We start from the raw sequence: 278078 nt of genomic DNA, 5'->3' as shown, positions 1-278078 counted from the left end.
CCCCCGCCCCGCCGGCCCCGCCGCAGGAAGCGCCGCGCGGGGCGGGCGGGCGCGGCAAACGTGGGCGGGCGGGGCCGGCGCCGCCACCGCTGCCGCGGCCGCGGCCCCGTCACGGGCCCGGCCCGGGTGGGGGCCGGGGTGAGGTGGGACGGGACCTCATAGCTGTCCACGGCTTCCTCCCGAGGGGAAGCGGAGGGGCAGGCACCGATCTCTTCTCTCTGGTGACCAGTGACAGAACCCGGGGGAATGGCCTGAAGCTGTGTCAGGGGACGTCAAGGCTGAATGTTGGGAAAAGGTTCTTCGCCCAGAGGGTGGTTGGGCACTGGAACAGGCTCCCCAGGGGAGTGGTCACAGCACCAAGCCTGACAGAGTTCAAGAAGCGTTTGGACAATTCTCTCGGGCACACGGTGTGATTTTTGGGGTGTCCTGTGCAGGGCCAGGAGTTGGACTCGATGATCCCTGTGGGCTCGTTCCAGCCTGGGATATCCTGTGGTTCTGTGGCACGGGTGTGAGGGAGGCCGCGGGAAGGGCGTGTCGCAGTGCCCCTGGGCCGGGGCCTGCCAGGGGACCGGGCATGTCCCTCAGCCTGGCGGGATGAGGAGGCCCGGGAGCGATGAGGAATCCAGCAGGGCTCGGGGAGCTGGGGATTCCTAAACCCTCTGTGTGAAGGGACAGAGCCCGCGGGGGTGCTGGGGCCCACTGATGGTGGCTAGTGGGTTGCCAGGGATTGTCTCTTGTCTCTCAGTTGTCTCTTCTTACCAGGAGCAGTCCTGCCTGCCTCCTCCACAGCTCCAAGTCCACAAAGCACCGACTTTCTGGAGGTTTGTAAACCCCACAGAGCATCTGTGTAAATCAAGCCATTTATTTCTGCACCTTTGCTAAGGCCAGCCGGCCTCCCTTACCCACTTGAAGCTGAAATGGGATCAACAAGACTTTGCAGCACATCCTTCCACTCATGTCCGATGGGTACGCAGTCCTCGAACACTTAACCAGTGACCTCATGTGCTTAAAATTAGAACCATACACATTTTTATCTTTGAGAAGTTACTAGTGTTTACATGGCAGCAGCTTTTGCTGTAAAACCAGCTGAACCCTTCACCAAATTCTAAAAATAATCTGCAAAAATACGAACAACCTCGCCTGCACCAAAAACAGAAGAAAAACAGTAGGTCTGAATTTCCATTGCAATATTTCGACGCATCTGGGTAGCTGGGGCTGTAAACATCTTCATAAACTGTGTAAACACAATCCTTTTTCTGTAAGATCTTCCTTATGAAAACATTTTAGAAGGCACTTCATGAGCTGTATGTCTGTCTTCAGGAAGCCCTTAGGTGCTTGTGAAAGAGTATGGACTGTTATACATTACTTATATTTATAGATAATATATACACACACCTATATTTATAGATACACTAGTAGAGGATATTTTATTCTGGCTGTATTAATTCTGGTGTGATTCAAGAGATGCCCCCAGCTCCTCAGCACTGGTCAGCTTAGAGTGGAGTTTTCCACGTGTTTAGAAAACTTCCTCTGCATCTGATGCAGGGACAGGCAGAGAACATCCCCGTGTTGTATGAGCAGCATAAGTGGACTTGCTGTTTGCACATTCAGCATCATGTTACTCTGAGCATTCATGATTTGTCAGTCTGGAATGACAGAGGTTCCCAGCTGGTCCTCTGACCAAAGCCTCCCAAATCCTGGCAAGGGCCTCTGTGAGCTCATGGCTCTCTCCGCACATAGCTGGCACTACTGACTGCAAGGGAAATTTTAGGGTCTTTTGTTTTTACTGGGAACAAAATAATCCAGGATTGGGTTTGCTCGAGGTAAACAGCCATGGTCTAGCCAGCATGTCAAAACAAGTTTGTTGACAAACTGGATATTAACCCAGTTTAGTTGCTTAGCTCATCAAAGTGCATTTGCTTTTATCCCAAATAAGAACAAGGCTGTGTCTGGGGCTCTGCGTGGGGTCTGACTCTGCAACCCTTACTCGGTCAAAACTCCCACTGATGTAAACCCATCATGGTATGGATTTAGAAAGACATTGGAGTTTGCACTCCTTTCTTCTCTGACCACAAGAACGTACCTAACTGTGTTTAATGGCACCACCAACTAAGGGAAAGCTTAGAAAGACTTCCTGCCTTACAATTTGAATATGCTTTGGTCAGTAATTCAAATTGGTGACCCAAAATGTTGGGTCATCAGAAATTAAAAGTGTAATAGTGTAATAATTCTTGTTTTCTGAAGAACTGCTTTGCAGTTGCTTTGGCTGTGGTTGTTACTGTTATCATCTTTCTTGTTGATAAGGTCACTCAGTCATTTAATAGCTTGGTTTAATTTTGTTGTGTTGTTACTACAGGTTTCTTCTTTCCCCCAGGTGGGAAAAATGCAGGGACAATGACTGAAGAGCTGCATGGAAGAGAAGGTTATGATAGAGATGGTCCCATCATCTTCTGGCCACTCTCCAAAGAGACAAAAGAGAAGAGAGGCAATGGGTTGAGCACAAAAATGGCCTGGAATAAGGATGCTCCAAACTATCTGAGACCTGCAATAAAATATGCAGGAAGTTATTGCTGCTTCAAGTGGCATTAAGTCCTACCCAGCGTGAGTCACAGAGCACACACAGGCTCCAGTGGTGGCAGCAGCACAGCCTCTGCAGCTGTAGAGGGGTGGAAGCACCAGGCAGCGAGGGGAAGGCTGTCATTTTGGAAAGGTAGGAGCGTTTTTCTTGGGAGACCATGTTTTGAGAAGCTGGAGGAAGCCTTGGTTCCTCACATCAGAATTGAAAAGAACAGACTCGTGTCAGTAGAAAGCTCTGACTAGAGGTTGTGCTCTTTTACCCTGAGCTCCAAGAAACTTGCACAGATACCTGTTCAACCCCCGGCAAGTACCTGGTTGTTTTGTTCCTGGCTGGTTCAGGCAAAGAGAAAGGACGCAGATCTCAAGATTTAAACTTTTACACCATTATTATTCAGAAAAGCACTCATTTTCTTCATTTTGCCAGAAATGGCGTGTTTATTGGTGACTAGACAACTTCATTTAGTGAGGAAATTGAGGTGTCAGTGAGTTTTGTAGGCGCTTTTCCCTCCCAAGGGGAACTCCAGCAGTGAATCGGCTGCAGCTTCCCAGCACACAGGCAGAATAGTTTCGTTTCTTTGTGCTTTGTAAAGCCAAGCCCATGTGCCTCCCCCTCCATGAAGCCAGATGGCTGGTGCTTAGGCCTGCTCTTTTTCTTTGCAGGGATGTGCTGGATGGGAGGAGTGCAGCCAGACAAGCACAGGAGCCTTGGTCCTTCCAGCCAGGCACAAGGCTGGCTTCCTGGCTCCAGCGCTCCCCCTGGACCCCCCTTGGATGGTCTGTCATTAATTTGGTGACTGACTTGAACTTCAGCACTTAAAGTGTGGATATTCCACCACCTTAACAGTAACTGGATCCTATCCACTACTTAGCAGTGATTTCAGACACTGACTTGAATGAAACCTTTTCCCACAACGTTCAAATTCAGTTCTCAACAGCTAAAGGGTAAGAGGTTCAGTAATAACACGGGAACAGGTGACCACTGAGATGTGAATAAAATAGAGCAAAATCATGGTCTGTATTGCCTTTCATTACACCAGGACATCTACTGTAGTGTGGAAAACTAAATGAAAGACCTGGCAAATATGAAAGAGTAAAATACCTCCAGCTGCACGTAATAAGGCTGCAATAGCATTAGGGAGTCCTGGAGTCATTACAAACTACAAATACGAGGCTCCATGGGTTGTTTACTTTCGTGAGGGACACAGGGCAAAATTATATGTGCTCTGAATATGTGTAGCTTTTGTAAATATATTATTAGTTATAGTCAAGATTCTGATTTTGCCATAAGAATCATTAGAAAGTACAGTCTTAGTGAAAAGTTAAGGAACTCATAATTTGCCCAAATACTTTAAACCTGCAAACAAATTAGCTTTTTCTTTTAATTTGAATAGCAACTCATACCCCTTTGTGAATACTCTTATCATGTATATGCAAAACAAAAAAAAGTTTTAGATACACTTAACAGGCCAGAATTTGTCTCAAGGTCAGTTATACTGACATTTTTCCCTAAATGTAATTAAGTTTGTGTCGTCACGTTTTCTGAGTAACTGAAGATTTGTATTATTTTGATGCCATTATGAGGAACTGCCATAAGAATGCCCATGTAGGAACTTCATATGGAAACAATAAATAAAAGCAGCATTTGTCACTGATCAGCCTGGGAGGAGTATAATAAAGTCATAGTACAACTTTATAGTTACAGAGCATTCTTGCACATCCCAAAGGCCTCTAAAATGGTATCAGCAAATTCACTCCAGAGTAGGAAGAACTATCTCTTAAACACGTAGGTTGCCAATGGTCTGAAGAAGCTTGTAAGGGTAGTTGCTCTGTCCTTGGGCATGCTCTGATGGCCTAAAAAAACCAGAAGTGTGTTGTAAACTGGTCCCACTTTGTTAAAGATCTCTGCACTGGTTTTCATTGCTAAAAATAGGTAGTTTTGATTGTTTCCTTCAGCTTTGATATATCATCTTTCATTTGACGCCCCCAGTCTCTTCAGCCGCAGAGCCAACTTCTTCCCACATCTGAAAAGTTTCAGAAAGGAAACGAGCAAGCCACTGTAGCACTGAGGTAGAACCACAATGAAACCTGGGGCAATGGCAACTGCATGAATTTCACCCCTTGATTTCATTTGCTGCAGCATTTTTTGACTGTTGTGGCTTTCAGTAGTGGTTTCAAACTTGCTTTTTAAAAAGGTCTCATTTTCTTTCCTTTTTTTTTTTTTTTTTTGTAGCTTGAGTTTAGATTAAGTATCTTGGCAAAGGAGGTAAGGCTTAAATCATTTTCATGCATCAGCACTGACAATATCTTTTTTGCTATTCATTTTTTGGGGAAAATTAATGTTCTTAGAAAAGACTATGTATCAGGGAGTAATAACAATGAAAACAGAATGTAGCATGTTGGAAGTATCTGTAATGTATCTGTATATGCAATATCTTGGTATTCCTTTTATCTGAAAATATTTATTTGTTATGGAAACATGTTAAAGAGTAAAATAACTATTTAAATCAGGTACTTACACAATTCCTATCATAGCTGTATCTGAGCTATCACACAAGACATAACGCACCTCTGCATTAGAGCAGGGAAGCTTTCCCAGCTGTTGCTCAGCTGTGGATCTGAGGAGCAGAGGGACTAAATGGCCTGTCCAGGGACAGAGAGGAAGCCAGGGACAAAGGAGACAGCAGACTCGCTAAAAGTGGTCCTTAAGGACCCTCTGGGTACTGTTTTAAACCCAGCTTTAGATAACCCCAGGAGATGGGGAAGGATGGCAGAAAGCCTGCAACGAGATGCCTGGTGATCTGCCATTGATCTTTAGAGGGCCACCAGAGACCAGAAGTGGGGGAAGAGTTGGGAAAGGCAATTAACCTAAGTGGTCACAGATATTCTCACTCTGCATCTGCCCTCTGCAGACTTCAGTGGTGTGGTTTCTGTGGAAACAGAAACTCTGTGCTAAATAGAGCTGCTACCCCTGGCAAAAATCTAATTTTTCCAAAGATGTATTCTACAGTAGCACAACAAGAGCTCCTTGATGCAGAAAGGTGCGAAGCTGTCCTGCAGCAGTATTGCATATTCTAATCCAAGGAAGAACAGCTTTTGATCCAGGAACAATTTCCTGGTTTTGCTTCGAGTTGATGCAATAAATGATTCTGTAACAGGAAAGTCCCTAACTGTTGCAAAGACCCTATGTAATCCTCAGGGAGCATGGGGTCAGTTTGAGAAGTCTTTCCTCTGCCCATTTTAAGGAGAGCAAGAAAAGAAAGATTTGAACTAAACTCCTGACTGCAGCATTTCAGCATGTGTATGGGGGGAGAGGGGATGGGTGTATTTCTTTATTTATTTAGGACTTATTTTTGTAATATTTTATTTGGTTAAAATACTTTGTTGAGTGTACTAGGTTTCATTTTTTTACTGAGTCATTCTACCACTTTAGAGACTTAATATGACTGGAGTTGTGTGGTACTTTTTTTCCATCTCTGCTCTAGCCCTCCCACCCCCCCAGAAAAAGCAGACTCCTCGTTTTGTTTTCCGCTGACTGCACTGAACTGGCAGAATAGCCTTAATTGACAAAATGACAGGATAGAATAAAATGTTGAAAGGGAAGAACTGACACAGGCATTCTTGGACTTTTTCAACAGTTCAACCACAATGACCTGTTCAAATGAATGCACTACTTCCATGAGAGAAAGTAAATTTTATTTCTCTCAGAACTTGTATGCGGAACAAAGTGGCCAATAACTGCTTACTGCCATGAGTCTTACTGACCGCTTTTTACAGTGGACTGAAGACTAATCTGAAATCCATCCTACCTTCTCCAAGGTAATCAGGAGCAGAGAAAGGCCATCTGGACCTCCTGTAACAGCCACTGAGCTGGAGCTGGCAGTAACCTCGTCTGCAATAGCTTCAGCGATGGATTTAAAAGAGGACCGGTTCTAGAGGTCTCCTTTAAAGAGTCCTAAGGGGGTGTCAAACAACCAGATGAGAATTGCAAGGCACCGGAGTTCACTCTGAATTGACTGAATGTCTACACAAAAACAACACCTTGAAGTCAAGTGCAGGGAGAGCAAAGGGAACCTTACTCTGAGTTGCCTGGTTACTGCTGAGATGTGATAACTGACTGTACAGGGCCCAAGTCTGCCATCAGTACCATTGCTGTGCAAAACCATGTCATCTTGCTTTCCCAGCCTGTGAAATGAGGGTGCCTGGAAATGGAGAGGAGAACACAGAAAACAAGAAAAGCAGCATGTTGTCAGATTCTACTTTTCAAGTTATCCAGAGAAGTAAGAAACAATGTCAACCCGATTTCCAGAATGAGATAAAAATAAACCGAAGGGTTTATTTTTAGATGTACCAAGCTATCCAATAACAGTTCAGCTTTGTGGGATGTATGAATAGGATCCAAGTTCTGACTTTGGTCATAGTGCTGGAAATTTTCCATTGGCTTCGAAGATAACTAGCGGTTTCACCAAAGTAATTTGATCAGAATTTGACCATAGGTCTGTTGTTCCTTGATGTGATGCACTTGTAAGTTTTAGTGGAAAAATAATGATAAAAAAAACCCAAATAGAAGCAACATACTGCTCTACCTCACAGTTTCTTTGAGGTTTAAATGATTTTAAGTGTTTTGAGAATGAACAGTGCTCTACGTATGCTAAGCATTATTATGCATTACATAAATACATAATATCAGGCATGCTATTTTCATCTTTGCCCACAGCACGATAATGACGTATCTGCAGTGGGATGAAATGCAACACTATATTTAATAAAGGTTATGGATTTTGTTTGTATTTCATGTTGTTAGGTGCTATGCTGCTTCTGATATCTAGGTCACTGTTCAAATCTATCAGGGGTTAACCATGGCCAGTTGTTCCTATCTGGCACCTGATATGCCTCTGCTGCTACAGGAAAAGTTGTTCCCCTCTGTAAATCATGAGCTTAGTTTAAAGTCAGTGACAATGCTCTGTGATGGTGCCGGTGCTTACAGGGATGGAAGAAAATGCCAGTCTTTATTCTGAGATATTCAAAACTCAGCTACACAGTGTTGGTGATAGTGATGTAAAATGAACTAAGGACATATAGCTCAAGTACTGTAAAGTCCAGCACCTTTTAGGAGCACTAAAAAGCTAAATAGAATATCTGAGGATAAGTTTAGTAAGCTAATGGTTTACTTGAGAGAATGATTTCATTTTTTACACAGACCTGATGTGATTGCAATGAAGCGTGGGTTAGAAGATCTCACTGGGGTACCAAAACGTTTTCCGGTATCATTTGCAAATCCATCTTTGACAATGCCAAAGTTTATTTCTGTTGCAAAACTGAAATATATATACAAATATTTCAGGTTAGATTTGTGTCATAAGCCTAACTTTTGGCATTTCTCATCTATTGCTCATATTTGCCCCACAGAAGTACATTGAAAATGCACTGGAAGAAATCTTGAGGCCTCCTAGTCAGTTTTTACTGAGTTTTTACTAGAAAGAGAACTTGCAATAGTTCAAATCCTGATGGATAAAAACCAGCTGAGCCCACACCCTTCCTTCTGATTTCCATAGCAGTTGTTGCTGAGTAAGAACTGGATGCATCTGCTGCTCCTGCATCAGGACTGCTGACATGAACATGTAGGAGGAAGATCAAGCTGCAGCAAGGACGGACTTCAGGAGCTGGTTCATTCTTCTTTCACACGGATGGGAGTGTCACAGCGTGCTTTCCTGTCTAATCAGTCTCAACACAACCTTGCACAACTCAACCTGCTTTAAGCTTTTAACCAGGGTGTAGGAGTTCAGAAAAAAAAAAAACACCTCCCTTCCCCCAAGAAAAATGTAATTGCAAAGATTTGTTTTGATGTAGCATGTACAGTAAACTTGAATCACCAAAAGTGAACCACACATTTGTGCAAGTATTTTTTCCTTCCCTAATTTTCATTCCTAGTTAGCTATTCATTTTATTTACCTTCTAGAGAAAACACACTAGAGACAGGATCTGACTCCCAGTGAGGCTCATGGTAGAGCTGCCAGGGCCATAATCCCTGGGGCTGTAAAACAGCTCCTCTCTGGTGACCCCGCTGGGGCTAACCCAGTATATACCAGCAGACAATCTGGTCCCCATCATCATTAATGCAGACAGTGACTCATCTTACAGGCCAAAGCAAATGTTAATACATAGTAATAATATCTAAATAGTGCATGGTGATAGATTCCACTCTCATTGTAATTGTGGTACTAATTACAAGTGGTACTTAATCTTTATAAGGCTCATTTGTTTTAATACTCTGAGAGAGACCAGGAGGCTAGTGAATTTAAGGCTTCCTACAAAAAAACCTTGATGTTACAACAAGATCTGCACTAAAAACAGTGTGTATATATGCAACTTCAGTGTCAGGATCATGGTTCTTGTAAGATCTCTAGACCTCTGGTGAAGCCTACACAGAAGCTTCAAATTTATCCTTCTGTTAACAAGCTCAGAATATATATCTTGATTATTATTATTATTATTATTACCGGTATATAGCATGTTGAGATGTGGAGGACAAATGGCAGAGCAGCCTAAAATTCAAATTAAACAATAAATGGGCATAGTAAATAGCAGGGTGGGAGTGGAATACCAAGGGACAAAGCCAATAAAATATTGTTTAGTTTAGGGAAGATGGTCTAACAAAATTGACTAGTATTTAACAATCACATACTCACTCATTTATTGTGACAGCAAAACCACTAATGAAAGGCTACAGAAAAGTACTGATCAGGCCCCTTAATATAGATTTAAAACAATGCCATCAATGAATATGGGAATTCCTTGACAGGATGAAAAGACAGGCTGAGAGTTGGGGCTGTTCAACCTGGAGAAGAGAAGACTGGCGGGACCTTAGAGCACTTTCCAGGGCCTGCAAGAAAGCTGGAGAGGGACTTCTTACAAGAGCATGTAGTGAATGATAGGACAAGGGGAAATGGCTTCAAACTGACAGAAGGTAGGTTTAAGTTGAATATTAGAAAGAAATTCTTGACTGTGAGGGTGCTGAGGCACTGGAACAGGTTGCCCAGCGAAACTGTGGATGCCCCATCCCTGGCAGTGTTCAAGGTCAGGTTTGATGGGGCTCTGAGCAACCTGGTCTAGTGGAAGATGTCTCTGTCCATGGCAGGGCCATTGGAACTAGATGATCTTTAAGGTCGCTTCCAACCCAGACCATTTATATGATTCTATCCCTGTACTTATACAACCTCTTTTACCATGTCTCCTGAGCATCTTTCTCATTTGAATTCTCATATCCCATGCAATTGGGAAGCTGTAAAGAAGGCCCACAGCAGCAGGCATCCCTGGGAGGGGGGCAGGCTTCCAGGGATTGCACAGCCAGCATGGGTTGTCCTAGCCTGAGTACCTGATCCCTACCCCCTGATAGCACAGCTGCTGGCACCACCACTTAGCAGCAGCGCTCCAAGCCCTCCCTATCCCATCTCATCCTTCTCTTTACCCTTGCTCTTGGTTTCCCTGCAGCACGACTATGTCACTATCTCAGTCTTCTTTCTCTCTATTCCCAGCAGCCTGTGAGATACAGGAGAGGAGGTTGGGGCTGCTCCTTCCCAGAGGAAAGGAGAATGCTGTTGCTTTTGGGAAGGGGAAAGAAAGTAAACTCTTTTCTTATCCCCATCTGCATTTCACTGATCTTACAGTCCTCCTCCCTTCAGACTTGCTCAGTGCAACTGCAAAATTCACTTTTACCTGTCTGTCTTGGGATTCTTAGGAAATCTCATGCCCTTCACACTAATGGCAACAAAAGCATGAAAAAAATAAATGAGTCTATCCAGAAAGTCTACAGTAGAGAGAGACTCCCAAAACTTAATCTTCTTACATGTAGGATGTTACAGTGGCTACCAAGAATTTCTTTTTGTGGAACCATACTTTCTACATGTTAATCCAAGCTTCTCTTTTTTTTCTTATATTTTTGGGTCTTGAGTTCAATAAAAATGCAGTTTTGCTTCCTCTGACAATACTGATCAACAGAATTTCCTTTGCAAGCATATTTAGATAGCGAGAAAGTTTTGCAAATATCTGTATAAGTGTTCATCTAGTTCATAAACTGCATGAATTAACCATTCTGAAATCTTCCTATGGGTTGGAGAGTTGCACAGACAGGGATTAGCAATGCTGCCATCTAACAAATCAGGCCAAATTATAGGCAGCTGGTACTCAAAGCAGTTGTCCTAATGCATAGTTCATGAGCAAGCCATTGGCTGCAATACGTTTGTGTTAGTCGTGTATCAAATAATAATGAGCAATGAAGGCTAGATCCTGTAAATGAATGAAGGGGCTGATTCCCTCTCCTTAGTCTGAGGAACGTGTCTCCAGGCCCATGTTTATGGAGCTACAAATTTGTTCTTTGATCTTTTACCAATAATAAGACTAAAGGAATGCAATTTTTGTTGTTAATATTTTGCTTAGTGTTAGTCTGGGTAAAGGTTGTTAATATTCTATAGCTATCTCATCAATGTCGAGGGACATGTCATATACACTAAAAATGACAAATCAATAATTAACATAAAACCATCCTATTACTTAAGTCAAATATTACCATCCTCCCATACTTTTTTTTTTTTTTTGTTTGCTTTGTTTTGTTTTGTTTTGTTTTTTGCTTCTGGCAAATTCCTAAAGAACCTAAGGCTGAGAATGGTAGAATTTTGCCCAGAGATGATGAAAATAATGAGATAGCCATGTCCCTGCTTCTCTGTACCAGATTTCAGGCATGTAAGTCTGCAGTAACCTCAAAAGTTAAGTATTAAGGGAAGTGCTTTATGATGTGTCACAATCCTGCAGTTTGCTCTAATCAAAAGAAGGTTCAATACCTATAAAACAATAAATTTTGGGGACAAAAGATATTATTCTTGGGATTAAAGCTGCATCTTTCTAAAAGTCTGTTAAAAACTAATTGCCATTTATAGAAGCAATTGATAAAATCATTTAAAATATGCCTATTTGGTTGTTTTCAAAATGAAATGCTTCTTGTTAGATGCTTCTGAAACTGAGTTATGAACCTATACACAAATCCTTGTAGTAAAAGCTCCATTTTCATCTTGTAGCATTAACATTTAGGACATTTAAAAAGGTACAATAGTACCATATGTTCAAAGCAATCCCAAACTCCGGTTAAAGAGTAACATCATGTTAAACAGTTATAAATTTAAATATATGTGTATAACTTATTAGGTATAGGCATAAAGGTTTTTTTCAAACGTCTATGCACATCTGAAAATGGTACCTATCTCTATACATTTATACCTTTATGCATAATAAACTGCACACCCATATACATACTAGGTAGGGGCATATGGATAGTTCAGATACCTTCCCAAGGCATCTTCAATCACTAACATTTTTGTCAGTGGGAAGGAACGTGATCTTTCATAACAATGAAGTAATTGTTTGTTTTCTCCTTGCCACTTTCTTGCAAGAATTAGACATTTTGGGTTACTTATTACCATGAGATAATTCTTGTCGGTCTGCTGAAGGCACAAGCAAGGCAAAGTGCTTCCTAATTCCCGTAAGGCATGTGTTATCTCATGGTAACACACACACACATTGCAGTGTGACATTTCTCCTTGATACAGGTAAATGGACCATACTGTATCCAGGATACAGCTTTGTGCTTCCATTAACATCTCACTTGTGTTTTCCTGCTTGCAAAATATTTTATCAAGCTTTATAGTACAGAATAAAAATTTCGGGGAGCTCTTGTACCACTGCAATTTTAATAAGTCCAGAGAAAGACTAAACAGAAACATCCAACTGCTAAAAAACCACAGGTCTGGAATTTAGGTGAAAGTTTCTGTCTCTGTGCTTTTACATGTGGGAGAGGGTGTTGATAATCTCATGCTACTGATGGTCTACAGTATGTGGATAGCTGTCTTGGAATATCTTGTAAATATAATGGAAACATATTATTGCTAAATGTTTTCAGGATGTTGCTGTCGAGGCCTGACTATAATAAGGTTTCCTAACTTCGGTCAGCAAATCAGGCGAGAAATTTTCTGCAAGTCTTCTGGTCCCTGGCTGCCTGTATTTCTCAATATTCTCAGTCAGGAATGGATCCAGGATACCTCCCAGCTTTCAGATTGTTCCTTATGCTGCCAGTTCTGCAGTTAGTCACTTAAAAAGATGGACAAGTCTGTGCAGTGGGCAGCCACCTCATGTCACATCCTGCCCTCAGGGCCAACTCTGGCTTATTTTTCCACACATCGGTTACTCCAAGACAGATATTTCCTACGCTGCTGATGTCTGCTCAAGGGAGATGTAAAACCTCCCTTGTACAAGGTGCAGGGGAAGGAAGCAGAGGAAGGCAAGCCCCCAAAGCCATTATTGATTTCTGCTTGCAACGTATTTCTCTCATTTCCCCATAGTAGAGTATCATTCTGCCACTCTCAGCTCTTTGAGTTTGAAGTCCGCTGAGATCAATATAAAATGAATGTGGGCATGAGAGGACACATTAATGATAGAACAGGGAGAGGATAGTAAAAATGGCCTATTAACTATTGCACTTGAGGATTTCCTCCAGAAAGTAAGGTCCTTCCATATTCCTTCTAGAAAGGAATTTGCAGCCACTGGGCACATACTCTTTCTGTAAATAATTTATTGTATACTGCCAATGAGGCAACACAGCCAATTCTTTTTGTACAATTAGCTATTACACTGGCAGATAAAGTCACACATAGCATATAATAAATGTGATGTTTAAACCCCAATTTCTTCTGTGTTACAGAATAATCAACAGAAGAATCTCTTTCTTCTATTAAACGGGGACTTGTATTTGGGAAAATTCTCTACAGGGAACTCCCATATATCATAAAAGTTACCATGAACCTGGTTATCTTCTAAATACAGTAATAAATTATATTTTCCTTTTTGTTAAGAATAAGTCACCTGTTTAGCTTGGGACATGAACAGGCAAAATTTTAGCAAAAGCTTTTGATGCTTCAAATGCTTTCCTTCAAGAAAAAAGGGAGAAAAGACTCTTGGACCGGCAGGAACTGGAGAGGCATACTGACTTGAACACAGCTGCAGTAGCAAGACCAACATGAAAAACAGATTTTTTTGGGGGTTGTTTTTCTTTTTTCCCAAAATTTTCTGTTGGACTAGCTCCCCTACGGATGTATTTCTGCAGATGACAGCCTCTGCTTTGCATCTGTTTCATGCTGAGCTGAACACAGGCTCTGCAGTTTGAAACTGGATTTCCAGTTCATCAGAGTTCAAGGAACACTTGGGATTTTTTTTGGCTTTTTTTCGTAGCTCATTACATGGGGTAAAACCCTAGCTATCTTTAAAGTCAATGGCACAAATCCCACTTGTTTCAGTAGGGCAAGAATGTCATCCCTTGCAGCTTAGAGGCCAACTACAGAAAAACCACCCCACAACAACTATGATTCTGACCACACAGTAATTATATGATTTTTATTCATGCCCGTGCTTGTCATGCTTTTAGTCTACTGGATCTATCCTTTTCCCTGGTTATATATTTATAAAGGTTTCCCTGCCTCCCTTTCTGGAGTTCTTGTGTTCTATTCAAGGGGTGTGATCTTCAAATCCAAGAGACAGAAAGACCACTAGGAAGTGCGTAAGCTTGTGATAAAATGCTGATAGCATTCTGGCACTTAAATTCCAATTCCCAATGGGGTCACAAGACAGATTCCATTTATTTTAATTGTCTCTACATCAGTTCTTTTTAGTGCTTGAGAAGCACTAGACACTATCAGATGAGACATGCCAAAAGTGTTTGTCAGAAAAAAAATTGGCAAATATCTGTGTAGATATATTTATTTTTTTTAAAATAATCAGCATGTCTTCCTCAAATATTCCTGGCCATATATGGTATGAACTTTTTGCCTTTATTCAGGAATTTTCTTTTTAATTTATCTTTTGGGGTTTGGGGTTTTTTTTAAGACAGCCTATACTGGGATGACATGAAAAAATTCTGGAGTGTGATCCAGATTCTCGCATTCATATCTGATAAACTGATGGTTCTGTGAGCCTCAGGCAGTGGAGGACTATCATCACATTTATAGAGTTTTAATGATAACTCCAACAGTTACTCCAAACATCATATGTTACATACACCAATATTCTGAACCAATAAAGAGGAGTGTGCTGCCAAGGCTCCTCCGTGTGCTTTCACACAGCTGTGGTGCTGTCAGCCCTGAAGACAATGCTTGCAGTGAGGAGCCCAGCATTCCTGCAGAGGATCAGCTGACTCAAGGCTGGATCTCAGCCAAAAGGCTCCTGAAACATTTCCGTGGGCTACCTTGTAATGCATGTTGCCTGTGCATTCACACAGTTCTTTTTAACGGGAGGATGATTTTCAGGATAGCTGCTGGACTGGCTTATTGTCCACTCTGGAAGTGTTTAAGGCATAGAGATCCCCTCTGTGGAACTAACATTGCATTATTTTCTACGACAACTGTGCATTTACATATAGATATTGTGTTGTGTTTTGTTTGCCAAAACATCATTAAATTGTGTTTATAGTATCCTCCTGGTTGACTGCTGTGTTGACCTTACTTAATGGAATGGTGTGGTATCCTGGGAAGATAGCCCCTGTTGTGATGATATGCCCCTTTGTTCTGCACCTGGTGGTTTCTCTGGCAGTACACTAAGGGATGGCCACCATAAAGTGTAGGGTCTTGGGGCTTGAAAATTAATATCCCTGCTTCTTCTCACAGTATTGATTATGAAAAATCCGAGCTAGTACTTCAGCAGAACATTTACCTGCCACAGTCCTGCTCAGGGCAGCACCACTTAGGGTGCAGTGATGGGTATAGCAGGGTACAAATGCCATCCTGGGGTCAGCGAACAGAGTGACTATTGCTAAAAGTTCCATTCCTGTCTGCATCAGCAACAGGCACTCACACAAAGCTTCTCTACAGATACCACTCCAGATTGCTAATGGCTGTAGAAATCCATTTTTACAATGACTGATCAACTGTGGAGGTTGTTGTTACATAGACATTTGTGATTCCTGTGATGCTGCTGTATCACTTAATAAGACATAGCAATGCTAAAAAATATATTAGTTGCACTGCATTTCAAACAGTTTCCAACAAGTGGGCTTTGTCAGGTACCTTTAGCAGCTGATATATTAATACTTTGACTACTAATAATAACATAAAAAATAAGGTGACAAAACACAGGTTCCTGCTTTGGTAAAGAGGTAATTTGTACAAACCCAAATTCCTTTCATACCCTTCATGCAAAGACATCAACCAGTGAGAGTGGTTATTCTTAGTGGATTTTGACATATGTCAGTTCAGTGCTTCATACCATTATAGAAAAAACACCTTGCCTTATGCTTCTCTGCTTTCTAAAACCTTTCATCAGTTGGTTGGACAGAAGAAAACAGTGGTCTAATTCTGAATTATGAGTTTGCAGAGTGCTATGAATGTGCTTCGGAATAAGTCAGTAGCTACTGAGTCAGTAGCAATGCCTGTGTAAAAGCTGATGTTTCTTAGCATCTTGAGTCTGTCATGCTAAGTGTCTGACGGCTTTTGCACATTTGTGAGTGTAAAGAAAGTTGCTGAAGGACTGGGGATCAGGAGGTCAAGAGATCCTCTGGACATATGTAAGCCAAAAAGGATACATTGGCAAGTTGCCTCGTGTGGTCAAGGAAACAGGATCAGGGAGGCATTATTTTCCCATTTAGAGGCCAGAAAATAGGGAAGGAATGTCATGTAACCAAGAATATGTGCTTGAATTTACTCATTCTTGGAGTTAACAGCATGGAAGAATATTATGCTATTTTTAGGTGGTACTGCAATGAAATTGTACAACTGAGTGGTATCAGGATAAGTTTATTCTGTGATAAACAATAACAGAAAAGAAATGTAAAAATATAGGTAGCACATTGTTTCTTGAATAACGAGACCCTGGTGGACTGACCTTTTGGTGATGAGGTAGGTAAGTAATAAAGCAAGAAGATGGTGTAAATTATTTGAATACAAATCAGGACCTCTGCTCAAAAAGTGCTGGAGGTCTGCAAAACACAGACCACAGGTTAAGAATGACCAGCGTAGGTAATGCCTCTGTTGTCATCCATGTTCTGGTGGTGGAATTGCAATTGCATGCTGTGGGATGGCCCTCCAATACCGCCTGAATGGTGTATCTTCTCCAGAGTGCAGCACTCCAGGGTGCAGTCATTAGAGACAATCACAAAGGAAGTTGATCCATGACACTTCTCCCTGCAATGCCTGTGTCAGGGCTCTTTCCAGGGCAATGAGCTCCATTTCAGTCCTCTGAGGATTCTCCGGGAAATGCTTTAGGGCCTTCTGTTGGATTAGGTCCAGTAGTTGCTGGAACAGATCCCTCTCTTGTTCCTTTTTCTTTTTGAACTACATGTTGGACATTCTGTCTGTGTGCACTACTTACTGCTTCAGGGGAGCTTTGACATCAGAAAACCTAAAGCAGATCTTTAAAAAGAGGAAGGGGTTTAAAGTTATACTTTCTTAAAATCAATCCTCATGCTAAATGAAAAAAAACTGCTCCCTTAACACTGCTCCGTCTTCAGTTCATGCTCTGCAGTCTAGACAGGGCAGTAAAGTGTAATCCAAATTGCTTTTGCTTGCTGTAGGTCTTCATGTAGAAATGATGAAATGCTTTGGAGTATGGCAAGATGGGGGAATTAGCTGGAGGGGGCAGGAGCTGTGGTGGCCTGTAGAAATAGAGGACATCAGTTTGAAGGTTGGCAATTCCATTGAACTCCCAGTTCTGTTTGTACAGGAGAATATTACAGCCTTGGGAATCAGAAAGAGTCTTGCAAGAGTCCTGTGCAAGGGGAAGGACTTTGTTACAACGATGGCCCAGTGGCTTATTCAGTATTCCTCTCTGTGCTGGGTTCTTGTGCAATTTTCAGCCCTGCTGGTTTGTGCAGCATTGGCAGCTCTCATAAATCTCCTGACTGAATCCCAATGCATACACAAGATCAAATCTTGCAATGGATTTTATGCTGTTTATTTGGCTGTCTTCAGTGCCTGCACTGCAGCCTTGGGTGCTTTGCAAATACATAACCACCACGTAAAATTCAGAGCCTCTGCCTGTAATACTTGCAGTGAGGTGATCCAGCTTGTTCTTGGGTGATTCATTCACCTAGAGCTCAGTAGCTTTGCCTTAGGAGAGTGGCCAGTGTGGTGTATTCATTATCCCCTATTTCTCTTGAAAGTGTTCTCTAAATGTTCTCTGTCTGGTGGTTCTTCTGGGACAGACTGCAGAGGTCTCTATGAGTGCCAGTGAAACCTTCTCTCTCAGAAAAGGCACAGTGTGCTTGTAGTTACTCTTCTTTAAAATATCAAACAGTAGCAAATTCACACTTACTATTGCAACCTGGGGTCTTCATAGACATCAAAACTAGCCTCATATGAAGTGCTGATCCCAAATCTTCCAGCTCCTAATGTAAGCCTAGCCTGGGAAACTTGGCAAGTCCCAGTGCTAAGCACAGCTTGCCAACACTTGCATACCACAGAGCTGCATGGTGTGAGGTGGCAGTGATCATGGCCTATATTTGAGCCCACGAGCGGCAGCAACAGTTGCAGGAAGCAGAGGTGTGGAGGATGTGGTTCTAAGTATAGAAATTCTACAAGACCAATAAGATTTGCTTTCTTTAGCGAAGTTGTTCCTGATAGTAACTTAGAAATCTCGCATGCCACACCTGCTTGCTGCCCTGCTAGTTTCCATTTTGCCTCTGAAAATTGATTTCAAGCTCTAAGACATCACAACACAATTCAGCTTTGCTCCTTGGCACCCTTGCAGGACTGCAATCTATCATTTTGTACCGTTGCTTGTGAGAGTCACTAGCCACACACTGCGATTCTATAGTCTGTGCTTCTGTTAAAATAGGGGCTTGTTCTGATTTCTTCAGACTGAATATTTGCATGGTTATAGCAACCTGCTCCCTACCTCTCTGTGAAAAAACAGGTTCTGAAATCTGCTATACAGCAATTCACATGCTGAGTGTTTTCTGGAGACTTAAAGCTGTGTGATTAATGCATACACCTCCTATTCCAATCCGAAAGGTAGAACTTTGCTGTTATATTAAATTCTCAAATTACCTGTATATACTACATTTCCCCTTAAGATCCCTCACGAAACTCCACCATATAAGTTACAAGGAAATTGGTGTGGGCTAATGCTGAGGTTTCTATCAACACATCAGCCAACCTTGTCTGCCACAGTGGCCAGTTTTGCACTCTCAAGCCAGAAGTGATAGTACACTAGTACATAGGAACACCTGATTTCATTTTAGCATCCATAAAAAGGACATATTGATCTCTTCTGTAAAAATGAACTCTGATTATTGATGAAGTGATTTGATGAACATACAGGGTTGTGGGAACAAAAAATTTGCAGCAATTGTCTTTTGCCAGCTGATTAATACAGTGGAAGAGGGTTAATTAGGAAGTTGAACAAATGACCACAAAAATATTTATCACGGAAACATAATTTTCAATTGTCATTGAACTCTCCCAACAGCATTGTGTAGACAATTTTAACCAAAGAAATTAACACAAATGCAAGCAGTTACTGATAGAGGTGAGCAGCACATCAGTCTTTTAAATATACCACTGACCAACTTCACATTCCAGAGACTCCACATAGATCATTCCCTGGATAGTGCTGTGAATCATTTGCCCATCCCAAAGTTTTGTTCGAACAACAACTCTATTAGTCATTTGATTTGTCAGGCAACTGGATGATGTCAGATTTCTCCTCTGTGTCTCACTTTGTGCCCCCAAGGCTGAGAAAATGGATTGATTTTAAAATGGGATCTATCGTGCCAAATTTCCTGAGCACTTCAAATGAATACTCTCACTCAGTCATGACAAATGCCTTCTCAGATTATGAGAACGTCTGGGATTTGTGTGCTCTTCTTTTGGTTGAATAACAAAGAACCTCCATTCATAAAGAGATCTTTCAAGAAACTTCTTGTAAATCAATCACTGACAACTGCATAGTGAGTCTTCTTGGTCTTGTCAGTTTTTAATTAAAAAGTTGCACCAACAAGTGATGACAGACACAAGCAACACAGCCTTCTTCCAAATGTCCCAACGCATCTGAAGGTGAGCAGACAGGACAGGTTACTGTACTGCTCACAGAGCACCAGCTGAAAATGACCTGCTATGTGGAAATAAAAACCAAACATTAAAAGACAGATTTTTATTTTTTTTTTTAGCTCTTTGTGATTTCTGTGTGCCCAAAATGTCAAATTTTTGCCCTAATGTGGGGCAATGTAGCCTTAGAATAAACAAGGTGGCTGGATTTACTCTGGCATCGTTTGATGGCATGACATCAGCATTCACTCAGCAATACTAGCTTACATATGTTCTCCTAGAAAGCACTTGTCTGTTTGGAGTTTAAATTAATTAATGTGTTGGAAGAAGGAAACCTCTGTTCCAAAACTATCCACCACTGAGTGTGTCTTTCCCTTCACATCACCTCCTCCTGGTGATTTTAATCAGTGCCTGAGAAGTATTGAAAGACATCCTTACAAGATGCCAGCAGATGTTCATGCAAAAAGAGTGAAGACCCAGAATTGACAATCCAGATGATACGAGGTGAAAGAAAAGCAAGGCAATGTTATTTAGAGGTTAAATCTTCTCATGATGCCTTTCAACATCATAAAGAGGGCAAGGGATAGAGAAATGACAACTCAGTTTAGAAGTATTTCTTTCAAGGCAGATAATCTTAATAATACAGAGAAGAAATCTACCCATTTGGGGCTTGTGAAATCTTCTGTTCATAGATTAGTATGTAACCCTTGTAGTTTTCTGCTTGGTCAGGAAGCAGAGATTAAGGAAATTGGATCTGATTCACAAGAAAACTTGAGGCTCATTTGGAGACTTTTTTTATCTTTGAGCACAAATATGGAAGTTTACATTTTTATCATTCAGTTAGTCAACTCTGGATTGTCTAAGATGCAGGGACTTACTGAGGATTTGTAGAAGTCTTTTCAAAGGCCTTTTGTTTCTACACTATCAAGTAGTTCAGGCTGGAAAGTTCAGAATTCCCCACTGATTTTGGTTTTGTTTTATGTAGCAATGTCTGAGAATAAAGAAACTGAAAGAGAGTACAACAAAAAAAAATCAGTTTTCTTAACTTTATTTTATCTGAGCATATTGCATATCTTTTACTTTCTCATTTTTTATGGTACTTCATTGGCATTGCTAGTTAGGGCTCATTTCTGCCTATGGATCCAGCAGTATTGAATACTGCAGCTATGTAGTTATTTTATTCTCTGAACCCTGTTTTCCTTGCCTTCTGAGTAAACAAGGCAGATTATGGCCTTAAAATTTACCTTTCTCCCTATTCTTTCATTACAAGAAGCTCTTTTTAGATGGTGCAAATTTCCAGCAGTGCTTGTTGCTCACTGCACCAAATATACAGTGAAGATATGTGAGGGACATTGCGTGCATGGCCCAGCATGTTTCACAGCTTGTAGTGTTTGAGAAATATATTTCACTATAAGAAAGACAGAACACAATGTTAAGCAGGCAGGCAGACCTCGTGGGAAAGTAAGTGAAAATGTTAAAAAGAAAAAAAAAAGGAGGAGGGAAAAGGTAAAAGACCAAATCACTGTTATATAGTTAAAAACACCATGATGATCAATAAAACCCCGCACTTCTCAGAGACAGGCAAGGCAACCACAAGAACATTTAGAGAAAAAATTCAATGATTACAGATCAAGAAATAACATGCTTATTCATAACTTTGTCATTACAAGCAAAAGATATACCTATGTAGGAAGAAAAACATATTCCCTTCCTCCCCGTAAATTATTTCCCCCCTCTTTAAATAGCCAATACCTTCCCATAACATTGTTTGCTTGAGGTTTGCATTATTGTTTAAAAACTCCATACAAAACACTTGGACTTGGCCTGTAGCTTCCAGACTTTTCTGCAACTTCTCTCATCAAGAGGAAAGGATAGTACTGTGGTTAAGGTATGGCATTTGGGCTCAAAATGTAGGGGAGCAATCCCCCACAAGTTATCCAAGGCCTCCTTTGGCGGAGAGCTGTAGCATTTGTTTTCAAAACTGGCTTTGTGGTGTTTGGTTTTGCTTGCCCAGTTGGAGGCCTGGCCTTTAATACCTCCAACTCCATGTGAAGTTGGTGGGACCTCAGTTTTTGCCATATGAAAATAAAGGTCAAGGTGCTCCCAGAACAATCAGGAATGGCACATCCCTAAATTAGAAACCGTGCTTGAAAGTCAGGTTTTTAATCTCTTGTGATAATTCAGAATACTTAATTTAGGTGGCAGGGGACTTAACTGACTCTATAAGGAGCCTAAGGCTCCTATGTGCCAAGCCAGGAGCTTAAAGGTTGGCAGAGTGAATATGTAATCCCATGTAAAATGGGATACTGTCCCATCACACAAGGCCACTGTGAGCCTGAACCCTCACATGCTTTTGAAGTACTCAGAGACCATCAGGTGCACATCAAAGACAACATATAGGAAAAGCAGAGTAGGGCACTGATGAGCCTTCAGGTACACCAACTGCAGGCACAGAGCAGTACACTACCAATTTCCTCCCAGCAAAATCCCTTGAGGAGGCTCCTGTTTAACTATATCCAGAAACCAAATGGGCATCCATGTCTTTATGGCATGAATAAGGAATTATGGTGGGTAGCCAAGCAGAAGGTTAATATATTAATATTAGGAGCCTGATTCTCATCTTTTTTGTACTCATTCAAACCAGGAGCATCTCTCCCGAAACTGATGGATTTGCCTCTCTGATATTCCTTCAGTGGAAATGAAAACCAGGCTCTGACTGACAGAGACTCCCCTCCTCAGTTTCAGATGCCAGTAGGTAGCAATACATATTGACAGCAAGGAAGAGCTTAAGTTCGGTTTAATCCTCTTAATGACTTATTATATGTTCCAGTGAGCTTGATGTCATTTTGGGATATTACCCAAGACTAATAATAATTACGATACTATTGCATGAAGTTTCACTTTTACCCTTCCCCGAGTCCAGCACAGCAGCGTGGAGAAAAGAGGGGATAGAGCAGAGACCCTTCATAGCTTTTCCCCATCCATGCTGTGCACAGGCACTCAGGGAAAACTCACTCTGTCTTCTGCAGCACAAACATGCTTTGGATGATGGTCAAAGAAAGAATAATGGCAACACCAGCAGCTATAACTCTGCCAAATCCCTTCCTGATGTGGGATTTACAAAGGTTATCGTGGACTGGGGAATAATTTCAAAGGACTCCTTTATTGCTATGGCCTGGGGCCAGGGGAATAAACCTTCTGAAGCAGAGGAGGATCCCCTCTACCTTAGGCTATTTGTTCTAGCTGTGAACACAGTGCAGAATTTGACTTACCAGTCTGTCCCCTCCAGAGGATCTCCAAAGTCTCTTCTTACAGCACCTAAAGAAAATCAGCTGCTTCTGGAGATGAAAAGATTAGAGCTGAATTTGCCACTACCCAAAGCACATTGTGTAACACCGTGGAGGCAAAAGGCTGGGCCAGTGTCAGGGGAAATACATGCTCCTATAAAAGCAGCACTAGGAGAGAGAATCCAGGAACTGATTTCCAAAGCTCCATGTGAAACTCTTGGACAAGACTACAGAGATCTACTTTTAAAAGCTTAACAGATAATCTGAGCAATTAAAAAGGGGATTTTTTTTTTTGTTTCTCTGAAGTCTGTGGTCTGAGATAAGCACCCCATCAGATCTTTTGAAAGTCCCAGACTTCCTTTTTTAAAATTACTAACATTTCTTAGTAGATGGCTATTACTTTCTCTGAGTCAGACATCATCTAAAGCTCTGGCAGGGGAGTTAAATACCGAACTTTTCTCTTCCTAAAAATCAAGGTATGGCTGCTCCAAAGTAGGTGCAGTTGTACTGAAGCAACAAATGTGAAATTCCTGGAGATGATGTTTGGTTCTGGGAGAGTGGCGTTGCCACTAGGACCTTTTCAAGGGCTCCAGCCTCATTAGAGACTTTCTATTCCTCTTTTTCTCCCCAATCCCTCATTTCCTTGAACACTGGAGACTGCTGTATCACTATGGCTGGTAGCACTCCTTATATGCCTTTTTTTTTGCTTTCCAATGGAGATGTTGTAAGCTTGTGTAATCTTTGTGCCCCGGGCAGGTTGACATAGTTGTGGTTTGCAAATGAAAGAAGGCTAGAAACTTTCATTCTTTGCTGTTGTTACTCACAAGGCTATGGCACAGTCACCCTGTTTAGATTGTGCCCTATGAAGTTTGGCAGAGGTGCTCAGAGAGTGATTTCTGGTTTACTGCAGAATATATTGAAGTCCAATTTTATTTTCCTCTTATCTTTTATGCAGGTTCCCAGTTTCTTCTTTCCACAGAAACCACAGCTACCATTATTCTTTGCCTAAAAAGAAATCCCCAGCCAGTCATGAAACAGATTGAAATCTGGGAGTGGCCATACATTGGTATCAGATTCAATGCACATCCTTTTCATTGGCATTAAATTTGGGATCACGTGGAGCTGATTTTCACAGACTGAGGGCAGGGTATGAACATGCATGTGCAATCACAGGATTTATCCTTCAGTCAGTGGGAATACAAAGCCCATCCCCAGGCCATTATTCATTCGAAGTCCTGCCTTTTGATCCGTTAATTAGGACCTACTTTTGGATGACTCTGAGTACATCTAAACTCCGGGTTACTTCAGTGGAAGCTAAGACTAAGGTTTCTAAGCACTGAGAACAAAAGAATAACAAGGAAACCTACCCTTGACCAGATCTCACTGCTCAGTTGGCTCCCTGCTCAGAAGTGAGCTTGTCACCCAGCCTCAGAGTGGCTTGTCTTCTTGTCTTTCTTGGTGAGACTGATGCAGAAGAGGGTTTCTGCTGCAGATTCCAGCCTGAGCAGCTCCTTCTTGGAATCACTCCTGAAAATGAATTTACAATTTCAAGACTACACCTGCACAGGAGATGCCTGTGGCAGTCAGTAGGGAATGTGGCTAATTAAATAGGAACAGATTTTCAAAGATTACTTCATCCAAGAAGCGAAAGCTAAATAATTATACGGAACAAGATGATTACCTGGAACAAGATGATAAAACTGCTAATGTTCCTGTTTATAATATGACTGTGAAGCTTCTCTGTTAAAACTGAGATGCAATGTATTATAGTTTATTGTCTAATAATGCAAGAAATAATGCTGCCTGTATTCTGTGAGAATCATGTTTTTCTTCCAAATAAAATTCCACCTGGAACCAACCTATCCAAGTAACTCCCACGATTTTCCCTGGTTTATCCTCACCTGGGAGGAAGGAAGGCTTAAAAAGGGAGAATTATGGGTTTGCCTCATATATTACATACATCTGGGAATTTTAGTAGATTTTGAAGGATTGGTCCCATCTTAACAGGAAGAAAAAAAAAACAAAACCACATTTCTGCAAGATGGCAAATTGCAGTCAGAGGGTAGATCTGTGACCCTGTGCCTTCTCTTTTGTGTGATGAAAATGTGCTGATGTAATGGCCATAGCTATCCCTCTCTCCTGGATTTTGTTTTAAAAAGGAGAGCTTTGCCACTGTGTGCCTTCGGTCAAAAGCTACCGGAGATCTTTTGTTCATCATCGGCAGGGGGTGTGATTGCAGGGTGTGCCCAGTCCCTGCATTCAGCCACTATACAAGCAAATACAGCAGTTAAAATGTTGATATTCATGCTGATTTAACTCCTCTGACCTCTCCATGGCTGAGTTCCAAGCCGTGTGCAGGCTCCTCTCTGCTATCCACCCAGCCTCTATGCCTTTCTATTTATATTTACTTTTTTTCTGTCTTTCTCTATTTCTTTAGAGAAACCTTAGATTCTGGAGAATAAAATACCAACTCATGAGAGGTGCCAATGTGTCATACCACAAGTATAGCTCGGTACAAGTGCTGTCTAAACTCAACCACAGCGCTCTCCATATTTTACTGACAACCCTTTGCAGGACATTAAATTACTGCTCATCTCAAAACCAACCCTTCCTCCTTTACTGTCTCTCACATCTTCCCTGAAGCCATTTATAATGATATCTGCAGGTGGGCTTCAAAAATTTCAAAGTATCTTGGCATCTGCCAGTCCAAGTGGCCTTGATGCTGTAGCTCCACACTCATGTGAAACCCTCCCTGAAGTGAACCTTGACAACGGGGATCAGCTCCACTGGGGTTTCAATGCACCACTTATGTCTTTGGAAATTTTTTGATTTCTGTTAGACAGTTCAAGTCTTGAGAGCTAAGAATGACTTGAAAAGGCTTCTTGGATCAGGACTTAAGGTTTTACCTGGAACAGTATCTCAGGATTGGGACTTGCATTTCCATATGGCCTTTAATATGCCTGCATAAAATCTCCTACAGACAGGGATCCTGGAGTCTCTATGTTATGTGGCTGAGCAGCCTATTTCAAGTTTAAAAAAAACACTTTGGTGAATAATGGCTCTGTTTCAGTTGCTGTTTGTTTTTAACCATTTATGCAATACCTCAAGCCAATTGGCAGGATTAATTGGTTAACAATGCTATATTAATTAATACCATAAAATTACTTTCAAAGAAGGAAGAGCTAATTAACTACAAAGCATTAATACTCCAACTGTGAGAAAACCCAAGGGAAAAAATCTACAGTGTAATTAATAGAGAATACATTTTTCTTCCTGCCCTACAGTCTCCCCATAGTCACAGTCACTAATGACTTTCACTTGGCTTTCTGAAAGGTTTTCTGGTCTCTGTCAACCTATCCCATTCTTAAAAATATCCAGAGGTAATTTGTATTAATTTTTCTTTCTTGACCTTTTATTTCTGGCGATACCCTTGATGCAAGGTATGAACTCTACTCTTCCCATTCCTACTGTGGAATACTTGTGAAGCAGGTTCTCTCTTACATGGAATGGCTGTGGTGGTTAAGATCCAATCTCCAGCCATCAGTAACACAGGCACGGCAGGAGAACAGGGCAAGCCACAGCAACCCTTTCCATTCTATACTTTCCCTTCCTACTGTACATCCCACATTTTTCCTGTGAATATCAGATGACTCACTGATTTATTACAGCCTTTTTTTTTCAATCTAGTTGGCAGTCAGTCTGCTTCAAACCACAGTGCATTTTATTTGTTTGCCATTCTCTAGTAACAATCCTCAAGAAAAAAGCCAAACAAACTGACAAATTATAGACAATTAAAGGGGAAAAAAAATTAACAAATATGTGCTTGTTTCTATAAAGTTCCAGCTGCCTTGAGATGGAGTTTGAACTGAAAGCATACTGCCCTGCTTTTTGTGTTTAGACTTCAACAGAAACACTTGTGAAGGTGCCCCCGAGTGAAGAGCTGGGGAAGGGCACACGGACAATTGTCAGAATAAACATCACATACAGTGAAAATAGCTACCTTCTCCCTGTAAAAATATCTCCATGCTAGAGTCTGAGCTGAGCTAACTAATGGTATCCAGGAAACAAATGTTTACAAATGTCTAAACCAGAATTTATAAACATGCAATAGAAGTTTCAGTGAACTAGCCATCAAATCCTAAATCCTTTGTCCATATGAAAATGCTTAAACTACTACAGTATAACTGAAAGGGTAGAACAAACAAACTAATAAAAATTAACTGTAATACTGAAGCATTTCTGCAGTATACAGCTTATTTCCTGGTAAGAAACATTTTTATGCATCTGCAGCAGTGATTATGCCTAAGTATTCAGTTTAAGTAAAAAAAAAAAAATAGACATTATTACGCATCCTCTAGCACTGCTTTCTTAGAGGGAAGCAGTTAGCACAACCCATACACACGAGCCAGGTGGTTCAGGTCTGAGTCCAACATGGAAATACAGTTGTGTGATATTGCCAGGAGAGCGCTGTGTCATTAAAGAGTCTTGTTCCTTCAAAGGAGAGGTTAAATCAAGCTCCCTAATCTCTGGATGAATAATCTCATTATTTTCCTGAGAAAACATCTCACCAAGCAAACATAGTTGAGTCTTGCCCAGACATGTTTTCTATAGGTGGGAACTGGTAATACGTGGATGAGGGTGTGAAATGGCCCTTCTTGATGAAGTCTCTCCCCATTAATCATTACATGTCTCATACATGACAAAAAGTGTTGATGGAACAGGTTTAGACATTCTTTTGAGTTAAAATAAAACCCATGTCACACTAGTACAACTAACACTGGGTATTGTGCTTGTAGTTGTCTGGTATGATGCAATGGAAAATTGCGAATAAAATCCTGATGCACCGTCAGCTCTCATGAACTTTATCTGCAGGCAAGAGGGTGTCACAGAAACAGAGCAGCTCTCCAGGTCTTACCACAGACACCTCCCTGGGGAAGGAGGAGGAGAGGAAGACTAAGATTACCATTGTTCTAGGTGATTTTTCTCACAAAAGGGAGTTTGATTCCGAAAGCTTTGTGTCTTTATTTTGTTTACCTAGGGTTGGATTTCCTTTACCACCTTCTGTGAGACTGTTTAATCCACATGGGCCAAATTCACCTGCCTGCCACCTGAGCTAAGCAACGCACTGTGACCTCTGTCACTGAGCTAGCATTTCATGCAGTGGAAGGTTCCTACCACCTCTTTTGAGACGCTTCAGCACCTTTATTCATTGTTTCATGCTTTGAAATCTGGCAGGAAGAGAGCGATCAGCACAGAAAGTACCTCATTTTTCTTCTGTGAATTTCTCTTCAGGTATTGCCACAATGTAAATGATTGAAAATTTACTGTTTCTTCACTCCTGGAGGAATTGTTGAAAGAAAAAATATTGGCAGCACATCAAAATTGTAGCTGATCACAAATATTCTTAAGAGGGGGATTCATGTACCACCAATGCAGCTGTGAGAACTGATATGGCACTGGCAATGCTTGGAAATTGCCAGAGCAGATGGAACAGCAGGTCTGGGAAGGAAGAGCGAGCACAAACTTCTGCAGCCATCACCTGGTCATGTTCCTTGCCTGAAAGACACACGGGATCCTCTAAACTATGTCATCCCCCATACTCTCCTCACATTATTCCCTACCACATCCCATGGGTAAGAGTCTGCCACAGACTCTCCTGCCTGATACTATGTCCTTATCCATTTTTAGAGAATCTAGACCATTCTGTGGGTCAAAAAACCCCCAAACCACCTCCCGATCAGCCTGAAGCTCCTCACCCATTTCACTCTGGTTTGACTGGTTGTTGCCTGAGGGAAGAGCATTGCAATCTGGCACTTACTACTTATCCTGGCTGTCAGCCCAGCTGGCAGGTCATCCATAGCAGCCTTGGGAAAGAGCTAGAATAGGTTTGGGAATGGTGCCAGCTTTCCCCAGTAGGTTCAGGGAGGTGGACATAGCCATGTTTTTGTAGTAACTGAAGGTGGAGCTGAGGGTCCCCTCCACTGGGCTGAACAACTGTCTGTGCAAGATAAGGAGCATCCACGGCTCACTGGGATGTTTACATCTCCCATCTCAAGCTGTCTTGTCACACAGCTCACAAGGTACTGCTCTGCTCTCTGGCAAGAGGAAGGCAGCTCTTGGAAATACCTTTGCCACGTAAAACCTCAGGGTAGCAGGTTCAAAAATCAAAACTTTGACAAATCTTTTTGTGATATTTCCTTACAATACTGTTGTTACCACATACCATCACCAGTAAATTTATTTACTGGACTTCTGACAAAGTAGAAACAGGAAAATGGTTAGAAACACTTCCAAAGCAAAGCAAGCCAGCGGGATAACAGAGTTCATCTGGATCTGTGGTGGTGGAAATGAAGTAATGGCTAGTACAAAAGCCATTACTCACTTTTTCTTCACAACTCACCTCCTGGGCTTCTCCAGCTTGTCAAGTTTAGTGCAGGTGCATACTTAACAGCTATGCCTGGAGCACATTCAGTTAAACATTTAAATTGGGACATATTTATGCAAAAGCTTCTTGCAATATTCACCCAATTTTAGGGCTGTTTTTCTATATTTATTATGAGGGGGAAAAAACAGATAGAAAAACCTATGTTGTGTGCAATGTTCAACATAGTTTTTAAAATGTGGGATTTGAGCCTAAGGAAGCAAGTGACATCTTTTGCTTCTCTTACATTTTTGTAGGATCTCCATGATTCAAGTTTGAATGCATGGCCAAAAAATAATGCAGACTGATGAGCCAAAGGTAATATCCCTGACTTACTGGCATAAAGCACCTTTTCCCTGCAGATACTCTACATTGTTTCATCATTTGGCTCTTTATTTTTAGCAGTTTCCAAAACTGATAAAATGTATATTGCTACAAACATTTTGGATGTACATTTTCAAGGCCTTATGACCATAAAGTCATGCTTGTGTGTGTCATTCTTTCCATTAGTGATGAACTCAACATGTTGAGTTTATTTCTGAATCCAGATTGGCATTTGGAGCCTGTTTTTTCATCTAGATACATGATCAGATACATTTCCTGGCTAAATACATTTCTGTATATCTATTTTTGAGTATTTGGAGAAAAATATTGTTAGCTTTGTGTTACTAATGAATGTGACGATCTGTATTTCTTCTCACGCTGAGGATAAAATAAAGTGCAACTGTAGTAAGTGAACTATAAGTAAAATTCCTATAATCTTCTGAAAATTTTAGTGGGCTATATATCTTTCTGGTTTCAGCATCTTTTTGCAGTTCCTTATTTTTTAGGTTGAGAAAGAAAGAGAAAGTGTTGTCTAGACAATCCTTGTAGATGATTAATTGTTCAGAAGGAAATACACGGCAGGCACAGATACAAAGATTCAGATGGGAACATTGGTACATATTTGTACACTGTGTCCTGCTGGATGATTCTACCCTTTTGGGATGTGTGTAGTACAGACTGCTATATTGTGCTACAAAGTCACACTGAAGATGATATTTAGGAGTGTTGAGACTACACAGGCTCTGCTGCAAGAGCCCGGGCAGTCTCTTCGTGCTTGTCCTTGAATCAAAAGTTGCAGTTCCTGAAGGCAAGAAAATGAATGCATGTGGTATTTTCTCTGTATGTTGTATACATGCCAGCTAAGCTCCCTTTGCCCTCAGCTTCAAGATTTATTACTTGTGCAGAGTACTAGTTTCAGCTGCTGTGAAGATCAATGTTCTTGGTGAAGGGCTAGCTGGGGGCCCAGAATGGGTAGAGGGGGTTTTATGTGCACCGCTGGCATCCAGCACACCAGCCTTCCAGGGATCATGGCAACATGAATCTGTAAAATGGGCATAATAATCCTAACGTGTCTCCAGTGTAGGAAGCTTAATTAGCAATTTCAAATGATCTTGAGATCCTCAGAGGGATGGTGCATATGCTAACAGAGGGTGTAATTTGGCACAAATGTATTATCACACCTACAACTCTATTACCATGTAGATATGCCAGGGCAAATAGAAGAGCAAATGTCCCAAATGCTGTGGAGACAAATAACTCTGGAATTGTCCAAATACCTCTAGCAGAAGAGAGGGATACACCTACTGCACACAGGCTTTATTATAGCACATACTGATATATCAGCAATCCGCAACTTTTCATCCCTGTAGACAGACATCCACAATCACATTCTTTCCAGCAGCATAGAGATACACCTACAGTTCAAAATCTTTTGGGAACCCTTAGGGATATAGTCACAGCCACAACTTACTGGCAATGCACAAAAGATGTAACTATACTGTGCAGACTTTCTGGCAACACAGCTGCATCCCCAGAGCCTGGCTTTCTACAAGCAGTGATACACCAATCATACCACATCCCTTAAGGCAGAGAAATGATACAAACACCCCACATTGCAAAGGGAGATGCTTTTGAAAAACATGTAAAAAAAAAAAATAGACTGGATAACACGGGCTTTAATTGTTGCTTAAGTGCCAGCAATGTCAGAGCTATCTGTGCGTGCAGTGAATGCTCAATGTTAATAAAATACATTCCAGCTGAGCAGTCTGTATGTTCTGCTGAGCTGTACAAACCATGAGAGCTCTCTGCTCTTGTGGTTTGTGTTTCCACCATGAACCCATAATAATGAAAGTACTGACCCAGCAATCAGCGTTTTGAGCGCAGGCCCTGAGATTGCTCAGTTGGGTACAGTTTCCCTCTCTAGAAGAGAGCATGTAATGCAATTAATCCAGCTAGTGGTACACAGGGTGTTAGGGGACAGCCGCTCCTCCTTATGAACAAAACAGCTGGCGTTCAAGTATTTCCTTATTTCTGAGCTCTTGGCTGTCACAGCTTATGATGTTCTTTGACACAGGGAAGACAAAAAGTAAGGGGAGAGTTATTTAATATTATACAGCAGATCCAGATTTGTTGTTATTTAGGATTATAGCTAGAATGAAATACGCTGGGATTTACTTTAATCTCCACAAGGGGCTAGGTCTGTTTGGAAATGTCAGTGTGTATGTTATAGTTGACCTACTGGGGATCACTTAGACCCAGGGCTTTTCTTGTGGCTATTGTGCTGATGTTATACTAAAGAACTATTCAAAATGGGGTCCTAATTTCCAGGTGTTTTGCTGGCTGCAACTGAGTTAGGTGGTGGGAATGTAAAGAAGTTTTTGGTTACCTTGTGGCTGCTCCTTTCAGGTGGGAGGCCAGCCAGGAGTGCTGGTGGCAAGTGGCTACCAGACTGCTATTTGTAATCTTGCTGAGTCCAGAATAGCCATGTCACTCCACCAGAACTATGTCCTTCAAGTATTCCAGGAATGAACAGAATACAACATCTCTGCCACTTTCACACTACCAAAGCAGGAGGAGAGTGAAGCCAGTACTCTCTATGCACAGGAGAAAATTATCAGAAGTCATTACTAACGGCTTGACAAGTAATAAATAATGTCACTTAAATTTTGTCTGTCATATGGCAATAAAATACAGCCTATTGCCCTGTAGGATGTCAGTACACGTGGGTCCTGAGGAAATCCAGGTAAGGATTTGGGGTTGCTTGCTCAGGCTTGTCTCCAGGAGACATAGCTCACCCAGAGTGACTCTGCCTTCGCTCTAGCTCATTGCTATAGCCCAGTGGTCGACAGGCTGCACTGCACCATGCTGGTGAGAATCACTTGGACTGGAGTGTGCCTTCAGGTGTAAGACTCTGGGTACAGGTGGTATGCACTTGTAATAGATGCTCATTCAACCTTCCTCTGTGGAATGAAAGGCAGGAAAAAGGCCCCATCCATAGGCGTTGGAGAGCCATAGTGGCAGAAAATTGCCCCATGGAGCCTCCAGCTCTGGAGATTGAGAATTATGGAGATCTCTGTGGATAGGAGTCAAAGATGTCGCTTTCCTCAAGAGCCTGCATAGACATATAGGGCTGAAACCATGAGATAAGCCCCTTCTAAGCATATTTGACAGGTTTGGAAAATGGGACTCGGTACAGCTGCTTCCAGCACTGTATCTTGTCTGTGAGGTGCTATATGAAGATGAAAATAGAGATGGATAAGAGAAGACGAGTGTGCAAATGCACTTACAACACCTTATCTCGGGCCTTTACTCAGTTGTTTGCTGCAGTGTGGTTTGGTGGGGGGACTGACAGCATTTCTCATGTGCTAGTGGTGCTGGTAAACTGCACTGTTCTGCTGTGTGATAAGACACTATGGACAGTGTTTACAAAAAGAAAATATAGTTCATATCTTTATGGAAAGCCTGTAAAAGAAGTTGCCAACACAGCTTGTACTTAATGGCAGCGAGAACCAAAATGGACAATAAAAATAATAATAAAAAAATAAGTCTGGTATCTTGGACAGGAAATTGAAAACGAAATATTTCCAGTTTGTTGGGTTATGCCTAAGTACAGTACATCTTGCTAGGCTACGTCAGGCTCCATTCCTACTTCAAAGTTTACTTTGATCTTCCTTTATTTACATTAGCCTTTGCCACAGTATTCACAGAGAGTTTTCAATGACTGCTCCAACTCATATATTACACTCTGCTAAGCCAAGTTTTAAGTCAGTATTGTGACGGTGAACATTATCTGGAATAGCAATATAATACCCCCAGCAGTATAAAGTATTATTTATTCCTTTAGCGCACATACACATCAGAATTTATACAACCTCAATTGTGGTTCCACATAATTAGGAACAGTTTCTGACAAAATCTCCCCAAAGCTTGAGAATGTTCCCTTATAGACCCAAGCCTTGTTCTCAATGTGCTTTTTCACAGGATGTGCTCCCTCAGAATGGTACATTGTGGTACATAGTGGTACATGAGCAAACACACAGAGAGAGGAACACAAACAATTGCACTAGGACAACCAGCCAAGTAAGGATCAAGCAAGAGCAACAAGTACAGTGATACAAACTGACTACAGCCCACCTATATGTACAGGGCTTTTACCTTTTTTGTTTAAGTATAAGCAATTTACGTGTTTGAGTACAACAGAAAATCGAGCCCCAAACATGGAGTCTCTTTTGCGTCTCTTGGCTCTACCTTGCCTGATGCCACGTGCCTGGACGGGCAGGATAATGGCTGGCTTGGAAATCACAAGACAATGCGGCTTCTCCGTATTTCTAAACACCCCAAGAACGAGGCAGGAAGTGTCAAAGCGTTAGTTCCTCGTTATTTCATTACATATAGTCAGGTCTGTTTAGGAAGTGTCATAACAATAACATTGTAACAGGTGAAATGATAAATTCAGTAGCATGCAAAATCCTAGATTTTCCCCCTCCTGTTGACTCTTGGCTGGGTAATTGCAAGAGTGATGCAGTGGACAGACTAGTGAGACGATCAAAGCATTAGGTCAAGGGTTTAGTTTTCATTAAGGCCACCTTAGACTCCTGTAGAGCCAAGGAATCCTAAACCAAGCAAGTATTCCAGCATTGACAGACAGTGTGAGAGCTCTATGAATTACTTTGAATGCAGATTTTGTTCTATAATTTACACTAGTCAGAAGGCTACAATAACTATATCATTCACATAGGGTGTGGAGTATGAATATTCCACCACATTTTCCAGAAGCCAGACAGTTGGTACAGAAGACATTATGCAAACACAAAGCTTCTCGCTCCCATTAGGAGTTTGTTGCAATCCATGTAGTGTTCCAAACTCGAATGTGCTTAGGAAAACACATAATTCCTAAGATTAAAAAATTTAGTTTTTCCTATGTGTCAATCTACCATGTTTCCATCGTCATTTAGAATAACAATAGGAAACCAAAAAACTCTGCTGGCCACACGGAAGAGTTAAGGGAGGAAAACCAATGTCACACCCTGTAACACACTCACAGCAGAATTCTTAGGAAAAGCTACTGTTTACCATAATGCCATTTTAAGAACAATCGTACTCTTACCAGTATCTGTTGTTGCAACAAGTCTGATACTGCATTTACATAACAGATTTTTTAAAAACAAAAATGGCACATTAATTACTGAAAAGGTACCAAGAAGTAATAAATCGGTAATAAGAAGTTATGGCAAAATATTTAGATGGTTGTATTTAAAAATGGATCTGGAATTAGTAGTTTGTGGTCTGCTGATTTTTCACTTGATTGCATCATTTAAAATGGAATGTTAAACACTAAGTAATTCTCATTTGATAATATGCAGGGTGTACAAAGTGTTAAAGGAATGGATAGAAAATTAGAAATCCAGGAATTTAGATGTGACATTGGACCTAGTTCATTTTTCTGTAATTCTCTTGAATCTTCTATGTCCTAATTTCTCTGTCTTTCAGTCTGAGAAAATACTGCATTCTTATCCTAATAAAACATTTTGAGATCACCATATACAATTTTATTCATAAATAAAAACCATTCCAATTTTACACATAGAAAATGTAAACATTGACAACAGTCAATATTTTCAGTGAATACTGAAAAGTGGATTTTAACTTTTTGTCTCTAACAACATTGCTAGCACTGTCCTTGGAGCAATGATGACTATAAACAAAAGTTACACCCTTCCTGCTTTCCTCATATGCCTTAGTGGATGGCATGGAGTTGGGAAAAAGGCCCTATTACAGAGAAGAGGTGTAAAACTGAAGTAGGACAAGAGATGACAATCGTATTCCAAACTGGAGGCAAAAGGACAGCTGGACACCTTACTCTTTTTGCCACTGAAACCACTCATCTCCAACAATAAGGAAAATAAACAAGTGGAGAGATGCAGCTCATGTTGGATATTAAAAGTCTGTGTCTGCTGTGTTGTCCTTGGTTGACTGGTTATAAAATCAGCAGAGCAGCTAGAAGAAGAGACTGTAGGAGATATTGTCTGTGGGAAAGGAGACCACAAATCTGGAGGAGCACAGAGGCCCCACAAATTAAAGGTAGGATGTGATCCTCAAGCTCAGATAGGAACATAAACACTGTGGACTTCAGGATTCCATATGCTTCCACTAATAAAATACATGGTGTTTTTTTCAGAACCCAAATCCAAACTCCATCAGTTCATAAGAGTATGAATGAAATGTTTTTTATACTTCAAGGCATTATCTGCAGTGGTATTAAATTTTTGTAGGTCCATTCATCTCACTGAGAATCTGATCTAAAAGTTTTAATGTTCTCTCTATTTTTTTCCCAAACATTTGTTTAGGAAATGTCAACAGCATTATCAGTCAAGGACTGGAAATGTCAGAAGGGGTCCATTAAACCTCACAATGCCAAAAATTTCATTTTAGAAATACATTAGTGGAAAAAAAATAATGACCATATTGTTCTCTTCAGGAGTGCATTATCAACCATAATAGGCAGGTAATCCCTTTTCCAAGATGTCTTTTTTCTAGAGTTTTTATTGAATTTAATGAAATTATATAGATCCTGCTTGTATGATTTTTTTTCTCTTTCAAAACAAAAAAGCATTGTAATGGCCATGAAAATCACATTGCTCTGTCAGGTCACCATCCTGGGTTGCTGTGGCCGACAGGGAGTCTTGGAAAACACTATTAATCTGGAGGGCTTTTCCACAGTAAGATCAAAGCTTTGCTGACCTACCATGAAATCATCTTGGGGTGCACAACTGCAGAGCAACACCAGAGATGTTTTAAGAAAAGTATAAACCCTGTTATCCAGCCTGGGTGAAATGCATTTTCAGAGTAAACTGCAACTGGGGAAAGGTTTAGTCAGTGAAGATAGAAAGCCAACAATTCTTAAACAAAAAATTAAGTTTCAAGGATCTTTATCAGTGAAATGTCCAGCACCATCTTGTGGCATTACCATTAATTCAGCCAATTGGTCTTTCTACTGTGAAAACTACTTAACTCTCGTTTTTTCTCCCCTGAAGAATGCTGCTCATTATAAAGCAAGAGTACAGCTACAAATCTACTGACAAAAAGAAAGAGCCTAGGATATGGACCTGTTGAAGTGGGTCCAGAGGAAGGCCATGAAGGTACACGGAGGACTGGAGCAGGTCTCCTACGAAAACAGGCCAAGTGAGTTGGGATTGTTCAGCTTGGAGAAGAGAAAGCTCCAGGAAGATCCTAGAGCACATTCCAGTACCTACAGGGGGCCTACAAGAATGATAGGGACAAATTTTTTAGCAGGGCCTGTTGTGATAAGACAAGGGGTAATGGTTTTAAATTGAAGGAGGGTTGATTTAGATTAGCTATAAGAAAGAATTTTTTTAATAATGAGAGTGGTAAAACAGGTTGCCCAGAGAGGTGGTAGATACCCTGTCCCTGGACACACTCGAGGCCAGGTTGGAGAGGGCTCAGAACAACCTGATCTAGTTGAACATGTCCCTGTTCATGGCAGGATGACTTTTAAAGGTCCCTCCCAACCTAAACTATTCTGTGAATCTATGACTAGCAGTATTGCTAAAGATATGAGCTTCTCAAGTTCAGATGGGAACATAAACATTTCAACTCCTGTCATTATTGCTTGAGAAGTGCTTAAAAGCTAAAATTAAGGGGTGCTTATAAAATGTCATTAGTCAGGCACGAGACAAGGTGACGTCACATACACCTAAAGCACGATGGGATGAAAGGTGGGAGTGCCCACACCCAGTGTGAAATTTTGCAGCACCTGCATTGCAGGCTTCCTGACAAGGCTGTGATCCGGGTCCTGCTTTCCCTTGTGCTACCAGCATCCAGAGGGGACTGGGAATCCAGCATTCCTTTAGAAATAGCCTGGGGAATATTACTCCTTCTGATGGCCTGGCCAACATTTCTTTTTCCGTAAGATGGGATCGACTTCGTGCCTGCTGTTACTGAAATAGAGCTGCTGGCACGTTTGCTTACATAGCTAATGCATGACCAGTATATAAGTCATTGTTTGTAGAGTGCTATGCAAGATGTTCTGCATAAATGTGTATATAGAATCACATCATGCTTTCAGATAAGTTTATAAAATGCTCCCATACAGCTTCACAGCTTCAGCTCAGAGTTAAATTGGGTCAAAGAATGGAAAGATTAATTTCCAGGAAGTTTTCAATTTTCTGGACTAATGCTTCTTTGTCTTACTTTGCTCAAATAACAAAACCACCTAGCTGAACTGCCTTGTTTTCTCCACACCTGTGTGTGAATTAAAATCCACTGTGAGGTGCTTGGTTCACAGTTGGGAGGATTTTATCTAATTGACAGGAAATTGTGGAAGCTCATCATTTCTTGGAAGCTGAAGTTTCTCTGTCTCTTCTATCCTACTGCTTCTTAGCCCAGAATTTACAAGCTTGCATCTAGGAAAAACATTTTATTTCACCCAGTCTTTGGCCTCTGCTGAGACTGATGAAACATTCCAACATTAAACAGCTCCTTTTGAATATGGTTGAATTATTATTACCAGATTCACTTCAGAGGTCACTTGATTCTTTGGTCTCCATCCAAAAGTAATATGCACTGGTGCAGCTCAGACATAATATCTGTTGAGGATCTGGCTAGAATTTTTTATTAGTGGTCAAAATGTACCACAAATATTGCTAATGCATAATGAACTTGTTTATTAGTATCCATGTGCTTTTTAAAGCTTTTGTTTTAAATTTTGAAGCTCATCCAAATCACTTTTATGAAACCGTAAGTGGCAACCTCCCCACAACAAACAATCAAACAAACAACAAAAAAACAAACTAACAAAACCAAACCAAAAAAGCCTCACAAAAATAAGTTAAACAGAAAGTCATGGTCATGCCTTGAATTAAAATGGTGGCAATCAAGTCCTTCTTATAACAACCACCTGCTCACATTAACCCCCAACTGCAGGGACTGTCCTTGCAGCTGGATGTAGCCCTGCAACCAGTTGTCGCACTTCTCGGTGTGCCTTTCCTCAAAAATCAGGAATGTAATTTCAAAGGGAATTAAAACAGGAACTTATAGGCAGTTACTTCTGATAGTATCCTTCTCCCCTCTGAGACTGCATTCAGAGCCACGGAGGATGCTGTCCCAGAGCCTGGGGACACAGAGGTCAGGGAACCTCTTATGAACTCTTTGTGACGTGCTCCTGTTCCAGCCACTGGATCATTTATCCAGAGACTGGATAAATGCCTAAAAAGGCCCCTGAAGGGTTGATAATTTAGATCTAGAGTAATATTTTATTGTAACAGCCCTTTCAAGCAGGGAGTGAACGCAGGTTCTCGAGGTTCATCTCAGCAGTGCTGGCACTTGTGGTCTGCTGCAGCTACTTCTTTAAAAAAGAATAAAAATAAAAATTGGGATAAACCCAGTTGTTGACCAAAGGTAAATGTATACCTACTTTTTTTTTTTTTTTGACAAAACAAAGTTAATAGATATTGAATCTCAGATGTACTTGATATTTAGTTTAGCTCTCAGTTTACTTGCTATTTAAGTGAGACTAAGGCTGCACTTTACTGTAAAACTTCAAATCCATGGCTAAGGTAACTCCTTCTTTGCCTTTCACAATACATCAGACAAAGCAGAGCTCTGAAATAAGGCACGTGACACATGATTTGTAGTCAGTGACCACTGCAAGATATTTTAAGTCACAAAGCAAGTGGATAAATTACCAGAAAAATGGAAATTTAGTTGGGAATATATATTAACCAGATGGGTGCTAGGAAGACTTCTTCATGCTTCTATAAAAAATTTTTTCACAGATGTTTGATCTCTAGTTGAAGGGATTACTGAATAAATAGCAGATTTTTCCTTCTAACTGCAGCTTAGTGAATCATCGATAATATGTCAAAGTTGAGGCACATCAACAAATTAACTTAATGTGTAAGTTGACGGGTGGGTTGTTTAGTTTTGGTATTTGCCAAATGGAATTCTAACCTGTCAGGAATAAAATACCATGAACTACAGTAATGGAATACATTGATGTGCATGAAAAAATATGGAAGAATTATCAAAATTCATCATGGAAAATATTTTTCTGATTTAGGCTAAAAGAGCAGACTGTGGCTTTATTAACTTACGCAGGAAAACTAAATGAATTCATACTCAGAAAATAATGCTAAAGCTATAAATTAATATATAATAGTGATAGAAAACCTAAATGAAAAAAAAAGGTAATTGTTTTATTTGCAAAAATGTTAGAAAAAGGTGAAATATTCAGTAGTCAGTCTTTGAAAGAAATGCCTCTGAATGTTTTGGATATGTTTTTAAACAGACACACTCTCTCACCGTTGCCTAACTGAAAATTTGACAAATGAAGACATGAGTTTTTAATGCAGGATTACTGAAAACTATTTTTTCGTATGGTGTTATTCAGCAGCTACATTTACCTTCTTAAATTAAAATAAAGTCATGGAATTGTCTTTGACAACAAATTTCTCTAATACTGCTTCATATCCATTATCTACCCAAACCCACAATTGTGCGCTAAGGGAACAGGATGTTTTCTTTGACAATAGAAATACACCATTTCTGTTTGTCAGTGATGTCTCTCGGCTCTTCCTTGGATCAACGCTTGTCCCAGGATACTTTAGAAAGAGGGAATTATGTTTAATTTGACAAAGAGTAGGCCCACACGACCTTACAACCAACCTTAATAGAAAATTTATATGTTTTCTTCCTGTGACATTGAAAGGATTAAGAGCTGAGATTGAATTCAACCCCCTCCCATTAATCCACTAGGAGAGCGTAAGATTGGTATGAGCACTGGCAGCTCGCTTGAGAAATTATTCTGTCATTGCTCTCTGTGGCTTAAATAATTTTCCACATCAGCAGCCACGGTGTGTGGCACGCCCACACCTCTGCGGGACGTCCTGCTGAGGGATGAGGTAGGTCCTGACTTCACAGGGTGCAGCATCTGTGTGGCTGAGAGGGCTGGCCATGGCAGCCTGCTGCCAGTTTCATCTTCTTAGCCTGGGAAAAAAAAAAATCTGTTTTAAAATGTTTTTCTTTTGATTTCCACATCCCTGATTTACCAGGTGCCTGATTGAGGTGATGTAATGAAGGCGAGAATTCCTTTCTCCTCACCAGTGAGGGGACTCGAGCCCTCTGTACTCTCTGTCCCCTGGGAGCAGGTGGGGACCCCGCGCCCCTCTTGGCAGTCTGAGCAGTGTGGTACCCTTGTACTTGGGGTGCTACACAGCAACATCCTGACAACCCCCAAAGCCCTTTGGCTCATTAAGTGTTCCAAACCTCCATGCATCCCAGGTACGTGGTCCCCTTGTGCTTGCTGGTGATCCAGGTGGCCACGTGGGCTTGGCAGGTCTCTGTCTGCACCAGCAGATCCCCTCTGGCTCCTGACGGAGGGCTCAGGCTGACAGCAGGCAAGGGTGACAGCTCTGCAGTCAGGGTGCATGTCACTGGCACTCTGCAGCCCTCTGTCCCCACAAGCTTAGTGCCCCCAATTCAGCCAGGCATGACCCCTCCAGGCCTGTGCCAAGGAGCAGCCCAGTGCTTCCCAGTATGACCCACCTCCTCACCACTGGTGCAAGGTGTGCCCTAATTTCTTGATAATATCTCATGGAAATCTTAATGCTAACATAGATGTTCTCATGTAGGACCTTGCTGATGGTGGAGTATTCTTGTGGGAATTTTCAAGTGGGAATTTGTTGATGGGGTAATGCTGTTGTGGTATTTTTCTTGTAGGAGTTTGTTGATGGTGGAGTGCTTCTGTGGGAGTTTTCATGCAGGAATTTGTCGATGGTGGAGTATTATTGTAGAAGGACTTCTGGATTTATTTTGAGGTACAGTGTTGGAGAGGACAACAGTGGTTTGGTGTGAGTTTGTGGAAACAAGATTCTTGTAAGGGACTAGTAGGTGCAGCACAGAGGGCAGTCCTGAGGTTGCCTGTGCAGTGCAACGGAACTGGGAGTGGAAAGCTAATGCAGGTGCTTTTCCAAAAATGAAAGAATTGATACATGGCTGCCTGCTTCAGCCCCTTCCACTGGGGCTCAGGAAGGCCAGGTGGAGCTGAAGCGTTTCCCCAGCAACTTGACTGCACCACTCTCTGTAAATTTAAAGTTCCAGAAATCTGAGAGAAAACATAAGATTTACAGAAAAATCTGTTTCTAAGGCATAACATCTATTAAACAGGCAATGAATTTTCCTCTTCATGGAGTGGATTTGGATAGAAGTGGCACTGTTTAACTTTATTTCAAGAGAGAATTGCAAAAGATATTGAAGTTCATTTAAATAGAGGCCAGTATAAATTATCAAATAAGATCACTGCTTATAGTGCTATTATAATATAATTAAATGAAGTTCAGAAAGACTCTGGACTTAATTAAAAAAGAGGAAAGGCAACACAACTGTCAGCTTTGCAGTGAAAATGAAATAAAACCTGTTTTTCATGATGTAGGAGGGTTTTTTATTGTAACGCCTTGCCTATTAATTTACTGTGTATAATAGAGACTTAAAGTTCAAAGAAAAATCTCACCTAAACCCAAAAGAAATCAAATAAAGCTGGTGTTAAACCTAAATTACATCCACCTGAGAGAAAGGTGGGGGCTTAATGCTGGGGTGGAGAAGGCTACAGTCCAGAAGGGAGTTTTCTTTTGAAGAGGTGGGCTGTGATGGGGGTGCGGTTTGGGTAATAAAAGAGCAACACTCAAGGCTTGCCTTCTATTTAGGAGTAGAGGGTAGTGCAGAGGTAGAGGTGGTAAGAAAGAAGGAGGATAAGGGTTATATGCTCTTCAGGAGAGGTGGGATTTGTGGTTCAGAACAACTGCAGGTAGACTGAAGCTTGATGTTTAGAATAGAGATATGTTTCCCAGTCCAGGGCCTGCTGAGCCAGCTGCCCAGGCTCCCTCTGCACTGGGACCTGATCTGGAACCAGGACAGTGTGAAAGAGTAAAACTGTGCTTAGGAGTTTGCCTTATGACGAGAAATTTATACACAAGATAGTAAAGTAAAAAAAAAAAAGTCTTACTAGTGCATACAGGAGTTTGAGCAGGGATTTTCTTCCATGTAGCAGAAAGAGAAACAGTAAAACAGATCTCCAAAGCTCAGGGGATTGCACAGTTGTATTCCAGGTTTTCTTGCAGCTGGAGTGCTTGTTGGCAAGAGGTTGACTGTTAAAAGGCATGGGAGGCACTGGGGGCTCTAGAAAACTCACAGTTTTTACCTACTTTGCAGGTAGCTGGGACATTGGCTACACAAGCGTGTGGAGAACAAGCAGGACGTTGCCACACAGCTTGGACCAATCGAAAAACTCAAACCATAAGAACATTGTGGTCTGTTCAGAAGACAGATATTCTGGACTCCAAAGGAAGACAGTGTACTCAGTTGGAGTACTGGTGCAAGTTTACTTCCCTGCTTGGCCAGGATATGTCTGTTTTCCCCAAATTGGTTTATTTGCACTTTTCTTTTTCTCTCTTTTTTCAGTCATCAAAAGACACACAGAAAGGAAATCTCTGTATGAGTCTACAGTGGGTGGTGGTAAGGGAGCTCCTGTCTCTGTGGGGAGGGGAATAAGTGCAGCTGTGTGATCTTAGTACACCTGTATTGATTCTTTTAATCTTTCCCTAGTAAAAATAAAAGCTCAGCCTGCCACCTATAAAGATCATAAGAAAAACTGACCTTGACTTCTGGAGGGATTATAGGGTAATACCTGGAACAGCCTTGTACAGAGGCAAAAGAGCATTGCTGTCTCTGTTCCTTTTCTAACTCCAGACAAAAAGTGTTTTCTAGCCTTTGGTTGCAGAAGTTCAGCCTGTATTCCCTAGTCTGAGGGAATGTGCTTCATCTGCTGGTTTACATTTGTGTGCTGTAGGCTTTTATTCTGCTGGTGATCTGTAAAACTCAGCATCTCTCATTTTAATCTGGTATAATGACTTGACATTTAAGTCACATTCCTCCTGTCCGCAGAAACACAGCCGTAGAGTGCTCTTCCTGACAGGCCAGTGTTAGCAACAAAGTGCAAACAAATTCATTCTCTGGCTCTGAGCTGTAGTCAACTAGGACAAAGTAGTTAAAAAACGAAACTAAAGTTTTAGAGGTCTCCTATAACTAATTATTTCCAGCTACAGACTGCTCCTAGGGTGACACTGGAGGACATTAAAGTTAATTAGTGGATATTTTGGCTGTCTGCTCAAATTATATTTCTGCATTCAGCTAGGTCAGAGTATCCAAGCAATAAAAAATATCTTCTAAAAGTCATGATGGACTGCTCTTTCATTTTCACTACAGATATCTTTCAGAAATTACTTGAGCAAATTTTGTGGTGAGAGGTGTAGGTGGACACCTCAGGAAAGAGCAGCCAGGCCAGAGAGCATCCTCAGGCCAGGACCCACTCCTTTTCCTGAACCAATGTGCTCCCACATAAGCCAAGAGCAGTTGCGTGTTCCAGGCTTTCATTCTGTACTATATCTGATGCATAAACAAGCTTAAAACACCTCACAGAAAGCTTTGCCAAGGGAAGAATCATCTCTGCATCTGCTGCAGCCCCCCAAAGCTTCCAGCAGCAGGCATGTGGCAGCTTAGATTGCATGGAGAAAGGCTCCTCTGGAGAAAGCTCCTGGATCCATCACAAGGCAATGGACGCTTCTTCCTTTTTTGGTTATTTAATATTTATTTTTCTTTATTTAATATTCCTATTTTGCTCCTGTCATTCTGAAAATGAAAAGCCCATGACGTTGTTTTGTATGATATTTCTTTCTTCCATTCTACAAATGCCCACAGGCACCTGCGCGAATATCCAAAGTTTTCTGTTGGGGTGTCCACTGGCAAAAAGCATTAAAGAATGTTGTTGCTATCTACTCTATTCAGATTTAAGGCTTTACACTGTTTGTGCAGGAGGGAAGTACCATCAGTGAAATTCACATCTGGGTGCAGCTCTACACACCATGAAAAATCCAAGGGTATTTCCATCTGGATTTCAGGTTGAAGCTTTGATTTGAGAATGCATCACTGTTAATTCCCCACCTGCAGGCTGATCTCAGTGAACCAGATAGAGAATTTTTCCTGGATAGCCTCAGATCCTACAGTGAGAAAATAGTACAAAGAAACCTTTTATTTTCTAGAGCTACTGTATTCTCTCTGTCTAAACAAAAGCAAACCAACAAATAAATACAAACCAATTAACACATTGACATTTTCTCTTCTGCTTTCAGGTAAATAAATTTACTCCTGCAATTAGTAAAAAACTGTTTCTGCAGTTGTGAACTGATTTTTTTAATAACATTAAATGCATACCAAAAATATAACTCAGTGGTTTCTGTCCCTGAACTTGGTGTAATACCTATGCACCAGGAAAAAAAAGGAAGTGGATTAGAAAAGGACTTGAAAAATAAGAGATTGGGAAAAAGGAATGAGTTCTTAAATTACCAGGTCAGGCAGAAATGTTTAAGAGAAAAGGAAGGTATTTAATGAAGTAATAAATAATTCCTTTAACTGGTTAGAATAAAACTGGTACAGGAGCCTGGGTGTTCTGGATGTTGGTATATTTAACCACGTAATATTCTGTCTAAATAGGCTGTTCTTATAGTCCATCTGCAGAAATATCAGAAAGGGAAGGATGACAACATTAGATTAAGTTTTGTGGAGCCTGAGCATTATCTTCATTCAACAGGAGAGCAGACAACTTTCACTGTCCTGGCTGGTGTCCCCCCCCGTATCATCTTTCCCACTAGAAAAACTTCTCCCAGCCTGTTCTCTTTATATCTCATGCTTTCCTTTGCAGACCCACTCCAAATGCAGCTCTAGGCTCACACTCCACCCAAACCTGAAGCCTACACTAAAAATAACCATAATCTGAGGATTATCCTTCCACACATGGCAATGGTAATGGCAACTAACCATTACCCAGGAAAAAGGTTTTTACAACCCAGTTGTCTCCACAGCCCACACTTCCCTTTTTGTGCACCTTTCTAGTCCCACTGCAGCTGCAGCTCTCCATGCACTCTCTTTCTCTCAACCCTAAACCTAACTTTTATTTAGGTTGAGCCTGTAAAAAAGACTGCCATTTACTGTCCAGATGAAATATTTCTCATGGCATAGTCTTCTCTGCAGACTACATTTTAGTAACATCCCTTGTGACAGGATTTTATTAAATATTGGAGTTGTGAGCGAACATCACACGTGCAAATCCTTGACTTCCTTAATTTTTTTATTTATGAGGAAATATTTATATTCAGTATGTTTAATCAGGCTGATATGGTTAGGCAGAATTTTCAAGAGAAGTAGTATGAAAGTACGTAACTCTTGAAGGTCTCTTTTTTGGGCAGATCACTAATTATTTGTATAGCAGAAACCTTCTTCCAAAGCATGAAATGCAAAATCACAGGAAGAAAAAATATCTATATCCAAAATAGACTCACCAGCAAAGAGGAGGAAGAAGAAATGACTCCTGAACACACATGTTTCTGCAGAATACTTAATGATGAAGTTGAACTTCTAGGCAGAATTTGCATCCCAAATTTGCATTACCAAAACAAAAAAAAAAAATACTCCCAAAAATCTGGTGAGGTAAGATTCTGAACTTAGAGGGCTAAATGTGGAATAATACAGACATTTATTACCTTATCTTAGCTCTTTTATACTTGTCTGCTTGCATAGATCAGCAGGAACTCTGTCCCCAGTGCTTTTCTGTGAAAGACTCTGAGAAGGAAGAAGTAGCAGGGCACAGCCAGATGGGCTGAGGTGCTGTTACTGGGTCCTTATGGACATGAGTTACAAGTTCCCACATGAGGTTATCAAACACTCACTGTGTAATAAAATGGATCCCTCCTTTGCCATACCTAAATATTTTGCTTAACTGATTCTACTGGGCACAGATTTTCAAAGGAGTTGCATTTGATTTCTCCAAGGTAACACATGGCCTGCATAAAGCAAAGTTTTCTATCAGTTCACTGCTGAATTTTCTTTCTTCTCAATATGAACGAGGAAAAGTAGTCCAACAGTATTCCTTTTACATAACTTCTTCATCAACAGGATGCCATATCCCACAAGAGGTACTAATTTATTTATTTAAATAAATCTTGCAATGAGTAATGGAGGTAGGTAAAAGCACTTCCAATGGGCAACGTTCTCCTTTAGCTGAAACTGGACCTTCTGAGGAAACTACGTTGAAGCAAGCCATTTTATTTCAGCAGTCAACATAATTAGATTTATTTATGCACATACCTTTAGAAATTTTATGAGATGTAGACTTATAAATCTCTGCACTGTTGAAAGGACTTTTATCTTCATTGTCCAGAAGAAAAACTACATTCATGTGTTAAATAGCAAGTTACAGTTTGACTTTTCTGCTGTTTTATGTTGTTTACTACCAGGAAGTTATTCTGCAATAACAAATCCCTTGAGTTTTTATTACAACTCAGAGTTACTAAAATTCCAACTGTAAGCTGTGTAGGGGTACTTTCCAGGGGACAACAAGCCAGTGAGGAATAAGACACCTGTGGTTTTGTAGGCATGATTTTGGTTATGATATTAATAACACTGTCCATTTTGTGAGGCGCAGGGGAGGTGCTGCTGCCCTTGCCATCCAAGTGCTGCTGTGGCCAGAGGAGAATGAACAGGGACTGTGACTTTCCCCATTAGCTTTGAGAAGCAGCTTTCAAACTGGTCCAGGCACTCTATTATCTTAGTACAGGCTTGGCCCATTTCTCTTCAAATCAGTGAGAATTTTTGACCCTTATTGAAAAGGAATCAGGACCTTTGAGGTCATGGATCAATGTGGGATCAACAAGGTAAAGTGATGTGCTTTTTAAGAGAAGATGTAGCTCAAGCACTTTAAAAGTAAAGCACCTGGACTCAGAAATGCCAGAATTAAGGCTCTGTGCGCAGCTCCCATTCTCCTTTACATGTGTGCATTGCAATCAGACCTATACAATGATATTCTGCTTTCTCCAGGACAGACTTGTTCTCTCAGATGTACAGGACAGACGGAGAATATGGCAGGAATGTGTTTGGGGTGAGTTGGTTTCTGTAGAATCTTGCTTACCTCACACATGAAGGTTGTTTGGCAGATGATGAGTCATGAGATATGGGGAGAAGTGTGCTTGCAAGTCTTGGCTGTGATCTTAATTGTGGCATTTCCAGGTATCTGGTGTTTGGTTATTTGTGTAGAGCAATAACAAACAAACTCAGCTTGATCTTGATGCTGTTGCCTGCATACTTTTTGAAAGAAAACTGAGCTCTCACATATTTAACTCTATGACGCTGGTGTGGAATAACAACCGTGACTCCTGGATTCATTTATTAGATTTTTTGGGCTGTTGAGTTCAAGCAGTCAGCAAACAAATAAGCTGCTACTTTTTTACTTCATACAACCTTTAGAGGGAGAACTTACACTTCCCAGGGAGTATATATTTTGAAGACTCATGTCTGAATTTACTGCTGTTTAAACAAAAAATCCAGAGGAACCAATTAAATGCCTTTTTTAGAGTGATCTTTATACAGAGTTAAGCATACAGACAATTTCCTTTGGAAATTAGTGTGGTCAAACAGACAAAAATTAAATTCAAGATATATTTCCTATGCTATGGAACTGAATCTGCAGGACTTAACTGCCACAGGATCCTAGATCAGGATCTGTAAGTTTGCTTAACACTTTAACTACCTGTTAAATTATCATAATTGAAAGAGTTGAAGTTTAAAAAGCTTCCAGAAACCTCAGCCAGTTTTTTCATGGTTTTCTTGCTTTTTCCCCACTCCCAAGGTGGCAGATGTGTGATAAAAGCTGAAGGAAGAGAAGGTCATGGAGATATCCTGATAAAGAGAGTAAAAGCACAGTACTGATGAAATAGCTTCTAGCTTAAAAAGCAGATATTCAATAGGTTTAAGTGGTTGTATCAGAATCTAATCATAGAATTCAGTTGTGCACAGCAACAGCACAAGGAGCAATGTCCATAAACTAAAACACAAGAAGTTCCACCTCAACATGAGGAAGAACTTCTTTACACTGAGGGTGGCAGAGCACTGGAACAGGCTGCCCAGGGAGGTTGTGGAGTCTCCCTCTCTGGAAAAATTCAAAACCCATCTGGACACATTTCTGTCTCACCTGCTCCAGGTGACCCTTCCTTAGCAGGGGGTTGGACTAGATGATCTCCAGAGGTCCTTTCCAATCCTAACTGTCCTGTGATTCTGTGAATTCAGTAAGATTCTAAAACTTAAAAAATAGCTATAGTCCAGCATTCCATATTTCTGAAAATCTCACTGAATGTTAGAAACATTAGGTGGTTTAAAAAGATGCTTGGCAGGAATATTGTTGGTATTAGCAGAATGATAGATTTTAGGTTAATTGCCATCCCAAAGACAGTTGTAAAACTATTCAAATTCTCCCAAAAACCTGAACCAAGAAAGACTGAACATGGACAATATTAACCTGAAAAATGAAAACTCGGAAAATTCCTAGCTGACTAGACCCAGAGGTTGAAATTAGTGCTGGGCAACATCTCTGGGCCAGTGCAGATGCCACAAAACCCTGGCAGAACTAGGTCACGGTGTCCAGAGACCTTATTTAGGATATCTGCTGCCCTCTAACAGTAATATATAGGAATCACATATTGTTTTTTACTAGTAAATGGGAAAACACAGGATGAGATCCTGTTCTGAGCTGCCGACCCTCCTGTCTCCTGTAACTGCAGAAGTGTGCGCTGCTTCTGTTTCGCTGTAGCTTTATCAGACAACCTGTGTGCAGCTTTTGCCTATCAGACATCACTCCTTTGATTTTAATCAGCTACCAGAAACATAAAAGGACTATCAGTAGAAGCACAGCTTGGAATCTTCTCCCCAACGCCATCACATTTTAAAACCAAACCAAAACCAATCCTTCTAGGGAGCAAAGGGTCTTTTGGGTTGATTTTTTTGTATTCCCTCCCTCAGTGGCTCTGCCTCCTATACACAAAGTCTGATTGCTACTGAGTGAAATGCAGTTTTATTTATTAAAAAAATAATTCCAAACTAAATTTCAGAGGCATGTAATCTCCCTGAACCTGTGAAAAACAATGTAGAGGCTAAGGTATGAATGTCTGTGCTACAGCACTTGGGATATCTTCTCCCTAGAACCACATGGATGATACACAGAAAGACTTAATGCCATTTTTGAGATGAGATTGTGAAGAGGGGGTTGTATTAGCTACTCAGTTTGCTTCCACTTCATGAATGTAATACTCTGATTGACTCTTGAAAGGGCAACAGCATAAATAGAAACACAGGAAATAAAATTTTCTTCCTGAAACCTATACAAGTACAGTAGCATGAGAAGGGAGTTAGGGCTTTTTTATTATTTGAAATTAGTATAATAGGTATATTCAAACAAGATCATCTTGAAATGTTTGTTTAAAATGCCAATTTAGAAAGCCATTTATGTAAGTACTGTAATTGCACTGTTGTTCTGCATGATAAACACACAGTGTTCTGTGCAGGAAGTTTGAAAGGGTGAAGAGAAACTCTTTCCCTGCCAACCTAATTTCTTTTGAGAATTTATTTTTCATGCTGTGTAGGTCTCCAAATCCGAAGGAGAAGTCTAGCTAAAATAATGAAGCTGAACAAGACTGTCATCCAGTATTTCAGTTCCAGTTTTAGAAACTAAGCAGCTAATGCTAATGGGATTAACTGTTAGCCCACTGGCACACTCGGTGCTTGTGACACTGGCCAATCTAACGAGCCCATGGCACTATGAAGTTAAATAAATTACATAGAGCTTAAAGCTAGCAGCTGCTCTGTCTGCCTTCTTTATCTAGAGGTTATTTATTCCTCTCAGGAGGCACAAATCATGCAATTTTCATAGTTATAGCTGAGATCTGGACTCCTAACCATTTCACCCAGCTCAGCAATACTCATCTGCTTGCTTTGTGCATTCAGCACGTCATCTCAGAGGCATTTATGGATGTCCCCTTTCTTCGTGTCTTCTAACAAAGAAAGAACTACTTTGGTCTCTCTACTGTTCTGGAGTTACATATAGAAACAAGGAAAGTTAGTAATATCCTACTGAAGTGAACAGATGATGACAGGAGGTAAATTGGTCATATCTTAACAGGCATTAATTCTCTGTGATGATATAAACAGTTTGGTTATCCACTGATGCTCCTAACTGAGGATTTAAAAGGCAAATTACTATTGCTTAGGATTTGAGAAAACATGTCCGCACATCTCTAAATATACCTTAATAAATGGCACTCTGATTCTGAAGTTATTCACTACCTTGGTTTGATGGGAAGGTGATAGAGAAAGCACTGCAACACAAATGTTGTGTCTACAGTCTTAATCCAATTTGCAAGTCCAGTCACACTGATCACATCCACAGTATTCACAATAATAGGTGGTGCCAATTGCTTTTCTGCTCTGGCCACAAATAACCACTGCCATGGATTAAAGAGTCAAGAGGACTAGCAAAACATTTCCTTTCTAAAATATCCATGAGGGTCTCCTCAGAAGCTCACTATAGATTTCTAACTTTCTGTGCATGTGTGGATAAGCCCCTCGCTACATGAATAATTCATAGGAATAAAGCTTATTCTGAGTGTGATAAGGGAAATTCAGTTGTTCCTGCTGATGGAGTGTTTTTCCATGAAAAAAGGAAATAATTTAGAGATCAGTGCAGAAACATGAGAGAGAAATTACAGACAATATTGTGTATCTGTGTGCATCTCTAGGATATGCTTTCTTTAGTTTAGTTTACTTATGATCTCCTCTCTTACTTTTCCTTCACAGTTCTGAATGTGTGAAGTAATAAAATCAACATGCTAAAGAAAGAATAGTAGTTTGCAGGCTTCAGTTTTGCAGAAACTTTTCAGATACTACTACTATCCTGATCTCAGCTGGAAAGGGCTGCATGGCTTACAAACAACAAATAGTAGTTCTCAAAAAATCACTGAAGTGCACTGCTGAGATGCACTGCTGAGCTCTCCTGTTTTGAAGCAGTGGATGAAAACCAGATGTAATGCCTGTACAGCTTACTCTGGCACAGATGAGGTTGAGATTTGTCTCTGTGTATAGAAAAACATGTCTGATGACCGCTGACCAGATATATTTATCTCAGAAAAAAACTTAAAAACCCACACTATATAAATGTTTGTGTTTGGGGTCTGCTTTTTACTGAGTCCCACCTATGTAGAGTGGATCTGCAAACATACGTATTCTCATTTACTGTACAGTTCATGTAATCATTTAAGTTACTGCAGAAAATAACTCGATTCAGCTCTTACAGATCTTTAACTAGAGTCACCATTTAGGCTGATAGTTGATAGGGAATCCCACTTTTATCATGACCATAGAAAACAGTCTCAAGTTTTATAAAAGGGAAGTTAGTTGCATGCAGAGACTTAGGATACTTTCTTCTTCCTCATATTGCCCTTCATGATAGATGAAAGCAGATGCAAAGAAATTAAGTGTCTTGCATAAGCTGTGATTAATCAATTGACATTAGAAACAAAACCTGCCATTCACTCAAAAATCTTGTCTGGACACAAACACTAAGAGTAAAGATAACACAAACAGCCTGTGAAATTAGGGACATCAAAAACATGTATAGACAGTACATACGTAGTATTCCAACATCCCTAGGAAACTATATAGGAATGCCTTTCCCTGCCCTAAAGGGTTTCACTAGAGAAACACATGGCAATAAGCTGAAATACCCAAAGAAGATTAAAAGAATCCACTACTTGGAATAAGAAATTTTCTCTTGCTCCAGGGAATTACGACAGTACCTGGAAACAGCAGGGTGTGGATGAATGTAGCTTGATCTGTTCTGTAACAACAGCCTCTGCTGACCCATATCAAGCTGACTTGCATACCCCTGTGGTTTGACAGCTCCAGCCCCCTTTCTGCTTGCACTCCAGTGATGATTTTCCTACAAGCATTTGTGGATGGCAATTAGCTCTCTAGCCAGCTGTTATGTTACATGGCATTTGTGCTACATTATTCATAAAACTTTTGCACAAACCCAATATTGTACACACAAAGTTTAGGGAAGCATTTCCCGAGCTTCTTATGAATGCCTGGATAAAGACTGATGGTCCTTTTTTCTTCTGGTGATGACCACAGAGGGGTGATATGACCTATATGGCCATATGACCTATGATAGCATGATTTCCATTTATTAACTACACCTTACTCTTTAGTATACATTACTTCCTTCTTTAAAGGGAAACCAAGGGAAAACAAAACAACCAAAATTGAACAAAATTCCCATGCCAATTAAGTAACTAGTCACAAATCAGAAACATATTGAAGGGATGTTAGAGAACAATGGATGTTAGATCAAAAATTATTCATCTAAACAATTCCTCAAGTACTCAGAAATCAGGCAAGGTTTGCAAACAGCTTGAAAACTGAAGAACTCAGTAAAAATTTTACTGGATAAGATTTTTGCAGGGAATGCTTTGACTACTGAAAGGTATCCCATTAGATCCACAACACATTCTAAATTTCTCAGCCCTTCAGCCAGATCTATCAGCCCTAAATCCCCCAGATGGCAGTCTGAACTCATCCTCTGAGGTGGCAGATTTGCTCTGCTGACATTCAGGTTTTGTCTCATTAGGGATCACGAAAATTAGGCATCCTTTCTTCTCTACAGCTCTCCCTGATATTTCTCTCAGATCTATGACATCAAAGTCTCACTGAAATGAATAAAGACACTGAAAAGATGAGCTTCAAATACAGAAAATGAGTGGGTTTTTTCTTGACTGATAGCATGGTAGCAAAGCAGGAATGATACAGCATCTATGGGCTTGTCAGCTGCATTCCTAACAATACCAAAACCAAAAGAGAAGTCCCTAACTTTTAAGAACCTCTTTAGAAAGGTCTAGCTTACATGCTGAAATACCAAATACATACAAATATATAATATTTTACTGAAACAAGCAATTATTTTTTTAAAAAGTACTTCAGAGATACGAACTACATAAGAAAGCTGTCCAATTGGATTCTGTCACTGAATAAGCCTATGAGATTTAACTATCTTGTTTTATTTAAAACTCTAGGTAGTATCTGAAAGTTGTCTGAAAATATATATGTGAACTAAGATTTCTAACAATCTCTTGCAGACATCTAAAAGCAGGAGATAAATAGAAAAAATGATTGACTGATACCCACTACCCGCAAAGCTGTGTTGGTGCAAAACAGTCACCTTTACTTATTTCTCTCAGCCTTTGTTATCAGTGTTCTGAACACCAGGAGAATTTTGAGTTTGTACAGATTTATTTGCAAATTAATTGTAACAATGAGTTATTGGTTTGTAAGTTTTCCAGTCTAAATATTCAATATTGAAATTCTCATTTGTATGGATTCGTCATAACTAGACCAGAAGTTCAGTGAGGTGCACATATGTTATATGACTGGGGAGGGTTTGACCAGTAGCATCACAGTATAGTACAGGGGTTTTTTTGACAGTGTTCTTCAATATTTGCATACTTTTTTCTAAGAATACTTCAGCCCGTGAAATACTTTGCTGAAATATTCTTAAAAAGTGAACATAGATGGGAATAAGTACTATTGCAGTCAATTAAGGACAAACCATTATAATGCTCAGAAAAACTTGCATAGTTTTTGCTTGGCCTTTGTATGTCTGGAATAATGATGTAAGATATCAAGCCAAATAGCCAATGAGCTTTTTCATGGAATGCTATGATCCAGATTCTGAGGTCTGGGAACTCAGGCAATAAAAAAGAATGAGATTTGGCCACGTTTGGTTAGCACAGAACGTCCTAGTGGAAGAAAAATTATTTATGGGTTGTGCATGAATGCTTAGTGACATTGTTAGGGTTACAAAAAACATATGGTGAGTCCCCAGTAATGACCTGAGGCTGCTGCGAGCTTGATGTCATGCAAGTCCGGGTGGTTCAAGGAGTCAAAGGAAGTAACAATTTCCCAGGACAAAAAAACTGAACTCCTAAATTCCCGCACCTTTCCTTCCATACTCTTTATGTCCTAGTGTATCTCTTATGGCTGTGAGGTTGTGTTTAAATCAGGACCAATGAAAGGCAGAGGTGGAAGGTTCTGTGGCAACACTTTTTGTTCACTTGTTTCTATTATGGTAGTGTCCTTGAAGACCCCTAGATTTGAGCTTTGCTAGGTGATGTACAACCAGAGACACAGTGCTTGACCTGAAGAACGCCCAATTCTCTATTTATTTCTTCCACTTTGGCCATATATCATTTGCTCTTTGCTTCCAAAATGCCCTTTTCTGTTTGGACACTCTCTGTTCTCTGATGCAAATCACAGCTGCCTTTTATTTTTTTTCCTTTCTCCTCCCTGTTCTTCAGCTGTATCTTGTCTTTATTAAAACTAATTTAGTTAATTCTTCATTTTCAAACCAGGCTATGGTCCTTGGTCCACAGTTGCTTAGCAACAGCTGCCCTCCACATGCAGAGAGATAAGGGCAGGCAGGAATGCCAGCCTGCAACTCTGGTCCAGAAAGGTGAGAAAAAACAGGAGCAAGGCAGATTGTCTCCCTCTGAGCTTTGATGCTGCACATCATACTGCTATGCACTGGCAGATATGTCAGAGGGCAAGGTTTGCTTTCATTTCCAGAACTGGTTTTTCAAATAATAAATCCTGTCTCAGCATAGGATGGGAGTGAAGTACACACAGCAGAGTATGTTCTGATTGCGTGTATACATGATCTGAAACATTCTATTATTAAGCATTAGACACAGATTATAATTAATCAAATCCCAACAATAACAACTTTACATGAGCCTGAAGTGTATTAAGGAGGAACATGAGTAACTTTCTTACACAGAATTTAGGGGGCTAAGTGTTGCAATATCAAACCAGGATGTCTGGCATTTTCAAGACGGATACGAACAACTTGTGGTACAGATCTTGTCTCCCAAGACTAACTTCCGAAAATGCAGATGAAACTGTGGAAGAAAATTTTGAGGGCTTTCACCATTCTCTCTAAGTACTTGTGCAGGAATATGTTTCTCTTTTTAAACTGTGTTTAAGTGACATCATTAGGTGAAAATCAAGAAATGCAAAAGATAAGGCTCTGAGAGGGCAGCATTAATCACAAATACTCAATGATTAAAAGAGATCCAGGTTATCTTAAAGATCTTATTACTTAACATAAACCTGTAATATGAGTCTAGGATTCAGGTTATTTAGAGATTGAGTGAAAGTATTCTTGTAGTTGAAGGCCAGGGTAGTAAACACATCTTTCCAGAGAGCTTTGTGAATAAAATCTCAAGAATAGTCAGGTTGAGACTCTAATCTTCATGCCTTCCACATTACCTCAAGTTGCAAAGAATGAATTTGGAGCAAGGCTCAGCCAGAATTTTTTAAGCCTTACAGGCCTGTTGTAAATAAATTTCAGCTGGAGCTGCCTGCAGTGGCCCACCTCAGTATGCAAAGAGGAAAAATGTTGCTTAAATCCAGGCTTAATACATGAGAGAATGATCACATGAGACATACTGTCTGTCCCACCACATCTTCACCCCTATCCTGCCTTTAGTGTGAGACAGAACTTCCAGTCCTGGGACAAAATGGATGGAATTTTTCCAGTAGGTTGTTTTGGCTCTGAAATTAAGGTTTAAGATTCCTTTTCTATATGCAAGAAGTGTAATATACAGGAAAACTGAACTATCAAGCGCATCTTTCCATCCTCTGTTCTTCAAAGACAACCTTTACTAAATTTCATAAAATGTCTGTGACAGCAATAATGAATCCTCATGCTCCTAGTCCTGCCCCCATTCTGCCTCGTGCACATGTAGGAGCTCAGAACAAAGAATTCAATGCCTTGTCCACCAACAAGTCTGTTACAGATATCTCAAGAGAGAATATTTTTGTGACAGCTATTTTTATTTTTTTATTTCTGTACATATTTAAATTGCCTATATATTTGTAAAAATATACCTTTAGAAATTTATACTAAGATATGAATATATAATTGAAGCTGAGCATATATTGAAGCTTTGTGAATCACAGATACTTGGCACATGTGAGACAGACAGGACTTAGGCACATAACAATGCAGTTCTATGCTTAGCTGTGATTAGACAGCAGTGAAAGGTTTGGTATAGGCATGGATGTTTGACTGAGATTCTCTGTATTCTCTCTGTTCTCTGCATTTGATTAAATGCTGATTAATTCTTGCTTCCTCCCTGTGAGCACTAATTGCATTACCCAGAAGCTACTTATGCATGTATTTGACAAGGTGATTGTTTGTATCAGGTTGACATTATGATACAGATGTGTCTGTTTTAACTATTACTAAATTGCTGGTTTCATTTTCACTTATCAACGATCAAATGTGGGACTCTCCCTATGACAGAATAATCACATCCATTTATGCTAGATAGCATTAATGATTGACATCTGAAGATCATCACTGATGATGAAGAAGGCAAAGTTTTACTCTCATTACTCCACAGATCATAGAATGATAAGAGAGTCTGGGGCTGGAAGGGACCTTAAGGATGATTTAGTTTCAAACCCCCCTTCTATATGCAGGGACACCTTGCACCAGATTGGGTTGTTCAGAGACATGCTCAAAACCTATCCTTGAACACTTCCATTGATGGGGCATCCACAGCTGCTCTGGGAAACCTGTGCGTGCCTCACCACCCTCACAGACAAGAATTTCTTCCTAATATCTAATCTAAATCTACCCACTTTTGCTTGAAAGTCATTCCCCCTTGTCCTATCACTACTTGCCCATGTTAGAATTCTGTCTCCAGCGTTCTTTAGGGTCCTCTTCTTGCTGGATGAGGGCGTGCAGGCCCCAGGGCAGGCAGCAGTGCCTGGCTCCCAGCACTGCCTGCTGACATCTCCCAGAAAAACACCAGATGTTACATCGCAGCCTCTTTGGGAAGTTCACTGCCACTCCGCTCTCTGCAGCTGTGTACCACCAACTCCACAAAACACACAGACCAGGGAACATGGCTAATGCAGGAAGCATGTGTGTGTTTGGGTGTGGAGGAGCCAACCATGTTACAGACAGGGTAGCCGAGCAGTGAAGTGCAAGCCCAAAAAGCCGAGTGTGCCCAAGCAGCATCACCCTTCCTGTACAAAGTGCAGTGAAACAAAGATGCAGCACAGTCCACTCTGGCCACGTCAGCCACAACACCCTCTGACAGGCTCCATGCCTTTCTATCTATGAGATCTACTGATGTTCTGGGGTGACAGTGACAAGTGCAGTTGTGGTGGCCAGAGTGCCAGGCCAGGCGCATATTGCAATTCAGGCAGAGAAGGATGCTCCCACTCTCAATCACACAGGTCATTCTCCATGCCATTCTGTGGCAGAAAACCAGGAGGAAAAAAATTTCTTTTAGGTGCAGCACTCAATCAAACCAGAGCAACAACCAGCAGTTTGTGCCTGTGCAACTGGCTCCTCAATCTCCCCTTCTCTCCATTTCCCGCACTTACTCTCTCCTCTCATCTTCCTTGACTCCTCCCTTTCCCTGCCCTTGTCTCCTCCCAACTAAAGAGCCAACCTCTGTGATTATTTTCCCCCCTGGCTCCCAAGTTTGGCCAGCCTGTCAGTAGATTTGGTGTTGCAAGTGCTGATAGCTGGCTCACCTTGGCCTTCCGTGGCATTACTGATGTGGTTTCCTGGCTCCTGCTGTTCCTGCCACAATCCTCTCCCCAGAATGACCCCAACTCTTCCTTCGAGTATCTGTGAAGTGTGACCACCTTGCACATCACTCCCCATTAGCTACACATGATATTTGGCTCTTCCTTAGGGCACTGTGACTCCTGTCAGGAGGCAGGAATTTTGGTTGGCATACCCAGGAGTTTCCCAGGTCTCTCCCATGAGCCGAGACTTACATCACAGCCAAATAACAAGATTGTGTGCCCTAATGCTGCATCACCCCCCAGAGATGTCTGCAAGTGGCCTTGTTTTTTCCTATCCTCTTGCTAGCCTTGCTTGATTGTGCCACTTTCCTCCATCCCATTGTGGCTCAGAGCACTCTCCTCTCTGGCCACGCTCAGTTGCAGCCCTTGGGAGAAACTCGGTCCCTTTGTGCCCCAATGGTTCATTTTGCAGGTGCCGAGCATGGAAGTCTATCCCTTGCCCAGGGGGTGGAATTGGAGCAAAAACATGGTTAACGGTGAACACAGGTAACTTTATTTCAACAACTAAGTCAACTTCACTGTTTGCCTGCAGGCAGAAGAAGGGTGTGGGCAGGACAGAGCAGGCTTTTGACACTGAGGCTGCCTTGGGATCAGCAGGCATTGTCCCAGCAGGAAACGGTTGTGGTGCGCTGCAGCCTGCACTGGATCCTGTCTGTCCTGCTGCTCAAGAAGCACTTCCATATGGGCTTGCAGCCATCTCCGCCAGCATCCAATTGTAGAAGTACTGAGTGGAGGTGTAGATTCCGGGCTGCTTTGGTCTTGCACAGCCTCTTCCCCAGCTGGTCACTCCAACAACCCAGTAGTAGTCAGCGATGTTGTCCTTGCACATGAGAGGACCACCGCTGTCCCCCTGCAGTGGAGCAGAGAGGATTAAGGTCATGTTGGGTGGCCCCAGTCAGCACTGGGGCTGTCTCCTTCTCTCTCACAGCTGAGCTGTATTCCCAGCAGAGCAAGGTGCCAGGGATGTATTCACAGCACACCAAGGTGCTGGAGCATCCAGAACCTTGACTGTGAGTGGGTTGGGGTCCTGCCAGCTAGGGCTCTCTCTCATGTCTGCACAGTGATTCTGGATGTGCAAAGGATGGATGTTGCAGGATTGGCATCTGGACCCCAGGCCTGCCAAGAGGACTGGATGGACTTTCGGGGCAGAGTGACAGACTTCTGGGCACTGAGCAAGGACACATGGATGAAGAATGGGAGGGCAGCCCCAACAGCAGTGTGGATGTGGGGCTGGGAGAGTGACTGACTGACCGGTCAAGGCCCACCCGGGGCTGTGTTTGGGCAGTGCTGACCGGGCTGCCTGTGCTGCTGGGGGCCGAGTGGCTCATCACACACTCCTTCCTACCTGGCAGGTGTCGATGATGCCCTGTGGATAACCAGCACACAGGTTGGAGCTGTGGATTTTCCCCGCATACCACTGGCTGCTGTTGCAGAGCTTGAGATCGATGAGGTGGACCTGGGCCTCCTGCAGGAGATCGCTTGTTCTTGAAGCTGTGAGCACAGAAAGGAATGAGCACTCAGCAGCTCCTTGACATTTCTCCTGCCCTGCCTGAGGCTGATTCCCATTGCTAGGGCTTGGTTTGGCCTCTGGAGAGGCACTGGAGTGCTGTGTCCCTGCTGTGTGACTTTGGGCGCAAGCCAGGCCCATTTGTCCAGAGGCATCCATCCTGCAGTGGGACTCTGGCTTTGGCCTCTGCTGTCAGGAAGCCCAACCTGTCTCCCCAGGGTGCTGAGACTGCCCTCAGAGCCCGAGTCCTTCTTGGGAACTCACCCCTTGCAGTGGTGGCACCCCAGCCAGCGACAAAGCAGTAGAACAGATCTGACACTATCAGTGTCGGGTCGGGCACACAGGCCAGCTGGATGTAGGGGCTGCACTGGACAGGATGGTCCAGTTCCAGCATGGCAATGTCATTCTTCATGGTGTCTTTATTATAGTATTGGTGAAGGCGCAGCTGCTTAATGTAGCGGACTTGTGCCCCAGGGCCCGGTTGAGTCAACTGGGTGGCCCCGATCACCACGTACACCAGGCTGATGTTGCTGGAAGGCAGAAGCAGAGAAAGGGGTGAGAGGGAGCAGAGCCATGCACTGCAGCAGCCCAGCACTTGTCAGCCTTCAGTGCTATGGGGCACGGACTGCCCTAGTCTGCCTTGGGCTGTGGGAATGGTGAGCTGGGGCTGCTAAGAAGCAGTGGCATGAGACCAGCCTTCTCCTGAGCCCAGTCTGTCAGCTGGGCTCACTGCAAGCAAAGGGGATGGGAGTAAGACGTGGTGCCGGTGACAGGGCACCTGCTGGTGTTGTGAGGATACCCCCATTCCCTGCTCCTCCTTACGTGACAGAGTCAAAGCAGTGGGCTGCCGTGAGGACCCATTGCGGGTGGACGAGGGACCCTCCACACAAATGCCCCGTGTCTGGTATCCACTCATGCTGGAGGCTGACGAGCCAGGGCCAGGATGCTTCATGGGCACCTGTGCCACCCACGACGCGTGTCATGCCATAGTAGCCATATTGATAAGCGCTGGCACCGTAGTCATAACCGATGGCTCGGAGCCCACACATCGATCTGTAAGCAGAAAGTCATTACTGTGCTGCTCTGTGCTGCTGCTCAGGCTGAAGCTCAGCCATCTGCCCTCCCCACCAGCATGGACAGCAGGCCCACGGAGCCCACAGGTTGTGTGTCTGTCTGTGTCAGCACCTGGTTGCTGGCAAGGAACTGAGGCTCCCCCATGGGTTTTGGGAAGCTGGGGAATAGCCACAGGGGACAACGGGCCTGCTCCCATGGCCCTTCCTAAGCATCGCCCAAGCTCCCTCCCACAGCGTGGGGCCACTTACCCACAGTTGTCCCACGTGCCGTGCGCAAGCCCACACGTGGCCAGCAGGACAAGGAGGCAGAGCCAACTCATGGCTCTCAGAGGCACGTGTCAGCTGCAAGAAATGAGGGCTCCTCGCACCAGCACAGCCGCAGACGCAGTGCCTGCAGCAGCCACGTTGCTTGCGAAGGCCTCGTCCCCAGGGCTGATGTCACAGCGTGGTGGGTTCTGTGTTCTGGGCATGAGGATGGAGGCAGGAGCAACACAGAATTATAGAACCATAGAATGGTTTGGGCAGGAAGGGTCCTTCCGGATCATGTAGTTCTGACCCCCGTGATGCAGGTGGGGAGGGATTCCTTGCACTAGGCCAGGTTGTTCAAGGCCTGGCTCCAAACCTGTCCTGGAAGCCTTCTGGGCAGAGGGCATCTGCAGCTGCTCTGGGCAATCTGTGCCAGTACTGCACCACCCTCACACTCAAGAATTTCTTCCTTATATGTGAATTAAACTCACCATCAGACATTTTGAAGCCATTCCCCCTCGTCCTATCAATACTAGCTCTTGGAAGAATTCCATCTCCAGATTTCTTTGATGCCTCTTCTTGCAGGATGAGGCTTTGAAGACCCTGGGGTAGGCAGCTGTTGCGGAACATTCTGGGCAGGCAGCTCAATGTGCAGCTGTAGATTGAGCGCTGGGTGGCAGGAGCTCAAGACAAGAGCCTGTGAACTGCCAACTCTTTGCACAGTGAAGGGCACGGGGACCCGTGGTGCCAGCCAGGTGAATGGACATTGAGAGACACAGCAGGAGCCAATAGTTCAGGAGGGAGAACTGAGATTTTGGTGTGCTTAGACTGTGAGAGGATAAAAGCTCAGTGGTTCCTTTGATACGGTTCCCTCCTTGGAGGCACCAGTTTGAGCTGCTTCTATGTTACTGCATCATGAATAAATGGCTTTATGGAATGGGACATCTCTAACTCTGCTAAGAAAACCTGGGGGCCAATCACTACAGAAGCCTGGTCTCACTGTGTGAGAGTGGGGTGTGTAGGGAATCAAATGGGGCACCCACTGGCTCACTGGAACTGCACATGACTCCTCAATGGTCCAACATTCCTCACCAATTTGCCATCCCAGATGGGAGCCTTGGTCACTACCTCGGGAGCCTCCCTTCTCTAAACATGCAGCTGATGGCAGCAGGGAAGTAGGGCTGGAATCTTTGGAGCAGGGAGGATCCAAAGGGTGAGCATTAAAATTCCCTGAGCAGATTCTGCATGCATTATAAGGGTGGATTTGTCTCTCCATTGGTGTGGCATTTTGTGCAGATTTGGTGAAATTATTGGTAGTGGGTCAAGAACGGGTGCGTAGCCCGGTCGGAGTAAGCCACACATGGAGGAGCTGTGTAGGCCCCTGTAAGGTGCAAGGTGACGGGGCTCGAGTCTCTCGTATGACACAGAAGGGTTGTGGAGACCTGCATGGGGAGAGACTTGTGTCCCTCAGGCCGAGCAGGGCATGTGGAGTCTCTCGTACAGTGCAAGGGGAGGTAGGGTCCCTTGGCACATACAGAAAGGGAGCTGAAGTGCCTTTCTAGCATGTAAAAAGGGGTTTCAAGTCCCTCGTTCTCTTTGACATGATGGGAATTATCCCTGGCATAGATAAGGGGACATTTTTGACCAAGGTTGTGCAAAACTGGGAGAAGTTGTTATGTAGAGCAGAATTTTGGAAAGACCGTGCAATAACAATGTGCCAGGGGGACTGGCCAGCTAGAACCTGGTCTGCTAACTACTCAGGATAATGACCAACACCAAACTTTCACGACACACTTGCACTTAGTGTCTTTGTAGAGCAGGCAGCCCCTCACATCAGGAAATACTTTAAGAAGCATTTGTCAGGCTGGTAGGGACCAGTAGAGGTGTGGGACAGTTGGTCTCAGCGCAGCTCATATTTATTAAAACTAAGGGAAGAGTGCCACCCACCACGAGACAGGACCCTATTGCCCTGGGAGCCAAGAAAAGTATCCAGAAACAGAGAGACCAAAGTCAACCTTCGCTTGCCTTCACCTGGAAAAGGCAGCAACTGCCTCAGACATGTCAACACCGAGGCTTTACTGGATCCACTACCAATTCCACTTTTTTTTTGTTTATAAAATGTAACGGGTTGATTTTAATGGTCTAAAATTACAGGGCAAATTTGTGCAGTAATTAGATGACTTGTTAATTATTAGGTTGCGATAAGAAGTTTCTTTCCCATCCTGTGAGGATTATGTGCAGCATGCAGTCAAACCAGAGCAACAACCAGCAGTTTGTGCCTGTGCAACTGGCTCCTCAATCTCCCCTTCTCTCCATTTCCCGCACTTACTCTCTCCTCTCATCTTCCTTGACTCCTCCTGTCCTCCCTGTCCTTGTCTCCTCACAGATAAGGAGTCAACCCCTGTGATTTTTTCCCCCTGGATCCCAAGTTTGGCCCGCCTGTCAACAGATTTGGTGTTGCAAGTGCTGATAGCTGGCTCACCTTGGCCTTCCGTGGCATTACTGATGTGGTTTCCTGGCTCCTGCTGTTCCTGCCACGTTCCTCTCCCCAGAATGACCCCAACTCTTCCTTCGAGTATCTGTGAAGTGTGACCACCTTGCACATCACTCCCCATTAGCTACACATGATATTTGGCTCTTCCTTAGGGCACTGTGACTCCTGTCAGGAGGCAGGAATTTTGGTTGGCATACCCAGGAGTTTCCCAGGTCTCTCCCATGAGCCAAGACTTACATCACAGCCAAATAACAAGATTGTGTGCCCTAATGCTGCATCACCCCCCAGAGATGTCTGCAAGTGGCCTTGTTTTTTCTTATCCTCTTGCTAGCCTTGCTTGATTGTGCCACTTTCCTCCATCCCATTGTGGTTCAGAGCACTCTCCTCTCTGGCCACGCTCAGTTGCAGTCCCTGGGAGAAACTCGGTCCCTTTGTGCCCCAATGGTTCATTTTGCAGGTGCCGAGCATGGAAGTCTATCCCTTGCCCAGGGGGTGGAATTGGAGCAAAACATGGTTAACGGTGAACACAGGTAACTTTATTTCAACAACTAAGTCAACTTCACTGTTTGCCTGCAGGCAGAAGAAGGGTGTGGGCAGGACAGAGCAGGTTTTTGACACTGAGGCTGCCTTGGGATCAGCAGGCATTGTCCCAGCAGGAAACGGTTGTGGTGCGCTGCAGCCTGCACTGGATCCTGTCTGTCCTGCTGCTCAAGAAGCACTTCCATATGGGCTTGCAGCCATCTCCGCCAGCATCCAATTGTAGAAGTACTGAGTGGAGGTGTAGATTCCAGGCTGCTTTGGTCTTGCACAGCCTCTTCCCCAGCTGGTCACTCCAACAACCCAGTAGTAGTCAGCGATGTTGTCCTTGCACATGAGAGGACCACCGCTGTCCCCCTGCAGTGGAGCAGAGAGGATTAAGGTCATGTTGGGTGGCCCCAGTCAGCACTGGGGCTGTCTCCTTCTCTCTCACAGCTGAGCTGTATTCCCAGCAGAGCAAGGTGCCAGGGATGTATTCACAGCACACCAAGGTGCTGGAGCATCCAGAACCTTGACTGTGAATGGGTTGGGGTCCTGCAAGCTAGGGCTCTCTCTCATGTCTGCACAGTGATTCTGGATGTGCAAAGGATGGATGTTGCAGGATTGGCATCTGGTCCCCAGGCCTGCCAAGAGGACTGGATGGACTTTCGGGGCAGAGTGACAGACTTCTGGGACAATGGGGGCAGTGAGCAAGGACACGTGGATGGAGAATGGGAGGGCAGCCCCAACAGCAGCGTGGATGTGTGGCTGGGAGAGTGACTGACTGGCCGGTCAAGGCCCACCCGGGGCTGTGTTTGGGCAGTGCTGACCGGGCTGCCTGTGCTGCTGGGGGCCGAGTGGCTCATCACACACTCCTTCCTACCTGGCAGGTGTCGATGATGCCCTGTGGATAACCAGCACACAGGTTGGAGCTGTGGATTTTCCCCGCATACCACTGGCTGCTGTTGCAGAGCTTGAGATCGATGAGGTGGACCTGGGCCTCCTGCAGGAGATCGCTTGTTCTTGAAGCTGTGAGCACAGAAAGGAATGAGCACTCAGCAGCTCCTTGACATTTCTCCTGCCCTGCCTGAGGCTGATTCCCATTGCTAGGGCTTGGTTTGGCCTCTGGAGAGGCACTGGAGTGCTGTGTCCCTGCTGTGTGACTTTGGGCGCAAGCCAGGCCCATTTGTCCAGAGGCATCCATCCTGCAGCGGGACTCTGGCTTTGGCCTCTGCTGTCAGGAAGCCCAACCTGTCTCCCCAGGGTGCTGAGACTGCCCTCAGAGCCCGAGTCCTTCTTGGGAACTCACCCCTTGCAGTGGTGGCACCCCAGCCAGCGACAAAGCAGTAGAACAGATCTGACACTATCAGTGTCGGGTCGGGCACACAGGCCAGCTGGATGTAGGGGCTGCACTGGACAGGATGGTCCAGTTCCAGCATGGCAATGTCGTTCTTCATGGTGTCTTTATTATAGTATTGGTGAAGGCGCAGCTGCTTAATGTAGCGGACTTGTGCCCCAGGGCCCGGTTGAGTCAACTGGGTGGCCCCGATCACCACGTACACCAGGCTGATGTTGCTGGAAGGCAGAAGCAGAGAAAGGGGTGAGAGGGAGCAGAGCCATGCACTGCAGCAGCCCAGCACTTGTCAGCCTTCAGTGCTATGGGGCACGGACTGCCCTAGTCTGCCTTGGGCTGTGGGAATGGTGAGCTGGGGCTGCTAAGAAGCAGTGGCATGAGACCAGCCTTCTCCTGAGCCCAGTCTGTCAGCTGGGCTCACTGCAAGCAAAGGGGATGGGAGTAAGACGTGGTGCTGGTGACAGGGCACCTGCTGGTGTTGTGAGGATACCCCCATTCCCTGCTCCTCCTTACGTGACAGAGTCAAAGCAGTGGGCTGCCGTGAGGACCCATTGCGGGTGGACGAGGGACCCTCCACACAAATGCCCCGTGTCTGGTATCCACTCATGCTGGAGGCTGACGAGCCAGGGCCAGGACGCTTCGTGGGCACCTGTGCCACCCACGACGCGTGTCATGCCATAGTAGCCATACTGATAAGCGCTGGCACCGTAGTCATAACCGATGGCTCGGAGCCCACACATCGATCTGTAAGCAGAAAGTCATTACTGTGCTGCTCTGTGCTGCTGCTCAGGCTGAAGCTCAGCCGTCTGCCCTCCCCACCAGCATGGACAGCAGGCCTGCAGAGCCCACAGGTTGTGTGTCTGTCTGTGTCAGCACCTGGTTGCTGGCAAGGAACTGGGGCTCCCCCATGGGTTTTGGGAAGCTGTGACATAGCCACAGGGGACAACGGGCCTGCTCCCATGGCCCCTCCTAAGCATCGCCCAAACTCCCTCCCACAGCGTGGGGCCACTTACCCACAGTTGTCCCACGTGCCGTGCACAAGCCCGCACGTGGCCAGCAGGACGAGGAGGCAGAGCCAACTCATGGCTGCCAGAGGCACGTGTCAGCTGCAAGAAATGAGGGCTCCTCGCACCAGCACAGCCGCAGACGCAGTGCCCGCAGCAGCCGGTTGCCCGTGAACGCCTCGTCCCCAGGGCTGATGTCACAGCGTGGTGGGTTCTGTGTTCTGGGCGTGAGGATGGGGGCAGGAGCAACATAGAATCACAGAACCATAGAATGGTTTGGGCAGGAAGGGTCCTTCTGGATCATGTAGTTCTGACCCCCATGCTGCAGGTGGGGAGGGATTCCTTGCACTAGACCAGGTTGCTCAAGGCCTGGCTCCAAACCTGTCCTTGAAGCCTTCTGGGCAGAGGGCATCTGCAGCTACTCTGGGCAATCTGTGCCAGTACTGCACCACCCTCACAGTCGAGTGTTTCCTTCTAATATGTGATCTAAACCTACCCTCTGACATTCTGAAGCCATTCCCCCTTGTCCTATCACTACTTGCCCTCGTAAGAATTCTACCTCCAGCTTGAGCTGCTTCTATGTCAGTGCATCATGAATAAATGGCTTTATGGAATGGGACATCTCTAACTCTGCTAAGAAAACCTGGGAGCCAATCACTACAGAAGCCTGGTCTCACTGTGGGGTGTGTAGGGAATCAAATGGGGCACCCATTGGCTCACTGGAACTGCCCATGACTCCTCAATGGTCCAACATTCCTCACCAATTTGCCATCCCAGATGGGAGCCTTGGTCACTGCCTCGGGAGCCTCCCTTCTCTAAACATGCAGCTGATGGCAGTGGATGCATTCAACTGGAATCTTTGGAGCAGGGAGGAGCCAAAGGGTGAGCGTTAAAATTCCCTGAGCAGATTCTGCATGCATTATAAGGGTGGATTTTAGTCTCTCCATTGGTGTGGCATTTTGTGCAGATTTGGTGAAATTATTGGTAGTGGGTCAAGAACGGGTGCGCAGCCTGGTTGGAGTAAGGCACACATGGAGGAGCTGTGTAGGCCCCTGTAAGGTGCAAGGTGACGGGGCTCGAGTCTCTCGTATGACACAGAAGGGTTGTGGAGACCTGCATGGGGAGAGACTTGTGTCCCTCAGGCCGAGCAGGGCATGTGGAGTCTCTCGTACAGTGCAAGGGGAGGTAGGGTCCCTTGGCACATACAGAAAGGGAGCTGAAGTGCCTTTCTAGCATGTAAAAAGGGGTTTCAAGTCCCTCGTTCTCTTTGACATGATGGGAATTATCCCTGGCATAGATAAGGGGACATTTTTGACCAAGGTTGTGCAAAACTGGGAGAAGTTGTTATGTAGAGCAGAATTTTGGAAAGACCGTGCAATAACAATGTGCCAGGGGGATTGGCCAGCTAGAACCTGGTCTGCTAACTACTCAGGATAATGACCAACACCAAACTTTCACGACACACTTGCACTTAGTGTCTTTGTAGAGCAGGCAGCCCCTCACATCAGGAAATACTTTAAGAAGCATTTGCCAGGCTGGTAGGGACAAGTAGAGGTGTGGGACAGTTGGTCTCAGCGCAGTTCATATTTATTAAAACTAAGGGAAGAATGCCACCCACCACGAGACAGGACCCTATTGCCCTGGGAGCCAAGAAAAGTATCCAGAAACAGAGAGACCAAAGTCAACCTTCGCTTGCCTTCACCTGGAAAAGGCAGCAACTGCCTCAGACATGTCAACACCGAGGCTTTACTGGATCCACTACCAATTCCACTTTTTTTTGTTTATAAAATGTAACGGGTTGATTTTAATGGTCTAAAATTACAGGGCAAATTTGTGCAGTAATTAGATGACTTGTTAATTATTAGGTTGCGATAAGAAGTTTCTTTCCCATCCTGTGAGGATTATGTGCAGCATGCAGTCAAACCAGAGCAACAACCAGCAGTTTGTGCCTGTGCAACTGGCTCCCCAATCTCCCCTTCTCTCCATTTCCCACGCTTATACTCTCCTCTCATCTTCCTTGACTCCTCCTGTCTTCCCTGTCCTTGTCTCCTCCCAACTAAAGAGCCAACCTCTGTGATTTTTTCCCCCTGGATCCCAAGTTTGGCCCGCCTGTCAGTAGACTTGGTGTTGCAAGTGCTGATAGCTGGCTCACCTTGGCCTTCCGTGGCATTACTGATGTGGTTTCCTGGCTCCTGCTGTTCCTGCCACGTTCCTCTCCCCAGAATGACCCCAACTCTTCCTTCGAGTATCTGTGAAGTGTGACCACCTTGCACATCACTCCCCATTAGCTACACATGATATTTGGCTCTTCCTTAGGGCACTGTGACTCCTGTCAGGAGGCAGGAATTTTGGTTGGCATACCCAGGAGTTTCCCAGGTCTCTCCCATGAGCCAAGACTTACATCACAGCCAAATAACAAGCTGGTGTGCCCTAATGCTGCATCACCCCCCAGAGATGTCTGCAAGTGGCCTTGTTTTTTCCTATCCTCTTGCTAGCCTTGCTTGATTGTGCCACTTTCCTCCATCCCATTGTGGCTCAGAGCACTCTCCTCTCTGGCCACGCTCAGTTGCAGTCCCTGGGAGAAACTCGGTCCCTTTGTGCCCCAATGGTTCATTTTGCAGGTGCCGAGCATGGAAGTCTATCCCTTGCCCAGGGGGTGGAATTGGAGCAAAACATGGTTAACGGTGAACACAGGTAACTTTATTTCAACAACTAAGTCAACTTCACTGTTTGCCTGCAGGCAGAAGAAGGATGTGGGCAGGACAGAGCAGGCTTTTGACACTGAGGCTGCCTTGGGATCAGCAGGCATTGTTCCAGCAGGAAACAGTTGTGGTGCGCTGCAGCCTGCACTGGATCCTGTCTGTCCTGCTGCTCAAGAAGCACTTCCATATGGGCTTGCAGCCATCTCCGCCAGCATCCAATTGTAGAAGTACTGAGTGGAGGTGTAGATTCCAGGCTGCTTTGGTCTTGCACAGCCTCTTCCCCAGCTGGTCACTCCAACAACCCAGTAGTAGTCAGCGATGTTGTCCTTGCACATGAGAGGACCACCGCTGTCCCCCTGCAGTGGAGCAGAGAGGATTAAGGTCATGTTGGGTGGCCCCAGTCAGCACTGGGGCTGTCTCCTTCTCTCTCACAGCTGAGCTGTATTCCCAGCAGAGCAAGGTGCCAGGGATGTATTCACAGCACACCAAGGTGCTGGAGCATCCAGAACCTTGACTGTGAATGGGTTGGGGTCCTGCAAGCTAGGGCTCTCTCTCATGTCTGCACAGTGATTCTGGATGTGCAAAGGATGGATGTTGCAGGATTGGCATCTGGTCCCCAGGCCTGCCAAGAGGACTGGATGGACTTTTGGGGCAGAGTGACAGACTTCTGGGGCACTGAGCAAGGACACATGGATGGAGAATGGGAGGGCAGCCTCAACAGCAGTGTGGATGTGGGGCTGGGAGAGTGACTGACTGGCCGGTCAAGGCCCACCCGGGGCTGTGTTTGGGCAGTGCTGACCGGGCTGCCTGTGCTGCTGGGGGCCGAGTGGCTCATCACACACTCCTTCCTACCTGGCAGGTGTCGATGATGCCCTGTGGATAACCAGCACACAGGTTGGAGCTGTGGATTTTCCCCGCATACCACTGGCTGCTGTTGCAGAGCTTGAGATCGATGAGGTGGACCTGGGCCTCCTGCAGGAGATCGCTTGTTCTTGAAGCTGTGAGCACAGAAAGGAATGAGCACTCAGCAGCTCCTTGACATTTCTCCTGCCCTGCCTGAGGCTGATTCCCATTGCTAGGGCTTGGCTTGGCCTCTGGAGAGGCACTGGAGTGCTGTGTCCCTGCTGTGTGACTTTGGGCGCAAGCCAGGCCCATTTGTCCAGAGGCATCCGTCCTGCAGCGGGACTCTGGCTTTGGCCTCTGCTGTCAGGAAGCCCAACCTGTCTCCCCAGGGTACTGAGACTGCCCTCAGAGCCCGAGTCCTTCTTGGGAACTCACCCCTTGCAGTGGTGGCACCCCAGCCAGCGACAAAGCAGTAGAACAGATCTGACACTATCAGTGTCGGGTCGGGCACACAGGCCAGCTGGATGTAGGGGCTGCACTGGACAGGATGGTCCAGTTCCAGCATGGCAATGTCGTTCTTCATGTTGACTTTATTATAGTATTGGTGAAGGCGCAGCTGCTTAATGTAGCGGACTTGTGCCCCAGGGCCCGGTTGAGTCAACTGGGTGGCCCCGATCACCACGTACACCAGGCTGATGTTGCTGGAAGGCAGAAGCAGAGAAAGGGGTGAGAGGGAGCAGAGCCATGCACTGCAGCAGCCCAGCACTTGTCAGCCTTCAGTGCTAAGGGGCACTGACTGCCCTAGTATGCCTTAGGCTGTGGGAATGGTGAGCTGGGGCTGCTAAGAAGCAGTGGCATGAGACCAGCCTTCTCCTGAGCCCAGTCTGTCAGCTGGGCTCACTGCAAGCAAAGGGGATGGGAGTAAGACGTGGTGCCGGTGACAGGGCACCTGCTGGTGTTGTGAGGATACCCCCGTTCCCTGCTCCTTCTTACGTGACAGAGTCAAAGCAGTGGGCTGCCGTGAGGACCCATTGCGGGTGGACGAGGGACCCTCCACACAAATGCCCCGTGTCTGGTATCCACTCATGCTGGAGGCTGACGAGCCAGGGCCAGGATGCTTCATGGGCACCTGTGCCACCCACGACGCGTGTCATGCCATAGTAGCCATATTGATAAGCGCTGGCACCGTAGTCATAACCGATGGCTCGGAGCCCACACATCGATCTGTAAGCAGAAAGTCATTACTGTGCTGCTCTGTGCTGCTGCTCAGGCTGAAGCTCAGCCGTCTGCCCTCCCCACCAGCATGGACAGCAGGCCCGCGGAGCCCACAGGTTGTGTGTCTGTCTGTGTCAGCACCTGGCTGCTGGTAAGGAACTGGGGCTCCCCCATGGGTTTTGGGAAGCCGGGGAATAGCCACAGGGGACAACGGGCCTGCTCCCACGGCCCGTCCTAAGCATCGCCCAAGCTCCCTCCCACAGCGTGGGGCCACTTACCCACAGTTGTCCCACGTGCCGTGCACAAGCCCGTACGTGGCCAGCAGGACGAGGAGGCAGAGCCAACTCATGGCTGCCAGAGGCACGTGTCAGCTGCAAGAAGTGAGGGCTCCTCGCACCAGCACAGCCGCAGACGCAGTGCCCGCAGCAGCCGGTTGCCCGTGAAGGCCTCGTCCCCAGGGCTGATGTCACAGCGTGGTGGGTTCTGTGTTCTGGGTACTTAGGCCTCTGGTGTGGGGGTGGAGGCAGGAGCAACATAGAATTGTTGAACCATGGAATGGTTTGGGCTGGAAGGGACCCTAGGGGTCATGTAGTTCTGACCCCCGTGCTGCAGGTGGGGAGGGATTCCTTGCACTAGGCCAGGTTGTTCAAGGCCTGGCTCCAAACCTGTCCTTGAAGCCTGCCATGCAGAGAGCATCTGCAGCTGCTCTGGGCAATCTGTGCCAGTACTGTACCACCCTCACAGTTGAGAATTTCCGTCTAATATGTGATCTGAACCTACCCTCTGACATTTTGAAGCCATTCCCCCTTGTCCTATCACTACTTGCCCTCGTAAGAATTCTACCTCCAGCTTGAGCTGCTTCTATGTCAGTGCATCATGAATAAATGGCTTTATGGAATGGGACATCTCTAACTCTGCTAAGAAAACCTGGGAGCCAATCACTACAGAAGCCTGGTCTCACTGTGTGAGAGTGGGGGGTGTGTAGGGAATCAAATGGGGCACCCATTGGCTCACTGGAACTGCCCATGACTCCTCAATGGTCCAACATTCCTCACCAATTTGCCATCCCAGATAGGAGCCTTGGTCACTACCTCAGGAGCCTCCTTTCTCCAAACATGCAGCTGATGGCAGCGGGGGAGTACAGCTGGAATCTTTGGAGCAGGGAGGAGCCAAAGGGTGAGCGTTAAAATTCCCTGAGCAGATTCTGCATACATTTTAATGGTGGATTTTGAGTCTCTCCATTGGTGTGGCATTTTGTGCAGATTTGGTGAAATTATTGGTAGTGGGTCAAGAACGGGTGCGGAGCCTGGTTGGAGTAAGGCACACATGGAGGAGCTGTAAGGTGCAAGGTGACGGGGCTCGAGTCTCTCGTATGACACAGAAGGGTTGTGGAGACCTGCATGGGGAGAGACTTGTGTCCCTCAGGCCGAGCAGGGCATGTGGAGTCTCTCGTACAGTTCAAAGGCCGTGTCACAGATTTACTTCTTCTAAAAAGAACCAAGCAGGGAATTTTTTCTTTCCCCTGACTCTCCTTAAAAGAGAGATGCTGAACGAGGGAGGGGGAAGGGGTAATTGACCCACATAAAAAATCTAACTAGCCGGCCTGCATTCCAAGGGGATGGCCCTCTCTAAGCCTGTGGGGAGGGGTGATGAGGTTTTTTTTTTCTCTCCTCGGAAACGGTGGCCCTTCACTTTTGCCTCAACTCAGGCGAGGTATATGCTGGAAAGGCTCCAAGGTCGTTTTGTTCTCGGCCTAGTCATCTGGCTGTTTTCTGGCCCCACCTTGCCTGCACCATGTTCTGCCCCCAGCTCAGATCTGCTCAGATTTCCTGGGAGAGGCTTGACCTATCTGCAGAGGAACTTTTTGGGAGGAGGTCACCCTTTCCCTCCTCCACTCCCTTGTTTGGCAGCAGTTTGTGCCCACTAAAAGGGGGAAATCCCGGCCACAGCCAGCAGCAGACAGCGTGAGTTTTTGTGGGAAGAAGCCCTTTTTTCCCCTTTTCCCCTTCGCCTTCTCGGTGGTGGGGGGAAAATCTCCACTTTCGGCTTCTCCTGCACACTGGGGCCTCACGTGGCGACAGTCAGAGCCCAAGAGCGCCCCTGCCAACCACCACCGAGCAACTGCAGGCTCTGCTCCTCCAGTGATCCAGCAGTGCCCACTGCTGACCGTGGTTAGAATTGCACCAAAAAGCGGGAATGTACCGAACTGTTTCATTTTGAAGGGGATTTTTGGGTACAGGATTAGTGTTGGGTTTTTTTTGTGTTCTGTTGTTGTTCTGCCAATACACGTATATCCTTTAATAAAGGGATGTTATTTTTTTCTTTCTCCATACTTCCTCGATTGGAGCCTCTTAATTTCGGATTTACAATTGCTGAGAGAGAGGAGTTTGGTCTACATCATGACTCATCCTTCATAGCAAAACAGTTCAGTCTCATTAAACTGAGACACTACCTCTGCTTGGTGTGCCAGATTCCTCCATCCCATTGTGGCTCAGAGCATTCTCCTCTCTGGCCACGCCCAGTTGCAGCCCTTGGGAGAAACTTGGTCCCTTTGTGCCCCAGTGGTTCATTTTGCAGATGCCGAGCATGGAAGTCTATCCCTTGCCCAGGGGGTGGAATTGGAGCAAAACATGGTTAACGGTGAACACAGGTAACTTTATTTCAACAACTAAGTCAACTTCACTGTTTGCCTGCAGGCAGAAGAAGGGTGTGGGCAGGACAGAGCAGGCTTTTGACACTGAGGCTGCCTTGGGATCAGCAGGCATTGTCCCAGCAGGAAACGGTTGTGGTGCGCTGCAGCCTGCACTGGATCCTGTCTGTCCTGCTTCTCAGGAAGCACCACCATATGGGTTCAGGCCCAACTGGACCAGGATCCAGTCGTAGAAATACTGAGTGGAGGTGTAGACTCCAGGCTGCCTTACTCTCGCGCAGCCTCTTCCCCAGCTGGTCACTCCAACTATCCAGAAATAGTCAGCGATGCTGTCTTGGCACATGAGAGGACCACCGCTGTCCCCCTGCAGCAGAGCAGAGAGGATTAGGGTCATGTTGGGTGGCCCCGGTCAGTACTGGGGCTGTCTCCTGCCTCATAGTCCCTGCCAGAGGTATATTCTCGGCAAAGTAAGGTGCTGGAGCCTCCAGAACCTTGGCTGCAAGCAGGTTGGGGTCCTGCAAGGTAGGGCGCTCTCACCTCTGCAGAGTGATTCTGGACACGTGGAGGACAGAGGTTCCACCTGAACCTCTGGGCTGCCAAGAGTACTCAATGGACTTTCTGGGACAATGGGGGCACTGAGCAAGGATACATGGATGGAGGATGGGAGGGCAGCCCCAACAGCAGTGTGGATGTGGGGCTGGGAGAGTGACTGACTGGCCGGTCAAGGCCCACCCGGGGCTGTGTTTGGGCAGTGCTGATCGGGCTGCCTGTGCTGCTGGGGGCCGAGTGGCTCATCACACACTCCTTCCTACCTGGCAGGTGTCAATCTTGCCCTCTGGGTAACCAGCACACACATTGTGGATGTGGATTTTCCCAGCATACCATCGGCTGCTGTTGCAGAGCTTGAGATCGATGAGGTGGACCTTGGCTTCCTGCAGGAGATCACTTGATTTTTGAGCTGTTAGCACAGAAAGGAATAAGCACTCAGCAGCTCCTTGACAGTTCTCCTACCATTCCTGGGGCTGATTCCCTGTCCCTAGAGCTTGGTTTTGCCTCTAGAGTCCTGTGTCCCTGCTGTGTGACTTGCAGGCCAAGCCCATTTGTCCAGAGGTATCTGTCCTGCAGCAGGACAGAGGCTGCTTTGGCCTCTACTGCTGGGAAGCCCAACCTGTCTCCCCAGAGTGCTGAGCTTGTTCTCAGGATATGAGTCCTTCTTGGGAACTCACCCCTTGCAGCAGTGGCACCCCAGCCAGCGACATAGCAGTTTTCCAGCTCTGACACTGGCTGCGTGGGGTCAGGCACACAGCCCATCTGAATGTAGCGGTTGCACTGGACAGGCTTGTTCAGTTCCAGCAAAGCGATGTCATTGCTCATGTCATCTCTATTATAAGATTCGTGAACCCGCAGCTGCTTAATCCGGCGCAATACTGCCCATCGGCCTGGCTTAGTCAGCTGGGTGGCCCCAATCACCAAGTACAACACACTTATATTTCTGGAAGATAGATGGAGAGAGAGGTGAGAGGGAGTAGATCTGCTGCAGCAGCCCAGCACTTGCCAGCCTTCAGTGTTATGGAGGGTGGGACTGCCCTAGTATGCCGTAGGCTGTGGGAATGGTGAGCTGGGGGCTGCTAGGAAGCAGTGGCACGAGACCAGCCTTCTCTTGAGCAGCATCTCAATTGGGCTCTACAGAGCCCAGGCAATGGGCATACTGCAAGGAAAGGGGATGGGAGTAAGGCATGGTGCTGCTGACAGGGCACCTGCTGGTGTTGTGGAGATATCCCCAATTCCTGTTCCTCCTTACCTGACATCGTCAAAGCAGTGAGCTGCTGTGAGGACCCACTCTGCGCTGATGAGAGACCCTCCACACAGATGCCTTGTGCCTGGTATCCTGGGATGCTTGATGCTGATGAGCCAGGGCCAGGCCCCTTCCTTGGCACCTGTGCCACCCACAACACGTGTTTCTTCAAAATAATCAACCAAGTGCTCATAGTCATACACCGCTGGTCGGAGCCCACAGATTGCTCTGTAAGCAGAAAGTCATTACTGTGCTGCTCTGTGCTGCTGCTCAGGCTGAAGCTCAGCCATCTGCCCTCCCCACCAGCTGTTTCATGGACAGCAGGCTCGTGGAGCCCATGGGGTGTGTGTCTGTCTGTGTCAGCACCTGGCTGCTGGCAAGGAACTGTGGCTCCCCCATAGGTTTTGGGAAGCTGGGGCATAGCTGTGGGGTACAAGCGGGCCCAGCCCCCTCCAGGAACCCCCCTAAGCATCACCCAAGCTCCCTTCCAGAGCATGGGGCCACTTACCCGCAATTTTCCCATGAGCTGTGCGCAAGCCCGCACGTGGCCAGCAGGACGAGGAGGCAGAGCCAACTCATGGCTGCCAGAGGCACGTGTCAGCTGCAGGAATGAGGGCTCTTTGCACCAGCACAGCTGCAGACTCGGTGCCCACAGCAGCCACGTTGCCTGCGAAGGCCTCGTCCCTGAGGCTGATGTCACAGCGTGGTGGGTTCTGTGTTCTGGGCACTGGGGCCTCTGGCGTGGGGGTGGGGGCAGGAGCAACAGAGAATGGTTTGGACTGGAAAAGACCTTAAGGATCATCTACTTCTTACCCCCCACTTTCATGTGCAGGGACACCCTGGACAATAGAGCAGCTTTCTCCAAGCCTGGCTCCAAACCTGTCCTTGAAGCCTTCCAGGGAGGGGGCATCCATAGCTGCTCTGGGCAACTTGTGTCGGTGCCTCACCATCCTCACAGTCAAGAATTTCTTCCTACTACCTAATCTAAACCTACTAAACTTACTTGCTAAATTATTCATTGCCTTATTTTATGCTTTAATTGGTATCTTGGCAGTTTTGTAACTTGACTTCTTTGTGTACAGCAAACCAGGCAGGGATATGACAGTCTTACACTGTGCACTTGTCTCTAAAGAAGAAGATTTTCATAATGTGATGAAAGCTTCACTAAAGAATGATAAAACTGGTTGTTAATTTAATTACTTGCATATTCTTTATTTATTCACTTGAGATTATTAGTGACTGTGCATGTTACGGGTCTAAAATGGCATGAAATATGTTTTTCCTCACAGGCTTTACATGTTCAAATCTTCAGTGTCATTATCCATTCCTTATAACAGTGTCTCAACCTTTCCTACACCGTGACCTTGTTTTCGAATAACATTATTCCCATTGTTCCATAGCTTGTAATTTTATGCCCAATCAGAAAAACAGCATTCAGCAACTCTGTATTGAATAGCCACAGGATTATTCATCTGTTTAAATTCAAGTCTAACCTGTGTATTGCCTGAGAACCCAATCCAGCATGAAGCTTCTCTTATTAAAATCTATTCAGTCTTAGAAGGTGTTTAAATACCATCCAGAAGATCTAGACCACAAACTAAACTTGCAGAAGGACTTGAACCACTTGCTCAATCATTTCTGCTTTTAACTTCTCAAGACACACGTTATTTTTTCCATCACCATCATCATAGCTGGGCTTTGCAAACAAAGATTTGGGAAGGGCTCTACCCACATTTGCTACAAGTGCACTGGTGGCTTAAGAGGCCAATGCGAGATGGACAAGTCCGGTTGCAAAAGGCACAGCAAAAGAACTCCTTGGATGGTATCCAAGGACACACATTGTTATCTATGAAATAAAAGACACCTGTGTGAAAACAAGAAACTGAATTTTTATATTTATAGATATATAATAAAAAAATAGAAAAAATAAATACATATATATATAAATATATCTGAAATGTCATGGTTGACTAGGATCCATTTAAAAATTTGCCAAGTCTTGTGTACAGGGCATTTTGTGTTTCTTTAGGGCCCAGAAAACATTCCTTGGTGTTCTTCCCACACATGCTTTTTTTTCCTCCTTGTCCTGAGGGAAGGTTTTTGAGGCTGAGGATCGGCTGTCAGCACTGTACTGATGTCACTCCACAACAAATCTCACTCATCATAATCACTGCTGCCACTCAGATGCCTCAGCATCCAGAGGAGGAATAGAAATCGGTTGGCAATAAAACCATAAAATCTCTTTGTATTTGCAAGAGCAATTAAGATTGAAAGAAACCCTGTTCTCACTACCCACTGGAGGTGTTACCTATTCTTCACAGTAACATGGGTGTTTGGGGCCCTGCTAGTTCACCATTAGACCCGGATGGTGAAATCCGGCTGAGGGAGCTGGGATCGTTTACCCCGAAGAGGAGGAGGCTCAGGGGTGACCTTTTGCTCTCTACAAGTGCCTGAAGGGAGGGTGTAGCCAGGTGGCTGGTCGGTCTCTTCTCCCAGGGAAGTAGCCACAGGATGAGAGGATATAGCCTCAAGCTGTGCCAGAGGAGGTTTAGGTTGGACATTAGGAGGAATTCCTTCACAAGAAAGGGTTGATTAGACATTGGGTTGAACTGCCCAGGGAGGTGCTGGAGTCACGTCCCTGGAGATGCCTAAGGAAAGACTTGACGTGGCACTTGGTGCCGTGGTCTAGTTGGCACAGCAACATTGGGTCGGAGGCTAGCCTCGATGATCTCAGAGGTCTTTTCCAACCTAACTGACTCCGTGAAACCCTACCAGCGCCTCGCGTTTAACCCCCCTGCACTCCCCTTTAAATCCCACAGCACCTCCCGGTAAATCCCGGTCCCGCCCCCGCCCCTCAGTGACCGCCCCCTTCGCCCCGCCCACAGCTGCCGGTGCCACGTGACAGCTCCCGCGGCGCATGCGCCGTGCGCGGGTCCGCGCCGGGCCCGAGGGAAGTCGTGGACGGTTTCCGGGTTGGGCGGTGGCACCGGGATCGGGATCAGGATCGGGGATCATGTCCTGCACCCTCGTCCCCTTCGGCCACTTCCAGGACCTGGAGGCGGCCCGCGACTTCCTGTGCCCGCACCGCCGCCCGGGCAGCGCCGCGGCCGGCAGGGATAGCGGTGAGTGCGCCCCGAGGTGCGGGGCCGCGGGGGCCCGGCCTGGCGGGGCGCTGGTGGCGGGGCCGCCCCCGCGGGGCTCAGGGCAGCGGGGCAGGCTCGGCCCTCCCGCGGGACTGGCTCCGCGCCGGTCGCGGCCGGACGTGTCTGACGGCGAGGCCGGTGCCGGCTGCACCCCCTCGTCCCCGCTCTCTGAACCCCCCGCCCGCTCCCGGGTGACCGCGGTAACCCCGAGTGCTCGGGGTCGTTACCGTGGTAAAGGCCCTTAAAGGGTGGGTGTCCCGCCACAGCTGCCACATCTTCACCTGCAAGGTCAGGTTTTCCTGATGTCCAGAAGTTTCAGGTGTCAGTCCTTACCTTGTGGTGTGAAGTTCTCTGGCCGGTGACCCCGCATGCCTCAAACTTCGAGGTGAAAGTTGCAGGTGTCTGAAGATGCTCTTAATAAAGAATCACAGAGCCACACGTTGTGCACACAAGGTTGTCTAATAATGCATAATACACTTTAAGTATGCTAAAGGTTTAGTTTGGCAGCTTAAATTTAAAGGGAGCAAATCTTACAGCGACTACAGTCTGGAGCTGTGGACCAGGTTTCTGTTGTGCGAGGCAGGGCACAGCGAAGGCTGAACTGCCCAGCACAGAAACTGTGTGTTCTCAGCAGATCCATGCCCAGGGTAGACAGTACAGGGAATGGAAACAGTGTTTCTTGTGTGTTGTTACTGCCATACTGCGTTAACTGTGTACATATATGTGTGTGTGTATGTGTATATATAAAAACTGTATATGCAAACTGTTTCTGGAAACAGTATGGAAAGAAAGTGTTCAAAATGGTTAATGAGGATGCTTGTAAAAGTCCTCACAGCTGTAAACAGCTTTGAGAGAAAGCAGGAAGGTGCTTATATAAAAAGGTTAAAATGTCTATGGGGAAATTAAAAGAGAGGGAATTCATAGGATGGTTTGTGTTGGAAGTGACCTCTAATCTAGTCCAATCCCCGTGCCATGGGCAGGGACACCTTCCACTAGACCAGGCTGCTCAAAGCCCCATCCAGCCTGGCCTTGAACACTTCCAGGGATGGGACATCCACAGCTTCTCTGGGCAACCTGTTCCAGTGCCTTATCTTCTTTGTTATAAAATTTCTTCCTAATATGCAGTATAAATACAGTCTCTTCCAGTTTAATACTGTTGGCCCCTGTGCTGTCAAAAAGATGATACAACAATTGTAAACAAAGTTTAAAAAGATACTGTATGTTCAGCTACTTAATTTTGCCACTAAAACTTCTCTGTGCATAAGTTTTGGTAGAAAAGTTTTCTGCTGCTACTTGTGCTTGTTCATTGACTCTGATACTTCTCTGGAAAATCCATACAGGTTCCATATGGCTTTTCTTTTAGTATCTATATCTAAAGGAGGGATTCTGGAACTGGAAGGTTCATGTTAGTGTCTTGAATTCTGAAGATAAAAGCAAAGGATTGTTATGGGCTTGTGTTTCTAAAAGTATGTGCTGAAAGAAATTAAAATATATCTCTCATATTTGGTGCTATGTGTGAAAGACATTTTTATAAAATGTCTTTTGGATACTTTTGTTAGATTGGATTTGTCAAATGGCAGCTGTAAAAGGGGAAAATATTTAGTATGTTGTAAAACTACCTGAGCTGGCAGAAGCAGTGATAGAAGCAAAGATGCATATTCCAAAATGTGCTATTCTGATATTTTAATGAGTGGGCTATATTCTGGACTGTTTTTATATTTGCTCCTTCAGTCATTGAGACAGAGTGTTCTTCAAAATACTGCTCATTTAGATTCATTGACATTTTTTGGATTTGTGCCTGGGATTTTTTGATACCACAGCTGTTTTCATAGTTTGGGATAAATGAGCATAAATACCAGCAAGTGAGAGTTCCCGAAGTGGCTTAGACACAGGATTATAACTTAGTAATTTTGAAGCAGAAATTCTTAGTGCATTTGTCCGTGACAGGGAGAAATGCTGCTGCAACTTGCAGAGGTATCTTAGAAGTATATAAATTGTGGAGGTATCCTAAGTTAGAAAAGGCTGGGTTTGGCTGTGTGGAACTGGAGATTGTTTTCCCATCAGGCTTGTTCCTTCAGTTCTACTTTGCTGCTGCTTTGTGTCCCAACCAGGTGAGCAGCTGAGCTACAGGGTTGCTTTGTAACTCGGGCTGAGATGGGAGGGTCTGGATCCTGCAGTTACTACCTGTCTGGTGGTCTTGCACCCTCAGTTCTTACTCTGATTAGAAATACTTAATTCAGTTTTTCATTCTCTCTTTCTTTACCTTTTCCCCCCCACACTAATCTGTTCATTTTTCTTAGTAAGCAAGTGTCTAGTTGCATGGCAATCCAAAATTACTCCCTTTTCTCTTGGATGATTGTTGTGTACCTTAACTGTTCTATTGTTCACAAGGAAGGGCTCTTTGCTGTAAATAAAGTTTAAATGAGGTAGTGTGAGAACATGTGACAAATCTCTGCTTCTCATGTTGTGCACCAAGGAAAGAAAAAAATTTTGTCCAAGCAAATTCTTCATGGTTTTGTTTGTGGTTTTTAAGTGCATATTGCACTTCTATGGCAGAAAGAACTAAGGCAAATATTTTTAACTAAGCAAGATATAAATAAATGGTTTTTAGTAGGGAATACTTCAGTTAAAACTGTTCCACTGACAGAACATACTGTTTTAAAACAGTAGTTTAATAAAGTTGCATGTTTAAAAACTTGAATTTTCATCTCCTTTTGTATTTTTACTCTCTAGGAGGAAAACCTAAGGAGTAGTTTGTTTTTACTGATAAGTTCAACAAAGAAAATACGTTCATTTTCTATGAAATGCAACTTTTGTCCTAAACTGTGTTTATTTGCACATAACCAATTATATAAATATCAGTAAACACATGTCAAAGGTATAATTTTTTTTTTTATTTCAATCTGGAGGACTAGCACTTTTTATTTGCTTCCTTTTTTTTTTTTTTTTGAAGTTACACTGCCTTTGTATGGAAACTCTTACTGGCATTTGAAAGTTGTAGTTAAAGGGAAAATGCTGGCTACCTTAAGGAAATAAATGTATATTAAATATTTTTGTTTAACAAAACGCATTTCAGTTAACACTTTTTTTTCTTGAGTCATAACTTTATGTTTTAGGTGTTTAGTAGAACTTTCAAAAGCCCCTGTCAGGTTTTGAATAACAAATGCTTTTGAAAAGGTACCTCTGGAATCTTCAGTATGTGGGGTTTAGGGTTTTCACTGGGAACTGAAGGCCTTGTCTTTTTTGTTTTCTTAGTTATAGATCAAAGAAGTTTTTTATGCTGTTTTAACTTTGGCCGTTTTTTCATTCTAACAGAACTAACCACAATATTTTCTATGAGTGTACTTGCTACAAAAAAAAATATTAACCTGGTTAAAGTAAAAGCATTTTTGCAGTAACATTTTAAATGAAGAGAATTTGCTTGCTTCTGAAAATGGAAGCAGTATCCACTTCTAAACCAAATTAAATTTAATAAAATTTTTAACTTAGATGTCTTTAATATGAATAAAAAAGCTGTATCTTCTCACCTAGTTGTATTTAACATAGCAGCACAATTCATTTATTTATAAGTTATTCTAGGTTGTCTATTTCAAATGTAATTTGAAAAGGCTAAATAAAGTGCTGCATATATTAAAAATCCAGATGTAGGTAACTAAAAAACAAATCTGTATTTCTATTCTAAGGGAACTTGAGGTTTTTTTCCCTTGCTTTGAACAGGTAAACATTAAAACACATTCAACAGGAGAAAAAGATAATGGAAAGCATCCTATCAACTACAACTTCACTGAATCTTTTCCTGTAGCCACACAGTTTGTCTAGTTTGTGTAAAGGATATACTTGTCTGGTAAACTGGGGAGGAAAATAAAGGTGCCCTCCTCCTTTGAACCTTGTGTAAAGTTCTGCAGGTGCCTGTTCCTTACTCAGTCAAGAAACTGGAAGGAAGGGTTCATGTGCTTCTGATTCAATCATGTGTTAAAATTGTTAGTCATGCAATGCTGAAATAACCTGAGAAATGTTTCTAGGCTGCTTGAGGTGACCATTCATGTACAATAAAAAAGTAACTGTATTCTGCTTCACAGCACATATTAGAATAACAGGTGCTGGGGTGGATCTTACCTCACATGGCTTAAATAAATAAACCCAGTAATAGAGAGTAGGTTGGTTAAAGGTGCTTCATATGGATTTGCCATATCTTTATTCTCTAGAAAAAAAATTGCTTTGAATGCTTTTTCATATTTTAGTGAACAGGACTAAAAAAGCATGAGAATTTAAGATTCCTGGAAAAAGTAAATGCTGCTAATAAGGCACAAATGCTCTGTGGATCCTGAGCCTAGTGGTACCTAAGTGGCTTTGAAAACTGCTGCTTCAAATGTGCAAATACTGAGAGTAGGAAGTATTTGCATCACATTTAATTTGACAGCTTGCTGTGTTGAAGATGTTTTGGGATGCCTGTTGGCTAGATCAGAAAACAACTGTAACAGTTAACTCCATTATACAACTGTCTATAATAAGGCATACATGTGAACAAAAAAGTCCATCTTATTTGCAAGATGTAATAGAGCTTTGCAGGCATAACAATTTTAGCATTTAGAAATTAATGGATATTTAACTGAAAAGAGCAGAAAACAGAGCAATAAAGACAGATAACATTTTCTATAATCTTTATAAATTGAGGAATTTAACTGCAATTTATTTGGAGTGATGTGTGTCTCTGTTCCTTCAGTAGACTCTCAGCTTGAACTGTGTTTCAGAACATTTGATAGGCTTGATGACAGCAACTCAGTGACATAGCCAGGTAGGACTGCTGCTAGATATGATTTGGAGGTGTTAAGGCAAAACAAAAAAAATCAGTACTTTCTTGATGTTTTTAGTTCCCAGGTGTTTTTATCTCCCATTACCTAAATGAAATTAATAAGGAAAAAAGCCAACAAAACCAAACTTGACCTTGGGGATTCCTAAACAATGATACCTGTATCTGTGATAGCGACTCTGTGCTTATTCAGGGGAAGAAAAAAATTGACCCCCTGATTTGGGGGGTTACTCAGTTATGAGGTGTGACTTTGCTGCTTCTTTTTATGGTAGAAATGATGACTTAAGCCTGTAAGAGAAACTCTTTTCCAAAATCCTGCCCTGTTATGTTGACACCATCGTGCTCTTCAGCCCAGTTCCTCTAAACAATGTGTTTGGAGTTGTGCTTGTACACTTGGCCTTATCTGGATCAACTAATTTAATTCAGAAATATGAAAGGCTAGGCTTTTTATTTCTGAGTTGCCAACAAGGTTACAAAGAAAAAATTACATTACAAAGTCAAATTCTAGATTGCATTTAGCAATAGAGTTGTTCTTAACTGTTTCTATATCAATCTTATTGAATTTGGTATATTCTCATATTAGACTGTTGTGACAAGATCTTTTCTGTTGCCTCATTAATCAGATCCTCCCTCTCCAGATGGTATTATGTACATTTAAGATTCCTTTCTTTCAGTTTTCATGTAAAATATCATAAAAATATGCACTCTGCCTGAATTGTGTTACATCTGTAATTGTTAATACATTCTCAGATGCGGGGAAGACTAAATGACATGCTCTCAGTATAGATGACAGAATGGTGTCAGAGTGCTTCATCCAAATTATCTTCTCACCTAAGTTTTTTAATTCTTTAACACCTCTTTTACTGGATAGACTTTCTTCATTCTTGCTGTAACTTCAGGGTGTTACTTGCATCTGAAGAAAAGCCGAAACACTATGTAGGTAATCTATTCCATTTGTTTCCTCTGTGCTTTTTTCCCCCCCTCTACGGCTTGTTGAACTTTGCTATTGGAGTTAAGTTACAACTGTAAGCCATGGAACTTTGCAGCATTTATTTAAGAAATCTGTGTAGTACCTGGATTATTTTTAACTTCATCATCTTTTATTCTGTTGAAAGCAATTGTGACCACCTTAAAGAGGAAAAAATGCTCAAGTGGTTCTTTTTGAGATTAGAGAGCTAACTTAGTTTGAGTGGTTTGGGGTTTTTTTTTTCCACTTACGATTGTCTGAAGTGATAAGAGAAAACAAATGTAATACTAGTCTCAAAAGAGGCAAAATAGCCTAATATATTTGTCAGTCCCCACAGTGGAGGAGGTTTGGGAATAAACAGCCTGTGATTACTGAACAGCAAGAAGATTCTAAACTATTTCTGAAATTCCTTGGCCTGGAAAGAAAAGAAACTGTTTCTATTTTTTCATTAATTATGCAATGCAACAGTATCAGAATTGTAGTAAATGTACATAGAACAAAAAAATCTGCAACTCTTGCACTTAAGCAATCTTTTCTTGAACTATTACCTATTGTTTTTTTATATTCTTAAAGCATGGATGGGAAACAAACTGGAAGATCATAAATCCAACAAACTACACACTTTTAAGTGCGTGTGTCCAAGCGCGTCCTCTGATAACCTGCTCTGTAGAGCTGGAACATAGATGTGAGGGCAGGAGGAAAAGGCTTCTGCTGCCTACCCCAGATTGCTTCTTGCTCTGGAAGGGAGGACAGTGGCAATTTTCTGTGCTCAGATATATATTCTGTCATCTGGGGAGAAAATATTAGACTGAGTAAAATCATCTTTCATCTTGAGTTTGACCTGTAAAATGACGGTTAGACCTCGTTGGTCTAGATCTGTTCCTATTGTTTCTCTGTCCTCTGTCCTTGTCTTTTAAGCAAAACATGCTTAGTAGAAATTGCTCTTGTGGGTATTAAGTTTATGATAAACATACTTGAAATGAATTTTCTTCTGGATTAACGTGAGTGTTGCACATGTGCAGTGTTTAAACCAGCTGTGAAGTTTCAAATGTGCTGATGGAGTTTTAATGTTGTATGCTTCAAATGAAAGGATTAAGTGATTCTTGTAGACCCAGTAGAATGGACTTTTATTTTTACAATCTCTGCAGTAAAGCAAAATCTAGAATATTGCTGCTGCTTAATCCCAGTAAGGAGAACTGTTTATAAGACATCTGCTACTAGTAAGAGATGAAATGGAAATACAGATTTGTGCAGGAAAGTTTAATTTTTTTAATTTTTTTTTTCCCCAATGGGGAACTGGAAAAATGGACATGTTGCAAGTGAAGAATTGTTTAGGGCTTGTTTAGGTATTGATTTCTAGATAACGTGTTACACTCCACAATTGCTAGTTCAGATCTGTAATGTTACTAAAGGGGTATTTCTTAATCTTCATTGTATCAGAACTTGGACCCTGTGCCATCTCTCACTTGACTGACTTTATCAATCGCTGGTGAATGGGAAAGTCTCTGCAAGCTGACAGTGACCATGGAATATTTTGTAATTCATTGGCACAGGTGAATAACTGTGTGCTTTGAGTTCCTGTATGACAGTGTGTCCTCTGTGCCTTCTCTGTCCATTGTTCCAGAGATAGTTGTCTGTTGTTTAATACTTTGCTTCAGTAACCATTGCATGGGTGAAGTATTTAAATAACATGAGTAAGAAATCAGTTGTAATTTCATTTCTTCTTAAAAAAAGAAACAATATATGGAAAGACTGGATGCAAAGGCTTGAGAAATACGTATGAAAGTGCATGCAGGGGCAATCTATATGATGTGGAGGATGGACATGAAGGAGGAAACTTGTAAACCCTGGTAGGCTGGAGGATGTGCTGGCTTTGCAGAGCAGGTCACAGCTCCAAAAGATCTCTGCAGTTTTGTCAGTAGAATGGTGACTCACCATTACGTAATTTTTCCATCTTTTTTGGCTGACTTAGTATCACCCAAGGAAGGTGACAACCACTGTGAAAGTGCAGCTGTTCTCAAAGAGGCAGCCAGAGTTCTCGCAGATGAAGTTTGCTGTTGTGGGTGTTCAGTCTCAGAACTGAAGTGGCTGCTCTGTGCCATAGGGCCAGCATTGGCACCCCGACTGTGTTCCTTGGGTATGGTTGTGTTTCTCTCTGGACTGTGGCACGCTGACAGGTTTCTTTCCTTTGTGAGTTTTATAGGAAGGAGATTTTGTTTCCTTCTGAGATAGTAAAATGCAAACACTAGCAGAGTTTTATTAGGTATCTTAAACTAAACATTGAAGTTAACTACTGTTTTCTTCTTGTGGTTTCTATTCAACAGTATCTGCCATAATTCTCATTTATATGTTTGTATTTTTACACTGGAAAATTTTCAACCTCAAGTACAGGATGAGACCGTGACCCTTGGAAGCTTGTTGCTTATATAGCTACGCCTGAAATAACCATGCAGTTATTTCTGTATTGATGATGATGCAGTAAAACTGTCTGACTCACCCATTTTGTAAATGATACAGACTTTTTAATTTTACAAAGATTATTCTTGGAGCGGGCATTTTGTCTTCTACTCTCTTGTGAAATACTGTCTTGCTGTTCTCAACAGTGTTGGTAGAAAGTTTGTTTCTTAAGCTAAAATATTTTTTTTCAAAGATTTTTTTCAAAGATTTTTGTCTTCATTAGTCATACAAAAGTTTTAAAATCTACCTATAAAAGACATTCATTCTACTGTACACTGTTTTGTTTTTCCTTGCTTGGTGGTAAAGGAACTAGAGTTTTTAAACCAAATAAGATGGGAGTGGCCTTGATACAAGCCTTATTGTCTGTACTGTTTGACCATCCAAAATGGTAAAATCTTGCTTGCTTAAAACTAAATTTAAACTAATTTGAGACATATTTAAACTTCTTGAGGTCAAATTAGCCATGACAAGAACTGATGGAAAAACTTGAAAGAAATCCTTGGAAAACTCTTGAAGTCTTATTGGTGTTACTGGTTCCATAGTGCATGCTGGATGGAAGTCAGTCTGTGGCCTTTCTACTGGACTACAGTGATGCTTGTTGATTTATTGAGGGTCCCAATAATGGTGGTGCTTGAGAATTGTGTATCTGCTACTACTAAATGCTGTTAAATTCACATCAAGTTCTGTATTTTAAGGTGAAAAAATTTCAGATTTTTTATAAGGCTTCTACATTCACTCTCGTAAGACAACTGAGAAGTAGGCCTGTCTCTATGAATCTCTTTTCTCAGGTGTTTGAGGTATTTTGTAAGGTTGTCATTTCTGAGGTTTCTGAATGGCATCATTGAAACTGATTAATTTTCCTCTGTGTTGTCTTGCTAAGACTTGAATAGCCAAGGATCTTGTGCTTGTTTTCTCCTCAGAGGCCATACCTTGAGTTTTTGCTTTGCTTTGGTGGTGGGAACTGCATTATTCTGGGCTCAGGTGTTTTGTGGTCACGGATGAATTTCTGTGTACAATCACTCCCTTGTAAAATGAACTTGTGTTGCTGTTGGCTGGTCCTGTAATTGACTTAAACCAAATGAAAATCCACATTATGAAAAGGAAAGTACTATACTTAAGTATAGAAATACTATCTCTCATGAAATGATATATTTGTGGTTCTTGTAGTGTGTTACAGGTTCTCTTAGTAAAGCTTCTGGGGGCATGAGGGGTTGGAGGGAACCTGTTGTCCCTTCTCCCTGTGTAGCTGCCTAATATGTGCAAATGGGCTCTTCTTGTCTTTGGAGTAGTAGAAATTAGATAAATCAAGCTAAAGCTTAGATTTTTCAGTGAGGCTTTAGGTCTCTATACCTGCTGGAGAGAGTTTTTGTCAAGTGGACACTTGGGCTTCCCCTTTGCCCTCACTCTTCACTTCAGCTTACAACATAAAACTACAAATAGATCTTGGCTCTCTTGAAATGAGAAATTGAGAAAACACAAATTTAATGGAATAATTTTTTTCTAGTAAAGTGCAGAAAGGCCCTGTTGAAGGATCAGTGATGTGTTGTCCCAAGCACTGTTTGCTGTAAGTGTCAGAAATGGAAGTAAATAAAATACAGAGAAATAAGACAGCCCTTTGTACCACTTCAGTGTTCTTTTTGTAGAACTCATTTAGTATCTGCTATAAACAAAGTTATAATGCATTGGTGAGGAAAGAAAAATGACCACCAGCAATCATCTTAATTGTGATTTTTTTTTTATTTTGTTTTGGTTTTTGCCTGTGCTGTATGCATGATACAAATCTTTTTTCACTTTAAGCAGGCAAATCAACAAGCTGGGAAGATGGTGGCTGGGGAGCCTGGGATGAAGCAGAGTTACAAGAACCTGTAAGTTCATCTAAATGAGTTTTCATTGCTAACTTGCCTATTCTAAAAAATGTTCCGCAGTTTGTGTGTGTGATTTTTTTTTTTCCCTCCTATATAGCTATCACCTAGGCAAGAAGCATCTTGACCTCTGTTTTAAGTGTGACTGCTTTTTTGTCCCTTGCTCCTGTAATTGTTTCTAAATATAGCTTGGATGTTACCTATTGTGATATTCTTGTATTCTGTAGGCTTTTTTCTCAATGGAGTATACACACATCTTTCTGTGCTGCTGCAGCTGGGGGCATCTCTTTTGTCCTATAGCTAGCCAGAGACAGTAGGGCATGGCAGTGAAGTTGTAATAATCTCTCATGAATTAATAAAAATCAAAAGCTACTCAATCAGGAACCACTGGCACAGACATCTTCCTAAAGATCATGTAGTACTCTTTTTATGTTGTCATATGTGGATGGTGTCACAGGAGGGATTAAGCTACATATGTGGAACAGCATAGTTGCTCTTTAAAGGGGGAAAACATTCTTCTGCCCAACTAGTTCAGCTAAGAGCAGCATGGCTAGTCTGTGAATTGTTTGTAAGACTGAGACTTCTAGCTACCAGCTGACTTGAGATGTTAAAGAAGCTGTCTTTGTAGAAATCCTTTGCAGCTGAATGAGTCATCTCAACAGAATTGCTTGATTAAATCCCTCTAAGAGCTCATGGGCTAGACTGAGGAATCCAGACCTCACTGTGCTAACAAAATGCTCTTATCTGCTGTCATCATGTCAGTGGGCAGGAATTATGCCTAAGGAGTTGGGCAGTATCCTTGTGACTGCTTATTTCAGCAGGGAAACAGATATTTCAGCTGAGGTGACAAGTTGAAATGAGCACGGTGTTGCTCAGGGATGAATCGCTGACACTGATGTCGGGAATGACAGGAGTATAAAAAGTTTTAAATAGGATTGTTACTCAACTCCTCTATAATTGCCATGAAATGAGTGTGTTTCTCAGGCCACATCTTTGTTAGATGTGCTGTAATGTGTATAACTTTCTGATTGAGGAGAACAAATGCTTGTTTTTTCTACTTCATGTTGTAATTTGATAGAAGCAGCAGGTGCTGCTAAATTGAAATCGTTTAAATTTTTGCTCTTTAATTGTCACAGTCTTCCAACAGGTAGTTCACATCCTTCTTGCTAAACACTGCATCCTCTACTTACGTGTTTTTCTCTAAAGTCACTAGTGATTCCAGGTCAAACTCTTCAGAGGGAGTTTGCTGTCATACACAACAAACAGGTTGTTCTGGGTAGGAGCATATAAATACGTGAGTCTCTGTGTATGAACACACAGAAGAATGACTGCCTGAGTCTAACACAGAGTTGGGAATTATTAGTATAATATAACAATGACTTCCCTTGTTAAGGCCTTTAACTCTTAATTTGTATTATAGTTGGCAAAAAAAGTAATTGTTTCTTGGAATTGCTTGTCCCCTGACAAGTATCTCTTTCATGGAACATAACTTCTGAGAAGGCATTGGAAGTGGAAAAAAGTTTTGTTTTTTTCCATAAGGTGTTCTTTTGTGGAACTGATTTGCTGTGTTGTACGAATGATGATGTTGATGTCTTTTCTTAAATGCTGATTTTAATCATTCTGTTTTTCACCTTTAAGTAATTTGTTTTGACAAGTTCAGTGCTTTTCTTGTTTTAACCCTCAGCTTATTTTTGTCACTAATATCAGGTGGCCATGTTTTATGTCTTTAGATTTCAAGTGCTTTGTTTATGTTTACAGATAACTTTAAATTTTCTGTCTGAAATACAATTTTAATTCCTTTTAATCTTTCAACAAACCTTTCATTTCTGTTTCTTTTTCCTCAGTTTGAAAATCATGCCATTAAAAATTAGTACAAGGCTTTTCTTAGGCTTTTGCTTGTGTGTTTTTGCACATAATGCATTTATCTCTGTCAGGAGGAGTTAAAGTTGTCATGAGTATCTCAGAAAACTTCACTGCCTTTTTGTAAAGTCTTGAAAAATGCCAGTAAATAGGGAGTAATTGTTGCTATAGAACTTGACATCCATCAGCAGACAAAAATGACATGACAATAGGTTCTCCTCTTGCACAAATTGAGAGTGTGAACAAAGGTAGTTAGCAGAATGTTTGAAGTGTGCTAATGTAGACTTTATGATGCATATACAGGGTATCGTTCTGTGCACAGTGACCATTTTTATGATACAACCTTATGAAAGGAACTAAATACAATAAATAGCTGATTAAGAGCATGATATGCAATTTATTCTTACAGTTTGGTGTTTATTTTTCTACTGGGATTAAATTTGTGTGTTTTCAAGCAGGTGCAACTTTATTATAAGAGAATAAATAGTACAGATCAGAAAATGATTGCACTGAAGTTGTTGGGTTTTTTATTTGTGCTTAACTGCTTTGAAATACTAGAGGATGGAGTAATGTTTTGGAGAGAGAGAAGGACATAGGATTGAATGTGTGGCTATGGAAATGGAGTGTGTGGACAAGGGAAAGTGTGTTGCTGGTATTGGGTAAGCCCATGGATCTAAGGATCAACTCTGAGACCGTGTAGCACTTCACTCAAAACCTGTTCCTGCCTGCCTTTGAACTGTGGTTAGCAGGAGCTACTATGTCACATGAGCAAATATTTGGCTTGTTGCTCCCAGGAAAAAAGATGCAATTTTTTTTGCTTTTATACATGAGGATGGTATCTAAGTTTTTACTTACTCATCATTATACCATTAAAACTTGGCACCACTTGGTTGGGATTTGTTTCATTGTGAAGTTACTTTGTGGAAAGGCACCTGATACCTGATACATGTTACCATGAGGCCTTAGTGTGAATACCAGCTTAATTACCTTCTTCCTATGTGCATGTGTTTACTTAATGCTGGTCAGTGTGTGAGCTTGGATAAATTGTTCATTTTGAGTATGGATTGTAATGAGAATAACTCAAGAGATTCTCTCCAGTCTTTAATCAATAACTGTAAAACTTTAGATCTCATTTTCCTAGTGTCTCTTTGAAAGGAGAAGATTTTGAAGAGTAGAGCTAGTGATGAATACTTCTTTGTTTTCTGTTTTGTAAACACACAGAATTAGTGCAGGGTTGATGCTTTTCTCATGACTTCATGCAAGGTGGAGTTGTGTGATGTGATAAATAATAGTCCATTTAGTGCTGCTATGGAGGGCAAGCCAAATTGTTGTCATGAATCTTGCAAGTTCTTCTGTGTTTAAAATTATTGCATACCTTGACTAAAGCTTTACCTGTAGGAAGAAGAGGAATCTAATTCCAAGAACCAGAGAAATTACTGGCTTCAGGACTGTGTGTTGTCCTTGTCACCAACAAATGACCTGATGGTCATAGCTAATGAACAGAAGGCAGTCTTTCTAGTGCGTAAGTATACCTGCTGCTAACTATGTGTTCTAGTACACTTTATAGGAACCAGGGCAAGGTTTGTTTCCCCCACCCCCATCTGCTTATCCCCCAAGTCATGACTTCAAGAATTTTGGAGTGTTTTATAGTGCACATCATGCATTTTCTAGGTATTGATTGGCAAGTAAGTTGATTTGTTTTTGCTTCTCAGCTATATTTTGACCAAGAACTTTTTCATCATGTATAATTCATTTGCACTATAACTACCCAGTTGTTTGAGATGTTTAAAGATATTGACATTAATTTTGCTCAATAAGAAAAACAAAACTTTTGTGTTAGTTTTAGCCATTAAGAAATACTTGACCTTATTTTAATTTTCCCTTGGAAAACATGACCCACCTGAGCCAGTGTCACTTGGAGGAGGGAACATTACTGTGAATTGCTTTTGAGATTTCCACCTTTGATAGAAAATTCTTCTCCATGTTGAACAATGGGTGGCTTTATATTTTACTCCAAAGTAGGGCTCTGGGAACTTTTAAAGGTACCTCCAGCTGCTGTTTACATATGTGCTATTGTCTGGGGTGCTGGTGCTATTAACAGCTGCATTTGGTGGCACGTGAGCATGATGAAGATAAACCTCCTGGTAAGGGGAATATTCAACCAAAAAACTGGCTGTTGAAGCTCAGAGTTGCATAATTGGGCAGATTGCATGGAGTTGTCATGCTGCACTGTCATTCCCTGCAAAGTTGTGTGTTCCAAGCCTGATGCAGACTAGTTGCTAATTTGTCACCAAAGATGAAAAGATAGTGGTACTACTTATAACATTGTTATTGCATCAAGCACAAAGAAGTGATTTAACTCACTTTGCTGGAGAACTGCCTCTGCTGAACTGCACAGTGGCAGCTGTACCACACAGTGGCAGAAGTGTCCCCATGTGTCAGGTTTTTAGAAAAGTCACTAAGAATGTCTTGTTGCTTTTATGATTTTCAGGGTCTGTAATTGGTACTTAATCTAAGTGTGGTAGGATGTATTGTACAGAAGAAAAGGATTGTGAGATGCAGAACATTACAGTTTTATGGATGGTGTCTTTATTCTTAATGGCAGCTAAATGGAAGCACAGTGACAAGGGGAAAGAGGAAATGCAATATGCTGTTGGCTGGAGTGGCTCTCTGAATGTTGAAGAAGGGTAGGTGTTGAAATGCAGCTGTGATTAAAATGTTCTTTTCATGTTTAGTAATTAGTAAAATGCTTTGTACTTGTGCCTTTTTTCTTTTTATACGAGTGCATATCTTATGTACTTCTGTATTTTATTGTTGGAAACCAACATAAAGTAACCTGGGTGATCAGAAACACTGTGTGCAAAGGTCACTCATGCATTGTGTGATGGCTCAGGACAGGTTCATACAAATTAAAAGAAATGTTCTCTGTGCAGATCAGTGTATTTGTGTATACTTTAGGCATTTTAATAAATCTGGGTTATCATGCTTTCTGTAAGTTCTTGTTCTAGTAAGAAGAAAGAAAGAGTATCCTTTTTGAAAAATCTGCTTTTATAGTAGAGAAGAAATTTTGTTGGGGATGTTGCAAATGGAAACGTATGAAGTTGTTTTAGAAATACTTCTCTTCATTTTCAAAACCTCAAGGAATTTTAAAGTCATCTCTCTGATCAAGAAATGGGTTTGGGCTGTAAGTCATTGGAAAATTTGCTTTGATCATGTGTTTGGTATTTATACAATATTTTTACTCAATCTCTCTTCAAACAACCAGAAAGACCTTTTCTTGAATCTCCATATGGAAGAAGATTTTGCACTTTGTTATTAAGTCTGCAACCTTGAGTTGCTGTTTGCCTTTGAATGTGCTCCCTATTGGCTTCAACCCTCTGTTGTGCTGCAGGAGGTGTTGACTTAATCAGCTTCTCTCCAATCTGTAAAAATCATAACCCTTTTATAAAACTGCTGCTGCTACACATTTGAACTGTTATGTATGTGCATCTTTGAATTTGTGGGTTTTTTCCTCCCATGCTACCACTGCAATTACCCTGACATCTTTTGTTAAAAAAAAAAAAAGAAAAGAAATTCTGTTTGAGAGTTTGTTTCTCACTGCTTTTACAACCCTGAGGGACACTTCCATTCAGAACAGATAGCTCTCTATAGATAAGTGCAGTTATATTCACTACATTTTGATTTGTTTTTATTTATTATTCTGTGGAAGTGTAAATATGTCAATTACTGTCAGATTACCAGAAGACTTGACTTTTTTGGTTAATTTTGGTTTGTTTTTTTTCTTTCCTTAAAGTTGCCTACAAGGTTCTGTGGTGGCTAAGCTTTGCTATTGGTAGATGAGATTTCACCAAGATAAATAATGTTGCTTTGAGAATGTAATGGAATTGCAACTCATCTCAAACTTGCCTTTAGAAAACTTTCTCTAATTGTCTAGCCTGCTTATCCTTGGGGATTGGAGGTGACCTGAAATGCAAATAATAAACAGTAATGTGGGCATTTATGCTTTAAGTGCTGTTTGGGGTGCCATCTTGAATGTATATGTTGTTTCATAAAACCTTTGTACTGCTTCTGTTTCCCCAGACAGTGTAAAACTTTATACCATGGTAACAAGTAAATCTACTTGCCTTCTGCATGCTTTGCCTGTCATGCACTGAGCATGCTTGGTTATTGCATTATCTGGGAAGATCATATTAGCTCTTCTAATGCTCTCAAATTATAAGGCAGTGAAATGCAGTGGATGTAAAGTCTACCTAATTGCATAATGTATTAAAAAAATTTATTTTGATAAGTATGGTTCCACTGGATTTTTTTTTTTAAATGGTTGTTCTTGGTATATCATTATAGATCAGAAAAAGTTGTTTACCCTTAGGTACATGAAATTTAACTGGAATCTGCTGAACAGGATTGACAGAATAATAACTCTGTGATTTATGAAAGACATCATTAGTAAGGTGTAATTAGCACTCATGCAATCTACTTGGGCATTCTTGAACTTGAAATTGAAAATGTCTTTAAAATGGACTTTTTTTTTGCTTCTTACTATGAATATATATGATGTGCTGCATTAATATATTATTAAATAATTAAAACGCTGACTTGGCAAGATGTCTTATGTAGAGCAAAATTACAAAACTGGGGAAAAACTCATTAATTTTATCTTTCTGTTTCTAGTGAATGTGTGAGTAGTGTACTGTGTATTCCACTGGCAAGTCAGAAGAGGTAAGGATTGACATGTATATGCATCACTCATCTCTTTACATTACACTTTTATGCCCGGATAGCTTAGAACAGCTTTTAACTTCCAGTCTGTCTTTGTGAAACAGGAGTTCCACAGGCCGCCCTGACTGGACCTGCATTGTGGTTGGCTTCACCTCTGGCTATGTTCGTTTTTACACTGAGGTATGTTCCTCAGCATGGCAGGCCACGAGCAAGATGGTGTCATAAACATCTGTGTGTTTTAAACTTTAGTTTCTGCAGGTAGTGCTTTTTGCCTTCCCTAAGGAAAAGGGGCAGAAACGTTCATGCTTATTATTCTTTCTCTCCTAGAGTGGAGTACTGCTTCTTGCACAGCTTTTGAATGAAGATCCTGTCCTACAGCTAAAGTGCAGAACCTATGAAATTCCCAGACATCCTGGTGTCACAGAACAGGTTTTGTCAGATTATTTCAAAAGCGAAGTGGCAGTGTTATGGGGTATGGAAGGGAGTCTTCTCTGTGAATCCTCTGTGTCCTTTACCAGTTTTTGATGGGATGGACAGTTCCTTAGAACAAGAGACTCTCGATTTCTTGTTCTATGAAGTATCCATGCCTGTATAGTTTGAGGATTCAGAATGTCTTTATTTTTTGGAGTCTTTTTCTCTGTAATAGCCTTGCAAAGGAATCCTTCATTCGTTTTCTGTTTATTCATCTGTGAGCACAAAGTACAATAATGCATTGATGGAGGGAGAAAATGTTACGTGACAGGTGCCAAGAGCTATGTGTACTCATTCATAAGAACTTAATTATTTCACAGAGAAGATGGCTGAAAATTAAAAAATATTTATAGGGCTAGGAACCTGCATGTCATTCTGAGTATTTCCTGCAGAGAAGGTTCTGCAGAGCTCAGGCTTTCCTAGTAAAGAGCGCGACTTTCTTTTGCCCTTGGCTGAATTGGCTTGCTTTATGCAGAAAATTAATGAAGTTACAGAAATTTCCAAGTTTACTTTGTACAAATGCTCATGTGACTTAGCGTGGCATTTTTGGGATCAGTTTTAAAATACAGAAGCATTAAGGAATTTGAGTCTTCAGTTTGTATCAGCAGATTAGCATCTACGTGCCCAAGTGGTAATTCAGTGGCTAGTCCACTTTCAGAATTTGGCTCTTGCATTCTAGAGGAACCTGTTTTTCTGTGGCCTTCACAAGCTGCTGTGACTTATGTGTTTACTTCCTAAGCTGTAAAATATATTAAGCAAACAAGTTACTAAAAGAAGATAAAAATATAAAACTATGTGCCTAAATAATTTTTTGGACAGTTTAATACTGACTTCCAGTAGTTTTGCCTTAGTCTGTTGCCTGTGGCTTGTTAGATATTAACTCTCTGGATGTAATCCTCATCTTTGTGTAGTTAATAGTATGAAATGCCAGAAAATAAACTGTTCCAGCAGTAACAGTGATCTGTTTTTTGTCTCTGTTCTCTTATTTTTTCCACAGAATGAAGAGCTAAGTATCTTGTACCCAGCAGCAATTGTGACAATTGATGGTTTTAGCCTCTTTCAGTCCCTCCGTGCGTGTCGCAATCAGGTAGCAAGAGGTACGTTTAAGGGGAGGTGTTTGTTTTTGACTCTGTGAATAGTACCTTATGGTATATGAAGTTTACTTAGGTTAAATATCAAATCAAGGTGGAATTTAGGTCTTCCTTGCTTGTCCATCTACTGTTGACACCTACTGCATACAGGAAAATTTTTTCCTTTACCAAAGAGCTGTCCGAGTAGTATTGACTGCCTTGTACATGCTCACCATAACACTGTACACTGTTTCTGGCTGGGATAGAGTTAATGTTCTTTTCAGTTGCTTGTATGGGGCTGAGTTTTGAATTTGTGATGAAAACAGCACTGATAGCATGCCAGTGTTTTAGCTATTGCGGAGTAGCACTTACACAGTGTCAAGGCTTTTTTTGTTTCTTACTACCCTGACAGTGGGGTTCACCAGAAACTGGGAGGGGACACAGCTGGGACAGCTGATCCCAACTGACCAAAGAGATATCCTGTACTATATGATGATATGTCAGATAATAAGAGCTGGGAGAAGAGAAGGAGAAAGGGAGAACCTTCAGGGCTATAGCATTTGACTTCCCAAGTAACTGTTATGTATGATGAAGCCCTGCTTTCCTGGAAATGACTAAATACCTGTTTGCTGATGGGAAGTAGTAAAGAAAATTAATTATTTTGCTTTATTTGCATGCTGTCCTTAGCTCACAAGTGTTCTCCCTTTGGCTCTTCTGACTCTCTTCCTCATCCCCATAGGAGGAGGTGAACAAGTGGCTGTGTGATGCTTAGCTGCCCACTGACATTAACCCACAGCAAACTGCTAAGGTGCTTCTTAGCATTCATGGTGCTGATTTCATTGTCAGTGGAATGCTCTTCTTCCCAGTAAGGACTTTAATGGAAGTGATAATGCTGTGATAATTTTAGTTAAGATCACTGCTCTTTGTGTTCATGTCTAAGAGCTTTGGATACTTGGTTTGATTGTGCAGACTTTGATCCTGTTCCTTTAGTACAGTCCCTGTTCGTACTCTAATTTGGAAACAGGGTCAGTTTTCAAGCATGAGAGGAGAACTATGTGACAGTACAGTGTGGTAGATGGCACAGGTACGGTGCTGTTACAATTCTGCATGATAAATCCTTACACAAGTGCTGTTGCTGAATTGTTCTCCTGAATTTCCTGATGGTTGTTCTCATTGAACTTCAGATTTGTGAGATTCTTGTTTCCCCTCCAGCAAGTCACATGAGCTGACAATCACAAGGGTGAGCATGGGTGGGAAACACAATGGATCAGCCAGTTTGACAGCTGTCCTGAACTGTTTGGGCAGCAACACCCTTAAACTAAGGCTTGAGTCTTGTCTAGAAGGGATGAGTGATAAAGAACTGAGAAACGTGGCTGTGGTGAAACAGCTCTTCTCTGAACCACGTGGGGATGGCCAGTAGGAATGGATTGCTCCCTTTTTCTTTCAGTTCAGGGCAAAATGGCATGAAACGAAGCTAGGTGATAGTAAATTGAAAATAAAAAGTAGGCATGTTTATGCAGTGTGAGGTAAATTGTGGCATTCTTTGCCTGAGGTTGATGTGGATGCTAAAGGTGCACTTGAGCTCAGAGGGAAACTGCCAAATTAGTGAAGAAAGCTGTGGAGGTTACTGAGTGCTTAGAGCTTGCTTCTTTTTGTCTTCAGAAGCTGTTTTAGAGGAAGCATCAAATATGTATCCTTATTCTAATATTCTTCCCTAGACATCCGGTTTTAGCCCTTCTCAGATCCTGATCTGCCCTGCTAAATTGTTCCCTGGGTCTATTTAATAATACATGTCCTTCTTAATGAAAAGGTAGTGCTTCCATGAAAATATGAGAGAAGACAAAACTCTTGAAAATCAGAAATTTAAAATGTGATATTCTCTGAATCATGCAACAAATGCAAAAGAAAACAGACTGTAATGAGAAATACCCACCCATCTACTTTAACAACCAAGACACACTCTGCTCTTTCAGTGAGAGATCACCATTTGCAGGGAAGCACTTACAGCTTGTTGCAATATCTGCAGCTGGAGTGCCGTGTCTTCCTTCATTCTTGATCATCAGTGCTTGTGGTAATAGGTATTTTGAAAATTTCAGTCATTCATTTAGTTTTACCACTGTTGTTACTGCTCACTGTTACACATCTAATGAATGTACTGACTTTGCAAGTACTTGGGCAGAGGAGTTTGCACTTAAACATGCCCAGACCACAGAAATAAATTATAGTTGCTTTTTAAAATTGTACAGAATATTATACCATAAATAACTCATGAAACAAAGCTCTCTGCAAGTATGAGATGTAGTTGTGATGGAATATCACATGGAGTTCTATTCAGTTATTTTTTAAAATATTTTAATTTCATGGAAGCAAATATTTCAAACGGCCACTTTCGCTCAGCAGGTGTTTAAATGTATGTTAATTTAAAACTAGGTTATTTTTTGACTTCAGTTTGCATCGGGGTTTTCCCCCTCTGTTATGCTATTCCTTTGTCTTTGACTCAGTAGAAATTTTTTTGTGTTTTGTCAACTTTTGTCAGCTGCAGCATCTGGCAATGAGAATGTTCAGCCTCCACCATTAGCTTATAAGAAATGGGGTTTGCAAGATGTGGATACGATTGTTGACCATGCTAGTATTGGTAAGCATTTCTGTTTGATTTCCAGTATTTAAATAAATGAAATTAATGCTTTCATACTGTTAAATTTGGGTTGAGAGTACTTAGTGGTACTGGTTGGATAGGAGTAAATAGTGAGAGAAGGCTGTCATAGTGAACAATCTCATTAACCATTATCAAAAATACATTTTACTTTCTTTTCTAGTCTGATTGAGCCTTCCCTCTCCACTTGAGAGGAGAAAGGATGTTACAGCTGTAACTGTCTTGTCCTTTTGTTGTTTGGTAAGAAGCAGCTGAGAGAAACTAGATCAGATGCATTTATTGCCATTTCTATGAGGTCAAAGAACCATCTGGCAGGCAGGTTAAAACTGGTAGGGGTCTTTGCTGAGTCTAGCAGACAAAGAAAATAAAATTTGAGATTGTTCCTTTCCAAAAAATTCAAATTGACTTTTAGGCTCTCAAAGACTTTTATCCCTCAGCCTAGATTCTTGTCAGAGAGGCAGATCTGAGGGACAGTAAGCTTCATTTCTCTTCCATGCTTTCTACAAAAGCAGGTAAGAGGTCAGAAGGCTGCTATCAAAACAGCTGAAGTGAATTTGGTACATGTATTTTTGCTGCTGAACTCTCCTGATTTTTTTGATTTTTTTTTTCCCCCCCTGAACAAATGAACTGTGCTTCATAATTAACCTAAGTACATTAGGTTATTTCTGATGTGTTCTTTGGAATTTCTGTGGTTAAAGCTGTTTCTCCACCCTTCCCCCTGAATGTTGGCTGGTCAGTCCAGAAGGCAGGAATGTATTTAGGCTTCTATAGCAATTGCATGCCTTTGTTCTGGAAGTATAAGACATTCACTTTAATGTTTTTGTTAGGCATCATGACACTGTGTCCTTTTGATCAAATGAAGACTGCCTCCAATATAGGAGGATATAATGCAACCATAAAAAACAGCCCACCTGCTATGTCTCAGTATGTTACTGTTGGAGCCAATCCTTTCACTGGTTTCTTTTTTGCCCTGGAGGTATGTACTACAAAGCTGACTTGCTGAAACTTTGAATAATTAATCCTTCTTTTTTCTGTGTGACTATTTCTGAAGTATTCTTGTGCTCATTTTATGCTGACATTTCCCCTTCTTGGTCTTCTAAAACTGGAATGATTTGGAGTGGATATGATAGTAATGTCTGCTAATGAGAATTTTTATTTTCTATCCTAAAATGAATGTGATAGTCAAGTAACTTAATTTTTAAAAAATTTTTACTTTATTGCCATTTAAGTGACTTAAATTTTTTTTGAAAAATTAAGTTGATATTGTGTAAACATGCATCTGAAGAATTTTTTGAGGTCTTTGACCTTTGATCGTGTAAACACATGGCCTGAGTATACTGTAGTGATTTCTTGTAGTAGAAAACTGAAATTTATGCTTAGCCTGTGGCACATTTACACCATCTTCTGTTGTATTGGAGGAAAAGGATGCCAGTGTAGCTGTGTCTTGTACATTCAGACCCCATGTGTGTGCTGTCCTTATCAGGATCGAAAGTTGATTGACCATGCTAGAATTGGAATTCAGATTTTTGTACTTGCTTTTCCAATATGTTTATGAAAAAACTGCTTATATTGATATTTGCAAGGATGCCAAAGCCATGCACCAGCTAACTCTCCATGATAAATCATACACAGGGTTTTTTTAACTTCTGTTGCAGACAAACATACTGAGCTACCAAGTGACTTGCAGGAGGATTTTGAAATGGTAAAGAGATGTCAGAATGGCTTTTCTGGGGGCAATGAATTAAAATTTTGCAGAGTCTTAAAGCTATGCTTTCTGAGTTGAAAGTCCATAGGAGACCTGAAAAACTATTCTGCAGTTGAGTTCAGTGTAAGAACTATTTCTTGGCTTTCTAAAGGCTTTGTTCCTTCATTTCAGGGTGGCTCGCAGCTGACTTTCTTGACTTTCTAAGCACTTCATTCCTTTCTTTCAGGGTAGCTCACAGCCACTGCTGTCTCATGTTGCCTTAGCAGTTGCAAGTAAACTGACTTCAGCATTGTTTAATGCTGCCAGGTAATAAAATAAATTACCTTTTTTTGCTTGTTTTAGTAATAGCTGCATAATAGTTTGAGGATTTTTAGGACCACTGGTGTAATTCTGCTTATGTGGTTTTCTGTTGCAAGTGGCTGGCTTGGTTGGAAGAGTAAACATGAAGAAGAACCTGTCCAAAAACAGAAACCAAAAGTGGAACCTGCAACCCCATTGGCAGTGAGGTAAGTTGGCTTTTTTCAGTCTCAGTTGCTTTAGATCTTGTATGTTTTTATGTATTTGAATGATTTTGAAAAGTGAATAATTGCTGAATATGTTTATTTTTCTTGACTTTAAGCAGTGATGATAGTTTGCAGGTCATTTGTTTTAAACTTTGTTTCATTTCAGTTTATTGTTCTGGACAAATAATTTCTCATATCTTTCACTTCCGATGCATGGACTCATTGCTACTGTACAAGATCAGTGTGCACAGTTTAATGACAGTATAAGTACACAAATATCACTCCTGAAGTTTATCACCAAAGTGCTTCAAAGAAGCCACATGAAATATTTGCTGATTATGATAGTTTAATGCCCCTCACAAAAACTAGCAGGTATCCTGTTTCCCTGTTGATTGTGGAGAGAGGAGAATGGGAACAACAGACTGTAACCTAATGTTGTCAAGAAAGTGATAAAAGACTAAATTAATTCCTGATGGTTCTCCCTTGTTTTTTTTAAGTATTCTCAAGACTGTTGAGCAATAAGAGAGGGCATATAGAATAACCCAGTGCTCTGAGATCCTTGCCTGACAGTGCATGACAAGACCATCACTTATCCTAGTTTCTGAACTTTGATTTTTCAGTAGGACTTAGACAGATCTGTCATATATCCTGGCAGGCAACACAAGAACTCTTTTTATAATTATCTCTTAATTTTACCCATACCTGATGTTACCTTAAAAAAAGAAATCTTAGTCCTTATAAGAAAATCTGTTAACTATTTCTGAAGAAAAAGAGGTATCTAGTGTTTTTGCTTGCTTATTGTTTTTATTTTTAGGTTTGGACTTCCAGATTCCCGTCGCCATGGTGAGAGAATATGTCTTTCCCCGTGTAACACTTTAGCAGCAGTGACAGATGAATTTGGAAGGGTTATTTTACTGGATGTTACAAGAGGACTCGCAGTTCGCATGTGGAAAGGTATGATGGTGTATATTAGTGTAGCAAATAATAGTCCTGAAAACACTGTGGCTTCTTATGTTCAGACTTTAAATGTCAAGAATTTTAATAGGTTGCATTATTACAAACCCAAGTCAGGTGTAATATAAAGTCTATGAGGGTATTATTGTAAATTCCTGAAATACTTATATGGCCTATAGTTAAAATCTGGTCTGTTTCTGTTTGTATTATATAGATTTTTCTTAATTTTTTATCTTCACAGACTGTTTCTCAAGAGAAAGGTTTTAACATAACAATTTTTTGAAAGAGCTTTGACTCTGTTGTCCGAGGTTCTTTATTTTGATAAGATCTAGTACCCTCTTTATTTCTGCTGAGAAAGTAAACATTTTGAAAAATGGGTAAGAAGGTATACAGCTTGTTAGATTGAGCAAGAAGGGAGTCCTTAATCTCTTCTAAATTGAGGGCTCTTTGAATGTTAAGCTCTCAAATTTTGATTATATCTAATGCCACTGCAATTTTTATTTCCTCTGTAGAATCACAATTTTGAAGATTTTTATGAGGTGAAAAATAAGTTTTAAGAACAGGTGGAAGATTTCTAGCTCTTTTCTCTCTCTTCCACATAACCAATTCAGAAGATTTTGTGGTCATGAACATAGTAGCTACTTTGGTGACATACTGGCAGTGTAATAGCTGGAGTAATCATGTTTCCCTTGTGCATTTTTCTCTTATATTTTGAAGCTTATTAGTTATAATCTATGCTTTCTGATATTTTCTGGTGTTTTTTCTTTGTTACTGAGAGCTTCTTGTTATCTAGGTAGTACTGTTAGAGTCCCAAGGTTTATTTGATAGTTGTATACATATTTAGAATTTGCCAGCCTTTCCCCAGTGAGGTTGTTGAGATGTGAAGTAGCTGCTTCTTTTCTAAACAAAACTGTCTGCTGATTTAAATGTTTTGGATCATACCTTTTGTCATGAATTGAGTTGTGAATACTTGTCAACCTTCTCAGTATAACATATCTTGTTATAAACTTGGTTTATACATTAGTATTTCTCTTGTGGTTTGGAGTCTTCAGTTCTACTTGCTAAACCATTACATGGTTCAGTGATGTCATTATAACATCTCTACCTTTTTTGTCTAGGATGATTTTATGTGGCAGAGAGAGAAGATGAGTATTTTTGTCTCTGTAAAAATGCATTTTAATGATGAAAACATATGAGTAAAAACTTTCCCTATTTAATAGGTTATGCAGTGTATAAATTGGTGTACACTAATGAACTTCTATCTTCTCTTACCAAGGATACAGAGATGCAGAAGTTGGTTGGATACAGACTGTAGAGGACCTTCAGGAGAGGGAAAGTGAGAAGATGGATTCTTCTCCTTTTGGAAATGCACAGGGTCCAAGCAGGGTAGCTCAGTTCCTTGTGATCTATGCTCCAAGGAGAGGCATTCTGGAAGTGTGGAGCACGCAGCAAGGGCCTCGAGTTGGAGCCTTCAATGTGGGCAAATATTGTAGGTAAGAAACAGGTGGTAGCAGGCTGTGCTGCAAGTGATATGGGGATATGGTAGAAGTGCCAGCGGTTCTGGCAGGCACCTTTTGTGCTGCCCACAGCATTTCTACTGAATGCAGCTTGGTGTTGTTTTATAGAAGGAAACTTTGACTTATTTTATCACTCTACAGTCTTTCCTTAAGAACATGTTTGGCCATTGCTAAACCTTAGCTTTATAAAACTTGTTGCCTTTTTATCTAGTGTATGAAAGGGGAAGGTTGATAATTTTGTTCTTCTCTTTAAAGGCTATTTTTTTTTCATTTCAGGTTGCTGTATCCTGGTTATAAAATAATGGGTCTAAACAATGTGACCAGTCAGGGATGGCAGCCCCAGACTTACCAGATATGCCTTGTTGATCCAGTCTCTGGAAGTGTGAAAACTGTCCATGTACCTTTCCATTTAGCACTGAGGTAAGGACTTTCTGAGCCCTATATAACTAAATTAATTTCATTATTGTTTTTGGAAACAGTATTTTATTTAGAGAGAGCAATTCTGTTTTTCGTTTTCAAGTTGAATAGTACTCTGTAATAGTCCAATTGATTTGTATATATTAACTTGATTTTCATTAATGTGATGTTACCTTAAAATAACATAAATAATTAAAAAAATACAAGTCTTTTGAATCATTCCCTTTAATTCTCTTCACTCATACAATTAAAATTCTTGTCCTTCAGTGATAAAAAGAGTGAGCGAGCAAAGGATATGCATCTGGTGAAGAAATTAAATGCTCTACTCAAAGCTAAAACCTCAGATCCAGGTAGGTTCTTTTGTGTAGTTTCTTAAGATTATATGTTATCAAATGCTGCTTGGGTTATCTGTCCTGTAAGTGTACAAACACAAGGGTGATTGTGGTGCATTCTGACAGGTGTATGTGCTGTGGGTTACAGGATTCAGGTAGCTTGGGGTTTTTGTTTTTGTTTTTTTTTTTTGGTTTTTTTTTGTTTTGTTTTTTTTGTTTGGTTTTTTTGTTTTGTTTTGTTTTAATAAACTACCAGATTAAATTTGTCTCATACCAGAATCCAGGATAAGCCTTGTGTGCCGTGTAAATCTTGTGCCACAATTAAACACTACTTTGGGTGCTTGCATAAAACATGGTGTATTTCCAATTCACTGTGCTTTGTCATCTAGTTCAGCATTTGAGTCTAGATATCCTTCTTCCTCTAAGTAATACATATTTCTTACAAAAGACAGACTTGGAGTAAGAGATGTCACTGAGCTGTTATTTTGTTTCATTTTCCCCAAGCTTGGCAACTTCTTCATCTTGATAGCATGAAGCCATGTGCATGTTAACTGTGGTGCAGGTTGACTTGGTCTTCATAAGGCATTTGAGAAAGATGAATTGAAGTTGTGATTATGTCTTTGTTTGCAGATTTAATTGAAGCTGAAGCAAAGGAATTAATACTTGATATCAAATACCCTGCTACAAAAAAACAGGTGAACATATAGAAGCCAGTATACTTTAATATTAGAAAAAATACTGCATTATCAGATTAGAGTGCTAAATCTTTTTAAATGGTTCCATTCATTTTTTCCCTAAAGCTACTTGAGGCAAATAATTGACATGTTTGAGGTTTTGTTGTTCTTTTCTGGGTTGTTTTTTTACAACATGTTGGCTGGAATTAATTTTGACTTATGATTTCCCCAAGGCATCTTCCATGATAAAAGTCAAAATAATAAAAAAAGGACAGACCTTTCTGTATTATGTGTGAAGGCAACATACAGATGAAAAACTATAGTCCAAGATATTGTTGACTTAATTTATACTTTTTTATGGTAAAATTAAGTAAATTTTTAATTCTGTTGAATGTCTGCTTAACAGGCTTTGGAAAGTATATTGACAAGTGAACGTGTGCCACTTTCATCTCTCACAAACATCACTCAGACATTAATGGATAATTTAAAAAAACAGGGTAGGTGGATATTTATTTTGCAAATATGGAGAGGCATTTGCACTTTTGTCTGCAGTGCTGTAAGACTACTGTAGAGCTGTTCTGTTCCACAGGGAGACCAGACTTGGTCTGCTTAGTTTTGCTGCTAGATATCACAGGCTGTTGCTTTCACGTGTCTTTTTTTTAATGCAGACTGCAAATAGCTTGCTAGGAAGTATGCTTTGCTATGCTTGCTGTGTGCCTAGTAACTTGTGATTATATTTAAAAACAAACAAACAACAACAACTGGGCTGGTCCAGTTAAAACTTCCTCCAGAAAAAAGCTTTCACAGGCTTTTGCCTGTGGATGTTTCAGTTTATTCTTTCTCCAAGGAAGGAAGTAAGGATTTGGTACATTGGATTTGTGAATTTTAATGTAGTGGAAGCACAAAATCCTTATCACTGAGAATCTGAGCTGTGATCAGATGCCTAGTATCTTTTTTTTTTTTTTTTTTGGTAAACTTTGCTGAAGTTTACAAAATACTATGTGTTTTGCTAGAGATTTCAGAGCCTGTGTCAGGAAATGGCATTGCCAATTCAAAATCTTGTTGCTAAAATTCTGCAAGATTGTTTCTTTGAAATTCTGCAGTTGGGTCTTTCTAAATTGGGTAAAACTTCTTTGTGCTTGAGGTGACCCTGTTTTGGAAACCCAACTGGGTATTGAGGATTAGAGTGGAGAAGCATGTGCCTGCCACTTCCTTTGCATGTGCTGGACCTTCTCAGCAATAGAAGCCTGCTGCTTTTTTTGTTGTTGTTGTTGTCACTGGATTCATATTGATTTGTTAGAGGATGAGTCTGCAACAACAGGAGTCAAGAAGTCCCTACCACTGTTGTGTGCAAGTACTGAATAAATCATTTGTCCCTTCTCCTGCCTGAGTGAGACTCACAATGTGTTTTTGTGGTTTCAAACCCTTAAAGAAATCTTTCCTTCATTTATATCCCTGGTAGGGTTTTTTACAGTTTTCTTGAAGAAGATAGAGGGAATTGAGAGCTTCATACATGCAGTTCTCTACCTAATTTTGGTTTGGCATTCTAAATTGCTAGCATTATCCATTTCTGTTAGAACTCTTAAATAACCCAGACTAAAAGGGAAACATGCCCTTTAACACTGAAGAGAGATTGACAGAGCTGTGTACTTCCTGTTTGTGTATTTTTCATCATTAAGCTCCTGTTGTCATACACAGCAGTATTTCCCAGCAGTCACAATAAAGAACAAACTTGACTGATGTTCCAACCTTCTAATTTCATAAGCAGATATCTCCACTTCTGTCTAGTAGGTGAAAGATAAAGCAAAGCAGGTGCTGGGCTCTGTGAATGCTGTGGTGTGAAGACAAGTTTAAGTGACTGTGTGACAAACTCTATACGTTCCTCTTTTGTTTGTAGGATTTTTAATAGCAGTGTGTCAAAAGTGTTTAAGGGTTCCTAGGGTGAAAATCATGTCTAGAAGCAGTGTCAGGTGAAAATGATATATTCAGAGGTATCTTTTGTATAGAAAGGTCCTTTTAGGATCTATCCAAAATGCTCTGTTAAATAAATAAGTTGGAACAGAGGTTTTGACATTGTGTTGGTGTTGGTGTCGTATATTCTGGTTGCTTTAATTCTTACTGGAATTTGAATGTCAATAGATAATGAAGTTTCTGAGTCAAAGACTGTCAAAATACAAAAACCTGAGATTTCATCTTGCTGAGATGAAATTTAATTCATGTCAGTAGGTACCTAAATTTCTTCTGATGCAAGAAATATGCTTACAGTGTTGGCAGAATGAATAAAAGACTATAGGTTGTTGTTCTTGGTAAAAGGAAATAGGAACTGTATTTCAATTTTTGACAATCTCTGGTTTGGCCTTAAACCAGGAAAAGACAGTAGATTTACCTTGGTTCAGTTCCACATTGTCAGCCTCTTTCAGTTTAAAAATGAGCCTGATATCTTTCTCCAATACCTCTTGCAAAAATAATTCTTGTTTTATACTGCTGTGAAGGGGATATAATCATTGCAAGCAGCAGTGCATCAAAAAATTACCCTGAGAGACAGAAATCCTCTGATTCTCAGTATGTTTCACTACTCCAGGCTATATATTCAAGTTCAAATGCAGTTTTGTTTCTCCTCAGAGCTGGAGTGTGTGGATGAAGGACTGCTGCAGTTCTGTGCAAACAAGTTAAAGCTGTTACATCTTTATGAACTAATCAGCAAACTAAATTCCCAAAGCGTACAGAAAGATACTTCACCTTCAGATAATGTAAGTAAATTGAAAATTCAGTTGTCTTATAAAATCAAGTGATGATTTAAGCATAAAATTATGTTTTCAAGGCCTCGGGTAAAATAAATAGGTAAGCAAGTTACCCATTTTTGTGGTCTGGAACTTTTAATGAAATAGTGGTTTATTATACCTTCCCTCCATCCTTGTAAAAATGTCTAGTAATTCATCTACCTACTGTTCTTAGGGAGTCACATGAAGTTGAGATAGAAATTAAAGTAGAACCAGGATCTCCTGTTTTCAGTCCTTTATCGAAAGTACATAGCATTTTCTTGGTTTTGGAGGGATATTCTGGGTCTAGTAGAAGTTAAAAATTTTGATATTTGTTTTTGTAGCAGCATAATTTGGCTTGCTTTTGATATAATTTGTAAAACTGCTTATACATTTATAAAAACCATATCGGTATTATATAGGCTTTTTTGCTTGATGGGCAATTGTTATACCATAAGCATGATCTAAAAATGGGAAATATATCTGCTCTAGTCCTTAAAAAGGAAGCTAGACAAGGTCTTCATTTGAGCTATGTGAATAACTGCTTTGGAGATTATTCAGTCATTTTGGACCTTTTGAAAGACTTTTTTAATGTTCAAGATGAAATATTTTGACTTCTGCCTTTTTTAGTTTTTACTATGTTTTGAAAACCATCCATTTGTATAAGTCTCGTGGTGTGGCATTTTTTTTGGCTTTTACTTTTAAGGACTTGGCTAAACTGCTTCGGCTTGAAGAAAAAGATTTTCATAGGCTCGAAACTTTACTGGAGAACTACAAGAAAGAAAATACTCAAACCACTGTACAGTTTTCTGATGAGAAGGATGACATACTGTCTGTGAAAATGTTCTTGGAATATTTGGAATATGAAAAGGATGTGATTAATGTGAAAAGTATGGAAGACGGAGAATATGTGGCTTTAGGTAAGAGGTGTTGAACTGTTTGCCAAATTACTCAGACTAATTATAATCTAAGATTCTATAAATATCTTAGCCTTAATTCGGGGGCCTTCAGCCTGTCTTGCCTTGAAGAAGTATGTAACAGTGCCTGTCACTTTGCCATGAAATCCAGAAACCTTTACTTCCCTTGGAGGGTACTGAGCAGTGTTGAACAGAGAACGATTGTGATTCACCGGGAGGAGAAGGGGAAGGTGGAGGAAGTCATTTCCCCGTGGATGGGCTCTTGGAGGAGAAAAGGTGTAATTGCGAAGAGCTTCCGCTGGATGGCTCCCGAGGGACAGAGATGCTGAGGACAAATACCATTGAGTGTCATGACCAGGGATCTCACTGTGTCGCTGTAACCTGAACCCAGCTCCCAGAAGTGACAAACAGCACAGCAGGGAACATGTACAGCAATTAATGTGTTGCATAAAAAGCAACTCTGAGAGCAAATACATCAGCATTGTGACCACTGACTATTAAACTAGTATAATGAATGCTTATAACAAATTTATTTTAACATGCTCTGGTCAGATCTGTCATCGTGTCAACCCTTTGTGCCCCATGTTGGGCATCAGAAAAGACTGTTGTGGTTTAACCTGGTGGGCAGGTGAACACCGCAGAGCTGCTTGTGCTCTCTCCCCCTTCCCCTTCACAGTAGGGCGAAGGAGAGAAGTGGGGAAAAATCCCAAGAAGCAAAATTTGTGGGTTAAGATAAAGACAGTTTAATAGGACAGAAAAGGAAGTGAAAGTAATAATAATGATGATCATAAAAGAATTATAGTATACAAAGCAAGTGATTCACAATGCTCACCACCTGCTGACTGATACCTAGGAGCCCCCAACCACCTTTCCCCCTGGTTTATGTACTTAAAATTATGTCATATGGTATGGAATATCCCTGTGGCCAGTTCAGCCAGCTGTCCTGGCTGTGTCTCCTCCCAGTTGTTTTGCTCCCCAGCCTGCTCACTGGAGGGGTGAGCAGTGGTGCCAGAAGCTGAAAAGTCCTTAAATTAGTGTAAATAATACCTAACAACAGCTAAACCATCAGTGTGTTAGCAACATTGTTCTCATCCTAAATCCAAAACACAGCACTGTATCAGCTACTAGGAAGAAAACCAACTCCATCCCAGCTGAAACCAGGGGATACAATAACCTTTGTTTTGTTATAAATCCTGCCACTGCAGGAGTCATGGAAAGTAGAACACTTGTGTCCTGTATAACGAACCTTCTTATCCACTAAGGGTAAACCATCAGGGTATCCTTGGATGTAACTTAGTCCTTTGTATTGCACTCAGTGTGATCTGATCAATAGATTATCTTTCACATAAGTGTGAGGGGAAAGACTGTGACTTTAGATGCCATTTATAATGTCAACTGATTTTTTGCTTCAGGCAGCTTTTTCTTCTGGAAGTGTTTGTGTGGGGAGAGTTCCATAGAGGAAATGTGTGATGCATTGGAATCAGCAGGTTTTACTCCACAAACCTTGTTGGTAAGATACTTATTGCATAATTTAAAACTTTGAATTAGTATTTTGAAAACAAAACATTGAAAAGAAAAATTCTGCATGTTGATTCTTGGAATAATGTTGTGTTCAGGCTGTGTTCAAATCCTCCCACATTCAGTTCTTTAGTTGCTCACATTTGTATTTCTCAGTTAAGAGATACCAAAAAAAAAAGAAAAGAAAATTCTCCAGTAGAAAATGTTGGAATGTCTAGAATATGCATTTAGAACTACAAGTGTTATAAAATTTTGCTGAACATTTCTTCTACAAAGAAGCAAAAATTATGAGAGTAGGTAATTTCAGGGACTAATTAATTTGTTAGAATTCCTTTTTGCAAGCAAATAAGGAAATTTAAAAGAAAAGTAAATTTTTCAGAATCATTAGTAGTGTTTAGACAATCATCTTTATCTTTCATCCACATGTAATTGTAGTTTTGTGCTACTTTATCTCCATCCACTACTTAATGATGGAAATGTTTATTTCAGTATTATTTGCCCATGTTAAGGTTTTCAGCTGTAACATTAAAAACTACTAATGTTTGCCAAGTTGAGCCTTTAAAAGAGAATGTTTTCTAGGATATCTTTCTAAATTAAAGCTAGAGATGGTATTGTTCAATTTCAAAATCTGTCACAGTGTGCCTTATGCAGTATATTTTTAACTTCCTGTGTTAATATAATGGTTCATGGATGTAACATTTATGCTCTGTAACACAAAATTTGTTTGAGAAAGTGTTTGCATTAGGTATATTACAATATTAGACTTTCATTCTATTGCTTTAATTCCGTATTCTCTCTTCTTACAGTCACTCCTTCTCAATTTATGGCTTTCTAAGGAAAAAGATATTCTAGACAAACCAGATTCTGTCAGTTGCCTTCACACTATGCTGTCACTTCTGAGCAAAATGAAAGGTGAGATGTGCATTTGGAATACTTAAATGCAACTGTTAATATTATTAGAAATCTACTACTCTGACTAGCCTGTATTATCAGTTAGGGTTTTTCTGCCTCACAAATTATGTACCAGAACTAAGTGCTGCATGTTTATGGACTAACTAAAAATACAGTAAAAATCTAAAGAGTGCTACAGTTAAAGGCCTGTTTCATGCCTTGTATTTTCACTCAACACTAAGTTGACACAACTTCTATTTGGCACCAGAAGGCAGCTGTCCAGCTCACTTTGCTCACATTTTTGGGATGTATAGTCCTGTCTCTACTTGGTGCTGACTGACTCTCAGATGTTCTTGAGACACTGTTATTCCAGCAGCATTTGTATATTAAACATCTCTGTAAATCGAGGAGTACTCTGTAAAGTCAGTTTGCCATTGTTGGGGGTAGGTTGTACATATAAATGAATATTGATTCTCCTACCTCACACAGAGCTGCTATGGGTAAGTCTGTGCCAGCTTCCCTTATATATACTTCACCATAGGGGCACCATTGTCAGTTTGACACTGAAAGCATGAATAAGCTGCTGCTGCTGTCTGAATAAATGAATGCTGCTGAATATGAGGCAGGCTGAAGAGAGACAGTTTGAATGCATGTAATGTGGTATCTTGAAATCACAAAAGAAACTGTCTGCATTGTGAAGTGTCTTTTTGTACTATTCCTTAGATCTAGTAAGCATACAGCAGGTTTGCTATCTAGTGATCTAGATCTACTGTCCGTTTCCTACAGATGAATTTTGGAGAATGAGTGATTCGCTTTCCATTTTCAATTGAAGTAGAATGTAGAAATTGTACAATGTAGAAATTTTGTGCTGCATATATAAAAAATGATAATGTAGAGTAATTGGAAACATGTAAAAAAATGATAATGTAGAATAATTGGAAATTGCTCCTAATACAAGCTGTATTAATTAGTACTGGTTTCAGGGTTGGTTGCTACTGTACTGGTTTTGACACCTAGTGATCCAAGTTGTTTCCTGCTCTCCCTTTCCCTTCAGTCGCTATAGATGAGTCATGGGACACTCAGTCGGTTTCCCCCTGGTGGCAGCAAATGCGCACGGCCTGTGTTCAGTCTGAAAATAACGCAGCTGCCTTGCTGTCTGCTCACGTTGGACACTCTGTAACTGCACAGATAATCGACAGTGTGACAGAGAAAAAGGTGAGTCGTCTGGGACCTGCTCCTTCTATTTTATTTAATATATCAGTTCCGTGCAAATTGTTGTCTTTGTAATAGAAGAACATCCTCAGCGTTCATTTGTTGCCATTCTAACATGGGCATAAGCATGCCATCCTGCAAGCCTGAAAATTTGCATTTGAACTTAAAGAATATTATGCTGAGGTGAATTAATGATATATTGAAATAATTGACAAAACATATTTAAATATGTGATGGAAACCGTACATTGAGTTTTTCTCGTGATAGCAAAGGATGCTGACAATCTTAAAGCCTACATAGCTTCCACATAAATTTAAGTGCACTGAACTTTGGGTGGTAAACCTGTTTTAACACGTTCATGTGATTTTTTTTTTTATGTGATTTTATTTTTTTAAGCATACTGTTTAATTTTTATAGGACTTATGTTACTATCCCTTCTTAAGGTGATGGGTGTTTGGTTTTCTTGGCAATAAATATCTTCACAAAGTTGTGATTAAGACTGTGAAACTGCACAGCGTTGCAATTCAAGATGGAAAATGTTAGTCCATTTCTAAACAGTAATGGGCATATGTGTGTTTTACTACAGATTATATGGGGCTTAGGTGATATGCAGTCTTGTAAATAGAACCTTGGTTTGGTTTGGAAGAGACCTTAAAGATCATTTGGTTTCAACTCTAAATGATGCTGTGGGCTAATGGACACTTTCCATTAGCCCAGGTTGCTGAGAGCCCCATCCAACCTGTCTTTGAACACCTGCAGGGATGGGACATCCACAGCTTCTCTGGGCAACCTGTGCCAGTGCCTCTACACCCTCACAGTAAAGAATTTTTAGTATGGTGGTAGGATGTGGAAATATAGGTGGATTATTCATACATGTAGCAAAGGTGTATAGAGTGAAAGATTTAAAAGGAAATATTTTTGAAGGGATTCTAAGCCACTTTTTGACTAAATAGAAAATTATAAAGGGAAGATAATCTTTTAGATTGTTTTATTCCCTTAGGCTTTTATTTAAGGATCTGTGCATCTTTTGAGAAGTGCGAGATGTTCACTTATCTTTGCATAGCAGTTAATGCATATTTTGAACTAAATTATTCTTTAAAAAGCAGTAAGCCTTGGGCTATAGGTTTCAGTTATAATTTTTTTGTAAACAAAACTGTGCTGCTTTAAGTGAACAGACCTAAATCAGTTCATATGTTCTGTTAGTTTTCCCAAATAGTTGTAGGTTCAGACACGGAATCCTGGGAAGCACTTTCCCTTGATACTGAATATTGGAAGCTTCTGCTGAAACAGTTAGAGGATTGTCTGATACTTCAAACACTACTGCACAGCAAAGTGACCAAAAGGACAAAGAGAGTTTCATCACTCCAGACTGAGCCTTTGGGCAGGCTGTCTGTAAAGAAATTGCTTGAAGCTGGAAAAGGTACATTTTTTTCTCTTGGAGACATTGTTAATTGTCTTTCTAATACACTTCTGAGCCATCCTTACCTGTGTAATGATGTACACTGCACTGGAAATTGTTCTACTGGCTCCCATTCTTAATTAAAAAAACAATGCACATGATGTAGAATAGTACTTTAAAGTTGTAAAAATGTATAACTTTAAAGTTCTTAAAATGGTGGAGTTATCCTTATGTAATTAAAGGTAGTAGTTAAAATTCCTGTGTTTTTTCTTGTCCTTAGATTCTGAATCATAATCTGCAATACATTGGCTATACCTCATACTTTTTTTTTTCTTCTTTTTTTAATATCTTAGGAGGTATTGCTGACACTGTAGCAAAGTGGGTTTTTAAGCAAGGCTTCAGTCCTCTTGTACTGAATTTGGCTCAATACAAAACCAATACAGATAGTACTGAAGAATCTGTAGAAATGCATAATAACCTTTTTCTTGAGGAACCAGAAGCAGATGCAGGCTTGGAAACAATCCTAGGTAAGAAAAATAGCATGATTTTTTCAAATTATAAATTTCTGCCAGAGGTGTTTTAGTTGCTGCTTTGTAGCAGAAATTACAGGGGAAAGAAGTCTCTCTTCTAACTTCAGATTTTCTTCTTCTAGAGCTGCTGCAAGTTGCATATCAGCAATTTCCTTGTAGTCTTGAAGTGGATGTACTCCATGCACATTGCTCTTGGGAATATGTAGTGCAGTGGAATAAGGACCCAGAGGTAAGAGAAATTCATTTGCACAGAGTAATGAGTTCATAAAAACATGAATTGCATGAACTGACTTTGAAAGCAGTTACTAGTTATGATTTTTCTGTTGTAAGTGGTAAGCAGAAACTGAATTGAGAATATGAATGTAGGTCCTGAGGCTGAATGGCACCTCACAATGCCAGGACTATCAGACTCTCAAAAGTGGAAGTGTGGAAACTGGGTAAAAGAAAGTAAGCAGCTTGAAAAAGGATTTTGACAGTATTTTGTGCAAGTGTGGAACAGTTTAGGTACTGTAAAATAGTGGTGAACTTTTTCTCCATTCTAGATATGCTGAAAGAGATCACAGAATACTAAATTTTTTAGACTAGAATCCATTCTATTTAAGGAGAGGGATTTCTTGAATGTTCTTGGATTCCCTGGCCACTGCTGGGAATTGTCAGAAAAGATAAAAATTTTCTCCTTTTCTGTTCCTGTCCTATAGTTTCTCTAATGGAAAACGTTGTCCTAAGTTCAGATGATATTAAAACTGAAATCAGCACTCCTTAGATCTGTGCAACATAACTTGCTGTACAATAGAACTTACTCCATCATAACAAAATCGAGAAAATTTAATCTATCAAAAGGGAATTTTGTATTTGAAAAATGACTGTAGTCACTGGAAGTGCCTTTCAGCAAAGAGTGTGTTAGCAGTACATATATTAAAAAAAAACCCCAACCAAAAAAATCCCTAAAATTACAATACTGAAACAAACTTTGCCATGTGCACGTGGTGTTTGTCAGATTACGGGTAGAGAAAGTTGCAATATCAGTAAAAGTTACAAGTTTTATAACTCTCAAAATAGTAGCTGTAGGATAATCTACCTGGACCCTTTAAGAATTAATAATTTACATTTCAAACAAGTTTTGAATAATGTAATGACTTGTTCTTTTACCTTTTTTTTTTTTACATAAGGAAGCATGTTTTCTCACAAGGTCTATAGATCATCTAAGATGCATCATTAATGCTCACGTTCAGCATGGTAAGTACAAAATTATTATTAATAATTAATTAACCTTTGTTGAAATTGTAAAATGAAGGAATGGATGTTTGTTGACTAGAGTAAATATATGCAGTACATAGTAGTGATGGCCATTTTGTCTTAAAAAAAAAACAAAGCACCCCAAAACTTTCTGCTGGCATTCAAGCTTTTGTTTTTCACAATGAGTTTCCATCAGAACTGTGAAAATAAGTTGGTTAGATAAAGTCAATATGTTTAACTAAAAACATTTTAAAATAAAATTGCTTTGAAATGATTTGTTATTTGTATTTAAATAGTGAAACATGTCAATTGCAGTAATTATTTTTCATATATTTTTTTATACCCTGTTTTAATGAATGTGATGACCATTTTCTTTTTTTGTAGACTATTTGTGTATGCAAATGAGGTGCACTCTTTCTGTGTACCTACAGTGTTTAACCCAGTCTGCATAATACAATATTTTTAACCAATGATTCGTTGCACTTGTGACTGTATTTGATCACCAAGGGAGCCTCCTCCTGAGAAATCTAAATTCTAAGTATAAAGCATTGAGGATAACTCACAAATCCTTCTTGTTTCATTCACCATCTTGTAAGATCCCTTTTCTATTCATGTGGAGTTTAGAACTGTGTGATTGTTCCAGGTATCGCTCTGATGATGTGGAATACATTCATAGTAAAAAGGCTTTCTTCAGCTACATATCTCATGGACAAGGTGAGTGCAGTATTGGGACTGTTTCTGAGGCTGTGCTTTTGTTTTTAGATGAAAAGTGAGACTAGCATTTATAAACAATTTTATAATCAATGTTTTGGTTTTTAAAAGGATTCGGAATATCATTCATTTAACCATGGAAACCCCCCGTTTATTTGCTTTATGTAGCTAACTCTTGAAATTGATGAGGAATGCATGTTTTAAAATACCAAAGCTGTTGAATGATCAGCTCTAGACAGCTGATCAACACTGGCTGATGTGTACTGAAACTTAAGTGCACTACTGGTTTGTAGTTGCTAAATGAGAAATATTTGTGAAACAGTTTTTTTTTCTGTTAGAAAACAACAAACACCTTGAAGTGTTTTCTCTGTGCCTATTTCCTGTTAAGTTACTACCACGAAACTACCACAAGCAGCAAATTTTCCTAATGTTGGTCCAAGGTTTGCACATATAAGCTCTTATTCTGCAAAACACAGAACACTTGGTGGATGTTGTTGAGCACTTTTAACTATTGCTACTATTGTAATTCAGCTTTTGTTCTAGTATGTAGCTTGTTTACTTTGAATTTTAGCAGTCTTTTGTCCCTGCTAAATTTCAGTTTTTTCATGCTTAATAACTAGGCAGTGGATCTGTTTACTGGAAGACAGTTTAGGAAGAGTAGTGCTAGTAAGTGATAGATCTGTTTAAATTGTGTGGGGAGAATCTCCCTGTTGCTTTGCCAGATGTGCAGCAGCAGCTGAGTGTTTTTCAGCACAAAAGTCAAGATGCAAAGAGAAGTGTTGACAATGATTAATTCTCAAGGTTTATGTTATCAAAGCAGTAGCACAGCTTCCAGAAAAATGGAGTTTTCCATATTTGTTGGCATTTAATCAGTCCCAAAATTGACAGCTGAAAGTTGTCTTGAATTCAGACTGTGAAACAGCATGATGGATCCCTTGAATTTGAGTTTAAATAGTCCCATAATTTGGGCCCCTGGAATCTCACTTCAGCTGTTGTTCAGACTCTGCCATGATTTTGTAATCATTACCTTTATGTTGTGCTATGGAATAGAGAACTTCCACTTACCTGTATGAGCTTCATCATGTGCAGCACTGTAGAAATTGGACCTCGTGGTAACATTCCTAAACAGACTATGATTGAGGTGTCACTTCTGAAGAGTTCAGATGGGAAAAGCATGGAAACCATGTAATAACTTGCTTGTTGGACCTTATCCATGTCAGTGAATATGGTGGAGTGTTCACTCTTCCTTTTCCCTTATTCCCTAGTGTTTCTTTCTGATATCACACTTGGTGTTACAGCTTTAGTTCTGTATTCTAGAAATCATTGGGAATGTCTTAGCTGTCTTTAAGATTTGGATGAGGACCTTGGGGCCTTCTTAATCCTGGGGTTTAAGAAGGATGAACTAAATATGGACATCAGTGATGTTAATTTCTGTACAATCTGCATCAAATCTTTGGTTGAAAGCAAGATATGCAACATGCTGTAGTGAACTATTTTCTCATTTTGTATTAGGAAAATAGTAATAAAAGGTTAAAATGTGGGTAACAGATATTACAATGAAAATTACTTAGTTATGATGAATTTTTTTTTAACAGGTTGGAAAAGCTCCAAAGGACAGATTATGCAGACGGGCAAGTAATACTACTTTTGTTTAAGTGGGAAGAAATAAGTAGAAATCCCTAAATTTAATGCTGACAACTGATGTGATCAGGAAATAAAATGTACTAGATGGGATTACTTGATTCAGTCTTGGAGATACAGTACTGTAAACGGCTACATTTAACTTTATTCCAATTTTTCATGTTATTTCTAATTCTTTGTTGTACTTCAGTGAGTATTTGTTTATATTTAAATATAACAGGTTAATGAACTGAGCCAAACTTTGTGTTTTATGTTAACAACTGTCTTCTCAAACATACAGAGCTAATAAAATCATGTTTCAATTCCAACTGAAACAATTTAAATCACACTGTTTGTTAACAGGACGTAGGTATGAGTGACACAGCGATGACAGCTTTCCTTGGCTGCTGTTCAGAACTTCTGCAGACTTTGCTGGAGGTAAGTTTTTATTTTTCCCATAGAAAGTCAGGAACTAATGGACTCACATTTGATTTTAAAGGCTATGATTTTACCAACTTCAGTACTGTTCAGTTCAGACAAATATTAATGAACTTTTAGACGATAGGAAATTTTCATTTCGGTGCAGAGAACTTGTGGTTAAAGCTGTGTCCTTTGGAGAGAAGGCCAGTATAGATAACATTTTGTGCATGACTGCTTTTCTGTGTTGCTCTGGCAGGCAGATGTTACTAGTGATGAAATGCAGGCTCCTGTCTTGGACACTGAAGATGCCTGGGTGTCAGTAGAAGGACCAGTATCCATAGTAGAACTCGCCCTGGAGCAGAAACGCATTCACTACCCACTAGTGGAACACCAGTTTGTGTTGTGTACTGTCTTATATGCCATCATGAGGTTTTCCCTGAAGAGTGTGAAGCCTCTGACGCTGTTTGATAGCAAGGTATGACTTTTGAAAGAATATATTTTCATATTGCTATCCTTCTTCTTGGTCTCTATAATATATGCTAGCTTTCACTCTTTAAACAGTTCATAATTTTATGAAAGATGCTTAGTCCGCTGTGATGCATTAATGAAGTTGTCACCGGAATTCAGAATGAGATGCAAACCTTGGTGTGTTTCCTTATGAATAAAAGATTTGTAGTGACCTTAGATGCATGAAGATCAGCTCTTTAATAACTAGCTGGCCTGAAAATACTGCATGTCAAGAACACTGGATGGCAGGTTTTTCTAGTTGCTTTGAGAAGTGCCAGATCAGTGAAAACACAAATATTTAAAGGTGAGAAATGTTATGTTAGTGTCACTGTTGTATCCATTATTGCTCACGATTATTTCAGAATTCTGAGCATCTCAAAGTGAATAAACAACTTGTCATTTAACCCATATAAACCACTTACAAAAAGTCACTGCACTTAAAATGCAGTATATCTACAGTCAGAGCTTGACCCTGATACAGAACAGGTACTAGAAATTGAGCTTTCCTCCTCCTCCTAACTTTACCACACTAGAATTTTAAGAAAATCTAAACACAAAGTACTTGTGTACAATGTCATTTAATTCCTGCTGGGGAGAAAAATATTTAATCCTGTAAAGACAGCATGGATTTCTTAATGATTTCCTGAAATTTAATAAATGCAGAATATTGCTCTCCTTTTGCCATAGGTTTTTGTTTGTCTGTAAACTGATGAATATTTGAGTCTGGTTGCCATTAGTCAAATTCCATTGGTTTTATACATTTTTCTTTTTGCTTATCTGTTAGCAGAAGGCATTTTACTACTTTTTGTCATTTAAAAATGCAAAATTGGGTCCTGTTCCTGTCCTACCTTTCTTTTGCACACAACTGTTATTCTCAGCCGCTGCCTTTTTTCCTTCACTTGACTCAAGATTTCCATTTGCTGTGTGAGCTTTCTGAGAGAATCTTTAACAGGTCTTTGGAGAATTTTGACTGATGGCTGAAAAGGTGGTTAGAAGTTTCAAAGACTGTTTACTACCTAATTTGTGATAGGGCAAGTCACTGACTAAACCTACACATTCAGTGCTGTCCTTTAACATAGCACTGGTACCAGTTTCCCTTCTGCCTGCAGTGGTGCAGAGCAGGACTTCCAGAGATATTTGGCATTGAGCATGTCACTGCTGGAGCATGGTGGACTGGAACAAGGGCTACCATGTTCCATCATTCAGGACTTCACCTGAAATTTGATTGATCTGTAGTTCAAATGACCTTACAATTAAGCAGTGTCAACTATACCAATAGGTAATACATAAAATGTATATTCCTATCAGCTATTTTGCATTTCTTCCTACTTGACATGTTGGTGTAAAGTCAGAGACCAGGAAATATATCCAAATTTCAACTCCAGCTGGTATCAGCTACCTAATTTAGTAGGCAGGTGGTTTTAAGTTTGAAAGGAAATCCTTGACATGTTACGATTGCATGAACAGAAGTTTGGATTTTTCTGTGGCTTTAACTTACAGTACTAATTTTTGTCCTCAAAGCAAAACAGAAGATGCAGTGCAAATTAATAAGTGGGCTGCTTAGTATAAGATCAAAATGGATTGTTTGTATTCCCCTGTATCCCTGAGGCCTGTCTCTGGTTCTCAATTTTAGGGCAAAAATGCATTTTTTAAAGACCTCACATCAATTCAGCTGCTACCTAGTGGGGATATGGATCCAAATGTGTTATCCATACGACAACAGGTAGGTGTAAGTTTTGCACTCTAAATTCTTAAACTTATAAAATTTCAAATAATACTGAAGTAACCTGCAATTTTTGCTTCCCAGTTCTTGCTCAAAGTTGTGAGTGCAGCGGTTCAAACACTGTGTTCATCACAAAAGGACAAAGAAGTCTCAGAAGAGGAATTGTTTCCTTTTGAAAAGGGGAAGAATTGGCCAACTTTGGCTGCAGACCTGGCTCAGTATCTTCAGATCTCTGAGGATCTGGTCAAAAGGCATTATGTCTGTGAACTGTATAGTTATGGGATGGATCATCTCGGTGAAGAGGTAATAGCAGCTTTTAGAGTTTTTAAATCAGTACAACATTATGTCATATATTCTGCTAAAATTACTTTTTCACTTACTTAAGATGCCTGGAAGGGTTAGGCAGGATTTATCAAGCTCGACAAATCCCCAGGCTGAAAAGTTAGAGACTGTAAAAGTATTTTTTTAAGACCAATAATTACCCAAATTTTTCCTTTTCCCCCAGTGAGAATCTGCGTATACATGGAAACATGACAGGGAGTTATATGTCTGGTCTAAACCAGCATGGCCTTTTTTATTTTATTATATTTGATAGTTTCAAGAATTTGCTTTTTTTTTACCTGTAATCTCTTTTAGAAAAGAAAAAAAACCTTAATACAGAAAAACCCTCCCCTTCCTTGAGGGTAAAACCAAACAAGAGATTATATGGAAGTTAGGAATATGTTGCTGAACTGTAAAACAGATCTTGTGCTCATGCTAATCACTGTGTAAAGTACAGAGCAATTCTCTGCCTTTGTTTACCCTTCTGCTGCTCTGAGGCTCTGAATGTGCTTTGTTACAGTAACACAAAACAAGAAACAGTATCAAAAACTATTTGTCCTTTTAGTATTGAGCAACTCATTTTGATACCAGTTTTCAGGCCTCCAGATGAGTGAGCTGTGTCATGCTGAGATGGTTTCTAGTGCCTTACATTTCTGTTTTCAGGCCTTTCTTCAGGTGGCTGACAAAGAAGTGCTTGCATCACAGCTGCTCATCCTGGCTGGGCAGAGGTTGGCCTTTGTTTTACTCCATGGGCAGACAAAGGAGGGCATGGAGCTCCTCACTAGGCTTCCTCCAACACTCTGCACGTGGCTCAAAGCCATGGTAAGTTAAGCTCAATTTTGGAAAGCAGGTTGATTTTTCAGAAGCTTCTGTTCATCAAAACAGAGTTTACATCTCAATGGCTGTTTCTTAATCATAGAAACAAGGATTTGTTCCTGATTTTCCTCATGCAAACTCTGTTTCAGGGAGGGTAAAGCAGTTTCATGGGTCAAAGCATCAGCTTAACTGTTTATAAACCTAAGCAATCCGTTTTATGCAAGTTCTGGAAGGCTAATCTGCAAAGTTACTCTAACGCTGTGTTTACTCTGTTATACAGGACCCCAAGGAACTTCAAAATGTAGAAGTGCCAATTGCAACAACAGCGAAGCTGGTTAACAAGGTCATCGAGCACCTGCCGGAGAACCACGGGCAGTACAGCCTGGCCCTGAACCTCATCGAGGCTGTGGAGGCCATCCCGTCCTGATCCGTTGCACAGGGACAGGGCATGGTTTTACACAAAGAGGCTCAACTTTACAGGGGAAACTTCCATGTAGCTCTTGTTAAGCAATGAAAAGAACAAATGCTCCCCACCCCAGAATTTCGGAAGGTAATTTTAAATTGGAGTATATTTTAAATTCTGCACTAGTACGAATATGTTTAGTTCCTAGTACACTTGTCAGTATCTGAACTGCTTTGTTATTTATTTCTAACTTGAGTGCTTTATGCAGTTGTTTGAATTGGGTATATTTGACAGCAGTTTTAGTCTCTTAACAAAAGCACATCTTGTGAAATTCTGTATTTCATGCTGGCAGTAACTGCTCCAGTTTCAATGTTCCATGTATGATTTGTTTCTCAAAAGAAGCTTTAGAATTAGACCCAAGAAGAACTTCAGTCTCTGAAGTTACCATGTAAAGCCAATACTGCTTTTTCTGAAGCTAGAGCTGGTGTTGGGCTCATGCCTTGTAACTGCATTACATGTGAGAATGACAACTGCACTAGACATAGGATCAAATGTGCTGGGGCCTCATACAAAGGGAGAACAGCCTGGGAAGGAGAATCCAATTCTCCAGACATGAATATGGACTCATCTTTTAGTCTGGATCTCCCAGTATTGTCTCTAGGCTGCTGGGCTTCAGCTAAAACTGGATTTACATCCCTCTCCGTTATTATTAAGCTCTGCTGAGTTTAAGTAGGTCAAGGAATGTCTTACTGTAAGATTGTTCCTCCATCCTATCACTGTAGAAGACGTAGTATTGCTGTCAATCTCTGCACGTTAACTTGTAGTCAAAAATGCTTGAAAAGTTGATCCAACTTCTCTGAAGATCCGTAGTACTGAGTACTTTAGCCTTAAATAAACACTTTTATTGATGGTACCTACAGGGAACCACATAGTGAGCATCTTCACTATTGGAGTAGAATTGAACATGATTATTTTGCATCAGTTACTGTTCACTGTCTGCCTGAAGGAAGCCAGGAGAGAAAAATGAAATTGGTGTAAACTGTTTTTGTCTTGAAGTCAGCTGAAATTAACAGCTCTGTCTTGTAACCTGCTCCTCTTGCATTATGTGTAAGAAACATTTGTAATATTCTGCCTTGCTGGAGACAGAATTTAGAATTTGATCTTTTTCCTTCTGAAGTATGTGCTGCTGTCATCTAACGATTAGACTTCCCCCCACAAAAAAGGTTATGCAGGTGGCTTGTTCCATACAGCCTCCTTCATCTGTTCCACATCCCCACTTCCTATCCCTGCACTCCTGATGGCAGCTTCTTGATTTAATACCAAATGTTTGACTTCCTGCAGATGGAGCAAAGAATAGCAGGAATTCCAGTAAAAGTAAGTGCCAGCCCTGGTCTATGTTCCGTGTACTTCTCTACTGACTTCTGTAACTGAGGGTAAAACAGCTGTAAGGGAGAAATGGGAGATGGCAATATTGAACAGGTGACTTGACCACCTTGCCTGGCAGCACTTCATACTTAGGCAGAAAGGAGGAGGCTTGAGATTTGGTCATCGTGGAACCCGAGGAGAACCAGAAGTGCTTCTTAGCTGCATTACATTCCTTGATTCTGGTACAGCTGTGTGAAGGATTTTACTGTAACTGAGTATCACATCAGAGCTGACACTACGCCAGTCAAATCTGTAATGTATTGTAAGTAATACTCTGTATATAGTGCTATTTTGTGTCTAATTTGCTGTGGATTTGTGTAAATTGATTAAATAAAATTTGAGATTTCACTGTGGTTTTTTCCTTCTTTTTTGGGAATGGTGGTCATCACCTTTTCTTCTGTTTTTACAAGAGTACCCACTCCAGTGTAGCGGGGTTCTCTGGGGTTCTGCAGAACTACTAGCTGACAGTATAAAAGTTATACAAGAGCTGGTTTACGGGGGAGTTTCACTTAAATGGAAGTGTTAAGAACAAGTAAATTAGTCAGTTATTTTTAACCACCCTTTTTATTAAGCTGGAAAGTGATATACACAAGTAGGTGTGTGTATATATATACATATATATATATACACATAAGGTTCCCCAAAATACATGATACTTCTGCTCAGGCTGGGGCTCAAGCATCTGGTTCTACAGGTTTCAGTATGCAGACCTGCTGGTTAGCCATTGCTATGTTAGACTTCCATACTCAGGACTTGGGAGCAGCTTGAGCACAGACATTTTGTCTTCATGTGCTCCCTTTTCCAGCAAGGATGTTCAGGCACCGTGGGCAGGGAGTGCTTGAGGAGTCGGAAGTGTATTTCCTGCAGCGAGGACATTTGGCTTTGGCAATTGGTCGGGCTATAACTTTATAGGAAGATTGTTCACAGATGTCACCACCTGTTAAAGGAAGTGTTATTGCTGAGAGAGAGGCTGTAGCTGTAGGTAAAACTCAGCTATACATATAATGTGAACACCAAGTATGTTGTAGTGCAGGAAAGAACCAGCCGCTTAGTGCTGGAGCCTGTCTGGAATAGTTCTCTTACCTTCCAAGTTAATCAGAAAGGTCCCTTTGGTGATGTTTGCATCTGCAGGTGTTTCTTTGGGTAGCTCGCTCAGCAGAGTTGTCTGGGAAGCCATCATTATCTCATTCAGCTGTGAATCAGTAGAAGTTTCTTCAGCCTGCAGTGCCTAGAGAAGAGAGGGAACGTTCAGACTTGCAACCTGTTTTTGTTCCTTCTGCTAGAAGATGTTAAAGCAAAAATAAATTGCTATGTACGTGATTGCAGCAGCTGTCAGAGCCTTGTCAGGGAGAGAGCACAAGTTTGTTTACACACGTGTCTAAATATGCGTATATCTATAGTTCTGTAAAGTCCAGCACCCAAACTGGCATCTACCCCTGCAAACTCTAAGATGTTCCATTCTATAAAACAAATGCAAACCCATGGTTCCTACTCGAGTGGATGATTTGAACCAAGAGTCTAATTTCTTTACTCCTGCCAGGAGCAGGAGTACAGACTTGAACTGCAGTGTAAAGGTTCTCTCTGCAGTTTACTTTGACCCTCACATCAAGAAAGCAGAGGACTTTGGAGGAACACTGGCACTAGCACAGGTGCTTTAAGGAGGCCAGTCACTAGTGGTGTAGCCCAGGGGTCAATATGGGGTCCAGTACTTTCTAATCTATTCACTAATAAGCTGAGTGCTGGGGCAGAGCACACCCTCAGCAAGTCTGCTGCTGACAGTGCTTCCAGGAGGGGCTGACACACCAGCTGGCTGTGCTGTCAGTCAGAGGAACTTCCATGGGATGGAGAAAGTGGCTGGCAATCTCATCGAGCTCTGCCCCAGCTGGCTGGAAAGCTGGTGGCCACACAGCTGACCATGAGCCAGCATTCTGCTCTCCCAACGGGGAAGGCCAGCAGCATTCCACAGTAGGATGCTGCATTAGAAAGAGCACTGCCAGCAGGTTGAAGATGAACCTTCTCCAAGAAAGCACAAACCCACTTTTTACTGTGTGGGTGGTCAAACACTGGCACAGGTAGCCCGGAGTGGCAGTGGGGTCTCCATCCTCAGAAGTATTCAAAACCCAACTGGACACAATCCTGGGCAACTTGTTCTAACTAAGCCTGCCTGAGCAAGGGGCTCGGGCTCTACAGGCTTCCAGCAGTCCCTTCCAACCTCAACTCTTCTGTGGATTTCTGGCAAGTAAAAAGCAGAAGAAAGTTTACAGAAATTAGTATTTTTCACACAGACAACACTATTCTTAGTTGCATTTTTTACCTCCATTAATTCAAACAGCAATCCAGGCTCAATTACAATGATGACTTCATATTCCAAAGCATTCTTGCCAGAGATGGACCCAAGGAAAGAGTCTCTCATTGCACAAGCACCTTCTATTGCTTCCTCAATGCCAGGCTTCTTCCATGCTGAGCTTGCATTAATCCAGCCGGTACGAAACACACCCTCTGAGTCTTGAAAGCAAAATAAAGGAATTCTTAGTTTATTCTTTCTATTCAAGTGTCTATTAAATGAATAAAAAAGAATGGCACATCTCTGTATTTGCATTCCTTTTAACTGTGCAATTAAACAGTGCATTAAAAGAACTCTTTAGATATTGTATGTGCTTTACCTTTCTTATAAGGGATGTACTGGAAAACCTCCTCTGCCAAGTGAGGAAGGATTGGTGCAAAGGACCGGACCACTACATCTAAAGCCTCCGCGAGCACGGTTTGACACGAGCGACGCTTGGGATCTTTTGCTTCTTCACAATAGAGCCTGCAAGACAGCCATGAAACTGGGAAAGTATTCCTGTGTTCATGTCACCGTTCCTGCTCAAGAGCCACACTTCCAGGATAGCCATGAGAGTACAGAAGTCTGACCCTAAGAAAAGCTTCTCTTAAGAGCCCTTCCTAGGCGAGCACAGTGGGCTACAGACAGGACCATCTGCATATACAGCCACATTGTCACAGCAAAGGCCATTTTGTACCTGTTAATTTGTACAGAGAGAATCTGTCATCAGGGAGTTGAGCCTGCAGCTGTCAGCCCTTTGTTCTGGTTCAACTGTAAAACTTGGCATTAGGGATTTTTTTTTATCTCCCCCCTCTACCATCCTTTACTCACATTCTGGCAGCTAAAGACCAGTATAACCCCCCATCTCCTACCAACATGAAACAGCCCTTTCAAATTTACAAAGGTATCTGTCACACCCTTGGGATTTTTTACTGTTGAAAAAAACCAGATAAATGCATTCAGTTGTCCAGGTAAATGCTAAAAGCCCTTCCCCCTACCTTCCCAAGTTCAGATGTACACCCTTCTGTGGAGAAATACAGATCCAAGATTATCTTCAAATATTTATTTGGTTTTAAATGTGCCTGTTTGATTACCTTTTAAAGCCATCAGTACCCCCAGTGGACAGAACACTGAAGCACAACGATGACAAACAGCTGAGAGCAGCTGAGCTTTCACGGGGAGCTGGAGTGTAGTAGGGCACAATTTCAGAGGTTCTCTGAGATACCTGCAGTCACTCAGCATTCACCTGCAATGTTACTACCTCCATCTCAAACCCATTAACGTGTTTTCTCCCTTTTGAAGGCAGCAGGAAGGAAATTACCTGTCTTTGATTACGCTGAAATAGAAGTTAGACAAGTTTCTGGAACAGAATGCTTGCAGTAATCGGACAACTTTGCTAAACTCATATTCTTTGTACGCGTCTGTAACCTGGGAGAGGAAGCAGAGGCCGGTAAGAACAGCGTATCAGTTTCCAGCACATGGCACATGACAGCCCCTAATAACCCCAAACTTAGAGAAACTGTAATCAGTGACACAAAGTCTGGGAGAATTTTCTTTAAAAGGTTGTTGGAGAGGAAAAACAATATTAATTCAGTTAATGATTAGGCCAAAGAAATAATTTCAATTCAAATTTGAGGGGAGCGAACCGGGGGAACCCCAGGAATTATGCCTATAGTTTCAGCAGAATTGGTTCTGAGTGACAGAAGTGACAAATTTCTGGACTACAGCAGATTTGCAAAGCTCTAGAATTCTTTGGATTTGGCTTTTTATATCCTTTTTTAGCTATTTCTAGAGACTTCTAATTTGACACCTTGGGCAGGGGTGGGGAGTGGAAAAAAAAACGGTTGATGTCAAAACCAAGTTAAGAATGTTAAAACAAAGCCTTCCTCAAAAGCTGAAATGGGCTTGAAGAGAGCACACACTGCATCTTAGAATCCTCTGTGGTTGTAATGTGCCTACTTGACACATAATCTACTTAGAGACTTAAAGAGTTTTCCCTAGAGGTTCTAACCAATGAAAAACAGTACACACACATTTATCTAAACACAATTTACCCCTACCTTGTTGCTGTACTCATGCAATAAATGCAGCATGTACTGATCTACTATGTACATCTCTGAAGGGGGGATGGAATCAGTCTCTGGATTGAAGCCTTCCAGGTTTCCCAGCATGAAGCGCAGTGTATTCCGGAGCTAGGAACAACCCAGAAAAATTAAACACTATTGGTCTGCACTTCAGATGAAAAGCAAAATGCTCATATTCTATGAAGAATTAACTATAATTGGCTACTTTTCAAAATGACTGTTTGAATAGTTACAAAAGCATGATGGAGAACATATGCCAAAAGGACCCACAGAAGAATAAAGACTGGCTGTTACCAAAATGTGCTGCAAAAATCAGTCCTTTTCTTAGTACTCTCTTTGATCCACAGATGTGAGAGGCAGTAGTACCTCCCTAAATGAGTTTGGAAACGTTTCCTTCAGTCTAAAGCCTGAAAAGCTTTGCAGCCACTACAAAGAGGGCCTGTCATTAGAGTGATCAGCGTTAGCATAGGTGGCTCTTACCTTGTTGATGTCATCTCTGGCAGCATTAAGTACCACGGGCCCAATCAGCACCTCCGTAAAAACATTGGATTCTGCCACCCACCAGCGGAGAACATCAGCACCATAGGGAGGATCCTTGGTGTGATCCTAAGGATGGACAGAAAGGCACACAACTGCTGGGGGTCCTGCAGCATGGTGAGCAGTGCTGTGAGCTGCAGAGCCATGGAGTATCTCCAGCTGTAAGGGACCCAGAGGGATCACCAAGTCCAACTCCCTGCTCCTCGCAGGGCTACCTGAAACTGTGTACGTGTGCCCAGAAGGCCACTGTGTTTGGAGGCCTTCACCCTCTTTTTGCAGGATTTACTCTTCAGCAGGACTACAATAGATACTTGCAGCAGTCTGTGTTCAGGCAATGCTGGAACCCGGATGAGTTAAGCATTTGAAGAATTCAGGGCTGCAGGTGAGTTTATCATTAAAATAGCAACATTAATATCTAAAACTATATATTTTTTCTTTCCCTTCAGACTGTTTTCAACTCTGAAAATAGATTCTGCCCTTTTCAAAAGAATAGGAGCAATTGTGTGTTTTAATGAATCAGATAAGTCTTTGCAAGGATTGATTCTTTTGTCAAGAGAGTTGCAAAATCTGCTTTGCAGCCTCAGAAAGAGCAACAGCAGGACTGGAGGGGGAGGTGGGGGGGCGAAATCGGAGCATCTCCTGCAGTGCAACATTCCTGACCATGGAATGAAGTTTCCAGAGTCAGTAACAGTCTAGGCTGAGAGCAGACAGATTGCTGGGGTGCAACTGCTACATCTGACAGCTCTACTGCCAGGACCATCTTGTAGGTTTCAGTTTGAAAGCAAAGATCAATTGTTTTAATTTTTTTTTAAATGTCCTCCCCCCCATTACTCCATCAACAGCATTGCCAGGTGTATTGGGTTTCTGTGGCCATGTAAAAAGGAACCATTCTACACCCTCTGCATAATTTTCTTTTCTTTTAGCATTTTCTCTCAGCAGAGAACAAAGATGTGGGGGTTTTGGCACTTCAGCTGAAGCAAAACAACTCAAGGTTTTCACTCCAGCCAAACAAACTGCAGTGTAGCCAAAGCCTTTAGAAGATCCTTACAGAGTTCTGCTACGAGACAGCTGTTTAGAGACAACCACACCACAGGACAGCTGCAGAATCTGGTTGTGAAAAACTGTAACTCGTGATTCTAAGAACTCAAAGAGTTTCACTTACTTCGCCTCCATTGATAACGACATCAGGGTCAACCACATTGCCAACAGATTTAGACATCTTCTCCCCTTTTTCACCAAGAGTAAATCCATGAACTACCAGAGTCCTGAAGAAAAGATTTTAGTGAAAACCAAATCCCAGTGAAATTCTCTGTTCAGAATAGATTTCTAATGAGGATATTCCTAAGTTGAAACATACAGAAACCCTCTATTTCAGTAAGCCTGAGGCTCCATCCGTTGAGTTCAACCAACCATGAATACACTGTACTACCTTCCAGGTACTGCAAACAACTTTATTTTCCTCATTTAATATTGCCGTGCAAGCAACAGATTGTTTAGATATCCAGGACACATGGATTTCAGATTTATTAAAGACTAAAGTATTATTTACTTGGTAAGCCAACACTTTTCCCAAAATTGTGCAGCCTTCTTGCCACTGATCCGCATTACCCTTCCCTATGCTCTTCATCTTCCAGGGGACAAACTGTATTCCACAGCTCCAGCAGGAGATTAACACACAGTCATTCCAAATTCCCTACAGCCTAACATTCAATTCACAAGTCAATGATTTTAGAAGACTTTCACACTGCACTTCCCACAAGAATCCCTTTGATTACGGGACTGGGAGAGATGGCAAAAAACCAGACTTGTATTTGATAATGTAATACCTAAAGGACTGAGAAATAAAATATCTATTAAAATTATGATGGAAAAAAATTAAACAGTAAATTCCTTCCAATCTAATCTGAAAAAACTTTATACTAAAAATATAAGAACATAAATCAGATGCTAAGTAATGGTTTGATGTCTCTTGTTTATATACTGCTGTGCACCCTACCAAAAGCCTGATACTCAATGAAAGGAGTAGCAACGTGTTTGCAATCCACACACTTACTTGTACGGTGCCTTTTTCCTTACTGCCACACTAGTTAATAGAGAGGATTGAAACCAACCTCCCAGTTGGTCTTTTCCTTCAAGGTAGGTATCTGCTCTTTGCTCTGCACCTTTAAAAGCAGAAAATTTTGTTTGAAATATTAGCCTGTATCTTCAAACAATTAATACACAAAATGTGATTAGTATAATTTATTCTGCTGTTTGAACTCAGTGGATAAGTCACTTTCATAAATGGTGTGTGGTTACTGAACCGTGATACAAGGGATTAATTAATGTCACATTTTTAAAAAAAAAACAAGACCCACCTCTCCCCCAAACCAAAATAATAAAGTACAAAAACAAGCTATCACACTCAGAGTGCTTCATGAGGAGTTCAAAAAATACTTTCCAAGTACTCCTAAACGAAGTGAAGGACCCAAGAGAAGATCACATACTTTGGAATTAATAAAAATCTATGCCACAATCCAAAACTTCACAGTTTGGAATTACTCAGGACACAAAGCACAGAGGTAAAGTGCTTGACCAGCCTGTGTAAGGCACAGCTATTTAGAGGAGGCCAGAGAGCTTTGGCAGTGACCGCAGCTCACCTGTGACAGAACTTCTATTTCTGGTCACTGGTGTTCCAGGAAAATTAAAAGTTTCAGGAAAGGGTTGGGACAACATGGGAAACAAGAAAGCCTGTTGGGAGACAGAGGCATCTGGAGGAGCCTGGCTTCTTTAGCTTATCTGGGTGAAGGCTGAGTGGAAATATTATTCACTATAAATACACACACATAAAAAATAGGAATGCTAGGGAAGAACATCTGGATCTAATGAGTACTGTTGGCATCAGAGAAAAAGGGGCTATGAGGCACACAGGCTGGGTATTAGCTGACTCCACACTAAAACCAGAAGAACAAACCCAGCTATCCCCCAGAGTTGAGAGAGGACAGCAAAGTTTAAATGGCTTTACTGGTGGAATTGAGTCACTGTACAAAAAGGTACAAGACTTGTTGACTCAAAAAGTCTCTCCTTGTCCTAAGAAATCCCAGACAGGTCACCAGAGTGAGAACAGAATAACTTAAAACACAGCAGAACATGCAAGTCAAAGCCTACAAATGTGCAAAACCATACACCTATTTGTCAGGAATTTAGTTTTGATTCCAAGTATTCAACCAAAAGTCTCTCTACTCAGTTTTTATCTACTAGCTCCTTTTATCCTCTTCCTAGGACCCCTGAGACAACTCTTCTTTCTGCTGCTGACACACTTAATTTATTTGTTTAACTTAATGGAAGTTTCGATATTTAGATCCATCCTGCAATAAAAGGAAGTTCAACATTACAAAGGTCAAGGCCATACAGAGCCAGTTAGCACAGGAAAAATGTGTGGGTGGATGTTATGGTTTTTAGCACATTTGCTTATTCCTTCAACAAAATCTACAAAGAGTTTGGGTTTTAAAAGTAGAATAAGTAAGGATTGGCCTTTATATTAAAAGACTGCAAAAATATTTGTAAGGACAAGATAAAAGAGAATGTTTGTGGTAAGGAAAACAGTAACATTGGAAAATCTGTAAAAATGTGTTCATTATTTACATCTAGTTTGCTAGCCACTGGTTTTAGAGAGGAGAACTTTTCATGGAAATGCCAACAGTTACAACTTAGAGAAGAGTTTAAACAAACTGATTACAAACAACAACCTGTATTGGTCTTTTCTGACAGGAACCTGTACATCTGACAAGCTGGCTACTGTAGCTTGCAAAGTGAATGGAGGCCTGAACATTTTATCTCTGTAACACACAGACATGGGGTTTGCATATACAAAGCCTGCCTTTTAAATAGCTCCCCCACCTCAGTTTCATTAAAGTTGAGATTTTATATATAAATTAATTCACTGCCTTTTTTTTTTTTTTTGTAAATGGAAGAGTATGTCCAACAACCCTGAAGAGACTTTTCAGTTGTTTATTTTACACTGAGGTGTAGTACATAGGTCATTAAAGGGAATTAGAATTTATGATCCTTCTGGTTTGGATTTCAAGATTCCATATCTTTGATCTTACAGACTTTGACTTTTAGATTAAATGTATTTTATTTTAATGCCAGGAATGAACCAGCTAAGATAAATTCAATGCTCTCAGTCAGCACAAAAGTTTAAACACTTAGATAGGCAAGCTGTAAAATAATCACATTCATTCAGTTAAATATTAGCCAATAAGATAGGGAAAAAAAGTTATGATGTTGAAAACTACATAATTGTGATATAAAACTATGGGTAAGAAGCTGTGTGACTTTTACCAATGGCAAATCAGATCACAATGGAGTCCAGTGTGCATTTTATATGAAATATTTTAAAAAATAATCATCTCAGGGTTGTAGTGCAGATGGCACTCTGTCCATGAGGAAAATGTCAAGACCCGTAAGGGAATTTTAAGACAGAAAAGAGTTCTCTAACATGGATGCTCTAAAAACAGCCACTGAAATAAGCACTATCAAAAGGCTGAACTTCAAAGCAAAAGAGCAACAAAAAAAGTCCTGGGCATCATGGCATTGAGTATTCAAAATTAGCACATGCTTTTGAACAAAGTTGCTTTTACTACACTTTGTTTTTGGAGGTAGTGGATTAACACTCTTCTACCTCACAGCAGCATTGTGAAAATGAATTTATTCATGTATGAGCCATTTGGACTTAAATTTTAACACTGCATAAAACAGTTCTTCAAAAAAAATATTTGAGGCATGTGTAGCAAGAAACAAACAGAATTAGCAGGTACAACTAATAAACTGAGTGAAAACAGTGTTAGGCAAAGAGCATTAAGAAAGCAAAACTTCAGGAGCAGTGGGTTTTTCAGAGCATGTTGCACTTGTGGATCTGCTCTCAGTGGTGCCAGCAAGCAGCATTTATTTCACACATAATCTAGTTATAACTACAATTTTGTGTTTGTGACTGTGGGAGCCAAATCTTTGATCTTAGTAAATCACACCTTCCTACCTGCCATACTGCTGATGTAGAACGGTTTGGTTAATTTGTCATTCAGCTAGAAGTGGTACCTTAGACACACCTAGACTGAAAAAAGGAAGCCAATCATAATTTACCAAAACAAGAGCAACTTTAAGTCATTTCCATCAGAACTATGCCAAGTCTCTCGTAGGAAGTGCAGCAGGGCAAGCATTAGAAATATGACTGTGCACGCAACCTACGATTTAGGCCACTGAGCTTGCTGTCCCTGAGCAGCAATTCCTTTAACCTCACATAGCAAAATCTCTCTCTCTTCTTCCTGTTCTTCACCCCCTTCCCAACCTGCCATATTTTCTGACAGCAACCTGTGTGGCCATCAGCTAAAGGGATGAATTTTGTCACAGCTGCATCTCATTTAGTGAGCTCGGACACAGCTGGTTCAAGTGCAGTGAAAACTCAGGTCCAAGTTCCCCGAGTCACAGACACATTGGAAATAACGACTTATTTCTGCAAGTTGGAACTGACAGGGAAATCTGTAACACCTTTAATTCCTGCTGGTGACTAATAGATCATTGATTTATAATTTTCAATAACTTGGGTTCAGGGCAGAGTGAAACAAATAATAGTCTCAGTTTTAGCCATCTCTTATATCCTCCAGTTGCTCTCAGTGACTCATGTGCTGCAGAAGAACCACTGCCACACAACCCTGGCATCAGAGGCAGCAACAACCGCTGTTATCAATGACCTCCTACTGCAAAATTAACAGGCAACAAGTACAGGGAGCATGACAGCTTCCATATGCCTTTGTGCTTCCCTGAGTTTTAGCCATGGAAAGTTCTTCTTCCCGTTATGACATTCTCTAATTTTGGATTTCTCCATGAATTTCATCCATTTTTCTCCAAGAGTACTTTGGAGAAGAATACCATCAGTAAGCCTGTTCACAAGCCTTGCAGATTAATTACTTTCATTGACATTGGAAGAAGTTCTGCAAAAAGTTTTAAAAGCTGGAGCATGTCGGGAAACAGAAGTCAAAACTATTAATTCAACAACTTCTCTTGCAAAGTGCATTTTTTGTAAAGGGTAAATTAAAACAATAATTTGATATGAATCACTGAGACTGTACTTCTACTTCTGGCAGTAGCTGGGAGCCTCAATTACATAGAAAAAGGTAATGCAACTTTTGTGTCATTTATGAAGATAAAAAGGGTTACAAGGTCACACTGCTTGTCAGTCAGATCCCTGGCTTTTGAACCAATGGGGGCCACCCATTCATGTCAGACAGCAAAAGAAGATGCCTTGCATGCACCACGTTCCAGCAAATTTCATGGAAAGATAGGACCAGGTAGAGAAGAGGAACTTGTAATGATTTCCATGAAAGAAGAAGTCTGTACCATGAAAGACCCAGCATTTATTAGACACTATAGAATCAACAGGGGAGCCTTACACAAATTAACAGTGAATCAAGAAGTCTCGATTCTGCTGTTCCTTATTAAAAGATGTCTTTCCTTTACACAGGATAAGAGGTAACTTTTGCAGGCTGAGGTGTTAAGCCCTTGAAGGACACAAGTGTGTAACTGTGCATAAAATACCACCACTTTGTTTTTCCTTTCAAAATCAAATCTGAAACATTTTAAACTTCAATATATGTAAAGGTCTTCTAGAAAATTAATGTTTGCTGATGGTACTGTCGCCTGACCACGTTGCTAAGAAATAAAGCCTCTGGTACTAACGTGTTTTATAATTCAACAAGATTGTTATCACGCAATTGTGTACAGAGGGTTTAAAGTCCAACAGACTTGATGTATGGGACCAGACTCCTCCTCTGGAAAGGACTCCTGACTCTGGACTATCCTCCAGGAAAACAGTGTATATTTTATGTACTTTTAGACAAATATATATCTGCTACCTGCTGAGAAGCAACTACTCGTGGTAGGAGCTATAAACAGCTTATAGCAAGTATAAATATTATAAGCCACAATATACTACTTCAGTTACTGAAAGTAATCAAAAGTGAAAAAGCACACCTACACTTTTAAATTATAAAACTTAGACTCAGCAGCTGATCTCAATCTTGTCCTGCTTCAAATAGCACACACGAGCACAAACTGAAATATGTTACCTGAAAACGATTTAAGAGTTACCAACTAGCAGCAAAATATCTTTTGTGTCATGAAACATCTACACTCCAAACAAGTATGTTCTGATCAGAAGATACACTGTATGCCACATAGCAGAATCGTTCAGAGTACAATATTAAAAAAATCTCAACTTTAATTACTCTGAAAATGAGTTTGCCAACATTAAATCCTTATCTTTACAAGCAAAAGCAGCTTTACAAGAAGTCACAACCCGTCTGCTGCTGGCATAATTTGCCTCAGTTTTGCTGACACCAACACTGTCACACAAAACAGTTGTATTTTGTTCTCCGAGTATTTTTAAAGAAAGATCAACATATTAATTCTGTACCTTCCAAAACATGAGCCCAGGAAGTTCCACTGTCAAACCAGATGTCTAGGACATCCTGTCCCTTGACATAATCCGAAACATCACGACCACCAGCCTATTGAGAGAACAATTATTAAATAAAGCAAATGGAATAGTCCATATTATCAATGCTTTTCAAAGCTAGAAAAAAAAGCAAATTTGGTTTCTGGACCAGTTTGTACAGGCTCTGCTACCAACCTTGAGTGAACATAAAATAATTTAGATAATTATTCCTAATAGTTTTCAGATAACTACTGATAAAAACCCAAAATAAGGCAAGGAAAAATTACAAATAAAAACCTCAAACAGCAGAGTAACACCATAGTTTGTGTGCTAGCTTAAGTACACAATTGTTAAAGTACAATAAAACATAAGGAAGAACTTAATAAAAATTCTAATTTATTTTGATGACAAAGATTTAATACATATTTGGGCTCATAATTTGGTTACTTAGGATGTCGCCTAGGAAGGTGTTAAGTTTGTCACCCAGGAATGAGGACCTGAACTAAAGGGAGGGGAATGGAGATGTCTGCCCTGAATTAACAGCACAGATCTGACTGCATGTATTTTGCCACACTCAGATCTTACTTTCTGAATATTCTTTTCACAGGACACCTTCTCATGGGGGCACAACACTGAAAAGGATCATGGGAATATATGGAGGTTTTCCATTATTTCCCATCACTCAGCTGTCTCGAGCACCTTCTGTGTTTGAAGTCGAAAGATTACCTTTGCTACAGCCTCTTTTGAGAGTAGTTGTTCAATAGGAAGGGTCCACCATGCATCTGTTCCTTGCTGCTCCACTACTTTGATGACATCTGTGATAGTTTCACTGGGTTAGAAGGAAGAGGGGATTATGAATTGATGAGTTCATTGTATCTTTCTACAAGTATATCAGACCCAAAGCAGTGAGACCAATACAGAGACCAAACTATTGGAACCTGTGATTTTCCAGCTTCTAATCCAGACAAGACTCCAGAGCTTTCTGCCTGCATTAAAAAGACTTCCTAGTTTTGTCTTCCATGATGGGTAGAGAGTTGTGTAAAACATACAGAAACCCACATGGATTCTAAACATCTTTTTCTGCAAATACTCAATAATCAGGTACTCAGAAAAGATGCCAGCAGCTTGAAAACTTTTAAAATCCATTTCACTTGCTATTCACCTTGAATTTAAAGAAACTGCATAACTATTTCCCCTTCAAATATCCGCTCTTTTTGACAACACGCTTATTTTTTTACTGGATAAAGACACCTCGAGAACTCATGGGGGAATGAAGTTACAAAATGTACATATATATTAGACTTCCAGTTGCCTGGATGCCCCCTTTTTAGCAATACATATTTTAAATTATAAAATATATATATAAAAATGTATTGATCCCAATAATGTAAGAAACTGAAAGCTCTGTACCCAGCAGAGGGGTGATAACAAGCAACCATTCACTGTACACTCTGAAGGCAATCTAGGAGTTCGTATCACATAGCACCAGCCAGGACAAAGGTCCTTAAATAAACAAATACTACGGAAATAAGAAAAATAAAAAACCTAACTAAGCGTTTTTTCTGATGTGAACAGATAAGGCAGCCACAAGGCATGCAGTTCTGCACACTATTTATGACACATTCAATCCCTGTCCCCAGCAGGTAAGGCTATGGGGGATTGATTTTTAATATCGCTTAATGCCAAGTCTAGACATAAATTAGGTATCTTAGAAAAAACAAAAGAAACCCCACACACTTTGTTTTGGTGACTCACAGAGCACTTAGTGAAGAGATGATTTTTAAGACATCTGCTGTGTTTAAGGAGTACAGCAGATCATCATGACCTGTCAACTTCAAACTAAACCCGCTGTGTTACTCAAGCCACCAGAGTTTTGTTTATAACTCGAGAAATGAAGATTTGATCACTTAACTAACTTCTTGACACAGTATTGTGAAAGGGGAAAAAGTAAAATAACGGTCTGGCATAACCATCTCGAAAACAAAAAGGCAGATGATCCTCTTTAGTCATCACTTGGTTTTGAATTTGGACCTCAGCACAATATTTTTTCTGCTCTGTTAAAAAGCTGAGCTCCATCACTAAAACATTTAGTGGACTCTTACACAAAGAGTTAAAGAAAGAAAATCCATGTTCTCCAAGAAGCTGTAGAACAAATCATTTCATGACAAGAGGTGCAACAGCAAAAAGAAAATGCAGTTTTGCTCTCAACTGCTCGAATTGCAATGATAAAACAACGATTTTATATTAATCAATCACCAGTTAATCGATTTACTTCTCAAAGTAAATTCCTGTAGAACATTCCAGCAGGTTTTCTGGAGAGTAAACCCCACTACCCAGTAACACTCACACATCAACAGCCAGCTAGCACACCACCACCATTCTTACCCTTTCAGACCAGAATGGATATCATTCACCTTCCAATTTAATGAAGACAGGACAATTTTTGGCTTGGTAATGTATCTGCTAACATTTATCTTAGTAAAATAACACTGAGGAGCTCCAGTTCTGAATGGTATTGTTTCTTTTTAGAAATATTTGCACAGAGGCCTATTTGCCTGTACTGTCAGTAGTGAGAGTGTTACTTCTCCACAACAGAAGCAAACACCACCACCAGTCCTGGTAGATTCCTGGCAGATAGCTGATATGTAATCCTTAGGTCTTGCTTCCTCCACACTAAACCTTCAAATTTAGAAAGCTCTCAGGAAAAAAACCCAAAACAAATAAGTCAAGGAGAAGTTTGTTTGTCTCAGCCTGGACTAAACTATCCCACTGAATTTCTCTCTCTCTCTTACAGGGTCAGTACCTCACTTTACACCCAGACCTTCAGTGACGACGCACACCATAGCCCCTGGGAACATTTTAGAAAGAGCAATACACAACAGTATTCTTCATTCCTTGCCAACGTTTTTGATTCTTTTCAAATTCACTACCAGTGAAAGAAAGATGGAGAGGGACATTTTACAAGAGCATGTAGTGACAGGACAAAGGGAGATGGATTCAAACTGAAAGAGAGTAGGTTTAGATCAGATATTAGGAAAAAATTCTTTATTTTTTTACACACTTTACTGAGGGTAGTGAGATACTTGAACAGGTTGCCCAGAGAAGCTGTGGATGCCCCATCCCTGGCAGTGTTCAAGGACAAGTTGGATGGAGCTCTGAACAAAATGGTCTAGTGGAAGATGCCCCTGCTCATGGCACAGGGTTGGAATGACGTTTAAGATGATCTTTAAGTTCCTTCCAACCTAAACTGTTCTACGAGTGTATTTTTAAATACAATTATAGAAAACCAGTTTTCTTCAAATGAGTATTTTAAGAGCTCTCTCCACAGTCTCAGTGCCTTCCTGTTAACGGCCAAGCCTTACCCATGGAACTCTGCAGCAGAAGACAAGAGTAGCTAAATTAAAAAGAAGATGATTTACCCTAAAACGTGTTTATGACCACATAAAATGTACATGTATGTTGAATGATTCAGGGAAGACATAATCCAGTGCTCAGCTAATTACTCTGGCCTCACTTAGAGTCAGAAAAATTTTCTAATTAGGAGTCATACCCACAAATATTATGGAAAAACTACCAGCGTGCCCCGTAAACCAAGCAGAAAATTCAAACAGGAACTAAGCTTGTCTTCCACATATCTTTTTCATATTGCAAATATGCTTCAGTGGAGGGACATAAACTCTAGTGATGAATTCATTTTCAACCTATGCATTTTTAAAGCATTCAACAAGTATTTCATTATATAATGTTTGAAGGGACTTTTACAAGGTGATAAATCCAGCTACAGACCAAAACTAGCAGCTTCCTTGGACAACATGTAGAAACATACTCTTAACAAACAAATTTTTTTTCCAGCAACTGTCTGGATTCAGTTTGATCACAGCAGGAATTTCAGTTTGTCAGATATTCTAAACTTTCAGTAAAGGAGATACAGCCTGAAGTGCCACCAATTTTCTGACATTGCAACTGTTAACTGTAATGACACCTCTCCTCAGTGGAAGAGAAATGATTAAGGTCATGTCTATCACATAAATATTTTGAGAAATTAAGAAAGGGTGGGGCAACATGAAAGACTGTGTCAGTGCAAACTTCATTGCCTGTAGTGAAGGTGAACTGTTCTCCTTTCCACTGGAAGTGAGGGGGGCAGGAGAAGAAGGAAATAAAACCTTGCTATTGCTCACCCTTGGGAACCCATCATAAAACGACTGCCTTCATTTACAGTAAGGATTGCCAATGTCACACAAGAGTTGTCTACCCATTACCACAAGACATATTAGAGACTAACCTTTTATCAAGTGCATCGTTACGCAATGCAAAGACTTACACCATTAATTTATGAAGAGCAGAATGTTTTTCAAGACGCATTTTCACGACACATGAACCAACAGACTCATTATGCTACAGATAAAAGTTTTCAGATAACTAAAAGAAGGTCAGATTTGTGTTATCAATCACTTATAAGAAATAAAGGGTCAGTGACTGTTATTACAGTACACAATTTGTTATTGACCAATATTCTCAAAATTCTATCACAGTTTCAAATCAACTTTAAAAAAACCCCAAACATTCTAGCAGTACAAGTTTTTTTATTATATAGTCTTTCCCTAGAGAATATAAGTGAACATTAACAGGTAATTATTTTATAGGAGGAGATAGTACCTTTTCAACAAACCTTTTTTCTTCCTACAGTTTGAAAAACCCAAGACATGCAAACATAGCCTCTGCCCTTCCGCTTCTACTCTTGTCTCAAGATCCTTGTGATTAACTTTTACCACAAAAGAGAGAAATCACAATTTTTAAGGTATCTGCGCTGTGAGGAGAAGGATTTTTGCGAAGTACTTTTCTCTTAAGTCGCAAGTGAAAACCACCTTTCTCAAATAACTACTCATCACTTTACAATCTGCAGGCTTCAATGTGAGCATGATAATTCCCCGAGTTAGCAATAAACAGCATTGTAAAACTTTGCCCTGTATTCACGCGCTATCTACAAGAACTTGCATTACGTGTCACTGCTACGTTTTCACACTGAAACCCCTACGGCAATTCACGCTACCACGACAGCAGCCAATCACTCTGGAGTCTGATATTGATTATGCTGAACACTTATTTAATCTCTTAACAGAAATTAGGCAGCATTAAGATATAGTCAGGAGGAGAAGAATACAGCAGCTGATGTTCTCTCCATCTCTTTTCAAACAGCAGCAAAGGGGAAAAGTTATTTTCTTCTTTACGTGAACATCGATACTGCACCAGTAAGTATTCAGGTAAGTTGCTATTGCTTACAATTCACTGAAATGTCTTAACATTTTAAAAAGAAAATTAGAGCACAGGGTGGATCTACTTCAAAAACATGCTGGGGTTTCCTTTGTCAGAAATTCAAGTTACTTTTTAATCAAAGTCACAGGGAGGCTGACGGAAGTTCTCAGGCATCAGAATAATCTTTGCAATAGTACTATTTATTACCAGCATCTGAATTTGTAAAGAAGTTACTGCATGAGGTCAGATTAAAGAATGTATCTCACATACTGCTCTGAGCTACTACTAGAAATACAATTCTCTCATTTTAGTTTTGGAGTTCTTTCTTCTCTTCCATGAGTTACAGAATTTCCTAGAATCAGAATGCTTTCTCTTGAAATCTATTAGATGTTGAAAGCTGACAAACAGTATAAGCATCTATTTGTGCATGTACTCTATTTAAAGTCTTTTTTCTCCACCTTTGCAGAAAAACTACACAAAATCTCACCTCTGTGTTCTTACTTAAAATGGCAATAATGAAAAAAAGTTCTCTTTCACTTAAGATTTTTCTAATAGTAATTTTAAAATCCCTGATCACAATATGATGCATTATAGGCTACAGAAAGACTTTAATCATCACCGGTACATTAAATTTATAACCATAGACAACAGTGTCACCGAATCAAATGTCTTTTAGAGCTATGAGGGGCCACAGCAGGAAAAAAGAAGACTCATGGAGATCCTGCATCCAACTTGTTGAATGCAAGATTACAACCTACCTCTTGGCTTTTAAGTTAGAAAGACTGAATTGTTGGTGTGGGAAAAATACTCTGTTAGAGAAAGCAGTTCCATCTTGAAAGATGAGCTTTCTGCGACTTTTCATGTGACAAATTCAGGGGCAACTCTCACAGAGGGAAACAGTGGTTTATTCTAGAGGTTTTTTTTTTTTTTTTCTTTTTAAAAGTCTTTTTACAGGTGATAAATAAATAAGATCACTCCAGATCGACCATTGGTGCTCTCATATGTAACAGCAACTCCATGTGGACTACACTGACTTCCAGTGGAGATGCTGTTACTTTTGATAGCCACTCAAAAACTACAGAGCAGCTGCTACTGGGAACATGTTTATCCAGCATTCAGGTTAAAAACAGCTTTTGTTTTGAAATGTAAGTTATTTACTCTTGTTTTAATTATTCACACCATCTGAATATGAAACTTCTTGAGTGTTGAGAAATATTTCAGCAACCTGTTGTGATAGGATTTTCAAAAGATAATGCAAATGCAACAGAAGATTGAGGCTTAGCTGTTTATTTCAATAAGAACTGGTGTCCAGGAAAATGACCTATGAATTGACAGACTGTCTTCTAAATTTGCCTGTCACTTCTATAGGCCAATATTCTGCGCACTTTTCCTACTCTGGTTACAAAAGTCTCCTATGGTTAACTTTAAATATTAAATTACTGTTTTACTCTAGTCTTTAAAATTTTTACCTAGCATAAGTAAAGTTAGAAGTAAAGAGTACTGGCTATAAATGAGCATCTGAAGCTGTCAGTCAAACAAAATAAATCTCTTTTCAAGCATAATGGATGTGTCTGGTTTTTTCCTTAATGTGTGTCTTTTATTCCCCAGATCAATTCTACCTGAACATGCCATATTGTCCCTTTGTTCCTTCAGGTACATGTGTGACTGCTGGGCCAATACCTACACAGAAAGGTCAAGGTGTTAAACTACTGCAGAGTTTATCACAACAAAATGCCCAGACTGCCACATTTCACACAATTCCAGCAATAATCACACCCAGCTCAAGCACTTACAAAAGGCATGTTCTTTAATAGAGGTCACTGGCTTCCAAGGTAATTTTACTACAACCTAAAGGAATTCCCATGCATTCCTCCTTCCAAATGCCTTCTGTACCCAGCTGGGTCACCTCCTCAATGTTCTGAAGAAGTTATTGCTTCGTGGTGCCCTTCACATTTGACTGATAACTGCTAAACTGGTTTTCATTACGCTCTTATTTTCTTGTTAAGCCACATTTTTAACCATCTTAAGCAACACACACACACACTCAAGCCTACTCTTCAGGTAGAATACAATAAGTATTCCTCAGAAATGGTAATTTTTTTATACAGACACACACTTTTTAACATGGTAACAATTTTTGCAGGTAAAGTGATTTTACATCCCTCAAAGTCTCCATCCCTTTATTTCCTGATGTGTGTCAGCATTATTCAGGTACTATAAACGACTATGGCCATTGTGGGCTTTTCTCACAGTTACTGCCTCCGGTGAAAGAGCCAAAGTACATCTCTGTGCACCTACACACCCAGTCACACTAGGTGAAGCTAAGGACTAACTGTTTAAAGTCCATTCCCAGCTCTCCACACCCTAAGCCTCACCTACTACTATACTTGTGTGCTCAGTACAGTCTCTGGAAAACATGCTGGACTCTTGCAGTCCATTTAGTCAATATCAGAATAAAAAAAGTTCTGCAACACTATTTAAGTTTATCTCCAGCTATGCAATCTTATTACCCAGAATGAATCTGCACAAAAGGCTGTAAGGTTGAGGTGTATAAACCGAGTTACACTAGTATATCTCAAGGCAAGAAACAATTATGGAAATAATCAAAGAATGTGAAACTCCACAGTACTACTTTTATGAAATCCCCTCTTAGAGGGCATTCACAACTGAAAGCCTCTGTTCTGCAAAGGAGTAGAAGCAGAACTCTATTACTCCTTAAAGGATAGAAAAGGATCATATTTCTTTGAGTTTTCTTGTTTTAAAGCCTAGCCTCTGCATTACACTGTCTGGAATTCCTGAAATGCAATGTTTGCAATATCTGGATACTATTAACCAAAAGACGGCAGAACCAGGCTAGCATGTGAAGCTTTAGACATACCAAATCATACAGCTAAAGGTCATTTACTTACAGTTGAGACTGGCTCTTCAAAACCACTCTCATTTTACTTTGAAACAAAGTGCAGTTATTTATTCTGCAATCAATGTGATTATGGTTATTCCACTTCAGTTATCCCATTGCACTTACTCACCTGTAAAAACCTACTTTGACACAGTACCTGTACTGTTCAATTTACAGTGCTACAATTACAGTTGCAATCTATTCTAACTACTATTTGATTTCACTGCTTGCTTAAATGTAAAGGCCAGTCATGACTGCCAGCTAACTTAACTTGAAGATGAGGGACGAAAGCAGCAATTAATCTCAAGGGGACTTTTCAGGTAACTTAAGTATCTAAGTAAATTGATTCCTTTTACATACAAGTCACCTCCAGCAACAAGTTTCTGACTGTTCTAATTTATAGCTAAATTAGTTCTGTGTATAAACAACTACAAGTAAAAGAACGTATTTATACTTAAAATAGTACGAAGTTTGTAACATCATGGAACTGCAGCACAACAGACAGTGCTCCTTCTATAATTTCTTAGTGTATACAGCTAGACAGATACCTGTTTATCAAGCATTCTCCAGTGTTCTTCTGATAAAAAACAGGAATCGGGACACCCCAACATCTTTGCCGTGATATGCACCAAAATGTCCTTCTGTCCAGCATCTCAAGCATCCTGTTCACTGCAGATGTAGGAATAACTTTCACTTTTTTCAGCACGTCCTATAAAGCAGACGGTGAACTGTTGAACACACTTCAGCATTCACACAAACACTGTTTATGCTGCCAGTAAAAAACAGTACAGGCCTATGCTCCCACTCCCAGTAAATAACATGTTCTCGGGCAACTGTCATGTTTACTTTGTTTACTTCACTGCTTGCTGCTCTTCAATTTGAACACTGTATATACTGTACATTTCCCCAACCAAAATCCAAAGCTTTTTTGCCAACTCTGATTCTCTAGCAGACACATCCTGAAGTGAGTTAAGAATGGCATCAGTAACTCTATCTAAAATTTTTTTGTGCTGTTATTTGCTTTGAAATCCCACCTTGACACATACAGCCTGTAGTACTGAGTGTGGGCTACCACTCACTCCCAGCCCTGCTGAGTAACCATCATGCTTTCATTCTAGATAAAGATGAATATGGAATATGCACCTCGTGCCCTAATTAGAATGAAATCACTGTTACCCAAGACAGCCTAAGGTGCTGGTCTAAATTTTCTGTGTGGATGTACATAATATCAAAGAGCACTGCATATTAAAAAAAATATTGGTTTAAGTTATTTAAAATAGGACTGTGACAAAATTAAGAGGGGAGCAAACAAAGATGTCTGGCCACACAAGGCTATCGTAACAAAAAAGATAATTTTGATAGTGATAAACTTGTTTCCTGATTTAATCCCTTGAAACATTGTATTTTTAAAGATATTTTGTGGGAAAAAAATCAGTACCTCTAAGAAACCTATACATCTGTAAAAACAATGAGCAAATATGCCAGTCAATGTATCTACCCTGGATTATATCAATATTGACAAAAAAAACTTGATAATATTCATAACTTTTACAAATAACCAACACTTTTCAACTAGTGTTCATAAAACCTAGAGAAGAACATATTCTGGAGGGAGCTACAGCAAGATTGTTTTGCTGATGTCAAACAGAATCAGTTGTCTTGAAATGTCCCATAAGAAATTAAAATTATGTACCTGTGCTGCAGCCTTCACATTTGCTGTGTTTACAAACCACTGCTTGCTGGCCCGAATGATCATTGGTTTTTTAGTCCTCCAGTCATAGGGGTAACTGTGCACATACTTCTCCTCTTTCAACAAACTCCCAGCTGCTTGAAGCATCCGAATGACTGAGAGAAAAAAGTGAGGCAAGATTAAAATCCAATTTGAACACAGGGCTACTGTTAACCTCAGCTCAGTCAGTTCCATAATCAACACACAGCAAGAAGGACCTGTACCTCATCCATGTTCAAAATGCATTCAGTTTATATGAACCCTCAATATATACCTGCAGGACTGTACCTGACAAAGTAACAAGTGGTCAAACATCAAATACTCACCAGCTTCATTCCCCTCTTCAAGGACATTCTTGTTTTTAAGTTCAGGACCTGCAGCTTCAGTAAAAAATCCACTTTCATCCACAAGGCAATCCTAAAAATAAACATATTAATCATGTCAATAAAATATCATATGGTAATTAATCATCATTTCGTATTCAAATGCCAGTTAAATACTCTACTGAGTAACTCCTTTTATGACAAATAACAAAATATTTAGGTACACTTCAGATTTAGTGAACTGCAGTTTAGTAATTTATCAGGCAAGTGAATTTTATGTGTCAGAAGAAATGAGCACCACTGCATTTGCAGATATACCACAACTGTCTTAAATCAAGTCACTGGTATTTCAATGACTTTTCAAATTAAAAGTGAAAAATAAAAAACAAACCTAAACCCTCTCATATCCTGCATCTTCATCTCAACCAATCACAAACTGACCATGCATAACTGAGCTACATTTATGCATGTGTTTAAAACAAGCTTTCCTAAAAAAGAATAGCAATAATGACCTACAAAACTGGTGATTTACTTGTCTGCATGTAGCAGACAATTCTGAGTAGTGAAGATCAGTATCTGAGAATTATTGTCTGCGTTATCCTTTAAAAAGCAAAACCACATAAAGAGCAGAAAAATCTGATTCTGTTCTACCACTCCCCTGCAAGCTTTAACTAGGAGAAGAAAAACTTCATCCTTTTATCCTGATACACACTTCTTTAGTCTCGCATTCCTGCAGGTCATTAGTGATACACTTCTGTGAATGTTTCAAAACATTTTCAAGTTTTATGCACAAATTACAACGATCATTTTAGAGGCACACAATCAAACAGTTGCAGGAAATCAAGAGCTGAAAAAATAGAGTACCGTGGGTAGCTGATGGTGGGAAGCTACACCATAGTCTTCCATTCCATGAGCTGGGGCTGTATGAACCAATCCTGTTCCTTTCGCCATTGTCACATGATTTGCAGGTAGCAAAGGAGAGATTTTGCCAGGAATTGTGGGATGAGCATAAGAACCCTCTACCAAATCTGTACCTGAAAAATAAAAAAACAGAAGATAAAACTGGGCAACAAATTCACACATTCAGTTTCTTTTATCAGAGAACAGAAAAAGAACAACTGATCAGCAAGTGTATGCACAGGATACTCTTCAGATGTGCTATTTCTTTGTCTGGTCTGTGGGTCCCTGTCCAAATGCTTTCAAATTCTCTGCAGTCTTCATTCTGTGCAGAGTTGTTTTTTGAAGAACAAGCTTTTCCTCTACCTTAGACAGTGGTATTCCTTGAGTAGTGCCATTCCACCTAGAAACACTCCACACACTCCCATTCCTTGGGAACCACTATCTGAGTGTTCTGGAAGCAGATCTCCATATTTATTTAGTAGGCTAAAACCCCTGAATTTGGGATTTACTCCTAGTTTTGCCCCTATGTATTAATATTATCATGAACAATTCATTTAAATTCTCCAAATTACATACTGATAAAGAGACTACAGCACAAACGAAGTGAGGAACAATTTAAGGTTAAAGAAACACTGAAGAAATCTTAGTATTAAAGACTTGCTGAAAGTCAAGAATCACAGAGCACGAGGAATGCTTCCTATGACAAATGGCCTTCACCAAATGCTTTCCTCCTAGAAGGAACATGTTTAGGAACTGCTGTCAGACACTTAAGGTATACAAAACCAGAAAGGTAAAAAATATAATTAATTACTGAATATATGGGAAGATAAAAAGAAGAGGTTCCAATATGAAATTTCTTTTTAAGAAGGTTCGACTCCACTGTTGTGTGTTATATGTAAATCATACGATTCAAGAAGGTGGAAGCTATGAGAAAAAACACCTCCAGGTAACTTTATCATTAGGTAAAAACAAGATTTCCTCTAAAAAGAAGACATGGAAAGACACCAAAGTAACCTGAAAAGTCATAGAAACAGACTTCTCACCTCCTTCAGATATGCATATTTCCAGCACTGAATCATTGATAAAAGCAAATGAATAAAGCTCACAAACGACGCTAAATCCCAACTCATGACACTGAATCCCAAGTCTGCTATTAAGAAATATCACTGTGCAGTTTGTTAGGATGCCAAGTCAACTGTTTTAGTTTGTCCAGACAGACAACAGCCACCTATGATACTGCAATAGTCATACTTGTAATTAGTCCCTTGCTCTCATCCGCAGTGGATGGGAAGACAAACTGCATTCAGTGTAAATAAGATTTTCATACTGAACGGACTTTCATTTCATGTTTCATTTTTCCAAGCAAGAATACAGATTTTAAAATTAATTTGAAATCTACAGATGAAAATTTTAGCTACAATACACTAAAAGTAAATCTGACAGATTCCTCCTCCTCTTTGTATTATTTTAGTAGAGCATGTCCTTAAATTATAAACAAACTTACTAATACATCAAAACTAAAGCAGTTTTCAGAAACCTACCAGGAGGTTTCCAAGCAACTTAAGATTAACAATATTAAAACCTACCTTTACACGTTGATATGACCTCAAACTGCGTGTCCAGAACAGCAGCTGTAGATTCAACTCTATCTGCAGCAAGAATGAAGTGTTCTCCAGTAGGTTTACATTTCACAATTGAGTATCTGCAATGCAAACATGCATTTGTGATACTAAATAAAGAAACACCACAAAGCTACAGATTTTTGAAATGCTTCATCTCTTTAAAAGACACACAAGTATGTTTTACATGTCCAATTCACTTGTAAATCTCCAAAGAGTTTCAAGGTAACTTGGCATCGTGAAGTAAAAAAAATTAAGCAGAAATTAATATACTAATAGATATAGAACAAAGCTCACAATTGTGTCACTTAAAAGACAAACAAAAAAACCACAAACCAAACCAAAACAAACAAAAACACAAAAAAGATGGTTTAAGTAAACTGTAATGGTAGTCTAGAACATTTTAGCTTTGCTGCTAAATATCAGTAAGACTGACACAGATCACTGAACTAAGTTAAAGACACCTACGCTGAATCTGGCATGTAACAAACTGCTTGATTGGCTGGCACAGTCCAGGGTTGCGTGGTCCAGACTAGCACACTAGCAGGGGATGATCCATCTACAGATGTAAATTAGAAGTACTTTACTCACAATTAGAACAAAAATAAAAGCTGTCAGTCTTTAAATCCATCAAGAAGTCATACCTATCACAGAACTCAGCTTAGGCGGCGACTTTAACAGCGGGAATTTCATGTACACAGACCGACTGACGTGCTGCTCATTGTACTCGAGCTCTGCCTCAGCCAAGGCTGTTCTGGGTAGATATCAAACAAAAGTTAACACACTGGAACACGAAAAGCTATCAATATCCTTGCTAAAATATTGAAGACAGAACAGTAAGTTGATCCTTACTTTGCTGAAGGGGACCAGAATACAGGTTTATAGTCCTGATAAATGAAACCCTGAAGAGGAAAGGGAGGGGAAGAAAGAAAGTTAGGAGAATCAAAACTCATGACAAATCAAAACACACTTCAACAAAAGTTCAACATACCTTATCATACATTTTATAGAAGACTCTCAGCTGGTTTGCTTCGTACTTTGGGTCAAATGTAAGGTAGCAGTTGGCCCAATCTGCCATTACACCCCAACGAATGAAGGCGGATTTCTGTTTCTCAATTGCTCTTTCTGCGAATTCTCTGGCTGAAGGGAATAGTTCCATTAAGCACGTAGTTTAGCCCACTAAGATCAATAAAATACCTTTTAAAATACCCTATTGATGTTCTTCAGCAAAGTCAGAGCTGAACATAGTGAAACTATGCAGTAACTGTTATGGTTCAAACCAAACATTTCAGACTAGTAACATAAAATGGCTGCAAAGAGTAAAGAGATTCAGGAGTGGCACTTTGAATACAACACGGATATTAAGCACCTGTCTTTAGAATATAAACTTAACTTTTAAGGAAAAGGGAAAAAATAAGTATATTGTGTTATGAAAATAACAGAGTGAAAGTTAACTCCCTCTGTTGATGCTGATCCAAAATTTTCAAAGTAACATGCATCTGAAGATAAGTTTGCCCATTTCAGTACCACAATTTCAAACTAAAGCAGTTTAAATTGCTCACTACAAATAGCTTTGCAGCTGAACAATGATGTGTTTCAACACATACGGTATTTGAAATTATTTCTTCAAAACAGTTTCCATATAATGCTCCATATAGACTTTCTCCAAAGGGATCCCCTCTATAGTTTTGCAGAGTTGTTAAAAACACAGTCAAAAAATATATTCCTACCTATGATACTGAGCCAAGTTGTCCTGATGGAACTTTTTACATGCATCTTTTTAGCTCCTAATCAAATTCAGCCTTCAAAAACCAAAAGAATGTTGATCTGATAAATACCAGCTTCCTGCCACTGCACAGTTAATCAAAACAGACATCCAAATTCTCTCCCCTCCTTTTGTTTTTTTTAAACCCAGGGTCAATGCTCTGCATGTCCATTACAGCAGCAAACTAAGCCTGTTCAATTATCCCACTTCACAGGATTCCAGTGTACTCTATCTGCTTGGCAAACACATACAGTGATCACAGAAAATGTCACCAATAGCTAATAGAAAAGCCCACAATAAAGTAAAATGTTATTTATAAAGCATAAAGTACAAAACATGAGTAGGACACACTAACACTTAAGCCAGCTTTTTTCCACAAAGATACTGCAGAGAGCAGTCCATTTACCTCTCTGCCGAATTTCCATCGGTGAAAGATTTTCAGCTCCTTTGACTTCTGACAATGCCTTCAACTCAATTGGCAATCCATGACAATCCCACCCTGGCACATAATGCACTTTATAACCTCTCATCACGTGGAAGCGATTAGTGATGTCTTTCAAAATCTGAAAAGCCACAAGGGTCTGTTATCACTTTAGCTCCCCCATGTGGAAGAGCTACATTTGTGATTGAGATCCTCCTGTTTAAAAAATACAAATATCAAAGGCTCTGTGATAAACTTACATGTAAGACCAGAAGAGTTATGCATTCCCCATTCCTGGTAGTGTTCAAGGCCAGGCTAGACGAGCCTTTGAGCAAGCTGGTCTAGCAGAATGCGTCTCTTCCCATGGCATAAGGTTTGGAACTAGGTGATCTTTAAGGTCCCTTCCAACCCAAACCATTGTATGATTCCAAGACCATGCATTTGTGATTTTTCTTGCCCATCATTTTGTATATTGGCAGAACCTCAGAAGACCTCTGATCAAAGGAACTCACAACCAGAGTAACTGAGAGATGCAGTTTATACACTTGCAAGACTTGAAGTGAACAAATCCTACTTGCTCTCATTTTTAAAACATTGAGCTGGATCTACAGCACTGGCCTAGTGCATTTTGCTGCAGCCCAGGCTTTGGTACTGTAAGAAGCCATGGGTGACATTTTAGTCTTTCCCACTTTGTGGCCAATGTAATATTGTTCTTCTCTGAATCTAAAAGTATCCAAATCTAAAGAATCTAAAAGAATCTAAAAGGATTGAATCTGAAAGTATCCAAAAGTATTTAGGAATAGTATTTTAAAGCTGAAATTTATTTTTCAAAGTCAACAGCATTTAATCATTGTGGTTCCATAGATCTAAATACTCAGATAAAATAAAGGCGACAGAACAAACTTGCAAAACACTCAAAAGAAAAAAAGAACAGCAAGGCACAGCTCAATCGTGCCTTACAGCAACATCATTACACGTACACAAATAGAAATGTACGTTCACTCGTGTGTATGTGTGGTAAGTTCAATACACAAATAAGTTGTGCATTTAATATTGCTTAGGAATGAACAACCGGCTGGACTTTCTCTAAGAAGTTGTTCTGTTCTGACTGAAACGTTCAGCCTCATAAATGAGCACTGAGCACGTGGTACTTATAGCATGGTACCTATCCATGTCACCAGGGCACCACATGGAATCTACATAACCACACTGTTTGCTTTTTAAAAGCCCCATCTACCAGAACTCCAAACATTTGACAGTGTTACTGTTTTAAATGTGAATGGAGAACACGAAGCACAGGACAATAAGTGTTTACCACTTCAGAACAGTAGAGTAGGAACCAGTAAATATTTACTTTGTTTAACGCATGGCCAACATGAGGGTCTCCATTGGCATAAGGTGGTCCGTCGTGCAGACAAAACTCCTGCTTCGCTTTCCTTTGCCTTTGCCACGAGTACAGCTCTGAAAAACCACATTTCTGTGGAGACAACAAGAAAAAACACCAAAATCACCACAGGTCTTTGCACTTCCGAAACTTCCAAAAATCCAAGTCTGGATTTTGGCTGGACAGCAAAATGCGCAAAAGCAGGCGGGCAAAACAAACTTCTCCACACGAGAAAACATCAGTGGTTTAAAAGTACTTAAAAGCCTGAGGGAGGTGAAATATTAGGTCTGAGTCCAATACGCTGGCACTGCGCTATCAGGAAGGTCGCTACTCTTTCTCCAAAGAAAACTGCAACACCCAGAACCTTCCCACCTTCAGGCGGCGGGGCCAGGCAAGAGCCCGCACACGAACCTTCGCCGCCACCCCGCCTTCCTGCCGGGCCGGGGCTCGCTCGCACCCCCTGGGGCAGCCCCACGGCCCTCCCGGCACAGCTCCACGGCCCCCCGAGACCCGCACCTCAGGGACCCCGCCCCGCCCCGGCCGCACCTGCTGCGTCTCCAGCTCGGTCTCGGGCTGCAGCCGCCCCGGGAGCTGCGCGGGGAAGCGGCTGCGCGGCAGCAGCACCGTGTCCCGGTACCGGGAGTCCTCCCGGGTCTCGGCCGCGGCCTCCGAGGCGGCGGCGCGGCCCCATCTCTGGGCGGCCCCGGCCCGGGCCCGGCACAGCGGCGGCGCCCGCCAGGCCCGAAACATCCTCAGGGCCACTTCCGCCTGCGCTACGGGCCGCGGGCCGGGACACACCGCGCAGGAGGGCGGGAGGGCGGCGACTCGGGGCTCCAGAGGGGCCGGGCCAGCGCTTCGGGCCCGCCCGGAGCCGGAAGATTTGGGGCGTTCCCAGGTGTTCCTGTGAGGGCGGTGAGTTCTTTCCGAAGGAGCTGGCGCGGAGGCCGCGTTGCGGGGCCGAGACTTGGGTCCGTCCTTGGCAAGGCGGGGGTCGGGAAGCTTGGAGCGCCCCGCGCGCGGCTGGAGAGCGGCGACGGAGGAGATCCAGGGAAAAGCGAGACTGGAGACGGTGAGTTGGCTGCTGCACTAGCAGAGCTGCTCCTGCCACCCACGACCACCCGTGGGGCTGAGATAGCAATATCAACAAATCCATTATGTGTGCTTCGATAAATTCATTGTAGCCAGCCTGTAATACTTACAGACATCAAAACTGAAAAGTGCAAGAGAAGCTGGAGAACTCATTTATTTTGATAGCTAGCAAATCAGGCTGATTTGTTGAGGCCATTCAATAATTTGGTTGCTAGGCCAGGAGAAGGGAGGGATAGTCTTTGGAGAACAAGGTGTATTTTGACAATTATACACAAATTTAACTTGAGGGACAGTTGCTGTGCAGTCTTTGTCCATTGTACAGTTTTCTAGGAGTCAAACTATTTCTGTCCAAAGCAAGCAATATATTCTTGAATGTCTTGTGGAAGTATACATTAACATTGCCCTCATCAGAAAGAATGTGCCATAAACTTAAAAGTCAACTAGGTAATTTGAGATCAAAAAGCTACAGAGGTGAAAAACTTACAGCCAACTAGCACGGACACTTAACTAACCAAAAAGGTCCAACACACCAGAAGATGTGCCATGCAGGAGATGCAGCCCTGTAAAAATTTAAGACACCTTTTGCAGTAATAACATACTTTGCAATTCAATAATTAGTTACTTTGTATTGCTGAGGAGGGAATGTTGAACCTCCCATTTCAGTTTCTTTTAATAGATCTTGTTTTTTCATAAAAATATTTTAACTTCTAAGGTTTGCCTAGAGATTTCGGGTTCACCACAGAAAGTATATTTGTTTGCCTTAGGAATGGCCAAGAAAAATGTGCCCAAGAAACATCTTGGGTCAAGCTTCAAGAGTGTAAGATGGTATTCTGTATTGCTTTCTGAGTCTTTTGAAACTTTATGCAAATGTTAAATAAATCCAGCCTTTAAAACAATTAAGTTTTAATCTCATTTTATGAAGCAGGATCAAATGTACAGTAAAAAGCCAAATGACTAATGAGAAGCTGAGCCTAAAATGTTAATTATCTTCTTCTGAGCTCAATTCTTTAATCCAAACATCCCATCTAATATGCTATTTTATTTCTCAGAAATACTCGTATTCCAGATAGTATGGATTGAACTACATTCCATTTTTCTTCCTGGTAACTTCTTTCACGTGATGGTATAGACTTAAAATAGTGTCTCTCTGCTCATGTGCTATGACACGTATTTGCTCTACAACTTCCAACTGTTTGGGAGCAGCTTTTTGCCACAGGTGGCATTTCCAAAATTTCCTCTGTAACCATTGCTACCAGGCCAAGATAGCCCAGCTGTGCACTTTGGGTATGGACCTTGGCTATTCTACAGAACTCCAGAGCACTTTGCTCCTATCCCAGAGCAGTAAATAATAATTAACATTAGCAACTGTGCTTTTTGAGTGTAGTTACACAATCACTCTACTCCTTTGGCTTCAGAGAGCTTCTGACTTTAGAGATAGAGGTACAATGTTTCTAAAGTGCTCAAGAAGTTCTTAAATCAGCTAAATTTGGGATTTTGATACCTCTGACATTGCCTTTGCTGTGAACAGCCATGAACTTGGTTTCTCAAGGAAGAAAGGAGAGGTGGTACGTAATGACCTGTTGCCACTTACGCAGTGCTTGCTGTAATTGCTGCAAATACTGATTGTGATATTGGTGAAATGATTGTTATATTACACTTCCCAGGTAATATATCTTCTGTGTGGTGATTAGTGAGTTCCTCTATGTTTTCTTCTGGCTCTGTGCTCAAGTGTTTGCTTGGAAGTGTGTCACACATGTGAGCCCCACCCAAAAAACATGTTATCTACACAGATGGAAAAAACTGATAGGAAAACATAAAAGGCAATTAGCTTTGCATTTTGAAGAATACAGTGTAGTTATCAATACTTCTTTTTTTCCTGAGGCACAAAACAAGCTGGGAGGAATGCTAGCCTTTCCAAGAGTGATACTTACTCTTCAGTTTGGGAACTGAAGGCACAGTGAATTGCACTGGTGTGTGCTGGGGAACAGATGTAGAAGACAACATGATAGGGAGAATGACAGGTCATGCAGTACTGAGGGAGGAAGAAAGATGTAAATAGATTTCCTTAGAGAAATCAGGAGAAGTTAAAGAAATACAGAAAGAATGGTAAAATTCAATGAACAGACTTTCACATACAAGTTTGCAGTATCTGCATATCATTAACCTATTTTTTTTGTCCACGGTTAGGCCATCTACAAAAGCCTATATATTTTATATTTAAACAAAGGAAAATAATAGGTGAAGTTGCTCATGTCATCCTCTCTGGCAGCCTTGTGCTTGAATCTGGGCACAAACCATCGCTGTATATTCAGTTCTGAGAAAATGAACTTATGTTCAAAGTGTACAAAAAATGAGTAACGTGTGTTGACTGTGCTTTTTCTTAATATTTATGATAGAGTTTCTGCTGCTGTTCTTTTTAATGTCAGATTTTATTTTAGTGAGAACTAGGTTCACTATCAGACAGAACATGGATATTTGCAAAATCTTGTTTAAAATAGCTTTATATCCCTGTGTTTGCTAATTGTATTTTTAAAAAAGCCAAAGCTCACTTTGTTACTACTCACATTGGCAGTTACCTGCTTTCCCCTTTCTTGTCAGTTTAAGCTGTATCTTTTTGGAATGTCATGTAAAATATTTTACTTTTTGTCTTCTGGTGAAGAGAGAAATGTACAAGTTTGCTCTTTGTTTCTTTTCAGCCCCCAGGATGGCCTCCCCAGCTCTGCTCATGCGTGTGGTCGCCTCTGCGTATTCTGTGGCGGAAAAAGCTGCAACAATTGTTAGAAATGTAATGTCTACAGGAGACCTGGGGATAGTGGAGAAGGTATTGCTTTTACTTTGTTCCAATTTCTCTTGTTAATGCTGAGTTAGGTACAGGTCAAAGTGGTATTTTTGAAAATCAGCAACTGGGGAAGGGAATACAGTCCTCACCCCTCTGAGACAAGAAATATTCCTTGTTAAAGGATTAGAAGAGCACTAGAGAAGTGTCTTTTGACCAGCATTTCTAAAGAATGTTCAGACACTTAAAAGAAACACCATAATTTTGTCCTGATTTCCCTCACAAAACACAAGCTCTGGATAGCACGTCAAAATTCATAATAATGCATATTTCCTGTTAGTTTCTATACCTACGTTCTAACACCTTAGTACAGCATAAAATACTGTGCCCTTGATGAATTTTGGATTAGAATAAATCAGTGTTTATTTCCTAAAACAAAGAAGAACCTTAGATTTTATCGTAAATCACAGTTTCCAAAATGAAATCAGAGCTTCAAATTTAATTCTAACTAGAAAAAAGAAATTAAATTACAATCATCTACATGAAGTTCTTAATTTGCTGTAAATTAGTAAGTTGCACTGATGAGCCAAGATCTTTGTTTTGATTACAGTACTAGAATAGATGGAATTAACTTCTGAAGTTTATTCTAGATTTACAGGTATGTCACAAGATTATGGACTTGATTAAATATCTTTATTAGTTTTGGTCTTTGCATTGAAGTAATTGCTGATATTTACGTTATTCAAACGTGATCAAAACGAACAGGTGATATTGGTTCTAAGTGAGACGTTATATATACTTTTAATTTTTTTTAAATGAATACTACACACAGAAAATTAGATCAAAAACAATGACCAACAGAAGAGGTTCCTGTTTGAGGGACTAGAGATCTTGAAACTCCTGCAAGCTTCTTGCCAAAGGTGGCTGCTGAAGAAAGAGGAAGAATGCAAGAGAGAGAACCTGTATGTGCCTTTGCTTTGCAGTCTGGAGGGAAGAGATGCACAACAGAGAGTGCTGCTTCTCATCACTCATCCTCTTTCTGCAGCCAGCAAACATCAAAAACAATTCCAACTGGCCCTATTGGAAGCTTTAGAACATCTAGGAAGGCAATGTTCCACCTTTTCCCTCAACACAGTGACCTCCCATCCATTTATCTAGTGAGGAAAACAGTTCAAGGACAGCTGAATTTTTAGCTAGCTCCTCTCCTTCCTTTCCTTAATATCCAGAATTTTCTTTCCCTCAGTCAGCTTTAAGCTCTATATTTATATTGCTTCTCTTTGTAGCACTTGCACTTTTTTTCCCCCCCAGTTAGTAGGTAGACACCTTGTCCAGCCATTGTCACATTACTGATGGCTCTTTTGAAGAACTACTTTTTCCTGGTTTATTAGGTTGATGTCCTGGAATGAAGGACATTCTCTGCAGTAAACCTGGTCTTTCCGAGTCTAAGCTCAGGACCAATTTCAATCAAATTTATTAGGGGATGAGAAGGAAATGTCAAAGAAAAATATCAAATTTTGCAAAAATTAGCAATTGGGTAATGGACAGACTAGGATTTGAGTATGCAAAAATTAACCCATAACATGATTCCAAACGGAATATTCCATTCCTATGGCTAACTTCCATAGCTGGATAAAACACTTTTCATGTTGTCAGTAAATAAGATACAAGCAGATAAAATAAAACTTTTGTTTGATTCAATTAAGATGCAAATCTTGGATGAACTTTGTCTTTCTTGATGCTAACAAAATTATTTCTTATTAGAATGCTATCTCTGGACCTAAAAGGCTTCTCCATTCATAGATACATGAAGATTAAGGCGAAAAATTGTTAATAAATGACCTACTTTCACTATATAGCAGATTATCAATATTTAAGAAATTAGTGTAACCCATGTGGCAACATGTTTGGCTATGTCATATCTTTTGGGAAGGCTGGCACTCGTTTTATATCATCTTGAGACACCAAATCCACTGTTTCTTCTCAAGTATTTTTTGATGGAAAAAATGTACGGATGTTACTGACCAGCTAAATTTCCCTGGTTATCTTCTGGCCTTCCGTGGTCTTTTTGTGCTAGACTAAGGAACCAGTCACTAATTAGAGGTTTATACATCATAATTGTTTCTGTTACGTTTTTTTAAACAAACTAGATTAATTGGACCTTTAAATGACCTTTGATTAACACTTCCCCTATATTTCTCCTCTTTCCTAATTTTCCACATCCATCCAGTGAGCCTTAGAATAATGATTTTTTCCCATTAACATCTTCATTTTTGCCTTTCCCTCCTCATATGTTGTATCTGGGTTCGTACTTGCATTGATTCATTCTGTACATAGGGTAGTATTTGCACAAATACACAGTGAGTACAATTGCATGAGAAGAACACAGCAGTAAATGTTGTTCTAATGTCATACCAGTCTGTCTTAGCTCTGGGGTACACAGGGAAACTCTGCTTCTTGCAAATTTTAGCCTGCCTCTCACAAAAATCACTTACTAGGTTGACGATTAATCAAATAAAACTTCTTTTTCATTACAAGGTAGATATTCAGAGTGCTGTATGGGCTACTGTGCTGGTATGGTGTATTTTTTTCATACACAAATTCCTATCCATCCTTGGACAGGCTGGACCCACTGACTTGCAGACCAAAGCTGACCGACTTGTACAAATGAGCATTTGTGCTTCCCTGGCAAGGAAGTTTCCCAAGGTGACAATCATAGGAGAAGAAGTAAGTACCTGGTTTATTTCATGCTAACAGTATGTATTTCACTAAGTGTTAGTATTTCATACTAACAGTTTATCTTGCTCTCAGTTGCACTGGAATTTACTTTGGCAGGGTTTAGGAAACCTTCTGTTTTAATTAAAAACAACCCAAACAAACAAATTTCCATCCCATTTCACCTTTTCAATTCATTAGCTTTGTCAAGCTGCAAGCAAATACACAGTTCTAAAGCAAATTGAGGTGAGTCCAACACCTTTCTTTAATAATTCTAAGAATTCTTTTGTTAGGATCTGCCCACTGATGATGTAACTGAGGAATTAATTGAAGATGGGCACTGTGAAGAAATACTGAAGAAACCTTGTCCTGCTCAGTACACAGGAATTAAAGAGGAGGAGGTAATATGATAATGTTACTCATATGTTACTGATTTTAGCTAAGAGTGTGTTAATAAAAAAGGTTGTTTCAATGTTGTCAATGTTTCTTTTTCATTTGAAAACTGAAACGTAGTTATGAAAATCACATCTCCAGAACTGGAAATGCTGCATGTCCCTTTGTACAGTAATGGGAAATAGAAATTTGCTTCTTACAGTTTGTGATTCCAATTCATTTGGAAAGAATCTAGTTTGGACATAATGAAGTAATCTCATTTCCATGTTCAGTTTAATCCTTAATACTTCAATTAAGAGATTTGCTGAGACATTCTTGTCAATTTTTAAGCTTTTCTTTCGGTGTAAAATACTATTATAGGCTTCAGTCATATAATAATGTTAAAACTTTGGATGTCTTTATTTCCTTACTGCCATAAAGAAATAAAAGCACTAAAGTAAAATATATACTTTGCGTGGTAATTGACATGATTTGTATTTGCTAATTTTATCCTTACTTTTTAATTCTTAAAGCTTGTAATATGGGTTGATCCCCTGGATGGAACCAAGGAGTACACTGAAGGTTGGATTCTCTTTTATTTCTGCTGATTAAAAAAATAGCAATGCAATAAAGTAGCATATACATGTAGATAATTTTATCATAGCAGTTACGATATTGTTTCATAAGGCTGATGTTTCTGTGCTTTCTGAGCACTATAGAATTTTTTTAATCATTCCATTCAGTTCTAACCAGGACTGAATATTTCTGATGGGCTACTGAGTGGTTATCATTTCAGGGTGCAAAGAGCTGCTTTTGACTCCTGGCAGGTTAAGTTTTTAGTTAAATTTACAATTTTGCAAATACTTTGAATTGAAGGACTAAATCTCCCCTTCACACAGGAATATGCTGAATTTTATGTCATCCTCCTCTTCAAACAATCCAAATGCCACAGCTGTATTTGTAGCCTTTTCAAAATGAAACAAACATCTTCCCACAAATCACAGTTCTTCACTTATGGGAAGAAACTGTTTTCGGCAAAGCCTAATTTGTCTCCATAGAAATAGACCTTAAAATGAAAGGGAAAAAATCCCCCAACCCCTAAAAACCAGTAGGATGAAACCTCACTCTAGCCTCCTACTGCAACCTTTAGTTGACTAATGTGAAATTTTTTAGGCAGAGTTTTTTCCCTTTTTCAGCGAAAGAGATATACAACTGCCAACAAATTGCTGGTTTCGAAAATCACTAAAGAATTCCCACCACAGTTATAGAAGAATGTCATCATAGACTGCTATTTAGTTGCAACTTTAAACTACTTTCTCATTATATGATAATTATAAGGTAGTTCTATTAAGAGAACTCTATCTGGGACATTTTTTAGACCTCAAGACTAAATCACTAAAAAAATCAACCACCTTATTCCACCTGAAAATTGTGATTAGTATTGTAATTTTTAAGATACCACCCTGTGCATCAATTCGTGGACTTTTACTGGAAGTTTACTTTTTTATATATATACTTTGTCTTTTTAAACATAACTACATTCATAATATTTCTGTACAGGTCTCCTTGACCACGTAACGGTTCTTATTGGAATTGCGTATGGAGGCAAAGCAATAGCAGGAGTTATTAACCAGCCATATTACAACTATGAGGTATTAAATTGTTGGTTTATTTAAAAGCATTAGGTGGTTTCTAACTGTTCCTTCTAAGCCATTTCAGTTAGCACACTTTCAACTCAAAAAATGGCGTGTAGTTGAGTTAAAGTTGTCATATAAAGTGTTGGGTTTTTTATTAAATATATACAATTTTAAATGTTGGTTTCCAGGAACTGAATGTCAGAGACCTACTTAACAGCCATACTGAATCCTAAGGCTTGTGCAATCCACTAATACAGTATATATTGCATACATGCTGTACATGCTACTACAGTATATGTAAAGTACATACTGTCAAACAAGTACAGATCACTGGTTTTGCAGTCTTTGCTAGAAATTTTTTAGCAGTCGGTCCATTTGTGATGTGTCATAACTGCTATAAAACTGCAGCCCTAAATAAACCAAGCTGACAGCTGGGTTAGAGTGTATCATGCCAGGTCTCAGATGTTAAGTACAAGATGGCCAGCCTACTGGTATTTACACATTTGGAGATTATTTCAGTATTATCCAGTGGGAGAGGGGAAGCTCATGATGCAGCTTGATTAATTTAACTTACTGGAGTTTAAAGAAAAAGGTCTTGAGCAGATGTAATGCCTATCATGTTCTATGTGGTATGTATCACAAAATATTTAAGATTACAAGATATTTTCAGTTGCAGATTGTGCCCGAAGTACAGAAATACACAAATATTAATCTGTCAGTCACTGGAGTTAGGATGTAATGCACCAGCATAACCTCACAGATAAGAAAAGGGTAAATGATGTTATTGCCCTAAAGAGAGCCAGTTTCTCACTCCAGGCTCTAAAGCAGGTTTTTTTAAGTGTCATTGTTTAAGTATATAACCCAGTGTTAATACTATACTCCCTGAAATGCAAAGATGCCTCTAGGTATTCCTTTCGCTTTGTGGTCTAAATGCTGATCACTGTGAATAACCATCACCTGGACCTGTGTACCTTTTTTGCAGGCAGGAGCTGGTGCTGTGTTGGGCAGGACGATCTGGGGAGTCCTGGGCATAGGTGCCTTTGGATTTCAGCTCACAGAAGCACCTGCTGGCAAACACATCATCGTTACCACCCGTTCCCACAGCAGTGCCCTGGTAAATGAGTGCATCAGTGCCTTGAACCCAGACACCGTCATCAGAGCTGGAGGAGCAGGAAACAAGGTATGAAAACTCAAAATCTCCTGTTTTTACTGGGAAGTGGCACCTTTGAAAAAAAAAAAAGAGACTTTTTACAGAAATCATTTGCTTACTTGCATGAATGTACAGGAGACTTCCTCCTCCTTCCCCAGCACAACTCCTTCTAGCATTCAGTCTGCTGTGAGGTAGACAGAATTTGTGCAGGTGTATCTGTAACAGTGGCTGTGCTGGTCATGGCTGAGGTCTGTCTTCCCCAGTATTCTGTTTCTAGGGGTGAAAATAAAAAGTTGTAAGACCAGGATGACTAAATGGGAATTCAATTTAATCACAATTATTAGTCATGTCCTCCAGTTCATGTTAATACAGTTTTTGTTCCAACTATCTAGCAGCACATATGAAAGGATAAAAATACAAGCACACAGTGGTATTTTTTGCAAAACTTGTCTGCATACTCTTTTACCACCAGTTTTAAAGCTTCATTATGTCATAGCTGTCAAAAACAGACCCTCTGATCTCTCTTCTCCAAGAAGAGAGATGTGCAAGACCTAAAATGGCACTAACACAACAAGTAGACAGTTTCCACTTAATTTTTTTAGTACTTACACAAGAAGGGAATTTGCTTCTGAAGTTAAGAGCAGATTTTCATCCTACAGAGTGTATTTACAACAATCAAAAATATTGAATTGAGTATGGTAACTCAGTATAGCTTTCCAAATCTTAATACAGTTTCTGGTAATATCAAAGGAAATGGCTGATGTTCCTTTTCTGACTGTAAGTACATAGAATAAGTGGATTTAAACCCTGTTTCCTGGTGTTATTTCTACCTGTTTCTAAATGCCTAGATCCTTTGCAATGATTGCCATGCTCTATTCATAATTAGGTCATTCAACTTATAGAAGGCAAGGCATCTGCTTATGTATTTGCCAGCCCTGGGTGCAAGAAATGGGATACGTGTGCACCTGAAGCTATTCTACATGCTGTGGGAGGTAAGTTAATAGCATTCAAAATTCCAAGATAAGTGCAATTGCATCAATTTTAAGTTACTTATACTTTTCATAGGAAAAAAAAAGAATTACATACATATTGTCATTTTTCTTTCAAAAAACATGTTTGGATTTTTTAATAGTTATGACTCACTAGGAGCTTTGAGCCCTCTGAAATCAACAGTAATGCCAATGGGTCAAGCACATTATGCTCTGAAAAGCATGACATGATCTCTTTTGCTCTGGACTCATAGAGTCAACAACTACCAAAGAATCAACAAAGCCAATTCCAAAATTTTGAGTATATTAATTTTAATATTTTCAAAACAAATGGCTTTTTTTTTCCTGTTGGCTACTATCTCACAGTAAAATCCTGCTGCCCTACTAACTGGATATAGTAGTTTATTATTAGTAACATATTATGTAATATGTGGACATTGAATCATTCAAAACAACAAAAATAGGTCAAATCATGTTGTTCCTCAGATATACAAACTCCAAAATTGAGTAAAATTAGTGGCCTCCGGACAATATAAGCCACTTCGCCTATCTAGGTGTAAGGGGTTGAGAAGCTATGAAAAGTCTCACTGGCAAAGATTTGAAGTATATTATTATTTTTTTTCTGCTGTTCACATTGATAGACCTTTTACTGCTATGTGCTAAAATTACGAGGTTTTATCTCCTCAATTCTGTCAAGCAATGGTAACAGGCTTCATAATGGCACTAATTTACTCTATTTAACTACAACTATTTAACTCTGCAGCCTCTGGAGTTGATAACTGGGATAGCTTTACACAGGTTAGCTCAAGCACAAAGCAGCTCAACCAGTCTGGAGCAGCACAGTGCTGTATTTAGCCTCCTTGTTAAGCAGGTATCTCCTGGTTAAAATTTGGTGTGAAGATCTCCATTGTTCTTTCTAACTGGTTTCCAGAAACTCATTCAAAACCAACTGGTGTGTTTCTATATTATGTTAAGTTGTATAGACTTGCCCTGGCTTTTACTTGAACTGAGGATTTTTCTTTCCTTCTTGTCAATGGCCAATGTAAAAGCTAGTCAGGAAGCGTTTTAAGTAATCCATGAGAGAAAAATATTGTTTTCCTTTTTCTGAGACACAAGGAATTTAAGTATCATTGAAAAAAAGAAATAAAACCACTAGTTATTTGATTTCAGTCAATAAAAAACCTGTTGTGGTTAAACTGGAAGCAAAGACACTTCAAATCCGAAGACAGGTGTGTGTTCACCAAGGACTGCTTCTTTAGTTATATCACTTGAACTAATAAATTCTCTCTTCCCAACTCTTTTTTGCTGGAATATATTTTTTCTTTCTTTTCTTTTTTTTTTTTTTTTTGCAGGCAAGATAACTGATATCCGTGGAAATTCATTTCAGTATAACAAGGAAGTGAAACACATGAATTCAGCTGGGGTCCTCGCCACTTTGAGAAATTATGACTATTATGCCAGTCGTATTCCTAACACTGTGAAAGAGTCTCTAGTGCCTTAAAGCAGGGAAGCATCTTCACTTGGCCTGGAAGGCTGAGAAAGTGAACTTGGGGAAAAAGAAAGAAAGAAGATGACTGAGCTTGAAATCTTGTTTTATAGAATCTGAACTGAATTCTTTTATTAAGGTGTTCAGTAATTTCAAAATTACACGGAATCCGTAAGTAAATGTTGGATCAGATTGTTTTGCTGTTTTTAGCAGGCAACTTTAAAATGGTCACATTTCTTCAATAGCTATATTCTGTATTCACTGGGAGTTTTCATTCTTCATGACTGTGCATGATATACTGTAAATCATAACACTGCAGACCAAAAATCATCTAAAAATTCTGGGCACAAAATCACATTAGTCATTCACCTGATCTTGCTCAATGTTTTTTGTTGTATGTAGCCAATACAGGTTATTGTGTTAAATACAAATGGACTAAGGATTTGCCTGGATGGATTAGCTCATTTGTTATAAAGTTGCCAGTTTGATTCTTAGAAGTGAGTCTTTGAATTTTTCAATCTGCACTCAGTTTTGGGATGGCTGAAATTGTTATTTGTGGTGGGTTGGGTTGTCTGAGTTTTGCAGGAGGCAGGACACAGTCCATCTAGGCCTTCACCATCCCAAATAGGGGTTCCTGGGTCATTGGATCCATTGAGCGTCAGTGAAGCGTTAATACAGCAGGATTCAGGACACCTCAGGTGAGGAAAACCCAAGGAAAAGGTGACAGGGGGAGGAGTTCCAAGCACCTCTCTGATTTGAAATGCCCCTGTCAGGGTTTATGCCATTTCAGTCTTTGGGCGCTTTGGGCATCCTAGGTCACTTTGACATACATGGGGATAACAGAAATTGCAGAACTTAAAATTTGTCATGTCCAAATTTTGAGATAAACAGGTGCCTTTCCAACAGCCCCAGGAGTTGAAGAACCTGACAGTACCGCTTGCCCTCCCTGTGAAACACAGGCATGTTAGGGGAGGAGAAAGAAGAAGGACAATATCACAAAAAATTAACTTAAAAATTAGAGAGCCTGTTTCAGTCAGCTTTCCCATAGGTATGGGTGTTAGAAAAGCAGGAGTCAACTGCTCAGTCCACTTGAACACAAAAGAGAACAAGTATTAAATTACATACGACTAGCTAAAATTTGCAACCTTAGCCAAAACAGGTGAAGTCTCTTCAAGATGAATTTGGAATTCTGGAGTTAGGATCTTGAACCCCTGAGGCCTCTATGCCCTTTGTTTTCTCCAGATTTTGTGCCCCAAGTCTCTTACTCTCAAATTAAGGAGTCTTAGGGCCTCCCTTTCCCTACCAATGTGACGCGCACTGAGGCATGCCATGAAGAGATGCCAGTTTCAACAGACAACACAGAGTTTTGCTTTTCCTTCTGTCCTCAGTGTGGAGAAAAGAGTGGCATATGTCAGGTTCTCAGGCATGTGGTGTCAGGGAAGGTGCCTGAACACAGCTGCTCGCTTACGTAAAGACTGAATCCCTAAGCTCCTCTTCCACGTGGTTTTTTTTGCCATTATCTGTGCTGACACCACAAATGTTAAAGTAGCCTGCAGGCTGCAGTGCACCCTTTCTTCCTCTCTGCCCCTCTTCATCCACACAAAACATCTTTAAACTAGCACTTCAAGGTACAAAAGTTATGTTTTTTCATACAGAAGAAAATTTCAAATTTCAGTTTTCAGCAGTATGTTCAAGTTACTTCTTTCTCCTTTCATCACACAAGATGTTTAACAACTCTAATTTACTTAAGAGTCCTTAGATTATATCCTTTCCTCACCACAGGATAACATCAATATGACTTCACTGGCTGAAAGCTGGCTCTTTTTCCAGCAAGCAGGAACACCTTGACACCAAAAGATATGAACACAGCAACTCTTGCTAAGGTGTTCCCAGTCTCTCCATGTGCACACATGGAACAGGATCTAAGGAAGGTCTTTCCTTAGTGAGGTCATCTTAGCATAACATTTAGATAAATTAGCAAGATTAGGATTTACCTCATTCTATCATGACACTGGATTAAAGCCACATATATAGGAATGATGCATGCTTCTAATCCTTTGATCTAAAGCCTACCTTCCTTCTCTTTCCTCAAGTGCATGACTGGTAAGAGCAGGCAAGACAGATTCAGCCTGCTTTAATTAGAACCTTCTTCATGTTTTGGCTCACTACAAGTTTAGTCATTCCACATATTGATTGTGACTGAAGCTTGAGCCATATAGCAAGTACAAGATTAATCTCATTTCAGTGCTTCAGTTTTACATAATGTTCACCTTTATCTTATACAGGATTCTTTGTTATGCATGCTTTAGCTTTCCCATCAAAATCTGCATGTGAATTTGCAAAACACATTAAGATAAAATGTTAGAACAACTTAGACACCTCAAAGCCTGCCTTAATAATTCTTTCCATGTAATCATGAAAGTACTAAGTACAGAACCCAGTTAGTAATCTTCATCTAGGTATCTATATCCTTATTTTCATCTGAAACTTGTAATAGGTTTGAAAATCTCTTCAGCATAAGCCTGTTTCTAATTCTGATATAATTTCTGTTTCTGCTCTCCCTGAATGGCAGTAGCATAGCATACACCAGCTTCTGCATGATGTGTAAAGACACTTATGTATGGAAACACTTTCCATGCTTACAGAAACTGTGAAACTGCTAACACAGGAGAATATGAAGTAACTTTGAGATTAAAGCCAGCAGCAGGAATCAATCATAAAACCCAGCACCTAAAGTGCAGTCATGCTCTGTCTGTACCACTGCATCCACTGCACAAAAAGCACCGGTCCACCAGTCAAGCATTTGATAATTTCTCTGCTAGCACATTAGGTGCTACAGTAGAACTATAAAATTGACCGGGGGGGGGGAGGAATCACAGTGACACTGCATTGTCCTTGCAACAAAGTGAACTTGAGTCAGTCTCCTGTGAAAAACCGGTGACACAGCATTTTTGTAATTCGTTCCAAGACTCCAGAGGATGGTTGGGCGCTGGAACAGGCTCCCCAGGGAAGTGGTCACAGCACCAAGCCTCCTAGAGTTCAAGAAGCATTTGGACACTGTTGTCAGGCACACGGTCTGATTCTTGGGGCTGTGCTGTGCAGGGCCAGGAGATGGACCCGGTGATCCTTGTGGGTCCCTTCCCAGTCGGGATATTCTATGACTCATCTGACCCGCTGCAAAATCTGCACGTCTGTCAGGAGTTTAACAAATAACATCCTACCAAAACAGACGTGTCTGTACGTGTTGTGCTGTTCGTTTGTACCATCATACACAGAAAAGGGGTAGAAGGCATCTCCGCGGCTGCTGCCACACATCCGACTAAGAGCTTTTGCAGCAACTCCCGCAAAGCCCTCGGGAAGGCTCAGCTATGAGAAGAGAAGCGCCGGCTCCTGGTCCCGCTGAGGCGCAGCCTCCTCCCGGCGCCCATCCCGCACGGCTTCCCGGGGCCGGGAAAGCGCCCTGCGCCGCCCACTCGCCACCTCCCGCCCGGCTCCGACCTCTCCGCCTCCTCCCGGCGGACTTCGGGACAAATCACGTTCCCTCCCCTACCGCTCCGCTGTCTCTGTGGCTTCTCCCGACGGAAGTGACGGTCCATCCCCCGCCCCGGGGCGGGTCCTGCCGGGCCGCCGTGCCCGGGCCGGCCCTCGCCGAGGTGGCAGCGCTGCGCGCCCCGCCCCGCTCCCTGCCCTGGTTCCGGCGGCGACGGCGGGAATGGCGGCGCTGAGCCTCACCGTGGACGCGGGGAGCCCCCCGCTCGGTAAGTGCGGCCCGGACCTCGCTTCCCGCCCCCCTCTCCCCCCCAATCCTCAGTCTCCCGGGAGATCCGGCGGGCTCCGTCCCCTCCCTCCCTCCCTGCCGTGCCCGCCGTGTTGCATCATGCGGCGCCGCTTGCCCCGCGTGCGGAGGCGGGCGCGGGGCCCCGTGCCCGCCCTTGCCATCGCTCCCGTCCTTCCCGTTCCCTCCCGCCCTTCGCGGGGCCGTGTGCCCGCTGCGGCCCTGGCGCGGCCGGGCGAGGCAGCGGGTCCCCGGTGCCTCTGGGTGTCCGCTGGGGCAGCGGTGAGAGCGGCCGGCACTTGCCAGAACTCGGTCACGGACAGAGCCCTCGAGTGACTTGGCGCGTTGGGGCTGGATTCTAAGGCAGCCCTGGTTCAGACTGCGTGCTTGTGAGCTCTGCTTGGTTGCTGCTATCTTTTATTTTCAGTTTTTAATCTGTTGCTAAAATTCGGTTTGTCTGGGGAGCTGGTTCGAAGTTGCGCTGTGAAATCCGTGCTCTTTCAGTTGCTCGCTCACTGCCCTTCGAGGTTATTTTGCCTTTAAAAATATGAAAGCCTCCTTCATTGCACTTTCAGCCATTCTGGAAACAGCATTTTGTATGTGTTACATACCATTTCTCCATTTTGTTACAACTATTCAAAATAAATTTTCTTCCCATTCTTCGTCATAATTTATTGATTTCTTTTTCACGTTCCCAAATGCTAGTTGGGAACGTTATTCCCAGAGTTTAATACAACTTACGTGACTACTGATTTAAGGCACAATAACATACAACTTTTAAATAAAATTTCTTCTGATACTTGTTTATAATGGTTTGCCAGAAAATGATGCAATATGGGTTATGATTAACATCAGGTTTAGGGGCTTTGGAGACTTCTTTTCTTTTGATAGTTGGTGAGTAGCACTAGAGATTTAATTCAGGAGATTGCGTGATTGTTTCAGAAATATTAAATGTTACAGATTAAACACTAGGGTAAACATTTGTATCAAGAAGACAGTCTTGCTCATCCTACTCATCCCTACTTCATACAATTCTTCATGTCTGCTGTGCTCTGAGAGAAGTGTAGTAGCTTTTAATGTCATTAGTATTAATTACATAGCTCGGTGCACGTAATACTTGTCATTTTCAAAGCATTTCCGTGCATGTTATTAAAATACTTACATGTCTTACAAATGTATTGCATAAGGGATGTCATCCTGAATTTCACAGATGGATAACTGAGGGATGGGAAGAAGAACCTTGACTTACTGTTAATGCCAGAAGAAGGGTTTTCAGCTGAGCACAGGTGAGAGCTAGGGAATTCCTAGCTCCAGTGGTTTGTATTTAGGCCAGTGTATTAAAAATAGCTTCCAGTATCATCTGCCTTGGGTAGTTCGTGCATTGTTCTAGGGAAGATAAAGTGAACAGCACACCATGAAGTCTGTAACCATGAAAGGTTAGATGCCTTTCAAGACCAAGAGTATAGTCCTTTATCTAGTTTCATTTAAGTAATATTTGCCTATGCAAAAGCTTGCTGTCTTTGTACGTGCTTCTGAGCAAAGTTGAAGAAGACAAGCTCCTCTACTTATGCTCAGCAGGCTGATCTGGACCAGAGCCAATCCAGAAATACAGCCAGGTTAGCTCAGTGCTTTGTTTGAGCTGCTGTGTTGTGCTAAAGATTAGAGCAGGTTTGCATCAAGCCACTTTGAATGTGGGCAGAGCTGTCTTCCAAATCAGTGATGTAGCCTAAAAACTTGGATAATTATTTTCTTTCCGGAGACCATTTTTACTGTCGCTGCTGAACTACTTACTCTGAGAATCCTGTGTCAGCTTCCTGCACTTTCACATAGATAGAGTTTATTGGTTTTGAATGGCTAATCTTTTCATAAACTTTAATTCAGGTTAAAAATAGTTTCATTCTCTTTCAGAAAGTACTGATATGTTCAGTAATTCATCTCCATTGTTGCATGTGTCAGGGCTGGGATGGAGTGCATTAGTAATACTGTTCAATAATTAAAAGCATTTTGTTTAGCATCTCTACATATATTGGGGGACAATATATGTAATTTTTACAATACCCTTAGGAAGCAAATTGTATTGCTGCTGACACTTGCTGAGCTCACTGCAGATCACTATGTGCTGGACATTGTCAGCTGTAAGGCTTGCCAAGAAGGAGAAGCCTCTTGCATATAAGACTGAACATTGATTTTTTCCCCTGGGCAGTCTTACCTGAAGGAGCCAGTTCAGTCATCAGGTCCTATTGGAGAAGAAATGTAGCTGCTTGGGTATTGCTGTGAAAGGTATCTTCCCTGGAAGGAAGTTCAGTATCTTTTTCTCTTGTTCTTTTTAAAGGAGCTCTGCTGACAGTAGAGCATGTGAAGAACGATGTTGAAATTTCAGTGGAAGAAGGCAAAGAAACCATCCTCCGTGTGTCCGAGTAAGTGACTTTGCATCTCTCCTTCTAGCTTTGGGTCAGCAGTTTTAAAAGTCACATGGTTTTAACATTGACAGTAACCTTTTGAAGTAGGTGGAAGAGAAAAAATACAGTTTTATTCATCACTGCATTATTGTTGTCTCTTTGTAGCGTGGGCAAAACATTTACAGTGTGTTCTAAACTAGAGCTTTATGGCAAAAGCTCTTGTATTCTTATTTTCATGCACTTACATATAATCATTTATACTACACCAGTCACTATTGTTTAGGACTTTTTGTGGTACCATGGATTATCAAAAGCCTAATAAGGTAAGATCGGTATACAAAATTTCTTGGATTTCTGTGTGTGTGGTGGACTGGATTTAAAATGTTTATATGACATTATTTTAGGCTCACTGCTGCATATATAAGCAAAGGCATGATGTTATCTCAGAAAAGTGCTAATTAACTGTGCTGTGCTATCCAGTGTATCCCATCTGCATCCTGTAGAAAGGATATTGGAAATTTTTGTAGTAATCTTTTGTCTGTCCTTCTAAAAATACTCTGCTATTGGAATGATTAATTTCAGATTTAGGGTGTGAAGATGGTCTTTACAGTCTGAGTAAGATTAAATGCATATCAGAAATACAGGACTAACACTGTTAGTTTTGGGAAGCTGCATTGTCACATTAGATTCCACATCAGGTAGGACATCTGGATATATCAAGAGGAGATATCCTGCTACCTGAAGTACCACTGACGTATCAGTGGAAATCTCTGACCTCTAGTATCTACAGTAAGGAGCATATTTGTACCCATGAACATTGCAGTTGTAACTGAAAGTATACTAACACTATGATGAATTTGGAATTAGTGATTATAAATGTAGTTTTTTAATATTGATTAGTTTTTGAGAGATTGGGGGGGCAAATCTGTTTTTCAAAGATTTGCTGACAAACTCTCATTTTGTGAGCTATTTCAGTAGAAGATCCTGTTAAAACCATCAGTGCACCATAAACTGGTGTACCTGCATGTCTGTAGAATGGCTATAAAAGCAACATATTTCATGTTGTGTTGCAGAGTTCCTGACTAGATCCTCGTATGTTAACACCAGCTGAGCATTTCCACTGTCTTCTAACCCTAGGGAAAGAGCTTGTCACTGTGTGCATCAATGCCAAAAAATTGAAGCACAGGAAGACTCACAGTCTTCAGTCATGGTTGTTTTACAGGTTGCAAATATTTTTTTCTGTTTAAAATGTTAGACCTGAACTCAGATATGAGTTCTTGCTGTAATCTGATATCACATGTTGTCTTTTGCTGTGCCTAGTGATGGCACTGAATTTGTGATTTTTGAATTAAAGCAAGAGAACTGTGACAGGTTGTATTGGGACTTAATTGGTACAGCTTTAATAATTTTCGGTGTGTGTCATGCACATGTGGGGTACAACTTACATAACAGAGAGTTAATTGGATATTTTTTAGTTGCATGAGAAAGTTTTCCCAAAAGTAGCATTAGTCAGGTTTTGGTTTCATTTTACTTAGTTTAGGCAGTGTATGGATGTATATACCAAAAAATATGCATATATAGTGTAAAATCCTTTGACACGTGGGAATTATCTTGGAATATTATAAATTTATACACTTGGCTTTGAAATAATATTTTATTAAATAATTTTGTATTACCATGCTTTCTTCCTACTGCATTGCAAAAATGCTTCTTTTGGCTGTAATGGAACTTGTCAGAAATGTAAAGCAAATGCTCTTCTGCACTTTGGCCCCACAAGGATAATGTCTAGAGTCATGGTTCCATCAGATGGAAATTTTTGTCTGTTAGTGTCCTTTCAGCCCTGGTGTTGGATTATGTTCAAAAAGTTATTCCAAACCTCAATATTGCATTAATTTTCTCTTGCTTGGTTGTACAATAATTTTAAAAATTGATTCTCTATTTTAAAGTCTGTTAAAAGTGTATCTCTAACGTGGGAAGCATCAGCTGAACTCATATCTCAACTAATGCTTTTGGTAAATGGATTTCATGGCATCAGTTCTGCTGAAGCTCTCTTGTTTTGGCATGACTTGAAAATCACTTGGGATGTTTCGGATTTTGTTTTTTTCTTTTCCAGGAATACATTAGTTCTAATGACTTGACTTGAAATAAAAAAAAAGAACATTTTATTTGTGATTCTTCTAGGTTCTATTTTTGAAACTTAGTTAAAATCTGGTAACAAGCTTTTCAGCTAACTAACTGAAACTTAGCTGTCAGGTAGTTAGCTGAAAAGTTAACTTTTGATGATATTTTGAGATGATAAATTTTATTTTAAAGGTCATTTTTGAAGCCTTAGCTTCAAAATTTCATATAGTAATAGCTCCTAAGCAAACCACTCAGCTACTTAGCAGTCTGCACTAGCTGGTGACTTTTTGGAGTGTTTTAGTGTACCTGCCTCTTGTCAGATTACAAACTGCAGTACAGCTTTTCTGTTTTGTGTTGGGAGCAATTACTTGTAGGTAGGTGAATCCAACCATTCTGCAATGCTTTTTACAAATTAATTCAATGAAGATTTATTACAATTGGAAATTGTTTGTGCTTTGTTTTGTGTTTCCTTCCCCCCCCTTCCTTCTCCCACCTTTTCTTTTACTTCTTGAATATCTGCCCTGGTATTTAATTATGTGGCATTTTGTGTCACTTTGAAGAGACACTCTTTGCCTGTAACATTACATTGTCCATGTTCATTCTTCCTTACTTAGCCCTGGAGTTAGCAGGCACTAGCTGCAAAGAGCCTTTTATAACTTTTCCAAAGAGGCCAATTAGCCCCGTTTGGGTGGAAGTATTTTTTTTCCTGAAGAAAATAAACAACTTCAAGAACAAGTAAGATTTTATTCAGAGTAACATTGTCCCATTTCATACACTTATTCAATTTTGCTTGGATAATCATGGGTTTTTGTTTTAGTATGAACTACTGAAAACAATAAAAATACATTTCACAGACTTCTCAAGTGCAAATGTACTGAAAATGTTTTGTTTTCCTCAGTTTGAAAAAGCTTCATTAAAATCTGATAGCAGTGTCAAATTATAATAGGACATACTTTGTGTAACTTGAACACCCTACTGTGGCTTTTGTTTTTAGTTATGTTTTATGAGTCTTCTATGTACTGGATCCTGAATGCTTGAAAAGCTAGAAGAAGGAAAACAAAGGCAAAAAATCCCTCTCCACAATGGACTATATTCCTTAGGTTTTAATGCAGTTAACCTAATGAGACTGACTAAAAATGGAACTCATTCTAATTGTTAATATATCAAGAAGTCTTCTGTATAATTTTGAGAACTTTAATTGATTTTTGCGAGGTTTGAGGGCTACCAAAAATTCTTTTGATTTTATAAAGGATGCAGGGATGCAGTAGGTGTAAAAGGAAGTGCAGAACAATGACAGAACAGAGTTGTAACCTTGGTTGGAAAAGTTGGAGTGTAGCATTCAATCCATTAAATTGAGTAAATGTTCAGAAGAACACTTAGAGGAGCTCCTTTTGTTGATGTCAATGCTGGTTTAGAAGCAATTGGAACTCTGTTTTTCAATCTACACCTACACAAGACTATAGAGATGAGTGTTATCTGGAGAACTGATGGCTATAATGCCTCTTTCTTCCAAAGCTCTTTAGTAAATACAAATATATTTTAGATGAATTGGAAGCTAGATTTCTGACAGTATACAACTTTTTTTAATACTGTATGTAAGGTAGAAAAGGAAGATGAAAACATAGAAGTATGCTCTTTGGAAAGCCTTTTTTCTCCAGATCTATTTCGAATTTTCATAAGGAGAACAGGAAAAACAAATTCAAACTTAGTCTTTTATATGGAGAAGACAGGGTAAAAAGAAGAAATATAGTCAGGCAAGCTTGTTCATCAAGGGATGGTCTCAATGAAGTATGAATTGAGTGAGTAAAAAAATTAAGAGGATTTTTCTTTCCCTGAATCTAGCCCTTAAAACCACGGTGAAGACTTCAGAATTCTTCTGTAAATTGTCTAGGAATCCTCTTCAAAGTCACCCTTCTTCTATGAAAAGAAAACAAATATTGATTAGCTCCTTATATTCTGGAAAATACATTGCTCAGGTTATGCTGTCAGAACGTGGAGCGAGTGTTTTGTTATTTGAAAGAATAATAGAGAGTTTTATTTTCTTTATTTCTGTCTGTGTTTAGGAGCTTATTGTTCCATCTGGTGATAGAAAAACAAGGACTTATTTATTCTTTTGCTAGGTTTATTCAATTTTTTTTTTTATGCTGGTGACCTGGTATCTCTCAGTTCACCCAGAAGTTATTTTGTGTTTACTTTACACGTGTTTAAGCTATGTGTGTACAATTAAAGTTGAAGTGGAGGTAGTAATTTAATAAACCTGTATCTTGCCTCTTCCTTTTTTTAGGCATGTTTCATTTACTGATGTGAATTCAATAGCTCGGTATCTGGCTAGAGTTGCTGCATCTGCCGGGTTGTATGGCTCAAATCTGTTGGAACACACTGAGGTGAGAAGAAATCATAGAATGGTTTGAGCTGGAAGGGACCTTAAATATCATCTAGTTCCAACTCCCTGCTATTGGCAGGGACACCTTCCACTAGACCAGGTTATTCAAAGCCCCATCCAACCTGGCCTTGAATCACACCCCTCTCTCTTGGGTTTTTTTTTACCTTTTTTCTCTCTTGGCCTGCATTCAAAGTTGGGGAGGGGAATTGTTTTTGGGTCAGTTGTTTTTGAACTTGTATCTGTAATTCTGCATTTTACTGTCAGATTGAGGTTCCAACTCTGTGGGTTGCTGAGGGTTTTGTTTTGCTAAGCTTTCTCTTTCTTACAAAGAAGAGTAAAAATCCTGAGCTTTGAGAGGGTTGCCCTTTCCTATCCCTGCAATAACAACTCCTAAGCTGAGAGTTCACTAAGGTAAGATAATTCAAGTTGGCAGGTGATAGATGTGATTTTCCTTCCTCACTTTTGCCAGTTCTGTTGCCATCAGTTGCTACCTTGTAACACTTCAGTGTAACACCAAGGAACACCTTGTGAAATTGAAATGCTGAAGTCCTATTTTGCTGTATTTGATGAACAAAACCCTGAATCCAATTTCTTCCTGAGTCTACCTCAGAATAATCAACCAATTTAAGTTGGTAAATGAAACTAACAAATTGAAATTTATTGTGTCTGAAACTGGGGAAGGAATTGAAGGAGTTGATTCAGGTCTTTTCTACAACTACTTGAAACTAGTGGTAATCACTCTTCAGCCCTTATAGCTGGTCTCAAGGGAAGTGTTGTCTTAGTATTTTGCTTTTAAGGCATTTAAAAAGTTGTAGGTTATATTGTAGCTATTTAGGTACAAAGCCCTAGTTTTTAACTTAAGCCCAATCCTCGGCAAACACACTTTAAAGATTGGTGTTGCTGATAAAATGGTTCTTTTTGCTTCGCGTCTTTCAAAAATAAAAACTGTACTTTGAGAAGTACGGTGACAGCTGCATTTGTGGTGCACATATTTTGGAGCATAACTGCAAATGATTGAACTGAATTCTGTGGTGGTTGTAATTACATCTGTGCCTGCCACGTTGCCTTGAATGTTGGAAAGCTTCCCGTTGCAGTTTACGGAACACTTCCACATGAAATAGGGCCAGAGGACTAGAAGAGACACTTAGTCTCTTACAGGGTTGAGGGATGCAATTTATAGAGAGGGCTACACTATTACCCAATCTAATTCTTAAAATTTTTTTGTTTGTTTGTGTATGAAGATGTAGGAGAAGACTGCTTTGCATGAGAAAGGGGTGGGATGTGGCAAAGGAGGGATTCGTTTGCTTCAAGTCTGAAAGGAGATGAGGAAGAGAAGATAGGGACTGAGGGGAAAGTGGTATACTTAACCAGTAACAGTACCAGAAAAATCAAATAAGTCACAAATATGGTATCTGAATAGTTAAAAGATAAGGATGATTATTATATGCTCTGTGTGATAATTAAGTACCTAAGAACTGCTGATTATTTTACCAATGGGAATAACTTCAATAAAGTTGTTATTTTCAGCAGCTTGAATTCATGCTGGAGGAAGAAATTAAGTTTAGTCATTTAGTATTATTCTGGATGAATTTTTCAGTATAATTTATTTTAAGCATTCTTTCAACTTATATTATGATGCATTATCTGATATATTTAATCCTAATGATCCTGTTAATATTTTCTGTTCAACTATTAAATGGATTGTATGTTATTTCAGTTGTCTAACGAGCTTAATTCTCATTCCTTTAGTAACTTTAGCTATCTTTTGTCCCTTCAACCTAGATTGACCATTGGCTGGAGTTCAGTGCCACAAAGTTATCTGCTGCCAGCCAGTTTCTTTCAGCAGTCCAAGAGCTCAACCACTGTCTGTCCCTAAGAACCTACTTGGTCGGGAACTCCCTGAGCCTTGCAGACTTGTGTGTCTGGGCTGTACTAAAAGGTATCAGTACATGTCCTCTGTTTCATTGGCTTGCAATCAGTGTATAACAGGAATCTCCAAATTTCCTTTTTTTTATGGATACTAGTAGTACCTCTTAGCTGTATGAGAGACTATATACTATCATGTCCACTGCTTTCACCTGTGCGTCACTAGTGCTGGCAATAGTATAGCTTAGAAACCCTAGATTTTTTTAAAAAATTATTGTTATATTTGGAAATTTATGAGATGTAATCCCTAGGTGTTTTTTTTTTTTAACCTCTTTTGTGTTAACTGTAAGAGTGTCTTTTATTACCTGTTGCCCAAGTATGAAAATGTGCCATGTAAAATTATATACATGGACCTTTCTATGATATTATCTTAGTAGAGGAAATTTCTTTGGTCTACTTTGGATTATTAGAAGAGGTATATGTTACTCTGTGAAATAGCCTTTGAAGGTTAAAAGAAGCTTTGATGATCTCTTTTTATGGGTTTAGTTTTTATATTCTCTTAGCTCTATGTCTAAAGGTGATAGGTGACAATCTACCATGCAGTATAAGCAAATTCCTGTTGGAAGTAAAGTGCATAATCAAGATTAAAAGCTAGCTGCTTTTGGTATTTTTTCAAAGTTGCTGCTCTTGAGAGAAATCTGAAGAAAATGTCCTTTTTTTCTCTCCTTTTCCCGATCTGAATCTTTCTAATGAAGTTGTGTTCCTTGAAAATTAGGTTGTGGGAATACAGCCCCTCAAAAATAAAGGAGAGTATTGATGCAAACTTCACTTATGATAAAACTTAGAAAATATCAAATGTAGACACAGTAGAGGGATATCCTGTATTTCTACCTTGAAATAAAGTTGTTACTAATTTTGAGATGGATAATACAAAGAAAAATGTATATTCACCATTCCCTCTCACCTTTTGCCTTGATGAATCCAAGAAAGAATGCAGTATGTTTTGGGTTTGGAGGGAGTTTGTTTATTTAATTTTCTTTAGAATGGCTTGTGTCCCTTTGACTAAATATGTCTTCAGAAGAGAGAGTAAGTAGATTATTTAAAATCATAATTTTTTTTTAGTCTTAAAAAGCTGCTGTTGGTAATAATTTTATTTTTATAATTTAGTAGTTTGAATTTTTTTTTTTTCTAACAGATAATAATGTATGGCAAGAGCAATTGCAGCAAAACAAAGCTCCTGTGCATGCAAAGCGATGGTTCAGCTTCCTTGAGGTACAGCATGCTTTTCGGTCAGTAGGAGCCAAGTGGACTGCTGGCACACCAAAGGTTAAAATGGTAAGGTTTACTGAGATCCTCTGAAGAGAGTAGCTTTATTTTTGTGGATACACTGCAAGAAAACTTTATTTTGTTATTTTAAGTTAGAGAATTAAAAATTAAAAGGAACCAGTTGTGCAGTAAACTAAACTTTTGTAAGCTCTTGTTTACAGCTAAAGCTGTCACTTTCAAATTTAGAAAGGGATGAATGGTGTACTCCAGTGCTTAAGTGGAATCATGAAAATTTGGCACCTCTTCTTTTAATTAGCACTGCTCTTTAGATGTATTGTTTCCTTTTTCCAAAGAGTGTTTGAGGTCCTGATTGACCTGCAAAGATTGCAGTCTTCGGCTGATTGAAATTGTTGGTCATGTTCAGGTTAAGAACACTGAGATATAAAAACTTGGATTGCAACTATTTTCTTTTATGGAATAAATTATACAACTAGGTGGGACTTTTCAGTCCTGGATCAGACTGGAAGACAGAATAACTTAAAACTCCAGAACTGATCTGGTTTTGGTGTGCTATGAGTAATGTCAAAGCTGTGAAGAGATGAATTTGGGGTCCGGTATGGCAACTTTTTCTTGTCTGGTTTGAAAGGAGACCTTGATACAGAAACTATTATCTAGAGTTTTTTATCTTATTATATAGCTAATGCAATCTGTAATTATATCTCTTTTTAAGGCAACAGAAAAAGAAAAGAAAGCGGATGTTGGGAAGTTTGTTGAACTTCCTGGTGCAGAAATGGGAAAGGTCATTGTAAGGTTCCCTCCTGAAGCAAGTGGGTAAGAAACATGAATGCTTTGAGATGGTTCTATTTGTGTTTTGTCTTAAAAAAAAAAATGTGCTTTGGTGAGGAGATTATTCAGCCTGTCAGACAAGGTTATCAAGCCAAATGGGTGTTTAAAGCTTTGTCTACATTAGAGCTTTGTGTTCACTTCTCCTCTATACTTCATTGCACTGTTGCCTGAACTTGGAATAGGAAGATTAGTTGCCAGCAGGTAACGTGGTTCTGCACAGCAGTGGGATGAGGAGAAGCAGGAGGATGACATTTACATGGATGATGGTGGTGTGTGCACTGCCAGGAGCTGTGATGTGTTACATACAGGCTTTGTGAGTTGGGTCAAAGGACTCTGTGCTTTTCAAGGAAGCTTAGATTTGAGAAGGGAAAGATGTGTGGGATGGCCTTCCTTGGGGAACCTTGACACCAGGTAGAGGCCCAGGGGTCTAGACTGTGTGGAATACCAAAGCACAAACCCCTTAAAGATCACATAGAGGAAATGTGATGAGCCAATATAATAAATTCATTTTTCAGCCAGTGTTTTATTTCCTGTTTCTTTTTGGAATTGCCTGATGACCTGTAAAATTTCCATGATTACATTCCTTCATTAAACTGGCTGTTCAGCATCATGTGACTTCTGTACTTGTGTATCTTACTCTATTAGTCCAGTATAAAGTGTTACTCAAATATTATAAATTATGTATTCTTTATGTGTATGTGTAGAAAATACTGTTCTCAACTTACTTTAGTAGTTTTCAGTGTCTTAATTCTGATGTTTTATTTAAAACACTGTTCTTCAGCAACACATTACTTTTTTTTTTTTTTTTTTGGAAAGCGATTTTCATTTTGTGGATTTGAGGATTTATATTTAGTTGAAAATGTCAGTATCTTTATAGCTTATGTTAAAAATACACTGCAACCACCATTTCAGAAAATTCCATTCTTCTGAAATTGGGTAGGTTCAAATTATCTGGTAGCTGCGACTGGGTATCATCAGCAGTTGGTTTAAGTTAGTCTGTAAAATTGGAGATAATTGCAGTCCAGTCTTTATATCCATAGTGACACTCTAATTTACAGATTTAGATAGTTTTAACACTTAACTACTAAGTTTATAGTAGAAGAAACATAATATGCTTTCATAAATGTGTGGTATTTCAACAAATATCCTAGGTTGGCTTTTTCTGTTACATTAGGTATTGCTTTCCATTCTTTCTCATTCTCTCACAAAAAAAAAGAAATCTAACTGAAGGATAGCTAGTGTATACATTTATTTTTTATTTCCTTTTTAGATATCTGCATATTGGTCATGCCAAAGCTGCCCTGCTAAATCAGCACTACCAGGTTAATTTTAAAGGAAAACTTATTATGAGATTTGATGACACAAATCCAGAAAAAGAGAAAGAAGACTTTGAGAAGGTATGATAAGACAGCAGAGAAATCCATTCACTGTGCAGCTAATTCAGGGGTAAATGGCATGCAGATCTACTGTTGCACACTTCTTTTGCAACAGTATGGTTTTACAGTATCAGTATTACGTTTAAGTCTTATGCTTGGAAGACATTGCTGTCAACTTTACCTTAAGAAGCTTAAAGGCCTTTTACTGATAGCTAAGATATTTCTTCCCTTTCTCAGATGTTTATTTTACGGTATGTAGATGTGCAACTCTTGCAGTACACTGTTGTTTTCATTGCATAGTCACTCCTTGGTGTGTAATAAGTAATTTGCTTCAGCTTTCATCTCCTTTTCTTGTCCTGCCTCCTTCAAGTCTGATCTCATGTAATTATAGGCTGTGAATGAATGATAAGTGCATGACTCTCTTTTCTTTCATGCTTATTCTTATGGCTTATCCTTCCTAGGCAGTGGAGCATTAGAAGCATCACATCTGACATGAAGAGAATAAAGATTTAAGAAAACTTGCTTTCCCGAATGTTACAGTGTACAATTTCACACTTTGCAGGTTATTCTTGAAGACGTTGCAATGCTGCACATCAAACCAGATCAGTTTACATATACCTCAGACCACTTTGAAACAATAATGAAATATGCTGAGAAACTTATTCAAGAAGGGAAGGCATATGTGGATGATACTCCTGCAGAACAAATGAAAGCAGAGCGTGAGCAGAGAGTGGAATCTAAACACAGAAATAACTGTAAGATATTTTAAGCGTCAGTCTTGCCTTGTTGTCTTTTTGATTTGGCATCAAAACTTGATTTTTATTAACAAATATGAATATGGTGACTAATTTCATAGGTTTAAGGTCGTTACAGGAACTTGTAAGCATTTAGTTCTTTGTTCCGCAAGGCTGGAATAAGTGTATATTTAGACAGGTTCAGCAGACCTGCATATGTATGAGTTCATCACCATTTATTACCACTTAAAAAATTCAACATGTGAAGTGCATGAATATGAATTCCAGTATCTAAAGAGGGGGGTGACATTGATTTTTTGTTACTACAGTAATAAAATGTGGTTCTATGCTTTCTTTTTGTTGTTCTTAGGTGTTAATAAAAATCTGCAAATGTGGGAAGAAATGAAAAAGGGAACAGAATACGGACAAACTTGTTGTCTACGAGCAAAAATAGATATGAGTAGTAATAATGGATGTATGAGGGATCCAACTCTTTATCGTTGTAAAAACCAGCCTCACCCTCGTACTGGAAGTACCTACAAGTATGTCACTTCCTCCTTGTGTAGCCAGTAACTTGCTCTTTTCAGGGCATTTTCCTTTCCTTAGTAAGCTTCTTTTAATGCTTGGAACTTGCTAGCATTTTTCCATCCGAATATGTAAGGAGTCTCCTGACTTTCTGAAACTTCTGCAGATGACTTTTAAAGCCTGTGAGTTGACCGTCATTGTCAGCACTGAATATTATTTCAGTTTTGGTTGATAAATACCATAAAATGTATGCAGTGGAGAACTTTGAGTCAAAGTATGATGGCCATGTCTTGGACAACAAAGCTGTTTGCTCTAGCTCTCAGAGCTTAAACAGAATTATGGCAATTTTACATTGCTGCGATTTTATGTTGCTGCAAAACAACCTTGATCTACTTAACTGGGTGGCTGCTTCCACTTTCACAGCAACTGCTGTCTCTGTGCAGAATGAATATTTGCTACATTGTGCATTGAAATCAGCCTACTAAATTGGTCAAGGATATGTGTCAGCACCTGTTTGAAACCTCTGTTTCCAGCTATACAACTCCATTTTTGGAAACACTGATTTAATGTGCTTATAATAGTAAAACTGTTTGTGGGTAGGGGTTTGTTTTTAAGCATGAAAGCTTTGCTCATTATTTGATCTATTAATGATTCCTTTTGATATTTAAGGAAAAAACCCTATAAGTCAGCATCTTTTGTGTTTGAAAAGAACAGTAGCAGTGTAGGGTTGGTTTTTTTAGGCTTGAATATTAAGGCTGCGATCAGTTAATTTCTTTAAGGCTTTCTTTGTTTTAAAAATACCCTTTGAATTTTTTTGTGGAAAATTCATTGTGTATGTGTTATTTTAGTCTTGATTTGAAAGTTTTCGGGATCATATGTTTGTAAATATTCGTAATACATGAATATAAATTATGCTTAGTTTAAATGTTTACATGGGAGGAAAGTGTTTTGTTCTTCTGCCCTGCTAATTAAAGGTCTTTTTTTCTCAGAGTTTATCCCACATATGACTTTGCCTGCCCTATTGTTGATAGTATTGAAGGTGTCACACATGCATTGAGAACAACTGAATACCATGACAGAGATGAACAATTCTACTGGATCATCGAGGCACTGGGCATAAGGAAACCATATATATGGGAGTATAGCAGGCTAAACCTCAACAACACTGTGCTCTCTAAGAGAAAGCTTACGTGGTTTGTCAACGAAGGGCTTGTGGATGGATGGTATGTTACATGTCTCTAGTTCAACATTGTTCCCTAAGGTACTTGTGACTGACACATGCTTTTTCGCTTTTGGACAGCATGAGTGAATATTTAAACAATATTTAAGAACACGGATTAATTACAGTGGCTTCTGCATGAACAGTGTTTCTGTTTTCTACTCTGCAGTAACTGTGTGCATACATATTCATGTCCTGTGATAAACATGAGGTAGCTTATTTTTGGACTCTGGCTTTTGCTGTGGGTGCCACTTACACATTTTCCACTCTGAGTCATTGGATGCATTCCTAAGTAATGTCAGAAGAAGGCCTGGATTGAAGAACTTCTGGTCCTATCCGTCTCGTCAAATCCATCCTACTTCCCTCCCACCTGCCCTCCCCCTCTTTCTTTCTGTTAATTTTTTCATGTTATTTTGTTTATGTAGTGCTTGGTGGCCTGATAGCCTTAGTATTTACCTAGAAAGGATGAACTGTGGGTTTATGCTTCTGCAAGTAGTTCAGAGTCCAGAGGGGTTCCTTTGTCCGTTCCCACAATGAGCTAGCTGTGGGACCACGCCATCTGAAGTCATCTTGTAGTACAGGACTCAACATTGTCCATGGATTTCTTCAAAGTTGGCCAGCTGCTGGTAGTGCTTTTCCTGAGCTGGTGTTAGGTGATTCTGTGCTCAGCCCATGAGAGCATCATTTTACACAATTTCCTGGGCTACCTGGTTGTCATGCTCACATGTGCCAAGTGTACTCTTTTTTTTGGTTGGTTCTATTTGTCAATTGTGTTGGAAGCATAGATTCCTACCTTATGATTGGAGCCCCTCTGCTGAAGCCAAATTTATCCTTTCCCCCCCCGCATTTTCTTTTTTCCTAGAGGTATAGCTGGTCTTATGATGACCTTTCCTTCACTAAGCTTCCCTGTTTTAGGTCCTCAGCAAGGTTTGATTTGTTTTCCCACCAACTCATGTGTTACATTTCAGATTAGGTATTTTTATTTATTTCTTGCATTAGAGAAAAAAAAATCATAGAATTCTGTCATGTTATCAAGAGATAACATTGTCATGGTCACTCACCTGTTTCTGGTTTCTCTTGAGCAAGAAAGAATCAAGCCCTGTTGTTTCAGGTTCCATTATTCAGTTGCCATTGGAAAAGAAGTAATGGGATAGGGATATAACTTTTGCCTTGCCCATTTTTGAGAGACTTAAGATTTCACAGATATAGGAAAGGAACCACTTCACTGACAGATGACTTCCCTTCCTGAGGTGAAGTAGAAGAAAACCTGCCCGATACATTTTGTATGGATAAGAACTCAGTCTTTTCAGTTAGATCTTCTCATCTAGCTCTTTGTTCACTGAGAAAAATACACTGAAACTACACCTTTTGTGCATGGCAGTATTATTTAAGTTTTTTTATCAGTGTAAGTAATTGGTAGAATTTAGCATGTGACACTAATGCAACATTTTTCTACTAGGGATGACCCAAGATTTCCCACTGTACGTGGTGTCTTAAGAAGAGGCATGACAGTTGAAGGGCTAAAACAGTTTATTGCTGCTCAGGTGGGTGTTCTCTTCTGATTCTTTGAATCTCCCTTGATAAGGACAAGCTTTTGTGAAGCTTGTCACTAGGATGTTTCTTTCTATGAAGGTATGCTCCTTTTATGTGTACTGCTTCAACCATGGCAACCATGACTTGGAGGTTTCTTACTTCAAAAAGTGATTATTTGGCACCTTAAGATACCTTTCTAAATTGTTTTGATTAAAGCAAATCCTAGAGGGTTTGTAGTTTAAAGGACTTTGTTTTAAATGAATCTAAGAGCTAGAATATTTATATTAATGTGTTGGTTTGTTTTTTTTTCCCAGGGCTCCTCTCGATCTGTTGTGAATATGGAGTGGGATAAAATTTGGTCCTTTAATAAAAAGGTATGTGCTTACTTGAATTTGCTGCTACTCCCGATATCCTCTTTCTGGGATATGTAGAGAATCCGGCGTTCATTGGAGTGCTTATCACAACAAGTAGCAGTTGCAGTCTGTTGCATCATTTGGCACACTTTCAGGAAAATGGAATGTCCCCACCCCTTTCTAACCTGAAGAAGCACTAATCCTATTGATTGTCCTATGCCAATACTTACTTGCCTTAGTACAGGAAAAGATAATGATATTTGCTGTAAATCTGATATGAAACCTGCATTTCATTTTTCTGCTTTCAAGCTGCGAGCTATCTGTAAGAAGGTATTACTTAATGCTTTTTACCTTAGCATATAGCTTACAGTGCTGTAAGCATACATAGCATAAGCTCTCATTTTGCAGCTTCATAGCACAGTCACGTTTGCTTGTATAACAGGAGCTCTACAAACCCACTGAAAATGCATCATTCCTAAGTTTTAATTGGAATCGCCCATTTCTGGTTTGACTTATTTGTTAACGTGAACACAAATCTTACTCGAATCGATCCACGTTGGCCGCGTTTCCTTTCTGTGGCAAAAGGACTAACGCGCTGCATATCCTGCCTGTGGAGATAAAGCCAGCACTGCTGAAGTTTCTGACTGGATGTCAAATCAGGAATATTGCATCTTGACATGATTAGTCGCTTTTTGGCAGCGGATGCTTGGACACTATAATAAGGCGAATTGTTTCAATGCGGATTGCATATTTTGTGTGATTGTGGAAACACCTGTTATTTTGCATTGGGATTCCTGCTTGGTTTTGCTTAGACAGTAACCAAATCCGTTCATTTAATAGTTTTTGCTTGTCTGGCATGTGTCTTGTATTTCTTCATATATTTTGCATTTTATCTGCTACATACACATAGGTTTATGAATTGGTTCTTTCTGTTGCTGCATAAATACATTTAGGACTAACAACTGGTTTGGGGGGAAAAACCCACAATGAACTTTCAGGGCTCTTTTTTTTTTAATTGGCTTTTAAACTGAGTTTCTCAGACTCAACCCCTTGGACAGCACCATAACTTATTAACCAATTTCATTTACATGTATTTTTGCAATCTGCAATATGAACAAGAACAATTAGTTGCTTACAGGTTATTGGTTGCTGAGCTCAAAGACTTCATCAGTGTGAGAGAGCTCATATTTTATATGTGATACTACTGCCTTTTTAGCATTAGTCATCTGAGGAAGGATTGTGAGTTTTAATAAGTAAAATAAAGAGCCTGGTAATATCACTATAAAATTCAGTCGTTTAATTATCAAAATTAAGATATTAAAATCACGTAGGACACCTACATTTTGAGATACACACACAAGTGTTTTTTTAAAGTGTGCATCAAACATTTAGGAGTCTGACTTCAGTGACTACTAACTTACAAATATGTAACTTCTTTAAAGTGTATCATCATGTCACCCTACTTGCTAATGTCAAGTAATTAGATGCTAAATATTTTTTCAAAAATATAGAAAAATATATAACTGTAGTTTTTCACTTGAGCAGGAATAAACTAAGGGGAAAAAAAGTCACTTCATATTAATAAAAGCAGGTGTTTTCCTTTGTATTAGTTTCCAATTAAACTGGTAGATCTCTGATACTGCTTTTGACCTTAGATGACTGTTTTACTTGAATTGGGTATATAAGTGCTTTTGAGCCAATACTGGCAAACCAGTATTTCAGGTATGAAGAGTGCTGTGAAAAACTACAGCAGCTGAGTTTGATAAAAGGCAGTAAAAATCCAGGAAGACATTTAAGTGGCACCTTTTTCTTGCCAATCTCATGTTTTAGAAATCCTAATGAAGTCAGTGTTACGGTGTTGCCTTATTATAGTATCTAATGTGTCTGTATTAAAATTGCAGACTTAATTGGTGCTTCCTCTATAGCCAAGTCTGTCCCAGATTCTGCTGGAGTACTGACCTGGAAAATAAGTATGGGATCAGGTCTGATGCTGCTGGAAAAAGAACAAACTCCACTGATAAATTACTGCTTTAAATTCAGCTACCTAGAGAGAAAGTGTTCCAGATGTAATAGCCTATGTGTGTAGTAAAACTATATCAAAGCGTATTTTGATGTCTTCCCTATGAGGCAGTGGGTCATAGTTTTGGTTACTTCAGGTGTCAGTAGTACCCAATTCATAGTTTTTACTCAGAGTATTTTAGTAAAGATTGGAAACTGTGAAGTATTACCACTGTTTTCTCACTATTCTATTGCTTTGGATGAGAGTGATATTAAAGCAAACTTAAAAAAAATGCAGTAACATAAAGAATACCAGTTAATATTCCTTTTTTTGTGGTTAATGTTTTGTACAGCATCTTATTTGTCTGTCAATGTCATATATTCATGATCCACCTCATTTATTTTCTGTAGGTTATAGACCCAGTAGCACCTCGGTACACTGCTTTACTGAAAGATGCAGTGGTCCCAGTAAATATTCCTGAAGCTCAAGAGGAGATGAAAGAAGTGGCTAAACATCCAAAGGTTCTTGCTTTACTCTCTTAATATTCTGGTATTGCAGATCAGTAAGTTTGGAAAGTACCTTGGCTTGGAGCACTCAGCAAGGAGAGTCCTGCTTTTACCTTATTCAGACAGCATGAGATAAACCCAAGGTGTTCTTTTTTTTCCTCAGAATTGTCAAAAACTGGGCAACAAATAAATGTGTTCGTTCTTCTAAGAGCACGTAGGAAGCTGCTTTTGTAAATATGGAGAATGCACACAAAAGGTGCATTGAAAGGCCTCTCGGGGAGTTTTCAGAAGAGTTGAGACATTACAAGTCTGAAGTGCTGCTCAGACTTTTTATTGTTTGATACTATTTTTCACAGAGAAGTTTAAATATAAAATCTTATTCAAGCTTTATGGATATACTACAGTAGACACTGCTTATCCATAACAGTGAGGAATGCAAGAGATGTTTTTTAAATAATTCATAAAATTAGACTTATGTGGAGAAGTGATATATTGACCTGTTAATTCTACTGTCTCTGGGTATTGTTTTAATAAGACTTTTACATTTGTATAGCAAATAGTTATTATCAAAGGCTAAGAACTTGCAAATTTGTTACTCTTAGTATCCAGTGAACAGAATAATGATCCGGAAGAAAGGGAGTATGTTACAGATACAATTGTTTTTTGCACTACAGTTAGCAAAGATGCTTTCCTTTGAGTGAAGCATCTCAAATTGTACTTCACTGAAAGCATCTCTTAGTTATATATACACTTACATACACTTACACGGAGAAACAAGTGAATATTGCTGAGGCTTTCCTTCGTTTCTTTGTTTTGATTTTGTTGCTCCAAGTGTTCCTGTAGCCATTTCTTGTAACTGACAGTTGGACATCTAGTTTCCCCTCTTCCCCGTGGCTGATAACAAGGAAACAGGTTTTGAGCAGGTACAAGTGAGAACTGCACCTTGAGTTGACCCTCGAGTGACTCTTCAAGGGTCAAAAAGTCTGAAGTTTGGTCAGATGCAAACTAGCTATTAAAACTTTGATATTAATAATAAATGCTGCCTCCAGTATATAATGAAATAAATACTGACCAGAAGAAACAAATTGCAAACTCTTGACCAGCTGACAAAATCTGAACTCACAACTGTCTGCCTTTAAAAAAAAAGTTTATCTTGATTGTTGAGATGCTTTAAAGCTGAATATTTTTAATGTTATAAGTGATATAGTTCTGGTTTCTGTCTTTAAAAATATATGGAAGAAGCTGGAAGAAGCTCCATATGTATTTCCATATTAATTGTATAAAAAAACAAAAGTGAGAGTTATGAAATTAGTTTTGAAGGGAATTTGCGTAGCAAAATGGAAGCATGAGAAAACCTTTGTTTTTACCTGTGAGATCTTAAAAATGTATAGACCTTATGGAAAAGGGATATGCTATCAGTGGTGCTGGAGCTAGTATTTGATAGAAGATAGGATTTTTTCTAGTGTACTGTCAGAGGAATGCATGCAACACCTGTGAACAAGAAACTAGAGAGTTGTGGAAGAATACTGTAGCTCTGCATTACTTTTATTGTCCATCTTCTATCTTCATCTGTCTCCTGTCATAAATAAAATAGTGTTCTAGCACTGCATTAGCTTTAGTCAGCTTATATAATAACAATCTATCCTTTGAAATTAAATCATCATTCACAGAATGCCGATGTTGGGTTGAAACCTGTGTGGTACAGCTCCAGAGTCCTGATCGAGGGCGCAGATGCAGAGACCCTGACAGAGGGAGAGGTTGTTACCTTCATAAATTGGGGCAATATTATCATCACCAAATTAAACAGGTAACCTGATTAGTGGGAGATGAAAGTAAATTTTTATTTACAGCTTTTTGTTGATTTTTCTTTTAATAGGAAGCTTGTAACAATAAAATAATTATGGTTGCTCATATATGTCCATCCCATGATTCTGTATATAGATCTCTGCTTTGAAATATGCCACAAAACTGCATTTTAGCTTAGAGTGTATTTTACTGCAGATTCAAGTCTGAAATCACCAGTCAGCCCTGATACTGCATGTCCCTCTCATTTCCATGGTAATATTTCCACCGTGAAACAGTTTTTTCAGACAGAAAAAAACCATCTGGAATTTTAACAACTTTTACCCTGTAACAAATCCTGCTTTTGCATACTAAGGAACTAAACCTGTCAGTGTCAGTTGCAGAACTGTTGAGGTGCTGAAGGAGACATTAATGTCATCACAGCATCCTTGAAATGGTTATGTTGAGACAGTGGCAGAGTGGGGTGAGTTGGGATGTTGAACATAAATATGTAAAGATTTTTTCCTGTGCTTTTCACTCTATATTGATATTTAAGAAAACAAAACTAAAGGAAAACTTCAGGAGTGAATACACTCTTTCGTTTTCAACATCTCACTTCAAAAATGAACTCTGAACCTTGTTTTTCAGTTAATCTATTCACTGAAATCTGTAGCATTGAATCAGAACTGATCATTTAGGCTTTCCTCTTATTTCTGTTTTCCTGTAGAAATTCAAGTGGAAAAATTGTGTCCATCAATGCCAAGTTGAATTTGGATAATAAGGACTTCAAAAAAACAACTAAGATCACTTGGTTAGCAGAAACTCCACGTGCACCCCTCATCCCAACTGTCTGTGTTAATTACGAGCATCTGATCACTAAGCCAGTTTTAGGCAAGGATGAAGACTTCAAGCAATATATCAACCGAAATAGCAAGGTGAGTTATCTTTCTGTCCCCTTTAATTCCACAAAACTTAGTGTTTGGTGGTTTGGGGTTTTTTTTTTAAATGTTCAGTGTTTCTGGTTGGATTAATTTGTCAAGCAAGTAAATCATGTGCTGGTGTATCTAGTTTCCGTTTAACCTCTCATCATTTCAAAATTAAAATTTGACTCGCATTTTCTCAAGTGTTACCTGACTTTCACACCTCTGGGACCAATAGTTTGAGTTTTTGTCTTGATACATTCTTATGATGTGGCATTTTCTTGCTAGTACTTGTTCAGCTGCCCTTGGAGTTAACTAACATTTTAGCACTTCCGAAATGAGAAAATCACTACTATCCTTCTACAGCTCTACTGGTTTTTGTACTCTGTTAGACATGGACTGATTTCTTTCAACACTTACAGCAAGAAGAACTGATGTTGGGTGATCCTTGCCTTAGAGACTTAAAAAAAGGAGACATCATCCAACTTCAGAGGAGAGGATTCTTTATTTGTGATCAGCCCTATGAGCCAGTGAGGTAAGCTACCTAAGAATGGCTTAAACAGACATCATAGAATTTGCTTTAGCTTGCTGTGTTTTAGTGTTTTCACACACACATTGGCAAGAGTAATGTTGTCTGCAAATATTTTCCCCCTCACCATGACCTTTCTGTGGAGTATTTCTGTGGACAGGCTTTTGGCTTGTATGTTCCTGCCTTTTCAAACTGTCTTTAAGCCAAATACATGGCACTTTTGGTGCACCCCACCTAACTTTGACTTCCTTGTGATTTGAAGTACAAGAATTAAGGAACAGTGCTACAGAACAAAACAGGCATTTTCCCAATTAGAGCATGCGCATAGTATTGTACACTTCTTTAGCAAGCTATCAAACATCTACTCTGCAAGTAATAACATAAGCATATATATTAATATTATAAAATAAAATGGTACATAAGAGGAATCAGTGCAGATCCCCATTTATGTAACTTCGGGTAACTACAGTTGTGTACAAAGGTAAACTTAAAGTTGTGCGTGAGCATCTCCTAGGAAGAGTAGAACATTTGTTTCAATAAAGGTTAATGTGTACGTTGTATTTCCTTTATTGTTGTGTTTTCTATAAATCCTCTTATAGTCCTTACAGCTGTAAGGATGCTCCGTGCATTTTGATTTACATCCCTGATGGACACACGAAGGAAATGCCAACATCTGGGTCAAAAGAGAAGGCCAAAGCTGAAACTGCAAAGAAAGAGGTAAACTTGTGGTTTAGAAAAGTGCCATAAAATGTATTACTGTACATCTATTTCTGTACCAGATTATCATGCTGAATACTTGACTTTCTTTTTCTTTTTTTTTTTCAAGGCTAGTTCAGCTATAAAAGGAAAATCTGCTCCACTTGTTGGTCACACCTCTACTCCAACCTGTAGTGTATCTGAAGGTCACCTGATCATTTACAACAGGGTGTCTGCACAGGGTGATATAGTTCGTGACTTGAAAGCTAAGAAGGCAGCAAAGGAAGATATTGATAAAGCTGTGAAACAATTGCTGGCCTTGAAAGCAGAATTCAAAGAAAAGACAGGCCAGGAGTATAAGCCTGGAAATCCTCCAGTGTCCATACCTGCACAGTCGTCAAAGCTTGAGACCTCTGGTACCCTGGACAGTAAAGCTCTGTATGATAAAGTAGCAGCACAAGGAGAAGTGGTCCGAAAACTGAAAGCTGAGAAAGCATCTAAGGTGGCTGATTTTTTTTGGTCTGGGTTTCCATAGCCCATAGTTCTCTGTTTGTGGAAGTGAACGGGTGCTTGTGGATCCAGGTTTTCATAGTGATCATTGTTTGGACTGGGCTCTGTTCTGTCAAGACTCGTGTTTTCCAATACTTACTTCTTCAGTTAGATTTGTATGACAGTTTGTGTTAATATTCATAAAGATACACGTGAGTTCCCCTATTTCTTAGACTGCTGTTCTGAAATGTGGACAGGATTCATCCCACAGCATGAGTTGATTAAGTATCCAGATCTGGTCCTTGGAGTTAAAATGCCCTGCAACATTTATTTGTTTATTTAACTCAGTATGGTCAAATCATGTGACTTCATAGGATTGACTTGTTGCTATTTGGACCTTAAAAAACGGAAGCCCCAAAATCAGAAAGGAGAAGAAAGGTCCAAATGCTACAGATATTTTTGAGACATCTTCCCCTCTGGAATGGAGCATGGAAAATGTAGCTACTATTAGCTGTGTTCTTTCTATTCTTTCTAATGCAGAACAAGAAAAGGTAGAAAATAACGCACTCTGCCTGGTGGTTGAATAATGTTAATAGTAGTGTCTTGGTGACATCATAAAATCTAAATAAATGGGAAGATCTAAACTAATTTATTGTTATAATTTTACTTAGGACAGTGAAGGCTGTAAATTACATAGTTGGAATTACTTTATTAAAATAGGAAAGTAGTAGGGAAAACTTCTCTGAACAACTCTACTAAATAGTTAAGAAAATGGAATAGGTGTGCATAAGCTGCATGTCTTTTCATGAAAGTTTTTATGGTACACTTGAGAGTCTTATGTTTCTGTATCTTTCTTCCTCCCTCTTTCTGCCCCTTCCTTTCTCTTTCAGGATGAGATAGGTGCTGCTGTGGAAGTCCTTTTATCCCTAAAGGCAGCATATAAACAGCAGACAGGCCAGGAGTACAAACCTGGAAGCCCACCTGTGGTCCTTGTCCCTCCTCAGTCTTCTCCTGTTTCTACTCTTCCATCCCCATGTCCAGTAGACAGCAAGTCTCTGTACAACAAAGTAGCTGAACAAGGCGAAGTGGTCCGCAGGCTCAAATCAGAGAAAGCCTCAAAGGTGTACTAGCTATGGATACTTCTGAGTGCAACAGTATCTTCAGTTTAGGCTAAAACCTAATTGCAAGTTTTGTGAAACTCCAGGAGCAAAATATAAACAAGTTCTGTGAAGTGCTTTCCCAAGTTCTCCTGAGCCGATGATATGGCTGACTGCATGAGTTCTGTGATAGTGCATGGAAAATAAGTAACTTCTTTTTTTAGTGATACATGATAAGTGAAGCAGAAGAGAGGCAGTAACTTGAAAAAGACTGTAACTTGAAGCCAGAATGGTGATAATAAATTAGGGACTTATTTGATTGTGACCAAAGAACCATTCTTTATTCAGAGTCTGAGTATTTGCTGCCGTTCTCCAGTGTACAACTCATGGACTGCTGTAACTGGAGGGGTCTAAGCCGCCTAAATGGGAGGCTTTCAAGGGCACAGAAATCAGCCCCTGCATATACTGCCTGATTCAGTCCTTGTAGGTGTTCTGCCTAAAAAGTTTTACCCCAAAACTCAATAATGGCAACTGATACTAACAAGATAGCTCTAGAAGTTTTATTACAACAGCTGTGTTAGTGCCATTCTGGTAAAGATTGTGTTATCTCAGCTATTGTGTTACATCTCTGTTATTTCTACCTTTATCTGCAACTGCTGTTTTTTCTTTCTTGCTTCAGGAAAAAATAGATGAGGCTGTGAAAATTCTTTTAAGCCTAAAAGCAGAATATAAACAAAAGACAGGTCAAGAGTACAAGCCTGGAAATCCACCTTCAGCTCCTCCTTGTATATCTTCTGCACTTCCATCTTCTGTATGCTGCAGTAACTTGGCAACCTGTAGCTTAGTGGATGGGAAAGCACTTTATGATAATGTAGCTCAACAAGGGGAAGTGGTACGCAGGCTCAAAGCAGAGAAAGCTTCCAAGGTATAATAGTAATGTGAGAGTAAGCAATTGTGATTCTTACCACATTTTGCCACTGGGGGGAAATCTTTCACCAAGTGATGTTCAAACTCCCCTGTGTCCAGGTCACGCATGGTCTGATAAGGCCAAACAAGACTATGCTGATGTTGGATACTTTCTTGACTCTGAGGGGTAGAAAGTCAAGCTTAACCTCTCGTGTCTAGATGAATAGGCACAAGCATGGCAGAGGCCAACCTTGCAGAACTTTTTAATGTATTTTACTTTTTCTTGCTATATTTGAAACAAGTGACTAAAAAAGTATCTAGTGCGCTGCAACAATAGCGAGACTGTTCTAAACTTCACAAAACATCATCAGTGATGATTGGTTGTCTTGCTTTGGTTTTGTTGTGTTTTTTGAAAGATCTTTTTTGAAAGAGGTTACTGTATTTTTAATGTAAGTTCTGCTGCAATTTTTAACAGGCTATACTGGCTGTATGGGCTGTGGGAATATTCTGATACAATGTGACAACTCTCAAAAACACTCCTATTGCTTGGGGAAGAGTCCTCCACTTATTATAAAACACTGTTTATTGCTAGGTGGAAATTTTATTTTCATAGCCTGAAAATCAATGCTTCTTGTCAGTTCTCTTTAATTCTCACCAATACATCTTGCTGTTTCTCTCCCATATAGGACCAAATAGATGAAGCAGTAAAACTCCTCCTCTCTCTGAAAGCTGACTACAAGGAAAAGACTGGGCAGGAGTACAAGCCAGGACATCCACCAGCAGCTCAAGGGGCTTTGCCTCAGGCACCAAACACAGTACCCAGTGGTCCAGACACTCCCGAAGCTAAAGCCCTCTTTAGCAAAGTAGCTCTTCAAGGAGATGAAGTTAGGAAATTAAAAGCAGAAAAAGCAGATAAGGTAAGAACATACATACTGTAATACAAAAACGTAATATATGTATTTAAATCTAAAAGTGTATTTGAAATTCAGCGTGTTATGGGAAGTAGAAATGTACGTTTAGAATAGGTAGCATTTGAATTATGAGATCTGAAACATACTTTTAAAATCAGTCCTCTCAGATATAGTCCTTAAAATGTTAACACATGGAAGTTTGGTTTTTTGGTGGGCTAGAGCCATGTTATTCCTGTGATTTCTCTATAAATTTCTTTTTTTTTTCTTTTTTTTTTTTTTCTCTGCAAGGAAAAGATAGATGTAGCTGTTAAGGAACTTCTTCAGTTGAAGGCCCAGTATAAGTCTGTTGCAGGAGTTGACTATAAACCAGTTTCTGCTAGTGGTGTAGATGACAAAGACAAGAAGAAGAAAGAGAAAGAGAACAAGTCTGAGAAGCAGAGTAAGCAACAGAAGCAAAATGATGGCCCTAAAAAAGAACCTTTGCAAGGACAGAGTGGTAATGAGCGTTCCTCAGATGGATCAGGAGAGGGTCAAGGCCCCAAGAAACAAACAAGGTAAAGATGCAGTCTTAAATCTTATTTGATAGAAACTTCAACTGTTTACCTCTATTCAGATTTAGAGTTTCACAGGTGTCTCATTTCACTGAAAAATGTGGACATCTGCAAAATAACTGTGTTCATAGTTAGGATCAAGCCAAAAGCAAGTTACCAAAGTTTATTTAGTGTCAGCTGTGCCTCAGCATCCTATGCTGTTACTGTCATTGAGAACTTGCTGTGCTTCATTATTTGCTTCTACAAATGTGCTGCTGTGTCTTGCTCAGTATAATCCCTGGCGAAAAAACACAAACCCTTGTACCAGGGTTTCCAGAATATTTTTTGTTAGGACCTTGAAAAGTATAGCCCAACCCAGAGCAAGGCACTGCTGGTGGTGGAACTTTTCAGTGATGATTGCTGTGCATTCCTTCTTCTGCTTCCATCCTGAAAGTTTAGAGGTCTTGCTACAGCATGTATTATGCATCACTATGTATTTCCTGTTTCATGTACATAAATCATGTATTAGAGGCAGAGACATGGTTATTTTGTATAGAAATTATGCCAGAAATATATATTTTTCACCCTTAAAACTTCTCTGTAGAAATATTGAAACTTCTACCTACTGTCATTTGAGTTTGGTGAGTTTAACCTTCTTTAGAGTCTTGTAGTTTTTTGATTGTAGTGTCAGTTTTCTATCTTGAACGGTGTGACTGATATTCACATGAATGGTAAATTCAAGTTGCATATCTTCCTGAAATTGTAGCCACTGACTAGGTAAGAAGTTTTAAAATGAAGAGTAAAACAGCTTACACACAGGTCTGGTTAGTCTTAAGTTCTTACTGGAGGAGATTGGATTTTTTAATGCATCATTGTGAGATTCTTTGATACAACAATGGTGAGAATTAGAAGGGTTCAAGCAGTAGTAAAGAAACTATTCTTTATTAAATATTCTTGTTAGCCAAGGTAAGGAAACACTAACAATTCCTCCCACCAAAAGTTAGCTTTATAAAGTAAAACTAAAATATTCTGGTTCATGGCCCTCTTTTTCTGGCCCTCCTCCACCCCACACCTACTTCCCCCCCCAAAAAAGGGATTAGGATAAATTTCACTGGTAAATGCTGTACAGCACAAATCTGGTTCTTTTCTAATACCATAGGTTGGGTCTAGAAGTTAAAAAAGAAGAAAATCTTTCAGAGTGGTTCTCTCAGGTAAGTGCATATCAATTTAATTATTTCATTCTGTTATAAATCAAGGTCTGTTTTGAATTTATATCTTATATTTATGGGTTTGGGTTGGTTGTTTTTTTTTTAAGACACAGCAAAGTACTTTCCCTTTTGTATGTCTTACATTGCTATCATGGTCTAAATAGAAGTGCCTGGATTAAAAAGCTGAATAAATTTAGGAAGCTGTAAAAAGGAAGAGTCAACCACCCCACTCCATATATATAATAAATATATATGATTTTCTTAATTCATACCTGAATTCCTCTTCCCATTAAGAGTGTAAAACTTCAGTGAAGTGATAGGAATTTCACAGACTTGGGAGTTTTATTTCAGCTCAAGGTGATGCATAATAAAAGTTAGAATCTGTTGATACTGAATGAGTTTTCTGGCTTGTGAGATTCAAAACAACTAGAGTAGAAATGATTAGTTTAGATTAGTCTGCTTAGGAGAGATTGTAACTAGGTATCAGTGGTCTGTACATTGTCTCTCAGTAGTATAATTTTTGCATAAGGAATAAAAATCTCTTCAGACATGAGTTAGAGACATTTCTTACAAAAGTGCAGTTTTTTGGTTCCTGAAAATTAGCTTTAGTCTCTTACTTCGATTCAAGAAATTAAGGTTTAGTTAAGTGTTTACATTATTCAGATCTATTATTAAACTTAATGTTCCTGATTAACTTTCTCTAGATAATACAAGCATCTTAAAGGATATCTTAGTTGCTCACTTTCTGAGCACAAATACTTTTGAATAGCAGACTTCTCTTAAACTGCATGCCACACACTTGAATTACTGAGCGTTCTTTGTGTATAAACTGAAACTTCAGTATCCAAATGATCTTTTGAAAGGTGATCACAAAAGCAGAGATGATTGAATACTATGATGTGAGTGGCTGTTATGTTCTCCGTCCTTGGGCTCATGCTATTTGGGAAGCTATCAGAGACTTCTTCGATGCAGAGATCAAGAAACTTGGAGTGGAAAACTGTTACTTCCCAATGTTTGTGTCCCAGGCTGCCTTAGAGAAAGAGAAGTCTCATATTGCTGACTTTGCTCCTGAGGTATGCTTCAGAAATTTGTTTTGATCTGACTATAAGAAAACCCAGCCACCTAGTCTGCAGCTGAATATGAAAGTTGGGTTTGGGTTGGTTTGGTTTTGTTTTTTTTTTTTACCAAACTTGTTTTGGTTTTGTCATTTTTGTTTTTTTTTCTTTCTTTCTTTTAGGTTGCTTGGGTCACAAGATCTGGGAAAACAGAACTGGCTGAACCAATTGCTATACGTCCCACTAGTGAAACAGGTTGGCCTCTTTTCATGTAGTTTGGCTGTAAAGAGAGCAGTTACAGGTATAGTGTAGCTGATAGACAAGAGTCCCTTTTGAAAAGTGGAAAACCCCATTTTTTAGAATGTTTTCTGTAATTCCTTATAAAAACTTCCTCATTTTCCTGCTGCTTACAGGAACTCTCACAACTATACATTCCCTTAAATAGACTTTTTAAGGAAATGCACAGTTTAGGATTTTTTTTCATTAATATCCTGGAGACTGACTTGCTTTGTCTGAAAAATGTATTTGCTTTTTGGTTTAGAGTGTAAGAAAAATTCTTCAACTGATAATTTTCTCCAGTTTTGCATATATTTTGACTGTAGTTGTGAAATGAGCCTTTACTAAAATGTCCTCTGAGTAATTTAAGGAAGCATTTTAAAACCTGAGGTTGGATGACTTCCTACTTGAGTCAGGTCTAGTAAGGCATCCTGAGATCGTGAGGTCAGTGAATTCCTATTTGTGAACTCAGATGTATTTACATATTGTAAGCCAGTAACTCAAAATTGGTGTCATTAAATAATAAGCTTGGGGTTGTACTTTAACCAGCAGCAAGGAAGCAATTTTGCAGAGACTCAGGATGAAGTGAAAGTACTCCTTTGAAAATATTATGTATTAGGACAAAAAATGTACTTTAAAGGAAATTAAACATAAAAACATAGTTCTCAAGAGCAGAGAGTGTTAAGTTTGCATGTATTAAAAGGAAAGGTTTCACATAAATGTCTGTGTTGTGCAGAGACTCAAAGCTGCTTTCTTTTTACAGTCATATATCCTTCCTATGCCAAGTGGGTGCAGTCACACAGGGATCTTCCCATCAAGCTGAATCAGTGGTGCAGTGTTGTGGTATGTGTGTACACGATTCCTGGGTATCATTATTATGGTTATGTTATCGTAAGTACACTGTAGGGGAATTATTTTATGTGGACTTGGTATGGTGATACTGATCACAGCACATATTTCAAGACAAAAGTGTTAATGTGCTTTATATGATTTGTTTCTAATAAAACATTCTTTATCAATGTATACTGTTGATTATATTAAGTAGAAATCTGTGAATAGTTGACTTTTTATCTTTATTGAGAACTTTCTAGCACTTGCTTATAATCATTATTTTTAACAATAATTTGACACTTCAGTGTTAATCATAGTGTTCAATGTTTTTTATTTCTTCCCCTCCAGCGCTGGGAGTTCAAACATCCCCAACCCTTCCTTCGCACTCGTGAGTTCCTTTGGCAAGAGGGTCATACAGCATTTGCAACATATGAAGAAGCAGCAGAGGAGGTAAAAAACAATGCACTGGTGCTTTTGCTTTCAGGAAGTTACCTTACTCCATAGCAACACAAACAGATCTTTTACTGTGACCACATAGAAATCTCTCTTCTTTTCTTTGGAGCCCTTGTGAAAAATGCAAAGTATACTCGAACCCATTTTTTTCTCAAATGTAACTCATGTCTGAAACTTTAGTCTCTACAAACGATATGGGGATTTTGAAGAGTGATATAGAGAGTGCTTTCCTTAAAAATTATTTTCCTTAAAAATGAATTTTTCTTAAAAATCTAAATAATGCATTCACATGTCAAGTGCTGGAAGTTTTAACATTTTCTTTGCCCACAAGACAGCTGTTTCATTGAGTGTCATGACATATCTTTATTTAGCAGATGTTCAGACTCTTAGGTGAAGACTAGAAGTCAGTATAACCATTGGACTGGCATTTCTGCTGTGACTCTTCTTGTTTTCTATCATGATTTATAGTTGTAGCTATTTGATTCATAGAAAATAACATCCAAATATTAAAATAATTGATTAGTTTTTAAATACAGTCTTGAGAAAATGTTAAATTTTTAAGATTTCAGACTCTGTCATGTAAAACTATTTCATGATGTAACAAATGCAAAATACTGAGTAATTCTTAAGAGAGTACATTCATCACAGGTGTTGCAGATACTTGATCTGTATGCTCAAGTGTATGAAGATCTCCTAGCAATACCTGTTGTGAAAGGAAGGAAGACAGAGAAGGAGAAATTTGCTGGGGGTGATTATACAACCACTTTAGAGGCATTTATATCTGCCAGTGGAAGAGCTATCCAGGTATTTATCTTATAAAATAATTTTTTTTCAATGAATACAGTAAGGTGAAAGATTTAAACTGATGCTTGATAGACTTAACTTTCCATTGAGTAGAATGTTCTGGGTTCATCTATTTCAGGGAGCAACATCACATCATCTAGGGCAGAATTTCTCAAAGATGTTTGAAATTGTATTTGAAGATCCCAAGAAACCAGGAGAAAAACAGTTTGCTTATCAGAATTCCTGGGGCCTTACAACTCGAACTATCGGTGTAATGACAATGATTCATGGAGATAACATGGGATTGATACTCCCACCTCGTGTAGCCTGTATTCAGGTGTGTAAAAATGCCTTAAACTACCATTTTGTTTCCTTTCTTGTCTTGTAATTCAGGAGCATTTCATATTGAGCAGCTGGAAGACTTAACATGGGATAGGAGCTGATTACAGAGTGTGCTGTATAAAGTTTAATACAAATCATCAGGGAACTTGCAGTGCACAAGTCCCCTTTGATAGTCCATCCATTTAAAATAATGTTATCTGTGTTGTTTGTATGAAAAGGGAAATGCATCCTTTATTTCTGAGAACTTGAAGGAAATTACTGGAATATAAGGCCACAATACTGGTTTTAAGTTTTTCTAATAACTAGGAGCTAATTTTTTTATGAAGTAAAGTACATGTCATGTTTTCTTGCAGGTTGTAATTATTCCCTGTGGCATCACAAATTCCCTTTCTGAAGAGGACAAAGGGGCTCTGTTGAAGAAATGTAATGAATATTGTAGTAGGCTGCTTAGTGTTAAAATCCGTGTCCGGGCTGATTTACGAGACAACTACTCACCTGGTTGGAAGTTCAACCACTGGGAACTTAAGGTACATTTCTTTCCAGGAGGTGTTTTGAAACCTATGTGTGGGGAATATATACAAGATATGTTACATGTACCTTGTATTCTGTAGGCAGATATTTTCTCTAAATGAAGAATTGCTGCCTGATAATCAGTGATCATTTTCATTAATAAATGAAGAAAAGATATTTTCTGAGACTTGTTCTGTTTGCGAGGATTTACATGTCAGTAAATTAATGTTATAAATTACTTACATGTTTAAAAATTTATACTAGTACTTAAGTGTCTCCAGGCTCACAGCAGTGCCTTCTGTGCACACAGTGGAGCAGAGAAGACAGACCTGGACAGCATCAGCAAAGAAAGGAGCAATTTTTTTTTTTCAAAATTGCCATGTTCCCATCATATAGCAGTTGAGAGGAAAAGTTCTGCTTCTTCAAATATAAGAGGCTTTTATAAAACAAAATTAGTGACCAGAATGAAACAGTGGTAGTAATGGTAATTAGAAATTGAATGATGTGTTGTGATGTTATGGGATATTGTATTTTTGTTCTGAATTTAAAGTTAGTTTCGATATATTAATTTTTAGTGTAAGAGGATTGAAGCTAACCAAGTTGTTCAAAGTTCCCATTTTGTCCAACTCTCTTCCCTTTATGTAGCTTATTTTTTTTAAAGGGATTTCTAATACCATGAATCCATGTTGGAAGACTTTATAAATTAAATTAGGTTTATCAGAGAGGCATGGCATGGGGCAAACTTGATTTTTTAATAAAATCTACTAATGTGTCCAACGTGATACATAAACTGCATCTTCACGCTCATTGCAGGCACAGTACACTCATTGATTGTATAAGAATTTCATAAGGTAAGAAATACAAAGGTGCTGGAATAAAAAGTACAGGAATTAACTGGAAAATATTTTGCCTTATGTACTTTTCAGCTTAGCAGATTTCTAATGTTACTTCCTAAAAGAACCAAGTTATTGGTACTTCGTTTATAATGTCTGGTGTTAGTTCTGTTGCTTTCTTTGGAAATTTTCCTGAGAGATCATTAGGCATTCTTCTTTCACTGGAAAGTACCTAATACTTTCCTGTAAGTTTTAATTATGGAGACAGCTTTTTGTGTGTCATAAATTAGAATGTTCTGTTTAAATTGCTGTTTAATAACAGTTCTGAATGGCTTTTTATGTAGCTTTGTAGTAGGAGTAGATACCTCACCCTTTTGCTATTTGCTGTTAATACAGTTGAAAGTGGTCTGTGAAAACAGAATTAAAATGTATTACTGGATGAGCAAGAACATAATTACTATAAAAGACTTAATAGTTCAGACTTCATAAAGCTGATTTGCAATATCTGGGATAACTGTCTTAGGGCAGCATCAGCTGTGTTTCAATATTACTTTAATGTTGGCACAAATGCAGTCCCGAAGCTAGTGAAGCAAGGTAATGCTCAAGTGAAGAGAGTGTGGATGGGAAAGACAGAAGTACATAAAAGCTGTGGAATATATGGTAATTTATTTTTCTTCCAAAGAAACTTAAATGTGTAAAGTGATTCCATGTTAAGACTGGGCTTAAAAAAACAAGCAAAAAATTACTCACACAGAGACAGAGAGAGAAAATGAACTCTTCTGAAAATTAGTTCTTCATCATAACTTCTAATTTTTTTTTCATGAAGGGTGTTCCAGTCAGGGTTGAAGTGGGACCACGAGACATGAAGAGCCAGCAGTTTGTAGCTGTTAGAAGAGACACAGGACAGAAGCTGACCTTATCTGAACATGAAGCAGAAGATAAACTGAAGCAGATTTTGGAGGAGATCCATGCTAACCTTTACAACAGGTAAATTGAGAGGTACAGTGAATGACTGTGCTAATCACAGATGCACTTTACCTGTCAGAAGAATTTCTCATGTTGTTGGTTTATCTGTGAAGAGAGACAGGTTAGGCACGTCTTTCTGTTTGTGACATGTAATTTTTCTGTCTCTTGAACTTCTTCACATGCAGTGATAGAACTTTCCTGTTGTTCTCATGAACTTATTTTAAAAAATACTTCTGTGAATTCATGTGAAGTATTAATAAACACATACACCATAAATAGTTCATGGAACAGTATTGTCCCAGTGAACTGTCTGGAGTACAAGTCTTAGGAGGAGCAGCTGAGGGAGCTGGGGGTGTTCAACCTGGAGAAAAGGAGGTTCAGGGGAGACCTTATCACTCTCTACAACTCCCTGAAAGGAGGTTGTAGCTGGGTGTGGGTCAGTCTCTTCTATCAGGTAACAACTGATAGGATAAGAGGAAATGGTCTCAAGTTGAACTGGAGGAGGTTTAGATGGTGTGTTGGGAAAGTTTCTTCACTGAAAGTGTGGTCAAGCATTGGAACAGGATGCCCAGCAAAGTAATGGAATCACTGTTCATGGTGGTGTCCAAGAAACTTCAGTAGTTGAAGTTCTGTGTTCAGAAGTGTATTTTAAGACCCTATTGACTTCCATAGGATTGTTTTCTTGTAAGCAATCAAATGCTTTTGGAACTGTTATTTGCCCTTACTGCATATGCCAGAATCCCTCACTTCTGTCTCTGCAAATTGTTGTTCATAGCTGCACTGGAAAGAACAGGGTGCTGATACAGCACTGTGGCAGATGAGTTTTTCCATTTTCTTCTGTGGTTATCAAAGTTGTTTACAGGCAGAATATTTTTACCTAGTTAAAAACCATTTTGTGATTTCAATTTAGAACATAATTTAAAAAGAAAAGTGTACCTCTGTAATATTTATTTCTATCTACATCTGGTTAGTGTTGAACTGACATGCACAACAGTGTGAATTAACACGGTGAAAAGTGCAGCAACTTGGAGAATACTCCATCAGCAATTAATCAAAATTTTAGCACTTTGGGAAGCAGTAGAAAGACATAAACTGATTAGGAAGACTGATGAATCTATAACTGTTTTTGTAACTTTTTGTTTTGACTGACTCTGAAAACTTAATTTGGCCAGTGACACTATGTGCATGAATCTGCCCTGACTGAATTTTTTTTGCCTTTTCTTAGAGCGTTCGAGGACCTAAAAAGTCATATGGTGGTGGCCAATAATATGGAGGACTTTCAAAAAGAGCTTGATTCAGGAAAGGTAAGGAAATTTACTACTTCTAATCTTGTGCCTCCACACACTTTGTATCCCTTACAAATAATCAGGGGCTAAAATTTCAAAGATTATATATGAATGCTACTGTCATTTTTATGGGACTCCCCCCTTACAAGTGGGTGAAGCCTCTCCTGTAAAGCTGCACAAAAATAAATTGCCTTTCCCAAAATTTGTGATACATGCTGCTTTCTTCTCTTGCTAAAATATGGTATTTACTGCATACAGTGTTCGCGTTACCGCCGTTCAAAATGTAGTCCTGTGCCAGAGGTGACTGGGGGTCTTGAAGTGACTTACAATGCTGCAGTTTGGTAATTTGCATATAAAATGTGATGTTTTTATCAGAATATGCTTTTCAGAGGGATTGATGTAGACATTTTATTTGGGTTACAATAACCTTACTGTCATTATTCTAATGCCAACAGTGACAAAACACTTATTAAGTCTCATAATAAAGTCCAAGTAAGAGTTTAAAGTACGATCTATTTACGTCAAAGAAGTTTTACCTTTATGACCCCTGAGTAGAAGCCATTGGGTTCATTAAGAGTTACTGCAAGTCAGAAACCTCCTTGGGATGATAGTAAGAATTACCCATCATGTGGATGGTTGAGCTTTACTGATCTAGACATCTGTGGGAAAGTATTGAAGTTTAGATGAGAGGTGAAGTCTTCAGTACAGAATTGAGCTACTGTTTCTTTTTCAGGGATGCACTGACAGAATTTTTTAACCCTGAAATTCTGTCACAGACCAACTTGTGAAATTGTTGATGTATTTAAAGTGTTCAAGTGGTAGGATCCCCAGCATAAGTCATTAAGGTTGTGTATTTTATAAAGTGAGATCGGGGGTTTTGTTTACCAGTTAGATCTACTCTGAAAATTTCTGATGAAAAATGCATGAGTGCCAAGAATTCACAAGTACTTATTCCTGGTTAGGCTTGACCTTCCATCACACTATTTTCTTACATTTCTATTGCCCTTAAATTCAATTTAGAACAAGATTTAAGGGAATAATGATGAACTTCAGAGGAGGGACTGATTTAGCATGCTTATGAAGCCAAGGATACAGAGTCTTAAATGTCATTCTGTGCATAGGTGCTATAATAGTAGTACTGCCTTATTTTCCTCCACAAAACTAAACACAAGTCTTTAGTCTTTATTTAACAAATAATTCTGCTCTGCAGAGATGTTTAGCTAGTATTGCTGCTCTCATGTGTCATGATTTCAAGATGTGTCATCACATATCTTTCATCTCTGAATTAAACAAGCACTCTGAAATGATGATTGACTGCCTTCAAATATTTTTACTTTCCAAGTTGGATACTTTGACCATTTTGGTCCTTGTGTTATACAAATTTATTATAATCAGCATACCTGAATTGAAGAAAATTGAAAAGATATGTCATTTTGTGTTTGTTTCACTCTCAACCTATATATGTTATATGAACAAAATTTATAGCATTCTGTTAACACTAGCTACTGTTTAATAGGAAAATTTGTAAGCTGACATGCCCCTGTTTAATTCCTGTTGCTGTTTTTCCCTTAGTGGAATTGCAGACTCTTAGCTCTTTAAAAATGAGGACTGTTTCTGTGTTCTTTTAAGTTTCGTGCAAAGTCAATTGAAACTCAAAGGGTAATTACACAGATATTTAAGCAATTTCATTTCACTAACAAAAGATTAATGCAAGAACAGTGTAGTAGAATGATAATAGTTCCTTTTTTCAGTTGCAAGAAAGAGAAGCTATAAAGTGAAGTCTATTAATAAAGGTGTATACACCAGTTAATGGCAAATTGAGAATTTTGCAGTAAGAATGTAAATCTGGTGAAAGACGTAGTGAATAAACCTTATTCACAGTTTAGATAGAATTAAAATGAGATTCTGAAGACTGAATTTAGTAGCTGGTGTTGCCCTCAGCTATCAGCATTACTTAAGTGTTCAAACGTGTTGGGGGGTGTCTTTTTAACAATAATGCTACTTCTTAGTAGCAAACTGAATTTTCTCTCTGAAAGTCCATTAAAAATGAAAAAAAAATCAGTAAAACTGAATATAACAGTTGGGAAAAGAGATTTGCTACAATAGCTAAGAGTATTACTGAGAGGAGTGTGTAACATTAGCATTTCAACTTTACTTTCCTGATTTTCCTCACTTAAGCTAACTGAAGGAAACAGCAGGAAACCACCCCCACACTCCCAAGAAAAATGTGCTGTTGGCAATTCTGTTTTCTTAAAATATGTATATATAAAATTGTCTTGCTTAGAAAAAAATGAAAATTCATAGTAATGGAATTAAAATGGAAACTTTGTTAGGATGGCACTGTCTTGCGGTGTGTAAGCGAACATTTGTTCTGCAGTTTGAAAATATGAAACTTTTCCTAAACAAAAGAAATGGAACATTTCAGGGGAAAACTGTTTATACTTTCCTCAGAAGGAAGATGTATTGGGTAAAAAAAAAATCGATTTAAATTTAAATGCTACTTTGGGTTTGTGTATGTTTTTCCATGCTGCACTAGGAGGGATGACTGTGCTTATCTATTTCTCTGATGAAAAAGAGCTATTAAAATTTAGTTGTAACAATTGGAACTTTTCCCAATTTGAGTGTATATGAGATCTGATGGTTTAGGAATCTTCCAGAGACAAAGATGATTTTTTTTAGATGTATAACTGTTGGGGTTTTTTTCTCCCCTCCTCTCTTCCCTTCAGATTGTACAAATCCCTTTTTGTGGGGAAGTTGAATGCGAGGATTGGATCAAGAAGACCACTGCCAGGTAAAATATAACTAAGTGTAACTGAACTGGAAAGTATCTACCAAGATCAAAATCAGGATGTTTTTGATTATAAAACAGGAATGCAAAGTGCCTCTGGGTGTAACACATACAGTTCTCGGCTTTGACTGTTACTTTCCTGCATAATTCAATATGTTTACTTCCCTTGGTTCTGGAACTTTCAAATTAATTACTGTGATTTTAAGATTTTATGTATAATACACCTTATTGCACCTTTATTTTTTAATAAAAGCATTTATTTATGAATATACTTATATTTCAGGGATCAAGATCTTGAGCCTGGTGCCCCTTCCATGGGAGCAAAAAGCCTCTGCATACCTTTCCAGCCTCTCCGTGAACTCCAGCGTGGAGAAAGATGTGTGTGCAGCAAAAACCCTGCCAAGTTTTACACCCTATTTGGTCGTAGTTACTAAATTATTAGTGAAAGAACCTTCCTCTTAATCTGTGAATTGAACTTTTTTTAATAAGACTGAAATAGCCCCTTAAACTTTAATCGGTTTTGTGACTTTTTACATAATTCAAAGACAAAGCCATAAACCATAACCCCCCACCCCAATTGTCAATCTTAGGCTAGCAGTAATTCACAGACTTTTCTGTAAACATCTCTAATAATAAACATGTATTGTGAGCTGTAATATGCTGTGGTGGTTTTTGCTGTGTTGCTCGGGGGGGAGGAATAGGTACCCTTTGCTCATGTCTTTTTTCTGTTTTGGTACATGTGTTTTTTTGTGCATTGAGAAAATTCCTGAAAGATTAGAGAGAATGTCATAAACACTACAATTCAGTTTAGCATGCTACATCTACTTTATAGAGAAAACATCTCCTTTTAATTTTGCCTTTAAATCTTTCAATTTTCAGTAGAGACTTGCTGCTAACCTGTAGGCATGGTAAATACTACCCTTTTTGCAAACTCCCTCTGGAGTCAGGTGTTTCAAGGAATATTTTCATAGAAACATAGAATGGTTTGGGTTGGAAGGGACCTTAAAAATCATCTAGTTCTAGCCTACCTGCCCTGGGTGGGGACACCTTTCATTAGACCAGATTACTCAGAACCCCATCCAGCCTGGTCTTGAACACCTCTGGGAATGGGGAGTCCAGAACTTCTCTGGGCAACCCGTTCCAGTGCCTCACCACCTTCATAGTAAAGAATTTCTCTTAATATCTAATCTGAACCTACCCTATTTCAGTTTAAAGCCATTCCCTCTTTTCCTATCACTACCTACTCATGTAAAATGTCCCTCTCCAGCTTTGTTGTAGGCTCCCTTGGGGTACTGAAAGATACTTTGAGGTCTATCTGCAGACTTGTCTTCTCCAAGCTGAACAACCCCAATTCTCTCAGCCTGTCCTCACAGGAGAGGTACTCCAGCCCTCTGAGCATTTTTGTGGCCTTCTCTGGACTCTCTCCAGCAGGTCCATGTCTGTCTTGTGTTGGGGACCCCAGAGCTGGATGCAGTACTTCAGGTGGGATCTTGCAAGAGCAGATGTAGAGGGGAGAATCACCTCCCAAATTTTCACCCCATTGTAAAACAAGTTTGAAAGGCTTTCTTAGATTAAATGCCACATTGTTAGCAAGATGCAGGTGGATGCCATTTCTTCCGGATATTTTGCAAAGCCTGTTTCTCTTATTTTATAAACTGGCCTTTATAGCTGTCTGAGAGTGACACTGCAATGAGTAATGCAAAGGCAGAGGTAATGCAAAGAGAGAGATTTTCCGTGCTAAATATTTTAGGCTGCGGTTGTATCTACAGCATATCTCATAAAATTTTTTTTGCTTTTCCTGTACTTGCTAAGTGTTGCTTTAGCAGAGGAGGCTGGATGTCACAGAGTTATGAAATTATTTTAAAAATAACATTGCTTCCACTTTGGGCACAAGATTGACTTTAAAAAAAAAAAAGATAGCCCTGGCACAAAATAACTTTTGGAAGACATATGCATAATATATTAGGTTTTTTTCTCCTATATGGTTTTAAGGCTGTCTATATAAACCCCTTTCCCTGAAAATTGTTGAGTAAAAACCTGGCAATTAAAAAGTTGGACTAGTAAGATCCTCCTCCAACTCTTACTGGGACAATACTCGGTGGCTACCTGTTCCAAACCCCTACTTTTATGTAGTAGCCATAGACTGAAGCATACAGGAGACTTACAGAATGCTGTTCCCAGATCTTCACCCCCCTCTGCTTTTCAAAAGCATGCAAAATATTTGCTTTTGCCCGGATTCCTGTGGTCAGCCTTCCTGGTCGAAATTTTGAACATTAAATTTGAACCAGTGGCCTGTCCAGTTTAGGATCATGCACCTTGTGATAATACCCCAATTTTCCCACAGAAAAGTACAAAAATGGTTAAATATTTCAGATCAGCTTGATCAGAGTGCTTGAACACTTAGAAATTCTCTGTAATATTCCTTGTGTGATGGTTAGTCTTGAAGAGTTTGCTTCAGTTGCATCTTAAAATCAGTGCATGCATTCATCTTTGGTTTCAGTTGACAAACCAGAGGAGTGGCCCTAAAGGGCTATTCTATTCTGGTGGAGGTCTCTCCTAGGATGCTGCCTCTAATGCTGGCTGGGACTGTACTTTGAGAAAGAGGGTGAATAGTAACACCAGAGTATTTTCACAGCCTGAAATGACAGGTAAGAGTAGCCTTTAGAGGGATTGCCATGGCAGCTCTCCGGTGCTGGGGAAGGGGAAAGGCAGCAACCCTCAGCTTTGATGTCTGCAGGTGTAAGAGACAGGAGTGTGCCAAGATTTTTTGACAGAGCAAGCCAGATTTCTAAGAGCAGATGGGCTCTTTCAACTCCCATTGAAATGCTCTAGAACACCCATATTTTTAAAATGAGTGGAAGCTGTTAAAGCTCAGAACAAAAGAAAGGCAAAACTAAATGCAGCCTCTAACAGTGCTGCAGCCTTATCAGTTTGAACAAACAACCAGCCTTCAACCAGTTGATCAAATTCATGAGTAAACATGTTGACACACTGTTCTTAGAAATGAGTTGCTCTGAACCTACAGATGGGTTGGTTTGAAGCCGGAGATTTCACGGAAGGCCAGCCTTTGCTTTTTCTTTTGTTTTTCCCTTACTTTTCCCAGACACGTTTCTTCCTGGCCATAGTAAGTGCCTGGAATGTGGATGACTCAAGTGCAGATCTCCCTGTGATTATCTTCCACAGGGAGGCTAATGTTTGCCTGGGAGAGATAATGTTCATGTCAAGTATCCTTTCAACAAAAGCACAATCTGAGCTATCTGTGAAGCATTATAGAAAAAAACTTTCAGACTTAATAGATTGTCTGTTAGAAAAATAGGTGTATGAATTGGAATAATACACCACTGTTGATTAAATAATACTGCTTTATGTTAATAATTGAATTGCAAATTTCGTGATGTTCCTTAGTTCTTGTATGTTGATAAATTTGGGTTGAATAGTAAGGGGGAATGTAAGGGAACTGCCTTAACATGGTGCTAGCAGCTCCTTAGTAAAAAATAGAGCACAGGTGAGCAAAGGAAGTGCTTCATTTAGCTCTTGTTTTGGTAATCTCAACCTTGTGTAAGGCAGGAATTTTGAGACCTCTGAACTTTGACCTTTGACTGTTCCCATTGAAAGGAGAATAACTTGAAAAAAAATTCTCACTTTTCATGCTCTGTAGTTAAGATAATAAAATAAATAATTAAACATCACTTTAATACAAGAAGGAAAAAACTACCATAGAAATAGCTGGAATAGAAGTAGTAACACAGGTGGGACACAGTGAAGAGGAAGAGGAGTAGATACCAGTTTTCAATTTTATAATCAGTTCTACTAATTCACCCTTCCAGGGTTAATAATGGTGTTCTTAAAGTGAAGGGGAGGGAAACCTCCAAGTTGCAGCTGCAGTGTGTAGGTAGACAAATGACTAAATGTTAAAAAATTACATGTATTGACAGTCAAGGCTTCTAACAAACTGGACTTGAAACATAAATATTTTGGCAGTTGAAACCTTGTGAGCAAAAATCCAGATGAAAATTGGGGGTGGGTGTTTGAATTTTTAATGTAAAGTTAATTCACCTTGGGAAGTCTGAGGTCAGCAGGGACAGTTGGTTAGCTCAGGTTATCAGTATTATTATCTTATCTCTCCAGGGCTGTACTGCATGTAATTTTCTTCCGTTTTGACTGTGTATATATGTACAAAGATGGGCATTTTAAACAAAAAACTGGAGCACAAGCTTTTCAGGAAGGCACATGGTCTTATGGCCCATATTGCCTAGTGTGCTACAGATTTTCTTCGCTGCAGTTTCTGAGTGTGTGTTAACTATCGGGAGCTCAAGAGGCACTACAATGAGGGACAAAAAATGTTACTGCTTCAGGATATTACTCTGTTCCAGAAATGGCACAAAGTACAAGCAAGGACTTCAGCAGCTCTTATTTCCTCCTTAATTTCTGGTTGTGCTTTCCCCAACTCTGACTTTTCCGTGCAAGCCTATGAGGCTTACTTTGGGATTTTGAGATAGGCAGGGTTTTCTAAATGGGAAATAAACAATGTGGTTTATTGTTAAGCCTCAGCTTCCATGTGTACTGGCTGTTTGTTTAGCAAATAGCCTCCAAATTTTTTCCATTTCCATGGGCAATGTTAAAACATGACAAAAGAACAAGAAGTTGAATAGTTGTTGTACTAGGTTGCTAAAATGAAAGATGAATTCAGTTGTCTTTGAAGCTTGCTTTATGTATGACATCTTCAGTGATTCTCACAGGTTTAGCATGTTCTTACAAATAATGTCCACTCAACATGGATTTAAAATGTCTTCTTACATAGGTATGTAGTAAGATTTTTTTCAGTATTAAAATTACTGCCAGCAGAGATGGCAGAAACAAACATGAGAGGAGAGTTTTGTGCAAAAGAGAGGCCTTGTCTAACCACTTAAAATTCTGAGCCACCTTCTTATGCTCTTGGCCTTATTCGTTTTTTTAGTACACTGCCACTGAGTAGAGTAGCAAATGTTGGTGCTCCCAGTAGTCTCCCTTGGCTTATTTTTGGTTTTGTAGGAAAAAAAGCCTCCTGAGGGTGGAACACCTGCAGGACTGGAGCCCTCAGGCTGCCTTCACATGACAAATCTTGCTAAACTGCCCTTTAAACTGATTTATTGCTTTACTGCTTCCTATAAAAGTGGCTCCCACATGTGAGCAGCACTGACAGATAAAGGGCAGAATCACAGGCAGTGAGTTGCTCCTCACGCAGCTCTGTCTTGCTGAACCTGGGAGTGAGGGGAAGAGAGCAGCAGAAATGGGCCGCTACTCGGGCCGGAGCATGAGGCTCATCGCCATGTGTGTGCTGAGCCTTGTCATTTTTGCTGTTGAGATCTCCGTAGCCTACGTGGGCAATTCTCTTTCCTTAGCCTCAGATGCCTTTACTGTTCTCTCTCACCTGATCTCCATGATCATCGGTTTGTTCGGCGTCAGGTTCAGCCGCATCAAGTGGCACAAGGCCAGCACCTTCGGCTTCAGCCGAGCAGACGTGCTGGGAGCTTTTGGCAACTCTGTTTTTGCCACTGCTCTGATGTTCAGCGTCTTCGTTGAGGCTATCAAGAGGTTTATCAATCCTCAGAAGACAGAGAAAGTACTGCTCGTCCTCATTATCGGGGTTTCAGGTCTGCTCCTCAATGTGTTAAACTACGTTATCTTCATGGACTGCTGTTATTGTCGTGCTCCCCGCGGAGACACTGAAACAGGTAAATAGCCTCATGCGGTTGCTCAGCGTTCCCAGCCCTCTACAGTTCTGCTTAATGACTCTTATAAAGACTGTTTACTGCTTCTCTGAGATGGGCATGTAAAACATAGTTTTCTTCACTCTTTTGTTAGTGAGGGTAGTGGATTTTGTGCCTGAACCCATGCATGTTTCCAGTTACCACCATACGTGTTTATCAGTAAGTAACGTGCAAGCAGTGTATGTATTGTCTTTCTAAAGTGTACAGTGATCTGCAGGAGAAATTTTCTCCCTAATCCACTGGCTGGCTAAGCAAGGGACAAAGCATACTGCCACTCTGAGGAGATACTTGTAAATACCTAATCCTGAAATATCAGTCATCCACAGTCTCCACTCTCAATATTTTAGTAATTCTGCTATAAATTTTGTCAAAGATGTGGTTATCTTTGAGCAGTGTTCACAGTTTGTATGAGATAAGAGAATAGGTAAGGGCAAGAGAAGAGTCTCAGCTTTCCTTGGTTTGGGAATATGTTTTGAGACTATCTGGATGCTGACTGAAAAAACGGAGCTGAAGTATTCTTTGCTGATGTTTGTTAACCTGCGCTTGGGAAAGCATGCAGAGGAAAAACAGGTTCTCTGCTACAGAAATCTTTTGCAGAAGGTTCTGTTCGATGCACAGAGGTTTGGCCTTTTAGTTTATTTGTCCTAGCATAGGAATTTAAAATTTCTTCATTTGGGAGGAGAGATGGGGACTGTTTTTCTCATTCCCGCAGCAGCTAATTCACTTTCTTTGATGCATGATACATGCGAGTTCTTTTTCTCTCTCTGTATGTTTTTATATACACATACAAACATATTTCTTAAGAATAGTAATATTTCAGTTGAGATAGGAGCCAGATATTTGCAAAGTGTTACTTGGATGTGCTGTAGGGAAAGCTGAGAGACCCCACCTGAAAAAGCAGCTTCTGTTATATGCTGTTATATACTGCTCTAGCTGAGGTAAGTCCTATGTTTGACTTCCAGGTTTTGGAATTAGAAATTAAAAAACTGATAGTTTATATTTTAGTGTTTAATGTGTTTTGGTTTAGGTCTTGAATTGGAAAATGTTTCTGTTCATTATTAAAGGTATCTGCAGATCATATTGAAGCTTTAACTTTCCTGGTGTATAACATTAAACCTAGATGCATAACTGATATTGGTGCCTGTGTGTTTAGATGCCCAACTCTTTAACATTTGAGCTACTCTTAGACTAAATTTGTGGCGATATGTAGTTAGCTGAGGGATTTAATAGGCTTTTCTGTTGGGAACTGTCAGCAATTCCTGAAAAAGTCTTTGTTTATGGTGACTTCTTGGAAGACAGCTTCTGAAATTGTGCTTCTAGGAACACATCGGCACTTATAAGGAAAATAACTGAAATTAATGGCAACTGTGCAGCTAAATGATGTTCTCCCTGAATTTCCAGGATCCTACTCCTAATAAATCTCTGGGACAACACAGCCATCCCTCTCTGTCCAATAGACTTTTGTCCAAATACCTGGTAATTCCACTTTGCTTTCAACTGAATTTAAGTTGCATGAACCAAGGATGAATTTCGTACCATCCCATAAATATAGTGTGTAGATTAGCTGGTGGTTTTACCTCTCTGTTTCTGGTATGGTGAAACTTCCCTGCTTGCAGTAGTGCCTACAGGTAAGATAATGCCATTTTATACTGTAGAGGGAATGCTCTTTTCTTCTGGACTTAATTTTGTAATTCCCACTTCGGTAAAATTTCACATTTATTTCCTCTAATTCTCTCTGTATTCAACCTGAGCAGGATTTTTATTGCTTTTCTTTCAGAAGAAATGTTATTCCCCAAATAGTGTACTCTGAAAAGTATACTCACATGCTCTACATATATATTATGTATTAAAAAACGTGGAAAAAAGGGATTCCATATCTCTCTTGTCATCATATGTATGAGGAAAATATGCTCTTTGCTGGAGATGGAAGTCAAGGCAAATTTTCTAGTGCATCAGCAACAGAAATTCAAGCAGATGGGCATGGTTTCTGAATCCTGCTGATGCAGTCCAGCTGTCCACGGGCAGTACCTTGAGTGACACCTGAGGAGTCTCCTCACATGGTTCACTGAAAGGTAAAGATTTTTAGAGTAGCCCTCTACCTCCTAGGCTTTCTAAGGAAAGGGGACAATTGCCTTCATATCTTTGTTCCCCATGTAGGAATAGATTTAAACAGCCCTCTCTTCTCTTGTATGTGATTGTCTGCAAAAAACACAAAGCAAAAAAGAAAGAGTGGTTCAGTTGTCCAGTGCTGTACTGTGGGTGCTGAGGGCAGCAGGAGCATCTAAATCCACTGAAACAAATTCTTCCTCCTGTATTAATGCCACAATTAATCACCACAGCCAACAGTTCATCTCATTTCTCTGTTGCATGGTCTGCCATCAGGGATGGAAAATTAGCTGGTGGGTTTCCTGGATGCTGCTGACAGCAGTGGCAGAGTGAGATGTGCCTACAACGAGCCTTGGTAGTCAGGTCTGGACACTGAGTGAGGTGTTTACAGGTGCCAACCCAGCTCTCCATCCTTTTCCCTTGTTCCACATCTGTACTCCTCATTTAACTCATTGCAACATCCACACCTCAGGGGCTCATCTTAGTACAAATATTCTCATTAAGTAAGTTTTTCCAAGTTGCCATCTCTGCTTACCCAGACAGAGCCAATTCCCTCCTCCACCCATTGACTAGGCTTGTTTTTCCTCTCATCCCTTACTCTTCTGTCCCTCACCCTTCTCTTTTTTCTGGTTCTTGCTACCCTTTTCCTCTGTGTCCTACAGTGTCCTACTGCCTAAGTCTTCATCTGCTGCCACTCCCTTTTGTCTCTCTCTCTGTTGTGCAAATTCCTGTCTGTCCCCTCAGCCAGCTGTAAGCACCTGTGTCTTCCCACCTGATTGAATTAAGGTCTCTCTGTCCTGTAGGTCAATCTTTACACTTGATTCAGACAAGTGTAGTTCCCCACACTATGTTAGGACTAGGAGGAGAGGTCAGCAAGAGCACAGGGAGGATGTGCCCCTGTTCTTTCTTTTGATGCTGACCCAGAGCAAGTTACTACAGGTATAACAATATTTCTACTGTCTCTAAAGGAACTGCTGTGTAGAGGTACTTGAGCCAGCTGGGCCATCCATGGCAGAGGCCATCATAGACTAGTTGTTGCTTTGACTTGAAATCCAGGATATACTTGTAAAAACAGAGAAAAATTAAAGCTTCCCCAGGAAACTTTTCCTAGGAGTTAAAATTCACAAAAGACTTTTCTTGCTGCTGGAAATGACAGAGCAACTTTAGCCAGAGTTTTCTGACAATTTCGAAATCTTGTATCTTATGCAGAAAGTTTTGGCACAAAGGTGAAGAATATGGCAAAGTAATTAGCAGCTGAAAAAAAATTATGCTCTTATAATAAATACCAGACAATTTTAATACTGGCCATGCCCTTCATAGTTAGTCGTAAAAATACAGAAGCCTGTTTTACTGCACACAGTGATCCAATTACTCTTGTTCATGTAGGTCAGTGTAACTGTCTCTTCTACTCATTTATACACAGTTTTAAACTGTTAGAGGGATCGCAGTTTGGAAAGCAACGCGTTAGTCTGATTATAATAATTCTCTGTTGTTTGTCTTGAGAAAATTAATAAAGATTTAACATGAACAAAACATTTGTTCTGTCGTTTTGTGATCTGTACAGGGAGGTGGGGGGAAGTAGGAAATAAAAATGTCACCCAGCCCAACCCATCTGACACTAAACCATCCATAAAATGTCCGAGACCTGTGAGAAACAGCTCTCATCTTCTCATGAGGGACCTCGTGGTCTTTGCACAGCTCACAATTCAGTAAATAAAACACGTTCTGTGTTAGCAGCCAAGTGGCTTGCTTTTATGTTCCCTTTTGTACAATTTAGTGGGTATGTGTGTGAGCTTTTTGCGTGGTAACACTGCTGGATCTTGGTTCTCCTATCTCAGTGTGCACCAGCAGCCTGCCTCTCAGATAAGATGTGGCATGTAAGCTAGCAGCCACTTAAATGCAGAACACACCTTCTTTCTCCTTCTGGACCTACGCAGAGTGGGTTTGTTTATTCTGAGGCTTGCTGTGAGGCGTATCTTTTTTTTCCAGGCTTTTGTAATTAGGAGAGATTTTGGGGTATACATGTGTGAATGAAGAGAGGCACTAGCCTTAAATGCCTAGGTGACTTGGGAAGGCTGCATTGAAGTTATATTCTGAACTAGATTTTCACAGCTGTTGTCGCAAACATGCTGATCCCAGGGGAAGTGAGGACATTTATAGGCCAAAATAAGTGGATAAATGGCTGCTTAACCTGCATCTTAATGCCATAGAGCTTCCCAGTGGAGACCTAGTGAGCTAAAGTGTGCAGGTATCAAAAAGCAATTTTAAATGTAGTGGTGCTCTCCAGTTGAACAGACCCAACAACCCATAGTGCAGATGGTCTAGGAATTAGAGTTCCAGAATAGAGGGTTTCAGTTTCTGAGGTTGTCAGTGTGATCATTAAATTCACCCACATTTAAGAAGAAAAAAATAAGTTCCCCGATTGGAACAGGTTTGTCTTTCAAGTGCACTGCTGAAAGGGTGACAGACTTTGCCAGAATGATGACCCAGAGGCCTTTGTAAGGAATGAGAAGGAACACCTGTAATGCCAGACTCTGGTCTACTGTGTTTTTCACACCTGAAAAGCCTAAAAGCATATCCTCAAGATCAGCATTACTCTGTGCTGCCTCTCTTTTGAGTCTATCTTCACCAGATTGATACTATTTTTCCCTGAAAGCACTAGCTCTTCAGTAAACTCTTCATGTCAATTCATCCTCTTACTGCATTCATACAGATGATTGTCAAATGTGCAGAACCAGAGTTTACCAAGAGACAGTTGCTTCACTCACACAGTGCATCCTCATCCTCAGGATTTATGCTGCCTGGGTAGTGCACTGTGGCATCCAACTCCTAAATGCTTGACAACATAGTATGCACAAATGAAGGGATGTATGCTTTATGTGTCTATTTCCATAAATCCCAGAGGTGTTAATGTGTTGTCATGTAGGTAACCAAAGCCTACTATAACTAAATATTTAGATTATATGGCTTTGAGTTCTACAGTACTGCTGGATGTAGTCCTCTCAAATTGAGTAAAAAGGCCAAGAGGCACTCTTAAAGTAATTTTAAGTGTTTATCAAATACCTAAGACTGAACACATATTTTCTGAAGGTTTTCTTTAGTTTAATAGTGTGGCAAATAATCCTCACCAAATTTTTCCAAAGCTTTTCTGAGCAACTACTGAAAAGGCAACTAGGTGTGCGTTAATCTATATTCAGTGAAGCTCTAACACAAAACCTTTAAAAAGACAAGGTAAGAGACTGTGAAAGTTTATTTAGTAACATGCTTCTCTAGATTTTCTTCAGATCTGTTTTGAATGCTCTTAAAAGAAACCTTCAAAGATAATCCAAGGATTAGTTTCCAACGAGAAAGTTTTGCATCAAAGCAAGTAAAAGCAAATGTTTTAGGGCTACTTTTTGGGCAAAATGGAAAATGCAGAATGAAAAAGTTAAATCCATGAGTAAAGTAAGCAAAGCATCCCTGGATGGTTGATGCAAGAGCATAAAGGTAAGGTTAAACCTTCTGAACCTAGATTCCAACAGTACTAGTGCTGCTGAACTTTGGGTATCTGCATTCGCTCTCAACCTTGAACCACTTTCATAGCAAAGGAATAGACAGACTGTCTGTTACATCACAGTATCTGTGGTGAGCTGTAAGGAAATAAAAGGACTGTAAGATAACTGAGTTCAAAGTCATAAACAGTTTCAATACAATCGGGTTTTTAAGGTTGACATGTTTTATAAGTTAACTGCAATTGTTTTATTTGGATGGCTGTTCTGCAGATAGTTTGATACAGACACAAGTTTGGTGTTGGATTCAGTCTAGAAATGCTGCCGGAATAGAAAAGGAATTTTTTGCAGTAGGGCTCAATGCAATTTACAGTGATGAAATCGGTGAGTGGCTTTCTCTTCTTCATGTTCTTTGCAATGTGCTGTGCTACCTCCCAGTAGAAAAAGGTTATATGGAGATTATATATATAAACACATAAATTTATATGAGAAACATAACAGAACCACACTTTTAAAAAAAGTGAATTGTCAAGTATTTGAAATATTTCAGGAAGTATTATCCAGGTGCTAGAGCAGATAATGACTGGATGTGTCTCAAAGTCTGCAAAAATATCCAGTATGCTGGATATGAAGAGCAGGGAATGGTGGTTTAGAACTAAAAAACTGAACAACTATCTTAAAATAGGAAAAAAATATAACAAATATAACAAAACAGGAGACATTCCAGGGTAGAAACTAAATAAACCCACAGGGTCCTAATTTCAGATTGACCTACCACTGTATTCAAGCCAACTTTAGAAATCCATGAAAAATACGTTCTACGTGTCCAACCACTGGTACAATACTTCTCCCCAGGACAGTTTCGGGACTGTCATGAAAAGTCATAGCTGTGATTAAAAATCCAGGGACATTCACCTCTGTACTCTGCCAAGGGCTCTGATAAAGCTTTCATCCAGATTGCTGAGGTCTTGCTGGAGAGCTACCTTTTAGGTTTCTGGTCCCTGGATCGAAGCAGACCTGATGATTTCCCAGCTGTGTCACCCTTCAGTGAAACTTCATCTTCCTCTTGCAGGTGTGAGAGGGAGATACAAATAAAATGAGAAAGCAATGAGGAACAAACCACCTGCAAACAGAATACTCTCATACTAACCCCCTTCCACAACAAGGTCTGTTGGTCAGTGTTTATTTTGTGATTCATTTTGTGGTCAAATTTATTTGTAGCAGAAGCCAACCACATGGTTTCCATTTAGATTTCCTATGAATTTGGCCCAGCATTCCTAATTTAGAGAAAGAAACTTCATAGTAGCCTTCAGGGCTGTCACCATGTCTTCTCAGAATGAAGCCGAAAGGTCCTCTCACAGCCACCCATTGCATTTCAAGCCATGGACTGAATGTCATGTGCCCAGGGTCAGCCTCAGCTTTTTAGTGCAAATGTAATATTTTCCTCCCTAGTCTTAAGGAGGCATAACTCCTTTATCACATATGGCAACGTGTGGGCGTTGGTTTCTTTCATTCTTTAGTTTCTTCCAGGTCATTTCTGAAATGTCTTTTGTAAGTAATTTTTATGATGGGTCAAAAAGTAATCTCTGTCAGGACTTTGATAAGAAGGATGAAGAGTGATCTCTCTTAATGGTACCGTTTATACTTAGTTCCTTATTTTTGTGATTCTTTTTGCTATTCAAATTCTACAGCAGCACGAGGCTATGAGTGATTTATTTTCATTCAGTAGTAAAAGAAAATTACCATCATTACTGCTGTTACTATTGTCATATCTCATAATTATAGAGATATCCTACTTTCAAGGGCTGGTAATGGCTTCTCTGGAAGGAACTAGAGTTTTACCTGTCATCTTGAAAATTAATATCTTAAGGAGGGCATGACACAAGTCTGCAAAACCAAGAGTGGCATAGGGTGAGTAGTCATTGAATGTTTGTCCCATTCTCTGAAACAAGAACAAGAAAACATTAAGTGAAACTAGCAGGATTCAGGTTCAAAACAAGGAGAAAGAGGTGACAGGCTGATATAGTTGGGGCTGTTCAACCTGGAGAAGAGAAGGCTCCAGAGAGACTTTAAAACACCTTTTCAATATCTGAAAGAGAGCTGGAGAGGGACTTTTTATAAGGCCAAGTAGTGATAGGACAAGGAGTAATGGGTACAAACTGAAAGAGGATATGCTTGTATTAGAGAAATTCTTGACTGTGAGGGTGGTGAGGTACTGGAACAGGTTGCCCAGAGAAGTTGTGGATCCCCCATCCTTGGAAGGGTTCTCAACCAGGTTGGATGGGGCTTTGAGCAACCTGATTTAGTGGAAGATGTCCCTGCTCATGATAGGGGGGTTCCAAACTAAACCATCCTATGATTCTTCACACCATGAGAGTGATGTGGGGAACTTGTTGCCAATTAATGTTGAAGTCTACATCAGTGTGTGAAAGGCTAGACTTGCAGATGAATGAAAAATGCACTGAGGGCTACGAAACATCTAGCTCAGAAACTCATTTGAGCTGAAAATACTTGAAGGATAAAAGAGTATTAAGAGGAAGTATTATATATACTCACCCTGCTTTTACTGCTACCTAAGCATCCCCTTATGGCCAGGTGGGGACAACCTCTTGGCTAGAGGGTCTGACTGCCAATGGCTAGGTGTTAAAAATTGGTACGCTGAGTACTTTGAAAGCTTGGCACACAGAGATCTTGAAGGTTATAGGACTGCTTTGCATCTTTGGGATTCAGAAGGAAAGTTGTCTTGTTTGTAATAATTTTATGAGTTCTTAAGAATTTTACCAACTCCTGTTCCTGATTGGGATGAGGAAACTGCAGCTTTTCTAGCGGTATTGTAGCTGAAACTAAAGTTGGCAAATAGTTCAGAAAACTAAGGTCTTGGACAACCTTTTCTGAACCTCTTAAGAGGAACTTCTTCCAACTCAGCATAGTTAGAAACAGAGAGCCTGGGATATTTAGGTTGATTGTTTTGTTTAATAGTATGTAGCTTGTTCAGATAATCTCAGTTCTGGATGAGTAAGTGTAACTGTAACATTATATTGTTGAATGTCTGCAGTCAGTGTATAACACAGAAGGATGCCAAGCACACTGCAAAACAAACATAAACATGGTTCCTTTTTAAAAGGATTTGAGACCAAATCTTCTGATACTGCAAGTGGATTGGTGCAAGCAGAACAGCAGTGCCCAGAAAGGGGGAAGAGCCTGAGTGAAAACACTGTTTACAGGGTTGGTGACTCCAACATGAAGAATTATGACTTTTTTTTGGATTATGTGGAAGAAGATCAAAGTGAAAAATAGCTACAGGGATAACATACACTTTATTCTGAAGATTAACCAAATTTAATTATTCTTGTTATTGAAAACAACAACTTCTTGAATGAGAATGATTACCTTTGATCACTTGACAGTTTTAGGAGTCTTTTGTCCTGAAGTGATTGTGATACCTGGATGAAGAGGGACAGGGAGGCTTGTATGCAGAATGGGGCAAGCAAAAGATTTGACGTCCAAGAGGCTTCTAAGCAGCCATAGTGCAAAGGGAAACGCCCCTGAACGGATAAAGAACTGAAGATGTCTTGCTTTTGACTGGGATAGTTCATTTTCTTTATAGCAACTGCATTTTGGATTCATATGAGAAGAGCGTTGATAACACATTGCTGTTTTAGTTGTTGCTAAGTGGTGCTTACTCTAAGTCAAGGACTTTCCAGTTTCCCATGCTCTGCCAGCAAGGAGAAGCACAAGAAGCTGTGAGGGAGCACAGCCAGGACAGCTGACCCAAACTGACCAGAGATATTCCATACCACAGAGTCATGCTCAGTACATATTCTTGGGGGGGTTGGTCAGGAGCTGCCAATCACTGGTCTTTTGGGGTTTATTAATCTCTCTTTAAAAAAAACCAAAACAAAACCACACGACAATTATTATTCTTTTTAATAGTATTAGTATTATATATTACTTTGTGTCAATTATTACATTGTTCCTATCTCAACCCATAAGGTTTTTTTCTGATTCTCCTCCCCATCCCTCTGGGGGCAGGGGAGAGTGAGCAAGGAGATGCATGGCACTCAGTTGCCAGCTGGGCTTTAACTATGACAGAAGATGAGAAACAGAAAGCAGGAGAGAATGACCAGTTCCATAAAAACATACGCTAGATATTCAGAAGACAAAAGCGATTCAAATGTGTTACAGCACTGGGAAAGGAGTAAAGGAGGCAGTCAGGACTTTTGCTGTGCCTCTGTATGAACCTATGGCTACCCTGGGTTTTGAAGACAGTGCAGGTTTGGTTCCCTCATCTCCAAAATGTGTGGATGGGAACGGGAAATAGTTCAGAGATGGACTCACTGCCTAACTCAGCACAAATATTGCTCTGTTTGTGTGTCACTGTGTGGCTTTCAGACTGATGCTGTATCATAAGAAGCAGATTGAGATGTGTGAGCTTGACAGAAGGAATAAATTGGCGGATCAGCAGATAAAGCTTCAGAGCTGAAGCTCTGAATGTGTACTGCTTCTGACATCTTCAGAGAGTTAGATGTATTTGTGTTCAATGTCAGAGGACTTACCCTTATTTGCTGAAAATAATACTTTTAACACTATTTCTTCAAAATAACTGATATTTTTATGTTTTGAAGTGAGTTCAGGACTATGAGTTGTTATTTTTTTTTTCCCGAAGAGGATTGATGCATATTTTGTGCAGGAGGATTAATGATGTTTCAGCTTATAAGTCAGTATTATCAGTCTTCCTAAAATAAGAACCACTGGAAATTCTTTTCAGTTCTATGCAGGTGCAATTATCTTGGCCTCACAGAATTGTCTTTTTTTCATTGTAAGTGACGTGCCCGAGGCAGAATTTTCTATCATTAATTATAGTAAAGAAGATATAGAACATCATTTAAAAATTTATATCTGATTATTTGACTTCCTATAACTCATATTTTTCTTCTCTTTGTTCCACCTTTGTCATACTCTTTTTCATTTGGCACAAACATTAAAAATCTCTTATCTTGTTGGCTGTAATTATAGATCTGAAATGTGTGTTGATGTAAGTTACTCTATCTGTTTCTATGACTATGTTTATCTTTATGGGAAGGTTCATTTCAATACACTTATTTTTATGCATTTTTTAGTTTGAATATTGCAGGGTATTGAATGTATGAAGGGCATGCACAAGGATCTCTTGTTAACTGGGAGTTGTGTGTATTAATTCCTTGGAGGGGTAATTATCCTCTGAATGGCTACTCTAACCCACTCCAGAGGTTAAGATACATCTTGCGTTCTTTGCAAGACAGGCTTTGGTTGTGTGCACAGAATTAGGTGAAATGGAGAGGCCTCATTCAAAAGGTGCATTCAAGCAACTGCTCAAACTCAATTAATAGCAGTAACAATGTAATAGCTTCAGAGTTAGAAAAAAGAGGAAATTCCTGAAGTCTTTAAGGAAAGGAGGTCCCAGCTGACTGGGGCAATATCAAACTGGCAACCTGTCATTAGTGGGGTTCTGCAGGGCTCTGTCTTGGGCCCTGTGCTCTTCAACATCTTCAAAAATGACTTGAAACCAGGATTGGAAGGAATACTAAACAAGTTTGCAGACGACACAAAACTGGGAGGAGCTGTTGATGCCCTCGAAGGCAGGGAGGCCAGATTCTGCACCTGGGATGGGGAATGAGATGCTGGAAAACAGTGCATTGGAAAGGGACGTGGGGGTCCTGGTCGATGGCAAGTTGAATATGAGTCAGCAGTGACCTGGCAGCCAGGAGGACCAACTCTGTCCTGGGGGGCATCAGGCAAAGCATCGCCAGCTGGTTGAGGGAGGTCTTTGTCCTGCTCTGCTCTGCACTGGGGCAGCCTCACCTTGAATATTGTGGCGGTTTTGGACACCCAGTATAAGAAAGATATTAAGCCCTTAGAGAGCGTCCAAAGGAGGGCAACGAAGATGGTGAAGGGCCTTGAGGGGAAGCCGTACGAGGAGTGGCTGAGGTCACTTGATCTGTTCCACCTGGAGGGTAGACCTCATTGCAGTTAAAACTTCCTTGTGAGGGGAAGATGAGGGACAGGCACTGATCCCTTCTCTCTGGTGACCAGTGACAGGACCCAAGGGAATGGCCTAAAGTTGTGTCAGGGGAGGTTTAGGTTGTATATTGTTCTTTCCCCAGAGGGTGGTTGGGCACTGGAACAGGCTCCCCCGGGCAGTGGTCACAGCACCAAGCCTGTCAGAGTTCAAGAAGCATTTGGACCATATTCTCAGGCACATGGTGTGACTCTTGAGGATGGTGCTGTGCAGGGCTAAGAGCTGGACTTGGAGGTTCTTGTAGGTCCCTTCCAACTCAGTATATTCTGTGTGATTCTGTGAATTTCTGGTTGCAGAACCTTTGGTAGGTGGGACAATATAGTGTTCCCTGGCCTTGCTGGTTTATAATATGATAGTGATGGGTGCTTTCTCAAGTGGTAAAATGTGGGATGTGATGCATAAGTATGAATTGCAGCTGCTGAAGTCATACTTCTGCACTGGTGTGCCTCAGGCGTAGCTGAAATACTCCAAACTCTCCCAGGATACCATTTTAAGGACATAATTTTCTTTAGGTCTTATGTATTCTATGTATCTGTTTATTATTTTTGGATCCAGTTCTCCTATTGAGCACTCCATAGTTGAGGATGACTTAATTTCCCATCACCTCCTTTGATTATTCAGTTGTTCCCATCAACCTTGAAATGCTGTATTAGTAGTCCAGGTCTGTCCCTTTCTATTTGCAAGCAGGGCTGTCACTTTCTCAAGAACTGTTTTAACAACGACAAGAAAAAATCTAAATCTAATACAAATACAAGATAGAGGTTTACTTGTTTATTATGCTTCTTGTAGACTATCCTGTAGGTTAAAAAATGCATGAAATTATTTTTCTCATAGGTTGATGATAATTTTTTGCACAATAAGGAGCTATTTTCATAGAATCATAGAACGACTGGAAGGGTAGGAAGGGACCTTAAAGATCATCTAGTCCCAACCCCTTGCCATGTGCAGGGACACCTTCCACTAGAACAGGTTGCTCAAGACCTCATCCAATCTGGCCTTGAACAGTGACAGGGTTGGGGCATCCACAACGTCTGTGAGCAACCTATTCCAGCATCTCACCACCTTCCCAGTAAACAATTTCTTCCTAATACTTAACCTAAATTTCCCATCTTTCAATTTGTACGCATTACTCCTGGTCCTATTACTACAGTTCCTGACAAAGGGTCCCTCTCTCGCTTCCCTTGTAGGCCCCTTCAGGTACTGGAAGGTTGCTGTGAGGTCTCCAGACAACCTCTCATTCTCCAGGCTGAACAGCCTCAACTTTCTCAGCTTGTCTTTGTAGGGGAGGTGCTCCAGTCCCCTAATCAACTTGGTGGCCCCCCTGAGGACTTGCTCCAACAGTTCCATGTCCTTCTTATGTTGCGGGCACCAGAACTGTACACACTACTGCAGGTGGGGTCTCAAAAGAGCAGAAGGGGAGAATCACCTCCTTCAATCTTCTGGCCACGCTCTTTTTGATGCAACCCAGGACTCGACTGGGTTTTTGACACACCTTTTTAAAGGCTGGTGGCCGGAAATGAGCTGGCTCAGTAGATGGCACTCTGTCCTTTGATTTGGCACTGAAGCCACCAATAAAGCACCAAAGGAGCGTAATTATTGGATCCGTCACTGGGACTTCACCGTCTCTGGATGGTGGGAGCGCAGGCAGGGCAGCACTGAGTGACTTTGCCCACCCGACAGGGCCCTTCGCCAGTCACCGCGCCAGCTCCGCGCCTGCCCGCGGCCCATCTCTTTTTCCTATTTATTCCGTGTTTGGCTGATTTCGTGCCCCCCGCGGCAGCTCCCGAGGCCCGGCGGGGCCGGGGCGGTGCCGGGGCGGGGCCGTGTGGCGGGGCCGGGCCGCGGGCGGGCCCGTGTGGCGGCGGCGCGGCCCGGGCCGCCCGCACTTATTGCGGGCCGGCGGCGGCGGCGATGTCCCGGCGGTAGCGCGGAGCGGGACCCGCGGGCAGCGCACCACCGCCATGGGGCGGTACTCGGGGAAGACGTGCCGCCTTATCTTCATGCTGGTGCTCACTGTCGGCTTCTTCGTGGCCGAGCTGGTGTCCGGCTACCTGGGCAACTCCATCGCGCTGGTGTCCGACTCCTTCAACATGCTCTCGGACCTCATTTCCCTCTGCGTGGGGCTCTCCACGGGGCGCATCGCCCGCCGCAGCCGCCGCGGGCCCCGCGCCACCTACGGCTACAGCCGCGCCGAGGCGGTGGGAGCCCTCAGCAACGCCGTCTTCCTCACCGCCCTCTGCTTCACCATCCTCGTGGACTCCGTCCTGCGCCTCGCCCGGCCCGAGCCCATCGACGACGCCCAGCTGGTGCTTATCGTCGGCACCCTCGGCCTCGCCGTCAACGTCGTGGGGCTCCTCGTCTTTCAGGACTGGGGCGCCTGCTGCCGCCGCCGCCCGCCCGCCCCGCCGCCCGCCGCCGCCGCCGAGCTCCGGGATGTGCCCGGGGCCACGCCGGAGGGGGAGGCGGCTGAAGCAGGTGCCTTTCGGCTGCATCTTCGCCTTTCTCTCGTGTCCCTCACCTCTCCGCATCCCTCACCCCGCGCTTCTGCATCCCTTCCCATTCCATCCCTCCATCTCGTTTGCCCTCGGGACTCGCCGAGCTGTTGGACCCATCCTCTGGGCCCTTTCAGAGCCCCAGAGCCACCCGTGGGCCCCGTGGGGTTTTCACTAAGCTCATTCAGACACCCGCCGCCTCTTTCACCTTGTACTTTACACTGGCCTGCTGGGCGTCTCCGCGGGATGGGGGAAGGAGGCGTTGCTCAGAGGGCTGCATAGGAAATGTTCTGGCTTGGTTGTTTTCTTCTTGTCACCTTTGAAAGAAGTTGGTTTTGAGAAGGTTGATGTTTTTTCTGTTTGTAGAACTTATACACAACACAGCGTTTCTTCTTTGAATGCAGGTGATTCACCAAATGACCAAAAAAGCCCTGAAGGGGGGTCTGAGAAGAAAAAAGAGAAAAAGTCTGAAGCCTTGAACATCAGAGGTATGGCATGGGAATATGCTGCTAATGTTATATTAGCTTAAAACACTTTATGGTTTGCATTTCATATTCCTCCCCCCCCCTTCCCAAATTATCAGTAAGAAAGGGAGCAAAAGCCCAGGACTCTTCTATGTAATTGGACCTGGTTATCTTCGGCAGAAAGGTTTTGGTTGTATGAGATAGTAGAGGTAGTAACAAAATAGTGTCATGCCGATTTGTCCCTGAGTGTGCTCACATTTTGATTTTTATTCTTTAGAAGAGTGCAGCCAAACATTTTGGAAAGGATACAAACCCTATTGCACTAAGCTCAAGTCAGTAGAGGCTTTAGAGGAAGGTAACGCAGGTAGCTATGAGGAGCATCTTTGAGTGTCACAGCTGTAGTAGGTGAGCAGTTTTCAACTTTAAAATGCTTTTCTGCAGAAAACAGAATTTCTTTTAAATCCCAAGGTTGCTAATATTTTGCTGTCAGCACAAGGAAAAAGGTTCTGAAACTGGTGCTGCAGCACTGTGGTTTTCCAGGTCCTTGAACTGTGAACCCATTCCTGGAAAAGTCTGAGACAGGATCAGCCCTCTTACGCTGTAATTTGGCAGGTCTCTGGGAATCTGTGGAGCGAAATACTATAGCTACTTCTAGGAATAAATTACCCACGTGTCACTCCCTGTCTGTGTAGGTGTTTCTATGTATACATGTCTATATAGGTACTCTGAGCAGAGCCAAATGCAGATGTCTTTGAATATATGAAACATTGAGTTTGTCCCCAGGGAAAGGACTGTCAGAAACCTGACAGGATAGTAGTTCAGGCTTCTTCTGGTCGTGTATCAACATCTGATATTCCTCCAAGGTTGTGTAAATTTGCATTGTGTGAATTCTGCTTAAGAGATCGACGTGGCAGTCAGGCACCTGGGTTTGCTGGGGTTTTTTTAGTGTGTGTGTGTGTGTGTGTCTGTCTACCTGTCTTTCAAAAGTGTTTTCAGAGCTACAGAATGCATCTATAAGGCAAGATGCTTTGGGAAATCAAACCATGTGCTAGAGCCACAACACTTGCCTGTATGTCTAGAAATCGGTGTCACTGAATATTATGGCATTATGATGGTAAGATTATTGCAGCAGAATAAGCAAACTTATTCTGGGGATGAGGAGAGAAGGATAAGAAATTGCTTTAGAGAAGGCCTTGCTTGCCTGAACCACAGTGCCTGGGTATAATGATGCTGGAAACTTTCAAAAATGTCTGAAGGATAAGGATATTTTAAAACAGTTAATTTAAAATAGCTGTCATCTTTCATTTTTAAAAAGAGAAATTTTTGTAAGTAATACTTTGATATGTAATTTTTACAAAATCAGTCTTTATTGTCCTTACAAATATTCATTGCTTCTGTAGCCAATGCTACAGATATGTGTCTTTAAAATTCTGATTCAACATTTATGTTTTTCTTTTGAAGTTAGTTACATAGCTATACTTACTTTATAATCACTTGGCAAAAAATTCTTATGTTGTAGAATTGGAGCCTCCCTGAAAAACATGGCTGGACAAAATGGATTGTTAGAGGAATGGCTTTCTTGATTTTAAAAGTGGTAGGAACAGGAATCCACAAATTCTACCTGACAGGATTAATTATTGCAGTGTGAAATTATTCCTTTTACTTCTTGAGCATATGCAGGGTAATTCAGACTTTCCAACACAAGCTGTTGGAAACTGTGATCTTACCATGCTTAACATACCACTACTAATACTTTATTTAGTAAAAATTAATCTTCATTTCTAGCTTATAATCATAGCTTTTGGGGTTTGACAGGGAAATGGGTTCATTTCTGCCTAGGCCCTCATTATTGATGTATTACCAGGGTGTACATATTATTGACATTGTTAGTGTAACATAAGCATTTTCCAAATTCTGTATTCTCAGCTAATAATTCCTCAAAATTCTGACATACTTACTTTTTTCTTAACTCAAAAGAAGACTTTCTGAAACATTTTCCTGTTCTTTATAAGCTGTTCTCTTTGGTTAGTTGCCTTGGCAATTGCATCCTGCCTGTCCCTCTTGCTAGTGCAATAGTTGATAGCCCATGCTGAATTGAGATTATTTGTAAATGAAAAGAAAACACTGCAACACTGTTAGGAGGAGTAAAACCCTGTGGAAGTCTGCCAAATGGGGCAGAACATGCCTGACTCTAGCAGAAAGAGTCGGACTCACTAGAAGCTTGTACTTTCTTATCTGACCCAAGTGATTTGGAGGAACTCCAGAGGTTGTTGCCTCACACAAATCAAGGTGTGTGTCCAGAACTGTGAAGAAATAGCAGCACAGGCACAATTCTAGGGCTAATCCAGTATCCAGCATCACTGAAGAGTCCAAACTCTTTGCTGTGTTGTTAGTGAGTTTTGAGGGGAGCTTTTTGCAGCTTCTCTAGCTCAAAGAAGGGGTTAAATGGCAGTGAAACACTTCAAAGTACGTGTCACGGGGATGTTAAAAGGTGATTGTTTGTTTTATTCTCTCATAGGTCTCAAATAAAAAGTATTGACAAAGAAATTAACTTCATATATAGAGAGATTCCCTGAACTAGGCATGGGTTGGAATGAAATCTGAGTCTGAATAGTAAAGACTGACAAAAGTGGAGTGGTTCGAGTAGTGATGGGAAGAGGGAAGTTTATGTAAAGTAATAAAAAGACAAAGAAGAAAAAGAGACTTCTTGGATTTTTGTAACTTCATAGCAAGAAAACTACTTTGGTCATTGTAGTTTAAAGGGCAGCTAAACTTGTGCTACTTAAGAGCCTGTTTTGTCTTTGCCTTTTGTGTCTTTGCCTTTTGTGCAAAACAGTATTTAAAGATGTAAAAAGAGGCACCTAGCATTCCTCTCCATTTAGAGTAGTCCAGGCACATACTAAACCATGTGACTGATCTCAAACCAGAGTCTGATTTTTGCTGAGTCTGAGTAGTGTTGGTGCACAAGATTTAATATGACTGGTAATCAAGCTTGTTCTGAAAACTGGAGTTTGAGGGTATTCAAAGCCACAAGGCTGGACTTAGATTTTGCTCAGGTAGTTTTTTAGATTTCAGGAGTGTCATAGAAACTGATGGGGGAGAATAACTGTTACTGGGGGTTATCTGTGGCTCTCTCAGCTTCCAGGGTAGAACTGATAGATTTAGTCATCAATTTTTAATTGAGATTTAATGTGCCAGGATCTCTTAAAAATTTGCAGGCATTGAAGCAAACACATTTTATGTTACCATGGCATTGCAGTTGGACAGAAGTTGCTGGCATACCCTACATGTTTAATAAGGCATCCTACTTAAATAGCTATGCTTCAGATTTAGTGTTTCCCTTGCTGTTTTTTCCTGAAAGTGGTTACTGAAAACTTTGGTTATGATATTAATGCCTGGAATTTTTCATTCTTCATGTCAACTAGAACATACTTGAAAAATGCAGGAGTATTTCCCCCCTACCCCCTAAAAAGCCCAAAACAAAGCAAAGAAACCAAAACCACCCCACTAATGGAAATTGTGCCATTTGTTTCAGGTGTTCTTTTGCATGTTATGGGAGATGCACTTGGATCTGTGGTCGTGGTAGTTACTGCTACTATCTTCTATGTACGTCCTCTGGGGGATGCTGCGTGTAATTGGCAGTGCTACATTGATCCAAGCTTGACAATAGTTATGGTGATCATCATCTTGTCTTCTGCATTCCCACTTATCAAGGAGACCTCAACTATTTTGTTGCAGATGGTCCCCAAAGGTGTTAATATACAAGCACTGAGTAAGTCAAATTTGTTGTTGAAATGCTGTTAATTTTAATGATATATTTCAATGCATATGTTATTTGTGGAATGACAGGTTTGGATTATTTACTCATAATAGCTCCAAATGCTCAAGAACTGTGAGAAATAGTCACATGCCTGTGTCCTAGCAACATGACTCAAATCTCTCTGGATTAGTTAAAGCATGCATTTTGAGAATGTGGTACTCCAACAATACATCAAAAATACCAGGTCTTGAGCTGTTAATGCTTTGTATGGGTTGTTTGTGAAAGAAACGACATTGAGTTACAATATTTCCCAACCCTGTAGTGGCTTCTTCCTAAAGGCTTCCAAAACAGCTTAGAAATTTCCATTAAGGTTGGTTTATTTTGTAACTCTAAGGTGCTGTTCACGCTGGTCAGTTGTGGGGTAGCACTAGGTACTTCTGAAATTCCATCATGCTCAGGATGGAAAGAAAGCAGAAGATATGGGGTCTTGATGGAGGAATTGGTGCGCTAACATTTCTTGTATGAACAGTTGGTAAATGGTAAATTGCCTGAGGAAAGGGTGAACCCAAAAGGAGAGGTGGCCTGTTCATGCAGTCATCTGGAGGCTGAACTGAAGGCAGCTGGGAGTAAACATGTTTTATCAAGTATATCTCTTCTAAAATGATAGTTTGGATACTGCTGCTTTTGGATGGGGTGCCAAATGGGACAGTGGATAATTAGCCAGTACACCAAAGCCTCTAATACCTTTTTCTTATGTCTTCCAGCTGACAGACTAGCTCGTGTACCAGGAGTTAGCAGCCTTCATGAGGTACATGTCTGGGAGCTTGCAAGTGGGAAGAATATTGCCACTCTTCATGTCAAGTGCCAAACCCCTGCCAATTACCAAGACGCTGCCTACAAAATACGGGAGATTTTCCATGAAGCAGGGGTCCATTCTGTGACCATCCAGCCAGAGTATGTTGACCACAAGACCTCCCAGCTACTGTGCAGCTCGCCCTGCATCTCAAAAGCTTGTGACCCTCAGCTGTGCTGCAGTCAGAGGGAGCTCCCCCGGGCTAAAACTAATGGCTACTCAGAGAAAAACAACAGTTACATTTCTGCAGGGCGCAAAGACAATGGTTCAAGTAAAAGTGACATTGAAATCCCAATCGAAGACCCGGCAGCAGAGGACAGCCTGAAAAATTGTGACATTTCTGATGACAAATCACAGGCGAGCAGTACACGGTTTTAGGCAGCTCCCTCTAGTCTGCATCATGTTTTCACAGAACAAACGTATCATGCCTCTGAATGGGGTCATTGGTGGTTGTAGCTGAAGCTGGTGTGGCAAAAAGATTTCTGTGCTTTAGCTGTAAACCAAAATACACCTAAAAGCCCCTTGTATCTGAAATAAGGATTAAGATTTCCACCAAGGCTGTTGCATTCATCTAAGATTTTTCTGATACAGCCTTACCCAGTTTGTCACCAAAATAAGGGTGAATTCCTGTTCTTAGAGTGGATGGGGTGTATTGCTTGCTGTCTGCACTGATGTTTGCAGTTCATGGCCAGTGGCACTGGGAATGAAACTCTGTCCTTTCCTGCTAAAGTGAGCTGTTTCTTGAAAGCCCTGTGTCCAGATAATGATTGTACTGGGCTGAAGTACTGTATATTTATGAAGGACTTCAGTAAAGATGCTTTGCTGGTCCTTAAACCCCATTTTTTCATGTTTTACAGTAACAATTGTGCTCCTGGCCAGTGGGGTTTGTGAATGAAATTAAGAGTGTCTAAGGGGAAGCACTCAGGAATTTTGACTTGCATTGTTTTCTTGATTGACTCCTGTATTTAGGGACAGAGCAGAAGCTGGTCTTGCTTCTCTAATAGTAATACTGGAGTCCCAGCCTAATTACAGATGAGTGTGCTTGTGAATAGACTGCTTATCATGAAAGCAAATAAATACCTACTGATGTTGTCTGCACTGATTCTAGCAAATGGAAATGTAGGCAGTCATCCAATTAACTTTTATCTTGTTCACCATTATGATTGTACAACTCAGTCTTTTTAAATATTTTTTTCCTTCTGACAACAGAAGTTCTAAGAACCATGGTCTTACTTTATCACTGTGTGGGATGATTGCATTATCTTTAACACTGAGTGTCTGTTGTTATTCATGCTGAATAAATAAGCTAATGTGTTTGTTATAAACAGTTAAAATTCTGCAATTCTATTATTAAGACATAATTTATTAATTAAGACATAATTGTATTAATTAAGGAAGTACCTTTAAGTCTTGTGTGCAGTATTATCACTTAGAGGGAGCTTTAAAAAAAAATTAAACCAGGGAATTGTTCCTAGTTTAGTCTTAATTATTTCTTGTTGTCTACCTTTAAAGGTCTGAGCCCTCCCCTCTGCCCTGCCCTTCCTCCCCCTGCCCAAAGGTGTATCTCAAAGTGAATTTAGTGAAGCAGTTCATTATCTTTTTGCTGCTTGTTCTTTTCTGAAGGCACGCAGGGGTCCTCTAAGGAAAACAAGGTGACATGCTCTGTCACCAGCATTGGGTTTAGGTCAGGTGCGCTCTCCATGTTTCTGGGAGAGGAGATCCACTACCTAATCCACACTGAGTGTAGTGCTCAGCCTCCCTGGCCATTCAGGTCAGATCCAGAAGCTTTCAAATACACTTTGCTTCAAAAGCAGCCTTTCAATGGTCCGTGTGGCCTGGACAGGCTATTTTATCCATTTATTCCTGGGGACACCTTTATAAAATAGTACTGTCTTTACCTCAGTGACACCTTAACAGAAAGAGCAAATTGATTTCATACCTGGGCTGGGACAATAGTGGGACCTCCCTGTAAGGCTGGCTTAAAAACAACCAACTTCACATTAATAAAGATGATTGCATTAATTCAATGAATATTTAAACACACAGCAGGATATTTTGCTGCTTGGAAAATAGTATTTACTGAAACAGTGATTGCAGTCTAAATAGCACATTTCTAGATTTGTAGTTACCCGTCCCTTTTGAACAGATTCTTGGGTGAATTAATATGTTTCATAGCCTTTTATTATAGATTTTTATTATATAAATTAACATTTGTTAATATAATTAAAAGCTTGATCCTCTGGCCTGTTTGCTTCTGTTGGCAGCAGCAGGATCCTGCTTGGCAGTTATTGCACGAATTAATGTAAATCAGGAAACATTGTTAGAATTGCTCTGTCTTTTAAAAGTGTGTGGCATAAAGTAAGACAGCCCTTTCTTCTGTTCTTTTTTTTTCCCCTTATTTTCATCTATGATGGTGTTTAAATGATGAGGTTTAGATGTAAATAACAAATATATTTATAGGGTTTTTGAGAACCAGAATGGAAAGCTCCTAAAATAACAACAAAGCCTAAGGAGAAGTTACTTCCAGATACCCTCTAAAACAAGCACCCTTTCATAATTATGCATTTGTGTCTTAAATCAGGTAATTTTTAAAAAATATATATATATATTTTATTAAATGTTTGAAAGCTAGAATGGCAGTATTTACTCTGGGATTAAAAAAAAAACTTGTATGTGTGATGTTGGAGCATTTGACAAAATGGACCATCTTTATTCTTCTAGTATTTGTTAAAACCATGGTTATGTATTTTCTAAACTTTTGAAAGTGTTGAAGTCTGAAAATACAATGAAGTAATTTTCTTAGGCTTTTTTTTTTTCTTGTCTAATTGAATGGACTGTAACTGTTGCCTGTGAATAAATGGGAAAATACCAGGGATTATACAAATCTTCAGGTCTAGAAAAGAAGCAGATTTTAAATTTGCTTTATTAGTTAAGCAAGCAAAACCAACACAACCATGTTATTTATGAGATGAACATTGCTTTTTTTATTGTGTGTAGGTTTCTGACCAGCATCTTTGCCTTCATTTGAGTCCCACAACAAAATATTTTTCTCATCTCTTTTAAGTGTGTCACAACTAGGCTGTACTGGGTGGCCCCTCTCTAATTCTATGGAAGACTTAATTCCAGTGTGTATGTTGTACTGGCTTATTTCTCTTCAGTTCTTGGCATATCTGTTCTAATTCTCTTGGAGTAGTCTTCCCTCATTTTGAAATACAGTATATTTCAGTATTTGCCTGTATCTATGGGCAGTTGTTTTACATTCAGTTTTGTAGTCCATTTGTAGTCATAAAATCTCTGTTCTGGCCTCTTTAGCTTAATTGCTTTATTTCCCTCCCTGATTGATTGCACTACTGCGTCCTCTTCAAGTACTGCCTTACAATTGTCTCTTTATGGCATCTGGGTTCTCTTGCAGTGGTTGTCCGTTTCTGCCCATCACTGCCTGTAGCAAAGGAAATCTGCTTAAATTATGTTTGACTTTCAACTGGTTGTCCAGCTAATGTGGCCCTCTGACCCGTAACCAGTCATACATGTGACCTAGTTGTATGACAACGAAACATTTGGTAACCTTACCAGATCGCTCTGGAGTAAAAATGAAATCTGGAATAAGTTAACATGACACTGAATGCAAAAGCAAAAGCAGTTTATGGGCCTTCATCAGTTGTGTGCCTTTTTCTAAAGTGAATCAATTCTTTGTCACCTTTTCATATGTGCCAAAAGTGCCGATTTGATTGTTAATTTTTCCTTCTTTTGTAACTCTCTGAATGCAGGTCTTACCTTTGTTCTTCAATGTAAAGAAAAATAACTGCTGCTATTTTTAGGAGTATTGCTTTTGTCTTGCCAAGTTTTTAGTTGACTTCATTTTCCTTGTGTTCTTTACAATACTTACTCCGACTCATAGTTCTATGGTTTTTTCCTATTAATGTTTTTCTTATTTTGTTTCCTCAATAAAAGCAGGATGGTTTTGCTAGCCTTCTGGTCGTGGTGGTGTACCTATAATACAGTTTAAGAATACCTCTTTTATGCACTGGTTAAATTTCTGCACTCCATTCTATTCAAATTCATCCTCTTTCTGGTTTTCCTATGTGACACACCTTACCATTGCAAACCACTTTTTGACCTTTAGTTTTTCCTGTTCTTTCCCTCTTCCATTCCTGATTAATAACACTTACTGTCCTGAATACTCCCTTTTATTCTGAACTTTGAAGGGAATATGCCAGCACCTGAATTTTCCCCAAAGTGAGGTTTACCACCCAAGGTCTATGGATGGCTTGATGTGAGCTATTATGTGAGCTATAAGGACTATTTTGTATCCTGTGATCTGTGTAGAATTGTTGTCTGAGTAGTAGTCATCCTGAGATGTGAACATATGCATTTATATATACTTAAATTCTTTATAAACACTCTACCTGAGTCAACTTTCTAAAAAGGTTGGTTTCTAAACCTGGGAAGGTATAATGAAATCATGGGGGTTCACTGGTCATTCATTAATATCCTGGGGGAAAACTTGGATTGCTAATTAGAAAATAGGTAGAAGATCATTCAAAAGCTATAAACATTCCTGTAAGTTCTACTTACTCTGCTGTACAGTGGAAGCACTTTCTATGTTAAATACTTTATTTGAACAGTGACACCTTGTTGTGAGGATGTTGCTGTACAAGATTGTTACATTTATGGAGTTTTGTTGCTTAAAAGTTTCCTCCAGTTTTTCTGTTCATTATATGATTTAATGTGCCAAGATGTAATTTCCGTGATTGCTGAATCAATGAATTGTAAATCTCACTATGGTTTTATTAACCATTGGTGAAAAATTTAAAGTTTTATGTATAGCTATATTTTTTTCAAAATGAAGTTTGAATGTCTTGTAAATAAAGTGTATTTTTAAATAAACCTGTTGTTCTAAACTTGATGTATATTAGTAATAGAGAGCTTGTGTCATTTTGGATAATTTTAAGACCTTTGTATGAGTGAAGTCTGTTCTCAACTTGTGAACTTGTTAATGATGCAAATTTTTGCATGTATTTAGAAGAAATGGGAACCAACACTCAAAAGCTTTTCTTCTGCGAGCAGCCTTGCATTTTCTATTTTCAGAGTGAATTTAGAGTCCATAACTCTGAGGTAGCGGACAAGGATCTTGGCTGCATCTGGGTGAGCTCTTTGCAGATGCAGGGGGTGTCTTCCTACTTGGCACTGCTGGGTTGTGCCTGCTCCTTTGGTGTTCTTAGCATCAATATCAAGTATCTACCACCTGTGGTTCTAGGCCGTGTTTGATTCTCCAGTTGTTCATGTACCTACTTATTTCGTTAATCATAGAATGCCTTATCCAACCTGGCCTTGAACACTGCCAGGGTTAGAGCATGCACAACCTCCCTAGGCAAACTGTTCCAGCATCTAACCATCCTCACAGTAAATAATTTCTTCCTAATATCTAACCTAAATTGCCCCTCTTTCAATTTGTACTCATTACTCCTTGTCCTATTACTACAGTTCCTGACAAAGAGTCCCTCTCTGGCTTTCTTCTAGTCCCCCTTCAGATACTGGAATGTTGCTGTGAGGTCTCCAGACAACCTCCCGTTCTTCAGGATGAACCTTTCTCAGCCTGTGTTCAAAGGGAGGTGCTCCAGTCCTCTCATTAACTTTGTGGTTCCCCTCAGAATGTGCTCCAACAGTTTCATGTCCTTTTTATATTGGGAGCATCAGAACTGTACACTGCAGGTGGGGTCTCACAAGAGCAGAGTAGAGGTGGAGAATCATGTCCTTTGACCTTCTGGCCACATTCCCTTTGATGCAGCCCAGGATTCCATTAGCTTTCTGGGCTGCAAATGCACATTGCCAGCTCACATTGAGTTTTTCATCAATCATTATCTCCAAATCTTTCTCCATGGGGCTGCTCTCAATCATTTCTCCACTCAACCTGTAGGTGTGTCTGGGATTGCCACGACCCAGGTGTAGGACCTTGCACTTTGCTTTGTTGAACTTCGTGAGGTTTGCATCAGTCCACCTATCAAGCCCATCAAGGTCCCTCTTGATGCCATCCCTTCCCTCCAGTGTGTTGACCACACCACAAAGCTTGGTGTCATCAGCAAATTTGCTCAGTGTGCCCACTGAGATGTGTGCATTTTGCCAGCAAAGATGTTGAATAGTATCAACCCCAGTACTGATCCCTGAGGGACACCACTTGTCACTGGTCTCCATGTGGACAACGAGCCATTGACCACAACTCTTTGTGTGCAGCCATCCAGCCAGTTCTTTCTCCACCACATGGTCCATCCATCAAATCCATGTCTCTTCAACTTGGAGACAAGGATTTTGTATGGGACAGTGTCAAATGCTTTGCATAAGTTCAGGTAGACAATGACAGTTGCTCTGCCCCTATCCACCAATGCTGTAGTCCTGTCATAGAAGGTCACCAAATTTCTCAGGCATGATTTCCCCTTTGTAAAGACATGTTGTCTGTTACCAATCACCTCTTTGTTTTCTAGGTACCTTAGCACAGTTTCCAGGAGAATCTGCTCCATGATCTTTCCTGGCACAGAGGTGAGACTGACTGGTCTGTAGTTCCTCAGGTTTTTTACTTCCCCCTTTTTAAAAATACTTCCCTTTTTCCAGTCATCAGGGACTTCACCTGACTGCCATGATTTTTCAAACATGATGGATAGTGGCTTAGCAACTTTGTCTGCCAGCTCCCTCAGGTCCCATGGATGAATCTCATCATGGACTTGTGCATATTCAGGTTCCTTATATGATCTTAAAACTGATCCTCTCCTACTATGGGCTTAGGGTCTTCATTCTCCCAGCCCCTGCATTTGCCTTTCTCAACTTGGGCAGTGTGGCCAGAGCACTTGCCATTGAAGACTGAGGCATAGATGTCATTGAGAACCTCAGTCTTCTCTTTGTCCAGGATAGCCAGGTCTCCCATTTCTTTCTGAAGAGTGAAGACAAGCTGAAAAGGTAAAAAAAAATTTGAACAGAAAATGAATGTTGGAGGTTTAACCTAACCATTATTGGTTGTACGTGAAAATGATTGCAGCAACACTGCACAAGTGATCCTGAGGTTGCTTTTCACAGGTATAAGATCACTCTGATCAATAAATGTTGAAAAACCACCATCCTAGGACATGAAAAAAAAAGGGCTGATAGATTTGGAGTGTGCAGTTTTGATCCTGACATCTACAGCAGTTTCCCTGCTGCACAGACTGGTGTAAGACATTTGGAATTCAAGGACTTCTCTACACAGAAGCCCTTGTTTTGTATCTGGGTTCTTCTGGAGCAGAAGGTATTTTCCACATTAGAGGGCTGCTACTGTTTTGGTACTTACCTACCTTCCAAGAAGCCACAGGAATAGCATGAGTTTGGGATGGAATGTGGTAGGTTGGGCTTTTAAAAATAGCTTCTTAAAAAAAATAAATCTACAATCTGTATGACTTCTTATGCATCCAATATTTACGTATGCAAAATGCTAATGAATTCAAGTTATAATTATTTGCAATTACAGTTTTCTGGGTTTCCAAATGTGCAGTTTTAAACCCACACCCTTCTGTAAGAATATTTTAAGTGGCTGCTGTGGATTCACCACAAATGGGTGCCTGTCTTTCTGCTGATGGCAAGTGCTTTCTGATTTGGTGGAGATCTTGTTCTGATCCAAAGCTGTAGAAAGAAATGGGGCATTAACAATGATCACAGATGGAGGACGAAGGGTAAGTTATATTCCCTGGCAAATTTAGAATACAGTTAGGATGAAGTTAGCAAATGTTCCAGTTAGGGCAAGGTGGAGGTTCAGTAAAATTGAGAGTAGGGGATGTGCAATGAAATGACAAGGGAAGTTAATGAGGTGTTCATCAGGGATGAGTAAGCCTCTGTCTCTTCAGGGACCTAAGCTTTGCCCTCTGATGCAAGTGTGGAATTTATTATTGAGTCCTAGTGATATTTTACAGGCAGAGGGTTATTTTCTTATAAAATTGTAGCTGGAAAGGCATAATTGCAATGCTTACCACCAGCTTTCTAGAGAAGTCACTAGAGCAGCCCTGTTAGTCTGTGGGTTGAACTTGTTTTTGCTTAAAGTAACATTGGCTGTCTGATGAAAGAAGCACGTATCTTGGTCAATAGAGATAGCAGACACTTGAATAACCATGAATTGTTATCAAGTACTCATACATTAGTGAATTAATTATACCTGGGAACATTCTCAGGCACATAGACCAGGTGACTGGAAGAGCTTTCATCTATGCTAGTGAAATGCTGTCTACTTCAGAAGACAGTGGCTCTGTGCTGATGGCCAGCTGAGATTAGGTCCTTGACTCTGGACTGTGCCTCATGGCAGTAATTACTATGGGCTATGGAATGCCTGAACACCTTACTAATACAGATGATCATGGTTCATCCCCAGTCATAGTTGAATTTACCAATATTGATGAGGCCCTTTGTCCCTGAGCTTCTGTTTTGCGAGGTAGAAGCACCTACAGATAGAAAAGGAAATGAAGATGGTGGTAGTTTCTTAGGATCTAGGGTTGAAAAGTTTCCTCTTTTTCCCTAGCTATATGGTGCTGCATCAGCGTACAGGGCGAGCTGGGAGGGGAAAGGCTGCCTGAATCAGCAGTGCAGTTGGCAGATAACGCTATCACCACAGCTGCTTGGATGGCTCTGGAAGCAAACAATGCAAGGCAAGTGACACGTTCGATATGGCATTCCACTTCTCTTTACCTCCTTCCAGTCCTGGTACATTTTTTTTTTTTCAGCATTCACCCGTGTTTAATGGAGTTCTCCATCTGTTTTTAACCAGATATTGTTGACCACCCTATGGTGAGGAGATGGAAACAAGACTACACTAAGGGGCTCCAGGGTTAGTATGGGAAAATAACCTGGTGATGACGTTATACAAGTCATTGACTTGACACAGTAAGTCCACAGCCTAGTGTACAGATAGTTTTGTAAGGATTGCATAGTTCAAGAGGTAGAAAGCAACCCTTTTTTAAATATACAACTTAAAAATCAATCTTGTAAAAAACATCAGATGTGGATGAGCTGATAACCCAAGTTTTAGATCAGGGAGGACAATCAGCAGTGGGAATTCAGCACAGTGAATGCCATGATTTCCTGCAGAGCAGCACTTGCTTTAATTAGCTATTTCTTTCTAGAGTTCACATATGAAGGAGGGATGGTACCTTTCTGCACACACCAGTTTCCTTTGACTGAATTGTTCACAGAAAGTGTTTTCTTCTGGCTGAGCTTTAAGTGCCCAGCAATGTGCAGGGTCTACCCTGTGACAAAACACACACCAGCAGCACAATACCTGCAACCCTTTTAGTGGCTGGTGCATACTTCAAACAAGTACACACAAATGATTTTGGTAATGTTGCCGTCCGGGGAGCACCTTTCTACTCATGAACATCTCCAGTGTGTAATTTCTAAGAGTGTGAGTGTTCAGTGAGCCCTAAATTGTCTGGATGTAGCTTGATAAGTCATACGAGAGGGAGATAACCACAGCCCCCATGGCCTTTGCATGGTGCTCAGAGGAGCTGCTCCCCAGCTCTCACTGAGGAGGAAGAGGGTTCTGCTTCTCCCTCAGAGGCACACCAGCTCTGGGGGAGAAGACCTGTGGTGGAACATCTGCTCCACATCTGTGCCTGTGCTGTGGCAAAGGGACATTGTGCATCCCCCAGGACAAACAATTTCAGCTGTTGACTGGGAAGGATTTGCTGGACTTTCAGAGAGGGAAGAGTGGAAACCTGTGCAACTCTCTCAGTGGCCCCTAAAAACCCTGTTCTCTGAGTGCCAGCTGTACTTTCAAGCATAGCTTCTGAGTCCATCTAGAAGTGGGCAGTGGTGTATGCATCTTCTTTGTGCCTGCTACTGCTGGTGCTTTTCACTTGAATGGAAGGGACTTACTCAGATATGCATTGAGGCTTTTTTTACAATTTCCCTTGATTCTCATTGTCTCCAGATGAGAGCCTTTTCATTTTTCTGCAGTAACTCCTATTTGCCTCTGCCCTTTCGTATCCGAAATACTAATCTGATCTTAACCAATCAGCTCCTTACACTCACAGTGACAGCAAGTCCAGCTTCCCCTGAAAGTAACACTGGCTCAGCTTTTATGCTAATATGCTGGCGCTGTACATCTGCACTGAAAAGAAAGAAGAAAGCAAAAGCAGAGATCCCAAGTTTCTCCTAAGGGCTCTGAAGGTCTGCAAGTGATGAAATGGATTATGTTTCCTCCTGGTTGTAAGGCAGGGTACTGCTCTTCCATGAAGTAAACTGATATTTTTGGGTTAGTGGTTGGGCTGACATGAAGGCTATCCAAAAATCCTGCCGTCAGTAGACTGAGCATCACTGTTCCTTGTGCTTCTTTGTCAACCCAAGAAGGAAGGTATTTGGCTCCTGATGAAGGAACACGGGAGCAAACTATCTGCTGGCAGAAGGAAGTGCGAGTGCATTGGCTAGAAGGAAGTTCTGGTTATTTTCACCAGTTGTAAATTTGTCTCTGTGCTCCGTTCTTCTCCACGTGGCAGGGAACTGGGCTACCAGCACAGCAAGATGGGGTTACACAGCGACTCAGTGGTCACCGTAACAGGATGAAAATTTATTTTTCTGGCTCCAGGGGCCATGGAGCAGTAAGGTAATGACCCCCTCCTGCTGGCAGTGGTGCTTGTTTCTGTACATGTATATATATTATTTCTGGCAGAAGTCAAAGGCTTCTACAAATTATTTTATATTTGCAACCCCCCAACTAACACTGATGTTAAGTTTCCTTCTGAAAGACAAATACTGTCTCTTCTAAGCACTTTGTGTCCTGGCCAAAGAATAATCATGTGAGGCAGCAGCAATGGGAGACTGAGGGGAACAAAGAGGAGCCTGGCTCACAGAGCTCTTTCAAAGTAGTTGTTCACTTGGCCAAAGAGTTCGGCAGCGTGCCTGTGCCTTCTTTGAATCCAACATCTCTGTACAGCCCCACGCCTGCGCTGCGTGGGCAAGGGTAACCTTCTTTGTATGGGACACACACACAGAGCAAAAACATTCTGGGCAAATGTGGCCTCAGGACAAGGATCCATAAGGAAGAGGGGGCATGGAGTCTCTTGTAGGATGAAGGATGTTTCCACAGCAAATGCCAGCAGCAGGTCTGATGAAGTGGAGGAATGTCTTCTGCTTAATGCACATACATGTATATGCATGTGTTTATTTTTACAGGCACACGTGTGTGCACACACACACACGATACTGACCATATATGACCATATTTATTACCACTCAGCAAATGCAAGGTTTTGCTTTAGGCACAGTTTGCTACACTGCTAGCTGGGTATCCCTGATATCTTCTATCTGGTGTATCCTTCCTGCTTATGGCTTTGAAATTGGACCAATTCGGTATGTTAGGATTGCAGAATTGCCCTTGAAATAGCTGTGTGTCTGCCGGGAAGAAACTGCCAGCATCTAGGGTCAGGTTTTCGTGTGTATTGGGTGTGTTTCCTGTATCATTACCGAAGACTGCTGTGTGGATCCCAGCTGTGTGAGGCTTCTAGGTACTGAAGCTGTGTAAAAGGCAGAGGCATGATAAGTGGACTTCCGTTGTCCTGGAGTTCAAGCTGATTTTCCCTGCTGTGGTTGATCTCGGTACAGAGGAGCACAAAGGTGGTCTTTAAATGTAAGCCAGACATGCACAGGGAGAAAAGAAGAGGGCATAGGTGGCCAAATACAGCCAAAACCCTTGGAAAAGCCCTCTTGCTTTTTTATTCAGTGGGCAGTTCCTACTGCAGTATGTTTTTTGGCTGGCAACAACAGCCACAATCCAACAGCTCTTATCACCCCTCCTCAAGCATGCTGGGTCCCGCTCCACCCTGACTCTATCTGGCCCCTCCAATCCCTTTGATTATTTTCCTTCTGCTTGTTCTTCTCAGATGCTTTCTCCCTTGTCATCCAGCACCCCCCTAATCTCCTTTCTTCCTTGCCTGTTTGTTCATGACTGCTAATCTCTCCCTCACCAGCATGCTGCTGGCCAACTTGTGCTTGCTGTCCTTCTGCTTGGAGTCCTCCTTAGCTTGGTTGTGGAAAAAATTGCACAAGGAGGCATTCGGAGTGACCAGGTCTAGGTCTTGAAAGAGCAGCCTGCTTGAAAACTACTACCCGTAGAAAACTACTACCTGCTCTTTACAGAACTGCTGCTCAATTTTATATCTAGACCTGGAGGTTGAATATACAGTGCTGAGCAATTTTCTCTTTTTTATTGAAAACTGTCAAGTGGTGTGTTAGAAAGTTTGAAGATGTGAAACTCAGCTTAGTTGCTGTGGCTATGGTGAAGTGTTTCTTCATACTACTACTACTTCTACTACTACTACTACTACTACTACTACTACTACTGCTACTGCTACTACTACTACTGCTACCAACAACATGAAAAGGAAAGGCTATAGTGACTAGTTTCAAGCAATTTAGAGAGGAAGACCAATACAAGGATACCCTGTAATATTACTTCTTGAGGAAATACTTGTGAACCCTCAGATCTTTTGTGTGAAACCATGTAAAATAATGGGTATGGGAAGCATCTGGCTAGACCGTTTTCCACAGCCTCCTTCAGGGTCACACAGTGACTTCAAGACAAAGCTCCCTTCAGCTGCTAAATACTCTCCTTTTGGCAAAGACCACAGATAACCTCAAGACCCTGAGATCCTGCCCATCCACAACACTGGCAAACCACACAATTTTTAAACCAGTTTTTTGTCTTGGTTGAGACCAGGCTGGCTAGACTGCAGCCAGGTAGGGCTGCCATGAGGCTCACCTGTGCTCAGTCCATTTATTTCTGCCTTTGCTACTTTGGTCTGCTGCCTCCCAACAGCAGTGCTTGGAGAAATCCAGAGCATCTTCTGATGCTTGATTTTTCTCAAGACACTGAGAGCATTTTAGAGCACCTGGGATGAGCACAAAGTCAAGAAGGATGCACCTGCATGTTTCTCTTGTTCTCGATTTATTGTTTGAGGTGGCAAAGAGAAGAGGGTGTTTTGGGTTCAGTTACAATAGAGATTTATACGTGCTCTTTACTCAGCACTGTGTGCTTTCGCATAAACCTCCTGACCCCTGGGGGACTGATGCTGTCATGATAACCAGCAGACATTATGAGTTAATGCCTATAATAACCTTTCATGCAGTAAAAGATTTCCAGGGTTTACAGCTTTGAACCTGTTATCCTATACTTGATTAATGCAACTGTATTTACAAAAGTGATTACAAGGGCACTTCTCTGGAGATAGGCAACTTTTCTTGTATGAATGATTAAACAATTCTGACTAATTTGACTGCTGTTATACATTTAAAGGAAAGAAGTCTAGCAGAACTTGAGCAAAGATTCCGGGCACTTTACCTTTTAATCTGATTAATTAAAAATGAAGTTCAGCTGGTTTGCAAGACTGGTGATTCTACCTTTGCTGAGACCATGGGCATTGCATGATCTGGGAACTGAATCTCATGAACCTCCACCATGATACCCACCACTGCTGTTTGTTTTTCCTGGCTAAACCAATGCCTCTGTCCTCTGATTTTTTTTCTTTTTAATCCCCTCCTCTTTTGGGCTTTCAGTGATAAGACTATGTTAATAAGGTCGAATTTTGTTTGCCCAGCTGGGCATTGTAAATAAACTCTGAAGTCTTATTTGACCCCATACTAGGGGGTATATGTTTAAAAATGTTAATCTATATAGAAATAGTCTAGAGTTTATTGCTCTAAAAATTACTAATTTTTCCTTTCTTAGGAGAACACTTGAGAACAAAAGTCAGAGCCCTGTTTTGCCAGATGTATTAGAAACATAAAATGAGTGCCACTTCTGAGCCTGAAGAGTTTAAAATGTAGACCAAATTCTCAATCTTCTTGTTATTTTGGAATTTTTTTATGTGAGTTTTGCTTTTAATGGTGTTTGGTGTGGGTAACCAAGCTAGCTATGGTAAAAGTGGTGTCAGGAGCATGTGTTACTGTTGTTTTCTGGTTGCTTTGTCTTGACCTCAGATTTAGTGATGCTGAGTCTGGTTATGAGTTAGTACATTGGGATTTATGCATGTAGGTCTATTTTAATTGGTGATCTCATTGATTTCAGTGGTTCTATAAGTAGCTTAGGCTTAGCAATGTGGCTAAGAAGTTAATGAATCTATTCTTCAGCTCTGAAAGGAGCACTCAGACTGGCTCCCAGTCCTGGTACCTGTGCCAAGCTTTGTGCTTCACCTGTGGATTCAAAAAGGAAATTATTTGGTCCCTGGTCACAGGCCTGTGGCAGTCAGGGGTAGATACCCTTCTGTAGATCTTGGGTTGGCAATATAATTCAATTAATGTTTTTCAAGAAATATTTCATGAAGTCCTACATGAAAAAAACCACATTACTTCTGTGGAAATCATGCTGAATTGCAGTTGTCTGGGAGCACAGCTCTATACTATCATGAATTTTATTATCTGCCTGGAGCAGTTCCCTTGTTTCTTATCTGCTTACCACCCTGTGCAGACAGAAATCTGCTTTGTGTGTGCCATACACAGGACAACTTAAGCATCTGTTTTAATCTGTGTAGGTTCCCTAATTAGAAAGTAATGAACTATTTAGCCTGCTTTTTGAAAGCATACAGTTCCTCTTTATGCTGCCAGGGACCTGCTGCCTGGGTCAGACTCTGGGTTTTGAAGTGCACAGTCAGGGCTGGGAATCCCAGTGCTGCTGCTGGAAGTTTTTGACAGGCCTCAAGCTCTCGTCATGGAATGGGTTTCAATAGGACTGCAGAAACTGTACCAGGAGTGCAGCTGTACCAAAGCTGGAGAGCTCCTTCAAACATAATGTGAAAGAGAAACCTTAAAATAGAAATCATGGCAAATATCTGAGTATTTTTTTCTCTGCTTTAATGTCATTTGTTGAAGATGAGCCTGTAGAGACAAGTCCTTGTGTCAGAGTAGTGCTGGGAGAGTATTTTTTGAAGACTGCAGTGTTTCTAAACAATGAAAATCTTTGCTACTCCTCTTTTCTAGCACAGGACAGGCTGGTACAGAGAGTCCTGCTGCGTGTTGCCTCCAAGGAGTCAGCCAGATTCTTCCCGTGTGGGTCGACTTGACCCACACAAGGACAGGTTGCCCTCTGGAAAGCTGAACTTCTTCACACCAAGAGAGATTTTGGGAGATGGCAAGAACTTACAGACTACTGGCATTTGAAAGCTCCTGTTGGACTTACTTTCCTGATCAGAAGCTGTTCAGTGATAAGAGAATCATACATTTACATGGTAATTCCATATTGGTCTTGCATGGAACTTAAAAATCATGACTCTGATGAGCTGCCCTGTACAGTTTCAGTCAGACACTTGCATCTCAGAATGAAATAAGGTAACTTATTGTAAACTGAATCACATTTAGTTTTTATTCAGCGGAAAAAATCAGAATGAGTTATGATATCACTGTTATCTTAGTGAAGTCTTTGGTTGCACATGCATCTGTCTGGGCCTGATGCAGTTAAGCAGGGTCCAACTCAGTGCTTGTTTTAGAGACTTTAAAAGCAACCTGCTTAGACTTTGGGTTTATTTCTGAGGAATGGAAGGTGAATGTTATCTCTTGTCCCCATCCCCCATCTATATGCAAAATCCCCCAAGGGAAGGTGAGATGTCAGTAAACCAGAGAAATCATATGGAAATTCATACTAAATGGTGGGAACAGTGAGGGCTCAGTTAGACTTCTTCACCTTTAGACTTGAAAATCAGCATGATCTCCGGAGCCATGATGTAAGAGCCTGGCTCTGTGTTGCTCTCTTTGCCTTGATATAAGCTAGAGATGCAAGCCTGATACTTGTACTGAGTTAAATCTTTCACTTGCAGTGGTTTCATATTAATGTTGCAAATGGAATTAATCCTAGTTCATGATGGAATAGATCAGGGGACAGTCTGTTCCATGGTACCTTAAATTCTCAGTAAGAAGTCTAATCTGAAGAGCAATAGATTTAAAATCCTAGTAAGCTTACTAGGCACTGGATCATGGTCAAAGTTAAAGTTTATGATAACTCGTGGACTTTTGGTATCAACAAAGGGTTTGTTCTTGAGTCAGTAGTAATTAATAATATTGATTCATAGAAGAAACACAAAGTGGTGGTCAAAGGTGAGTTGAATCATGCTGCCAGTGAAGCTCCATTTTGCTACTGATCCATGCCTTCCTAAACTGGAAGAAATAATGATTTCTGTAAAGAATGGCTTCAGGATAATCTACATTTTTTAAACTATCAGTGCTTTCAAACAAAAGTGTCCTGCACTTGTTTAAACCAACATTTTCTCTTCTCACTGCCAGTCCTAAATACATTTGTGGTTCTCTATCCTTATACATTCATTGCACACAGACTGAGACTGGTAATGCTACACTGTTGAGTACCATGGCTGTTCCTCCAGTGCTGCACAGGAGGAGATGTGGCGTGGAGCAGGTTGTGAGGTACCCGGAACCGTGCAAGCTGCTGCCCCTCCGCCGGGAGGGCATGGGCTCATAGTATTACCTCCTTCATTTTCATCTCTTTATTCGAGATGTTGCAGGCCAAATTGTCACCTATGTCACATTGTCATCTGCAGTACTTCAGCTTCAGGTAAGCGCCCCCTGCAGATGCAGAGTCAGGTCTTTGCTAACACTGGTTGAATTCAGTCTGTTGAAGATCCAAGTTCATTGAAGTCCTATATACAGGGAGTCACACGTCACTGTCTCCAGGATCAGGAGGCAGCTTTATGGGTTTTTGATGTGGGAGAGATGTTTTGCTGGACTCTTGACTCATCCTTTTGTTCAAGTCAGTATTGGAGAGGATATTTGTTCTAAGCACGGGCAGGTTAATGTGTGCTAGAACCCCCGCCCAAAACAGCAGCACCTATGTGTGCTCAGTACAAACAATCCCAAAGCAATAAACCCAAATGTTTCAAAATGTTGTTAGATAAAAACAGATGAATCAGCACAGGGAAGGAAACTGGTGCTGGTTGAATGTAGGCTGACTGGCACTTCGTCTCGTAGTATTCCTCATATAAGGAAATTATAACAAATAAATTGGTGACCTTAGGGCCAGCCTTCAAGTGAAGTGTGAAGCAAAGCCTAAAGAAGTATGTAAAGGAAGATCTTTTCACTGTACTGATGTTAACTTCGCTTTCCCCCAAAACATGATTTAAAAACCTATTTAGTGAAATTTCTTCAGGAGAAATATCCTTTAGGGCGTTAATTTGCAGTATTATATACAATACCACATATTTGTCTAGCAAGATTACTTAATAACATATTTAATAAACCACTGTGGTTATTAGTGGGCAATGCTGAAAACACGTGGTGTTAAAACATTACTTATTGAAAGCAAAACAAAGCTGCAATTACCTTGGATGAACACAACAATTTTCAGGTCTGAAAATCGAAGACACTGATCAGCTGAGGTGATCATTGTTAAATTAGATTTCTGTTACAAAGAGGATAGCCTGAAGGAACACATTTTCTTTTCGCTGTAGGGGATAGGATTTTTTCAGTTGTCTTCCTGTTTACCACTAAACTCTGTGAGTGTGAAGTTAAAGCATTTTCAAGATACATTTCTGCGTGATGTCATTAAAGTCCGGGAGATATAAACAGTCCTCGAAAGGCTATTTTATATTTTATTGCAGCAGATCCTTGTTGGTAGAGGTAGATTTTTTTCTTTACAGTTATTATTTTCCATATTCTAATTTCAGACAAGGCAGGAGGTTTTTATTTAGTGTCTACCTTGGGACACTAACAGTCTGCCCAAGGTGAGTTGTTTAGCAAAAGATTAAACATGTCTGATGGGACGTACTTTGTGGTGATGGAGGCGAGACCAATGTGCAGGGAAGACTGGACAAAAAAAGAGCTTCCAGTGGAAGTTAGAGTTATTCCACAGTAAAAGTGGTAAAATATTCCAAGTCATAGAATCACAGAATCATAGAACATCTCGAGTTGGAAGGGACCCACAAGGATCATTCAGCTCCTGGCCCTGCACAAGACTGCCCCTGCAAGCATTGTCCAAACACCTCTTGAACTCTGGTAGGGTTGGTGCCATGACCACTTCCCCGGAGAGCCTGTTCCAACGCCCAACCACCTTCTGGCTGAGGAGCCTTTTCCTAATATCTAACCTAAACCTTCCCTGACACATCTTCATGCCATTTCCTTGGCTCCTGTCACTGGTCACCAGAGAGAAGAGATCAGTGACTGCAGTATATTGCAGTATATAAGCCTATACTACCCCTGTACTACAGGCTTAGGTATAAGTCTAGAAAACAGGACAGAGCAGAGGAAAAAAAATTCAGGGTCTGGGAACTACTTAAGGAAGTTAAAGGCTATCTCATTTCCTTTCATCTGAAACCTTTCTTTCAAAAGCTTTTTGATTTTTTTTTTCTGAACATTCCTCTGCTTTTGGAGTGCCTGCCTCTGAGGTGGGAGAAAACTTGGCCATTTCAAAAGTCCAAACACAACTATAAGTTAAAAAATAAACCAGAAAAACCCATCACTCCAAACCTAGTCCCTTTAATTACAGGTACTTCAAAAATATAATCTTGCAGTCTTGAAATTAATTTTTAGCCATTTCTTCCGCTATATGCATGACAGTCCTGGTTTCTTTTCTGTTCTAGAAAACAGTAGAATAATTGTTATCATCATTGCGTGCTACCAACAGTAGGCACAGTGTTAACAATGCCTGTGACAGAAGCATCCACCAGCATTTTTGACATTTAAGACATTTTAATAACAGTGAACGACCTAGAAAGTATAGAGAAGTTCACCTAGGATAATTAACAGTTTGAACCCAATGACTCTCACAGCTGTAACAGGCAAGCATTTTCTATTGCCCTTTCTCTTCTTTAAGGGATATATCTGATTTTCTTTGCAGATGATTGAAGTATTACTTGCCAGTCATAAAATATGACCTCTTTTCCCTGCAAGGAATGGAATGTCCTGGACACAAGTTACATGCACCTTCTGATTTCAGGACAGGCCAATGCTGCTGAGTTTCCCCTGGAGGCTGGGAGAGCCCTCATTTAGCTCTTCTTTCTCCTACTGCAGGATGGTTCCCTTCATTAAATTTCTCTAGTGCAGTATCAGGGCCAGTTTCAAGTAGAAGTGATTTCCCTTGCAGAAAGCATTCCTTACTTTAGCAGATAAATGCTGAGAAAGGATGGAAAACTAGCTTACTGTAGCCAGGATTTGCAGCTAGAAGTCAATGTTGCAGAGTCTTTCTTAAAAAAAAAACCAAGAAAAAGTTACTGTTTGCTGAAGAAGATCAATAAAACAGAGGAAGAATGAGATACTTTCTACCAAATAGCAAGACGTCATGACAAAACCTCTTCCTGCACAGCAGTTTCAATCAAATCCATGATGCAGCTACTGGAGCCAATTTGTGCAAGTTATTGGAGCAATCTGGTGGCAATGAGTTTGCTGCTTTGCTATCAGCCTTTCCTAGTAGCTCTTGGGTTCACCTTATGGTTTGAGTTCACATCTGAGGTGATTAACAACCCTTTAAGAATTTGCTCTTTGTATGTGAAAATAGATTGTATACTCTGAACTCTCTTAATCTCTGGATGCTATAAATCCTTGTATGTCCTTGACACACGTTTCTTTTGCAAATAAGGCCCATTCAGTGCTCACCCTGAGCAAAGGCACCAGCCTCTGAGCTATCTGTGTCTACAGGCTCTTTTTGTCTTCCTAGGACAGAGATCACCTCTGATGCACTGGCAACATCCATTCAACCCATTCCAGCCTCCCATTTGTGTCTTTCCCCAATTCCCTGAATGAGATCAAACTCTCCCTTTACAGACAAACAAGAAATCATTTGCCAAGGGTCAATCTCAGTCCTCACAACTAGTCTATTCATCTCATTTTACAGCTCCTGAAAAATCAGAAATAGTAGCAAAGTAACTAGCAGATTTTTTGAAGTGTCTGGTGTTTCACAGCACTCAGAGAAAACCCATCCTTGGGATGAGTTTTTTCTGCCTTCAATTTCTTTTTTTTTTTTATCTCTTTTGTTGACCTACTTTTTGTAGGGTTTTTTTGTTGTTGTTTCGAGATAATAAGCGCTTTGTTAGAAGTTTGGGTTGTTGCATGCTTGGGTATGTTGAAAGTGTGGTTGTTAGGGGATAAAGGCTGCCTTACATTAGAAAGAGAGCAGATGGAGGAGAAAGGCAGGGCCTCTGTCCCATGGATCAGTGAGGAAACTGGTGCTGAGTGAGCTCGAGCTTTGCTAAAGACCACAGCTGTATGCACTACGCTGCTGGCAGCAGGGCCTCTCAGCTCCCTTCCCTGTCTGGGACATCTCAGGGGCTGTGGACAGGGAAGGGATGCAAAGGATGTATGTACAACATTTGTACAGAAGGATCTCTTGGGCTGAAAGGGTACATAGTTACAGAGGAGGTGGAGAGGATCCCTTAGCCTCCAGGATATGTAGATGTGGCACTTAGGGAGAAGGTTTAGTGGTGGACTTGGCAGTGTTAGGTTTACAGTTGAACTTAATGATCTTAAAGATCTTTTCCAACCTAAATGATTCCATGATATGCTTATTCAGCTTTTTCAGTTGGTTTTGTCCCCCTACCAGGAGCACTAGAAACCTCCTTTCTCCAAAATGAAAGCTGAAGTCACCCATGAGTTCATCAGGTTAATAAACCTCTGCCACAGCATGAGATTTGCCATGATTCAGTGCCTGCTGGTGGCACTGAGGTTTGTACAAGCTCACAGGCCAGCCCAGCTCCCTCAGCATGGGGTGCATGGGGAGGGCGGTGGGTGTGTGCTCCAAGGGCGCAGTGCTGCCTGCACCTGGAAGTGCATAAGATCCCATAAGGATGGTTTAATCTCCAATTCGGGTAACTGAGCTGTTGCTGAAACATAGCTACCCTACAACAGCACAAAGGCATATAGGTGCTCGCAATGGCGTGATATGACTGACAGGGTTGCGGATGCTGCTGAAGTAGTTTGCCTGCTGTGCAGCTGAGCCCTGTGGAAATGAGCCCTCTAGTGGACACTTGGAAAATTAAACGGTGCTGTTCCCCTAACGAGGGAATGAATGAAAAAGTTGCCCAATACTGGGAGGGAAAAAAGAGAAAACAATGAAAGAGACAGTCATATTTTCTTAAACTTTACAATTGAAATAAGATTTTGAGGTAGTTGTTAGGAGAAGTGATAAACATCAACAAAATATTCAGTGACTTTGCAAAACTCTTTAAAACAGTATTATTTAGATTTTTTTCATCGAAATAATGATATTGTTTTTTACATGTTATCATCTCCTTGGGAGATACTTATGCATTTAATCCCTTTGTAAGAGAAAAAGAATCAGTTATTTATGAAGTACCTTATGAATGATCAGGGGAAAAACCCAAAACTGCTGTGATTCCTTCCTCAAGGAGAAGGCATAAATTTTTTTATTGAAACAATTTTTATTTTCTCAATCTTTTTCAGATTTCAAAAAAACTTCCAAGAGATTTGAACAATTTACAACCAAGAAACAAAACCAGGCTTTGTGCTCTAACAAGCATTGCAGGCACTACCTGCTTCTGGGCCAGAGCCACCATGTGCCTCTCGTTACTGTCATTACTCATAGCACCTCTAGTTACAAGCAGGGCATAAAACATCGAGCTTGCTGGACCCTCTAATGCAGAGGTATGCACTGAAGTCGCTGTGTGTTCTGCTTGGGCATGGAAATGTGTGAAGTACCTAGGCAGTGTCTGTTGGAGGTCTGAGGTGTCTGTTGCCTTTAGCTGCCTTGAAGAAATAATTTGTAATGAACACTTTCTTGTTGCTGTTACTGTGAAAAACCTTTGCAGAATAGGCTGTGGCAGCCCTGCACCAAGCTCCTCTCCGTATGACCTGGTGGTCTATCACTCTACGCTTTACTGTAGGATCAATGTGGTAACCCTGTGTTGCACTAAGTGCTCCCTTGTGCAAGTACAAATCTGACTTTTGAATAAACCTTCAGGTGACCCTATGCCACCACTGGATCACAGCTCCAGTTGCTGGACTATATCATGTCTCACTGGAAGAAGGGGCAGCAACCACGGTGATAGTGGATCAAGGGTTGGACTTGATGATCTCAGAGGTCCTTTCCAACCCCACTGATTCTATGATTCTATGACAGCTGCAGACAGGAGTGACACTACTGAAATCTGGTTCCTTTGGGGTTTGTGCTCTATCTCCTTTCAACCTCTCCTATGTCTTACTCCAGTGCTTCCCTTTTCAGGTTCTCCATCACATGGCTGCTCTGTGCCTTCCACTCACTGGGGTGTCCTGAGCAAACAGTGGAGCCTGCTCTGCCAGGTGAGCCACAAAACCCACACCTTTCCTGACCCGATGCAAGTTCCTGTCTCAACCCGTCGGGGTGCCCAGCCAGGGGCAGACCTCTTGAGCTGTACTTCTCTGAGGCACGCAGCCACATCACCAACAGCTCTTTTCAAGGTGAAAGTTTAAAATGTTTTTATTTTCAAACGTGTCTGTTCTCATACTTTTTTTGAGATGTGAGAAGGCAGGGTCAGGCAGACAGTGCCAATTTCATTCCTCTGTGCGTGGCTACACAGAAGGTCTGTGCTGATAAGTTGTGCCACTCATGAATCGTGCTTGTCCATGCTGCTGCTCTGTGAAGCTTTGGCAGAGACTGTGAGACTAAATCTGTATTATTTGGGGGACAAAATAGCAATGCTCTTTCTTTTATATTCCCAAAATATAAGTTTTAGATGAAAATTAGTGTGTATTGGAGGCAGAAAGATAGAAAAAATGAAAGACATGGGGGCAGAAAAGAAAGATGGCACCTTGAGGCTGAGTGGTGACTTGGTACCACTACAGAGTCTTGTGTGCCCTGAAATTATAAAGCAATTTCAAAGAGGGAGAGGAATAACATGGTTTTAGGTAACAGTGGAACTGGTTCTACCCTTGTGGGTAGAATGGAGAATTCTACTGTTACACATTGCTTATTAAATGCTTCAGAATAGAGATGTTCTAAGCTTTGACAACTGTTGTAACTTCCCTTGATGTCACATGCGAAGTTAATATCTTGTGGCATTTTTAGTTTGGCTTTAAATTGTGCCTGAGCTAAAGGAGTTTGTCGTGTTCATGGTTTGCTTCACAATATTATGAAGTCATCAAAATGTATGGAACCAACTCTTTATGATTATTAATCACAGAATGCTTGGATCACTTATGAAAACTACAGTTGCATAAAGATACAAGTCTCTGTGGAAAAATACTTTGAAAAGAACTATTGAAGTATTCCATCAAGCTTATACTTCAACACACTGGTAAAACTCATGAATGCAGTTACAGCGAGTGACGCTTGTGAAGTTCCTCACTTATTTTTGTAGAGAGGATTTTCTTTTAAAGAGTTGGGATTTTTTCCTCTCCTAGTCTGTAGATTATCCCAAGGTGCAGTGGAAACAAAGGGCTTCTCATGACTCTTTTAACTGTACTTCCTGGGAATTATTTTTCCAGAGATTGTGCTGAATTCATCTGCTCATAGAAATCCTGTAAAGAATAGTCCATGTCATAGACAGCAAAACAATGTGAGTTCAGGCAGCAGAGAGTCTTACATCTGGGTAGAATCACAGCTGACCTCTCTATCTCTGGTCAGGGGCATCTTGCAGTGATTTTTTAAAGTAGAACATAGCTTGCAGGTAGAGCATGTTGTTGGTTTTGTCCTTTGCTGTGTGTGGACACCTTATCGTTGTATGTGGTTGTTCCATTAATAAATGTGAAAGTTTAGTAGCAACCTTTTACTGGGAAGAACTGGATCAGATTCTTACAGAATTCAATTGTGAAATTAGTTCTGTATTTGGGACTCAAACTCAGGTAAATTAAAACCTAGTGCCCCATCTTGGACAGGTAAAGGAAATAGTAAAGTTTGCAATGCACTGCCTGCTTATCTGAAGATTTCTAAAATTTGACTTCCATACAATCTGTTTTTGCAAACTTCAGTGGCCTTCTAGTACCTGAAGGGAGCCTACAAGAAAGATGGACAGAGACTATTTACAAGAGCACGTAGTGACAAGACAAGGGAAAATGGATTTAAACTGAAAGAGAGTAGTTTTAGACTAAGTATGAGGAAAAAAGTATTTACTGCGAGGGTGGTGAGGCACTGGAACAGGTTTTCAAGAGAAGTTGTGGATGCCACATCCCTGGAAGTGTTCAAGGCCAGGTTGGATGAGGCTCTGAGCAATGTGGTCTAGTGGAGGGTGTCCCTGACTAGGGACAGGGGGTTGGAACTAGATGACCTTTGAAGTTCCTTCCAACTCAAACCATTGCAGTATTAATTGCCCTAATGTGCTATGCAGTCCTAAGTAATCAGCATTAGTATGTTAATTAATGTAATGACATGTTTGTGCTATGGAATAGGTTATATGGGCTAATGATGCCTAAACTCTGTTTTTGATTGTTTTGAGTTGTATATAGAGAACAAGAAGTGAAAGCAATTTATGCAATTATGTAGATTGTCTAAGAGATCCGACCTGACAGACCATGGATTTCAGGACAGTGTTGTTATATGCCTCAAATGTACTCCTAGGCAGGCAGTTGACTCCAACAATCTAAAGAACCCATAGACCACCCCGAAATACATCACCCACAGGGTTTCCCTGATGTTGAGAGTTTTTGTTGGGTCACTGTTTTTATTTTTTTTAATTATAGGTTATACCCTGGCAGTGAACTAGGGGTACTATCTAACCTTGCAATTGGCAATTACAAAACTTTCTAAAATCATGTCAACAATGTGCTCATCACATGCTCCCAAGATTGCCATAAAGTGGAGCTGATGGGGGAATTTTTGATGCACTGGTAATGGTTTGGTTCTAAGTAAAAAAATATGCTTAGTTCCATATCTATCTATCTATCTATCTATCTATCTATCTATCTATCTATCTATCTATCTAATCTATAAGAATTCCTGGTAAATATTCTCATTGAACAAGACTGTTTCTTTCCAAGGTTGAGGATGAAAACCTGTAATGCATTTCTGAGTACAGGTAACAATTCAGTCTTTGAAGGTTTTATTGCACTCCGATGACCAGGGTATTGCAAGAAACAGATTCAAAAATAGCAGTCTCAAGACAGGGCAGTTTGGCAGAGCAACTCTGTGGGTAGCTGAAAGAACTCCAGGGAACAGACTCAATTTGGGCTAAGTTTTAGCTGAGTAAGGCATGACTAATAGGATTTTTTAAAAAAGCATTTTTAGAGTCTGTTGAAACCATCTATTTCCCTTGAAGGAAATCAAACATTAGCAAGTTTTTCACTAATTCTAAACTAAAGCTCATGGTGTCACATTTAGCCTGTGTGGTGTGAACCTGCCTGCTATTCACTTTGGAAAACTTTCTGGGATTTAATAATCATCAGTGAATTGAACTACTTAGGTCATTAAGCATTCATCTGTTCTGCCATCTCAGTGTAAAACTAGGTGCCTGCTTTTCATGTCAGCTGGGGTGAGAATGTTGGAAAGCAGGATAGAGAATTAATTGGAAAATTAGCATAGATTGAATTTCACTTGTGTGAGCTGTAAGTGACTTGGATAGGAAGGCTGGAAGTGTGTACTGAGGGATGCAGCAAGCTGGAGAGTGGGCATGCATGGGGGCAGAAGGATGTTTTGGAATGTGGTGCCTCTTGAGATGGAAAACAGGTGGAATTCATGCCATGGTGGTACATGGCATTATTAAGTCTTTTTTTTTCTTTTTTTTTTTTTCTCTCCAGTGGCTTTGTATTTTGGTGCTAGGTATAATGCAGAGGATGACGTCCACTGAGTCCAAGTGTGATTTAGCAGATTATTGATTAAGGGTATGAATGTATTGGTTTACTTGATTTAGACTTCTCAGTAGGGTGGTCTGTAGGGATAGGACAAGGAGGAATGGTTTTAAATGGAAACAGGGTAGATTCAGAGCAGATATAAGGGAGAGATTCTTCACTGTACTGGTGGTGAGGCACTGGAATAGGTTGCCCAAAGAAGCTGGGGATGTCCCATCCCTGTCCAGGAGGGGTGGAGAGAAGCACCAAGCTGGGCAGGTGAGGTGTTTCCAAAGGGTGCGGGCCCAGCATCTCTGATACCCCAGGGAGGGCAAGGGCTCGGCCCAGAGCTGCCCACAGAGCACAGCTGGCAGACAGGAGGTGTCTGGGGCACAGAGGGCCATCACAGCACAGCTGAGGTCCTTTCCCTGGGGAGGAAGGACACCAGAGCTGGAGTCTGCTCTGCGGAAAGCTGGTGGGGCCCCACCGGACAGAGTGGGGAAGGACTGGCTGGGGGGCTGGGTGGGAGGTAATGAACCAGGAGAGGTGCTGGGGCTGGGTGCAACCAGCTCAGCTGTGAGAGCCTGTGGCTTCCCTCAGCCCCAAAGGACCCCAAGGTTTGGTAGTTGGGGTTTGCTTGTGTTTGACAGATGTCACGACTCAAGGTCTCAGTATTTCCACCTCCTTCCCCTACATTTTCCTCTTTAATTATTTTTTGTAAATTCATTCTGACACAGTTTTAGAAAATAAAGTGCACCTCAGGTTCCGGTGTGTCAAAATTGGACCGGAAGATTGGAAAAATGCAAGAGCACTGACAGCCACCCTGCAAAGTGCAATCCCTCTTTGCTGCTGGGGAAAGGGGGAAGTTGCATACAGGAGCAGTGTCAGTGATGTAAAACAGCAACAGCCTTCTCACAAATGATTAATATAGGAGGAATTTATCTTGAGTACAATGAAGCAGTAATGTCTGCTAGGAGTTTTCAACAAATACTGGAACCTTACTAAACTTTTTTTCCTGTCTGCTTCCTAGTCTTGATGTGCCAGTCTCGTCCATCTCATGGTGGCTTTGAGTACTCTTCTCTCTGGCCAGGCCCAGTTGCACCCCTTTGAAATGACTCTGTACCTTTGTGCCCGCCTGTCTGACTTAAGGCTCATTTTGCATGTGTTGAGCATGGAAGTCCTTGCTTTTCCCAAGAGACAGAGTTGGACTGAAAACATGATTAACTGTGAACATAGGCAACTTTATTTCAACAACTAAGTCAACTTCAGTGTTTGCCTACACACAGAAGAGGAGTGTAGGCAGGACAGAGTAGGCTTTTGACACTGAAGTGGTCTTTGGATCAGCAGGCATTGCACCATCAGGAAATGGTCATGGTGTACTGCAGTTCACACTGGATCCTCTCTGTCCTGCTGCTCAAGTTGTGTTTTCCCCAAAGATCTCCTTGAGGAGATCCTTCGCCTGAGTAAAGAATTTTACCAGCTCATCGGCTGAATATGGGCAGGAGCTAACCTGGTCCGATGATGTTGGCTTTGGCTTCGGCAGTGGCTTTGGCTTCTCTGAGGCTGGTGGTTTTGTCCATGGTGGCTGTGCAGCAGTTGGTCTCGTCCATGGAGGCTGTGCAGCGGTTGGTCTTGTCAAGGGTGGCTGTGTGGCAGGTGGTCTTGTCAATGGTGGCTGTGTGACAGGTGGTCTTGTCCATGGTGGCTTTGTGGTGGGTGGTCTTGTCCACGGCGGCTGTGCGGCGGTTGGTCTCGTCCATGGCGGCTGTGCGGCGGTTGGTCTCGTCCATGGCGGCTGTGTGACAGGTGGTCTTGTCCATGGTGGTTGTGCGGCAGTTGGTCTTGTCCATGGTGGTTGTGTGGCAGGTGGTCTCCCCCATGGATATTGAGTGGGTTGTGGGGCAGTTGGAAAATAACCCCAAGCCTGTGCTGCTAGAGAAGCCCTTCTATATGGGCTTGCAGCCATCTCAGCCAGCATCCAGTCATAGAAGTACTGAGTGGAGGTGTAGATTCCGGGCTGCTTTGGTCTTGCGCAGCCTCTTCCCCAGCTGGTCACTCCAACAACCCAGTAGTAGTCAGCGATGTTGTCCTTGCACATGAGAGGACCACCGCTGTCCCCCTGCAGTGGAGCAGAGAGGATTAAGGTCAGTTGGGTGGCCCCAGTCAGCACTGGGGCTGTCTCCTTCTCTCTCACAGCTGAGCTGTATTCCCAGCAGAGCAAGGTGCCAGGGATGTATTCACAGCACACCAAGTGACTGTGAGTGGGTTGGGGTCCTGTAAGGTAGGGCTCTCTCTCATGTCTGCACAGTGATTCTGGATGTGCAAAGGATGGATGTTGCAGGATTGGCATCTGGACCCCAGGCCTGCCTGGATGGACTTTTGGGGCAGAGTGACAGACCTCTGGGGGCACTGAGCAAGGACACGTGGATGGAGAATGGGAGGGTAGCCCCAACAGCAGTGTGGATGTGGGGCTGGGAGAGTGACTGACTGTCCGGTCAAGGCCCACCTGGGGCTGTGTTTGGGCAGTGCTGACCGGGCTGCCTGTGCTGCTGGGGGCCAAGTGGCTCATCACACACTCCTTCCTACCTGGCAGGTGTCGATGATGCCCTGTGGATAACCAGCACACAGGTTGGAGCTGTGGATTTTCCCCGCATACCACTGGCTGCTGTTGCAGAGCTTGAGATCGATGAGGTGGACCTGGGCCTCCTGCAGGAGATCGCTTGTTCTTGAAGCTGTGAGCACAGAAAGGAATGAGCACTCAGCAGCTCCTTGCCATTTCTCCTGCCCTGCCTGAGGCTGATTCCCATTGCTAGGGCTTGGCTTGGCCTCTGGAGAGGCACTGGAGTGCTGTGTCCCTGCTGTGTGACTTTGGGCGCAAGCCAGGCCCATTTGTCCAGAGGTATCCGTCCTGCAGCGGGACTCTGGCTTTGGCCTCTGCTGTCAGGAAGCCCAACCTGTCTCCCCAGGGTGCTGAGACTGTCCTCAGAGCCCGAGTCCTTCTTGGAAACTCACCCCTTGCAGTGGTGGCACCCCAGCCAGCGACAAAGCAGTAGACCAGGTCTGACACACTCAGTGTCGGGTCGGGCACACAGGCCAGCTGGATGTAGGGGCTGCACTGGACAGGATGGTCCAGTTCCAGCAAGGCAATGTCATTCTTCATGGTGTCTTTATTATAGTATTGGTGAAGGCGCAGCTGCTTAATGTAGCGGACTTGTGCCCCAGGGCCTGGTTGAGTCAACTGGGTGGCCCCGATCACCACGTACACCAGGCTGATGTTGCTGGAAGGCAGAAGCAGAGAAAGGGGTGAGAGGGAGCAGAGCCATGCACTGCAGCAGCCCAGCACTTGCCAGCCTTCAGTGCTATGGGGCACGGACTGCCCTAGTCTGCCTTAGGCTGTGGGAATGGTGAGCTGGGGCTGCTAAGAAGCAGTGGCATGAGACCAGCCTTCTCCTGAGCCCAGTCTCTCAGCTGGGCTCACTGCAAGCAAAGGGGATGGGAGTAAGACGTGGTGCCGGTGACAGGGCACCTGTTGGTGTTGTGAGGATACCCCCGTTCCCTGCTCCTCCTTACGTGACAGAGTCAAAGCAGTGGGCTGCCGTGAGGACCCATTGCGGGTGGACGAGGGACCCTCCGCACAAATGCCCCGTGTCTGGTATCCACTCATGCTGGAGGCTGACGAGCCAGGGCCAGGATGCTTCGTGGGCACCTGTGCCACCCACGACGCGTGTCATGCCATAGTAGCCATATTGATAAGCGCTGGCACCGTAGTCATAACCAATGGCTCGGAGCCCACACATCGATCTGTAAGCAGAAAGTCATTACTGTGCTGCTCTGTGCTGCTGCTCAGGCTGAAGCTCAGCCGTCCGCCCTCCCCACCAGCATGGACAGCAGGCCCTTGGAGCCCACGGGGTGTGTGTCTGTCTGTGTCAGCACCTGGTTGCTGGCAAGGAACTGAGGCTCCCCCATGGGTTTTGGGAAGCTGGGGAATAGCCACAGGGGACAACGGGCCTGCTCCCACGGCCCCTCCTAAGCATCGCCCAAGCTCCCTCCCACAGCGTGGGGCCACTTACCCACAGTTGTCCCACGTGCCGTGCGCAAGCCCACACGTGGCCAGCAGGATGAGGAGGCAGAGCCAATTCATGGCTCTCAGAGGCACGTGTCAGCTGCAAGAAGTGAGGGCTCCGCGGCCTGTGTTGCCCGTGAAGGCCTCGTCCCCAGGGCTGATGTCACAGCGTGGTGGGTTCTGTGTTCTGGGCACTGGGGCCTCTGGCGTGGGGGTGGGGGCAGGAGTAACAGAGAATCGTAGAACCATGGAATGGTTTGGGCTGGAAGGGACCTTAAGGACCATCTAGTTCCAACCCCTGCTGCCTTGCACAGGGACACCTAGAGCAGCTTGCTCCAAGCTTGGCTCAAAGGCTGTCCTTGAACACTTCCAGGGATGGGGCATCCACAGCTGCTCTGGGAAACCTGTGTCAGTGCCTCACCACCCTCATAGTCAAGAATTTCTTCCTAATGTCTAATCTAAGCCTACACTCTTTCACTTGAAAGTCATTCCCCCTTGTCCTATCACTACTTGCCCTTGTAAGATGTCTCTCTCCAGCATTCTTTAGGCCCCTATTCTTGCTGGATGAGGGTGTGCAGGCCCCAGGGCAGGCAGCAGTGCCTGGCTCCCAGCACTGCCTGCTGAGAGGTCCCAGGAAAACACCAGATGTTACATCACAGCCTCTTTGGGAAGTTCACCGCCACTCTGCTCTCTGCAGCTGTGTACCACCAACTCCACCCCCAAACACATACGACCAGGGAACATGGCTAATGCAGGAAGCATGTGTGTGTTTGGGTGTGGAGGAGCCAACCATGTTACAGACAGGGTGGCCAAGCAGTGAAGTGCAAGCCCAAAAAGCCGAGTGTGCCCAAGCAGTGTCACCCTTCCTGTACAAAGTGCAGTGAAACAAAGATGCAGCACAGTCCACTCTGGCCTCGTCAGCCACAGCAACACCCTCTGACAGGCTCCATCCTCCTCATCCTGGACTGTCAGCTGCAAAGAGTACAGTGGCACCTTCACCCCCCTGCAGAGAGAGAAGGGATTGGGCTGTAGCAGTCTTTCCTGTCAGTATCTCAACAACAGACAGGCTGGCTCCCCTGAGCCTAAACATCAAGGAGTAAACACAGAATAATTTAGGTAAAACTCCATAGTTACATGTATGGAAATGTCTTATTTTCTTGTTGTCCAGACACAACTTTAGTTTGTCACACTAGGGTAATGAACATTTAAGAGGAAATATAAAATTAAAATTAATTTAATTTAAAAATTGTCATATTATTTTAACTGAAGTATTCCATTTCAATCTCCACTTCAAGAACTTCATTTTCCAAGATTTCATGTGTGTCCAGGTAATCACAGCCAAAAATTACAGCAGAGGGGACTATGTAAGGAAACACATCTGTTTCCTCTTCTGACAGCATAACCCCTTGTCAAGAGCAAGCAACTGGCTGTGGACTCCAGAAAGCCCCCACACCCTCTCCCCTGATGTGACCAGAGGTGATTCTCTGTGGCATTACTGATGGCTGAGGGAAAACCACTTGCAGAGCCATACCTGGGCTGGAGTGTCCTGTTATTTTTCCACTGATACAGTGTCAGTTTCTGAGGCTCACTCTTAGTGTAAGATACCTGCTAGTGAGAGGCCTTTGGAGAATAAGGCTGAGAAGGAGCAGGGTTGCAAGAAACATGGTCTCATAAGATTAATCATAGTGTGAATGGATTTGGTGTTTAACATTAGAAAGAGAAGGCAGAAGATAGCTGTGAGAGGACCTTTCAATATGGATGAGAATGCTCTTTAAAAGAAGGAGAAATTACCATTTGCACCTCATAATGCAGAAAACAGGAAGCTTGCACATCTTGGCCATCTTATGAAAATACATGGGTACTCTCTAAGTAGAGAGCTGAAGAAAAGCACTTCTTCATTTACTGAAATTTAACATTTTAAAATAATTTTCCTGGGGGAATGTGTGTGTAAAGATTTCACCAGTCTATTTTTTTTTTCAGAGCTAATAAGCAAATATCACAGAGTAATTTCATGCAGATTCTGCATGTGAAGTGTTGTAGTCTGCCTTTTGGAGGCAATTGGCATAGATCCTCAGAATGTGCCTTTTATGAATTAACTAACAGATTTATAGAATGAACTAAAGCTAGAGGGAGTGTAATCATTGGACTATCTCCAGCCTCAGCCCACTAAGTTTTTGTGTTTTCCTGACTCACTGAATAAGAGTGGATATCTTGACATTCAAGAGTCTGCTGAGTATCTGAGCAGTCTCCTCTGTATCTCAAGCAGAGTAGTTCTGGTCAATATCCCAATATCTCAGTCACAAGTTCATCCCTTCATAAGAATAAAAAGGTAACCTCTGTTAAGGAAAGAATGCAAGAATGGGAAAATATGTCTCAACAGAGAGAACTTCAAGCTATGAGACCGGAGCAGTTCAATTACGGCATTTGCCATTGCCTGGTGCACTGTTTTGGTCATACAGAATTCTTCAAGTCCTGATGTATCAGTAAGAACACTTGACCTATCAGGAAAAACCAAGAATGGCTTCTAAATTTGCTTTTGTCGTTATGTATCTGACTGGGAGGGGCCAATGATAAAAAGCTATTTTGGCTTTTAAAGTCAAGGCTAATTGCTCCTGAGAGTAGATTCAAGAGCCGTTTGCAGGATACCACTGGAATAGCTGCCCAAGGTAAATGTTTACTGTAAGCATTGATATGCACACAGGTAAACCCAGATGGCCAAACTATGACTAAGGTATTAAAGAAAAGTTTATTCCAGACACCCTAAATACACTGCTAAAATCATGCAGTGGGTGAAAGAGTGCAGCAGGCTGGTTCTGGTGCTTTTATAACAATACCTTTTGCATATACATCACTTCAAGGCTGTGTTCTCCCCTGTGCTTTTACGATCTCCCTCTCTCCCAGCAGGGACGTCAACTGTGTCTATGAGAAAGTGTTATCTCCTACATCTCAAAAAAAGGCAGAGGAGAAGCATCAGTAGGTGTAATAAATGGGATTTTCCCACACTGATCTTTCCCAGGCCTAGCATTGTCAGCTGCAAAAGTCTCTTGAGCAAAAACAACTCTAAAAACAACTTATCTCTTCTCACCAATCTTCTATTTTCAGCCCCTTCATCCTCATATTTATGTTTTGGACATTTAGTTTTCAAAAGAAGCTTCTGACATACCAAAGATGAAAGAGGATCCTGCAGCCAAAAGCAGCCCAAATTGCAGCAATGGCCTCTTTATTTTCAGCAGAGAACACCTTGCCACCCAACTGAAAATCTGGAGTGTATTTGGATGTCTCTTTTCAACCATGATTGGGCAGACGTTCATAAAGGAGACAGCTGCATAAGAACACTTCCTCTCCTGAATTTTAGAACTGTGCCCAAGAAAGTGCCAAATTCACATGGCTCCAGTCATCTGTCTAAACATATTAAAACTTCCTAAATTACATTCTTGGAAGCTCAGGAAAGTTGTGAATACTCAATATTGTAACTCTTCACCTATTGCCCATGGAGACTGTTATTCTACACTCATACTTTGACACAAAAGATAAGTGGAGAGCATTCCCAGGTCACTTAAGAAACGTTTCAGCTGCAGACACATAACTCTGTAGGTTGATGGGTATTTTAATATTTATGGTGTTAAAGTGATCACATGTGGGATTTTTTTCCCCACTTTTTCTTTGGGACAGTATAAATAGTATTTAGTGAGTGTTAGCAATACTGAATAATATTTGTAACCCTGGATCATGTGAGCTCTCTTTCTGTATGTGCTCTGATATTATTGATATGAGTAGACTTTTACTATAAAATTAGTTGTGTTTTTTGTTGCAGAGTCTGCTTTCTTTCATGTAATATTTGCTTAAGGTTATTGCAAATATGTTTCTTGGAAACAGTTTTATGTCTATGTTATCTTTCAAATTCTGGAAAATTTCGTGCTACCCAGGTTGCATAAGATGGTATGTTCTTCGGTTATTTTGGGGAGACAACATCAAATCTTAGCTGACTTCCTGATATCTCCACATTTTGGATGTGGATGTTTGAAGAGCAGCTGTGAATGCAACTGTTTCAAAGATTCACCATGGAAATTTAAGAAAACATAAAAATCTGTCCTAATAGATTGTAATGAACAATCTGCTGTTTATTCAGTTGATGTGGACAAGTTAGCTTAATTTCTTAGCTGGAAGCGTCCAAGAAGATGTAAATCATTTTGAATGAGGAGAATTGTTTGGAAGTTACACTTCTCAATATTTCTATAGGTGACTGTGTTTTTTTCCAGTGATTTTCTTCTACAGATGGAGTCATGAAGTGTAGGTATGGTAAAACATTTTAAGATTTCACATGGCTTTTTATTTTGAGAAATGCTGAGTTTGGTGAGTTGTAATAGGGATGATACTGACCTAAACAGAGTAACTGACTACATTGCTGGGGTGATATGTCAGGATCTTCACTGCTCTTAAAGTACATCAGAATTCTCCTCAGCATGTGTTTGTCAGAAAGCTTTGAGAACAATGCTGGGTCTTCCAGACTTCCAGAAACTTATCTGGGAACCCTCCCTTGGTATTTGTGGTTTCATCCTCCAAAGGAGCAAACAGAATTTCTGCTCAGAACATATTGGCCTTGACTTTTGGCAGTGCTTTATGTTTGGGACACACCTCAATTAGCTCACCTCTGGAGCTTTCTGAGGAAATGGAGTGAGAGAGGAGAAAAAAAGGCTAATTGTTTTTCTTCTCATAGGCAAAATATTTTTTTTCTTTACACACAGAAAAAGAGATGCTGGAAATTTCTATTTTTTAGAAAAATCTGAAGTGGTTGAATTTTTACTCCATATTGGAACTGGATTGTCTTCAATGTAAAGTATTTTCCAATGAGTTCCAACTGTCTGTAAGCATAGAATGGCTGGGAAAAACTAGGTTACATGTCATATGTATTCATAAGATTGGTTACTGCTGTTTTCTGTTAAACTACATCCTTCAAATGTTAAAATACATCAAGAAAAGAAATGATTTACTACACAGCTGATCACACTGATTTGCCAGGTATGATCACACTTGTTTTTTGTTCCATGGCAAGATAACACAGATGTGTAACACAGACAACACAGGTCACTGCTAATTCTAATGTGTGTAGCACAATGTTACTCTGCATGATGCACAATGTGAGGCTCAGGCATTCCAAGAGGCACATGATGATATTTTAATGGGAAAAAACTTAATTGCCAACTGAATTATGAACATAGCTTTCCCTAGAAATATGACTGTATTGAGTACAGTTCAGGAAACTGCGATCCTTAGTGTATTTTTATAGGACAATTCGGTGCAGTTGTGACAAGCCTAAAGTCAAAGATTCAGTCTGCTTGATGTCAGCGTGGGAAGCTCTGCATGATTTCCTGCCATCTACAGCTTCAGTTCTTCAGGTTCATCCTTATTGCAGCTGAGCAATATTATTCTGTGCTGCCTAATATTGCTCACATACTACATAAAGAGCCTGTAATACAGCCTTAGTAGAAACAGGCTTTGTGTTTGCATTAGTCGGGTGATGTATAGCGTCTTTATTCATAATGTGCCAATGTAAGGTGAGGGATGCATAAATTAGTCTGCTCTTGTACTGAAGAACAATTGTCACCATTCTTATTGTCCCTGCCATAGGTAAAGGAACGTACAGATTTGACTTGAGCAATAAGGAATAAATTTTGAATGTTAAGCATGGCATTCTATGGTACAAATTAAAAAGCAAGGGATAAAAAGTAATAAATCGTTAATGGGAGGGTAATTACTGTGGGAAGCTTCTCTGGAAACTGGAAAAAATGACTTGTGGGTGATTTTTCTGTTGGGGTTTGGAGAAATCAAGAGTATAGTAAGAGTGCGTGTGTATGTATAAAGGGTATTTCTTCACAGTCTTGAGGCGAGGAAGTAGAAGAAAATCAAAATGAGACAGAAATGGACAGAATTGTTACAGAAATGAGAAATTTCCTATACTGGTTTGTTCTGAGCAAGTGAAATGTATTTCACACTTTTGTGTTGAGTTTGGAACAATTTGTATCTTCCTCATACTTTCATTTTTACATGATCAATATTTATGATGGGATTTTGCTATTTGTTTCATAAAATGCATATTTAAAGTATACATCAGTAATAATGGAAAAAGTATTTTTAAAGCATAGGTGTCCATATAAAGTCCATTTAAAGTGTAGGTGTTGAGTATTTTATTCAGCTTGCTGTTTGTATCCACATATGAATACGTGTATGCATACATATGTAAAAGGTTAATGGATTGTCTGGATTTTCCAATATCACACTGTAAAGTTTCAAGCATATTTTAAGGCTCAGCATGTCTCTCACATTCTGTCCCAAAGCCATAGAGACGTCTTTGTCCAAAGATGTGTACACATTTATGGAGGGTGTGAAGTTTTTTACAATTTCCTTGGCAACCTAACAATATTTACATCACCACAATTTTCTTATGCAATAAACATTTGCTGTTCAGCTGGCTAGGACATCCCTGATCTCTTCCTTTGAGCTGTGTGACTGGGATAACCCAGGTTTTTGAACTGGGTTATCTGTTGTTTTCTGGGCATATGCATGGACAAAGGACCTGTTGGGTCCTGTAAATATGTTTGTTTTTTTATTTCATGGAAATGCAAGCAAGAATTCTTTGTCCCATAAAAATTTTGTCAGGGGTGCCTATAAGAAACAGGGAAGATTTGCCTGGCAAAGTACTAATTCTGTGGCTTTTCTTGCTGCTATTTCAAATTTCCTGAAGAAATCTTCCCAAGTCCTTCGAAGTCTTTTTCCTCATTTGCTGTGAGCTGGTTCAGTTCTTCACTCATGTAGCTTTTCTGCTTTTCAGAGTTAGCTCTTTGAAATCCAGAAGATGTTGCTGGCATTTGTAACTAATCATGGCACATAATCATAGTACATAATCAAAAGAGGGTACCCATGTCAAAGGAGGGAATTCTTGTTCAGCTTGCACAAGAATAGATATGTGCATTCGAAAGAGCCTTTCAGGTGTGAGTGCACCAAGGCTGTAAAATTTCTCTTCTACCTTATTCAGGATCCAGACTGGATCCTGCTGGTGCAGGACTCACCTTCCTCCTCTGCAGGATGGTACCTCTATTTGTAGTCTCCAGTGGAAATGGGAGACATTAGGGAGGCCTGGAATGTAAGTAAATAAATAAAAAAACCCCAATAAAATATAATAACAATAACAATAATGACAACAACAATGACGATGGATTATTATTCTTAGAAAAAAAGGATTTGTTTAGAAATTGGAAAATTACTAGTCAGTGGAGAACTTACTTTTGAGCTTCCTCAAAAGCTAACCCTCCTTTCTTTGGCTTGGGAATGCTGTTTATTTTATTTGAATGTTGTTTATTTTATTTTAAATGGTTCACGTAAACCTGAATTGTAACGTAGATAAGAGCTCTAGAAATTCATAGTTCTGCTGTGGGCGTTAGCTTGTCCCTGTATGGATATGTGTTATTGACCACACAGTACCATGGCCTTCAACTTCTGTATCGGATTTTTTCCTGATCTGGGTACCAGCGGCAGGATCGAAGAAAATAGCATGAAGCTGTGTCAGGGGCAGTTTAGATTAGGTGTCAGGAAAAGGTTCTTCATCCAGAGAGTGATTGAGCACTAGAACAGGCTCCCCAGGGAAGTGCTCAGAGCACCAAGCCTGACAGAGTTCAAGAAGCGTTTGGCACATGGTGTGATTGTTGGGGCTGTTCTGTGCAGGGCCAGGAGCTGGACTTCAATGGTGCTTGTGGATTCCTTCCAACTAAGGATATTCTGTGATTCTATGATTCTGTAATCATCTATGCTCTGAAGGAAAAGGCAGTAAATTATGCTTTCTGGATGGAAAATGTTTCATTTTCTGAGACACACAAGAGGCTGAGGGGTACCTCAGCTGGCAGAGTAATGATACTGGGGATTGCAGGACGCCACACGCACATCAATACGAGATGACATTGGCAGAGGAGGGTGGGCTGCAGCGCCAGCCGAGGCCAGCGGGCCGAGCGGGAGCGGCCGCGGGAGGGCGGCAGAGCCTCAGGAACGGAGCGGAGCCGCTGCCCCGTCCTGCTGCGGCTCCAGAGCTGCTGTGCCTGCCACGTATTTGGAAAACAAATCCTGCAACAACACGAGCTAGTCAGAGGGGTCAGCATGTCTCACAGTCATAATAGCAGACGAACGCTATTATGAACGCAGACTCGCTTCTGCTCTTACTTCCATGGGTCATTCTTTAATTATTTGTACTGTGTCCGTCCAGATTAGACTGTAAGGTCCTTGGGGTAGGGACTTGTCTAAACGATGTATTGCTATGCACACCTATGACTCTGTGCAAATAATTAACTGCTGTAATTATCGTGCTTGTAAAGCACCCTCACTTGACATTGCTACTGGGCAGTCGCTGTCATTTAAATATGACTGTCAACCAGACTAGGACCTTGAGTTTAAAACTGGAGGGAGGCTAAGCCCTGATTCACTAACATGGTCTATTGCTTTTAAGTGTTCGTAGAAATAAACCAAAATTTTACCCATTAAAGTTTTCCTTAAGTGCTTCCTGGGTGAGAATGACCAAACTGCCTGGAGACTAATGCTCTCCAATAGAGAGCATCTGGGAGAACCAGGTTCTAGCCCTTGCTCCACTAAATATTTAAACCAGAAGGAAATGCATTAGCAAGGGCTCTTGTGAGATCTTGGCAAGTTTTTAATCTATTTCATTATCTTTCAAGATGTTCATCAGTAGCAGATGAGGTTTCTAGGGGCCATGGCCTTCCACAGAGGTTTACCTCCCTCCATGTACTGTCATGATGCTCAGTGTATGGAACTGGACATCTTGGCTTTCAGGAATAGTCCAAATTGGAAGCCATGAATGATCTGTGTCTCACCTGGCTCTAGAAGAGCTGCTTGGGGTGTTCTCTGTCCCTCTTCCTGGCTCCCAAAGTGATGCAGTCCGCCTGAATATACATAGAGCTTGCCAGAGCTGTATGCTTCCTACCAGACAGAGTAAACACATGAGGGACAAATGCTTTTCTTTCACAGACAAGGACAGGTAAAAGATCACAAAGTCTTAAGGAAGGAGATTAAAGCAAGCAAGAAGCACTGTGAAAGCTCTGCTCCTACTACCTGAGTTTTTGAGGTACGCTTGGGAGCTTCTTCAGTACATTGTCTTCCCAATACTGGCAGCTCTGCAGAAGAGCCAGCTCTTGTTCAAAGGGGTTATTTTTGCAGTACAGGAGTCCTGAGCTCTTGCAGGGAGATAACAGAGGACTGCTGGTTGGTAAAGGTTGCTGTCAACAGAGTAAATGTGCAAAAGTAACTTTATACCTAGAATGTGCAGGGATCAAACAGGATTAACATTGCAGAAAACTAACACAGGCATGTGTGTGCTTGTGTGTGTAAAGCTTCATCTCATGATTTCAGGGAAAGAGTGGTGTTTGCTCCAGAAATCACACTGGCGCCAGCAGGAGCTGGTCTGGCTGCATCAGGGTTACAGTTAACAGCTTGAAACCAGCACCTAAAGCAGTGGTCAAGCTACTGATCTGAAGGGGGTAATTTAGGGCTGCTGATCCCACTGCTTCCTCAGTTATTTGCTTTCTTTATCTCCAGTGGCTAATGCAACACCCAAACGGCCCCTAAAAGGTCACTCTCGTTGCAGCTGAGCACCTCAAATGCCTAACTACAGTATTGGGCTCCTTTTACTTCTTTCCTTCATGCATTTTACCTTGGCTATGCACTGAGGTACCTTCAAAAGGGGGAATAGACTAGGATCACATCTGGTTTATTCACTGCTCTGTGCTGAGACTCATACCCCTCTTGGCTTGAAGGGGCCCTAGGCATGTGCCTTAGTGCCCTTTCACTACCTGGAGCTTAGCATGAGCATTTTTTGCACCACAGGTCCAGCAGAGGGTCTATTCTGGCACCAAGAAGACCATGCCCTACACTTTAGATAGGAACTTAGATGCTACATCAGTCATCCTGCATCTACACAATGCTCTACTGACAATTTCAGGCTGAAAAGATCATGTGTGTATATAGGCACTTAATTCAAAAAGGCCAGTGAGCCTGTTTTTGTACATTGGTACCAAACAGGCTTTGTAACATGGCTGTGCTCAAGCTTTTCAACTCTCCTGGGAAGCAGGTTGGTGTTACTCCCATTTTAAAAATGAAGGCTAATTGACTTTCTCTCAAGGGCTGCAGTAGAACACAGATATGCAGAGAACAGAGTTGTGTACTGTCCTCAGGCTGTGCTGCCCCACTTTGGCATTCCCTCTGTGTCAAGGCCAGAGGCCAAGCTCTGCAGCTCTCCCAAGCACATCTGCAGTGTTATTGAATTCAACAGCATCAAACACTCAGGAGAGCAGAATTTGGTCTCAAATATGCAAAAGATTTAAATGGGTGACTTGACACACCATGACAAGAGAGGGACTTTTGAAGAGTAACAAAAGGTTGTGAAATTGCTAAGGGATTATGTTGTTTGAATCATTGTTCCAGCTTTATTAAAAAAAGGTATAAATTCATTTCAGTTCTTAGCGGATTTCAAGCTGCCAGTTTCTGAGCTTTCACAGCCTTTGATGTGATTCCAACTTTCTATGATGTAAGTGGATTATTTTTTCCTTAATTCTGAAGAGGCCATTTCCCTCCCAGCCCCCTCCAGAAAAATGTCGCAACAATCAGACTCTAACCAAATACTGATTTTTGGTTAATTGTGGATGTTAACCCACTCTCTGCAGTGGTCTATTTTTCATATACTTTTCAAGACTTGAGTAGAAGGGGAAGATACCAGTGGTAAACCACTATTTTAAATAACAATGATCCTAAAACACACAATAGGCCATGCACTTCAGTTCCAAACTGCATACATAAAGAACAGTTAATCCATCCTTTAAATACAGCCAAGTTTGGGGTGGAATATGGCAGCTTTTTAGCATACAGAGCAGCAAAACACAATTTAAGCTGCAGCATGAGGAATAGTTTATCCAACAAAAAGCAAAAGGGAAACGTAGACAGGAAGAATGCAATTATATACCTGGACTTAATCCAAGACACCTGAGCTGACATTTCTGGTCTAACTGAAACAGCCCCAGAATCCTTAAATCAGGGCAAACAGTCATGACTGTGCACCTTGTGCTGTGGCAGAGACTTCCAGTGGTACCAGGGTGCTTCCCGCTGACGTGGATAAGCTGGATCACTGCAGGTTCAGAGGAAGACATCTGCCTATTGAATTATCAGTGTAACAGCCTGTACATTTCTTGCATAGTAATACTTCTGACAAGAATAATACACTATGTGAAAATTGCTGAAATCACTGCTCAGACAAGTGTGGCTGAAGATATTAATGTATATCTGGGTCCAAAAATAATACAGCTTTTAAAAGAGGATTGCAATGACAAACTTGGTATTTTATCCCTTATAGACAGGTTGTACTTCCTTATGGGGCATGCACACCTTTTAAGTCACAGTGGTAAACAATGTCCTGAAGAATCTGGGGGAGATCCAGGAGCAGGAAGATGAAGAAAGCTTCCTATGGGTACTAAGGAAGAATGACCATTCTGTGATGGGGCTACGGGGAAGTGGACATACATCCCTTTTCGGTGACTGTCACGCACTGCAATGTATCGTACCTCGAGCAGGAACTTGGCCATTGTCCAACGTAAAGAGTGGTTTTATTTTGCAATGCAGCGTAATCCTATAAATTAAACTCTTAGAGTAGACCATCTCATTTTCCTTGCATAGCACTGTGTACTATCATGGCAGAGATGTGGAGAATTTGGGGAAATGATCCACTGGCTTCTCCAGTATGAGCTTGCTTGCAGGTGTGCTGAAGATCGTCTGATGCTGCTTTGGAAGTTTTTATTTTTACAGTCTTCTGTGCTATAACCGGCATCTTTAGGCTTTCTGAATTAATTACAGTGCTGCTCTCAGAAGCAAAACAGTGGTTTGTAAATTTGTATGTTTAGATCTTTTAAATGCCTTATCAGAAGGTTTTAATGAGCAATCATAACCAGTCTCATTACTTGAGACCCACTAGTGATTCTTCCTTGATTGCTTTACTCTTTGTTAGTAGAATTCAATACACGGGCTGTGAAACTGATACTGCTGTGATAAATATATACCTAATTTTGGGGTGGCTATGAATTTCTTGTAAGAAAAATGTTTTCTCTGCATAAGACTTAAATGAAAGAGCTTAAAAGTTGAACAGATAGAAATTAATTTGTATACTCCAGACCTAAATTTTACAGGCAACTGAAATCAGAAATTTTGTGCTAACTATGTGTTCAGCAGTTACCTTCAGGAGGTTTTCCCTTGGGAAAAAAGCTTGTTTATTCTATCCTCCATTATGCACTAGATGGCACTGTTTCATAGCTTGTGGACCTGTTGCTTAATGTGCAAGTGAGTTTATTACTGTGGGAGGAAAGTTAGTGCTAGGATAGTTGCTACATTGGAAATACTGATAAACAAACCCAACATCTTTCACAGGATCTGATTGCTGTCGTTTAATATTCACACTGGCTCAAAGCAAAATCCTTGGTTAGGGATTTTGGCCTGGAATCTGGAAACAAGGCCCACAGCTTTACATTACACCAACTAAACCAAAATCAACTCACATTTTAGGAGGTTTATGTGGATTTTGAATCCTTGCAAGCTCCTGGTCTGAGCAGTCCTGGAAGCCATGCAGGAGCATCGTGCCAGAGACAAGGGAACCTTATAGGCGTGCATATATACACTGTATACACTCAGACACTAACTCACTATTGTCACCAGGCCCTGGATTTGGCCTAAAATACACAGCATAAACACACTCTGCCCGACTTAGTAACTTCATCACTCTCATCTGTAAAATGAGGATTTCTCCTTTTTTCCCCTCTTATTGGATTAAGCTGTAAATCATAGCTACGCTCAAGTTTCCCTATTTTTGGCTGGGGCCTCAAGGCTGCTATTACTATGAATAATGCTATGTCTTCATAATGTATTATGGTCCCAAAATAGCAATGACTATATAGGAAACTGTGTCCCAGGATAATACCAGTATGGTTTTTACAGTCCAAGTGGATATTAATTTGAGTAATATTAAGGTTCCCCTTGCAAAACAGCAGACACTAGTTGTTTAAATTTGGTTGTTACACTCTATATACCTGAACACAGAATAAGTCTGAGTTGCTCATTACTCTGTTGCACACACTTACTGCTAATGTCACTTATGGGATTGTGAGAGGATGAGAGTAAGATCCAGCTATTTGATTTTTTTCCTATGACACAAAAAATCTTTTGGTGTCTCTGGTTTTGCCAGTTCACATTCATTTGCAGTCCTAGGGTTTGAAATTGGCAGTCCACCAGTGATGGACAAAGGCAGTAACCCAGTGAACCACCAAAGCGCTCTTGAGAACCAGTTTACAAGCATTTTTGGGAATGTCAAATCTGTCTTGTCTCTCACAAAAGCATTTCAACTTGGTTTTGTTCACTAGGTGGCACAAATGCATAAGAGATTGATTTGGAAAAGTTTTCTCTGCAGTTTTACTGTTGATGTTCTAGAATGCATCCAGGGTAATTTTGAACATGTTTCAAGAGTGATTTAGGCTCCAGAGTTCATTTTTGAAGAAAGACCCACAGTGATATGTTCACTGGGGACAAGCCAGTGCACCAAGCCTCAGTCATCTGAGCAATGTTTCTTCCAGTGCCTTGACACAACCAGCTGCATTCATATCCTCCAGGATGAACTGGTTGTATGAAAGACCCTCCTTCCCTTCTTGGTCTTTTCCCAGGTTACAGAACCAGGGGAAGAAAAATTTTTACTAGACCAACACTAACATAAAGATACTAATACATAATTTTTTTAATCAGAGAGGCAAAATGCTTAGTAAAAACTTTAAATTTTCTCAGCTTTTATATTCTCATCCACTTTTAAAAATATAATGCATGCTCATATTAAGTTATTGGGACTTTATCTCCCACCCCTGACACATTCAGGAGTAGAATTTTTAGGAAGGTGCATTTCCTGACCCTTCTTTTCTTGAGTACTTTTGCCAAATGAAAACTTCAAAATAGAAAATAACCATCTAAAAAGAAAGAGAAATTTAGTTTTCTAGTTTCAGTGAGGAAGTTGGATGCACTAGGGAGCTAAATTTATTATTATTATAAGTTTTTTAAAAAATTAAAATTTTCAATACTGAAAAAATTCCCATAAATTCTGATCATGGAGGAAAAAAGTGAAGAAAGACCTAGCTGGGCAGCAGAAAAGGTGGACAGTGTGTTTTAACAAATACTAGTAGATGAAACAGATGGTAGCCATGTCCTTCATCACCTAAGGTTTGGCTGGACAGAGGATGGAGAGGCAAAGCCAGTAGCATAGTGATGGGGGCTGACCTGTTTTCCTCCTATCCTCCTGTCTCTGAGCTGGAAGGATTGAACTGAGATGGGAGCTTAAAGGATTTTATTTGAGGTTCTTTTTCTGGCTTGTCAGCACAGGTGGTCTTCTTACATGTGCTTTTAGAAAGTGCTGGCATAAATCCCAGAAGAGATGTGTCCTCTACTCCTTTCTCTAAGGCTCTATTTTGCTGCTTAAGACTTTCACATTTTGACCAAATTGCTATTTTCCAAATATGACTTTTTCTTTGTTTGACATATATTCATATATGTGTATATATTCTGGCTTCATAAATTCTTTCTGTTAAGGAATAATCAACTCTTGAGTTTCTCTCCTGATCTCCACTGCTTAACTCTGAAGATAATAGAAATGATGTGATTTTAAGGTCAAGGGTGAGTACGAGACCTGCCGACCGATGAGGTTTGTGCTGTGCATAAAGAGAGAGCAGGCAGTGGGAGAAAGCCACCACAACCATTGAAATGCAAGCAGAATACTGAAGGTAGGGAGGGCTCAGGCTCTGAATGTGAGTAACTTAAACATTTTCTTTCCAAACATCTGTAAATTGTTAGTCTGATTTATTTTGAATTAAAAATCTTTTTTAGCAGACTGACAGCTTATTTTAATTTTCAGCCATTAGATTCTCAGATGTTTGAATTTCGTGCTGCACCATTGCCTTTGATGCTGGAGAAAGGTGCCCCTGCTCGTCAGGTATACTTGGGTCCTTTACCAAAGAATACTGGTTTCTTTCTTCCTCTGTGGACAATACCCTCTTACCAGTTGGATAAACTCCTTGGCACAGCATACTACCCCCCTTGAAAGTCTGATACTGTTTTCAGTCCTATTGGAAACAGCACTAGTCTCAGTTCCTAGGCCAGTCAGATGAAACAGTGTCTTGGTTTAAAATGATGTTGTCAAACACTATAAAAAATATGAGATGTCAATGTCTCTGCATGGAAAAAGCCAACATAAAAGAGTTCAAGACTTAAAGCACCCCTGTCCCCACTTTTTCCCGTCCACTGTTGTCGTTTTGCTTTTGTTGCAGTGGTTATTGATTGTTCAGTGAAATTACTTATTCTCTCCCTCTAGAAATCCAAAACTCAGCTCATAAAGACCTCTAACTCATGAAGTTACCTCTAATTTCAAAAAGAATTATAGAAGAAAGAAAATGTATTAGATTATATCTCTGTTGTTCACTTTGGTTGCTAATACTGACTAGATTTCAAACAAATGCCTGTGATTCTGAGCTTGGTGCTCTGACAACTGAAATAGCTGGATTTGGTATATTTTTAAAAAATCTACAGCTGAGTACTACTTCTAGGTAGTTCAGATCTGTGCCGTGTCATGACCCTTCTAGGAAACACATCTAATCCTTAAACTTGGCAAAAATTTAAATCTAGATTTAAATATACTCATTTCCACCTGAAATCATATGAGGTAAAAGAAGAGTTAAATGTTTCTACAGGTGATCATGTTCAGCATCAGCTGATCCATCTATGTGTAAAGTTCAAATTCAAATTCTGATATGGCTGAATTTTCTTTTTTTTTAGGCCCACATCATAGGATTTAGTATTATTATATCCAACCTATAAAATTCTTCCTCGGCAAATCTTCTAGGGTTGCTTGAAGGCAGTAGCACATTCAGCAGAGCTTTGCATGAGTGAGTTATTTTGGCAGGTCCCAGAATTTACTGATCTCGCATAAAAGTCTGACCACCCTACAACTGAACCCCGTATGGGTTGTGGCAATGACACTGCAGGGTCTTTCATTTTTTATGATTCCTCTTC

The 278078-nt window shown here is 40.7% G+C and overlaps 9 protein-coding genes across 18 annotated transcripts; 4 read left to right on the top strand and 5 right to left on the bottom strand.

Annotated features, from left to right (window-relative positions):
• Positions 1–58956: 58956 nt before the first annotated feature.
• Positions 58957–61311, bottom strand: LOC127469088 (acrosin-like). Its single transcript, XM_051782995.1, has 5 exons — positions 61122–61311; positions 60622–60852; positions 60064–60329; positions 59638–59783; positions 58957–59142 (listed from the first exon to the last, which is right to left on the bottom strand). The coding sequence occupies exons 1-5, from the start codon at positions 61190–61192 to the stop codon at positions 58957–58959; spliced, it is 900 nt and encodes a 299-aa protein (XP_051638955.1). The 5' UTR covers positions 61193–61311.
• A 2828-nt stretch (positions 61312–64139) lies between these two features.
• On the bottom strand, positions 64140–71739 carry LOC127469087 (acrosin-like). Of its 4 annotated transcripts, none has more exons than XM_051782992.1 (5): positions 66496–66682; positions 65996–66226; positions 65438–65703; positions 65012–65157; positions 64140–64506 (listed from the first exon to the last, which is right to left on the bottom strand). In XM_051782992.1, the coding sequence occupies exons 1-5, from the start codon at positions 66564–66566 to the stop codon at positions 64321–64323; spliced, it is 900 nt and encodes a 299-aa protein (XP_051638952.1). In that variant the 5' UTR covers positions 66567–66682; the 3' UTR covers positions 64140–64320. The 4 variants fall into 4 exon arrangements, with proteins under 4 accessions (XP_051638952.1, XP_051638954.1, XP_051638953.1 ...); XM_051782994.1 differs by lacking the exon at positions 66496–66682 and adding an exon at positions 71525–71739 and having other exon boundaries at positions 64141–64506; XM_051782993.1 differs by lacking the exons at positions 65012–65157; positions 65438–65703; positions 65996–66226; positions 66496–66682 and adding exons at positions 70041–70186; positions 70467–70732; positions 71025–71255; positions 71525–71735 and having other exon boundaries at positions 64149–64506.
• Positions 71740–73889: 2150 nt separating this feature from the next.
• On the bottom strand, positions 73890–76634 carry LOC127469089 (acrosin-like). The gene is made up of 5 exons (XM_051782996.1): positions 76200–76634; positions 75698–75919; positions 75123–75388; positions 74709–74854; positions 73890–74260 (listed from the first exon to the last, which is right to left on the bottom strand). Exons 1-5 carry the CDS (start codon positions 76268–76270, stop codon positions 74075–74077), a joined length of 891 nt encoding a protein of 296 aa, XP_051638956.1. The 5' UTR covers positions 76271–76634; the 3' UTR covers positions 73890–74074.
• Positions 76635–78593: 1959 nt separating this feature from the next.
• RAB3GAP2 (RAB3 GTPase activating non-catalytic protein subunit 2) lies at positions 78594–124561 on the top strand. 3 transcript variants are annotated; one of them, XM_051782938.1, is made up of 35 exons: positions 78594–78813; positions 88869–88933; positions 92189–92312; positions 93396–93477; positions 95462–95509; positions 95614–95689; positions 95837–95938; positions 96978–97077; positions 99593–99685; positions 100531–100679; positions 101635–101714; positions 101825–101914; positions 102726–102865; positions 104142–104358; positions 104659–104802; positions 105067–105149; positions 105762–105826; positions 106212–106302; positions 108428–108555; positions 109271–109484; positions 110894–110991; positions 111806–111911; positions 112945–113105; positions 114306–114522; positions 114855–115028; positions 115154–115260; positions 116201–116267; positions 116911–116981; positions 118574–118609; positions 118962–119036; positions 119275–119493; positions 121159–121248; positions 121333–121551; positions 122233–122391; positions 122666–124561. In XM_051782938.1, exons 1-35 carry the CDS (start codon positions 78609–78611, stop codon positions 122810–122812), a joined length of 4242 nt encoding a protein of 1413 aa, XP_051638898.1. In that variant the 5' UTR covers positions 78594–78608; the 3' UTR covers positions 122813–124561. The 3 variants fall into 3 exon arrangements, with proteins under 3 accessions (XP_051638898.1, XP_051638897.1, XP_051638899.1); XM_051782937.1 differs by having other exon boundaries at positions 99587–99685; XM_051782939.1 differs by lacking the exons at positions 78594–78813; positions 88869–88933; positions 92189–92312; positions 93396–93477; positions 95462–95509 and having other exon boundaries at positions 95837–95981; positions 99587–99685.
• A 308-nt stretch (positions 124562–124869) lies between these two features.
• Positions 124870–153700, bottom strand: IARS2 (isoleucyl-tRNA synthetase 2, mitochondrial). The gene is made up of 23 exons (XM_051782940.1): positions 153468–153700; positions 152892–153014; positions 151523–151679; positions 150343–150491; positions 150204–150253; positions 149996–150105; positions 149820–149910; positions 149319–149434; positions 147697–147866; positions 146836–146926; positions 146474–146625; positions 145329–145489; positions 137355–137457; positions 136608–136701; positions 131211–131319; positions 130320–130422; positions 129101–129226; positions 128597–128728; positions 127858–127964; positions 126877–127022; positions 126528–126718; positions 125297–125441; positions 124870–125150 (listed from the first exon to the last, which is right to left on the bottom strand). The coding sequence occupies exons 1-23, from the start codon at positions 153669–153671 to the stop codon at positions 124999–125001; spliced, it is 2982 nt and encodes a 993-aa protein (XP_051638900.1). The 5' UTR covers positions 153672–153700; the 3' UTR covers positions 124870–124998.
• Positions 153701–153762: 62 nt separating this feature from the next.
• On the top strand, positions 153763–165572 carry BPNT1 (3'(2'), 5'-bisphosphate nucleotidase 1). Its single transcript, XM_051782990.1, has 9 exons — positions 153763–153990; positions 156707–156831; positions 159406–159510; positions 159792–159899; positions 160404–160452; positions 161431–161522; positions 162490–162687; positions 163544–163649; positions 164999–165572. The coding sequence occupies exons 2-9, from the start codon at positions 156715–156717 to the stop codon at positions 165145–165147; spliced, it is 924 nt and encodes a 307-aa protein (XP_051638950.1). The 5' UTR covers positions 153763–153990; positions 156707–156714; the 3' UTR covers positions 165148–165572.
• A 3207-nt stretch (positions 165573–168779) lies between these two features.
• On the top strand, positions 168780–207880 carry EPRS1 (glutamyl-prolyl-tRNA synthetase 1). Of its 3 annotated transcripts, XM_051782934.1 has the most exons (34): positions 168780–168890; positions 171240–171324; positions 175712–175811; positions 177593–177749; positions 178872–179011; positions 179673–179773; positions 181059–181185; positions 181727–181919; positions 182269–182440; positions 183413–183646; positions 185102–185186; positions 185490–185549; positions 187938–188048; positions 189704–189840; positions 190543–190750; positions 191158–191270; positions 191864–191981; positions 192091–192462; positions 193340–193570; positions 194226–194471; positions 195139–195369; positions 195652–195917; positions 197053–197104; positions 197965–198174; positions 198339–198411; positions 199196–199275; positions 199612–199713; positions 200365–200520; positions 200639–200836; positions 201195–201368; positions 203011–203171; positions 204376–204454; positions 207163–207227; positions 207508–207880. In XM_051782934.1, the coding sequence occupies exons 1-34, from the start codon at positions 168845–168847 to the stop codon at positions 207656–207658; spliced, it is 5034 nt and encodes a 1677-aa protein (XP_051638894.1). In that variant the 5' UTR covers positions 168780–168844; the 3' UTR covers positions 207659–207880. The 3 variants fall into 3 exon arrangements, with proteins under 3 accessions (XP_051638894.1, XP_051638895.1, XP_051638896.1); XM_051782935.1 differs by lacking the exon at positions 193340–193570; XM_051782936.1 differs by lacking the exons at positions 193340–193570; positions 194226–194471 and having other exon boundaries at positions 168782–168890.
• A 4513-nt stretch (positions 207881–212393) lies between these two features.
• On the top strand, positions 212394–237076 carry SLC30A10 (solute carrier family 30 member 10). Of its 2 annotated transcripts, none has more exons than XM_051782985.1 (4): positions 212394–212938; positions 227523–227606; positions 231118–231354; positions 232107–237076. In XM_051782985.1, the coding sequence occupies exons 1-4, from the start codon at positions 212494–212496 to the stop codon at positions 232571–232573; spliced, it is 1233 nt and encodes a 410-aa protein (XP_051638945.1). In that variant the 5' UTR covers positions 212394–212493; the 3' UTR covers positions 232574–237076. The 2 variants fall into 2 exon arrangements, with proteins under 2 accessions (XP_051638945.1, XP_051638943.1); XM_051782983.1 differs by lacking the exon at positions 212394–212938 and adding an exon at positions 224869–227101.
• A 22029-nt stretch (positions 237077–259105) lies between these two features.
• Positions 259106–262067, bottom strand: LOC127469082 (acrosin-like). 2 transcript variants are annotated; one of them, XM_051782982.1, is made up of 6 exons: positions 261952–262061; positions 261452–261682; positions 260894–261159; positions 260468–260613; positions 259641–260000; positions 259106–259610 (listed from the first exon to the last, which is right to left on the bottom strand). In XM_051782982.1, exons 1-6 carry the CDS (start codon positions 262020–262022, stop codon positions 259296–259298), a joined length of 1389 nt encoding a protein of 462 aa, XP_051638942.1. In that variant the 5' UTR covers positions 262023–262061; the 3' UTR covers positions 259106–259295. The 2 variants fall into 2 exon arrangements, with proteins under 2 accessions (XP_051638942.1, XP_051638941.1); XM_051782981.1 differs by having other exon boundaries at positions 259107–260000; positions 261952–262067.
• Positions 262068–278078: the final 16011 nt, after the last annotated feature.

This window comes from Manacus candei, unplaced genomic scaffold (genome assembly GCF_025592945.1).
Source record: "Manacus candei isolate 608988 ecotype Guabito, Panama unplaced genomic scaffold, ASM2559294v1 h1tg000017l, whole genome shotgun sequence".
NCBI classification, from domain to species: Eukaryota; Metazoa; Chordata; class Aves; order Passeriformes; family Pipridae; genus Manacus; species Manacus candei.
This window is presented reverse-complemented; position numbering and strand designations above follow the sequence as displayed.

Excerpts from the sequence above, each read along its gene's own strand:
- LOC127469087 (XM_051782994.1), bottom strand. The coding sequence starts at position 71,595 with ATGAGTTGGCTCTGCCTCCTCGTCCTGCTGGCCACGTACGGGCTTGTG. Across the intron at positions 65,704-65,995 it reads CACTGCTTTGACTCTGTCAC|CAACATCAGCCTGGTGTACG; the intron begins GTAAGGAGGAGC and ends TCTGCCTTCCAG. Across the intron at positions 64,507-65,011 it reads GCATCATCGACACCTGCCAG|GGGGACAGCGGTGGTCCTCT; the intron begins GTAGGAAGGAGT and ends GCTCCACTGCAG.
- SLC30A10 (XM_051782983.1), top strand. The coding sequence starts at position 226,588 with ATGGGGCGGTACTCGGGGAAGACGTGCCGCCTTATCTTCATGCTGGTG. Across the intron at positions 227,102-227,522 it reads GGGGGAGGCGGCTGAAGCAG|GTGATTCACCAAATGACCAA; the intron begins GTGCCTTTCGGC and ends CTTTGAATGCAG. Across the intron at positions 231,355-232,106 it reads TGTTAATATACAAGCACTGA|CTGACAGACTAGCTCGTGTA; the intron begins GTAAGTCAAATT and ends TATGTCTTCCAG.
- LOC127469089 (XM_051782996.1), bottom strand. The coding sequence starts at position 76,270 with ATGAGTTGGCTCTGCCTCCTCGTCCTGCTGGCCACGTGCGGGCTTGCG. Across the intron at positions 75,389-75,697 it reads CACTGCTTTGACGATGTCAG|AAATATAAGTGTGTTGTACT; the intron begins GTAAGGAGGAAC and ends TCTATCTTCCAG. Across the intron at positions 74,261-74,708 it reads GCAAGATTGACACCTGCCAG|GGGGACAGCGGTGGTCCTCT; the intron begins GTAGGAAGGAGT and ends GCTCTGCTGCAG.
- LOC127469088 (XM_051782995.1), bottom strand. The coding sequence starts at position 61,192 with ATGAGTTGGCTCTGCCTCCTTGTCCTGCTGGCCACGTGTGGGCTTGCG. Across the intron at positions 60,330-60,621 it reads CACTGCTTTGACTCTGTCAC|CAACATCAGCCTGGTGTACG; the intron begins GTAAGGAGGAGC and ends TCTGCCTTCCAG. Across the intron at positions 59,143-59,637 it reads GCATCATCGACACCTGCCAG|GGGGACAGCGGTGGTCCTCT; the intron begins GTAGGAAGGAGT and ends GCTCCACTGCAG.
- LOC127469082 (XM_051782981.1), bottom strand. The coding sequence starts at position 262,022 with ATGAATTGGCTCTGCCTCCTCATCCTGCTGGCCACGTGTGGGCTTGCG. Across the intron at positions 260,614-260,893 it reads GGGTGCCACCACTGCAAGGG|CTTCAAGAACAAGCGATCTC; the intron begins GTGAGTTTCCAA and ends CTGTGCTCACAG. Across the intron at positions 260,001-260,467 it reads GCATCATCGACACCTGCCAG|GGGGACAGCGGTGGTCCTCT; the intron begins GTAGGAAGGAGT and ends GCTCCACTGCAG.
- BPNT1 (XM_051782990.1), top strand. The coding sequence starts at position 156,715 with ATGGCCTCCCCAGCTCTGCTCATGCGTGTGGTCGCCTCTGCGTATTCT. Across the intron at positions 156,832-159,405 it reads ACCTGGGGATAGTGGAGAAG|GCTGGACCCACTGACTTGCA; the intron begins GTATTGCTTTTA and ends ATCCTTGGACAG. Across the intron at positions 160,453-161,430 it reads AACCAAGGAGTACACTGAAG|GTCTCCTTGACCACGTAACG; the intron begins GTTGGATTCTCT and ends ATTTCTGTACAG.
- EPRS1 (XM_051782934.1), top strand. The coding sequence starts at position 168,845 with ATGGCGGCGCTGAGCCTCACCGTGGACGCGGGGAGCCCCCCGCTCG. Across the intron at positions 191,271-191,863 it reads CAGCCCTATGAGCCAGTGAG|TCCTTACAGCTGTAAGGATG; the intron begins GTAAGCTACCTA and ends ATCCTCTTATAG. Across the intron at positions 195,370-195,651 it reads AAGCAGAAAAAGCAGATAAG|GAAAAGATAGATGTAGCTGT; the intron begins GTAAGAACATAC and ends TTTCTCTGCAAG.
- IARS2 (XM_051782940.1), bottom strand. The coding sequence starts at position 153,671 with ATGTTTCGGGCCTGGCGGGCGCCGCCGCTGTGCCGGGCCCGGGCCGGG. Across the intron at positions 147,867-149,318 it reads GGTCATATCAACGTGTAAAG|GTACAGATTTGGTAGAGGGT; the intron begins GTAGGTTTTAAT and ends TTTATTTTTCAG. Across the intron at positions 131,320-136,607 it reads CTGGGCTCATGTTTTGGAAG|GTGCAGAGCAAAGAGCAGAT; the intron begins GTACAGAATTAA and ends CTGCTTTTAAAG.
- RAB3GAP2 (XM_051782937.1), top strand. The coding sequence starts at position 78,609 with ATGCGCCGTGCGCGGGTCCGCGCCGGGCCCGAGGGAAGTCGTGGACGG. Across the intron at positions 88,934-92,188 it reads AAGCAGAGTTACAAGAACCT|GAAGAAGAGGAATCTAATTC; the intron begins GTAAGTTCATCT and ends CTTTACCTGTAG. Across the intron at positions 95,939-96,977 it reads ATCCTGGTGTCACAGAACAG|AATGAAGAGCTAAGTATCTT; the intron begins GTTTTGTCAGAT and ends TTTTTTCCACAG.